Genomic DNA, 284,407 nt, shown 5'->3' on the forward strand with positions numbered 1-284,407 from the left:
CTTTAATTAAATTCTGAAAGGCGCCAGATGCTTCCATTTGCAGTCTCCCTTTCTCTTACTAAAGCACAGAGGAGTTAATCATATAGTAGGTTTTAGTTTACTCTGAACCCAGTCTGGTGCAGTGCTAATTAAGTCCTGTGATTTAGTTAAAGTATAGCTTGTCATCACAATAGGTCTCTGCTGCATTACTGTGTATTGCTTTTTTCAATCCAGTAGAGAATTCTGAGACTTTGGCACTTTCTGTAGTTTAAATTATTAAAGACTTGATTTATAATCATTTCTTCTTGTCCAAGAACTGAAGTGTAATAATTTGGTCCTTAGGAAGTGCCTAGTTCAGTCCTACTGAAATGTAGATAGCTAGGACCTGAAGAAACAGCAGGAAGGTTTCAAAGGATAATGGTTCACACTACTTCTAACCAGGCTCAAAGGTTATTCAGGTGCCCAAAGGTACAAGTAGGTGTTTCCTGGGATTTTCATTAAACTTCTCAGGCCACTTCTAAAAATCCCAGTGTGGCATTATCTGCATCTGCATCCATCCTACATCCTTATGTGTCTAAGTATTCTTTGACTACGTTCTTGACTCTTGCATCCTCTTTCCCAGGATACTGTGGTGTTAAACAGGGCAAACGTTAGGCAGCTGTTTTGGCATATACCCCAGACACAGCCAACAAATTTGCAGTCTTAACCTTTTATAATGGAAATTTTATCCAAATAGTCAGTGGTTCAGCTGGGATGCAGATCACTTCCCAGGTACATCCTCAGGGTGACTTTGCCTTTTTTCTGCCCACATCCATTTCCTCTGGGAAGGAAATGTGAGTGAACTAGCCAGAAGAGACCCCTGGAGCATTATGACCTGGAACACCACTTTAGGGACCGGGGCTCTCACTAAACGAGAGGCCTGAGTCAGGAAAACATCCTGTTTGACTTTCCTGTCTCGCAGGATGACTGCCAGGTACTCACAGAGATTTACTCGTGGATGAGCTGCAGACCCAGAACTTCATTTAAAGAAGATTTAGCAAATAATTTTTAATAACAAACACATTTGAGGATAACTTCCTCTGCTCAGTGCCAATTAGCAAAGAAGAGAGGCAAAATTCATCAGATAAAGTACCCATCATGAATTATTCAGATAATTTTTAAGAAAACTTTAAATTAGTGCAAGATGAAGATCCTAATTTATTACTCCCTTCCCTGAAGCACAAGAGTATGTGAGAGCTTCAAAGAAGTAGGCTTTGTTAAAAAGAAAAGTTTAAGACATATTGCTTAGACCTTTCTGAGCCTTTATTAACTCACTTGGGTGAACTTTATCAGAGTTGTAGTTACGTTATATTAATTATAGAAACTGAAACTGGGGCCACATGAACTGAAGACATCACCAAGCATAGTCCTGACACCTCAGGCTTTGCTTGAGTCTTACACACACGCACTCACACACAGACCTTTCTCTCAGGCTGCTATTGTCAGAAAAGAAAATACTGTCTCTACTGCAGGCTAAAAACAAAACCTGAAGTGTGTGTGGGTTTCGTCAGTCTGTCTCCCAATGTCTGTTCATCTGCCCGCTCTGGGGTGTCAGGAAGCCTTCTCAATGGACTACTTTGACAAAGGCCATGCCTCTTAAATTTTATCCTGTGCACCTTGTGCTCTTTTAAATTCATTGCTATTTCTTTGAGAGTACCAGGTTACTGCAATCCCTTTTGCTTGCCTGGATGCTCAGGATTTTAATCAGGAATCAACGTAATCTTTCCCAGTTTTAACAAAAAGATATTTTCGGCTGCCACATACCTAGCATCCCCTTTGTTCCTTCTGTACTGAAGTTTTATACACTCACAATCACTTATAACCGTACTTCATTTGTCCATATGAGATTTAACACACAGGCACACACAACCACCCCAAACAGTACCCTACTCTTCTGGACTGTACTTACTTGCACTTGGAAAAATGACAGCACATTAGGTGCCACATTAAGAAAAGCTTGGGTTTAATTTTAGCCTAACAAATTTTACATCACCAACCCCTACTTGTTAAAGTGCCTGTAGCCTAAGTACACTTGTCCTCAAAAAGAAAATAACCACCAGCCAAGCAACCAAGCACCAACCATTTTTCCACGTAAACACAAACTGATTCTTGGTAGAGGAAAGGAAGTATGATTAAATGTTGGGGCTGAGGTCATAGATCCTCATGTAAAGTGTTTACCACCAGTGCTTTATTAAGGAGTTTCCCTCTCCCTTCCCTTTCTCATGCCTCAAGGCATTTGTTTCTGTTCCTATGACTCAAAGCACCATCCTGCTTTAGCAGAAACAAAACTATTCATGGGACTAGGCTGGGAATGATCACAAGCCCTTTATAATACTTGGCCAATATATTTCCCTCCAGGCCCACAGAAGGGACCCTTATGCAGTCTGCAAGAACAGCTGAGGGAGGGCGATAGGCCACCAGCATGGATGAGGAAGGGAGAGGCAGAGAGGAGCTTGTGAAACTGGTACAGCACATCACTGGGTTTGCACAAAGCATTATATTAGTGGCCCATCAGACTTATTTCAACTTACAGAAGAACAGGGAGAACCATTTTACTGCTATTGAACACAGCAGAGAGGACTGCAAAAAGAAAAGGCTGCATTATTGTGGAGAACTGCTGAAAGCACAAGAACCTTGTGAGTGGCAGCAAGCAGCAAACTGGACCCATACTTCTAGCGTCCTGCAGTAATAAGCAAATAAATACATACATTGCTGTGAATTTCAACTGTCTATACATTTTCAAAGCATTTATTTTGCTTGCTTTGAGTTCTTACTGCAATAGAGTATGCACTTATAAAAGGCTCATAGCAAGACAAAGAAATCAAAACTCTCAAACAGTAGCCAAGAAGAAAGGTCATAAATTAAGAATTTATTATTAAGATCAGAGCGACTGAAGTAAGCAAAATTAAGGTTGTTTTGCAACAGAACCTTACTAATCCTAATGGGGTTAGAAGTAAATATTGATCATGCAAGGAGCCTGTGCAGAAAAATCAGGCCTTCATCAAGGATGAAAAATTGATCTAACCTGAAAATAGAATGAAATAAAAAGGGGGAAATTTAGACTTCAAAGCTGGGGGGGAGGGGGAACTCTGGGCTGATTTTTTTTTCATCCTGCAAAATGATATCCAAGGGAAACGGCAAAATTCACTTGAGACACAAAAAAAAACCCAAAACCACATATATATATAAAGTCAAATAAAAATTAGATTGGCAAATGCATTAAAAAAGGTAACTGCAGAAAACTACCCCCAGTGGCTGGGAAGTGCTCCAGGTGACCTTTTGTAATAGGACTTCTCCATTACTGTTTTGTTTCTCTCTCTCTGAGCCTGTATATATAAGCCCATGTACATTTTGCTTTGGCCCTTAAATGAGATTGTGTGATATATATCAACTATTGCAGAATAGGGATTGCTAATGGCAGCTGATCTTTAATGTCCTTTTGTCATTATACATGGAAGAAAAAGGAACCAAATTAATTGCTTCATTTCATTTTTATTCAGTATACTCTGATACATTTTCATGTTTTGAATTCCAATTTCTCCCAGTTCACTTTGTTTCCAGTGTTGGAAAAGCCATTTCTTGTATTTCTTAATATCCTCAAAGGATCTAAGAAAATTACAGAACTTAACAGCTTTACTTCAAAAATCCTTGTAAGAGCTCCAATGACCACCATAAGCTGCATAGGCACACTGGACAAATTGTCTGAGAGTTTAGAGAATTTACTTATATTAACATCTGGAATATAAAGTAGGTAAAATCTATCAGAGAGTTTGAAATGTTACATTCATCAGTAAATCCATTATACTATATAAAACCACATTGACCTCTTCCCAGTTATGACAAAAGTTTCCATTACCAGAGACTTAAAGAACCTCTGTTTTTTTCCAAGCCTTTTAATATTTAAATGGACTCTGGAGTTTGGAAAGATTCAGGATTAAACTGTGCACTCAGCAATCTGAATGAATCTCGTACTGAAGTCAGTTGCATCTGTTAGATGCATACGAAAAGTTATCTTTTTTTCCCTGGTGTCCTTAACCACATACTTGGAGGAAGTAAGTTAGCTGAGTTGCCACTGATAGGAAATGGCAGGTAGGAAGCAGGTGAGGACTTGACACATCCACTGTATCTTGTTGCTGTCCTCTCTGAGTCCCCACAAGGGTAAGTTCCGTGTTGAGAATAATCCGAAAGGCCCAACTTGGTCTGGAGCTGATGTAGGCACACAATTGTGTACCCGCCAAATGGGCTAGAACGTAAGGCCAAATTTTAGGCTGCTGGTAGTGTTCATGCCAGCTTTCTGACAGCTGAGGGAGAGGATGCACAGTACCTGCTCTGGCATCAAACCCATATGCACAGTACTTAGCTATCACAAACTTCTGAACAAGCAATGTGTCGTTGCTGGTTCAAAGGTCTTTATGGCCTTTTCGGCCTGGAATTAAATGGCCTGAAACTGGTTTTATCGTACCATCAAACCACAGCCTGCACTCTGGCAGGAGTCATCTTCGCGTTCATGCCCTCAGGCACGGGGAATAACTGAGGGAAAGGGCAGCTGACATCCCTGGAGAGGGGCTCACTGCCGCAGCCATGACAGCAGTATAGCAGTACTAGTGAATGCCAAGGGCATGGGAAAAATGAGCAGGATGAAAGAGATGCATTCCTCAGGGCAACAAGGCCGATATAGCACTCTGAATGACTTGGCCACATGTGATCCCTGTGGTAGCATGCCCTCCCTCTTCTGCCTTTGATCCCACCACTGAAATACTGCCCTCACTGTCCAACTATCCAACTCAGCGCCTGGGATCAGAAAGTCTTTGAACCTCAGATTACTGGAAGCCAAAAGAGTACTCTCAAGAAGCACTGCTGCAGCATGTTACTCTTTACCCTACTATTGGCTATGATTAGCGAGCAGACACCCATGTGGAGGGAGCTGCAGTCTCACTTGCTCCAGCTGTTTCTATGTTCTGCAGTCCAGGTTTCAACAAGGCCAGTACACTCAGCCTGTCCCACCTCTGAGCAAAGCTGTAGTATTTGCTCTCCCTCCTACTGCAACCACTGTTTGTTCAGAAAACCCCTGATTTATAGACTTTTATCATGAGGTTCCAACTCTCCTTAGTGACCCCCCATATGACAGAGTCATGCAAGGGGACCTCTCTAACTTTTGGGAGAATTTGTGTCTGTATATGTATTACAAATAGACTGCAGGTTGCCCCATGCAAAATAGTTACTTTGCAGAAACTGCCCATTAACTTGCATCTCTGCAATTTCTTTTGGCACGTGACTTTTTTGCCTATCATAAAGACAGCACACATTATGGTACTCCTGGCACAGCAGTCACTGGTCACCCTGAGAGGCAGCAGGGACCAGAAGCTGTGGTGTACAGAACAGCAGCCTCAGCACCAACTAAAAACCAAAATCTAATACAAGCTTTTGTGATCCATAAACCAGCAGAGGCTTAAGTGTACTGAAGTGTACCAAAAAACTCACTGAAAGGGACACCTAATCAATGCTTTATTTAAGATCTTTTTTCAGAGAGAGTTTGCTATGTGTGAGACTCTATTTCTTCACAAATGACCGAAGGAACAGAGAACCTCAGGAATGTTTTACAGACCTGCTGCTGAGCAGCCACGTCATGCACAGGAATACATCATGACAGCCCTCAGTAGTGGATGTCCATTGGATTCTTCCTGGTGTCCAGTATTTCCCCATGCCAACAGGATTGCAATGGTTTACGGGCACTTTTTCAACAGCTTGATATTCCTCCAAGCCTGTCCCTGATCCTGAGAAACACTGTTAACAAATGGGTCATGGACCAGAACTCTGGACAAGCAATTAGGTCATCAGGACAAACCGCTTTTGGCCACTCTGCACGTCAGGGAGCAGCTGCGTCCAGCTGCTCCATCAGAAGAGGAGCCGCAGGACAGCTTTCCCTGTGCTGGCCTCAACCTCTGCATCCAAACCAAAGGGCCTGACAACTGGTGTGGCTTGTGTATTGTTCCACATTTTTAAAGTGACTATACCACCACACATGAGCGTTTCTATGTGATGGTTTTGTTTCCTACAGCTATTGCTGATTGTTGCCCAACAATAACAACAGGAAAAGCAAAAAACAGAATCCCCTCCAAACAACAGTGAGCTCCACACTCAGCCACCAGAGAGCTATATAAAATTCATCTGAATGTCTGATTTCCACTGGATCCTACTGCCACACAACCTGTTGGTGCCTCTGGTCAATTTCTGAATAATTTCTTTGGAAACAAAGAGTTGAGCAGACCTGCCACAATTAATATATGAAGTGGCTTCTGGATGAGGAGAAAGATGCACAAAGGTGCCATCAGTGGTCCCGCCACAGCTTGCAAATGCCATGCACACTTTTGAGGGCTGCTTCTTGCTGTGTTGTACTGAGGTGGTTGCATTGACAGCACATGCAGGGCTGGCAGAAGTGAGGTGAGGTTGGAAGGGCTTTGGGCAACCTGGTCTAGTGGAAGGTGTCCTGGCCCATGGCAGAGGGTTGGAACCAGATGAGCTTTAAGGCCCCTTCCAACCCAAACCATTCTGTGATATTATGATTCCCTCTCTTCAAAGGCACAGTGCTGCTCCTCCACTGGGCACAGGAGCCAGGCACACCTCAGTGTGGTGGCACATCTCCACTAACATTTCAGTCCTCCATACTGTCACCCTGAGACACTAAAGCATTATCTTCTGGATTTGCTGTTGCATTTCCTTCTTCCTCGCGTCCATCCGCTGGTTTTAAGAAGAGGAGCAGCTTCAGAAGAGCAGTTTCCTCTTTCTTGGGAGGAACAGCAAACGCCACACCTTGTGGTGCCAGTCCAGCATTCCTCCCCAGGTACACACTAACGGGAAGCGGTGCTAAATTAACTCTTTAAACACCAGGCATTTCCCGGTTCTAACCAACGCTTGCGAAACTGGGTTGTTGCTGTATTTAATCACCAGCAAGCAGACAACTGCCCTCGGCAGCTCCCACTTGAGGCGGCACCGAGCAGCAGCAAAAGGAGGAGGAGAAAGCTCCTCCTCCCCTAGGTCCCACATCCCTGCCGCGGCCCGGAGCCGCCTCCTCACTCTCCGCGGCACCGCCCCGTACCCCGTGACGGTCCCGCCCCGGCGGTAACAGCGGGAGCAGTGGTCCCGCTGGGCGCGGAGGAGCCATGGGCTCGGCGGCGGAACTCCTGCTGCTGCCGACACCGCCACAGCCGCTCGGGGAGTGCGAGCGGGAAGCTCTGGCAGCGCCCGCCCGGCACCGGCGGCGCCAGGAGGAGCAGGTGAGGGGTCCGGGGGGGCGGGCAGCGGCTGCAGGCAGCATCGGGGACGGGGGTGCCTCCGCCGTCAGGCGATGGGGAACCGTGAAAGCGTTTTGACTCACCCGTAGCATCGCCGTTGAGCGGGGCTTATGCAACCCGGCTGCGTGGGGCTGCCCCCGCGGGATGCTAGAGCATACACTCCCCCCCCCCCCCCCCCCCCCCGCCGTCTACCCGCCTGACCCTCGTTCTTCCCGCCGAGACGCATAATCCGAGTGGGAGAGGATGGAAACAGATCCTACAGTCATAGAGGACCAGGCTGGAAGGGACATCGGGGGATCATCTGGTCCAGCGTTTATGGAGAAAGCATGACCTGGGCTAGATGTCCCAGTACCATGTCCAGCCGAATCTCAGAAGTGTCCAGTGTCGGGGAATCCACTGCTTCCCTGGAGAGATTATTCCAGTGATTGGTTGTTTTCATTGTGAAAAAATTTCCTCTTGGGTCCAGCTGGATTCTCCAGGGCTGTAACTTGTGCCCATTACCCCTTATCTTTTCCCTGTGACTCGTTGTAAAAGGGAGTCTCCGTCTTCTTTGTAGTCACCCTTTAAATACTGGAACATGATGATAAGGTCTCCCCTGAGCCTTCTTTTCTCCAGATGTACAAGGGCGGTCCCTGCACAGCAGTCGCGTGGGAATATCTCACTGGCAATCTTTAGGGTGCTGTTGCCATCCTCTGATAGTTCAGCTCTCAGTCTTTCTTTTAAAGACTTAAATATATCAAGCTTTCAATTGTTTTCTTGCTTCTGGAACTGAATATTGTCATTGGAGAAACATATCCACACATTCTTTGATTTGTCTGCATTCTTCAGGGTATGCATTCTTGTGGCATGGTGGATGGAAGTGGCCTTTTGCTTAGGAAATGAAAAAAGCTGTGTACATTTCCCTATTGATAATTGTAAATGGCTTGCCAGGCACTCTTTGTTTCTCAGACAGCATTGTCCTGGTGCTTAGACAAAGGCAGAGTTCTTAATGCACCTTTATTGATGTTTCATATACAGAAAAACAGAGCACAACCTTTTTCATATTCAGTACTTACATGTGAGGATCCACTGCAAATGCCATGAGCGGTTAAGAGAAATGCGATAGCACTGATAGTTGCACAGGGGCAGACAGAGCTCCTAGAGTACATACCAAAGTAATTTCCAGACAGTTTTGTTCAATTTCTGAATAATTTCTGTTGAAAAATCTCATAAAATGGTTGTGACTGCACTCAACCATAAGTCAACCCTTCCACAGATAGAATAGTTTCGTATCTAAAAGCATGTGATGGTACCTGCCAGATTTTACAGCCAGAAGTGGGCCACTGCTGGAAGACACTGGTACTTGAGAATTCACTTGTTAACCACTTATGTAAGTCAGTGCATCTTCCTTGTCCCTTTCTGTAGAAAAATAGGGCAGAGCAGGGCATGTACCTGAATGCCAGGTAAGGTGGGATGCGCTGAGAGGTGCAGCAGTTCCCCTCTCTGTGTCCACAAGCCCTCCTGTGGGATATAGCAGGAGGAGAGTCAGAAACACACTCTGGCTTGCTGTCTTCCCTGAAAAGGAAGGTTTAAAAGTTGCATCAGATCATGTCAGATGTTACTGCTGCCAAACTGGTTGTAACTCCACACTGAGGAGGGAGCTCCCTGCAGGTTACCGCTGCCTCCCTGTTAGTGATAGGTGTGTAATTGTGGTTCCAGAGGATGGTGCATGCTGAAGAACTGCTTTCCAATGTCGCCTAAACACATCTTTAAATGAAGTTGGTAAAGCTACTGCTAGGGTGGCTGCAGGGATGCTTGCCTGAGAAGCTCTCTTCCCACTATTCTCAGGCACAGGTAGTGATTGTGGCTGGTAGTGATTGGGGTGTAATGTTAAGATAGCAAGGCAAAAAATTTATATAGGCCATTAGGAAGAAAGAGAAGATCCTTCCTGTTTATTGGAAACATTTCACTGTCGTAGCATGGGTTTTTTGCATACTGAGGGTGCCAGCAGGAGTATCAGTTGGCTTTATTTACTATACCTAGAGAATGTGAATATTTTATCAAAAAACAGTAAAAATAATCATAATTTGATAAATAAGAGTATTTTAGTTTTCTGTTTAGGGAGGACTAAAGCTAGGTGAGGAGTTAGTGGTACGTGCACATGCTGCAGACTTTGACAGAAGGTCCCAGATTGTCCTTTCAAGAGCAGAAAGACACGCACCTTGATTTGAAAGGGCTCCTGGTTCATCAAGCCTCGGTTTCACCTGCTCTTTCTGCTCTCATGGAGGGGATGTTGCTGAACCCTGCCGTTCCAGCAGGCAGGAATCCTGTTTCTAGGCTGGGTCCTTACCTGGAGTCCCTCATGGAGGCCTAGCATTGCCTTGGTGTTTGCTGAGGGTGTTTACACTCTTAACGCAACCACTGGTCCTCAGCCTGTGTTTTCCTGCTTCATGTTCTTTCATGAAGTATAAATGTGTGTGCCAGCTTAGTGCTATGTGCTATGCAAAAGAAATAAATCGGTCAGAATCTGCTTTGACCATGGTGTAAATTCTTAATTCTCTCAGCTGATGTAAAGTAAAGCCTGAATGACAGCAAATCCTTTGGCCTTTTTTTGAGAGGGCTTCTTGATGAGGATCTGGAGCCTGTAACCTGGGTGTGATTCGGTTTTTTTCCCAGTTTCCTCCAAAATAAACTGAATTTAAGATCACACCTAGTAACACAATGCTAAAAGAAAACCTTCCTGACAAGTAGGACCTAAATAATAATATATACACCCTTCAGTGTTTGTTGTTTTTAAAGATAGTACTCTATAGGAAAGAAATCTGTTTATTTAGTGCCAAACCCTCTGGCTTTTGTCTTGTATTGAAGCTCATTATTACATCAGCAAGGACAATGCTTAATGAAATTACTGACAGGTACACTTTTAAAAGAATAGAAGGATAGGTTACTAAATGTTATATGTAACCTTAGGAATTGCAGTGGACTGTAGAATTGTGTAATTCAGTGATTAGATTTAAAAGCTGAACTGGTTGATCATGTGATTAATATCTTTTGTAGGTTTGCATGCAAAGATAATAATTGTTTACTTTAGTCTTTGAAGCATCACAGAACCTGGGTGGTTTCTTGCACCTACATTGCACTGCTGTTGTTCACAAGTGGTATGTGAATACAACAGAAGACTCAGCTGCTTCTGAAGCCATAGGAGGAGGTTGCTGCTTCACCCTGAGAGCTCACAGTTTATTCCTACCTGTTGGTAGTTACTGGTCAGATGCACAAGTTGTCCTGTGTTTTCAATATTGCGAGAGTTAAGGACCACAAATCTCCTTCCCTAGCCCACTTTCTAAAATAGGTTAGCCTTTGTCATACTGCTACATTCTAAATCTCATCAACACCTATAAATTAAACTGAAATAAGAAGAGAAAGGTGACATGCAGGTGAGTGTGTAATAATAAAAGGTGACACCAAAGTCCTGCGTTAACAGCAGGACATAAGGTGGTGTTAGCAAGAGACACAACTTTGAAGCCAGGCTTTGTTACAGCAAATAGGGCTCCTGAAAGCCATGGCACCGTGGCTGTCTTCTGTACTGAAAATTGTCTTTCTGGGCAGTAATGAGTTTTAATCATTTGTAATCCAAATGGAAGGCGATGGCATAATTCCCAGTTGCTTCAGTGAGGCCAGGATCTCCACCTAATGCTAGTTTAGGATGCATAGCTGTCAGATAGCACTTCAGATTCTAAACTAAAACCAATGCTTCTCCTAGAAAATATCTAAATCACAGAATGGTTTGTGTTGAAAGGGACTTTAAAGATCATCTAGTTCCAAAAATTCAGAGTTGATATGCAATGCAAGTATTCACAAGTAGATAAATCAGCTTAGACAATCACATTTTAACCTGCCTTTGTAACCCTTTGGGATGTTTTATTATTATTTTGAACAGTGTTTTATCTCTCTAAGTAAGTGGAGTATTTCATCTAATAATAGATGGCTTCACGTTTAGAGGAGCAATTATAAAAAGTCCTTGGTGTTTCCCTTTGGGAATTATGTTGAAGAGGTATGAGTGATTTCAACTAAGTTCAGCTGTTGAGATTTTTTTAATAAGTTTCCAGTATCACTAGTATTTCTCCAGCATAAAAAGAATGAGCAGAAACAAAACTAGAGGATGATATCCTTGTGGCATCCTTCATGTGTTTTACTGTTCATTGGAATATAGGACAGATGTGTGCTCTGTTGCCTGGAATGGCATCATTTTGGTCGTAATTCAATAGAGGCCAAGAATGTTTTCAAGTAAACTTGTATGTATGGAAACTGTGGTGCCCAAGGCTAGAAACCTATTTCTAATTTATTCCAAGCCCAGATAATCTGAAAATTGTAGGTTTCTCCTGCTTGCAGTTGCTGGGATTTGTTTCCAAACCAAAAATAGTAATACCTGAGAGGAAGGGCTTAATCCCAAATTTGTTCTGGCTCTACAAATAATTTAATTCTGCAGACATTCATAGCTACAAAATAATAGGTGATAATAATTTTCTAAATAGCATTAATGGGGTTTCTGAACCTTAGAAGGATTTGAAGAAAACAAACAAAAGAAATACCCAAAGGCAAGCCCTTCAAACATACCTGTAGCACCTACAGTAAGCAGGATAGCATGCTCTGCTTGAATAATGTGAATATCCCGTTTTCTTAAAGAAAAAAGTATTCTGGAGAGAGACGTGAACAGAAGTTTTTTCTCTTTAAAAGGCAAAACAAACTAACAGCTGATGCTTTTCAGCAAGCCAGTGCATTGATACCACACTGGATGTACAGTGGATTGCAAGCCTTTTGCTGGGTCTAGCTGACCAGTTGTAGTGGGGGAACTTTGATGAACAAAATCCTATGGAAATGAAGTATTGCAGGTGTAAGGAAAAGATGGATTAGAAGTTGGGTTTGGTCTGGTCTCTATGTAAAATGGCAACATGGATGGGAACAAGTTGCAGGGACATTAGTAAGAGCAAAAGGGACAGTCTAAACACCAGGGAGAGAAGCAGATCTTAACATGGGGCAGGGAGGTTTCCTCTCCTGTGCTGGGTTCTTGTCTGTGACACTTTCTCATCTCAAACTGTATTCATGGGGAAGTTTACTCCTGAAATTACAGGACTCGACCACAGTCTATTGAGAGAAATCTCTATTGCTCTTGAAGCCTTCTATGCCTTCCACAGAGTTCAGTATCTGCACAAGTTCAGTATCTGGAAAAGCCTTTTTACCTCCTCAACGCAAAACCACTACTGGTATTTAAAAGTTTGATCCAACAACTGTTGATCTAAACTTGAGTTGCAGTAAAAGCTGACTAAGGGAGTCCAGTGCAGTTGCTTTTTGTATGATGTTGTTGCTTGTTTCTATAGAAACATCTTGTTTCTGTTTTACTAATGTGTCTAGATTCTTGCTGTGGAATGAAGGTTAGCCCAATCATCATTTTGTGATTTTTTTTTTTTATTTTTTTTTTATTTACTTAAAATTCCTCTAAATATGACACTTCCGTTGGCAGCAGTTGTAAAGTACTTTAGGTATTAAGAATTTGGCTAGTTTTCTTACATCTGCTTTTTTCTTCCAGAGGAACAAGTAAACTTAGTTTTTCTCCGTCTTCTTTTTCATTTGGAAGTGAGGCTTTTTCTCCCTCATTTTCTAATCTATTCATCTTTTCATATTTAAAGATTAGATTAAATCAGATTAAAAATAGCCTAGAGAAATGAACCTGTTTGTTGCTTTTTCCTGCAGACAGTTGAAATTAATCTTGTCTTAATAATCAGTCTCTTGGCTGACTATCAAGATATTTTCACTGTTTACATTCGCAAGGTCAAATACTAATTGTTAGTTTCATGCTAGCAAAGGATTGTGAGGGGATAACGATCTCTTCCTGCTATAGTAGGAAAGGAGGAAAATCAGAAACATTTCCAATAAAATCATTTGCTGTTCTTGGGCAAATTTCACGTTCTTTTAGGTAAACATATGAAACATTTTTAAGCCTGAGAAGGCAGGGTGAAATCCTGGTTGCGTGCCAGATGTTACTAGTAATGAAACTGTCTACTTTGTATATGTGGAGGAGCAGGAGGCAGAAAGCCTGCACCCAGCCAACTTGTGCATCCCAGGGTTTTGTGCTGGTACCCTGCTATGGGGCAAGACTGTGGTTGCCAGAAAGAGGAGGCCACAACCTAGGAACTTGCTGTTTGCTGTTAATCTCCAAAGCCTATCCATGGCAGTAGGCAGAGTGGTCAGCAGGTTGAGTACTCTCAGGATGGGGCAATTCATTCCTCTGGGATTTACAGTGCTGGCTGCCTAACTATCAGATATCTGTAGCTTTATGTTGACTGGTACGTGTCCCTGTCTGCACCCAGCAAAAGTTGGTCTCTTATTTTGGAGAGGAGAGAACTTGTGGTTTCTTCCATCCTGCTCTCCGTCATCTGCTCACTTTCTTCTCATATTTTTCTGTAAGACAGATTGAGCTTGAAGTATTTTCAGTTTTGGTTTGTATCCTCTAAAAAGAGATGACTTTGTGAGGCTCTCTCTGCTAAACGTTAAATGTTCCAACTTTCAAAATACAGGAGTATTTTTCAGCAATTAAGCATGTTCCTGAAGTCACATCTCTGAGGCTTTTTTGACATTTAAGTGGCTATGGGCTTCAGCTGTCAGACACACCACCTGTTCCCTGGAGTAAAAATAACCACCACCAGAGTAAAATAGATAGTGAGCAGTTAAACACTGCAGAGAAGCCTTTTATTTGGGGGGGAAAAATGGAAGGGTGTGGGTGGGCGTGTAAATGGGAGATCCCCGAGGTCCCTCATTATGCCTTGTATTTTTAACATCTCATTTGGAAGTTGTTAAACTTTCAAAAGTTTGCTGCTAAGCTCAGAAGGGGTTTGTTTTCTATCTAATGTAGAAATAATTCTTTTAAACGTGCCATCTCTTTCTTTCCTTTTTACTGTAAATGTGACCAACTGATTGGCATGTTACAAACAATTTGGACACACTGCCGCTTTTCTGTGTTGGAGATGATCTTTATGGATTCCTTTTTCCTGCTCTCCTCTCTCTCTGCCCTCCTTGCCCAGCAGCATTTTTTCGACTTCAAAATCACAAGCTTTTACATGGAGAGCAGTTATTTTCCCAGTCCGTTGGCCTTTTCTCCTCCATTACCTGAGTTCATGTTTGTGTAATGCCCTTTTGGATAGCTGATGCAAGAGAAAAAAAAGAAACTGATAGACTTGTACTCAGCCCAGTGCTCTTGTCAGGTTGAGTGTGAGGTGGGAATTTGTCAAATTGTCTGAGCAACAGAAGACTGTTGCATTTCTTCAATTCATTACTCATTCAGAATTGGAAGAGGAATGTTACCTGGTTTGTTTTGAAGGATCTTGTGCCTTCAGAGTAGTTGAATGGATTTTTAATTTCTTTTAACAAAACAGTGTGAATCTTTAGGGGGAACAGGTTCCTTGTGTTCCTCTGTTCTCTCCTCCCGTGGAATTTAGGCTGTTGATCTTCACCCAGTTAATTTCATTTAAGTCAGTTACCTAGATTTTTTTTTTCCACGCCTGCAAAACAATCCCAAAGTGAAAAAAACAACTCGACATCCTTAGGCTGAGTGTGGAAAACTGTGGACCAAACTGCTGCTTCAGCAGATGAAATGCCTGGAAGGCAGGACCATAATTACAGCCATTCTCACGGTTAGTGCAGTGCTGAGGTTATGGGACTGAGAATTGTAGTTGCTTTTGAGTCATTTGTGGTCCTCACAGAGAATTCATCCAGCCCACTGCTGCCTTTTCTGGTGGCCCCACAGCACCTCATTACATAGCCTTCTGTCAAAGTTTGTGATGAAGCAGGGTTGTCTTTCTTCCAGGAGGCTGGCAGGAGGCACTGGCTACAGCTGCTGGAGCAGCTTGTGTTCCTCCTTTCAGGCCACTTTCTTCTTTCCAGGGATAAGCACTGGCAGGGTTAGCAACCCTGAGCACACAAAGATTCACCTACACAGAGATGTTGCAGTAGTTTGTCATGTGTGATCCGTGTGTGGCCAGCAAACCCACCACATCCAGCAAGTTTGGGGTGTCCTGAGCGTGAGCACTGGCCCCCATTGCTTGCCAAGGAAAGTGCTGCAGCAGCAGTTGGGCCCCTAAGAGGAGCTGCAGGGGCTTCCAGGGAGAGCTTGTTGGCAATGCTGTGTAAGGGCATCTAGTCTTTGTGTAAGGACATCATTGGTACTGTCCTTCAGTGAGCTGGCATTGCTGGTAGCAGAGAAATGCTACATCTGTGATGAGAGAGCATTCCATGCTCTCTTTGATTAGCTACAGGGAAATAACTTCCCAGGTATGCTGGGAAGGTTCATGTCCCCTTTGGATCCATTTCTGTTCTGCATCCTCCAAGGGTTTGGCAAAGTCACTTGTGATCTGCAAATGGAACTATGTGCTCCCAGCAATTCGAAGGGAAAAGACCTTGAACTGGCTACATTAGAGTAACTAGAATAATATCCCCAGGGAAGTAGTGGATTCCCTAACACTGGACACTTCAGATTTGGCTGGACAGGGTGTTTGGAAATCTAGTCTAGTTATGGTTTGCCCATAAAGACTGGACCAGTTGATCCTTGAGGATCCTTCTAACCTGGTTATTCTATCATTCATTATACTTAGGAGGTGCAGACAGGTCAGCCTTAAACAATTGTGGAAAGTTCAGTTCTAACTTGATCCTTCTCTCCCAGAATGAAGCATATGAATCACTGCAAAGATAATTTCTTTGGGTGGGGTTGGGGGTGTATGTTCTTAGGGGATCTCGTGTTTCTCTTCATGGTCAAAACACACTGGGAAGAAAAAGTTCCTACTGTCAGACTGGAGTGGTGTGACCTCTGCTCATGACTTATCATGTGCTTTCCTGAATTTAGGCAGCAGTGATTTTGAGTGAATGTGGGGGAAGTTTGCCATAAGCAAGGGCAGTCAGTGGTCACAACACTTGTTCATCCTCAACACAACACTGGTAAAGCCAACATAACTGGTAAAGCCACAGACGGCCATTCATTGAGTTCAGTAGGCTGAGTTGACTTTACCTTCTCTGTTGTTTTAAAGCTAGTCCAGGAAAACAATCAGTTACATGGGAGATCTTTTTCAGAAGCACTTTTCAGAAGCTGATGCAGGAGCACCAGCTGTGCTGGAAGTGGATGGAACTTGCACTTAGTATGTCCTCTGAGATTTTCATTCTGACAAATAGGTCCCTTTCTGACATCCTGCATCTGAGAGGGCTTCTCATGGTTCTCCTTAAAGCATCCAAAGCCATTTGGCCATAACAGCTGGGTAAATTTGGTTACAAAGTTTACATATTAAATATTTTCAGAGTTTGGATCTTCAAGTTCTGCCTTTCTGCCAGTAAACAGTGGGAGACTGCAGACAACATCTTTGCTGATGAAAAACAGGCTGTCCTGAATAGGAAGGGGAATTTTATAACACCAAACATCCAAAAAGACAAGAGAAAAATGGGTGGTTGATGGGAATCTTTTGGTACTGCAGTGGGCTTGTGGAGAACACTGTACGTACATGCTGAGCAGCGGGCCAGATCAGATACTTCTTCTGTTCCATGTGATAGCTCTATGCTTAATTTCAAATAAATAGAAACCAAGTACAAAATGGAGTATGGAGTACTGCGTCCAGCTCTGGAATCCTCAGCCCAGGACAGACATGGACCTGAAAAGCTGACAGAGGGTAGATTAAGATTAGACATTAGGAAGAAATTCTTCACTGTGAGGGTGGTGAGGCACTGAACAGATTGCCCCAGGAAGTTGTGGCTGCCCCATCCTGGCAATGTTCAAGGCCAGGCTGGATGGGGCTTGGAGCAGCCTGATCTAGTGGAAGGTGTCCCTGCCCATGGCAGGGGGGTTGGAACCAGATGATCTTTAAGGTCTCTTCCAACCCAAACCATTCTGTGATTCTATGAAATATTTTTAAATGAAAAAAAAAAAAAAAACAAACAAAACACTTGCACTATATGGAAGCACTTAAGGAATATAAAATGAAAAGGAAATTCAGCCAATGAAGTCATACACAGTGGTTGTACATTTGTATAAAGGAATCTGCTAGTGTGATTTGCTGTAAGTGCATTGATACCTAAAATAAAATCACATAGATGTAAAATTAATTTAAATTACAGTAAGAAGTAATTCATTACAGAAGTTGATAACATTAGGTGAGGAAACAAATGCAGTCAGCATTTCTGATACATTCTTTTTTAGCTTCATTCACACAGGGAAGCCTCTTTCTCCTTCAGAAATAATCCTGTATGTGTTTATTGGGTGAGTGTCTTTCCATCAGTTGAAGGAAGGATGGGAGAGAAGTTCAGGAGACAGTATTCTGTTCCTCTCCTTTCAGGAGGTAATTTGGGCATGTGTCCATCTATATCCAGCTGGATCTCTGGCTGCACTTCTGCTCCCCCAGCCCCTCTGAATTTCTTCATCATGCCTATCTTTCTTTGAAAGAGGGAGGAAAGGCAAATAAACTACTACAGAGGAAGTAGACCTCTCTTATGTTCCTTCCTGCATTGTGGCAAATGAATTCTGGGGGTGCCCCCGTGAATAGTAAGTTAGCTATGAGAACTGCTGCTGTAAAGGCCTTGAAACTGATTTCTTGGGGGCTAGTGCAGGTACAGAAATTCCCTCTGCTCCCTCTTGATACACAAAAGAAAAAATGGAAGTCATGAAGCCAAAACTGAGTTGCTGATTTTTAAAACTAGCAACTTAAAACAGGAACTTACTTTGCTTTTAACTGAAGCAGCTCTATTGGAGTAGGAGGCTGCTCAGAATAGTATCTTTCTCTTTCCACATTTTTCTTTTATGGTAGTGTCTATGTCAAGCTTCAGGCTGATTCAGCAAGATTTAGTATGAAGATAGTCTTATGGAAATGAAGAGTCAGCTGGGAACTTCTGCTTGCTGAAGAAAACCAATTTCAAAATAACACTTAGAAAAGTACTTCTGGGAAAAAAAGTAGTATTTGGTTCTGAAGATACGGTTTGAGATCTACTGGCACATATGAAGGACTGCATGCTAGTTTACTATCACCCTGAAAATCAGTGAGAAAACTCCCAGCTGCCAGCTTATTTAGTATTTTTTAGCAGTCTGGAGTCTTGTAACGTTACTGGTGTTTGCCCTAATGGTTCTGTTTTAGGTACACCTCTGAGGAAATGTGTTTGTCCAGCATGTGGAATATTACACAAGAGTAAAGAAAAGTACACCATCTGGGTTTTACAGCTGATCATCTGTTTTCAGCTTCACTTGGTTTTGCTGAGTTGCCTGAAGCAAGACATACTTAGCCTGAATTAACTGAAGCAGACTTTGAAATCTTGAGCGTTTCCATGATCATTCTGAATGGTTTTGTAAGCTCTTGAAACTGTTTAGGAGAAATAACTTGACACTTGCTTTTGTAATGAAGCACACACTTGTCCTTCTCCTGTGCCTAGAGGCTTGATGTGTGTACTTGCTTTAGGAATTCATGAATCTACCCTTGTTTGAGTAGGAGAAGGTGTGATAAAGTCTTGCTTTAAAAAGCAAATAAGACCTTGAGAGCATGAGTAAGGTGGAATTTACTCTGTGCCCTGCTCAAGAGACTGCGCAACTTTGTGCTGTTAGGTTATCAAAGCAGAATGGGGCTGCTGAGGAAATCCTGTGGCTTACAGCTGCCTCATACCATGAGAGACATTGTCAGTGTGGACACATACAGTTAATCATAGTTAGCTGGGCCAGTGAGATGGAGCTTGTGGACATGTGCCTGCTGGCAGCCTCCTTGCCACTGCTGCGCTCCCTTGCTCTGTGTGAAGACTTCCAGGGCGTTAACCAAGTACCATTAATAATCCAGAGGCAAAGTGGTTTGTTTGTTTCCCCTCTCCTGGTTGCAATGGCCACTGGTTCAAAGCCTAAGTGACTTTGCTAGAGAATGCAGTGATTTCTCCTGCACACGTTAACTGTTTCTCCCAAAAGCGGTCTCTGCACCACTTCATGCTAGCTGCACTCTGATCCCCTCTGCCGCCATCCCACAGGGACATGCTCCCTGTATTCTCTGCATGTGGGAAGCAAACAAATATATTTTCCCTTCCCAGCACATCCTTTTCCCTAATTGGTGTGATGGGCATAACCACTTAGGCCAATAATTTGCTTCAGTGTGCTCTTTCGGATTAGTGGGATGAGAGTTCCTGTAATAGCACTGGCTTCCTGCATGGCAAGCCCCCAGCCCTGCCGAGTCTCCAGCAGCTCGCAAGAGGCTCTGCCTTTCATGAAGAGACTAATCTTGAGGGATTAATGAGGAAACAACACTTACTGGAATTAAATAAAGCACAGTTAAAACCAAAATGTGGAAAACTAGGGGGAGAAAACAACCTGGGCCTGAGAAGTGGGCTGGAAAGAGGCAGGACAGTGGCTATCAAGGCATAACCTCCAGAAAAATTGAACACAATATTCATTACTATTTAGGCTTAGTGCACCTTTCCGTTTCTGGGATTCAGTACTGAAGCTTTAGCCAAAATCTTTATGAATAAGCAAAATACCCAAGCACATGCAGCTGATGGACTGTAAGGGTTTTGTTGGTGTCTTTTTCAGTAGCATCTGTGGTGCTTTACCCAGCCTTTATTTAGTCAGAAGGTTCTTCATTGTGGCATAAAGTCTAGCCTAGAAAAACAGTGTTTCCTTAGGTCTTCACTGGATTTTGTTGAGGATGGGAATGCACTTTATTACTTGCTCTCTAATGAAGAGCCTTACACTGCTGTGGGAAGGAATTGCTGTTTCTCCAGTGAGACCCTGGTGTGTAACCAGGGATGCAGAATAGCCTTCATCTTTGAAGACAAAACTGAAGATACGTGTTTGCTTTGACTCAAGGAATAGGTTAATTGCACAGAGAGTTGGCAGGCCATTTGTTGGACCTATTGATTAGCTGACTGAAGTATTGATGGGTACCTGCTGCATGTGTTTTCATTGCTACCTAACGGAAGGATTAGAAAACTCATGTTCATCATCTTGAAAGCGTGTTCGCGATGTCACACCCAAACACAAGGCAATAAGGTTTTGTGCAAAGGATCTCTGAACACTGGGGAAGGTGAAGTGAGGTTTCAAGCTCTAATCTAATTACAACTTACATGTTGAAACAGTCGTGTGTTTTATCCAGTGATGTTTAAATGTGGCATCTTTATCTAAAGATATGCTTTTGGTTTCCTATGCATTTACCCCATCATTTTGATTCTGGGAACAAGTGTAGTGTTTGTTTCCCTTCTCCTTTGCTTCTTTGTACCACCACTTTGTGTCTGTGCGGCCCTTGGGTCTGTCTTCCTTTGCCTGACTTTCATAGCTTTCTACACCAGCATTGGGATGGATGTTTGCTTCCTTCCTGGTTAAATCCAGTATTCCTCTTCCCTTCAGTTCCCTGTGCTTTGGTGCAAAATGCTTTATAGGTCATGCTTAATAGTGTTGTGTCATTCTCGTGGTTCTGAAGATATTCTGGAAATAATTTATAACAAATCTACTTCAGACAGATCTCCTTCCTGAAATTACAGGCATCATCTAATTCATTTTGGTTGACCTGACATCCACGTTGCACAGAGAGCTAATATGTATGACCTACGGGAGAGCTTTTTTATCCCTCTAGAGTGGCATCTGGAGGGGAGATAGGCTGTCATATAATTGTAGTATGATCTCAGATGTCCCAACTTTGAACAAGTGAGTGTCATCCTTAATGTTGTACTGAAGTCACAAACTATTTAACATCTCAATTCAGAGTAACTATTGCATGGATATCTCAGTTACACTCATTCAAATAGAAACAGCTGAGACTTGTTCCGAATCATAGTAATAGGAACTGATTGTACGACTGATACTTCCTAATTTTGTCTTCTTTTTGCAGGTCCAACAAGGACAAAGAAACCACACTGCAGAACCTGTAATAGACGACTATAAAAAAATGGGGACTCTCTTTGGCGAACTAAACAAAAGCCTCATCAGAATAGGCTTCACAAGGATGTACTTTGGAGAACGGATAGTAGAACCTGTAATAATTATATTCTTCTGGGTCATGCTCTGGTTTCTTGGCCTACAAGCTCTTGGACTGGTTGCTGTTCTGTGCCTTGTCATTATTTATGTACAACAGTGAAATTTTATATATGCTGTTCACATAAGGTATTTCAACACTGTCACTGTGTCAGTGGATTTATGAGTTTAAGTGAAAGGGTGGCACATCAAAAGCTGCAATCCTTTGAATTGCATTACATTGAAGTTTCAATGCTTGGGACGAGGAGGACTAAAACGATATATTTTAAGCAGTCAGCAGTGCCCTACTATTTCTTTGAAGGGCAAAAAATGACATGCTTGTAATATAATGGTGTCCAGCATACTGTTTTCTGCATTCTTGGGGCCTTAGTCCAAGGACTGGCTTTTTATCATTGCCCTCTCCCCCTGCAATGTTCTTGCTAGCATATTCAAAATTTCCTGCCTGGTTTTACAAGGGCACTCAATGTGAGTGTCCTGTTTCAGTGTTGTGAGGGGCTCATGTGCTGTTTGTTCCCTGAATCTGCCTAACTGGCTCTTTTTTCACTAAAAAGGTAAATCTGCACGAGGGAGGTTTGCTAACAAACAGACCTGCAATGACAAATGGTCATAAGGTGAATGCAACTTCCTGACACAAAAGTATCTTTGGTTAGTATAGTTTATAACACGCTTTCCCTTCGGAAACAAGCTATGCTAGCAAAATAGCAAAATTCTTTTATGCTAATATTAGTAGCTTCCCACAAGGCTTTAGCTGTTCAGGAGGAATCACAGTCCTGTGTTGGCCAAATGGTCTAATGTAGCTTTGCCTTGTGTTTGGAAATGTACTCTGCTCCTGCTGCTATTTTTCTTTCTTTTTTTTTTTATACTTGCTCTTTCCCCCAGCCCTCCTGCTGAAGATAAATATCTGGATAATTCATGGACTTTGTAGGTAGTTACAGCTGCAGTGTTGGAGAGCTGCCATTCCAATTGGCAGTGCTAGATAGAATATTGTCTGCTTCCTCTGGGTTGCGTGTGAAGTGTCTGAGCATCCAGACAGATATCAGACCAGATCTCTTAAAACTTCCCTCATTTGCTGCAGTGTGGACCAAACACGAGCTGGAAGCCTTGTGTACATAAACAAATCAGACCCGTTTCCTCATGCAGGGCAAGAATGCAGTCGAAGTCAGGTGGTCATTTCATGATGATTCATTTTCACACTAGACAACAAAAGGGCATATCTGTAGTTGCATGTCACAGGTAACACAAATGGGAGAATAGGATACACACATTCAAGAGCAGGTGCACAATTCACTTTGGCTCCTAGGGAGCCAGGGTGAATACTCAGTACACCAGGGGTGTACTGGGTATTTCCAAGTTGAATGTGCTCATTTAAAGAAAAACAGTAAAATGAGACGCTCTTTACTGAATAGGCTACCAATTTAATAACTTTTAGTAAGAAACCTAATTGCAAAATGGAATTCTGTGGTAGAGCAAAATTATAAATTTATACAACGTAATAGATGTGAAATGTACAGAGAACTACTTAACCTTTTGCAGTGACTTTTTTCCTAAACGTTTTTATACTCACAGAGATCAACAGTAGATTAGTTGAAAATGCTTCTTATCCAGAGGCTTTTGAAGTTAAGGAGAGCTTCTCTATGGTCCCAGTCCTGCAACTGGATTCTCAAGGCTGTTTTGTGCCTACTTGGATCATGTTGGTTGCTGAGCTCTATTTCCAGGACCTTTGGCACCAGTCCTCATGGACCTTCCTATTAGTGAAATAAGTGTGATTTAGGGCAGTGAACGTGAACTTTAAAGTCTGTCTATGCCTAAATATTATCTGTAGAGGTGTCTTTCTGCTTTTGTAATGAATGAATTAGTTACATTTTGAGGAGCCTGGTCTCCTCTCCAGGTCTTCACATGAGGGGAACTGAAGCCCAGCTGTGTGTTCTGATGGCAACCTGCATTCATTGGTCCCTACTTAAATAGTTATGCTGGTGGCAGGGAAATGTTTGACAACAGAAGATGTTCTGGATACAGGGCTTTGTTACTCACAGCTGGAAGTCGCAAAGCAAACAGCAAGTGCAGGCTGAACTCAGAGGCAGGAGCTCTGTACTCACAAGTGCCTAGGGATAAACTGGTTTTGTTTCAAGTCCCTTAGAAAGCAGAGCATCTGTTTACACCTTTGTATATTTGTATAGCTACAATGGTGATTTATATGTGTTCTTTCCCTAGACCCTTTTGTATAAGGGCTGTACTACAAAAGCATCTTGTTCTTTTTCTAAAAAAAAAAAAAAAGAAAATCCTTCTTTTCTCTCCACAATCAAGTTATTGTTCAGAGGATCTCATCCAGTTCCTTTCATCCTGTAGGAAAATGTCTCTGTTATATCCTTGTTCTGGTAGTACTCTTGTGTAAAGCTGCTGTGCTGTGAGATGGCATGTAGCATTTCCTTGAAGTTGTGATTTTGCTATGTATATAATGAATGGGAAACAGTGATCCCAGGGTGTGACTGACAGGTTCAGTGAGGACATTGCTTATATGCATGTAACCCTTTAGTATGTGCATAACTATGACTGTTTCACTCATGAAATCATTTCAGTTGTTCTTCTAATCTTTATGTTTGTGTACATGTACTCTAGGGAAAGGTACCTTTTGGACTGAGACTGTGTACAAGTGAATGTTTAGATGGTTTTTCTTAAAGGTAAATTGCTACATGTTGTCCTTCTATGAAATTTTTAAGTTTTAAAAATGTGAAAAAATAGCCCTAATAGAGTTAGGTTGACTGAAAATGAAATAATGTATTGCATGTAAGATACCCTTTGCCCATTTGGTTTCATACATTCCATTGTATATAAGAACTTGCACAGAATCATCGGTTGTAATTTTGTGCTATTGCTGTACTATTTCCCTGTCATTTGCATGAAAGGAAAAAAAGGGGACTGGGATACAATCAGGCATAAAGAGTGAAAAATTGAGTGTGGTGAAATGATGTTTATATGTGTCATAAAAAATATGATCATAAACATGTGCCAAAACTGAGGGGGGAATGGGTGAACAGTCCTCACATTGTGTTCTTCCTTTCATCCAGATGTAGCTCCAAGGCAGAGGAAGCACCAAGCTTTCAAAGCCTATCCCTAGCTAAAAAACAGGACAATAATTTTAAAAGAAAAAAGAAAAGAAAAAAAGACAACTTCACTGTTGTCTATATAGTGAAAAGTGATACTGTTATATATATTGGTATAGATGATGATTATTCTTGATAGAACCAAAAGCATCTGTGCTTGATAGAACCAAAAGCATCTGTTCTTGATAGAACCTTTATGCATCTGTGTGTAGAACTGTATGAAGGAACTATGTCCCTTAAATCTGTGTTAAACAACAAATGATGTAATTCCAGTTGGTCCGTGTAATATATTGAAAGCTTTTTACATAACCTCTCTTTTTTAAAGGATGGACTCTTCAGTACTGTTTTGCAGCCACCAAATGCAGACGTGTTTGAACTACTGTGTACAGAGAAGAAGCTCTACATGTAGGAGAACCTTGGAGAACCCATTTGCACTGAAAAATATCACATTGAACCTGTCCATATTGAAAGGAAAAACCCTATTTCTTAAAAACTCTGTATAAAATGAATCCTGTGGAAAGCACTTTGTTACTCTTTCTAATAAAAAACATTGCCATCAATGAGAACTGTGAATTCTTTATGGTGCTTTGTTCATGGTTACTTGACTCCTTTCAAAATATGGTAGGCCCAGATGACATGAGGCAGCATTCAGTTATCTACTGAAATTGGTTAACTTGCAGTTAGCGGAGAAACAAATCCCCCTTAAACTGTTCATTCTTTTCTTTCTGCAGGTCAGAAGGGTGTTCATTCTGCCAGACACATAAGTGTATCTGTGTTGCTCAGGATGCACAGTGAGTTAAGCAGTACAGGTTTTCTAAAAGTAGCAAAGCTGAATTTTGGTCCTTCAGACTGTGCACAGAATAAGTAAGACTCACTGCTTGAATAAATTCAAGCCTTCAGGTTTTATTTCCATTCCAGTATCTTGGTCATGCCTTTTATCAAATGCATGCAAATTGAGGAACAGCCTGTCTTTGATTCTTTAATTCTTTCCATCCTATGCTTTGCTCTAAGCTTTGAAAGTTTATTTTTTAGCCTCTCCCTTCTTGTTATTTTTCTCCTTTCACTCCAGTGTTGTCTTCTCTGAGGCCATTCACCTACAACAGTCTCTCTGTGCCCAAGGGTTCATGCTTTTTCAGCATTCAGTCATCTTAAAACCTACCTAGACAATCTATTTTCAGTTGGATTTTATGTTTTACAGCATGCCTGCTTAACACCAGAGGGGAGGAAACAACAGACAGGATTTTAAATAACATGCATATGCTGGTAATCACTTTTTTACAGTGCTTATCTGCTAGTTTAGATGAAGGTTACAAAACTGTAATTTCAGTTGCTGAAGGTCCAAGAGAGTGTTGCAGCTCTGCAGGGTAAAGGACTGCTGGTAGATTGGCACCAGGATTTTGAGAATAGATGGGTTAAGCAGCCATGTAGCATAGGGTTGTTTCAAGCTCATGCAGGTGGGTAGGTTGCCAACTTGCCTGAACTCCAGCCAAAGTTGTTACTTTCAACAACTGTCTCCCAAGTGCACATAAAATCATCAGCGTTCCTTCTGCACTCATTCTGAAGAAACTGAGCTTTCATCAGCTTGGCTATACACAGAGGAACCAAAAGGGGATGAGAATGTGAAAGGAGAATTGGATTTACAATAGTGTTTGTAACTTGTGTGCAAGTTTGTGGTATCTTCAAATTTTCGTCCTGTACTATCCAGATAATGTTCTTGTCTCGTATACAGTTGTCAGAATCTTTATCAGCCTATGTATATCCTTGAATTAATACGGAAGTGAAGCAGCCGAGATGATGCTTTCTCCCACATAACTTAGTGAAAGCAGCTTCTCCGCAGCCCCCAAGTGGCAGGAAGAATGTGACTGGATAAAGCCTTTTTGATGACAGGAGGCTGCGGAGGAGGATACTCTTGGTGCATCCTCAGGTGAACTGACTCCTTCCAAGGTTATCCAAGTGCTGGGGAAAACATCTTGCCCAGTCCCATGTATTATTGAAATAGCGGGAGTCCAAGTGGCATGGAAGGGAAAGGACTGTTATGCCACAGTCCAAGGGATTTAGTCAGACAGTGTTTGAAATAGAGATGATATGGAATAGAGTGTTTAGGTTTTATGTTCATTAAATGTAAGTTAATTAAGCCAAATTGTTTCTTGGCTTGCCCTGGCACATCACCTTTGTACAGAAAGAACACTGCTTGCAGTGAATGTTTCTGCTTCTGGAACCTATCTATGTCTAGGCGTATTTTAGACATGCCATTTACTGTTAATCGCATTTTAAAGCATTACGAGGGAAAAGGGCTCATCTTCAGCCTAATTTGCATGAAGGTTTAATTAGTACATGTGAGAAGGGAGCCAAATTAGTCTCTGGCAAATGGCTGAGGGCTTCCTCGTAGAGGAAAAAGCTGCTAATTGATGTGTGGGTGATGAAGGTACAAAGGACATGAGTTTGCATGCGGTCCAGAATGGGTGTTGGAAAGTGACCATTTTTGTGTCCTAATTCACAAATAAATTCCCTGTTTTCTAATGTAGCGATCTTCCCAAGATAGGTGGAACATAATTCCCAGGTATAAAAAGTCTGTAGCAAGGAGCTGAATTATTAGGTAAGGGAAATTACTTTGGAAACCAAAATCTTAATCTGCAAAGGATCAGACAGTAAGAATTCTATTCTTAGAATCATAGAATAGTTAGGGTTGGAAAGGACCTTAAGATCATCTAGTTCCAACCCCCCTGCCATGGGCAGGGACACTTCCCACTAAACCATGTCACCCAAGGCTCTGTTCAACCTGGCCTTGAGCACTGCCAGGGTTGGAGCTTTCACAACTTCGTTGGGCAACCCATTCCAGTGCCTCACCACTCTCAGCATAAAGAACTTCTTCCTTATATTCAGTCTAAAGTCCCCTGTTTGTTTTAACCTGTTACCCCTTGTCCTATCACTACAGCCCCTAATGAAGAGTCCCTCCCCAGCATCCCTATAGGCCCCCTTCAGATACTGGAAGGCTGCTATGAGGTCTCCACGCAGCCTTCTCTTCTCCAGGCTGAACAGCTCCAACTTCCTCAGCCTGTCTTCATATGGGAGGTGCTCCAGTCCCCTGATCACCCTCGTGGCCCTCCTCTGGACTTGCTCCAGCAGCTCCATGAATTATTGGATGACTTTAAGGATCACAAAGAGGAATGTTTGGTAGTGAAAGGCAGCAATATCAAAAAGCCAATAGGTACAACTTATACATGCATGTTATCCATCAGTTTAGAACAAAATCAGCTGTAGATGATTTAAAATAGGTCTGGAATGACTGCTGAGTTCTGTATGCTCTGAAGAGCTACCTGTTGAATAACTAAGCTGAGCTTTCATTTGGTTTGTGTATGTAAGCTCTGTTGTCTGTCAGAAGATTTCTAGCTCTTCTCAGCAATGCACAGCTTGGGCGTGTGCAAGCCAGACTGCAGCTTTGTCCTGGTACTGAGAGAATTCTTTCATAGTACCTCTCTGCATCAGTTCAATCATGATTTTCTCCAAAAACTAACTATGTCAGAGCATTTTTTGAATACTTTTAGACTCTTACACGCTGAAGCGTGTTCCTGCTTGGTCACAGAAAAGCCATCACAAAGCACAGTGGGGCTCCCTTCTTATTTGTCTCAAGTGCAAAGCAGGAACCAAGCTCTGCAGTAGCATTAACTTCTGCTGGATGCAGAGTGGCAAAAAAAGGAATTAAAATTATTTCTGTGCCTCATGGCTTATTTTTGAGCTTATCTTCAGCAAGCCCAGCTTTTTTGAGCCTGGTGCAATCATAATGGGGCTTCAATACTTTCATATGTGAGTCTGCTCCTTTAAAAAACAAAATAAAAATAGCTTTAACCCTTTTCCTGTATTTGGCTTGTCCAGGAAGTTTAGCACATTTGTATCTTTTGCTTGCGTTTCCTATTTTGCCTTTTGAACTTAGAAATTGTTGAACTGATTGCCTGAAGCCCAGATTCCTTAGGGTTAGGAGGAAGCTACTGTGCTTTTCTGAAACTTAGTTGAGACATGTGCTCTGTGTTATTACCATAATAGAAAACTTACCAAACTAGATAAAATATTCTGTGAATTCATTTCTTAGAGCCATTTTTGTTAACTCATTTCATTGCCAGGAGAAATGCAACAGATCTAGCCTACCTGTAAATCAGTAAAGTATTTTTACAGTATGGCAAGAAAAGTATAGTAACTCAAACTGAGACATGGAAAACAAAGAAAAGCTGTCAAACTGCAAGAAGTTTTGTAGGAGAGTTGTTTGCAGTGGGGTCTGTACACCTATCTTGTTTATATTTGAAGTACTGATGATAGGTCAAGAATTAGGTGTGTTGATAAACTTACAGAATAGGAAGGATTATGCAAGAATGCATGGAGTTAAGGCCTGGAGTTGAAAAAAAAAAAAAGGTGGTAAATTTCATAGTATGATGTGGAAGACCATATACCTTTGAATTCATAAGAAGGCACTCAAAGAGCTCATCTGTTCCAAGTGGCAAAAGAGTATAGCCAGAGGTTTAGTTGAACACAGGATAAACAAGAGCCATGAATAATATATGGATAGCAGAAAAAGCAATTCTAGGATGTTCTGAACAATGTATTTTTACTATGACCATATAACAAGTCATAGCATTGCACTGAATTTTGTTAATCCCTCTCTCTCTATATAAAAGCAACCTGATACAGAGGAGATTTAATGAAAATCTTATGGAAGGTAAAATGTTACCTTGTTTGTAAAGGTAAAATGAAGGCAGAAGGCAAGGCATGGGGGGGTGGGGGACTAAGTGAAAGGGTGGTGTACAATTAGGTACAGTTAGTAACTATAGATAGGAGCAAAAATTTCAAACCCTTACTTGAGTAACATTCTGAACCAGTAACATCAGTGACAAAACCTGGAAACAGCCTTTAGGGTAAAGCTTGATTGTTTCCAAAAGAGATGCTATGGGATGGTTGCATGCCAAGCAAGAGGAGAAGACTGGGCTCTGGCTCTGAAGCAGATTTCTTACAGCTTTGTGTTGCAGCTACAACTAAAAGCTGAACTGAGTCTCATTCCAGAGACATCAGTGCAGGGGGTTGGATGGGACATACATTTAGTCTGCAGAGACTGCCTTTTTGCTTGTTTTCCCTGCCCTGGTTGGAAACATATTGCAGTGGTGCCTATCACCCAAAGAGACTAACCTCATCTTTGCTCTGACTTCGGCTGGTTTAGCTGGAAGATTCATTTCTGCGATAACGCAGTTTATAATTTGTTTAACACTGTTCTCTGTTTCCAAATATCCAATTTCTCTGGCTTGGAAGCACGAGTGGTATTTTTTCCCTATCGAACAATCAAGCTGATACTATCTGTGTTAGCATCACTGCAGTGAAAGAAAGAAAGGAGTTAAATGATTAGGCTCTTTAATTATTACTAAATGCTATTTGCTTGCTTTTGTTTTGCTCAATAGACTGTATATTGTAGCAATGTGCTCCAAGCATCCTGGTGGGTTGGACATTGAATTACTCCTAACCATAAAAGCTGATAATCTCATGGCCAGTGATGTGAGCAACACTTCCCTTTTCAGTTCAACAGAAATTGCTCAACAGCTGTAGCGCTTTCCTCCCTTTCCATGGGCAGTTCAGAAACAGCCAGGGCATAAGGGAAGCCTTTCCAGGTCTCGCTAATGATTCAGATCTAATCCAAGTCACCGGAAAATCCACAACTGCTATCACCTCAGGGCTTTCCATAGCGCTTCTGCATTAGGACTAAATGATTCAAACCCAGTTCCTAGTCAGTAAATCCGTAACCCACAAAGAAACTACCACAGGGAGCACTGTTTGATGTACTTCATTACCCACTGAGCCAAAACCCCACAGGCCTGGGAAACCGCTGCCGCTGAAGCCAGCTTTACAGGAGGTGCAGCCTCAAGCCTGCCACTTCGGGCCTTCCGTGTAAACGCCTCAAACGCGCCCGGCCCCGCCCCGCGCAGGCGCTCTGGGACCCGCCGCGGCAGCCTCCGGCGGAGCCGTTGGCCAGGGTGCTGGGCTATATCCTAGGCTCGGTTCGGGAGCCTTTACAGAGGCTGAGCGGAGCCTGTGCGGGAGTCCCGGCCCCGGTTCCTCGGTCTCTTCCCAGCTGGACGAGCCCGTTTGGGTCCTCAGCGCGGACAGGGCCGGGGCCTGCTTCCCGCCCGCGCCCGGAGCTCCGCCTCACCGACTCCAACCCAGCACCTGGGCGGGGAGCCGGGCCCAAGTCCTGAGTTCCTCGCTACCCGCTGGTGCCCGGCTCTTGGAGCGCCTTTTTTGTGTCCCCACGAAGGCCCCCGAAAAGGCAACACATTCCTTCCGTTTAACTCTTAATTTCTGGGCCCTAAACTTGGCAAAAGTTGGAGCCTAGTGGCAAGCCCCCAAAACATGACTTGGTGTCTGTTTCTGAGCCCAGCAACACAGAATTTCGTCTCCATTTTAAAACGCTAGAACTGCCCAAGTGGGCCTGTTTTCAGATTCCCAAACCACAGGATTTAGGCTCTCTTTTTCAAAAACATCCCCCAACTCCCCCAAAAATAATGCAGGAATGACTCCCCATTTCTGAGCCCTAAACCTGGTCAACTTGGAAACCAGAGAAGGCTTACAATTTAAAGTACACTGAAGAGACAAGAACTTTGAAGAGCAGATGAAAAGGTAAATTCGATTAAAACCTGATGTAAGTCAACTTCATAAGTAAGACAGTGAAAAGAGGTGGACAAGTTCCATTTTACTGCTCTGAGAGACTTCACTGCCATTTAGATTTCTAACACCATTAGCTCTGATCCTCTGAACCTTTGAACAGTGGCTCAACCTGTACATAGAGACTCACTGAACTCTGGGCCCACTTTCCCTGGGGAAGGTTTGTATACATAAACAGAGATGCTTGTAAAGCTTCTGCTTAAGAATACATTGTTGGGAAGTAGGTTTGTATGAATAGGGTTCAAATTCAATTTTGTAGGCTCAGGATAGGGTTTATAGCAAATATAGCTGGACCATAAGTACATATGCAATGCTGCCTCTAACATTGCCTTTGGCTTTGATGACCCTTCTTTGATACAGATCTGTTAGCTGCAAACTTCAGACTGACTTCTGCAGAACATGAGAGCCTGAGTCAGTCTGGCTGTATAGGATTGTGCATCACATTATCCACAGTGGGAGAGGGAGGAAAGCTCATTTAAGGTATGCTTAAAGAGGGAGGAAAAAAAAAAGTGTTACAACAGGGGAGCTCAAGAGCAAAGGTGAATTGCCCTTTCTATGAACCAGCATTGCAGTCACTCAAGAGTGACAGACAGAAGGACTGCTCATCCCGGTAGTGGGGCTGGCACCATCTTGGAAAAGGTTTTGAAGTTCTGATGTTCACTTGCTTTGAACACTTTAAAGCACAGCCTCTGCTTTTCACTTGTTACTTTCCAAGCCTCCTCTGTCCTAGCCATACCTTCACCAACCAGCAGGTGGGGAGAGAATAATTTCATTTCCAAGTGAGGAGAAAATAAATTCAATTTTAATCATGAATGCTTTCAGCTGTGTATTTTTAGTTAATGCTCTATTCCTCCCTCCTTTCCCAGGTAATTGGGTACACATCTGCTAATTATTTTTCATTCTTTGCCACTGTCTTCTGATGAACATTTCCCTGCCGCAGTTCAGCAGCAGTTTAGAAAGGCTGTAGTATGCAATAGGTTTTACTGTTTGCTGTATACTAATACTGAAACTCCCTCTGTTTTTTCCACCTGATTTTCCTGGACTACAAATCCCATAGCACGCAAATATGGTCACTTAAAATCTTTGCAAAGTCTCATTTTTCTCTAGCCATTTAACCGTTAAAAGCAGCATTCCTCTATTTGACACACAGTGTATTGCCAATGCTTGTCTTCCTCTGCTTTCCCATCTCCTCTCCAGCTCCATGTAAATACTGACAATGAAGAGAATGCCACACCTGGCTATTTCAGCATGCCAGTGTTACAGATGCTCCCCAAGGAGTAAATGAGGGCCCCATTTATGCTTCTGTGACGTTTTTTGCCAGGGGAGGTTGGCTGTGGGCAAGAACACAGATGCAGACAGATATCCCAGCTCAGCTGACCATGGGTAACTGCACTGAGTGCAAGTCTTCACAGTCAGTGAAAAAGAGGAAAGCTGAATGTTCTTTAGTGCTTTTGACAGTGAGAACAAGCTGCTTTGGAAAGGTTTGTTTTGTTTCTTCTTAGGAAATAAATGACTGCGGTCCCGATTCAAACATGCCTGTGTTGCTAACAACTTACTGATGCTCTCCAAACAATTCTTCAGTTCTTGCTCATATTGTTCCTTTTCCTTGACATTTTCCTATTCTGTTATTCCAAATGTCTGTTTCAGCACAGCTGTGACTACCCACTAACCATGATGTTTGTCTTACAGTTGCACTGTAACACAACTTCTTTGCCTTTTTCATAAAATGAAGGAGGCAGTGTTGAGATGTGTTTGGCATCAGACAATATCCAGGGAAAAATATCTGCATAGGGTAGTACCTGGTGCTCAGCTGCACCAGAATGGAAAATGCGGTGGTAACTCAGTGACATACATATATATATATATATGTGTGTGTGTGTGTGTGTGTGTGTAAAAACATGTATATATGTGTATGTACACATATATATACACACGCACATACATATATATGTGCGTGTGTATGTATATGAGGTAAAAGGGAATATATGCCAGGCTGGTCTGAAAACTAGCTTTATGACGCTCTTGGTCTTATCAAGGGCAACAGTGTGTTAATACAGTCTGTGTACTTATATGCTCTGATTCATATTGCCTAATACTGTATTTATAAAGGTATTTAGGGACAGTTAATTTCTAGTGATTTTACTGAGTACAGGCACCTTAGTATCTCCTGAAGTATGAATTTTCCCTTGCATGTGGTCAAGTTAATCTGGATATAAAAAAAATAAATCAGTAAAACATTTCTCATAGTATCATAGGGATTGATGTGTTCAGGTTTGAGATGTAAGAGATAGTTTCATGATGGAAGGTTCTCAGAGAAATCCCCAACAAGAATTCTTCCTGTACCTAAATTAATCCTTTCATATTCCGAGTCCCAGTCAGACATTTCTGAAGCACCAGCTCCAGCATGGCTGGAGCAATAGAGGAGGAGAATGGAGGAGCCCAGGTGTCCCCATATAGGTGTATGTAGTAGGTACTACCAGCAGGTCCCAGATCACAGTGGCAGCTTCCCTTCTGGGCTGGCTTGAGGTACATTGAAATCAGCATCATCTGGGCAAGCCAGGATGTTCATCAGTTACTCAGAAGGGTCATTCAGGAGCTACGTCATTCTGTTATATAGAGCATACACCACGCTCTATGATTATTAGGGACTTTGGCAGACTTTAAAAGGTTAGGTTTCTATGTAAGCCTGTTAGAAGAGCCTCTTATCCTCTTGAATTAGCGTACATTTGCTCCTGTAGTTATGTACCCCATAATCCCAGCCACAGAATTCTTTCCCATCCACTGTTATGGTGGTGTATCAATATTTGTCACTTGCTATTTACGGATAAAAAGGTGGCATTCAGGGAATACTTCGTCTCTTGTATTAATAGGCTTAAGCTACTGAGGATCAGTTCTTCGCCAAGTTCTTTCTTGCTGTACCGCTTGATGGCACACTTGCATTAGTACACTGCAGTTTGAAGGCAGGACAAATCAACAAGCAAATACTGTCCAAAGTTCCATTGAATTTATTTTGCATCATAAACCTACCTGTTTAATTGATTGAAGGAATCTAACGCTGTAGTACTGAGTAGGAATTCTGTAAGCAGGGCATACAAAATAATTACATCAAAGCTCTGTATTTTGCAATATTAATCCCAGATTTTTCCTGGATAATTCATTATTTTTAAATTCTTTTGGTAAGACTGATAAAGAAACAAACTTGTTGCCTTACAGAGCCTTTTCTTCCAAGGGTGGCAGATTTTGCTTGCCCAGTATTTTCTACTTTATCAGAAGGTTTGCAGCGAGTTTGTTCACTACGTGTGTTACTGAGGCTGTAAATGAAAATGAATTTATGTCCTCCGAGTAAAAAAATTGTTATTCAACTTCATATCAAAAGAACATTCTCCAGTGGGCTATATAAGGTTAATAAGTGAGTATGAGTGTTATCACATATGCTACTTATCTCTAGGTAGTTATAAATACATCAGCAAATGCTGCAGATGGTTACAGGCCAGGGGCAGAAACAACTTGGTGATCTGTTGGATTTTATGACTTTATGGAGAATGTATTAAACCGTTTATTAGCTCTTTATATGCAAAATCTTAATGGCAAATGTAAATGACCAATATCTGAAGTGAAAATGTTTCAGAGTGGTAGCCTCAGAAATAGGTGTCATGGGTAGGTAGTACCTGAGAGGTTTTGAAGCATATACAATCCTGACTTCCTCCATTACCCACTGAATTGCATTGGCAGTAATAATTACAGCTTGAGGAAAAATAACAGCTAAACAATGATAGCAGTAAAGCCCTACAGCCTTTCTCAATTAAATTGAGTGGAAATTTAGTCCTTGAGTAGTACTACTAAACTGGCTGAGCAGAATATGAGCAAGTACCCTTGGTAGGCTGGAGGATAGCTTCAAGCAGGAGAAAGACTGCTCACTTTGCTCTGTGACCATCCTTCTTATGGCCCCCATCAGAAAAGTCAGTGGCCACCCTCTGCCCTATATCTAATCTTGGTATGAGATTAAAATAACAGATTACAAATTGAGTCTGCTCTAACAGAGGCCATGTAAGGTGGTGAATTTTGGAAAAAGCCATTGTCATCCCTGTAGGAATCATTTCTCTTACGGTTTTGCACCAGCAGTTTGTACTTCCACCATTATGTATCTGTCTCCATCACAACCTCTTGATCTTTGAAGACTATTTTGCTTTTGTATTATGTCTTTTCTACCTCATTTATTTTTACCATTTCTGCTTATCCCAGTACTAGCTGGTTTTTATCAACCCTATCTGCAAACATCTCACATTTGTTAATGGGTCTTTAATCGTTCAAATTAGGACTTTTTGTCTCTATACATTCCTATGTGAAGGGGAGCTGGTATCATTTTCTGTAACAAAGGAAATATCTTTACACTGGTTTGATGTAAACTACCCAAAATGAAAGAATGAAGCAAACAAGTAAGAAATCTTTCATAAAACTCAGTGCATCCAGACTTTTTTCAAATGATATATAGGAGAGCATTTACTTCAGTCTTTGTAAAGGAAAGGGAACTCTGCCTGGATGAACATTATTTGGGCTAAAGATGGGATAGGAAGGACAGGATTTTATGGAAGAGAACAGCCTGCAAATCAGTACAGTCTTTTAACATCTTTCTGCAGTGTTTAGGAACAGTAACCCAAATAAGTAGAAAGTTTTTTAGCTAACCTTTACATATTGCAGCTCTTGAAGAATGCTGTCTTAGAGAGTCTTGGCACAGCTTTCTGTATCCAAATTGTTCACAGTGCTTAGGAAAACTGTCTAAACTTTGGAAATCAGATAGATACAACACACGGCTGTGACCCAAGAAAACTGTGTGTGTTCACCTTTGTTTGCCATCCAAAGCTTGTCAGCTGTATTTGTGCAGTTACCCCCATAGGGTGACCAAGCTCTTCACAGTGCTTGGGTCTAGCCTGAAGTTTCCTTTATCCCCTTTATAATTTCTTGTGCCAGTTCCCCACTACTTCCGGTATATTTTGAGCAGCACTTAGCCCCAGCGCTCTGTGACAGCACTTCATCAGTGTAACAAAGCATCCCTGGTCTTGTGGGAAACAGAAGTTGTCATCTGTCTGGAAGCAGCCAAGACTTAGTACAGGTTGTCATGCAGTCAGAGGCCAAGAAGAGAGGACTTGTCAGCTTTACGCTGATAAGCCCATGAGCATGAAAGACATGCCACATGCAATTCCATTGCAGAGATCACCAGGAATCCGTGAGAAGCGTGAATGAGTGGAAGGAGACCACATGTAGAAAATTATTCAGACAAGAAAGCCTGAGCAGTTCCAGGTGTGCCTGCTTCCCATAGAAATCAAGGGGATCCTCAAAATTGTCAGATCAAGACATCATCCATTACAAAGTACATCAAGATAGCAAGATAACATTTGCAGATTAACCTTCCTATATATTTTTGCCCTCAAGCAAAAAAAGATCAGAACTTCTCTCACAACAGGAAATCAGTTTTGCTATCACCCAAAAATGATTTAGTGCTCTACCACTTAGTTATGGACATCTTCCTGGTTCAATTAGGAGCAGTGTACTACATCCTCCTTGCCTTTTCCCAACACTAGGTACAAGCATCCTATCCCTCTGTGCTGGAGGAGTGGTATGGACTGTTTGGTGGAATTGGCTTTCAGAGACTGGAAACCCCAACTGCCCTTACAATGAGAGAACAGAAATGAGGATCCTATTCTTTAGCAGCATCTCAAATTCTGCTGTGAATGGCTCAGCAGCTACAAAGGAATTGGCATGTGCCATGGTGCTGTGCTGGAAGATCTCATACAGGAGCAGACTGCAACTTGGCAATGAAAAGGACTGGCCATCAGCTGGACACCTACCACTTCTTTTCCTCCCTCTGAAGCACAGCAATGAATAACGATCGGCAGTAGATATTTGCACTGTGGCACCATTGCCAAGCAGTAGCAGATGTCACATCCTCAAGTCTGGGGTTTCTAGCAGATAAGAAGTCATGATTTGAGGCTCATCTTCCTGCAGCTGGCTGGTTGGTGTCAGCTGGGGGTGATGCAAGGAACTGTGGAACTCACACATGCGCTGTGCTCGGTTTCCAGGCACCAACTGGGTTTAAAACTTTGTTTTAAAATGTGATTGCAGTTAAGGAAGGAAATAAGCTTTTGTTACTTGCATTCATCCCCTCACACAAAAAATGGTATCAGCACAGCTATTTGTACAAGTTAAAAGATACTGCTTCACTTAGGAAAAATAACACCCTTTTAAAAGATTTCAGTTGAACAAGAGATGCAATATGCGTATCTTTCAGACCAATGTTACCCCAAGACAGAGTGTCTATAATAGCATCACTAGTTCAGCAGCTTGCTTCAGGAACTAAATAAAGTCAGATAATGGTTACTTTTGCAAGACAAGTAGAAGCAAAGTCTGGTTGTGTCAATCAGCATGAAAATGTAATTTAGTTCAGTGCAACAGAAACCGATTTTTCTCCCAAGATCCAAGATATCAGAATTTAAGCTGTGTGTGATATTTAGTTATTTGTACAACTTCACCTGGGATAAGCATGGTTCATGCATTTGTTCTTTATAATTCCTTTCTGGTTTGCCGTACTGCTTAGAAGAAAGACGCTTACAAAGCTTTGCAGTGGCAATAAAATCTTTCTCCAGTTCTGACTTTCTTTCGGTGCCCAGGAGATGGAATCAATGCTCCATCAGATCCATCAGGCCATCTCATTAGTGTCACTAAAGCAAGCTCAACAAAAGGAAGAGCACAAAACCAGAGGTCCTTAAACCTTTCAAAAGACCCTTTTCTGATCAGTTGCCTTCACTAGAGAAGTAGCCAGCACATAAAATGCGCAAGACTGTCATTCAGACAGGTTCCCCCAAAGAGCTATCCATCCACGTCTTTTCCAGTATCAGTGGCTTATCTTACAACCGCTGCTCTGCCACGTTCCAGTGTGGGGACACCCAGGTCCCCAGGCTTGGGCTAGGAGCTCTCACAAAGCCACTCAGGTCCCGCTACTGCAAACTAAGTCCCCTGTACCTTTGTGTTGCCCTGCCCCGTGCATTCCCCAGCTGCATTTTCTGGGATCTCACACCAGACACAGCCCTGCAAGGAGCATTAAGTTATCAACACCAAAACCAGCCTCAGTACCTGTGGCATGGGCAGACCCCCTGCCCCAAGGGGTGCTCAGCCAGTCTGACCCATCACTAGTGCACAGGGCACCTACCTTGGAGGCAGGAGGCCAGCAGCAGGGTGCTGGAAGAATAAGGCTGCTCCATGGAGGACAAACCAGGGTGCACAGGTTAGCCTCACCAGTGTGGGGCACACTGCCAACCACCACAAGCAGGGCAGGGTTGGTGGCAAAACAAGTCCAACAACAACTCAGTGACCATCAAACAAACATGGAGGGATGAAACAACTCCCAGAGCAAGCTGGGAAATCTGGCAAGTAAGTGGGGTGGAGGCTGGAGGCACCAGAAAAGGTTGATGAGGGTGATTACAATCTTACAAGCACCTTCACACCTTGCCTCCTGGCTCTTCTTCCGAGGCTGGTTTCAATCAAGAATATACCAGTGGTCCATGAGCCACAGTAGACACTTTGGTTTCTGAAATTCAGACTGCAGTTCCTCTGTTAAAAGTTTTCGCTTGTAATAAATGTACTTATTTTGATTGCTGCCCGAGTGAGGGACATTTTCATCATGCCCATCTTTGCAGAGCATTTCACCAGCTTCTGCTGTGGTGATTCTGCTTCCCTGGGTGGCAAAGGACACCTCTGTGACATGGAGAAAGTAACTTTTCCATCTCCCTCCAGATTAAAGGTCACTGTGTTTGGGGTGAGGATATTTTAGAGATGCTGCCTTGCTGGCCATTTTGCTCATAACAGTTCTATTCATCAGCATGTGTGTTGACAGACGCCCAGATGCCTTTGCTGGGGATTTATCACATACCCCTGGATCTGGCACAGCCCACTGCCTCTGGAGTAAGAGAAGTCTGATTTGCCTCTGTAGATAAATCAAGGTGGCAAGCTGCTGGGCTACTGGGCAGGCATTTGTTTATGCAAGTGCTAAGATAGGGTGAGTTCTTCTATCCTGTTCCACAGGTCCCAGGTTGTCATTGTGCGTTGACCGGCTGCTCTGGTCACTCAGCTGCTGATCCTCAGTCCCACATGTTTGCTAGCGCTATTTATACCATGGGTCTAGGGTTTCAGAGGGGTTGGAAACTGAGTGCTGCTGTACTGCCACAGCGGGGATGCTTAGAGGCACCCAGAAAGGAAGTCAGGGGAGCAGTTGGAGCCAGCGAGTGCCCAGTGAACACACCTGAAGGATCCACAGAGCTGGCAACACTTGCCATGAGCCAAGCCCCATGCAGAGCGAAGGCTGGGTGCTGGGCCCGCTGGGACAGCAAGAAGAAAAGGGGGCTTTTGTCAGTGCTGCACAGAGCTGTTTCATCCACAGTGGACAAAGGACAAAAGGTGGTGGATGCCAAGGAGTAGGTTTCAGCTGCCCATGGAGCCTTCCCATTACAGCTGGCATGACTGAGACACGCTCAAAAAACTCAAAAGGCAAACAGTGATAGGGGCCATTTATCTTTTTATTATAAATTTAGTATGAATGACCAATGGAAAAGTCACAATGGAGTACCAAGAACATTTTATCAAAAATTTAGCAGCATTGAAACAGTAATAGATTCCCAATCTCCTCCGGGCACCCCTTGCCCTTTGCCTCCCACCCACAAAACAGTAACCTTGTGCTTTCCAAAGCCATGCAGGGGAGGTAGCTAGCCATTTTCCCCTGAGCTGCCATGACAAAATCTCATCCCAAATGCCGGTTACCACACAACACCTCCATTCATGAAGATCCAGGCTCCCGTTCCCTCCTCTCAGTCAGCAGCATGGCAGGTGGCTGGCAGGCTGTGGCATAGGATGGGGCTCACCCTAGGGAACCCAGCATCTGCTCGCACCCTTGCCATGCTCCTCACATCAGCCCCTATGTGGGGCAGCACTCCTGCGGGCGCCCATACCTTCAACTGTAAAACTAGGGCTAAGCCCAGTTCCTACTTGCTGCTGCCCTTTGCTTCTGTACATGGTGCTGCCATGCACCCCACGGTCCCACTCCTGTACCTGAGAGTGTGTGGTTGTGGCTGGATGGACAGAAAGATGGGAGACTAAGGGTCTGTTCTCCCACTGGAATTGATAGCAGTGCAATCAGGAGCTGAGACTTGAAGGGGAAGGGTAGAAGGTGAGCAGTGAGATACTTCAAATTCAACCCACAAAATGAAGTCAGTCTACTATCAGCTAGCATGGAGAACTGTGGTTTGCCTACTAAGTAACGAGAACTAAGTATTTTTGTGTGCGCTTTTTGCTTTGTTTCATTTTAAGTTACATTAAGACATGAACAGTACTATCCCCGCCTTGCTGGCAGGAGCTTGGTGAATACAACATTGAGTTAGAGGTGGGGAAACACAACACACACCCACATGTGTAGACAACATAATATCGGCAAGCTATTCCCCTGCTTCTTTGGTACTTCCTAAACTTTCTTATCCAAAATATATAAGGGAAATGCACCATTTAAAAGTTACTGTTGGTAAGTATTTACACAGCCATAACCATTACGCTATGATACACAAAGATCAATATGACATGAACAAAGTTATTTTATGAAAAGCACTTCTGCACATTTTATTTTGTTCCAGTATCTTAATAGCTTTAAAAAAATTCATGTGTTACGCAGTCCTGTACCTCGCTTCTTCTTATATCAAATGGACAAGAAACATTTCCTAATCCATACTCTTCTCCAAAAGATTAAAAAATTGCCACCGAAATGATACACTATGTACAAATTTTACTAAATATTAAATTCTAGGCAATTATTTTCACCCCACTGATAATATAACTTAGGTATTGTTACCTACTATATGTATATATATTTCTTTAATATATAAGAAATGGCACCACATCACCATGTCACCAATATGACACATTGTTATGTACAGTAGATAAGAAGTTAAGATATGGAAGATGGATCCTCTCCGACCAGTTCTTTCACGGGAACGCTTCTCCCCTTGGTAGTAGCTTGGCCGTTTCCCCTTTTCCCAGCAGAGGAGGCTCTTCAGATGTAAGGTAGGATCCCGTACATCAGCAGTGCCATCACCCCGGCACTGAACAAGCCGGCCACCGGCACAGTCACAAACCATGCCAGGAAGATGTTGCGGAAGAGGCGCCAGTCGACGGCTTTCTTGGAGCGGATCCAGCCAACAGCCACCACAGAGCCGACCTTGGGACCACAGGGAAGAGAGAGGGAGAGACAAGATGTGAGGAGTAGGTCTAAGAGCCTATAAGGTGCCTACAGCCACACCAATGCCAGTCAGCTGATACCAAGCAATACTCTGAGATAAAAGAGCTGCTGCTGCTGATGGTGGCTCTGTTCTGGTGGGGAGGCAGGACAGCAATACTTCCAGGATGCTTTAACCTTTTTTTTTCAATGACCTCCTGTCTTTCATGGGTCTTGGGCTCAGCCAAAGGACACTAAATAAGTTTGCGTGTTTTTCTGTCCTACTGGCTCCTGGATCAGCCAAGAGGGCAACCCAGGCAGCCCTCCACTCACACAGCACCTTACTTAGTCTGCAGGGGAGAGGGTAAGCATCCTCCAAGTCTGTCCAGACTGTGCTCTAAATCATGAGAGTAAAGGGAAAGCTGCTTTTAAGGCTCTGCTGGAGACGGTGGCATTGGGCAAGTTGGGTTAGTGTAGCTCCTGTCCCACGTGCCTGCCCTCTTGCTGTTTTGGGTTGTCCTGCCTGTTCACCCACCAGGTGCTGAACCTACTATTTCAATACTGCAGGCTATAAACAGGACAGCAACAGCAGCTGGGTCCACCCTGTAACAGAGATGGTAACCTGGCAGGGAGTAGAGAGACTGTGCAAGGTTAGACCCAGTACAGCTGCCCAACATCAAACTCCTCAGTCCAAACCCTCTGAGAAAACCAGCCCTTCTGGGCCAGGCAGCCAAGCAAAGCATTGAGAGTTAAAATCCTCCCTGTGCACAGAGACATCAGGCTGATGCTATGGGACATGCAAACTGCACAGACATCAAGAGACCAGTGCTTTTGAAGACAAAACATACTGCAGCATGGGGAAAGCTACAACCTTTTCTCCCTTCACATGTATTTTCAGTTAATAAGCTCAGGTATAAACTGAGAATATTATTTTTTTTTAAGAAAGAACTGGACTGATGAAAACATTTCTGGTGAAAAATAATGCAAAAACATCAGAAATGCTGCATTTTCTTTCTGCCGTGGAAGCGGCCCTCCATGTGGTCAACAAAAACATGTACATCAGTGCAAGTCTATTCAAACCACACTGTAAAGCAGCAAGAAATGTGGAAGGAATACCCTGTTTTGAAGGAAACTCCAAGACACAGCTGGGGTTGTGCTCCCTGAAATGCCATCCCTGCCTCCTCTTCCCTGCTTGTTTGCTTAATGGGAATATCAGTCCCTGCCTACAGATTAGAAGATGGATGATCCCCACCTGCAGAGCCAGGAAAGTGATAAATGCTGGGAGATCAGGGAAGCAGGGAGAGCTAGAATGGTGACATCAAATCCACATCTTTTGTTAACACCTACTTAACTTCTAACTACCGCTTAACATTTCTTTTTGGAGAAAGGAGTTACCTGTGGAAGCGAAAACTAAACTTGATATTCTAGGACTGAAAAGGCCTCAGTAAAAAGCTTGATCCAATAGGGAAATCTGTTAGATAATATTTAATCTGAATACTCCCCTGAGTGGAAAGTATGCTGTTCTGTATTTAGAAGGTGTAAGTGTATTTAGGGGTGCCCAGCTAAGAGGAACCCCACACTTATGACTCTATCAAAGAGTTAAACTGAGGAACCAGCATTTGGTTTTTCAGCAGCTCAGCTGTTAGGCTGTGTTTTACATTTGGCATGTCCTTAGCATCCATCTGTCATGCTTGCAACAAGGAGCATTGCTCATTGAGCGAGCGTGCAGTCTGCGTATGATAGTCTCTGAGTCCTTCCTGAAATTTAAAAGGTATCAGCAGTGATGGCATTGGTAATCTGTTTTACACATTATTAGAGTTTAGTTTATTAATAGTGATTTTGATGAACTAGAGGTTAGGAGAGTTGCTAAAACTCGGGTGTAGGGACACTACACCATCTGCAGAATTTCAGATGACAGCTACTTCAAGATTTGTTTGAAACCAGTGCAGTTTGCCTTCAGTATGCTCTGCTTAAAGCATTATAGAAATGCTTCTGGCCCTCTTGTTCTTGTGCAATGGCATATCATGACAATACACAGAACATGATAATTCCATCATAGCAACACAGAGAATATTTTTCAAAACCACAAAATCTTAATAGCAAATCAGAGCTGACAGTATGACCTCAGCAAAGTCACTTTTGGACAGAAAAAGCATTTAACTCCTGCCCTCTAATCTTATCCATACGTGAACACATTCCATCTGTTACAGCTGAGAAATGCCTGTTTGTTTCCACGTCTCATTCACTGTAGAATAAATAACAGCTTCTATGTGTAAGATTCATCATTATTATTTGCCTAACTAGCAGCAGAAAGGCAAGGTATGCACTCACACCACACTGGCTTTTTAGTGCTAAATCCTAAGGGAAGTTGAAGGGTTGCAGGCAAAGCAATGTGGCTACTGTGTTAAGATTCACAAATTCCTTTAGAGGCTCAAAAGGTTAGGTCTTTCCCTCAGGCCCTCTGGACTTGGAGACTTTCAGAGGGACTTTCCTCCCCCCTTTGACTAGTGGCAAGGATAAAGGTGCAGTTCAGGCTCTCAGCAGCATGGAGCATGGAATAGCTGCCGGGCTGTAGATTTAGAACAGGCGTAGCAGGCAGTGACTACCTAACACAGAGCAAAGCCTCTGATTTAGGACCGAATGCAAGTCCTGATATGAGAGGACTTGATGAAACTGTCTCAGAAGCTAATGCTTTTCTTCCTGCTACCAATTTCCTGTTTGCGACCACATCTGCTCCAAGACCTGAAAGCTGCTGCTTAGAGTTTTCCTTCATATGTGGTCAAACTGGTCATTTTCATTACAGTCTATTGTTTCACCTCGAACAGGTCTCTCTCCACCTCAGGTGTTTCACACTTCTTTGCCATTGGTTTATCTAATTGCTACATGTTCCATTGATTAGTGTTATTGAATAGTTCTTTTATTCCTTCATGGGGCCCCTCAAGAAAACAAGGAATACATCTGTTACAGGTGTTTGCTTTTTATCTTATGTTCATCACTTTGGATCTTTCAACTCAGGATCTCATTTTGGTGAAACAGTCAGTCAGTTATAATAATGTGACATCCTGGAACAGCCTAATCCTATTGCGAAGTGCATCTTCCCATTAAGAATGATCCATCTAATGAGATATAGTAAACTACAGGGAGCAGACACAGACTAACCATGTTACCTGCTTTTATGGAAGTATTTTTTAAAGAGAATTATTTTGTTCCACAGTTAGAAAAGACCAAGCTTTTAACTGTAGTGAATCAGTGAATGCCTCCTAATGCCAGACTCTCATTAGCTTATGGCTTCCAAGACATTTTCTTTTTAACTTCAGTCTATTTGTCTGCACCAAAGTGTATTATTTTCTCTTTTACAGCGGTTGGCTAGAAGTGCTTCAGGCACACAACTGGGATAATCAAAGCTGTATTATTCTCCCTGGCAAATTCTTCTTCATGCATTTGATATACCAGTCAGCTTAAAGGGAGCTGGTTTCAGGCTAGCATTTTTAGAAGTGGATCACATTGTTATTATTTTTCCCCTCTCTACTTGATTCAGTGGAACCAGAGTTCGGCCAATGCCAGGAAATCTGAACAGCCTTTCAGAGCAGCTCAGTCTTGGCTGCTTCTCAAAGAGCTCTACAGCAGAAGAAAGAAATGATTTTGCAATAGAGGAGAGCTTTCTGAAGAAATTGTTTTCACTAGAAAAAGGCCAATTGAACCAACTTGGGACGTTTTGCAGGATGTGTAGATTTCATTGACTCTTTCACTGGAAACCAGGTCAATGTCACAGGCAAGGATGCCTGACTTCTTGCCAGCCCGCATGCCATTCCATGGAGCAGTTAGCCCCCAAAACCTTCCTGCCCCAGCCAGAGCTGGAAGGGCTCCATGGTCCCCAGGGTGCAGCAGCGAATCCTGCAGGATCTGGCTCTGGTAGGGCTTGGTGGTATGTGCCAAAGCAGAGGGGCTTTGCCACTCTGGGGTCTCTGATTTCAGAGGGCCTTCCACTCACCCTGCCAGCGGGTATGGGGTACAGACAGCTCTGTGCTTCCAAGAGCTTGGGAGTCCATGGGGAAGCAAAGGAAAGAAAGATGGAATTTGACATGGGAATTTCCTGGGGAACAAAATTCCAAATTCCCACTATATTCTTCTAGCAGTGTAAATGTCCACATGCTCCCTGTTGCCTATAAGCACTATAAATGTCTTTTCACACAACGTATCATACGACATCATTAAATTCTGCTCATTACCCAGCTTATACCTATGCTTTGAACTGGTCAGTGTTTTGCTTTTGTTTTCTTTTTAAAGCCAAGAACCTTGTTCAAAGAACTAATTACAAGGGCCATATTCTGTCTTATAATGCACAAAAGTGAGGACAGGTTGGTTTAAAAGAAGAGAGACATTAAAATGTTAGCTTAATGATGTAGCAGTGGGTTTTTTTTCATACAGGTGGCTCTAAAATACACATAACTGGGACACACAAACTACAAATCTATGTTATTTTAATATGTCTATATTAGTTCGATACAATTATGAAAGGGTGAAAGATGTTCCAGACTTTTGTGCAGTTACTTCTAATGCTGACTTTGCTTAGCTGTACTGGCTTTAAAAGTGGTCACTGTTACTTTGCCATTGCTGTCTGTATGGCACATTGCATAGTGAAGGCAGCCTGCAACAATTGGTATCTCTTGTATTTTGTTATGGTTTGTCCTATTGATGTGATTTACTGATGTGATCACTGCAAACTCCAATACCTTGCAATGGGTGGAGCTTATTGGAATACCCACATTTGAGGCTACAAGTACCGTTAGCGCACACATTACTTCAATGCAAAATCCACTGTGAAGAAATAAAAAAAAAATAAAAAAAAGACAGATGGAAAACCTGTAGTAAAAGAGTTATATGCAGGAAATCCCATGCCATGCACTTATCAAGAAAGTGAAGTATACATGATGAATGGTGCGCAGCCCCTGAACAAGGAGAAACGCCACCCAACCAGGTTCAAATGGCACCGTCGGGGGAAACCAGGCTTTCCCTTGTAATCGGTTTGCTTTAAAATTGAGGTCGCATTTTTGTAAGTGCTGTTTTCCTTTAACCACAGCTACGGAGTTCACACTGTGCCCGACTGCAGCAACTTTACTGTGACAACTCCAATGCATTTTTTGGAAGCGTGATTATTTTCCAGGGGTGCTGAGGCACCTCTGCCTAACAGTCCTCCTCGAGGGGCTGTTTTCCCCTCGCCGTGCCATTATCTGCTGGCTCAAGCAGCACAAATTTAAGATGAATAGTCCAGACTGCCTTGACTGCAGTCGCTGGGCAAAGGCATACCTTGCAGTGTGTAGTACTGACAGGAAGTCCAACATTGGAAGCTACCACAACTGTGAACGCCGAAGCCAACTCAATAGTGAATCCACTGCGGGAAGCATAAGAAAACACTTCACAATCACTCTTTGCATCAGCTTGGACTGATACCTTGCAGTGTGCCAAAGCCTTACCCGTTTCTTCTTTCGACTGTTTATCTCCAACTGATTTTTGTCACAGGAATAAGTTAAGAGAACAAAGAAGGGCTGAATAATGGGAATGGCACAGGCTAGTCATCTGGAGTAACCCGGCTGCACGGCTCATTGCATCATGGACTTTTACTACTCTACGCTGTGGTGAATCATGCCTAATTAGTAATTCAGTTAAGCACCAGCAGAGGTCGAGTACGCATTAAGGATGAATATTACTGTAATAAATACATATGGTTTTAATAGTCTGAAGCACACTGGGAAAGCCACTGTAATCTTGCCATTTCCAAATGCGCCTCCTGCCTCATTAATTAGGTCATCAGCAAGAGACTGTTCACTTAGACCTCTACACCTCAAACACATCCCGTATTAGTTTACAGGGTTATCTTTTTTCCTTTTCTTTCTTTTTTTCTCTTGCTTTTTTTGCATTCTTACACTCTCTCTCCTTTTTCTCTTTCTTTCATTTTTCAGAAAGACAGAGAAGTTAAAACCAGTTATCATTAAAATCAAAGCACAGCAAATCCAGAAAACTGCATTATAAACAAAACACTGGGGTAGCAACTTCTCAGATTGGTTCACATGCAGAGTTCACACAGCTGTAATGACAACTGTGCACCTACCTTGATGGTGTGATTGGAGTGAGGTCTTTACCCATGGTCTGGATAACTCTTCTACCCCAGACCCAGAGACCCACACAGATCCCAACACCTCCATAAAACAGCAGCCAGATGGGAGTCGACGCTTCTTGCATTACACCACCTTGCTCATAGATAAGCCAGAGCGCAACAAGGGGACCGATTGCATTGCTGGAGAAACAGAAAAGCACCACCCAAGTTATAAAACTGCAGATAATTGCCTTGAAAGAAGTCTCTTATTTTCTGTATGATTTTTCTTCATTGCGTGTGCAGCACTGCTCTGACTTGACCTTACAGGCAACAAACATCCTTTCTCGCTTGGAAAGGCTGCAGCAGGGGACTCTTATCATGTTGCTTTTTCAGTTGACACTTCATCACTGACAGTGACACTGACAGCAAATGCTGAGAGGAATTTCTCTTTTACAAATCATTTCCTGAAATGACAGTCAGTAATACCTCATTAGGTTTGCTCTGGGACAAACACTAGTATTTTCAGTACTAACTTGAAGTTATATTAAAATATAGCAATTTGAGAGCTCTGCATCTTTAAAATTCAAGTATTAAATTAGCTTTTTTTGTCAAAGAGGGAAATTAAGAAACAAAATTACCATCGCAGACAAGAAGATACAAATATAATCTAGTCTGACAACCTCTAATGTTTGGAGATATGATCAGAATGCATCTGGGAAGGTGACTTAGACCACTTCAAACACATTGTAGAGCTAGTCAGACTGGATCAGAGAGGGTGCCTTGGTGACACAGAGCTGGTGTAAGCCTTTTTTTCTACCTTGCTGCTGCTGTCTAAAGAAACACTGGAAATCAGCAACACTGAAGTCCCCACTCCTAATGCAGGTCACTTGATATTGGTGGCTGGAATCTCCAGTGCCTGGAGTAAGACTTCTGACTGTTTATTCTGAAAAAGCATCAAGTTTCTAGACATAAGAGTTAGAGGAAAAACATGAAAGCTGGTATCCAGTTACTTTAGAGGCTTAAATACTAAAAAAGGAGTTAAGAACTTCAACATCCCCTTTTTCTTTTTGCAGTTCTTTTGCTAAACTGAGTAGCTGCTTCCCCTGCTGAGCAGCATTTATCCTCAACCACAAAAGCGTAAGAAAAGAGGTAAGTGCTTCATGAGAAGAGCAGAGCAAACCTGTCCAACGTAATTCAAAAAGCCTGAAACCAGCAGGAAGCTCCCCTCTTTGTAAAACGATAAGGAGAGATGGTCACAGCAAGCACTGCAGGCAGGACTGACAGCTATGCTCGCCCTGCAGCCAGGACCAGCTTCCTGGTCTCGCTCCAAAGCGCACAGATGGAGTAAGCGCCAGTTCTAACATCATATATTGTGCAAACCAACCCACCATAACTGACAGTTAATAATTGATTTGAATCCCATCTCTACTAGATACAAGATGCTAGGGGCTGAGTGCTAATTGTCAAGAGATGAGGGTCCTCAGCATTGCAAAGCTCGGCTCATCTAAGCAACACAAGACCCTCCTTTCTTATGGTCCTTGAGAAATCGAGCTCTAAACCCTGAGAAGAGGTCCTGCAAAGTAACACACAACAACATTCAAGTTTCAAGGCAAACTAAAATACTCGAATATGCCCTTTGATATAAAAAGGAAGAGAATGATTTACAGTTGAGAAAGATGATGAAAATAAATTAGTGAGATAACATAGATAATATAATCCAGTGGGTTTCAAGACACTGGGTAGTATGATAAAGAACTAAATACACTTTAAATAAAGAGTGATTTCCACTAGCAAAAATGACTTTAAAATTCTGGTCTGATACTGTGCCTGAGTATGCATTTACTTGTTGAGCTTTTGCATGAGTGAAAGGATGTTAGACAGAAAGTCCTTAGTGCCTAAATGCAAGAGTTATTTTACCTTCAAGGAAGAAGGAGTTCTTGATTGAAGCATTTCTAATATTTTAAAGTTGACCTGCAACTTCTTTGGCAGTGTTTTCAGGTGCGGATTAAATTATTTGCACATTTAAATGCCTTACTGCGCATAGAAAAAGAAACGTAATTCGCTGTACCTTCAACTGATGAATGCAGAAGGATGCATAAAGGCAACTAAAACATTGATCAGTTGAAGTGAAAACTGATCATCCCTTCTTTTAGTGCTGTATGACATGGGACAACCTCCCTGTTGAAAATAACAGGTACATTAGGAGCAAGCCCAGGCACTGATTCCTAACTGTTCTGAAGAGATTATGAATGGATATTTGTCAGTCCTAATGTAAATGGGAAGACAGAAAAGGCTTAAAAAACTATAGCAGCAAACTGTGCTCTTTTATACTAAAATCCAGTTTTAATTATTTGCAAATGCTACACCTCTGTGAATCAACTAAGCTTAATCCTTGAAGAAAAGGTTATTTTCTTATTTGTGGTAATGGAAGGCAAGACAAGGCAAAGCTCAGCTCCCTTATGCTCAGTCTCAGAGAATCCGAGTGGCTGATGCTGCCCAACAGATCAGAAGAGATGACACTGAGGCCCACAGAGGCAGCATTTCTGATACCTTCCCTGTAGAAAAAGAAAGCAGAGGAGCACTGGATCCATATGTGCTTGGAAGGCAAAAAGGCAATTAATTAACTGCATTTTCACTTGGGGGTATCTGCACTACTGGTTACCTATGCCAGAGAGACATTCTCCTCTACCTGTAAATCACGTTCAACCTGACTTAAACATTCAGCTTGCAGGGGCAATGGCATCTCCCAGCCCAAATGCCTGCAAGTGGCTACCAACAGCCAGCAGACTGGCAGTGGTGTGCAACTGATCTACCACCATCACGGCTCTTCAGAGGGCTCCTTCAGCTTCTGGATTTGCTGAGTAGGTCCAGTCCTAGGGACTTGTGGTACCAGTACTTCCTATGCCAATGGTGGCCTGTGCCACCACAGAACTGCCAAAAGCTCACAATGAATGCATCTGATTCATGAACTGCATACATCAGCTTCAAGACATTGCCACGAACACGTGCAATCAGCCATCCCTGGGACTAAGAAGAGTTCACTGATAGGAGACAAGTCCCAACAGGAGAGTAAGATAGAAACAACACAATAAAAACATAAAAAGACATTGTTAGATTAGAGACTTTGCTTTGAGACCTCCTGCAATTAAGTGATGTCTCCTACAGCTGGGTGACTAAGCAGATGAACCACAAGGATGCTGGCTAGATGGGAATGTAGCATTCACAGTATTTCCCACTGGTTCCATCTCATTTGACTCAAGACACGACAAGCAGAAAAAAGACCTCAAATCTTCCATTCATTTGGCAAAGATTCATTCCTCAAGTCTATTTTCAAGAAGTGATTTTCTCTTACTCTCCCACTCAGCTCTTCTACTTGTCTTAACTAACTCTGCTTTGTGCTGAAGCTCCAAGTCCTATTTGTGGTAGGTTAGAGGAAGTAGAAAAAAGTCTGAGATGGTCACCCAGGGCTCTGAACCCCTACCAACATCTACCTATGTGTAAAACTGCCATTAGGTTCCTATGTAACTGAAGCACTTTCAAGGATGTTACTGCATTATTTAGCTACTGGGTTGAAAAGCCAAGGTAAGCTACTCCTGTCACGGTATAAACTTTAGTTTTGCACACCTACACGTCTTCCCACTGAGCATGAGGATGGCCATTCCAAGTTAATTTTAGGATGAATTTATAAAACATTATGGCATCAGCAGCCTGAGTCTACCTGTCATGAAGTGTATTCTCCATGCCCAGTATTTTTCACCATCTCTGTGGGCTCTGCCAGCCCCGGTTACTCACAGGACACAGGACACTGCAACAGGGGTGGTGCACAGGGGCTGTTTGCCTTCCCTGGAGGCGCGGTACAAGACTAAATGCCATCTACAGTAATGCTTGTACTTGCAGACGTGTGTCACAGCGGTTCAGCGAAGTGCTGCTGAGTGCTTCCCAAGTGCTGCCTGCCCCTCATGATGATTTTGCTAGCTCTCTCGACTAATGTGAATTGGCACAACTTCTCTTCCTCTGCTTGCTTGTGCCAGCTGAGAATCTGTCCCGCACCATTTATAAAGCTGTTGTGAAAGACAGCATTTGACAGTGAATCTGAACTATAAATAGAGCTGGCTTCTCCTCTTCCCTGTGAGACAGATAGTATTACCAACAAAAAAAAAACCCCTACATTCAGCTACATTGAGACAGGCTTAGAGTTTCCCATGCACACATACATGAGCAGAGATTTTCAGATACCCTTGGATCACGAGCCCAGGCCCTTCTCTGGAGGAAGAACTGCAACCATTTTGATTTGGACTTTTTTTTTTTTTTTAAGTAAAAAGTAAAGGGTTTTTTTTTCAGTAATGGAAGGATGCCATCAGCTGAATGCTCTATCACCAAATTCCATCAAACTTGTCGTAATGTTTTATGAACTAGCAACATTGCTGTTACCTCACTGCTTATTTCAGGGCAGTAGTGAGTTGCTCAAAAAGACAATCTAATTGTATGCTCTGAATAAGCTTTATGTTATAAGGCACAATCTACAGGCTACTTGATGACTGTGCACTGATTCTCTGCTACCTGAAAAAGGAGGCTGTGTATTAGCAACTTTTTCTGGTTGAGTGAAAGAAGCTGGAGACATACATTAGCGCTGATTAAAACTGAATAGCCATACGAGACATCTATATTAGGCTTCAAATATTACAAAGAAAATTACACAATCCCTAGTCATTTGACTATTTCCCAAACCAGGATTTCATAAACGAACTTTCCACTGGGTAAATAAGCGAGGTGAGGTTTTTGGATGTGCTGCAGTTACGCCTAGAGACATCACCCCGTTGAGTAAGGATGCAAGATAGATACGCCTGTCTGAACCAACAGGAAAAAATTATGTTCTAATCTCCAGAGATCTCAGATTATCAAGAGAGTTTTATCTTAGCTCCAAGAACCAGACAACTTTGAAATGGTGCGTACACCATAGCACAATAACAGTGTGTCACAGCTGTGCCCTGTGAAGTGCAAAGCTTTGTGTGCGTTAATGAGTCAGGAAGGCTACGTATTCTTTTTGCAGCTTATCGCTGCATACTGCAAATGCTGGCCCTGACACACCAACTCCCTGGACCCTGGAGGACTAGGTCCATCCTCTCCTTTTGCCCACCAGCATCAGCCTTCCCCCCCCAGCAAGCCCGGTCGTGGGCCCTGCTCAAAGCAGGATGAGGAGGGATTCCTGCGCCCACCAGAGCCCCCCGATTGCTTGCTGCTTCTCTCTGGCTGGCCTGCACGGCACAACAAAGACACCGTGTACCTGTACAATAAGGACACAAGTGAAGATTCATATCTACTGGAACTGCAGTTCCAGGACAGACTGCTATTAAAAAGGGAAGAAATCAGATTTGAGGCCGCTCTCAGTAATTGTAATGCACATATTAGCTTCCTAAATATTCTAAGTGATCTTGACTGCAGTACTCAAGGAGGAAATAAGAAATACTCATTTTGTAATCCAGCCTTATTATAGCTCCTTTAGACTCCTTATTTAGCCAGGAGACTGATTCCCACTAAGCTCCCTGTGTGCAATAAGATACTGGCAATATTCTGGCCCTTCCTTTCTTTAACCCCATTGCTTTTAAAGGAAAAGGAGAAAATACAAGTCCAACTGCTGTTTGTGTGCTCTGGCCTAAAAATCTAGTGAAGCCTGTAGGGAGGCAAAAGGAGAAGTTTCCTTTCCCTGCATTTTGGCAAAGCACGTTACTGCCTAGTTTCACTTGCATTGCTTTGCTCAATAGTTAATGCCCTATCTGGTAGTAGTTCAGTTTCCCTAAAATACTGAAAGAATGTGTAAAAATAGCTCTGAAATAGTTTTAAATCCTGTCTTCAGTAATGTAGCCTGTATCATCTGAATAATAAGAGAGCCACTCTTTGTCAAGCTTATGCCATAGATCTACATGGCATTACCTGCAGACTCTAACATGAATAACCCCTTTTTCCAATAATACTGAAGTATGAATAGTCCTGAAATCCTCCACATGAAATTTAATTAAAGCAGCCACATTCAAACAATTTATGCAGCAGGAACTTAGCAAAACTGAGATCCCCTGCACAAGTGTGAAGAGTCTGCAAGCAGGTTTCTCCTCACTACAGCAGCTAAACCTCAATACCTGCCCCTTGGCATCCATGGACATAGGTGGGTGGCATGGTCTGTGGTCACCCTCTGCAGATGGAGCACCATGGATCTTGCCATCACCACAATAATAAACCAACCTTTCTCCATTGCTAGACACAAGCCAGGGCACACCGCTCCTTCTGTCATTCCTGGGTTTTCTCCTGTGACAGTGGGAATAATGGCCTGAGGTGGAGATGGCAGGTATGAAGGGACAGAGGAGGCTACCCATTTATAGGAGAAGAAATCTGAACGAGAAGAGACTAAGCACATGCACAGACGGGTGTGTAGGAACATGAGGCTCAAGCTTTTTTCACAGCATAAACAGCAGATTTTAATCAGCAAAACTCCTGTGGAACTACAGTGTCTTTCTGTATGTCAACCTGCTTCAAATGCAAGCATTCAAGGAAGAATGAGCTCCAGGGAACGCTTGGGTCAACAAAAACATCTTCTCATTTGCGTGGATGGGCTGTGGGGCCAACACACAGTTTGCTCATAGCTTTCTCATTCCCAACCCAGTAGCAAAGCAGCCACAGCCAGTGTTGTGCTGAGCACAGGAGATAGCTATGGGTTTAGCAGTCCTCTCCAGACACTTCCAGAACAGCCTGCCCACCTGTGCTCGCTTGGTTGCAGGAACTAGTTAATTCAGACATGCTTCCAGACTGTGAAACACAGCATAAACCTTACAACTGCAGTGACTCCCCCACTACCCACATTTATTTATACAGGTAGGCTGCTGTGGCTGCAGCACGGAGCTTCATTATTCCTGCTGAACCAACCCATCCATATTTACAGAAAATAAGCTCAGTCCAACTCAACCGTACGTGCATATTATCCCCGCTGGCCAACAGCGCCCAGGCTCCTGGCCTCTTGGGAAACCTGGCTCTCAGCAAGCATTTAGGAAGCTGGCAGTCCTCCTTGTGTCATGCTCCTGGCCCAGGTCTTTTTTTCCATCCTGCCCTTTTTATTCTCCTGTTGCCCTTGCAACGACCTGACGTGCTCCCTTTGTGCTCGGGTGCTGAGCCAGTGGGACCTGCTCACTCAGCGCCACTAATTAACTTCAACAACAACATTTTTTGCAGCAGTTCTGTCCCAACACATTTAGTTGGGATTTTAAATTCTTTAGATTTCATTGAGCCCATGTGCACGATGGTGTCACAAGGCTCTCGGCCCGGCTCAGTTAGTCCCAGCCCTGGAAGGGCTCCAGCATCCTTGACACAGCACATATAAGCTCCATGGCAGGGGGGCAGGAGGAGATGGTCTGAACAAAAAAACAGTCACCCAAACAAGGAGTTACCATGACTCCCTGTTGCTTTTAACGCACAACTGCCCCAGCCAGGATCCCTGCTGATGTCAGCCCAAACACAAGCCCTGACTGCTACAAACATCAGCTCCTACAGCAAACATAGCTGGTATCATCATGATGCTAAAAAGCATGATCTTGGAACAAAGTGGGGCCTAGCTACCCTTATTATGAATTAGTTCTGCAGTCAAAGGCAAAATATTGTTTTAGCTCTTCCAGGTCCAGGGGTGAAGCCTGGACAATGAAACAAGGTAGATTTCCCTTTGATTTTTTGCCCACTAAAGTGCTATCCAAACTATATGAGACACTTCTGCTCTATAAAGTGTTTCTGAGTTGCATCATGGATCAGTCCATACCATATGCCTCATGCTTAAATATGCTCCAAAACAGGTGAATCATTTAACTACCTGCAGTTTTTAATTTTTGTATTAGCTTTTAATTTTTCTCTCTTTGCTTCTCTTATGTGCTCCCGTCCCTTCAAGGAATACCAGCAAACAGCCTGATGGAAAATACATAGAAAGCATAGGAACAAGTGAGTTCCAGGATGCAGAAAGAAAATGCAGGAAACAAACCCAGAAGAAAAGATGTGGTCAATGGAGGTGCCCTAAATACATGAATGAGGAGTTTAAAACCAAATGCAGAGGAAAAGGATTTTAATGACAGGATTTAAGGCTGAGGGAAAAAAACTGAGAAGCAGCTTGACAGCAGCACCTAAAATGAGAAAGAAATTGAACGAAGGAGGGACATGGAAAGACAGCAGCCTTCAGTGGAGGATGGACTTCAAAGGCTTGCTTTCTACAGAAATGTGGACAGCAAGGCACAATACTAGCTAGGTTCTACCACACTATTTTTAAAACAGCTCACTGCCTTTCAGGCTCTGCAGATCCTTATGCAATACGTGGAGGAGCCAAAAGCCCAGTAAGAAGTCTTCTGCTCTGCTAGACAAAGACTGGCAAAATGCCTCTGCTACATAATCCACAGGATAGAAATCTGCATTCACAGTGTTTTATCTACTCAACCTTTTTGGCATACAAAAAGGTCTTTAATTCTTATTGCTGGACTGCAGTACAACTGTAAGGATGGGTTCCTATCCAGTCCTACACCCATGACCACCTTGCATTTCTATCAGCTTTGACAAAACAAAGCTAACTTGTTCTTAGTTCTGCAATTACATGAATTCAGCTTAAGAAGAGATTCTGGAATAAAAGCATTTAATAAAAACACATACTTCCTGGCAAATTTGGTAGGATCACTGACAGAAACAGAGATCTGCAGTACACTAAAAAGTATGATTTTTCAGGAAAGGATATTGCCAAGGCAACAAGCCAGTCCAAATGCAGAATTCTGGGGGACTTTAAGATGCAACAAAGCATAGAGTCCAAATGTTGTCTTTCATCCTGGCTGCCTCTTTTCAACAACAAATTTGCTTTCTGAACTGACTGCATCCTTGCAGATCTCTTCTAACAAATTCTGCTACCTCTTACAAAAAAGGCAAGTGATGCTTGCATAAACATGTGAGTCCTTGAGAAGTATGTACAGACATCACCTACAGGGAATAAAGAGGCAGGGGGACCTACTGGCATAGGCTATGAACTCTGTGGAACGGTATTACCCAGCGTACATTACAACAAATACCAGTCGTGTTAGTCCTTATTCCTATGTTCCCTTGGCACTTGATGCTGGCCACTTGCAGAGCATGGGTACAGGCCTCCACGGGACTTTGCTCTTGCCTGGTGTGATACCTGGTAAATCCTTGCAAGTACAAAGGGAGTAGTAACAAGAGTGAAGCCAAGGCAGCTGTTCAGAAAGCCCTCTTCCAAACTCCCAGGACACTGGATGGGCAGGGATGGGAGAAGACACGTTTGTAAATGTTTTCAAGATAGGCTGTGAGTTAAACTGCATGGCAAACAAGATTGAGGAGCAATAACTGTTCTCCTTGCTGAGTCAGCAGTGTTTGCCCAGATGCCTAAGGAGGACTATAAAAGTTACAAACACTGCAAAGCCCCACTGCAAACGCTGAAACAAATACCCTCAGGGCACAGCAAGGGTTCAGCAGGAAGGGGACTCAGTATGGCCCCAGCTACAACCCAAACAAGGACCAATGCTTTGATAAGGCCTTCAGGGGGCCTTATCACAATACAGGAAAGATCACCCATTAAATACCATGTGGATCATTCCAGGCCTAGGGAACAGGCAGTCCAGCCACATCCTAAAGGAAAAATACTCAGTGCTTCCAGGGGCAGAGCAAAACACCCAAACTGCCCTTCAGCCACATTCCAGCAAGATGGCAAGGTGCAAAAGGGCCCTGCAAATACAGCAATGTTACAAGCAGATGAGCAATGGGAGTGCAGACAAGGAAGGTATAAAACACTCCATCCTTGGCATACATCCTATGTCCTTTAGTCAAAAGTCTGTACTTTGTCAAATAAAACAGAGCCAAGCCTTCAAAGCGAAAGAGGTTTGCAAATGAGTGAGTGAAGAGACACTATTTCACCAGGGTCTGACCAGATGATGGAGGAGAAAGAGCTGCAGATAAACATCTCTGAGACCAACTTCAAGACTCTGCCAGCTGCCTGAGTCAACATAAACATGAGATAAAGATTTCGGGAGCATGATCCTTTTCCTTTATTCCTGGGAAATGATGTTAGTGCTGTAGGAGTTAAGGACAGACACACGTAAGCCAAACAGCTGGCGGATGAACTCACTGGCTTCTTCCAAACTCAAGGAGCAACTCAGTGGCAATAGTGGCTCTCGATAAAACTCTTGCTGGGGAGTACTGCATGCCAGAACTATGCTTGGAGATGGGAAACTTCTTTAATGAGCACTAGGAGATGAGCCATAGCCCATGTCCCCTCTCTGCATAGGGCACAGGAACGTGCCTCAGGGGTAACTTAGTTTATTTTGGTAAGAGAGGTGTGGCAGCTGGAGAAGTTGTATGGGCAGTTTCTAACTTCAGTAGGACTTTGATGTTAAGGCTTGTTAGATTTTCTGGGTTATTTTGTGATACACTGCCTCACACAGCCCTAGACCCTGGAAAACTCAAAAAGATTCAGCAAAGGGAAGTCTTTAAGGGCTGCAGCAATCAAAATGAAGACATTCTTCACACACCTCTTTTCACAATATGACAAAAGATGAAATCTATCTCATAACAAAAGTAGTCTAAACCTCTCATTTGCTGATGGTCTCTGATCTTGCAGTTAAAAAAGGCTGCAAACTCTGCAGGGCTGGGACTGTCCTGTTTGTTTTTACAATGGTTGGCATGCCAGGGGGAGTCTCAATGCCTCAAAGCTTATCAAAATTAAACCTGAATTAAACTAATTACTGCAAAATTATTTAGCAGCAACTAAAAAAGATCTTAATAATGAGAAGAAAATAAGCCTATGACTGAGCAGCCCAATTTCTGGAAAGCACCAGGGCCATCAGTGTCACATGCTTTGCGAAACACAGCCCTGATGATCATCTGCCTGCAGACATGAATACACTTTCCTACCAGCCAAGCTGGCAAACCTTGCTCCAAGCACTTAAACTGCAAAATCGCTGGCTTGTGAGATCTCATCCTCTTACCTGACATCATTACCTCCATGGGCAAAGGATCCAAAGCAGGCTGTTAAGATTTGGAGGAAGTGGAAAAGTAGATGGACCTGAGACGTGTCTTTCTCTTCCTTATCCTCTTCCACGGGTTCAACTGGGGGCCGGTTAGGCTCTGCAAGTTCAGAGGCCAACTTCATTTCCACCCCACCTTCCTCTGCCTCAATCTCTGCCTCGGCCACTGCGTTGCAATAGCTGGAGTAGCTGTCATAGCGGACTCGCTTCTTGGAGTAGGAAACAGTGTCTCCCACTAACTTCTCACTGTCCTCTGAAGTTGACGTATCCGCTGCCTTAAAGGAGGAATGCACAGGCATGCCACAGATAGCAGCTGTGTAACACGTATAACTGTTGTTGCGGCGTAACAGTTTGTAGTTGTTTTCTTGAGCAGGCCTCTCGTCGGTGGCCCTATCCAGGTGTATTTTGTGGAGCAAGTCTTTGTATAAACCTGAGTCCTTGTGCACAGTGTGATAAACGTGGCCATCGCTCCTCACCTGGCCATCGAAGCTGAAGGTGCCATTGGAAACAGGTGATTTCACTGAGGTGTGCGTCATTGAAAATGCCCTTCCTAAAACGACAGAGATCTGGAGGTTTTATTTCTATGAAATGCAATGCAGAAAGCCCCTCCCTCCCAATTTGTGAGGCAATAAACAGGCAGAAATCCAAGAATGCTGGACAAAAAAGATCAACTTGCAATAGATCGTATTCAATTCACTGCAAAATAAACTCTCTCATCTTCTGTGCAAAAAGAGCATTGTACCACCATTGGGTCTCCCCCAGACACGCTGTATGACCTGCAGCAAGTCTCTGGGTATCAGCTATTCAAAGGTGCTACTTGAAGGTGAAATTCTCAGGTTCTTTGAAAAAGTAATTTTGATAAAATTCTTCTCTTGTAAAATAAGCTCTACTTTTGTGAGCTTTTGAACTGAACAGGCATAATGAGGAAACCCGGAAAGGTGTTTTACTGTAATTTCATACTGAAGATGAGGTTACCCCTCAAATGTAACTGCGTTTGAGAGGCATTTACATAATTTAAAAATAATTTAAAAAAGAAAAACAGTTACTGTGCTGCAGAAAGATCGCCTCAGCTATTCCAGCATTCTGTACATCCTATGTCTAGGAACATGATGCTAACTATTCACAATGTATACATCTAACAGTAGCATACACTGCAGACATGTATCACAGCTAAGGCAATATTTCTGAAGAAACTGTTTCATTTCCTTACTTCCCGGATTTCCCCTGTGCAATATACAGAATTGGGTTTAGCTATTTTTAAATTGGAAGCATGTGTCATGGCTTCATGTCATGACTTACATGATTTTGTAAGCAGCAGTTGAATATGTTAGGCATTTATTAACCAAATTACAGGGCTGTGCAGATGTTAGCAAAGCGATATCAAAGTCAGCCGACTGCTAAGTGTGTGGGGGTACAATCCCACTACACGAGAACAAAAAGAGCTTTATGCTGACAAGCCTGCTTCTTATAAATATACGTTCCAACAACAACGTGTGAGATTTTTCTAGTGGAAATACCCCAAATGGTCATACGTTTATCAACTAAAGCCCAAATCTTTCATCTCCTGTGGTAGCACGCTAATCATCTTTATGGTGAATTTAACCTTCATACATCAGCAATTTGTGTTCTCTGTATTTTTCCACCGCTTAAAAGGATGGAAACACTATTCAGGGCACAAAGTAAAGCAAAAAGGAAAGTAATTTTTGTTTTCAGCATTTTCTAACATTGAAGTACAGCAAACAACGTATAATCGTTTTTAAGTCCTTTCTACAAAACATCACTTGTAACTTAGCCTCTTTCCCAACAAATGCTGATGAGGGATTGAGCTGGAAATCACAAACACTAACTTACCATTTGTAACAGAGACCTACTTGCAGTTAAGAAACACTATTGAAACAGGGAGAATATAAGCCCTTGGTGTTGCCTTAGTCTCTTACCATATGGTACACGTGGATGGTTTCCATTTGCAATAGTATCTGATGCCCCAGCAGCTTCTGTTACTGAGCCAGTAAGGGGAACTGTGCTCTCATCGGATGCTTTGGCACCGGGAAGCTCTTTAAAGACTGGTGTTTCTTCATCTTGAATTTTATCAAGACTTTCATCTGATATCCTTGACAGTGCAGCATCTTTCTTTAACCGGCCTAAGGAAATAACAGTACTGTAATTTTAAACGCAACCTATCTGTCTAGCTGCTTATGTTTCCACTATTTGCATTAACAGCATAGATCAGCATGGATACAATAACCTGGCTCCGGTTCACACACGTTCTTTATTTATTTCTAATGCTTATCTTTAAATTTGTCTGAGAAAATTCTAAAGCATCTTTGTAACTTCCTACAAAATTTGCCAGAATAGATAAATGATATGAAACACTGAGTTGCTTATTTATTAATGAAATCTGAAACTTTTCTCTACGTTTTAAATGCTGTGTTTGTTGAATAGCAAAGAAAACAAGAAAAACACTATCAGCTTAAAGCTGCGACCAGCCCAACTGACTGCAAAGTTAAAGTCACCTAAAGATAATCATTCTTCCAGATTTTTCCTCTTAAACATTTCCTTAATAAAACATGAAAACCGGATTATATTCCAGGATTTATTATCCTGTTTCTGCTGAGGTCCAGAAAAAGTGAGCACTGCAATGGATTACCTAACAAGGTTTTGGATTTCTACCACTGCAGGCATTTAAGAGCAGGTTACACAAATACATGAGGAATAGTTTAAGCACATTCTGCTTGTGGGTGGGGACCAGACTAGGTGACCTCTCAAGGGCACTTCCAGCTCTGCAATGAAACTTCTCTTGGTTTTACATCACCCACATTTCATGAAGCAATTACTTACTTTCTATTTTTCTCTTCATCCAGGGGCACACAAAAATCCAGACTAAGACAGCAAATACCAAGGATACACCAACTGATATTAGAGCAATGGCCCACATTGGCAATATCAATCCCAGTACTGTGAAGACAAAGAAATAAAACCCAAGCAACCATAAGTTAACATGACTTAATTATCTCAGGCAGCGGAAGACCAGTCTGTTGCAGAAAACCCTGTGTTCACAATGTATTCAAAAACAAAATGAATGACCTAATAATTTTTAGCATATATATCAGTGCAGTATTTAAAGGTCTAATTGACATAATTTACAGGTTTAGTCTTCCAATTCCGTTACCCCACTGCGTTTTTATTTCCAAAGAAGGCAGGGGAAAAACTCCCACATGAGGGCTGCTAAAACAAGCCTGCAGTGATTTTATTCACTAATGCATGTTAGACCATGTTGCCCATTAGGGTAAGTATTTACCTGACCTTTGCTCTGGTTAATAAAGCCTGATGCTTAGCTTAATCTAAGCCATAATTTGCTTGATAATAGCTAAATGTAGCATTTGAGAGCCCAGGTTTCAGTCCTGCAATGTGCAATCATGCCAGTAACCTTAAGTATCCCCCCCATAAGGCTCCTTGCACTTGTTCAATTGAATGATCAGACCCTTAATGAAGAAAGAGCTTGGACTATGATCTTTCAAACCCCCATATGCATGCTTGTCTTGAAATCTATGTGATTAGTTCATCCTTGTAAGTAAATGTTGCCATGACAGAGGCCTTGGAGAGTAAATATGTATTTCCCAAGTATCAAAAACAAAGTCCCACCTTTTCATTCACACACTCAGAGACTGCTGAGCTGAAACAGAAGGGACATTAAGATTCTTATTTCATTTATTTTGCTTAATGAGTCACTGCAGAGTGCCTGACCTACTTCTGCAGTACAACTGATGAGGAAACGTTGGTTATACAGCTGATTTACTGTGAGACATCTTGGATACATAGCCAATTAGACTTAAGAAAAGGGAGTACTTGAGTTATGTTACCCTCAAATTGGGAACTTCTGAAGCTTTTTATTCATTTCAGTAACACTGTGAAGTAGAGTCTACTGACTGCGTTTATTGAGTGCATCTTGTGTGTCAAGTTTTAGAGAAAACAAATTTCTATTCAGAAAAGGTCCCTTTCTAAGGCTGCTTTCTTTAATTCAGGGACATGGTCATGTGTCTCTCTTCCACAATAATCCAATCTAATGACCAGAGTCTTCAATAAGGTAGTCAAGATCATTGATCATCTTTTTTCTGAGCTCTTTTGCTGCAAATGCATGTTCAAACGTAAACTGCTTAAGTAAAGTTAAATATAAACACATAAATACAAACACATAAACATAAATGTGTAAACACACAAACATAAGTTCAAATATAAACACAAACATAAGTAAACACAACTAAACACAAACATATAAATGCACACAAAATACACTAATATACAAAAGGAGTCCTGAAAATTACACATATTACCTCTTCCTACTGAGTTGCAATGAAAACACAGCACCCAAGAAAAAGGGTGCATTTAATGCAGAAACAGGTTTGTGGCTTCATATCGTTTAAGGGACATAAAGAGGTAAACTTAATTAATCAGCTCTGTGGTAGATCTGCCAGAACAGTGACTCTGCTGATTTCAGCGTGCTCAGATTCATGAAGCTGAAGCTGGCAGCTCAGTATTTCCCGTTCCTCTAAAAAGGGATTTTCTTTTGTAGCTCTGCTCTCCCCCACTAACTGGAGTGATCAGGAGGGAGTCACAAAAACACATGCACAAATAGAAGCATGTGGGGAGGTGTATGATTTACTTTTGCCTTTGTCAACTCCTAACATAGGAAATAAACATACAATGTCAACAGCTACCTGACAGCACACTGGCAGAGCATCATTAGACACTGTGGGATGCCTCCCTCCTGTGGACAGCTCACTCACCTGGTGCCCCCGTGTACATGATGGAAAACACGTTAATAGCTATGGTAGCAGCATAAAACACTGGAAGTGCGCGGAGACCATTGGGCACAGGGTCTTCCTGCACAGAAATTGTGGAGAGAGGAAAAAAAAAGGAAATATTAGCAGGATTTTCCACCAGATTAATGTCAGCATGAACCACCATGAGGAAAACACGTGCTTTTGAGTCAGTGCCAGTTAGGTGGAGCTCGGGTGGATGGTAAGGAAAGGATGGTGACCTGTCTGGTTACACCCAAATCTGCATCACTGGTCCTGGCAAGCACTAGTGCTCTGGCTTGATACTGCTAATGGGGACCAGGAAGACAGGTTGTACTATTAGGTCAGCTGCAGACTTGCTGGGTGATCTGGGACCAGGTTTCTTTCTGGGAGTGTTTTCTTACCTATCTTGTCTCCAAGGTGAGGAGTCCCTTTCACTTGACATGACTGAAGGGTGCCCAGCAGGACAGGGCTTTGACATTTTCGGGCTTGGCTACATGCCTCAGTGCAACGCGCCCGTCACAAGAACTTATTCCTAACCTCTCAGTTTCAACTGAGACGATCTAACACCTTCCACCAGCTAACAGAGATCTCCAAAATGTTGTCTGGCCATACTGAGCAGGCAGCATGCATAAAGTGAGCATCCAATGTTTAGTCCACTACTGTGCCTACTGTCCACTGCGGTCTCGTGCCCTCGGTGCTCACAAGGAAAGAGGCTCAGCTGACGGCGCAGCGGAAATGCACTGTGCGAGCCATGTTAAAAAGCCTTTGTGAGGAGACTGCTTTGGTCTTTTGAGCTGCTCCGTGTGTTTGCAAAGAGCCTGGCAAAGCTAAGGGCTGGCGAATGCGGTTTTGTTTCTTGCTGCCACGAGCTAGTAAAGGGAGCCAAGAGATGGCTGCAGCCACCCTGCACTATGCCTTGGTCCTGAAGCATGATGCAGCACTGGCTGTATCCACAGGGCCAGCTGCTATTCACAGACACCCCCAAGAAGGTCATGAACCCCTACACCAGGCCATGGGCTCACAAGCTAAAAGGCTGCTCTTTTTATATGCACACACACAACACGAGTCACTACCAGCTTATGCCAGAGGCTCTACAGATCTTACTACGTTGTGAATGGCACAGATGGCAGTCAGAAGACAATTTCCTTAGCTTGAAAGCTTTCTGCCTCTTGAATGCTTAAATACATTGCTTTTATACAAGAGCTCTTGTGATTTTGATGACTAATTTCTCAAGTTATTAGGTTTTGAATGCAATAAAGGAATTTCTCCTCATCCTCTATGCAACTAGAGGAATTTTAAATTCAGAGCTGAGCCTGATCAGATTTATCATCTGCTTTTATCACTGACATTTATTTACATCAAAAATAAAGAGTGATGAATCTGAGGTTACAGGTGGTGCTATTTATAGCAAAAGAATTAATCTCTCATGCATTTAATTTCCCTGTATAACTGCTAATATAGTGTCCCTTATTTTAGGTCACTGTCATGCACTGCACTCCCCCATTTTAGCAAGTTGAATGGTACAAGAGAAATGGAAAGAGCAGATAAGTGTTCTCATTTCCAGTTCATGCTGGGTGGCAGGCAAATCCTCTTTCTGCACTAAAGATACATGTACTGATGTTCTTTCAAAACTGCCACTTTTGACTGAGGTCACTAAAACCCATCGATCCAGGGTTCTTGAGAATCTAGGAAATATGCAGATGACCACCTTCTACTGTCTGATGTGCTAGAAAACCAAAGCTTTAAATTCCACAACTAGGAGATACCGATTTGGCTGTCTCCAAAGGATGGTTGTTCTGTTTAAACAATAGTCAGAATGACCATCATGAGGCTGAGTCAATACCAACAAGTTTATACTAATACAGATGCAATCTCAATGTACCATCCTTTAATCAAACAGAATACACAGTATTAATTATTACATAGCACCTTCTAAGCCTTAAATACTTGCCACATTACTTATGCTGAGCTTTCAGAACTGCTAAGAGCAGTACAGTTCCAATGGCTATAAAAAAACCCAAGCTGCAAACTTCCAACGCTGGAAATGCCAGCACTCAAATGGGAATCTAGAACACAGCCTTCATACCAAGCACTCATTATAACAGTGAGATTTCTTTACCTTGTTTAAAATGAAGAATCTAATCAGCATGAAGAGGACTCCAGACATCAAGCCAGATAACAGTGGGGAAATAAACCAAGAGGCAACTGTGTAGAAGAAGAGAAAGAATGAAACAAGAAATAAACAGCATTCTTGCATAATAGTTAAGTAAGCAGTTGATGAGCCATAAATTTAAAACAGTTCTTGTACAACTGGAACGAATGTTTTGTATGTTTACTTACAACTGGTATAACTCAGTGTCCAGTGACACTCATGAAAATCAAAGTAATACTAGGCAATATTAGAAATATTGGCCAAAGCATTTTCTGATAATTTTGCAAGTTTAGCAATCAAATCCATCAGGAAAGTTTCTTTTAGTTTGATGCAAAGGGGACCAAAAAAGCCCTGTAATTTTCTAATCACCATGATCACAAATGTTGCAAGCAAGTGGAAAGCAACTGCATCTATTAGGATGCCATGCTGCTTGCCTCCATTTCCAAAATGCCATGGCAGCATCAACTGTAATGAATAACACACGTACATTTTCTGCAGGCCAGATTTGCAAGTGTCCAGGACTGATTTAACTGAAGTAGGTGGTAAAACTCCCACTGATTTCAATAAAACTGGATTAGGGCAGAGCTCTGGAAATCTCATCCAGAGTGATTTACTGTTTGCAGCGTGGTTAACATTGATTCTGCTGTCATTGCAAACTCCCTTCTACTTTCAACAGAATTAAAAAAAACAAGCATTGCTCCAACTTCTCTAAAACTCAGTTGTATTTCCATGTCTTCAGCATCAAACACTGTGTTTAACACAGGGTTTAGGCTGTGACTTGGGTTACAAGGCTTCCAAAAGAATAATGAAAACTCCTTCGCATCCCTGCGTGGCTGTGCTGATCCTGCCAATGGGAGGCTGCAAGTTAAACATGTTGTGTATGCCCAGCTTTCACCTCCCTGAAGCTGGTGGGTGGAGAAACATGACTGTGGGCATTCACATGATGGCTAGCATTGTCGAGAGCAAGAACGGGGTGGTATGAACTGCCACAGAAAGAATTAGAAGAGGAGGAATGTCACCTTGAAGCATGGCTCTGAGGAACAGTGTGTTCTCAGCTTACACTGGGGCAGTGCAGCTTATGTTTTACCCCCTTCTCCACTGGAGACACACAGCAGCCCTTTAAGAACACAGCACCAGTGCATCCTCTGAATGACAGGATTGGGGTGGAAAATCATTTAAGGAGGGAGTGCTATCAGCACAAAGCAGATTTCAGGGAATGTTTTTTGCAGGCAGTGCACACTATTTCACATAGCCTCACACATAAACGGAAACACGACTTACCAATCTTGACAAGCTGCATCCACTGGACTCCCTGTGTGCCAATTGCAACGAGAGAAAATCCAATCGTAGCACCTACGATGCAATGGGTCCCCGATATCGGGAGTTTCAAGAACGATGCAATCAGCTGCCAAACAGCAGAACCTAGGAAAAAAACCCAAGCATATGGTACAAACAACAACAGCAACAGTAACCTCACACAGAATATTCTTTGCCACATACCCACATTCTTTTACGAGCACTGCCTACACTCCACATACACAACAGAGATCTCCTAAAGAGAGTTTTGTTCCTGTTCTGTCTCTAAAAGTAGATACTAAGACAGTTTAATAGCCGCTTTGAATGTTGCATCTTACTTACAACTTTTTATTACTAACAGCTCTTTGCACTGCACAACAGTCCTGCTTTTTTTGTTTTTGAAGGCTTTCAGTATTTGCAGCAGATTAAATACACAAACTGCTTTTAGTCTGCATCAAGCTTAAAAAATTCATTCTTGAGGGCTGGACCTGGAAGCCTCCAAGTGAGGAGGCACCCACCATTTCACTAATGAATTACACATGCTCCTGAACTCAGATGCTACCAGAGAAAGGCTCAGATTTGGGGTCAAGGAGTTCTTACGCCTCCTTTCAGTGACATGTGGCCGTCCAGAGTCCTTTTTAGGAAAAGTGAACTGAGGAGGGAATAAGGACTCTCACTGCCTTCATTTGCAGCTCATTGGAGAAACTCAGAACTGTAGAAAAGGCTTATCTCAGTCATGGTGTAACCAAAGATACCCTTGGTATAAGGAAATAAGATCCCCATACTAAGGGATGATGGCTAGCAGTCTGTACAGTAAATGCGATGTCTGGTGTCCCAACAGTCATCCCAAGGAAGGATGTTTGCCAAGAGTGCAGGGGAAAAAAGAAAAAGACTCCAAGCACCAGAGTGGATGCCTTACATTTGTTTTCAGTCCCAACTTTTGGTAGTTAGATGAGACCACAGCTAGCCACCAAAACCTTAAGCACACAGCTCCATGCTCTGATTCATTTCCACATTGCAAGACTTAGGTTCCCTGCTCCTCTTGCAGTGGCACTAACCTAAGGACACCAAAACCATTTTGGCAGTGACACAAGCTCTCTGTGGATCTCGCCTAATATCAGAGAATTCTTAAAAAGAACTCTTCTTCATCTTAAGACTTCATGGCCTTAAGACCACATCTTCCTGTGTAAAGAGACCCCAACAGCAACAGTCAAACTGCCATGAGAGATCCTGTGTTTTCTGGCTCCTGCCACCTATCTAAACAGATCTACAGCAGACACAGGTGGTAAAGCAAGGCGACTGAACATATGCTGTTACTCAAAATCTCAGCCTCCATCCTCAGCTCCAACAGGAGAGAATGGTTTGAAGGTCTTGAAATGGAGCCATCTGCAAATGGTAATTTGCTGGCATCACACGTGGCCACGTTTGGAAGTCAACCAGTTTGTAAAACTGATCTCTCCTGGAGTACTATGCCAAAACAACTGGTACTGCTACTGCTATTGGAGATTCTAGATCTAACAAGGACACCTGCTCTTTAATTTTTTGGCTTCTCTTCCCCTGTACTAAAATAAAAATAAATAAACTTTTAAACCTTTGACATGAACTTAGAGACCAGCAAGTGGAAGTGAGGTAACAGAGAAAACAGATGGCAACATCTGTGAAGAGTCAAATAAACAGACCAGCCAGTCACAGATATGTAATTACAAAATAGCCTGAAAAAATAAGGAAAATACAACCAAGCAGCTGCGCTGCAAATGTGTAGTGAGGGCTGGGTTGTTGTTTTGGGGGAGAGGAGAATAAAGGGACAGTAACACTATCTCTTATTTAATCAACTTCACCTTGAAAACAAACAGGAAAGCAACAGGGAAAGTGATGGAGGACTGATGGATAGTCTGAGAAGGACAATGTGTGGTCTAAAGAAGTTAAAGGAAGCACAATAAGGAACGGAAATAAACTGAGATCAAGTCAGAGTGGGACTCTCCTCTGGGGCTTGAAATGCCTTAACTACCTACACCAAAGCTTTAACTCCTCTGTGACACGAAATGTACGTTCCCGATTTTTATCTTTGCAAAACTAACCTAGGAAGGGGTCACTAGACCTGTAACAGAGTCCCAGATTCAGACTCTTCATGCTTGCTGACGCCATGGCCACACACTCTTTCCTCCCAATTGCTATCCCTAAAGAAAGAGGGTTGGCTGCGGACTGCCCTGACCAAGAGTTGCCAATGCCAGCTTTCAGCTCAGGGTGCATGTCACACTGCCCTGATGCTGAAGGCACTGCATCCACTCTTAAAGATATGGTGCTGAGCACCAGCCAAGAGCCCCCAGTCGAGTACCACACCACCTGCAAGACTGGGACGGTGCTTTGCTAATCCCAGCTGCAATCTCCTCTCTGTTGGTGGCACCTCCTTGGCTGCACCAGCTGCTGACTTCAGCTCCCACCAGGACCACTAGAACAACACTTGGGCACTTCCTGGAAATAAGCTGACAATGAGTTAATGTGAGGGAAGTACTACAATTCACTCCCAAGAGCGACAGTCCCTAGCTTCCCAACTGCCTAGCAAACAACATTTTAATACACTGTGAGTTATTAAGAAATGTTATATATTAACGTTTTAATCCCATCGCTCCCTGCTTCCTTTTCTCTTAAGAGAAAAGGTTGCCCTGAAAATCACCATCTGCTGTTTGCTGCAAGCATCAAAGGATCTTCCACTAACATCTGGAAAGAGCATACAGAGACTTTTGGTCTCTCCCAGACTGTTGACTCATTTAAGCCTCATTAAAATACAGAAGCTAAATCCATTTGCAAAAACATGCTCATAAGGCATGAGAGAATGGGGTGGAATGATGGGGTGAGGGGGTAAATGCAGAGCAAAAACAGAAAGATGAAAAGAAAACATCCAGGAAGGCCCAGAGAAAATACAGGAAAACCAGCATCATCCGTCCAAAAAAAAACTGGGGATGGATTTGAGGGGAGAAAAGTTGAAATCTGCAGTTTGTAACTTGTGATTAATTCTGAGATTTAAAATGTGGAATTTCTTCTTAATGCCCTTACTGGAGGAAGGGAATGCAACTGGTCATGAAGTTCACACAGGCTTATGTAAATACGCATGCAAATAAGTTGTTTTCTTTGAGCTCCTGGCCAGTTGCCTCCGCAGGGGGCATCTGAAACTTCAGACTTTGACCGGTCAGGATCAGGATGCCAGAAATAGATGCAGAAAAAGAAAAGGACCCTTCCTTAAGGAGGGACCGTCAACATCAAGAATGTGAAGGTCAGAAGATGCCGATCACTTACATTTCAGATGGTGTAAGCTGCTTCTGGGTACATGTCCATGGGAAATGATGGAGCTACCTCAGGAAGCAGAGAGCTAAATGAAGTGGAGTGGTACTAAGAAACCACCCCAGAACTCAAGGTAAAGACCAGAAATCTGCAGCTGACCTTGCAACACATTGGGAAAGAAGAACTGATAGGGAGTGCCCAAGAGCATTTGATGTGGTTTAAGTTGGCAGCCTCACAGAGGGGCCATTTGGGGAAGTGGCTGTGGTCCCAGCAGTGATTTCTTGCTAATCGTTCCCTCTTCCCCTTGGGCCAAAGGAAAGGTGGCCAACCTTCAGGAGGCTCAGGAGCAGCGAAAGCCCAAGGGAACCATCTCCTTACCCTCAAGCACACAAAGCCACCTCAGACAAGTCCAGAAGCTGGTCCTCAATGTCCATCTTGATCCATCAAAATAATAAAAAAGCAAAACTTTTCCACTTCCCTAAATAAATGGGAAATTAACCACATGTAGGTGAATCTGTGCAGAGGTCTGCTATCTCAGTGCAGGTCCTGCCTGAAAACCGTGGGAGGTTAGAGGAGGTAGGTGAAATAATATTTAAGTTAGATTTAAGGATGTTTAAGGAAGAAAACCTTTGAGTTTTCAAATAGAGGAAGCTGCGATACTCATATAAATCGCACTGCCCTGTTGTGGGATGCCATGGATCTCCCAGGCTGAAGAACTGGTGGTGGGACAGGCAGGCTGGCCCCTTGCCTGGGCTGCCTCTCCTACAGTGAAAGGGTTTCCTTCCTGCTGTCTCCTGCCCTTTAAAAGCAGGTTTGCTATTGATCCTTGAGGGAGCTCTCCAAAAGCTCACAAAGCCTCTTGCATATAAACAAAGAGTAAATACGGTGGCTTAATGTTACTTACCTCAGAATATGCTATTTGTTCTAAAGGGAGATTAACTTAACTGCAAATAAAAGCACCTCGGAGCAGACTTTAAGGTATGCTGAACTGCTGCTGGTTTGAGCCAGAAAAACTAAACAGACCTTAAATGCGACCATCTATCTTTACTGATCCTTTAGCTTTGCCAACAGCAAGCGTATGATTAATTGCAATCACTCAGCTGGACAATCAGTTTAAGGAAACATGTTTGGATTTTATGCAATTTTTAAAAAAACTAGGCAATTCCTGCTTGTCCTTACGGCAAACTGCTGTTTGTGTAGGACCTTCTATATGGTCACAAAAGCTTACATATTTTCCATTTACTATCATAAAAATCTCCAGATTATCTTTTCCAGCATCCTAGGAATACATATATATGAGCCATTATGTTAAACATTTTTTTTCTTCTATTTGTTAAATTGCTGAACCATTCAAAACTCTAAATTATTAGGAGCATTTAAAAAACACAGGAGACTACAAAAGGAATACAGGCCCTTGCACGCACACAAAACCAGACGTGCAAGTCCAGAGGATGTGAAGACTTAGTTAACAATATTCGCAACGAACAAACCGGATGACAAACACACAGTGAACATTACTTGTAATTGGAAAGTATTACTTACCAACCATTGCACTCACTTCTCCTGCCATCAGCCGTGGGACGGTGTTGTTGTACAGGTTAACATCTATGATACCTTTCCGAATTGTTTCTCCTACTTTTGCTCCCAGTAACACTGAACCAGTGGTTTCAAAAACCGAAGCCAAAATGCAAGCCTGGCGTAAAGTAACGACACCAGAGCCCACAGCCGTTCCAAACGAATTGGCAACATCATTTGCACCAACCGAAAAGGCTAAAATAAAAGCAATGATAAACCCCACAATGACCATCCACAGGTACTCATCCATCGCCATTTTTCCCCAAACTGTAGATTAGCTTCCCCTTTGCAAATAGTTAATAGGCAAGGCTGGAGGGCACCGACACACGGATTTGGAAAGCAGATTTCTCGTAAACAATGAGTTCTCTCTGGAAAGTGCTGGGTAGTGTTAGAATGTGAAGAAACTGCTAACTGCTGATTTTCAAACTACTATAAATACTGTTCATTTGGCTGCCGTCGGTCAGCAGTGAAACACATTCCATATTTTGCTCCCAAACTGGTACAACTGCGATGTTCTGTCCTGCAACAGAAAAAAAAATAAAAAAAACAGAAAAAAGAAAATAAAATTAAAAAAAAAGAAATAAAAGAAAGAAAGAAAAGAGGGGAATTCTCAGCAGAGCCTGTAACAGTGTGTGTTTTCAGAAGTAAACAGATGAATTAAACCCCCTAATGGGGTCCTACCTCAGCATGTGACTGTTCTAATCATAAAGCAACTCAGAAGAGGTTAAAATTAGGTCACCTCCAAAGCAATATGTTTCTTGCAGTATCACTGAGCTAGGAAATCTTTTGAGCAATTTAAAAGGATTTAGAAAGGTTGGGCATTTTGTTTGTGTTGAGTTTACCTAACAGTGTGATAAACCCTCTTCCTAGAGGAAGGATTCTTCTTGGCTCTTTGCACGCAGTGAGTATAAGATATGCAGAACATATAGACCATACCATACAGCCTGATTCCCAGTTGATGTCTATCACCTACCTTCACCATCCTCAGCAGAGCTCTCAACATTTTATCAACTGCAGCCAGGGATGCCCTCCTTTGAACAATGACTTAATCTATATGTCTGTCTAGGGAACGCTACTGAAAATACTCTGAAGGGCATTAATATTCATCTATTGCTGTTATCACATCCCGTGCAGTAATACAATTTTCTTATAGCTTCTCAGTCACTGAGACAGCACAGTAATCACAATATTCCCATACATTCCTACAGATTTAGAGAAGTTTAACTAAAAAGTTAAGCTCTCTGGTAACTAATTATAGGAAAGAGAAATTGCTGATAGTTATTATATTCAACCCACTGTTACAGACATAGTATTTCTTTTAATAGTTTCAGTTTTGTGATTGCCTTTCGAATTACATTTAGCTATTAATTAGTCTAATCTGAGCTCTTTCACACCAAAAAAAAGGGACAGAAAGGGACTTCAAAAATAAACCCGTTACCATCCAAAAGACTGCAAAGCAGAGTATAGGGCCCACACTGATATCAAGATGGTCAAAAGCTAGAAGGAAATTTGCTCAAACCTCCTGCCTCTTCTGAGGCCTGCTTCTCTTCTGCTAGCAGCTGCCATGGAGACGTCCCATGCAACCCTCTTTCCCATCCATGATGGTTGGCTACAGAAAAGTGGCATTTTGGAGGTGGCAAGGGGTTAAAGGAACATTTAGCGGCAAGCACCCATCAGCCAACTCCACACGTATTAAGAAGCATTTCAAGAGATCAGGGGATATCAGACAAAAAGCCCTGAGCCCATCTCCTGCTCTAAGTTTTTCCACAGTAACTTCAGTCTCATACAAAATACCCACACCAACAGTTTCAAGAGACCATGCTTAATTTCTTTCGATGACCCCAATGCAATGTATGTCCTGCGGTAGCAAGGAGGAAGGGTCTCTGAAACCTCTGACATAATGGCAATATTCACATATTCCCAGAATGCTGAATCATTAAGAACTACCAACAGGAAAATAACATATCTACACATCAGTGTTTCCAAGAAAACCTGTAAGTTGATGTCAAGGATTGATGCTTTCTCTAAATACACATATTCAGCAGAAAAGAGGTCCGTCTCTCTTTCTCCAGGCTCCAAACTGGCTGAACAACTGTTGCTCCAGTCTTTTCCAGACATGAAGCAGACATCAATCCTTGAATGCCTTACACTCTAAAATAACATCTTGGAAGGTCTTAACAACTAAAAACATTTGTATAAGGATTTTTATACTATGAGATAACGTGAGAAAACGAAGCACCAATGCATTTTTGACTTTTGAAGACTTGTTGCCTTTTTGTAATTCATGAGCTCACAGCCCATTGAGTGAAAAAGGTCTTGACAGAGAAGTCTAACAATATTTGGAAGAAACAATTAAAGTTAGCACTTGTTTGCCTGTAAAGGAATGCAAAACACTGTTAAATTCATTCACTAAAAACTTCTATTATATATATGAGATTTTTGCTAGGACATGACGTGCTGGACCACAGTCCTTTCTTGATCCTGGAGATTAATGATTACATTCTTCATCCTGCATGGATTTACACAGTACCTTTGCCAAGTTAGCTGTGGTGCCCCAGTTTCCTCTCCTGAAAATGGGCAAAGCTTACTGAGATCTATGCATGCATAGACGTTGTGATTATATGAGACCCGTTTCCTTCAGACCCGCAAGATGAAAGCACATCCTTATTCCCAACGGAGATCTGTCTTTTCTCCACTTATCAACCAACCTACCAATTTACTGTGGTGACCCAATTATCTGGGATAAGGAAGAGCAGGGGGATTGTGACATTCCCCCACTGCAACAGAGTTCATGGGACAACGTTTGCCAAATCTGGCTCCTCTGGCCACAGCGAGTTCCTGCAGCTTCCAAAATAAACCACTAAGTCACAAGGTTGCCTCTATTAGCTTCCCTGGGAGGGGGAGGAGAACTCCAGATGGTCCCAAAGAAATGAAGACTTCAAGTGTGTGTACGTGTGCTCCTAAAACTCCTCATGAAGTCTCCCGAAGTCTGTTGATGGGGCTCTTGGCAAAGGGCTCAGAGAGGCAGCCACATAATCTCCCTCCCCGTGAAATGGGATATATGACCTCGTGAGAAAAGGATGCCTTAAGTAAGAAGTCACCTCTCCTGTCATTTTATGCAAGGTGACAGTTCGAAATAGAGCTTCCTTCAAGACTTGGGAGGCTCGACGTGACCTCTACCGCATTTGCACAAGTGACAGAGCACAACGATGGCCAAGCCTTGCCTTTAATTAGATGTAAACCAAAAGGAAAAGAGGAAAGGGAGTAAACACACGTTTAAAAGTTAACTTGCAGGCACCATTTGAATGGCCAGGTGTTACTACCTTCAACCTTCAATAACTGTAAGAGGTGTTCACTGTTTCAAGACAGAAACAGAAAGGAGAAAGGAAAGAAAAAAAGGGGGCACATCTCTGGTGAGAAAGTTTTCAGAAATGCAAAATATCCTGCAAAGTAGGCCAGTGACTAAATACAGACTAAAGCTCGAAGCATGCTTCTTTCTAGAGCCCAAAATATATCTGGCATGCTCAGACATACTGAGCTATGCCCCTCATCACCTAATCTAACCCAAGAGCCTGTGGTATTTCGTGTTCCTGGGACGAAAAAGAAACTGGAAAAAGCCACTGTATAGTAGGGAACAGCAGATCTGCTTTCTGCATGACAGCTGGAAGTCACTAGCCTGTTTCTCTCCCGCACCCATTTATATTTCATCAGCATGCCTCTGCATGCCAAATGCAATTCAGCTTGACCTGGCAGATACTAGGAAATCCTCCCATTTACCTGCGGGATCCATACCGCCTCTCCAAGGCTTCCACAGTCTGGTGCACTACGCTAATGCAGCAGACTCTGGGTGGAAAAGTTAATTTTCCTATTTAGGCTTTGGATAACTCTTCCTGGACCAGCCCAGCCTGCACTGCAGTGGCCGTGCTGCAAACTCACCCTTGGGCATTAGCAGGGCAGAGGAACTGTGTTAGCACCGGGGAGCTTCAGCAGGACCTAAAGCTGAAGCATTCTTCTCTGGTGGCTGTTAGTGCAAAGGGAGATGCATAGAGATGAAATTTCAAGTTGTAAGAAGCTAATTCTATGCCAAGGCAAGATTTTTAGCTAATACAGTTCTCTTATGATCGATAATTAGTGTATTATACTTGGGAGGTCTGAGTTGAAGCTTCTAACTGCTTAAGTGGACTTAAAAACTTACAGAACTTGCACTTCAGTGAGAAAAATCTAATTTTTGGAAATGCTAAGCACGTCCCTCTGCCCTGCTGGCAGATGATCCAGACACCCCCCTTGGATTTTATTTTGTTGCTAGCTTAACAACTTGTTATAACTCTGTCAACAGAAAGTGCTATTGCTTCCCTAAGGGAGAAATGAAAACAAAACCTAGGTAAGGAAGCACCTTGATTCATGCAGTAAGACAAGTGAATCCTCAGGAAAATGTCAGGGTCTCCTGGTAACCACGAGATCATTTTAGGACATGTTTATATATGGACATTTACTAAGACAGCTCTTCTGGAAACTATTCACAATAGAAATCTAAGCGTAGGTGAAAAATAACATGAAATTTGAAAAATTAGGATGTCAGTTGTTACTTTTTTTTTGCCAAATTGCTGCTAAAGAGAATGCAGAACCATCTAAAAGGGACAAATTTAACAGCTCAGATGAAGTTCAGTCTATGGAAGCAGAGTGCACTACCTACCAGCAATCCAACTGTTTGACAGAAAGGAAACAAACAGAGACCCCATAAATGTCCTTTAAACTTCCCTTTGCAGAAAATAAGGGAAGAACCTACTGCACTCATGGAACATTGAAAGGTATATAAATGACCCCATATGCAGCTCATGCCATATGTAAATCATGCTGCTCATGCCATATGTGAATCATGCTGTATGCAGTTCTGCTCTCAGAAGTTACCCCATGCTGCAGTTGAAAACTTTCTCTTGCTCCGGACAGGGCAGAAATTCCACAAGTCCCAATTTTAACTGTTTGGTTGTTGCCCAAGTATGAGCAAAACTCGAAAGACAGCAGCTAGTGTAGCATTTCTCAAGGTAACTCTTACAACTCCTCCACTCTGCGTTATGACAAGACAGACAGGGGAGGACAATTTCCCCTGCAGTGTTGAAAACAGCAGACGTTACATGATAGACAGCAGCACTGAATTTGTAATGACAGGCAGGTTCACTTCCAGTTACCAGTGGCTGAAAAGCCTGTCTAAAATGCTTACCAGACAGCAGCTTCTAGCAGGTTATTCCATCCCTAATTTCTGTATGTTGTTCTTTATATAAAACCGATCTGTCAGGCTTCCCACCTGTGTATATAAACTCATGCCAGATCTGGCATTCCTGTCTATTGGTGCATAGAAACCAAGCCTGATTTATAACCAAAGCTACTAATACCGTTCACATCAATAATCCTTATCATTTCCAATTCATGCTTGGGCCACAAGGATCACAAGTTATCTACTTTGAAACCGTAATACTACACTCATATGAAAGATGGTATTAATTCAAGTGGTTCAAGACCAAGAACATGCCTATATGGCTCTAAATTACATGCACAAGACTTGTCACAAGGCCAAGCGCGACGCAAGTTTAGTGCTCCAGTACAGAAAAAGCACCCTTGACTTACTTTAAAAATATTGCCACATCTGCAGCAGCAGGTTTTGTATCAATCAGTTCCTATTTTAACAATGTGTTTAAGCATACTTCATGCCACTACTTGATATGGAAACTAGTCTGAAGTTGGTAGCTTTCCAAGGACTCCCATCCAGCTTAACAGCGCAGAGAGGGACTGTCACCGCCAGCTCCCAAAAGTTCCAGAGGATGCTTCTTTTTCTTAGTCCCTATCAACCTCTGTTCTCACCACTGAAAGGTCAAAAATGCGCATAAAATATTTAGCATAAGATCCTGTTGCCGAAAACATTCACTAAAACCACAGAGAGCAGTCCTGTTTAAACAGCAGCTCTACAAACAAGTAAGATAGGTAAAGTATCAACAGGTCCTTCTGCATTTGCTGATAAATATAATTTTCTCTAACTAGAAGACAATTTGATCCTTTGATGACTGAACAAAGTCTTTTTAACAAGCAAGTGTTTTTTATGATTCACCACTACAGATTTTTAAGATCCATTCAGAGAAAACAAGTGTTCATGGTTATGGAAAACATGTTTTATAAAACAAAGACATTCAGAGAAATCTTTAAAACTCACCCAGTATTTAAAAGTTGTTTCAAAAGAAAAGGAGCTAAGTTCTTCCAGCGACTTGCTCTCCCGATTGTAAATACAGGCTGAAGTCTAAAATAGACATCCTATCATTTAGCACACTCACACTGAACATGCAAACTTCCAGAGGGTAGAAAGAGGGCTATAACTTACACCAGGCAGTCCGGGGATAAAATTCACTCCGGCACAGGAGAGCACACAAGACAACACTGAGAAGCATCAGTGTGAGTCCAGAGCCTTATTCAGTAGGTGAAAATCTGCCTCCTCTTAAGCAAAGAATTCTGCTGGGGGTGGGCACTGATAAAACACAACACTGCGTCACGACTGCACTAGTGAGACAAACCAATCCAATGAAGCTCACATTAAAAGCAACAAAACATTCCTTTTTTTTCCAATCCCCCCTCAAGCATAGGCATAAATGAGGAAGGAAATCTCATTTTTGATCGCTGGCTGGGCAATTTGGTGAGACCAGGTAATCTCTGAGGAGCCCCAGGTCTTGTTTGCAAGCACGCTTAACTCAAGTGCAAGTGATGGTAGGGTATGTACATCCAATTCAGGAAAGATGTTGCATGCTTGATACTTTATCCATGTCAGTAGAGGTCTCACAGGCTACACAGACTGCAGAAAGTTAAAGATGTGCATTAGTTTTGACTGGATTGATGCCTAAGAAAGCAACTTCACTTTCAACAGTTCGACCTAAATTACCCAATCCAAATTCCTTCAACCACTTTCCTTTAAGTGGGAAACATTTTTGCGTGTATGTCAAGGCAAAAATAGTGTTTGCCTAAAAGCACCCGGCTTAGCTTTGTATAAAATATTTGCTTTAATACTATATAACACAATTAAGCCATTTTATCCAGCAAAAAGTAATGTAAATCAAAATTGTCACTAGTTTAGAAATCAAACAGACACCAATTTATTTGAGCACATTTCTGTTTTTTAATAAAAGATGCTTTAAATTTAACTGTTAGGTTTTACTCCATTCTGAGTCACTGAAAACCATGGAATCATAATTTCAACATGAATTTAAATTGGTAAATTTCCTGCATCCTGAACATTTGAGAAAAACCAAATAATTGATTTATATTTGCAAACACAGACTTGGAAACAGAATTCTTACCTCATCTATTTTTTCAAGTTTGAATAAAAGATATTTTTTAACAAGGATGCAAAAGTTTTCTAAATTGGTTATATTCAGCTGCAGATTATACTCAGGGATAAAGCAATAAATACGAAAAGTGCTTTACATTTCTTAAGAAAACTCACATGGATCAGTAAGCCTACATCATCTTCTAAAAAGAATTAAGGCAAAACTCCAGCTAGAAATCTGCAATGCAGAAATGACACTAAAAATCCCCAATAAAAATAAGAATTATGAGGCCATGATTCTTTGCAAGAAATGCTGACTCTTCATTTAAGGTAAATACCCACCTACTATTAAGCTTACAATATAGCTAACTTCATGACAAGCTGCATCTCTTCAGACTGGTTGCAAAGTCTTTTATTTCTGTAATAGCTGGTAAACAGGCTTTCTAAAAAAGCCTTTTCACTAGAAAAGTGAACACTGGTTTTCCCTTATGTACAAAAGTAACGTATTTTAACAATAATAATAATAATCTTTTCCTGCAGATCTAAAGATAATACTTTTTCTTTTGTGCATGAGTAGTGTCAATCAATTCAATTGAGAGCTATCATAGTTGTAAACATTAAGTCAGCCTGCATTTATAGGTCTGGATTCCAAGATTTTGAGGAAGTAAATAAACACAGAAACTTTCTTGGAGCACTCAATTTAACTTTATAAAGAAAAAAAAAGAACACAAAATATTATTTCATGTTCTCTTTATAGCTGACAAGTTGTTGATGTCTGCCTTGGAAAAGCTCAAACCCAAGCTGCCCAAGTAAGTGCTAAACGCACCCTAGTTCTCCTTAAAGGACCATTCACTAAGGCCTAGAGTAATCACCACCAGCATGCAGATGCAGGTAAAAAGACTGCTGAAAGGACACATTATTTGCGAGGGATCTACACAGATTTCAAAAGCCAGAAGCTGCCGGCCCGACCAGTGGGAATCATTTCAGACCCCGGAGAATAACAAACTGGAATCATTTGAGTGCCGCTTCCCACGAGCCAGCCCGACCACAGCGGTGGTTTCTTGTTGACCTAAGCTTCAGAGCTCGGTCTACACGCAAAGAAAAGGATATAATAAACAGCACAGAGAAAAGGAAATATCTTCAAAGTTTTTGTTCTGCTAAATCAGCATTGTGGACCTCAGGCATGGGAAAATTCAAGCCAAGATAGGTTGACCATTAAAAAGTTACAATTTGGGATACCACTAAAGAAGCAGGCAAAGGAAAATTTATACGACCACAAAATAAATTATGAGGATCGGCTTTTGGCAACGGCAGCACAAGTTTGGTTCCCATCAAATCAAATATGTGTAGAAATTATAAATATTATATATTAAAACATCCATCAGATATCCTAATTTCTTTAAAATTGAAATTTATTCTGGTAAATCCACAACTGAGAGATCCCTGCCTGATTTGACAAACCCATGCTAGGAAAACTTATATTCTGGTTTAAATAATGTAATACTACATGCCAATTTCAATAACTAATTTTAAACCCCCTTCAGTTTGCATTTCCACATCAGCTATTTTCTGAAAGATCCCCAGGTTCTCATTTACCAGTAACCAGTAAAACAACGTTAATTTGCAACTTAATGTAACTTTTATATCAAATATTACTGGCCTTTTTTGCCATTCAGATGGGAAGGCTACATATTTCAGTGATTGTGCTTATTCTAATATGTGCTTATTCTAATAAAACGTGTTCTACCTTTTTAGTAGAAAATAACGGGGAGTGATTCTAATTTTCTAACATAAAAACCTGCCAGAATTGGAACCCAAATACCTGTAAACTGCTTTGGTCAGAAACAGAAATAGAATAAAATACATCAGAAAGCTGAAGGGTGTTGTTCTAGTTACATTGTACCAACTCAAATAAGGTTACTGACCAGCAACAGGAGCTTTCAGGCTTTCACATACCTGCCGGTACTCTAAAATTTGGAGCCATAAGCAGCTGAAACCAGGGAGGTTTTGTTTCCCTTATCAGTATTTGTGTCCCTGACCCTGCCTGGGAACCCTTATTTCCCTTCAATCTACAAACAAAGTAAATAAAATTAATGAGAAGAATCAAAACAGTGGCAGATGACTGCACAGGTATAACATAGCATCTCAAAGAAATACAGCTCTTGTAATACCTTTCTTTCTAGTTTTGAAGGCCCCCATGACATCTACACCATAGGGGACATGAAGCAGAGCACCACACGCTCATCATTACCTGGAAATCAGCCCTTGGGTCCTTGAGACTAAAGGAGATTTAACAGAGCTCTATCAAACACAGCACCATTTCTGGGTGCTTCAGTAACTCCATTGCGCATAACGAACACCAACAAAATTGAGTATCTGCTCTGCAGATAGCTGCAAACACAGTTCAAGCTGGAAAAAGCCATCTCCAACCAATAAAAACACATCTGCTTTTGCATACTGGGTAGCAAGCTCCAACACATTCTGTAATCTATCAGGATAAATCTCTGAGTTAAGAGACATGCTTCCATGTTTCACCGCAAGAAAAAGCATCTCAGGGACTCTCTGGAAAGTCTTAATGTGGTAAACATGAAAATTAAAAAGTCGCTTGGCATTCAGGGATGGAGCAACTCCTCTGCTCTGAGGAAGCAAACCATTTGGGTGAGCTTTCTTGATGGCTCTGAACTCTGTCACACTGTCATCCAAACTTTCTTCCAGCAAGTCCCCACACGCTCAAAGATGATGTCCCACCCCAGCTTAAAGATTTCCACTCCCAATGGTTGAGGCGAGTCGGCTGTGCTTTCACAGGCATGCAGGGAGAGCTGCCATGTTACAGAGCGTGACTCTGCTTGAGATCACACTCGTCTATCAAGAGAGCAAGCTCTGGGAAAATGAAAAGGAGGAACCCACAACTGGAATTGCCAGAGGCCAAGGCTGGCACAGAGGATGACACAGGCTGTGGGTGTTGTGTGGCCTGGGAGAGCCAGCCTGGCTCCAACCCCTGCCACAGCACAAGCCCAAGGCCAAGCCGAGCCAAGAGGAGTTCAAAGGCAGGAAACCATTCTGAAGGCACAAGGCTTTGACCAGTCCTGAATCAAGCACTAATCCAGTTAGCGCTGGGAACTGGACTCATATTGCCAGGGACTCAGGCTGATTCACCAGAGACTGAGCATACTATGTCCATACTAAGCCCAAGGGAACTGGTGAACAGCTGAAGCGAGCCTCACTGATTTTAATCCATCACTTCCCCTCCCCAGACACATATCTGAATAAAGCAATCAGCACGGGCAAAGTATTTCAAAGAGCCCTGGCTACTGCTGACAACTCGAGAAGCATTATACTGAAGGACCTACACCGACTTTACACAGAACATAAAAAACTGCCCATGAAATACTCCAGTGGTGATCCAAAAATACACATTTTACAAATTCAGAGGCTTATGCAAAGATCCCCTTGATAACAAGCCAGAGTGTGCTTGCCAAAAGTCAACAATGCAAATTTTCCAGATAAAGGAAACGTGACACCTCAAGCCCCAGATTGCCTGCCATTTCCATTCTGGTTTGGGTTTCAGAGAATAACCGTGGTGGAGCCTTTTCCTCTTAAGCCAGAAGAGATGGCTGGGGCTCCCCTGAGTCCAGCAATTCTCTCCCTTCAAAGGGTGCCGGAGTGTGCGAGTAGCTACCAACATGCCAAACCACACTGGCTGGCTCTCACTGACAGACTCCAAAATTAGTGTGGCCAGCAGGACAGAACACCACCAAGCACTGCTGAAGTGAGCTAGCTGAATGCCAAAAGGAGAAAAGGACCAGCGGTATAACCAAAGAGAGAAGGGACAATGACACTCAGGTGCTGATCGGGGTTATTGGAGTAAGTAGAAATAGATGAGGCCAATACACTGTGGCAATGGAAATCATTTGGTTTGGGATTTTTTTCTATATGTATTACAGTAATAAAAATACAAAGGTGGAAACAGCAATGGAAGCTTCATTTCATAGCAATAGGAACCAAATATTACAACTGAAGGCGGTTGACTGTGCCCAATGCTGTCTGGAGACCATGCAAAGAATGGCATCTGCCAACTAAAAGGCATGTTTCCCCCTTCAAAATCCAACAGCTGCTCATCTTTGTTCTTCAGAGTCCATGTAATGGTCCACATCTATCTCCTGTAGCCTTTGCTGCTAGAGACATGAAGAGCATGACAGTGAAGCAAAAACCTTGAGTTCCACCTACAAGGCAAACTTAACATGCCATCTGCTTCACCGTAGGTTGATGATGCTGCTGGAGAAAACAGGTGGCCAACAGATTTGTCACACTGGCTAGGAATTAAATCATCACCAGTGTAGCATGCCCAAATAAATGTCCCATAGTTGGGTTCTTGGCTCAGCAAACCCTTCCAAGAGAACTTACTAAGGGCATGTGATCCTGTGAAGCAAGTCAAGAGAAAATGGGCTTTATCCTCTACAAAGGAAAATGTTGCTCTCTGCTTCAATGCTTCCCCTGTGTGAGAATTAGAACCTAAAATCATAGGAAAAGCAGACCTACAAACCAGCTTAATATAGCGGTTTTGTCAGGGATCTTGTTACCAAAACTCTCTCCCTCAGATGAGCTATTGGTCATGGGGAGAAGGCTCCATGTTTTATCTGGGCTTTTCCTAGCCTGGGAGCAAAGCCTGGTAACATTAGCTTTTGTACTTTAGTGGTCCAATCCTTACATCCATGTGCAGTACAAAGAATCTTCCCAAAGGTATGGGCAGGATAACAGGAAACATTGACTCCAGTAAACTGCCGAGCGTATTTATCCATAACAAGAGCTCGAACAGCTAGAATTTCTCTGCTTGCTGACACAGAGGCTATAAAGAGAAGAAAAAGTCCTTAAGGCAGCAGAACATATTTTTTTGAGTACAAGGCACCAGAAAACAGTGCCAGTGGCTAGTGTGCCTCATCCTCTGAAAAGGTGTTTATAGCTAAGCTGTGCTGATGATAGTGATGGATTACACCACACCAATGGTCACCCAGTGGAAGAAAGATAGCATGGATGCTCTTGAAAAGGTCAGGAATAGCAAAGGGGATTCCATGAAGAACCCTTCCTCTTTCCTGCCTTTCTGGAGAAGGGTGAGAATTAGAGCTAGCCATGCCAGGGTCCTGCTATACCCACTAAGGCTTGAATGGGGACTTCTTTAGACCTACGCATTTCCCTACCCGACAAGCGCTGACACAGACCTCACCATTCCACACAACCACTGAGAGAAGGGCCACACCATTCCAAGGCAGGGTGCAAATTCACAGAGAGCAGAAGTAGTGGGGGAAACAAAAAAAAAAAAAAAAAAAAAATCAGGCAAAAAAAACAACCCAAAAAAGAAGAAATAAAAATAAGCCAGGTATGACAAACATGCCACATGAAGAGAGTCCTCTGGAGTATGGAAGCACACGTGGAGCACATTTCTTGCAAGACCTGGAAGGGGTCACAGTCTATCTCTGTTATACTCATAAGGAAAAGTTACTGTTACCTATAAAACAAATGAGCAGATGGATCATCAGGTAAAGAACACTGAATGCTCAGAAAAAAAATATGTATTTTCTCTTTTAAAGAAGTAAACAAGGACTCTATAACAACAACTGGTTGTTTCTGGTCACCGAGACCTTCAGAAGTTGTCTCCTCTTCCATCTCTCCTACATATAAATTAAAAAGGGAAAATTAATGATGCAGTCTTTTCCACTGTCAATCAGTTCCTCAGCCTTGAATTAACCACATACTGATTTACACCAAATGAATAAAATGATGTGAGGAAAACAGTTGCTCAGAAATGGTGGAATACATTACTCCCAAAATGTGCTTAATACTTCTATCAACACTGTCTCCAATTGTTTAACCAATTATCTCCCACAATTTGATTTTGTTTTCTTTAAAACTTCAGCAGACATGAGCACCTTTGAATCACTTCATGTAATATAAATAACTACACAGATTACAATCAATTTGGGCTGTATTACAAGTTTGGTTCTTTCAAATCTGAAGTACTAAGGTACTAAAATAAACACAACACTTTCCAGCTTTAAAAATTTCTCAACCAAGCAAAAAGTATTTACCATTCTCCAAAGTAATCCAGAACACAGACTATACTGTTCACTAATGTACATTCAATCAGGGATACACTGTTATCACTAATCTAACATGAAATTTAGGTGTGCAGAAGACCATTCTGTATCTGTACCAACTTTAAAACACAATCATCAGTTACTGACGAATATGTTTAAAATATGAACTGACCCACTAGCTACTCTACTAATCCTAGGGTTTTATTTTGCCTGGAATTCTCTAGGGTTTATTCAGAAAACGGCAAGTAAACAGCACATACTCAGAGGCACAGTTCTCCATCAAGAAAGTGTTCCACAAGAACATGCAAAAACCCACACTGAGAGTACCTCATGGGTAGATCTAAAGAAGGTAAAATATGATGGAAGTAGTAATGCTGAAAGAAACACTAGGTGAATGTAGAGGCAGAAGTAATATGAAGAAAATAGAAATGTGCAGATTTACTTGTTCCAGTCAACAACAGTAACTAAAGTTTATTGATTTCAGTTTCAGCAGCTAAAAATCCATTCAAACATTTGTATATGATACAGACAACACTATCCCATATTCAAATTTTTATCAAAGTAATAATATAGGCTAGGATTTTATCATAGTCATTGTGATTTACTCATCAATTTGTACAATAAAACCTGTTTTGAATATAAATATTACTAAGTGCAAATAGTTCTTTTAATCCAGTTCTAATTTAGCTGTTCCATTGTATGGAAATATCTAAGTAAAGAGAATGAAAAAATATAACCGTTAGCTACAAAAATAGCTGGACACATTCTCAGCCACTGTCTCTCAACTGTTCCCTTTATATCGACTATAAAACTATTTCCAACACACTAATCACATCTATTCGGAAGAAACTAAAATTATATGATTTCAAACTATTTTCATTAGAAAAACAGTTCTTTAACAACTGCATTTATTCTTCTACCTAATTATATACTCTTAAAGGCCAAATACTCAGTCAGCATGAAAAAATACCCATAGCCTTTTATTAAAGGATAAAGGACCAGATAAGAGTTCATAAGAAAAATAAAGATGCTCTTTGCTCTACCAGCAACACTGTCCAATAAAGGAAATTATATTTCATTTTAAATATCTTAAATACATATATGTCGAAGTCTTAGCACCTCCATACTGGAGACTTACTGCAACTAAGTCTGTTCATGTTACAATATTCCAGCATTGTAAGTTGCTGGACTAGCATAGCTAGTGTTTCCTTATAATATTTCATGTAACAGCCAAGATGTTAAAAAACCTCTACCTTTCTGAAAAGCTCTCCCCTAACTCAATACTAAGTAATGTATTACTCCTCAGCCCTGCCAAGAAATCTTACCTACATAGAGTATTATTGTGACCAACAGTCAAATAAAAAAGACTGAACTGATGAATATTTGATTCTGGTATCTAAGGACAGCATTACTCAAATTAGAGGACTAACACTACCTTTTTTTTCTTTTACCTATGAACCTGTTACACTTTGTATGCAAAAGCTGTTTATTAAATGCAAGCAAAACCCTTGATTTCCTGTTTCATAATGGTCATGGTCTGATCTTCTCCATATTCAATGCACACTTCCACAAAAAAACATAATCAATTTCAAGTACAAAGCAGCAGCTATCTAATCCACAAATCAAAACTACAGCAGTGTTCTGCTCTTCCTAAAACAATCTTGAAGCCATGATTATATTAAAGACACAGATATGAGGGGATTTTTCAACTTCCAAACAGATATGCAAACAAAGTGTTACAACCCAGGGGTGCAGGTAAATCAGTAAGCAAGCAAACTATGTGACGTTTGTGCAGCGTCCTCTCAAATCCTGCAATCCCTTCTAGAAAGTCTGGGTCTACATCTCCCTCTTCTTTACTCATGTTCTTCTCACATGGCTTGGTCTCAGAAACTTTCCATGCCTGTAACGGAAACTTGAGCCAACTTCTTAAATGTATGATTTCTTCATCTCCACTCATCATCCACTTCTGTTTCTGAGAAGCTCCTCATCATGACACCTGTATCTCAAGAAGCAAAACAGGAAACATCACAGGGATGAAGCAAGGAAAGATGAATAATAATATGCCTCTGTGTCTTTAATAAAATCCCAACTTTCATTCAAGTTCATTTTAGGAAATAAGAGTTCCTTTCACAAAAGCAAAGTTTTGCCAAACTAGGTACGTAAATATCATGTGCTGAAACTGGGGTGACCAATGCAATCTCCTAATCTGCGCCTCTGTTCCTGATATGACGAGCAGGAAAAATCCTGTACCAGCTAGCCTCACATACTGTGGAAAACATCATCAGGTGCCAAGCTTGCAGAACTAGTCTGTGGCAGCCAGCTCAACTAAAAGAAACCACTGACCCATCTACTAACTTATCCACTACTGAAAACAGTGTGAGTTATCTTTACTCAGGACCCGTTTATCCAAGTATGTAGAGCTCCAGCCCACAAATGAGATGGAAAACAAAGATGTAAGCCTCTCCTCTACTTTCCCATCGCTCCCTGACCTACCCAACTTCCACAATATGTTTGCATTTTTACACACTTTACAGGTACTGGAGATGCTTCCTCTGCATTACAGTAGCTGAACTACAAGGTGACAAAGGCCTAATGTATTTTCAATGTGTCTTTGTCCCTAAAATCACATCATAAAGCTTGGGGTTGGGGTGGAGGGGACTTGCTTATCCGTTTCTGCCATCCAAAACTTATGATCGAGCAGGCCCACAGCCAACTGCAGCACGGTTCAGAGTCTAATAACAAAAAGGCAGAGGGATGACTCATCCACAAAATGGAGACGCAGCCATCTTGCATCCAAACAGGCAGCCCAAGCTATTTGCCTGCCTCATGATTTTGCCCAAATGCTGAATGAGGGGGTGCAGCAGAAATTATTTCTGCAATGCTCCCCAGCCATCAAGCCCTCAGGCACCAAAAGCATCCTGCCAGCCAGCTCTCAGTGAGACAGAAGCATGAAAGCAATTTTATCTCTCCCATTTTAAAATAAACATTAGCACCAAAATCTCCTCCTAGCAGAGGCAGAGCAGATCCTACCTCTTATCAGCTACCCTTCTCAAATTCTCAGAATTCCACCTCCCTCTGAAATCCTCCTTTCTTCTGCAATGCACTTGACAGCAACGTGCTCCATACATAGGGCACACTTCACTCTGAAAGACAGCATAGTCCTTTTCTTTGCCAACTCATCCCAGCAAAACAGTGGTTTGTTTCAGCTCTCTTACACTAGAAATGAGGGACAGCTGTAGACACAGAGTCCTATCCAAGCACAAAGAGTCTTGGCTTTGGTTCTTGCATACTGCAGTAGAGATGATAACTGAGCCTTGGATGGTCAAAGCAAAAAACCCTCTGACAACACTCTGGGTGTTGCAGCAATAATAGCTGTTAAATAACTGGCCAGAAATGTATTTGCAGTGCAGGGATTATATGTCAAAGAAAACTACATATTCCCTCAATTCTGAACTCTTGAAGAAGTCCTTACCCCTAAAAGTGCTTAGTAGGCAAACAGTCCTGAAAACCTGTCCCTCAGCGATCATGCCTGCTGTTGAGAAACATGCTATTGCTTACTCAGGAAAGGCAACTACCACAGATTTACAGAGGACAAAAAACCAAGGCAGCCACACATGTCCCATTAGAAGGGCATCCAGAACATGTCCAGATACCACCCAATTACTTTACACCACTTAACCTTTTATTATGAAGATCACTGTATGCAAGAAACAGAAACCACGATTTCACTGTTCCCTAATCATCATAACTCCATATTCTCTCAGAGCACCAGAAATTAACTGCAGACAAGTAGTTCAATTTATTATTGACATCCTTACTCGTTACTCAGATGTCTACACTCAGCATATGCACCATACAGATTACAAGACATCCCAGCTTCTCACTGCTGCATGCGGAAGGAGAACTGCGGAAAAAGATTATTTATTGTCAGAAAGATCTGACACCGGCTGTCACCTGAAACAACCAAGGAATTTCCAGTTTTCTTTTGAAGAGACAATTTACTGGCAGGCCGGTGGTTCTGACTTTGATCTTCGCAGCAGCCAACACCAGCAGAAGAATTTTGTAGCTCAGTAACAAAACACAGAAACCTCACGGACTGTTAATTCAATTACAGTATTTTGGCAAGGAAGCCTTTCCCTTATACCTTGGGGAAAGTCTTCAGATTAAACAGTGCATGTTTTAAAGGCACATGCACCTCCGTTATTTGGTGTAACTGTTTATGCACCTAATTGCTTTGAGAGAAAAAGTATTCCACAGCAACTTGCTTGGAAGACTTATATTTTTCCTTGTTTTCCAAGGTTGCATAACCATATTGACTGTCCCATGTACAGAGACGTAACTTATAAGGCCATTTGCAACCTAATCTGACAGAAAAGGGTAGAGATTTCACAGATGCTCAATTCCTACAACAGGTTTATAGAATAAATAACCAAGGTAGCCCCCTAAGCCATGTGCCCAGTTCACAAACATCAGGGATACATCACATTTTGATTAAATATACCCCAAGAACTACAAGGCAGTGAGAGGCTGCTCAGACACTATGCTGCTGGAAAAATCAGGGATGCTAACGGCACAGGGATGCTAACGGCACTTCTTTGTAAAGAAAACAAAGAAGGGAGGATGCCTAAGGTATCACAGTGCCACCAAAACTGAGAAAGCTGCAGCAAACTCCTCCTCACTAGTTCAGCTTCTCATAGAGCTACTTTTCAATTTACTGAGCAGTACAGCAATACCTTATGTGCTTATCACAGCTTCCATCTTTAGGGGCTGCTGCTGACATGTTAGCAGCACTTCTCAGGATTCATTAAAGGCATTTGGTCAACAGCTGTCCTCTTTTACCAATAAAAACTGGAAAAGCAGACATAAACTGCAGCACAGGTGGCCTCAGAAACCCCTGAAAAAATAAAAATGCTTCTCAAACCTTTTCAACAAGATCCTCCCCAGGCAGGGTAAGCTAAGCACTGCCACAACAAGTCAGACTGCTGGTCCATCTGTTTGAGAATCATGCCTCCTGTGATCGGCACCAGATGCTTCATAAGGTGGAACAGCACAAGTAGTGAACAATGATGCAATTCACCCAAAGGGGAAATTCCTTCCTAACCTCATCAATTAGCATGCAGGTTTAATATGCTTAATTTATTTTTAATCCTATTTACTGCAACTCTGGACATTGTCACTGTATATGTATGAATGTCCTGGTCTGCTTGGAATCCAACTAAACTTTTGGCCTCGGTAATATCATGTGATATAATTATGCCAGGTTTCAAATGTTCCAATGTTCATTTAAACATCCCTTTGTTCTTGCACTATGGGAACTAACCCAGGTACTCACCACCTCTTACCCTTCTAAGTGCTCCAGCTCGGCTTGTGCCATGAGCTCCCACGCCACACTGTGTTCTGTTACAGAGTGGGAACATAATCTGAGGGCCTTTAAGGCAACATTTTAGCATCTTCTATCAGTTATGCAGCAACATTTCTATAGGCTAGATTGCTGGGATCAGCTAGCCCCTACCAGCTCTAACAACATTTCACCTCTTCCAGGTCTTCCAAGCTCACTTTTCTGTTGTTTTCCACTCCAGAGCTGCCCTCCTTATAAGCAAACTGTTTCTGTTTCGCCCTCTGTGGTTCTCTTTGAACCCCCCCTGACAAATTTGGATACATTTAGTTATAAAAGAACAGAGAAGAAGCATACCATGCTGGGCTTTTCAAGGTCACACAGGAACCTCTCCCTCTGAGCAAAGAATTCCCCTCCTATCTCCATGCCTGAATAAAGAACAACAGTGTCCAACCAAGCAAAACCAATCCCATTTTGCCCTGGGCTGCTGTTCTTATGAACTGCAGGTTCCTCAGTGCAATAGTAACTTTATCCTGTGTTGTTACTTCGGGATGAGCTCACAATGTATTCACTGTGATTATAATGCCAAGTACTTACTAAAACTCCAGTGCGACTAGTCACTGCCATTTCTGCTCACACAACAGTTGCAAAAGGCATCAAGGTATAAAGCCACACCTTCATTCAACCAAAAATCAGTGGGAAAAAAAAAATAAAAATAATATATATACACATATATAATAGTGTATGCAAACAACAGACAAGGAAGGGAGACTCTTAAGGCAAACTTGAGGTTCAGGACCTTCTCATGTCCACAAAACATAGTCCTTTCAGTAACTCTTTGGGCTAAATTTTCTTCTTTCAGCCTCTGGAGCTAAAACTTTGGATGCCAGGCCACAGGTTCTTAATACCAAAGTCTTTAGGAGAGAAAGAGTAGGTAGGTATAGATGATATCTCATGGGAAGATGGCCCCCCAAGGAGATGACAGCGCTTTTACAGTATCTGTAAGAAACACCACATAGCCATCACTATTTTACCACAAGTTTTTTAATTACAGGCTTGGAACTGGTGAATTATGACAAGAGAATACTTCTTTGCCTCAACCAAAAAGAAAATTACACCACTTCATCCTTCTTTAGAAGGATCTTCAGGCAAGCAATTGATCAAGGGAAAACTCCTGTTCCAGCCTATGGTCCATAAACAAATGATGCTCTTTAATGATCAAAATAGCACTAATAGAACTGGTAATAAGAACCATGTTGCCAACTGTTAGCTCATTAATACAACCATATGCAACTCTTGTCTCTGTTTGAGGATCATACACTGATTAGAGTCAAAAAATCACAACTCGTAACAGCAACGTTATTGTCTCATTGCACACTTCTCAGTGACCTCCCCATACTGTTCAATACCTCTGCAGCAGTCTTAGAAACTTTGCTCCAGAGCGATAATCTTAACACCTAGAAGGAGGCCATAAATGCTTTCCTGTTCTATCTCACATGTGCAAAGACGACATACTGAACTGCGTACTCCTACTCATTGCTCTTAGGCAATGCTCAAACAGCAGTCCAAGCCACAAGTATCAGAGGACTGCCATACCAGCATCTCCAGCACCTCTGATCAGCCAGCAAGTGGTTTGCCTTTGGCATTTCAGGACTTGCTGAGGTTGAAAGAGAAGACAGTAATGATACAGAACAATTCCCCCATCAGCAACGGCAAAAGTAATCTTGGAGGCCTTGAGTGCAATGCTTTCACTGCTTCTGGGTTGTTACTGAATATAAAGTAAAAAAGACACAATATTTTCGGTTTGTCACACACAAAGCCAGAGTTTGGGTAAGGAAACCTTTTAACGGACTCAACAGCGGTATTTTTGGTTGCTAGAATTCTCAATCTGCTGTGCTAAAATTAGCTTTAAATAAATGTGCGATACAAGCAGCACATACTTTGCCTCAGAAAAAAAAATCCACTGGCCTCGTACAGATCATGTGAACTTGGTTACTTAGTTGAGCTAAGAACATCAATTATTCCAAGCCTTATCTGACTGTAGATTTGCATCTGTTTAGCAATGGCATTGCCACATATCAAAATGCATGATGTTTAAAAAGCCACAGCTCTTTTACCAAAGAAAGGGAAAGCTCCTGCAAGCACAGTTGCTGCCACTTGACGAGATGGTTATGCAGAAAAGAGATAAGATTGAAAAAGCCTGCGCCACTGTCTCTACCCTTCCACCCTTCCCTCTGAAAGGAAAAATCAAGTCTTTCTCTTCTGTCAACCCATCCTTCCTTCCATATTACAGTATGAAAAGAAGAAATTGGATGTATTGAATTTTCACTCCCTGACACCAAAGCTACAGAAGATGATATTCTTTCAAGCTTTTCATAAATCAATTAAAGGATTCCCTAAGTTCTGCTCTGCTTTTACAACCAGTGTCACAGAAGTTGGTTCTATTATTATCGCTCACCAGAGCGTGCATCACAACCTGAGCAACGGCAAAACAGAGTCATTCAAACATAGCGAGCACAAACTCTGTGCTGGGCAAAGTTCACAGCAGCTGTTCGGGTCCCAGAAAGACATCTGAGAGAAGCACCATAAATAACGACATCACATGGAGGCTCCCATTGCACAACCAACATACATCTTCCCTGCTCAGGAATTTATGCTTCACACCCTATGCTGTCAGTCAAGAGCATATTACAAACTGTGTTTTCAGGATGATCCAGAGGATATTTCAGAAGGTAACACAGCCATCCTGCCGGCTGAGTCTTTTCAAAATACTCCTTCTATTCCATTACAAAAGAGACAAATGTTTCTATAATCTCATCCAAACCACGGTCTTTCTCAGGAGCAAACTATAGGTCCATGCATACCTTTAATATACCACAGATGCCCAAAACCAGTTCCAGCAATTCTGACAGAAACTCAAAAGGACTGCTACTTCACAGGCTCAGGATCTAAGTTTTTTTTCAGATGTACAAATGTATTTTCTCAGGCTCCAATTTCAGCAAATCCCTAATTTGAGCAGCCCCTTTTTAGGATTCTTAATTCATTTTACTGCTAGATTAAAATTAAACCCAGTTCTCCTAAAACATCTCATTCCCAGGCCTCTGCAAGGGGAGAATCACTTTTCAAAGCACTGCCTAGCTATAATTGAGAAAGAAGCTATATGGCTTTTTTATAAAAATGAGATTTTTTTCCCCTTTCCTAGAGCTTTTGCCACAAATTGCCTTCTAGGGCTTGGTTCAGAAATTCCAAGTTCAGTTTATTGTTTTACTCATTAAGAACTAACTCCTTTTAGCAACTCTATTAATCTTGGAGTTTGAAGTTATTTTTACTAAAGTAACGCCCAGAATTTAGATATTCCATAAAAAGATCAGGAATTATTTTTATTAAAGCAACACCCAAGGTTTAGACATTCCTTGCAAAATCCAGCAAAACACCTTCATTCTTAGAAAGGTTCTTAGCCTTTTCCTTGTAAACACAGATTTCAGAGACAACTGAGCACCAAGAAGTTTTATCAGCCTTTTTTAATTAAAGAGTTAAAAAAAGGGGGTATTAAGGCAGGATTTCTTCCTGCTTATAAAAATCCCGAGCCTTCTGCTCTTAACACAAAATGTGGCTTCTTCCTCCTCCTTTCTTGTCTTCTGTCACGGAAGAAGTAACACCAATTTCCATTCCCCAGCAACAGATTTCTCATGAGACATTTACCCTGGCTCTGGGGTGCTCTGCCAGCAGTCAGTGCCTCTGGTCGTACTCAGCATCTGTCCCTCAACCAGCAGGGAGACCCACCAACTCAGGCCACACCAGTTCCTGATGGAGCTTTTTAGACTACAAGAAACTTCTTAGCATTCTTTAGCCACAACAGAAGTGGGGCTGCAAAGTAAAGGATCTTACCTCCATTCTCAGGAGCCTCAGGCACTGAAACCTTCTGCTCTCCAGTGGCAACCCTGTCTCAAGGACAAGATGAAGTGCTGCCTTTTTGTTTGAGCAACTAGGCTGATAAACTAGGTGACATCACTCAGGTTCCTTACCATGACTTAAACACGGTTTGTGTTTGGAGGGGAAAGGGAATATCTTTTGATCATTACTTCCGATCTGGAGCATAAGCAACCGCTTTGTCAGCAAGCCTCCTTCAAGCGCTCTTGCTCTTTAGGCACAACAGGCCAAAGACATCACAAAGTTAATAACAGGTTTTCCACCAAGGCGCTTCTTCCCCATTGAAGGTGGCACGTAGTGACAATTTTCATCCCTTTAATGTAGTAATTAGGGCTGGGGCAAAATCTTTGCAATTCCTCCGGCAGAGAGGTTAAGTTGCAACATACTCACCTTTCTCTCTGCAGCGTGTATAATTTCAGCTTGCTCAATAGCAGTGGCACTCCTGAGTTCAGGAGGACTTTAAAAGGAGCGATTATGCTCAAGGAAGTAAGCTAACATGAATAAACTGCCCAGGCAACAGGGAGACATTCCAGAGCCCTGTGCTGTCACCAGGCTTTTGGCCAATGCTGCTTAATCATATATATGCAAAATGCAAGTTACAGAAAGATGCATCACAGGTTAGAATATTCTCAGTGAATAATTTTACACTGCACTGAAGATGCTTGCCCTCAAACTGTCCTCAGAGGAAGGCACTGGAATCTTCTCCCCATTTTCAGAGCTTCTACCGGTGTAAGCAGTACAAGTGGTACAGCAAAGGCTTCTCTGCAGGTCTTTTCAGTTCATCAGGCAGTTTTGGAAGTGAAGTTTGAGAGCAAGTATAGCACCACTTAAGCACCACACTAATAAAATTTGTAACTCTTATGGCCATAAGGCACCAGGGCAGCTGCTACCAGCTACCTTCTCATCTAGGCTCAGCTGGCACATGCCAATTTACAGGATCCAGGTATGTAACACAGGACTGAAACTCAAAATGCTCACGGCACAGGGAGATATTTTCACTACAAGGCTCACAGTTTACAATGTCTTCAGCATTAAACACAGCCATGCTCATAGCTTAAATATTTAAGACCCTCTTGAGCCTTGTCACTAAATTTATAAAGCTCTATCTGAAAAGCTTTGATCTTCTATGCAGCACCAAGTATAAAACCTAGCCAGCCACATTGTACTTATGAGGAGACAACTTTCCCATCACTTGACAGATTATAGTTTTCACATCAGATAATAGAATCACAGTTGTATTTCCATCTACAGACTTCATTTACAAAGATGTGACTGTTCAGCAGCTCCCATTGGCACAAGACAGTGGTCAAATTCTCAAGAACACCCACATTCTAATTGAGAGACACCTGTTAATGCTTTTTTGCAGTGCCTTATAGACACAAAGATTTAACTGCCTTGAAAGCAGTTCCCTCACATGCTTTTGTGATCAACTTAAATCTACATATTATAGTAGCTTTTTAAAACAGCGCTGGGTAAGCTGCAAAGATTTGCCTCTGTACAGCATTTGCAAAACTAAATGAAACCAAAGATAACTTTGGCACAATATTTTTAAAGGTCACAAGCTTTCCCCATCCAAAACCTCTATCAATTCAGCATGAACAACTTTGCAAACCTGTTCTGTGCATGCCTACAAGCCCAAGGACTACAAATGGATACAATGAAGACCTATTACTTCTACTCTGTGCTTTTAGGCACCTATTTTTTATTACCAGCTAAAGAAAGCTTTTTTTTTTTCTAAGTGCAATATCACGAGTTAACTTAAAAATCACTGCAGAAATTTAGAGGTAAAATCTCAAAAGCCGACTGCACTTTCTGTTCCAAAGCATACTTGTATTGTAAAACTGAAATATAAAAACCTCCAACAAAGCAGGGTATAGTTTTGCTGGGATATAACTTCAATAGCTGCACGTAAGTCATGAAAACAAAACATGACCTGTCCTTCACTGATGGCCCAAGCAGCATTCTCCTAATGACCTAACATATAAAGAAGGTGCAGGCCTGGGAAAAGCTTTTGCTTTTGTTGCTGCTTCTCCTTAAAAATGCATTGCCTTCACCAAGTAAGTTTGTGAGATACCTGTGCCACTACCTCAGGTCCATGAACACAAGCAGAGCTGCAAGTCACTCAAGATTTCCAAGCGCTTCATGGTGCCCCAGCTCAGCTAATGGGAGAACTGTAAAGTTACAATCTTAGAAAGCCTTCTCCTATGAAGGCAGGCTGGGAGAGTTGGGCTTGTTCCGTCTACACAAGAGAAGGCTCCGGGGAGACCTTAAAGCAGCTTCCAGTACCTAAGGGCGCCTACAGGACAGCTGGAGATTGACTTTTTACAAGGGCATGCAGTGACAACACAAGGGAGAATGGTTTTAAGCTGACAGAGAGGAGATTTAGATTAGATATTTGGAAGTTCTTTACTATGAGGGTAGTGAGACACTGGCACAGCTGTGACTGCCCCATCCCTGGCAGTGTTCACGGCCAGGCTGGACGGGGCTTTGAGCAACCTGGTCTAGTGGAAGATGTCCCTGCCGTGGCAGCGGGTTGGAACCAGATGATCTTTAAGGTTCCTTCCAACCCAAGCCATTGTATCATCTATAAATTACAGAATCACTACAGGGAGGCAGACGGGTGGGTTTAGTAAACTGGAAAGAAGGGGGTCGTTCTGACACGCCGCTTTACTGGGCCATGCGGAGCTGGCTGCTGCGGGCAGCGGCCCGGCGAGCGCTACAAAAGACGCGCCATGAGGCGGAGGAGCTCTGCTGAGCTGCCGGCTCCCCGCCCGCCCGCTCGGGTTTGCCGAGCTGAAGGACGGCAGAGCCCGCTCCCGGCGCCAAGACCACGCTGCGGCAGCAGCGGGGTGACGCCGGGCAGAGGGTGCCCGCGGAGAACAGAAGGGGGAGTCCGCGGAGGACAGAAGGGGAAGCCCACCCAGCCCAGCGGCCGCAGCCTGCCCCCGGGGCCCCCTCCTCTACCCTCCCTCCCGCCCTTTCTCCTCAGGCGGCCCCTTCCCTCCCCGAGGTGCGCCCCCCTCCCGCCACGCGCTCCTCTCCGCGCCGACGGGGCGGGGCGCCCCCGCGCGCGTGCTCCGCCGCGGCCCCACTCACCGCCCGGCGGGCGCCCTCCGAGCAGCAGCACGAGCAGCAGCACCGGCGGCAGCAGCACCGGCGGCAGCAGCGGTAACAGCAGCCGGCGCGGCCCGGAGGCGGAAGCGGCGGCAGGAAGTGAAGTCGCCGAGAGGGGGCAGAGCGCTGCTTCCGGAGGCTGGACAGGGAATGGGACGGGGGTCACACAGGAGTTGGGCTATTGTACCGCCAAGTAGCGGGGAGCAGGCGCGGAGCCAGGCCCTCGAGCGGCCGGAGTAACGTGGGACGGGACGGGCTCGGCTCCGCGGTCATCCTCTGCCCCGTCGCGGCATGGTGGCAGCGCTGTCTCCCGCCAACACCGCCGCTGCTTCCCTCGGCTGCAGAGGGGAAGCTGCCCAAAGGGGCCGCCTGCGCGGCGCGGGCGACAGATCACCCGAGAGGGCCCTTTCCCCGGGGCGAAGCTGCCCAGCCGACCCCTGCCACGGCCCAGTCTCCGCGCTGATGTCCCCACGGGCGCCAACCCATGGATCACTGCCATCTTATAAACACCCTTTGGTGAACAAAGCCAGGTTTCCTCATGCCCGGACGGAACTGCAGTGCTTACCACTGCTCCAAGTCTGAATTTAGAAGCAAATAGGAAAAAAAGCGCTTCCTGGCCATACGCTCACTTCTCTCTACGCTGTTCGTTAGTATTCTGTTCACTACTTGGCCAATCACTTTGTTGGGATTTACAGCAGGATACATCTTCGAGTAGTTTTCATGATTAGATGCTTTTATTAAGAAGTAATTTCTGCAGTATTCTTCAAATTAACCGATTCTGTGATTTACCGAGAAAATAAAAGTAACGGGGGTGTGATGTCTCTTCTGTCTAAGCTGCCATCTTTATGCAGATTTCTATAGACAATCCCATTCTTCAGAGCAATGGAACTAAATTAAGCTAACCACCTTTGCTATTAACAGTATTGTACTGGCTTTCAGTGTCTTCAAGACATGCAATTCACTGTGTACTTCACGGTCCCAAAGTTCCTCCAGGAAAGCTTCACAGCCTTGCATACACACCCCCCATATAAACACAGAGCAGAATCTCTCTGCGCTGCCGCCTATGACATTCCTGGCTCGCAACACTGTTCCCCTTCACCAGGCAGTAAGGCCACAGTGTCTTCATTCACATTCACTGAATGCATTCAGCACATTCAACACTGAATTGAACAGGAGGGTTTGTAGGCAGACAGGTTCTGCCTTGCTTTCTCTAGGGTGCCATTACCAGAGAAGGCAGGAGCTAATTTCCAAGATGCCAGCAGACAGAAATAATTTAAAACATGGGTAAGACTGCACTTCTGTACCCGCAAAGGTTTCTCTGAACAGGTCTGCCCTGCGTTGGGTGCTTTCATGCGGACTGTTTCAGTAGCCCTCGGTTTGCTTCACGGGGCTCAGAGAAAAGCTACAGAGAGCAAACTTTTTAGGAAAGTCCCCTTCCCTTCCCCCTTGCCGTCAGCTCTGCACCAACTAAAAGGCATTGGAAATAGCTCCACACTGGCTCTTATCATCAGCACTGGAAATGTCTCCTGAGTTCCTACAATTGTGGGCTTCACTCCACTGAGAGCTGTACACTTTCAGTCTGCTTTGGTGGCTGCTGCTGCTGCTGTTCATACTTCCTTGCTGAAAAAAAGAAACACCGGTCAACACTGATTATACCATTTATTGTATACGTGTGTGTGCATGTATGCATACCTATATATATATGTGTCTAAACAGGGTTACAATCAAGAAGTAGTCTTAAGATTAGACAATGTAATGTCATCATTTAGCCACACAAGGCAAAGTTTCAGTCACCGGGTGGAGCTAGGCCTTTACTGTAAGGCCTTGGAAGGGCTCAGTGGTAGGGTCATCGCAAAATGTCACTAAATTAACTGCGGAGAACTATGATTCCATTTAGGCCTTTTTATATTAAAAAAAAAAAACAGACTATGCCTTCAGAAGTACTATTACAGATGACCTGAATGACTTATTAGTCATACAGTTGATCCCCACATCACTCGTTTCCTCCACAATACATAAGCCACAAGCTAACAACTACACTGACTCCAAAATTAATCTGGTTAGCAAGGCAAAGGCAGATCAAAGAGTTATGTGTGGTGGAACAAACACCACATCAGCAGGCATTCTTCCGTAGGAAGGACATCCTTTTTTCATTGAATCATAGAATGGTTATGGTTGGAAGGGACCTTGAAGCTCATCTAGTTCCAATCCCCTGCCATGGGCAGGGCTTCCTTCCACTAGACCAGGTTGCTCAAAGCCCCATCCAGTCTGGCCTTGTTTTCTTTTTCTACAAAATCCAATGGCCTGGTTTAAAAACCTTTGCATTTACTCTTTATATTTAGAAGGTGGGTTTCAACTCATTCAGTATTTCTTGCCCATACTCCCTCTAGGCATGCATGTATGGCAGATGCAAAGCAAGTACAGGTGTACTCTGAATTGGACCTCAGAGTATCAGAGGCATGGGGCTCATTCCTACTCCCATCCTGACCTTCAGTATTAAGATGGGAGCAACAATACTTGTCAGTACAGTAAAATTACCATTTATTTTTGATTTACAAAGTTGAATAACTTGTGATTCCACAGTCCTGTCAACTGTTACATATCCTTCCACGTTTTGGCAATATTCGGGCATTCCCAGCTCTTTTTACCTTCAACATCAGCCTTATTTTGACAGCTAGAAGGGCATCGCCTGGCTGCTCCCTCCCTCAATCCATGATTGCTCATGCTTCAATCCCTGCTCACGTGGTGCCACAGGGCCGGGGTGTCCCCACCGCACGAGGGCCGGCAGGCCGAGGCCACCCGGGGAGGGAGGAGCCCCCTCTTCCCTTCCTCCACTTACCGATGGAGTACATCTCCAGCTGTTGCCGCAGCCGTATCTTCTTCATGCTGTCGTAGAAGTTGGGCTCGGGCGGCGTCTCGGCGGCTGGGGGCAGGGTGAAGATGCGCATGATCCTCCTCTTGTTCCTGCGGGAGAAGGGGGACAAGGCGGTGAGAAGCCCGGCCCGGCCCGGCGCGGCAGCTTCCTGGCGGGAGCCCTCGCTCCGCCTCCGCCTCCCCCCCCTCCCATTTTCCTCCCCGGCCTGCGCTCACCGCCGCGCGTAGACGAGGAGTGCGAGGCTGGCCAGCACCACCAGTAGGTAGACGTTGGTGGCCTCGTTCCACGCTTCGTGCACCGAGTAGTCGATGCTGTCGCTATCGCCCAGCGCAGCCGACCCGCCGCCTGCCCCGGCGGCCACCGCCGCCATGGGGTACACCGGCCGTTAGGGGCGGGCGCGTGGCGGCGGGAAGTGACGTCACGGAGAGCAGTCGGGGCGGGTGTGAGGCGCACCGTAGCGGGGTGGTCGTGAGGGGCGGTGTGAGGGGTCCCCACGCGCTCCACACACACTTTTAGTTACCGGTCCATGGGGGCAGGACACAAGTAGGTAGCTGCTTTTCTCCTAGGGGAACGAACAGTCTTCGTTCTTTCACGGTGCTAGCGTCTGAGGTGAAACGCCGTCGGTGGGTGGAGGTGTGAATACAGCAGCACCGGAAGCCTGGCAGGGGTGCGGGCAATAGCATCTTCACCCGCTCTGTAGCAGTGGAATCGTGTGGGACCTAAAAAGGACAAGGAAGCTGGTGAAGGGTCTGGAGCACAGGTCTGAGAAACAGCTGAGGGAACTGGGGTTGTTCAGTCTGGAGGAGAGAAGACTCAGGGAGACCGTATTGCTCTCTACAACTACCTGAAAGGAGGTTGTAGTGAGGTGGGGGTTGGTCTCTTCTCCCAAGTAACAAGCAATAGGACAAGAGGTAATGGCCTCAAGCTGTGCCAAGGGAGGTTTATACTGGGTATTAGGAAAAGGTTTTTCACCAAAAGGGTGTTCAGGCATTGAAACAGGCTGCCCAGGCCAGTGGTGGAATCACCATCCCTGGAAGTGTTCAGAACCAACATAGATGAGGCCCTCAGTAACATGGTTTAGCGATGGACTTGGCAGTGCTGGTGTAGTGGTGGGACTTGATGGCCTTTACCAACTGAGTTGGTTCTATGATTCTGTGATTCTGTATAGCTCAGTGGTATGTGGTGGCAAGAGAAAAAGAGGTTCAGATTGTCACAAGCTTTTGATTTTCACACAGCAACTAAATTTGACAGTTTAGGTTGCAAAATAAAAACAGTACTTTCTCAAAAATCTTGCCTCCTTTTTTGTGTGTGTGTGTGCCAAAATGGGGGTTGCTGGACATTCAGATGCTGCAGCAACACAGCTTACTCCTATGCTCCATATGGCCTCTGATGCCAAAAAGCACAATTCTAGGATTATGCTTTGGCAGAAAAGGTGGGGCAAAGTAAGTATTTCAGTTTAGAAACTTGAAAAGAGGTCAGAACTGCACGTGAACTCAGTGCAGATTAACTAGGATGGGGATGTTCTAACACACACACACACACACTGGTATTTTTGTACTGCCTGATGGGGCATGTTTGAGCTACACTCCTGCTTCTTTCTATCCCCCTCCAGCCCTGACACTTCCTTTTACCATATCTTCCTTCCGACACTTAGAACTATTACAATGTAGACGTTGTGGATATGGTTCATCTCCCTTTGCTTTTTGCATGTGCTTATATTGTAATTATTTATCTTCACCTTTTGTAAGACAATAGGGGGAAAAAACAAGTATTTTTAGGGCATGATTTATCTAGCCTACATCAAACATTCAGAATGAGCCTCCCTGTGCACTTCCAGGAAGTGCTGACCCCTTACTGAGCAGAGGGAGTCTGGACACCTTGCTTGGATAGCACTCGCTTTGCAAATGATCAACCAGCCCAGCGAAGCTCTGTCCTTTGGAGAACCATTTTCTCAGTGCAAGATGTGCCAAGTCATTCTCTTTCCATGCTATAGAACAAATTCATTTTCAGAGGCCGCAGATCAGGGCATAAAAGGATATGAGTGAAAACAATATAAAAAAAATAAAAAGCACTGTTATGAGAAAAGTTCTCTGCCTCACATGGTGTGGGAAATAAGAGTAGAATAGCAATTAGACATAATTCTAGGTCATTAAATGGGGATGGCACCCATGCACAGAACTGTGGAAACCACTAAAAGGGGGGAAAAAAAATAGTAAGAGAGTCTATCAGTTACGCAACATGACACAAGACAGTTAATTAAATGTGGTTTCTCAGGGATTTCAAACAGTTCTTGTGAAGCTGAGGCTTTTTGTTTGGTTTTTAGTATGTTGAACTTTCCTGCTAACAGGCCTGACAAGAAAGCATTACACATTTCTGGCCAAAAAGTGGAAAGAATAAGTAACATAAGTAAAACTTGGGTACTCTTCGTATTTCACTACTACCTCTAGATCTCACTTGAGCTCAGGTTCCCTTGTACGGGGTGTAAAGAAGCTGCATTTAAGCTAATGGCTCTTTTTGTATTAACCCTGCAGCTCTGCTCTGGACAACCCAGGAAGATGCTGGAATGCTCCAGAACCCTGCACCCAGCTTCCCATATGGAGGAAACAAAGGCCTGCATTCAGAAAGTATAACTTTGAGTCTTGGGCTTTTCTCTGCAGCTTCCACACATGGGAACAGACCGTGCCTCACTCAGCAAGTGCCTGATCTGTTTGATTTAGTTAAATGCTTGATTTAAGGCCCAGATAATCCACCCACCCCCGACCTAGAAGACAGACAGAGAGAGATTTTCTTCCCTCATAGAACACTCTGAATGCAGCAAATGTGAAGCTGTGGATAGGACAGGGTTAGGTTGAGGACCACAATATCTGGTGCTGCAGTGAGTGTGACAGCCTTACAAACCTGAGAAAAAGGGGTGATCTCCCCCTTGCTGGCCTGTTGCAACAAGAGTTCTGTAGTGCAGGCCTTCTGCCTGACTTCCTTGAGGAATCTGGTTCAAACACCAAAGTTATTTGACTCTTAAGCCTAGGTTAGCTTATGTTGGTACACTGTTGCTGCCTTTTATAGCTTGGGCTTTTGTTTCAGTCTTGGACTCCTGAAACACCTTCAAGAATTTGAATGCAAGCTGCTGTTGAATATGATCAGGCCTTGCAGTTGCTGTTACATGCACAAGAAATGGTGTGACCTGCCCATTTAGATCATGTAGCATACTTATTGTAGCTTGTATGAGGTGGGATGGGATAGTCAATGCTTGTGTATGCTGTTGGTGCATGAGGACACCAGTTGTTTTCTGGTTTCTTATACTAAAATTGCTTGTAGGGAAACAACTGTCATTTTCTGCTGGGCCTGTATAGGATCTGACCTCCGGGATCCTGGCCTGTGACCAAAGCATCTAGGCACCAAACAAATAATACGTAACAACGGTATATGTCATTGCTGTAAGCTAAACATAGCCAATGGAGACCCAAGCTTAGTAGCTGGATTTTCAACATCACACAGTAGCAAATAAGCCTGGGGTGTTTCAGCTGTGAGTTAGACACCACCCCTCACAGCAACCAGCTCTTGGGGAGAAAAATTCTGTGATTTAATAATAATTATTTTAAAAAATTACAGCTTTTTACAAAAATGGGTACTTTGCTCATTCCACAAAGAAATCTAGCAAGTACTTGATAAAAGCACCCACTTCAGTCCCATAGATTTATCACCAGAATTGCTGAAAAAGATCTTCCAGCTCTACAAGGAAATAATTCCCTCTCTAAAAGTCCTTAGCATCCAGCAACTACTATAAATTTGACTAAAAGCTGCTATTACCAGTTTTGAAAATCCAGTTGCTTCACATCCAAAATGTGAATGCTGGAATTTAACAGTAAGCTCGTTTTTCTGAAAATTATGGCCAAAGAATACATGTGTGTTTCTATATATAAATATGTAATTTTTAATGGATTTTGAGTTACCAAGAGCTAAACAGAATCAGAAATTGCTGAGACATAAATATCGCTGTACTGTAAATATATTCACAATTTAATCCTGATAAATACTGGATTGTAGGCTTCAGAACAAAGACTGACAATTATTGGAACTCGTGGTCATCTCAAGTATACAGTATCCCAATTAAAATAAAACCATAATATCCTTTTTCTTTGTTAAAAGTACCATCTACCATATAATTAACTTGGATGAACTCTACAAATATATGCATTATATCATGCTAGAAGAACTCGAGAACCACATTTTCTTGTTCCCAGGGTCTCTTGACTGTTGGTAAGACATTATAGTCATAATGATAGAATCAGTTTACAGTTGCAAATTCTGCCAAATATCTCACAAATTATATCTGGCAAACAGCACTGCCACTGTTTCGCAAAGATAATGATCTGATATTTTGTTTATGTGGCACCAAAGGGAAATATTTGGTTTAGAGCTTGTGATAGGATTTCAGAAACTTTGTGTGGTGTTCCAAATTTCTGATAGACTGAATAGGTACCACTCTAAATACAGAGTAACACACTCTTTAAACATATCCTTCCAAAAAAGAAACAATCCAAAACCAATGAAACAGCTATTCAAGTAAATAGTCCATTTTATTTCCTCAGCACTTACCCCCACCTACAGAGCAGCTGGTGTGGATACGCATGCAATACTTCTTATCTCTGATGATGTTGAACATACAGATATGTTGCCATAAAGGCTGCTCACCTGTACAGGATTTAGCATTACAGGAGTGCTTTCAGGATGTAATCTGAAACCCATGGCACACAAAGGGAAACATCTACATCAGACTTTATCCACCTAGAAGCATGCAGCCAGCAGGCAGTTTGGACAGGAAAACAGCGTAACTATGACGGTGCTATTCTTTGGATAACTCAGAAAAAGAAAGGAGCAGTGGGTTTGAACTAAATCTGGGACTGTGCTCTGTTTCCATTCTGTATCCTGTGGTACAAGCCTACCTGGTAAGGGCTAAACTTCATAAACTAGTTCTTCTCCTTGTGTGGCCTCTGTCTTTGTGCAGCTTCTTTGGCTGGACTTTTGGGATGGAGAAACAGGGATACAATAGGAAACTTGTCAGTAACTATCTCAGGAGTGTGGGGCCCTTCATTTGTGCTTGAGATGAGAACCAGCAGCTGATACTGTGGTTAGGCAGAGCTTGGCAGGGAAGGTTAGGTGTGGTTAGGCAGTGGCCTTGGCAGGGAAGGTCATGGCCATCTGTCTGAAGTTGGCTGGGGAGTGGATAAGGAGAGGATTTCAGGCTTCCAGATGAGAACAGGCCTCTTCCTGCTCTTCATCCTGTCATGTTTTCCACCACGCATGTAAAAGCTGCTTCTGCTGAGGAAGCAAAGCCCCCAGATGTTTATCCAAGGCTATCGGTGGTGAAAACTGTAATGCCCAGCAGAGGCAACAGGAAAGAGGAGAAGCAACTGCATATAGGGCTATCCTGCTTCCTTTTCCCTCTCCATGAGGCCTTGCCTTTTCCTTTAAAGGGAAAAGAAGCTGGAAATGTGGGAAGGATGGGATTCATGTAATCTTGAGTTGGGGAAGGGGTTAGTAGGGAAGGGCAGAAAGATGGAGAAGGCACAGATTCCTCTGATTTTATTGAAAAAGCTGAAAGCAGGTGACACTCAGACTTGACTAAGGTTGTACCAGGTTTTGATTTAAGGGATGGTAAAGTACACAAAATATCACGAGCAAGTTAAAGGGGAGGTAGCCCTTTCAGCTTTCATGTGTGGCTCTTCTGACAGCTTTTATATATTTATCTGTCTTGTTACTACAGACTCACTAATGCAAACATAATGAGGTCTTTTAGGGGGTTATGGAAGTTTGCTAGCAAATTACTGGCTCCAAGGGCAGATCCCGGCTGTTTGGGCACGGGAGTCTGCAACTGCCAATAACTAATGGTAGGCTGACCTTCATGCTGCCATCTAGTGTTTCCTCATAGACAGAAACAACGTACCGGAAAAGAAGCTTTGAAACTTCATAATGCTGTATTCAGAACAAATATAACTTATTCCTGTATAAGTTACATTATAAAATGTAATAATGAAATAAAACGCTGGACAATATATGAGCTGAAGGAGAGGGAATGGGGAAGAGACATGCGAAGGACCCGATGCTCAGGGTGAATGCTTTGGAAGACACCTTTTCTTTTAAATAATTGTAACTATTTCATCCATAAACAGAGAGAGACAGCTTCACGGCAAGAAAATTATTCAGAATCAGAATTTGTCCTCATTTGTTTTTCACTCTGTGAAATTAATGTGGCTGTTTGCAAGGTGCAACAGTACACAATGGAGCAAGAATCCAAGCCGACTCTTGTCTTAACTGAGAGAGACCAGCATAAGAAGCTTGGCAAGTCCTTGTCCGTCATAGAATCACAGACTGGTTTGAGTTGGAAGGGATCTTAAAGATCACCTGGTTCCATCTCCCCCTGCCATGGCACGGACACCTTCCACCAGAACAGGTTGCTCAAAGCCCCGTCCAACCTGGCCTTGAACACTGCCAGGGAAAATAGACTGCCCAGAGGGAAAAGTAAACCATAATGAGCGGCCTTTAAAGGGCTCCTGCTGGCATTGTATGAAATCAGGTATGAATTTAGCCATTTTCAGGAAAGTTCTCCCATTTACGATAAAATTTTGGTAGCAGCATTTGAACATTATGTATTCAGACTGACTGCATGTTCTCAGTGCAGTCTTAACACAGCTTGTTTAGGTGAAAAGAAACACCAGCACAGCAAAGAACAGAGTCAAACTCTCCAGCGGAAAGGATCATGTACTTCTCTGCTTACAAATCACCTCTCAAGTCAAAACATGAACATTGTCTCAAGCCCTTAGGTCTTTCAGATGCTTAGTCTGCAGAACAGAAAGTCCACAGGTGTGTAATGTTAGGAGTCTACATCTCTCATTCAATAGTACTGTTTTTTTCACCAAAGAAACGAGTATATCCCAGTCCCACCAAACAGAGCCTGCTGCTGGGTTAAGGCATTATTATTCCTCTCCAGCTGTTGGTACCAGGCTGTAACATCCATGTAGGTATCAAAAGCTGTCTTCTAAACACACCGAAGCAGCCTTTCTCTGTGCTTAATAGGCTTTCACTTCAGACTCGTATGCTCTGGATATAGGTCTTTTCCAAAGCTCATGTTTAATGCTCATTGCTCTAGTAGGAAGTCATGTTCTCTTTCAGTTCCTTGTTCTTCCTCCCTTTGATCAAGTCATGATGCCACTCAGCAAAGATAAGTGAATGAAAAAAAAGATATGCTTCATCTCTCTTCCAAAGTGCTCAGGATTTCGGTGGATTAGAGCTGTGTTTTACAGCTTCATCTCCGAAGAGCCCATCTGAGAATACCACGGGGCAAAGGCTTGAAAACCAAGAGCACACGTCTGTAAGCAGTCCCTTCAGGACCTGCATCATCTGCTGGCTTACAAAGTGGCCACATGCTTGCTGGTGTGGGATACGGGGCCCACAGAGCAATGGCAGTACAGCTCCAAAAAACAATCTATTCCCTATCCAGCAGGGAAGAGACTGCTGCTGAGGCTCTGGCATCAGGGTTCACCAAAATCTGAAGTGAACTCGGGTACCCTCATCTGAGTGATCACTGCTTTTACTCCATGTGTAAGTGAGTGAGTGCTTTAAGGGTAAAGACATAGGCCAAAGCCACAGGAATCAGCACAAGGCTTGTGTGGGGCATGCCATGGTCTCTGCTCTTCACTTCTCTGCCAAGCAGTTTAAGTGGAGCAGTACTTTTTTTAACTCTTTTCCCATATTTTTCTCAAAGATTTTTTGTGTAAATGTTGCTAAAGAAGATTTATTTTTTCTTAAGAAACAAACTTCCCCCCACACCCACACAACTTCAATTTTGTCCCTCCTCTTCCAATGATAGATTAAAGAGACCAATGGGAGGCTTACAGAACTCCAGCATTGCCTGGATTTATTATTTTTTTAATCAAGAGGTACAAGTTCAGTTGTTCTTTTCTTTTTAGTTTTAGGGACAGAGATTTTGCCCTTCAGGCAAGCTACATAAATAGGAAGGACATCAACTTCAGTATGTTGTTTGTCTCATGATTCACTATAACATTTCTCTAGTACCAGGCATGGCTGTCTCCCGAATAAGCAGAGTTAAAACCTTCCTGTAGGTGTCTAAGACCTCTTGGGCAGAAGGCCTTTCGGCTGGGTCCTTCTTCTTACATGCTGCATGGATGTCAAACAAATGCAGTCTCACAATGTCACTTCCTTCAACATGGCCCAAGAAGAAATTGGAGACATCTGGGATTTTCCAGATGTCTGTTTTCTCATCGTAGGGTGGCATGAGGTCATCCTCAAACGGCACCTCTTCTCCATAGGGCCAGTGCTGCTCAGGAGCTACAAACTCGCCCTGGAGCTCACGATGACCGCACTTCACCAGCCTGCCAGCACTCCTGTTCACAAGAGGCAAAGCGTCCAAATCATTCACCAGGACATGAAAGTCACTTGTTAGGAGATACTGAGAGAGGACCTTGTCCAGGTCATTCGAGTCACACATCACTAAGCTGCCCAGAGGGCTACTGTGCAGATACCGAATGATGCTCACGTAGTCTATAGCCAGCATCAGCCTGCGATGCCAGGTGTTCATCCCCTTATACCTGGGGATGTGAAGAGTTTCATTCAGGCCCCTCAGAGACCCTAGAGGATGGTACTCGGTGAGGATTGTGAACTGCTGCTCACAGTAGCCAAGCAGCCGGACGACGTGCTTGCTCTGAAGTGCTTTCAGCATCTTCAGTCCATGGAGAAAGTCCTCCTTCAGCTCTGGGTTGGTGAGCTGTGAAAGGACCACTTTGTTTTCCTTCCACTCGGAGAGGAAGACCTGAGAACACACAAGAAACACGTAAGATGTGGAGAGCCTTCTTCTACCAGTTGACCTTTGAGTGACCTGCTTATTCACAACCTCAAACCAATCACCAGTCACAGTCAAGCCTTTAGGTAAGGCCATGTACCTGTCACCGCAAGCCGGTACTGACAGATGTCATAATTGCATCATGGCTTCCTAAGTTGTCTTTGGAATGGGCAATGCAGATGGATTAAATTATTTCACACTACCCAACCCGCCAGTCTTACTCTGCCATAACTGTACCACACTCATCCCATCTCTGTGATTTTGCTTGTGTAGCTGGATGTCATTCACTGTCAGGGAGGTGGACCTGGTCACGCTCTCCTGCGTGTTCTTTGCACCTTATTGGTAGCCATATGTCTACAATAATGAGCTGTTGTGAGGATACTTAATTAGCCAGCAAACAGCGAAAGCTCTTCATCCACAGGACAGAAGAAAGGAAAACCAAACTCACCTTTTTCACAGCACCTTCACCAACACACTTGAGCTTCCTGACTTCCCTATTTATGGCTTCACAGGAGAGCCACGGGGAACAATTCTTCACCGTTCCCAGTTTGAAGTACCCAAAAGGGCAGAGACTGGGGTCTGTTTCGCCACGTCCCGAAGAGCTGTAAAACTTGTTGAGGTACAGGTAGAGAAGGGCATTAAGGAGCAGGACAGCCACAAGCAGTAACAACAATGAGATGGAGGATACCTCCCTGGGAAGAAACTCCCTCCTAACAAAGTGCGGTTTCTTTTCCATGGCCGTGCCTTCTGCATCCTCCGCGGCAGACGGAGGCTGAGCGGGACCCTCTTCCCAGCCCGGGGGTGAGCGCCGCGGGGACCGTGTCACTGCAGCTCTGAGCCTGCAGCCTACAGGGAAGGCCACGCGTGGCAGCGCTCTACGCTAAAAGCGGTTCAAGCTCGGCGCTCGCCCCGCTGCTCATCCTCCCGATTACCTGAGTGGGATGGCCCGGGCTCGGCCGCCCCGAGCAGGCCCGCTGACCCCGGAACGCACGGCACCCCCGGGGAGGGGGCAGCACCGAGCGCGCTTCCCAGCCGCACAGGGTGGTGGTGGCGGCGGCGGCGGCACCGCCCCGGGGCGGAGCGCAGCGACATGGCGGCGGCGGCGGCCGGACTGGGGGCGGCGGTGGTAGCGGCGGCGTTGGGCGCGCTGCTGATGGCGCCCGGCCTCACGCAGCCGCACAGCGGGGGCCCGCCGCAGGAGAGCGGGCCCGGGGCGGTGGAGCGGCGCCCCGCGGGGCGGATGGACCAGGCCGTGCTGCTCGTCCGCAACGAGCTGCCCATGCAGGGCCTCCTCCTCGCCGCCCGCTCCGGCTCCTGCCACCAGGTGAGCGGCGGGAGCCGTATGTGTGTGTGTCACCCCCGCGTCCTGCCTCGGACACCCCTGCCCCGGGCCTCGGCGAGGCCGCTCAGCCCTCCCGGCGGCTCCCCGTGGCGTTGTGGGGTTGCTTCGGTGCGGCGGGAGCGGCTCCAGTCAGCCCCCGGCATCTTCCCGGGTGTTGGCCGCTATGCGAACAGACCCGCTTTCACCCCCCTGTGGCACTGATGGGCTCCCTTCGCGCTCCTCTCCCACAGTGCCTGTATCAGTTCCTGGCGTTCGTGCCACCGAGCAACGGGAGCCTGAGGAAGCCGGGCACGGCGGAGGTAGTGGTGGATACCCAGCATCCGCTCACGCTGCAGCTCAACGGCTCTGTGAGTGACACGGAGCTCTGCAAGTACGTGGCACAGCCCCAGGGAACATCTGGATAGCTCTGTCCTGTTTGGGGTTTATGTATTGTAAGCTTTTTGGGTTTGTGTTTGGTTTTCTTTCCCTCGGAGCCCTGTGGGCACTTAGTGCCTGACTGTTTAGAGTGCAGTTTTCCCCCTGCTGCTGTAATTGTGGCACACATTGCAATTGTGCTGAAAAGATGTAAGCACCAGCAGGAGCTGAAATGGTGTGTGTGGAGACAGCATGTGCCCATGCCTGGTTTCTCTTGCAGAGAGTGTGGCTCACAAAGACAGGGGATGAGGTAGGCAGCACATGTGTGGTAATGCACCTGTGTTGGGCAAGAGCTGGTGATGGCAAAGGCAGAGCCAGGCGGCTCCTTGGTAGATCACACTGTTAGGCCAAGTTTTCGGCTTGCCTTTCGTACAAGCATCAAGGTTTACAGGCCCCGAGATGCTGCTGTGATACCTGCACGTAGCAATGATGGCTCAGCAAGTTCCCTTTCCTTTATCCTTTGCAGGATTCAGTATCATTTTGGAGAGTTTGGCAATTATTCCCTTGTGGTAAAGACCCTAAGTACAAGCACCAAAACTGTTTCTTGTGACCTAGTCATCAATGAAGGCCCTGTCAACAGCTATCTCCGTATGTAATCCTCTGTTTCCCCTTCCTTTCGACAACTTGCATGTCTCCCAGCGAAACCAACTTCCTAACAAAGCCTGTACAGCTACTCATGCTGTGCTGAAGATGTGTTATGGGCTTGCCTCTCTTCTCTCTCAGCATCTTACCTCCTTATGTTTTATACACCCACCTTGAGGCCCTGACTAGAATTGGGCCTCTTCACATAACACTGTACAACCACAACCTTTTTGCCCCAGGGATTAACCCAGAAAAATCAGTGGGTATGTGTCTGGAGGGAGGCATTTTTGTAGTTCCTGTTTTCCTGCATGTTAATGTATGTACATACAATTCTTCCTCTTCTTCCCTCTGTCTTCCCCACAAAATGGGAAACAATTCATGCAGTGTTTGGATTTTTGTTTGTTGCTGTGCTTTTAATTTTAAGTCTCACGTCTTGCATCTTTCTTCATCTCTTTTTCCAGGGCTGTATCAAACTCTCACCTACATGTCTTCCATTCTTTTCCTTTACATTATTCTTCATCTATATATTCATATATAGGTTATTCTTCAGTCCGTCCAGTTTTCCAGCTGTAAAGAAAAATGTCCATGCTTGCAAACTTGGGATATTACCCTCTCCCCTGTTTTCTTCTTCATGTTGAGACTGTTTCTGAGTCTCCAGTTTCTTCTTCAGAATGTGTAGCATGTCGGCTCTTTTCTCCCGATTGCCTTGTGGTGCAGTGCAGTTTTACTTTGCCTTTTTTTTTTTTTTATGCTGAGATACGTAGTCATGTAGCTGCACGTCAAAACTAACCTGCTTTTGGTTTGGGTTGTTTTGGAGTTTTGTTGTGTTTGTTTATTTCTCTGGGACTCAGGCTGGGGCTATGTATTGCATGGAGAAGGTGGTATGATGCTTGGTGGGTTGGGCTTTTTGTCATGTTTGTGTCACGCTTGGCGAAGGCCAGGTTACTGACTGGTTTTGTTAGGTCATTTATAGACTTGTGTTTTTTTCTCTTTCATACAGCTATTCTCTTTGCTTTCCTGGTTTACACGGGAGCCCTCACTATCCTGATTGTCGGGCGCCTTTTGATGAAGTAAGTATAACAGTACTGTAGCAGTTCCTTGCATATGAAGTAGGGGCCACCAGTTTAAAAACACATTTCATGGTGTGCTAGTGCTTTGGAGTCCCACTGTAGCCCTGTTACCTGGTTGTCATGTACAAGGTAAGCTGTGGTAGCTGTCCATGTGACAATGAATAGAGTGATGTGATTTCCCTCGGGGCGTACCTTGCAGCCTTGTGAGCTTGTGTGTAGAGCTGTTACTGCAGACCCTGCCTCATGCTCCTGTGACTTGTGCCTGGGTCTCTAGCCCTCAATCAGCAGTACAAGGCAGCAGGACATGGGTGTGTGTAGCATGTGCAGCCTTCCATCCTGTGTACTGAGTGATGTGAGTCATCCCTGCCTGCAAACAACCTGAGGATAAAGCCCCCAAAACCTGAGCTTGTGCCAGTGTTATTACACAGCTGAACTTTACTGAGGTCCCAGGTGCTGGCTGAACTCCAGTACTGTGTGTAGGAGCTGGGAAAACAGAAATAGCGACTGTCCCAACTTTTGATTTATAGTTGATGTCAAGATGAATTTGGCTATAAAGTACTTCTTGTCTTGTTTTGTGTTTTAAACTGCTTCTAATTTCCAGAATTCATGCAGTCAGGAACTGGGTTTACAAGAAACTGAACCCCAGAGAAACTGATCGTCTGATTAATTCTGTGAGTGACCACAGTATCTTTAATCTGCATTCTGTAGTGTTTTCATCTCTAAGGAACATACGCTATCTAGATATCTGGGCTTGTTTGTTACTAATCATGTTCTGCTTTGAGCATGTTTCATTTGACAAATCTTGTATTGATGTCAGACAGGCAATTTTATGTCAATGGAGAGTGCTAGGCTGGGTTTCCACACAAGTTTAGTGGCTTCCCAGTGGAGCTATTGAAAGTCTTGGACATACAGCTTTGTACCCTCTCTAGTTCCCTTGAAGCAAACATGTTACCTTCTGACACAGTCAGTGTGATGGAAGGGAAGAAATGCCAGCCTTCATGTCTGCTTCCAGCGCAGTAGGAATTCTAGCAGGATCTATACTAAAGTCAAGATTTCTCTGGCAGCCCTAGAGCTGGCATTTCTGTGTGAGTTGTGTTTTGTACTAGCATATAGGTAGATCATCACAGTCTGGGCTTCACTTCTAGGAGGTCCAAACCTGTCTAGAATCAAAACACCTGGGAGTCGGCTTTACAACAATTCTTGTAGTTGTTCATTTCCATAGCTGTGTTACAGCAATGTCTGCTTCTTTATGCTGTCACCGGGGCTGATCGGAGTGATTTAGGCAACTTGATTGTAAAGAAGCCACTCCAGCATTTAAAAGGATTCATTTTCTGCTGGTTTAACTCTCTGAACAGTGTAGTGTCAGACAAGTGCTGGTTGGATGGATCCTGTTTGAGAATCAGCAGCTGTATCTGTTCAGCTCTGTTGTAAAGCAGCACTCACAGTGATGGCAAGCCTGTGGCCAATTGGACTGGACCCAGATCTCATGAGTCTCAAACACAGGCTCTTTTCAGAGCATTGTTGTTTTCACCCTGGTTGAAGGTGGAGTGCAGAACATCTGCAAATATCATTGCTATATGGTGGAGCCATGAACAGGTTAGAAGTAGCAAGTGGGGAAGCAAAAGGCTGAGGAAGACGAGGAGAAAAAGACAAAGGCTATATGTGAATGTTTGCTGACCTCTGTTCCTTGACCTCAGCTGATGCAGCTGCTGACTTGCCCTTTGTGTGTCTGGTTTGTTCCTGAAGGAGCTCGGGTCCCCAAACACAGCAGACTCCGTTAGCAGTGATCTCACCCCGCATTTGTGGAGCACAGCCTCTCGGCAGCGGCTGCGTTCCCTGGACACGTTCCGAGGGTGAGCATAATACCTTGCTCAGATGTAACTCTTCCAAGGGGAATGAGATCTTTCCAATGGCAGTTGGGCAGTGTACAGAAATATATAGCAGATGGACAGTTCAGGGGGGTCTGTTTTACTTGGAAGATAATCAATGTTTGAATTCTTGGATTTTCCAAAACACTTTGCAGTTGATCTAGTTTGAAGCAACATTAAAGCTGTGGCAGAGGGAGGAAAAGAGCAACATATGTTCAGCATGAAAATGCTATGTGAAGGAGCTTACTTTGGTTTACCACCACCCGTGATCTCTGAAATGCTGCTTCCTAGTTGGCAAAGCTCAAGATTTTGTACATAATCTTGCTTTAAAAATAAAATGAACCAGATCTCGCAGTTATAAATGTTTTAATGGGGATAAACGCTGACTTTGTGTTCATATATATGTATTTCATTGACATGTGGTACTTTGTGTGTGTTTTTAACTTGTCTTTTTAGGCTCTCTCTTATAATTATGGTGTTTGTTAACTATGGAGGAGGAAAATACTGGTTCTTCAAACACGAGAGTTGGAATGGTAAAGTACAATTGAGACAGTTGATCTGCGTTTTAACTGCAGCAATACCTAGATATGGCTGGCATTGTAGATGCTGCAGCGAGCTGTTGCTCAGCTGAAGACTTAGACTAAGACACCCTGCCAGGTTGCCTCAGCCGAGTATCTGGCTTATTAGGTTAATGGGCAAAGCCATGTGTAGCCCTGCTCATCACACAGTGATGGTGTGATTTCAGATCACGGTCTGTGTGTGTAGCCTTTTCAGTTTTGACACAGGTTCACAACTTTAACTTTCTATGTTGTTTAATGGCCACAGTCAAGCTGATGGTACTCAATGCTGCACAAACATAATGCCTTGATAGGCAAGCTACTAGGAAAGAGGTCAGGCATTGTGCTGCCCTAGTGAAGAACAGCAAGGATCCCATCCCTGAAATCTTTCCCAAGACACAGTGATCAGTTCTGACCCTGATTCGAAGGATGGTAAAAAGCAGTGAAGCAAGATGATTAGCTCTTTGTAAGTTTTATTTATAACGTGTTTTAGATTTGGGGGCATCAAATAATTGGCAAGCAGCCTGCAAGTCCTCTGGAAACTCAACAATAATGTTCAAATTTAGGGAGGGTTCGAGTGAAATAATGTATTCCTTTGTATTTCTCTGTAGGATTAACAGTGGCAGATCTGGTGTTTCCATGGTAAGTCTTCCTGAAGAGTAGTCTTGCGTCAAGTGATTCTGTATGTGAGAAGTTACAAGGAGAACATTGTGTGCATCTTGCCTCCATGTGGAAATGTATTTAGAGAGGTGAATTTGTGTTGAAGGGTTGATAGGAATCTGCCCCTCCAGATAACAGCATCACCCTTATGATCCAGTAGTAGAGCTGAGTGCTTTCTGCTCACCCCGCATTCCCCTTCCTCCCCGACACAATGTTAGCGGGACGTCCAGGGTTATCCTGCAGTGGAAGTGGAGTATCCCTGAGGAGCTCATTGCCACACTACTGTGTTGAAGGTGATCAATTTGGCAAGATTCAAAGCTGGACTGATGTGTGTCCAGAGATAAAACAGCCAAGGGAATTTGGGATTAAGCTGATGTCTCAATAACCAGAGGATGGTCTTATGGGGAAGCAATTATCCTGTCTGCCCCTAGCATGCTTCTACTAGCAATTGCGGGTTACTCCTGGAGCTGGGCTTGAACTGTGAGCCGGATCTAGAGGGGAGGAGCATGTCAGTTCTGAATTTGAATCAGCTTTGCAGCTTGTGTTTCACTGCTCTGAGGATGCTGATTTAATTTGGGATAATGGAAGTTTTGGTAGCATATGCACTGCTGCAAAAAAACAGAATGCAGCTGCTTCCCTGACCTTTATTGCCTCAACTGACCACTCAAAGAGGTGGAAAGGTCCCATCGTGCAAGCTCAGTTGTCTGGGAATTCCTAGCAATTGGTTGTCCAATTTCACTTCATGCATGCATTGCTATTGGGCCAGTGCAGGCTACTTTCTTAGCTTTAGTGTTTGCTGTTATGCACATGTGTGATGGGACATCTGCCAGCTCCATTTCCCGTCTGCTCTGTTCTCCAGGTTTGTGTTCATCATGGGGACATCGATATCATTGTCACTGAGCTCCATGCTGAGGTGGGGAAGTTCCAAACAGAAGCTGCTTGGGAAAATCCTCTGGAGGAGTTTTCTGCTAATCTTGCTGGGAATCATAGTTGTGAATCCCAATTACTGCCTTGGACCATGTGAGTGGCACTTGCTCTCTTCCTTGCATTCCTGCAGCTGTTCCCACCTCCTTGGCTGGGCTGTTAGGAAAACAGTGTCAGCCTTGCTGTACTGACTGGTTGCATGGAGGCGGTTTGATGGTATTCTGTAGAGTGCTCTTCAGCTCTGCACCAGTGCAATTCTCTCTGACCCCTGTGCTGACCACTGTTTATCACCTTAGTGCTGACTGTTCCAGGGTTGTGATTCCAGAAAGTGGGGTGGCAGAGTGGAGGTGGGTCTCAGCTCTCCCTGGGGAAGTGTAACTGTCCTATTTACAAAAGACCCCCTGTCTGTTCCTTTTCCTTGTTGCTTGCATGTTTTCCAGTGTCATGGGATAATCTGCGTATTCCTGGGGTGCTCCAGAGGCTGGGATTCACATACCTCGTGGTTGCTGCTCTTGAACTCCTGTTTACAAGAGCTGGTGCTGAGAGTGGGACTTTGGTGAGTTATGTGGGGAGATGACAAGTGATACTTGAGTAGGGTTTAGGAGCCTTTGCTCTTATTTGGGCAGAAAGGAGCACATGAGAAATGAAATCACGTAGCATCTTACCTGATGTGTAGTGCAGTGTGACCTGGCAAAAATTCCAGGGAACATGCACCCTTCCGTGTCCCATACTGCATTTTGCCACATCTAGGTTTGCTGTATTTAAAGATTTCACTGATTCATTCAGATGCTGCTTGGAAGCAGGCATTCCCAGGCACTTCTGATGACATTCCACTGCGAAGGGACCCCAGGGACAGGCATCTGTATGCTGAGTCCTGTGGCTTGTGTTTTGTCCGGTTAATTTTGGCAGTGTTTTTTTCACAGTAGGGGAAAGTAATACTGCTTCTTGGCCTTTCTGGAGCCTGCTCTTCCAAAAGGCTTTTGTTCTGCTCATGAATCAAAATTCCTTCTGACATTTTCCAAGCTCAAAAACATTGTGGGCTTTTGTTTTGATTTGTTTCTTCACCTCCCCCAAGTAACTAAGTGTCTGGAAGTCGTTTGTGAAGATGAAAGGTCTATTGGTAGAGCCCAGTTTTGTAATGACAATGGCTCCTTCTTGTATCTGGTGGACTGCTTGCCAGGAAGCACAGGATGTCCCTAGGGGCATGGTTTTTACTTGCCAGCTAATACCCCATTCCCTCCATCTCGTGCAGGAGACACTGTGTCCTGCTCTGCAGGATATTCTCCCCTACTGGCCACAGTGGATTTTCATTCTGATGTTAGAAGCGATTTGGCTCTGCCTGACCTTTTTGTTACCAGTGCCAGGTTGTCCCAGGTAAGACTGTGCACCCAGACTACTTTCTATGGGGCATCAGATTGTTTTACTTCTACTGAGTAGAGAATAGACTTTATTAGCCATAGGGAAAGAATGAAGAGGAAAGCTTTTACACCAGCAGGGTTAAAGGGAAGCATTCATCATGTGAAAAAACTTCACTTTGGTACCAAAGTACCAGGTATTATAAAGGTGACATCATTGTTCCTTTGTATTTAAAGAAGAGGATTTAAAATCTCCATGAGGTCTGTGTCACATAGGACCTGTGTTTCATTGTGTGCCTCTGGCCAGGGAAAACATGGAGCGTTGAGTATTCTGGGCCAGTGGGTCAGCTGCTGTGCAGGTGGGGTGTACCAACACTTTGCGCCATAACCTGTTTCCTTCTGTCCTAGGGGCTATCTAGGTCCTGGGGGCATTGGAGACTTTGGGAACTATCCCAACTGCACTGGAGGAGCGGCTGGTTACATTGATCGTTTGCTGCTTGGAGAAAAGCATATATATCAGCATCCCTCTTCAAGTGTAAGTAGCTTTTGGTTTGCAGTATGTACCCCAGGTCAGCACTGAACATAGCTGTCAGAGCGAGCCTGGGAATGGTACATGTAGGAGGATGGAAGGGAAGATTGGTTGTTCAGGTGTCCTGTGACAACTGTTCTCTCTCTAAGGTGATTTACCAAACAACGATGCCATGTGATCCTGAAGGGATCCTGGGGACCATAAATACCATCTTTATGGCCTTTCTGGGACTGCAGGTACCTCTTGTCTTTCTCGTTCTGTGCTACAATGGGAAGATCTGAAGGAATCTTAGAAGTGGGGAGGAAACTTGGGTTTTCTTATTTAAGGCTGAGACTGGTTCTAACAAAACCTTTTCCAGAGCAGTGCTTTCAGGCTGACTTAGACTGAGGTGAGTGTCAGAGAAGTGGAACCTAAACTGGCAGTAGCTTGCATTATATAAACTAAGATTTTCTCTCAGTTTTTGTAAGGGATGGACATAAGAAGTTTGCAGAACATTCACTCAGAACCTTCCTTTTCTTGTTTTATGGTTGGACTTATGCTGGGAGTAGGCTGGTTCCGCGTGTTGGAAATAGGGCCAAGAGATGCATACACTTCACAGCTTCATTTCAAACATGCAGTTTTAAAGGTCACAGCTGTACATGTTCCCAATTGCTAGTTTTCTGCTGGATGCACAGTGTTAACTACCTTGCACAGGTGCTGTGGGTGTGCTCACCATCGCAGGCATGAGTGAGGCAGGGGTTCACAGTAGCGTTGCCAACATCAAAAGCTCACAGCTCACCAATGTGTTTTAAATGGGATATCGTGATGCTTTTTGATGTAGTTCTACTTGGCCGTTGCTGGCCCTTCTGTCAATGCAGGAGCTCCTAACCAAAGTGAAACTCTTGAACTGAGAATGAAATGTTACTGTATGTAGTACTGGGTACAAATTGATGGGGAATCTCTGCGGGGCAGAGGTTGGAACATCAGTGTGACCCTGGGGAGTGAGTCATCAGGACATGTTTCTAAGTGCGGCATGAAAAGGAGCATGTGCTGCAAGCCAGGGTGCAATGCGAGCTGTGGAGAAGCTGTTCTGGCTGGCTGGGGATGGGTGGCATTCCTTCATGCAGTTCTTGGTGAAGGAGACAGAGCTCAAGTCATGTCGTGTTAAGCTAACAAAGTTGGTCATCCCCTTCCTCAGTGTTAACGTAGCACGAAAAGGAGAAAAGGTGCACCCACCTCTATTGCATTCTTTTGTTTTCCCCTTCTGTGCCCATTCTGAGCCTTTCAGCCACTTGGTTGGTATGAATCCTGTTTGTGTTCTCCGTCTTAGCATAGGTGGCTGGCAGCAAATGTATCTGGCTCTTGAAATGTAGTTACATGTATGGGCATTAATTAATTCTCTGTATTCTTTCTATATTAGGCAGGAAAAATTATCTTGTTCTACAAAGACCAGCACAAACAAATTATGAGTCGGTTTGCCATATGGAGCATTGTAATGGTAAGTCAGATGGATACGTAGCTCTTCAATAGACATGTCTTTTTATGCAATGCAGACTTAGTATTTCTGAAACATGTTGCAGTGGCTGCATAAACTTTAGCAACTTTCTATTTCAGGGAATTGTTTCTGCTATCTTAACAAAATGCTCTAAAGAAGATGGATTTATTCCCATAAACAAGAACTTATGGTAAGCAAAGAGATACAACTTTTAGTATGATTTTGTTCAAGTACTATTTTACCTTGAAGAATACTTTGCCTTTCTTATATTGAGATCTGCCCATATCACATAGTTCCCTAAATAACCTTTCTACTGAAAATGCGTGTAGGTCGCTATCGTATGTGACAACCACAAGCTGCTTTGCCTTCATCCTCTTACTGCTGATGTATTACCTTGTGGATGTCAAGAGACTCTGGTCAGGTGCTCCATTTTTCTACCCAGGTCAGTAAAGCCATGGCAGGCAATGTATTCCTTCCAATTCTTTCTGCACTGATTCTACCCTTTTATGTTTTCTTCACTTCCCTTGTCTTTGTTGGGATTTAGAATGAGGTAACCTGAAGGGTGCCACTTGAGATGAATCTTTGTGTAGAACTGGGACACTTCAGATATTTAGGAAGAGGGACTGTAAAGCCTTTAAATGAGGGCTGGAAGCTGCTATTGCCCAATGCCTGTTCTCAGTTTATCTTCAGTTAAGGTCCCAGGCAACAGCTGCCTAGTACCACGCAAAATACCACAGCTGGTTCGTAGTTGGTTTTGGAAAGGACTGCTGAGACTTGGGTAACCTAATGGGAAACTCAAAGGCCTGTCAGCAGAGTAGTACCACTTCTGAAGATGGGGAAGACAAAATCCCCTGGGCAGCTGTGTAGTTCTGTCTCTGTTTTTAGATAAGCGTGTCTCCCAAAGCATCCCATTGTGGTTTTAACCACACTGGACTCTTGAGAAACATCTGAGTACAGAATGCAAACCCACAGCAGAGGGAACCTTTCAGCAGCTCTGGTGTCTGGACAGAGATATGGGTAGGGTGACAGCACAGGATTGCATCTCCTATCAGAAATCTCAGAGCTTTGAAAGGCAGTTAGCATTTGTTTGCGAAGGCAATCGATCTGACCAAATGGGTTGGCAGTTGGCCACCCTGAAGACAATAGTAACTGTGATCATTCTCATCAGTAGAATTGCTGGATACTGATTTGGTTGTATTTTGTGTTCAGCATACAGGTTGTCTGTATTTCTTTTCAATAAATGTTTTGGGACAGAGAACCCCTCAGTATGTCTTTGAAAACACATGTGTAGCATCTTTGGGACAACCAACACTAGCTTGTTACTGCCTCATTGGCACTCTGTTTCATAAGCCTGGCATGCCTCTGCCTGCTTCCTCTGAAGCAAGCTCATGCCTGCTCTTTCAGATGGTATGACCTGTGCTTACTTTCAGGAATGAACTCAATCCTGGTCTACATTGGACATGAAGTGTTTGAAAATTATTTCCCTTTTAAGTGGAAGATGCAAGACAGTCAATCCCACGCAGAGCATCTGACTCAGAACCTCACTGCCACAACGCTTTGGGTCATAATATCCTATGTACTTTACAGGAGAAGGATATTCTGGAAAATCTGAGCGGTGGCCAAGGTGTAGCAAGCCTAGGTTCTGACGAGGCAAGTGGATGAGGTGGGTTAGCCTGAAACACTGCCACTCATGTGCATTACTAAAAAGGGATTCTAGTTCAAGTTTACAGTGCCATGGACATTGTCATCAAGATTTTTATGTGACTTAAGGGACAGTATCTTCCTGTTTAGCAAAACCTCATTAGTTTGCTGCGGTTGCTCTTTGTTTTCTGTACTTTGTAAATATTTTACTGATCTCCCTCCTTCACCTAGAAAAACTGAACATAGTGCAGCAGTTGGGCAGTCAAGGACAGCCTGATGGTGCTTACAAAGGGAACAGCAAGGGATCTGGGTGGTGACTACAGAATGACACCATGACAACAATTGTGTCTAACAAGGCACCCCCTAACTCTGGTTAAGAGTTTGTATGTACCGTTTTCACCCGCCACATGCCTGTGCCATGCTAGTTACCACCTCACATTTAACTCTGCCATCTTTTTGACTCTGGAACACTGGCAGCATCTTCAGCCCTGCAGTCTGCAGACAGGGAGTGCTCAGGAGCACCTCTGTGTTACGGCATGCTGTGGAAAGTGGTGACTCAGCTGAGCATTCCTCATCGTCTTCTTCCGATTTGGTCCTGGATCAAAGCCTTAGGTTAAGGATCCTGCTGAAGATGCTGCCAAAGATCTCTTCTACTGGCTTACTAATCAGCATGCTGCTGCTACAGGTTTGGCAGCCTATCTGTGCACAGTCTGGGCCACTGTGTTACACACCTCTAGCATGGATGAGGTCCGAGTTTCACGTGCTGCACTCAAAGAGTGCAGGGAGGCCAATTCCTATCGAACTGTATCATCACTTGGGTGTTACCAAAGTATGATCAAAGCAATCCTCTTTATAAATGGAATCAGAAAACCAGCAGTATAGGTAGAATTTGGCCAAAAAAGGAATAGATAGCAGACCAACTCAATGTATGATAATGTTTTTCTGAAACTCAGGATTTCCACACCAGTGCTAATAAAAAGGCTGAAATGCCCTGCTATGTTCTCTGTGTATGTATAAAGACAGAAAGAACTGACACACACCTTAATATAATGCTATGCAAAAAAACTTCCAAAACCCACAATAGGACATTACAGAAGACTTCTTAAACAAAGTTTTATTTATAAAGTTTCATCTACCCACATAAGAAAATGAAGTGGTAGCAAACACTGCGAGCAGTGTTTGTGTATTGCAGAACCTGTACCTCATAGGAAACTTCTTTGACTCCCTGGACAAGTGATTTTTCACTGCCACAATGCTGTTCATACAGTGAAGAGCCTTGCCCTCTCTCTGTAAGAGGCGCTTCATCACGATGCAGTCCATTCAAGCGAGAGTCTGCAGCAGCAGTATTTTCTCATTAATGCAGAACCTATGCAAGACCACCATGAGATTTTCCCCACAGCGTGAGACCTGGCGCTCCATGGCCAGGCGAAAATCTTCTTTCACTCCTTTAGTTATACCACGGGTAACTGTGTGATGCCTTAAGCCATAAAGGAGAGAAAGACAGACAAAAATCAAGTGATGGTTATTTGGTGTATTACAGTAATCTAAAAGGTGCTGCATGTCGCTTACTATGTATCTACTGTCCATACCTGAGTTTATATATGGAGAGCCAAATAGCCTGTGCTATGCTATTTCTTAAGAAAACATGTGTTTAATAAGTTGCAAGTCTTTCAACAGTTACAAGGTTCCATAAAAGTCTGTACTCTCACTACTTTGATAATGACTGTTGTGGGGAAAAAAATGTTGCTGTTCTGGCTAACAGGAAAATCCAGTGTCTTAACCCAGTTATATACAGTGTGTTCTTGCTTGGGGAAAGGTTGTGGGTTATTTTTTTTCCTTCTACCTTTGCTGCCCAGGCCACTTCCTCCTTGTAATCACTTCTATAAATGGCTGGGGTTGAAAGAAGAGTGAAAAGATGAACCTGCTTTCTGTGGAAGAAGGGGACAGGTGGCAACCACCATGAAGAGCAGAGGGTATCTTGTACCGATAGGAATGTGCAGGAAGGAGCTACATTATCCTGAGGGCACTGATAGCTCTGACTAATGAAAGGTGCAGTGAATGCTTCACAGGCCAACAAAAAGCTCAAATCAAGCCAGGCTGTGAGTCTCTGTCAGTAGAAGCTAGCTCTTGTGGAGATGCGAGACACCAGCCGGGGATTACATGTATTCTCAGAAGAAGTTCAGAACTTGTTCTCAAGCAGAACAAAGGCCCAGCTACTGAGCAAGCTAAAGTGATGCTGGCTGGGGAAATTTGGGATTATTGCCCTGCTAGATGCTGTTCTTATCAACAGTTCTTTGTCCTCACCCTGGCTTGTAGCACTCAATCCTCCCTCCTGCCCTTAAAACAATGTTCTGCAGCACCAAAGCACTACAATTCACCTGCACTGTGCAGAATGTTGTAACATCTACCTGCAAACCATACTTGGGAAGGGAAGCAAAAGTTATGCCCTGAACTAAAAACCTAGTGCTACTAGAGGAGCAGCATAAATTAGAGAGAAATGCACAATGCTGATGTTGAGACAAGTCTGAGTCATGGCTAAGAAGAGAAGAGCTGGATTGAACCCAGCAAGCCCACCGAAAGAAAAGAAACATAAGGGTGAGGGCAGCCATGCCAAGCCAGAGATGCTGGAAACAAGAAAAGGAAAAGTCTGGGAATTGCTCTCGCCAACACCACCACCCCTACCTTCATTTAAATCAGCACATCCAGCATTTGAGAAGAGACTGCTCTGCCAAAACAGCAGTGACCTCTGTATCATGGAAAATGCAAAGAGGCTAGCCTGGAGCATAGTGGGCAATTCATTGATGAGCTAGCCTGAGAGAAGCAAAACTGCACTGAAAATACTCCAGCCTATTCAGAGGTCACAGGGTAAGCCCTGTTTTCCATCTTAAAACATTGCTGGCAGCCGAGTGTTATGGTCAGTTACAGCCTAAAGGAGAATATCCAACCTACAGCTACTGAGCAAGCCAGCAGCAATTTGGAAGATGTGTGTCATGTAACAGCTGGAAAACAGAGTTCAGAACAACTTTAAATGAATAAAAGTAGCTATGAACTGATCCAGTAACCAGTATCTTGGAAAGAAAGGGTTATACTCTTGCTAATATGTGACTGAGCACTGGTACCATGTTGGAGGATTTCTACATTTGTGTTTAAATTCAACAGTGATTATTAGATTGAAAGGACACAGATACTGGCAACTTATGGGAAAAAGAAAAATAAATGTTATCATAGAACAACATGGCTTGCCAGGCAATGTAGGTACAAATGGAGAAGAAAATAAAAAGATAAATATTGAGTAACAAATTGCTGAAAACCATGGGCAGTAAAACATGTTGACAAAACACAGCACATTATGAGTGGGGTTTTTCCACTTGGTACCTGTCAGCAGTCTGTATGCTGGGCTGTAGCACAGGTATGAATTCCTGCTGCAGTAACCCCATGGGAGGGCTAGAAGTCCTTTAAGAAACAGCAAACAGCAGCATTCAAACACCCACACACCAACTCCCCCTCCGGTGCACAACAACTCCAGAAAAAGGGGCAACAAAAGAACTTGGGTGAGACCACACAGCAGTGACCACCGGGCAGCTGACAGGGTGCAGGACCCTAAGCACCAAGCATGCAAGTACCCCCAGATTTCATTGCAAGGCTGTTCTGCAGCTGTGGTCTAAACATATACCCATACTTTTGAACAGTTACACTGGGAGAAAGGACAGTGGTAGTGCAAAACCAATTCACAGTTGTACACTGATGAACTGTGCCAGCTTTTCCCAGGAAGCATGTCAGACAGAGAAGATTTAATCAGAGGAGCACTGCGGATACCACAGCTTCCCTGCAGAGCTGGCAAGAGCATGTCAGTGAACAAGGTGAGCCCACGACTGGGAGTGAAGGGATCTACTGCTGAGCCCAAGCCGAGTGAATGCACACAGCAGGTATGGGCCAAGTTGAGTACATGACAGTGTGTGTTACAGGTTGCCTACGTTTCTTTTCATTAGCCTACAGATGGCCTTTTTCACCTTTTCTAATTCAAACTACATACAAAACTGGCTGTTAGAGGATGGCACAATGTCAGAGCACAAACACCTACTCGGAACAACCTCCCATTTATGGCCAGGGCCATGGGAACTAGCCACCAAAAGGTGTCTCAGCTGAAAGATAGTTTGTCTTCTTGCATGTTCAAGGACTGAATTTCACAGTTCAGTCCTTGTCTCTGTGTGCTGTGTGTAACAAGAAAATAACTTATGTACAGCCTAGAGCAAACCCAGTGCCCCACTGAAGGAGAAACAAAAAATTGATTATATACAGAACCTAAATCTTGCCAGGCGCCCTCACAGATGCTAAGGGAGCAGAGAAGCAGGACTTGCACTTACATGCCTATAATACCGAGTTGGGGGCCTACTGTCCAGTCTCACAGGTGGGCATTTGGGTTACTATCTGTAATTTATTGACGTATACAGATGGAGAGCTATGCTTATAAATGTCAAGTAAAGACAGGACATTTTTATAGTACAGAAACAGTCTATAATAATCTGAAATAAAATATTCACAAGAATTATTCAATCAAATGAGATTTTTTCATGAGTTCTTGGCATGAATGAGCCCAGGGCTTGCAAAAATGGGTATGGGGAACAGAAAATACGAAGAAACAGCAAGATGTTATTGGTCCCAGAATGGCAGATGTTTGCAAAAGGGATTCTGCACAACTGTGTCATCATTCCTGTTTGCAAGGTCTGCAGTTATAACTAGGCATACCCAAGTGCCCAGTCAGAATAAAAAGTACACTTTCAACATACATTGTTTCCCTTCAAACCCACTGAGCTTTTCTTCCGCTGTCCCCAAGGGGGGAGATGTGGTGGGCAAGTGATTAGAGGCAGAACACTCAGCTCTCACATCACGTAGTTCACTAGGCTAGGATTAGACTAATTAGAGTAAGATTTAATAAAAAGAGGAGCGTGATATTAATCACTCATTGCTTGCATGTTGTTCTCCTCTTTCACCTCACTAGCTAACACTGCCACCACTGACACGGCAGAACTACAAAACTTGGCTTGTCTAGAATGGAGTTCCAAAGCACTCTGGATGAATTCAGAGCTCACCATCAAGTCTTGCTGATGCTGCAAACAGAACGAACTGGCTGTGTCACCAGTTAAAACCAAAACCATGGACCCTCATATTCTTACAACGGATACAAGCAAAGGGAGCTTTTACAAGCTGCATATATATTTTGCAGGACTTGTTTGCAAGTCTGCAGGTTACAAAGATCTTACTTCAGCTTTTGAAAACCACCTTGCAGTTTGCCCTCCTGGGTTTTGAAAAATGTATATAATTTCCTATAACGTGTAGGTATTGAGTAAAAGTACTGGAAGAAGAATGTGAAATTCACCTGGGGAGGAAATGTCCTGTAAGTCACAAAACAAGAAGCTATCCTTACAAAAACATGTACCCGTAATACATTTTCCATCAATGAAGATGCAGGATTGCTATGTACATTCATGCTGAGGAAAGATTAGGCAAAGGAGTAACTGCTTTGTCTTTGCACTGCTGTGGCAAACTTCAGATTGAGTCTTCCTGTTTGTGACTGCACAGTGTCTGAGCTTCCTCTGCTCATTATTGGGAGGTTGGTGCAGCAGCTCATACAACCAGAACCAGTGACAGTTTTGAAACATCAGATTTTGAGCCTACTAACCACTGTTCCAAGAAACAGCTGTGCCAGCACACTTATCTAAAATCAGTGTGGGGAGGGCTTCAGTGCTCCTGAGGCCAATACCTCTGGGTGACACCATCCTGAGCCTCACAGCCATCCAGCTAAAAACCTGCCTGGGGTGCTAGGGAAGTAGATGGCATCTCCAAGTAGTGGACTACACCCCACACTCTCCCTCCCATCAGCTCTCTGATGAAGTGGTTCCTGTTCTACACATCTCAGCTGCATAAAAGACACTGTACACGGCTTTTCTGGCTGGATGCTATATTTAACCATTTTGGTTCAGTAAGCAATGAACTTCTCTTCTACAAGCATTTCCCTAATTCAGGAAACAACACTGGTCAAAAGGAGGTCAAAGAGAGATTTCTGTCTTGCTAGAGATGCTGCTCACTACATACTTCCTGACTGGTGGAGTCACAACTGTAAGTAAGAGCTACCACACCAATCAAAATAGAAGCCATGACTCAAAGAAATAGCACCGAACTATTGCAACTAACTTGAGACAGCAGCTAAGAAGTTACCAGACGTAGTCGTGGGTGCTAAGCCCTGTTGCTGACAAAGCTTATTCACATCATACGTAGCAAAGCATATCCTGATTCTTGTTTTCAGGCAGCTGGTTACAAGCAATGAGGATAAGAGACTGAAAATCTAGAGCCTAGACGAGAAAATTCTCTGTCACATAAATAAGCATCTGTATTTCTTCTTTTCCTTTTCTCTTCTTTAATTACATCTAGTATCCCATTTCTCTGTTGGTTACCTAGAACTCTGGAAAATCTGTCTACTAGTCTAAATTTGGATCCAGTTGTCTCATGTTAGGATCCCACGTTTTGTAAAACTTTAGCCCATTTCTAGTTAGTGAATAGCCAGAATACTATACCCAAACTGGAATTTCAACAAACTTAGCACTCCCCCTCTTACAAAGCAAAATACCACAAGTTCTAATAAATAACCAGGATGTTCCAAAACATTCTGCCACTAAAACCCTGCAGCAGATACTTGTTCAGTCTTGACTCAAAACTAAGAACACCTAGGAAGTTAATCTAAATTATTTTCTTCAGCATCTCATAAGAAGCTAAGCTGAATAAGCTTATTCAGTACATAGCAAGAGATGACCTGCTAGTTCTGACACAGAGGTTAGTAGAGTTTACCTGGAGTGTAATTTAAATTATGCTTTATACCCAAGTTCTCAATCATTGTGGTCTTCTAGAACTTTGTTTACAACAAATAGTGCTTTCTGGTGAGCATTACCCTTCAGCACAATTAGCAACACCACCTTTCACTCAGACCTGACTATTTAAAGAATTCCTGCAAAGTACAAGTGTCTGATTGAAAGACCAATACTGTAATCACTTTAATATCAATTGATTCTAAAGCAAATGCCATACTTGGAAATAAAATTATGTAAAAGTAGGAGTTTAAGGTTGAAGACCAAAAAAAAAAAACAAACCACCAAAACCCTCACAAGTCAGCAGGAGAATCAGAAAAAACTCACTGCCTTGTCTGAATTCCTTATGCAATTCTTTTAAGCTCAAAGACATGACAAACTTACTATCCAGAAGATTACATGAAAACAAAGACAATCAACAACCACCAACCAACCAACCAACAACTCCCATTTTTTCCACCCCAAAGAAAACAGTAAATGCTTTTTTATACTTACTTGATTAACATTGCTTGATTTGGTAGCAGTTCCAGATGAATTTTCCCTCCTTCCTGTGTTCTTAAATAAGCGAATTCCTCCAACATATCAATATCTGAAGAAAATGTTAAGGATCTGAGTAGGAATAAAACAATAGAGAACACTCCTTCTTATCTCTCACACCTGAAGCCACACTGCTGAAAGGACAGTCAAAATGAACAGCTATTGAAGTATCTTGTTCTTGAAAGTGATAAAGAAGATCAAAGCATGTACTCCTAATCCTCCACAAATTCATGAGAATTCATGGCTTTTTAAAGAGCAAAAACACATACGTCAGTCAATTTCTTTCTTCATTTCTTTATATGTAGAGTCAGACAGAGGTAATGAAATCTCCTCTCTCCAAACAAATTCCCTGGTTGTTTTTATTTACTTTGCCTGCATTGCAGGTTATCAAAGCAGTGCAAACTGAAGCTGGGACTGAAGGAAATGCTGCCACAGTGGCACATACCACTTTTTTTAGTTTTCTATTTTGGTTCCTTTATACAGGTTTTCTTCTTTCCCTCCCCCCTCTTTTAACACCAGAGGGTTTTTTAGTTGTATCGGATAGGAGTTAGACCCCTTGCTTCCTACGGACCATGGCTGCACATCTATTTAGGCTAAACATTAAACTGTCCGTGTGCGCATGCTGATCCGAGCATATGTCAGATACCTGAGTACAGAAATGAGACACGCTTTGCATTAACTTTGACATAGCTCATTATCTTACCCATGCAAAGCATTTCATGAACAACAGTCAAAATCATTCAACTCGTTGAAGCATAGGTACCACTTTATTGTTTCCAATAACAACTTTGTAGTACAATACCCTACAAACTGTACTGAAAAGACTGCTTGAGCTGCTGCTGTTCTTCTGAATAGAAGTGCAATTGCAATGTACTTAAGGGAACCCTCAGGTGCCAGAACAGGTGACACATTTACAGTCCCTTGTGCACTACCTATTACAAGAGGCTTGCATGGTATGGAAATGAACACAGAGTATGATTCAGGGACAGAACTGCTGCTGAAACTATCTAATGGCTTTTTCAACACCCCAGCACATAGCTTTGGATGTGAAAGACATTCTTGGTTAGAGAAAGGATACTCGTGACATAGTTGAAAAAATTCTCATACTGGAAGTTTCCTTGTTGGCAGATTTTGTTGATGGCTTTCAGGAACAAGTTCTCACCCCTTGGCCACTCATGCTGAAGCAGAACAACTACATGGCCCAGCGCCATATCATCTCTGCTGTCTGTGAAAGCTCTGAGCTTCAGGGAAAAAATGGGCATAGAGACAATCAGGAAACACATGTTACTTTTAGAAATATACAGGATTCATCTCACCTACATCTGTGCAAATACACAAGAAGTTGTCTAGGACCATATTTCATTCTGCCTTAATATGCACATTTAAAATAGGTTGGACATTTCCAGCCTATTTCCAGGCAGATAGTAACATATTCTCTCCACTGACCTATAAGGGAAGTCTGAATACAGACAAAAGTATCTTGAAATTAATTCTATCTCCCTGCCCAGAACTAAAACAAATATAAGAGGAAAAAAAGAGAACACTCCCCTCCCTCCACCAACACTCCCTCCCCTGCAAAAAAAAAAGGAAAAAAAAAAAGAGCCTCCACAAACCTCTATAGGTGAGGAGCACTGGAAGCACAGCCCTTCACACCTCATCATACCACTCTGATGAGGCCATGCAGTTTCCAGACTCCAGATACATCAACTAGGTCTTAGAGACAGCATAGAATTCAAAGCCTTATAGCTTACCTTGAAACAAGCTAACAATAGGTGAAGGCAGTAAGGCATGATTGCTCTACTGGTACATGGCCAAAGCTTCAAATCAGACCCTGCAACAGAACAGTTTAGCATACACCTCTTTAGCAGTCTCATGATGATTGAAGTTTGAAAGAAATTAGAATTGAGGAAAAGAAATCTACAATTGCCAAATCTCAGGCATGGAGAAAAACCTTAGAGGTATATTATGAATTATTCAAAACATGAAGTTACACATTTTAAAATCTTTTCTTCATTTCTCTTTTCCTGTGGCAGGAATTTGCCACCAATATACTTTAATAGGTACCAGCAGGAAAGCCACTCACAAAATCAAGAGGGGATAAAAAACTTCCTCTCTTCTTGTGATCCAGAAGGAGAAGAACTATATACTCAATGAAAACGCATGAACTAAATTGAACTGACACTAAGTTTAGGTTAGTAGCAATGCCATACCTTTCCTGAATTTAGACTTGACTTTAGGTTGCTCCTCTTGTACTCTACCTCCTTCTTGTATTGGAAGTGAAATACAGCACATGAGGTCAAGCACTTTTTCACAGGTTTGCTAGAAAAAGAACAATAGGGACATGATAATGCTAAGTCTAACTGAAATTCTTCAAATTCATATATGATTAAAAATTTCAGATATGCAAAATTAAAAAACAATCACAAAATATTCTGCTAGAACTTGAGTGGACTTAATGCATAACTTGGTTTTGCTGAGCAGAAAGATGCAGCTCTCATTAAACAATCTCCGAGAGCTTGCCCAAGTCATTTGAACTGTGAACAAAATATGTATTGACATTCTTCATTTCAGGAGTTTAAGATCAGTACAACTGCAATAAGAAACTATTTTACTTTGAAGGATTAAGTTTTCAAATGAATTATTAGAATAGCTTTTAAAAGCTTGTTCTGTCTGTAGTAAAAATAGAAAGGAAAATGGCAATCTGACAGCATGACAGAAATGCAATGAATTTTTAATGCTATTTCCTACAGACGCTAAGAGGCCTGTGGGGATATTATCACATTTCCAGTAAACTTAGTAAACCAGAAGGGACAGAAAGACTTGCTCAGTAGTACTAGCATGATGCTAGATCCTAAGAGACACAGCCTTTATTATAAGTGCTGACACTGACTGACCTAAGACCACCATGCACTTCTGTAATATTAAAACCACAAAGTATGTATTGCAAACGTAAAGCAAGTTCAGAGGTCAGCCCAGACAATACTGTTCTAGAGTCTCTTATACTGTCAGCTGATAACTAATTCCTAAGATGTTCACAGTATTTTCTTTTCTATAAACCTTTTCTTTCCCCTGCCACATGAAGCCTATACCTAAAAATGTTCCCCTCAGTATTTGACATTGTTTCAGTAAAGTTAAGGACTTCAAATTTAAGGTTACTTTTATGGACAACTCAAACAGTTGCAGATATGGAAAATCATAACTAAACCCCAAAAATCGTAACTACCAGACTATCTATGAGAGATGCTACGGGACAGTTAATGTGCCAGGAAGTGCAATTCTTCTCCTTATGAGGCATGGATTTTTCACTGTTTCATACCCTGTTGAAAGCAAGCTAATGGGAAATTTCAAAGGAAGAAGACAAACAGGAATCACAGGGCCAGATGATGAAGAACCAGTGTATGGGATGCTGTACGTACCCGATATTCTCCAAGGGCAAAATGACATGTTGCTAACTGGATTAGTGCTCTCTGATTTTCTAGTGATCCTTGACCTGTAATTTGCTGTGGAGAATGAGAGCCCTGAAGAGCTGCTAAGTGATGTAGGCTGCTAATTGCTTTCTTGTACTGCCCCTTTAGAAAGAAGATACAAAAGGACAGTGTTAGGATCTTCTGTATACACTGGACAGAAAGACAGAAATAAAATTTCCCTTAGAGAAAGCTTCCAAAACATAGTGTGTCGAAATAACAGGGCTTCAGAATTTTGATTTAGAACACTCTCCAGGGATGGGTGTAGATCGACTGCTTGCAAGGCAGTGAGAGGACAAACAGAATTCTGCTTTAAAAAGCCGGCTTAGAAATCACGTTTGTAACTGAAACAAATAATTGTGCTCTTCAGGGTTAATCATTACTTTATTTAGAGGAATAAAGCTTAAAATAGCTCCTGTTCAAGTAAAAGTACAGGCAAAATAAAAGACCCCCAAGGGAATAAACATAAAAAAACAAGCTTTGTTCTATAGATGATATCTGGAATGAGCACAATCACCCTGATTTCTGAGGAGACTGATAAATTTTAACTGAGACCTGTTAAAATTTTCTGCTGCTTGAAAATTTTTCTCTGTGTTCCAATATAATGTACGTTAGATGAATAAAATGCACTTTCCTTCCATAACATTATATATAACCCTGGGAAAGTGATGGAACACCTTATCCTTGGTGCCATCTTAAGGCATATCAAGGATAAGAGGGTTATGAGGGGCAGTCAACATGGCTTCACCAGGGGGAAATCATGTTTGACCGATCTCTTAGCCTTTTATGAGGAAGTAACACGGTGGATGGATGATGGCAGAGCGGTGGATGTGGTCTACCTTGACTTCAGCAAAGCATTTGACACAGTCTCCCACAGCATCCTCACGGCTAAATTGAGGAAGTGTGGACTGGATGATCAGGTAGTGAGGTGGACTGCGAACTGGCTGAAGGAGAGAAGCCAGAGAGTTGTAGTCTATGGGGCTGAGTCTAGTTGGAGGCCTGTAACTAGTGGAGTGCCTCAAGGGTCAGTACTGGGACCGGTATTATTTAATATATTCATCAATGATTTAGATGAGGGAATTGAGTGTACTATCAGCAAGTTTGCTGATGACACTAAGCTGGGAGGAGTGGCTGACACGCCAGAAGGCTGTGCTGCCATCCAGCGAGACCTGGACAGGCTGGAGAGTTGGGCAGGGAATAACTTGATGAAATATAACAAGGGAAAGTGTAGAGTCCTGCATCTGGGCAGGAACAACCCCAGGTTCCAGTATAGGTTGGGAAACGACCTGTTAGAGAGCAGTGGAGGGGAGAGGGACCTGGGGGTCCTAGTGGACGACAGGATGACCATGAGCCAACACTGTGCCCTTGTGGCCAAGAAAGCCAATGGCATCCTGGGGTGTATTAGAAGAGGGGTGGTTAGTAGGTCGAGAGAGGTCCTCCTTCCCCTCTACTCTGCCCTGGTGAGACCCCATCTGGAATATTGTGTCCAGTTCTGGGCCCCTCAGTTCAAGAAGGACAGGGAGCTGCTGGAGAGAGTCCAGCGCAGGGCAACAAAGATGATTAGGGGAGTGGAGCATCTCCCTTATGAGGAAAGACTGAGGGAGCTGGGTCTCTATAGTTTGGAGAAGAGGAGACTGAGGGGTGACCTTATTAGTGTATATAAATATATAAAGGGGGAGTGTCACAAGGATGGAGCCAGGCTCTACTCAGTGGCAAACAATGATAGGACAAGGGGTAATGGGTACAAACTGGAACACAAGAGGTTCCACTTAAACTTGAGAAAAAACTTCTTCTCGGTGAGGGTGACGGAACACTGGAACAGGCTGCCCAGGGAGGTTGTGGAGTCTCCTTCCCTGGAGACATTCAAAACCCGCCTGGACACATTCCTGTGTAACACCATCTAGGTGTTCCTGCTCCGGCAGGGGGACTGGACTAGATGATCTTTCGAGGTCCCTTCTAATCTCTAGCATACTGTGATACTGTGATAACACTATATACATCTACTGGTCAAAATACCATCACAGAGATCTTTTCCATATGCCAAAACTCAACAAACAGCTATTGGGACAGGAATATCCTGAGCTGTGGTAAGAAGGGTATGGTTCCATCCCCATAAGGGTCATGCTTTAAAGGATAAAATCAGTACATACTTAATGCAGTCAGCTGGCTAATCAGAACAGCTATTCACAAGAAGGAAGAGCAACATAATGGTGTCATTTTTACTAGTTTCTACATTTTTTTTTACCTGGTAGATGATCATGTCTGTAAGAAAGATTCTTAACCAAAGCCAGCTGTCCGTCTTCCATGCCAAACAAATTCTAGTGAACTCTGCATAAATGGTCAGAGAGGAAAAATTAGAAGAGAAAATGAAGCATTTCATGGCTTTGGGTTAAAGCTCACTTATCTAGAAGAAAAAAATAGCTGAATTTAATAATAATTAAGAAACCACCAAACCAAAACCCTAACCAAACAAAACCATAAGAGTGTGAAATCTCTCAAATATGAGATACTCTCTTCCTATACAATCATACGTTGATTTACAGTGTCGAACAAATCCAAAAGCAGCTCGGTGGTACTATTTGCCTGCATTTTTAAGAGAAACTTGCTCTGAAGATTATCACACCAGATATTATTGAAAGGGAGAGACACATTAAAGACACATCTTCAGTATTAAGTAAAGCAGCCGCTAGCAGCACATCCTCACTGAGATAGCAGCACTACTATTAACCAACTGCTCCTTCAGTAATGGCTGCTTCCAAGAGAAGTGGGTGCGAATAAATAACTAAATCTAGGAACAAAATATTCAGAAATGCAACAACTGATAAAGCTTCTTATTAGAACTTCAATTAAAAATACTCAGAACCCAAAGTAAATTCAATTTTAAGGATTCACAATGACAGGAATTATATTTTAACAACGGTAAAATTACGTCTACGCGCAGCAATGAAGCCTAAATGCAACTCTGCCTCCAGTTAGCCTTACCTTTGTCTAGTGATTCCAGTGAATAGAGCAGCTCCCAGCTCTCTCTTGCCAGTTTAAAGCTCTCTAATACTTCAATAGAGTTTGCAAGATCTGCCTTGTTTACTGTAATATGTCGACTTCGTGCCTTCCCAGAAGGATCCTCATCATCTGAGCTCTGCTTAAGCATCAGTTTAAAACAGAGATTAATTTCTTAACTTACACTTATTTCAAAGGACTCTAAAGTCACAGAAGTTCCACTGAACACAAGAAAACAATTCTGTACTAGAGATGCCAAGGTCCTAGTTCAAGTGCTGTTATGTGACTTTTTTTGCTTAGCTTGTTTTAATATTACAACAACTGATTTTCTACCAAGAAACTCAGTGGTATAGTGTGATAAACAATATCCCAAAAGAATTTATTCTGTTAAATGCAGTGTACTGCCACTGAGCTTCAGCCAGATTATCTGTTAGGAGTATGTACATACTTCACACTTTATCACCTAAAGTGGCATCATGCAAAGAAAATGTAATTCTTGTACTTCTGTGTACTTCCACCAGCAGAGAAATTCTATAAAACTGTGGGTTTCTACTATTAAAGAAATAGATGTATTCACAGTTTCAATCACGAAAAGTCAATTGGTTTGGAGGTTTAGCTGTAAAACACCTGACTGACATACCTACCATTTCTAACAGCTTCTGCAGTTTCTGCTGAACTCCTTCAAGTTAAAGCATTCACTTCAGCACACACATGTCTACAGCAACTGCTACAAAAATTATTTTATTCTTGCCAGCTTTAACAAAAAAAATCTTTGAAAATTGTAGTTGTGAACAGCTACTCCAGGATAGCTCTAAAAACACATCTATTACATCTATATTAAAACGACTTTTGTCTCAATTTCAGTACCTGCACCATTCTTGTTAAGAACAAAAAAGTCTGGAAAAGTTACCATTGTCTTTTCTCTTCCTTCAGCAAGTTTCCTCTTTTTGTGTATGTGTTTGTTACGATCAATATCCGTATCACCATAGATGTTGGTCACATCTTCAAGAAGAACCAGTGGGGTTTGGTTTGGAGCATTTGGACCTGAATTTAAAGATAAATTAATTCAAGATGGCTCTAAACTGATCTGAAAGATCTCATGCCTACATCAAGCTGGTTTTATTTCCTTCACAAATAATGACTAGAGCAATGCTAGAGAAAACAATCTAAAATTGGTTCATTTAAGTTGCATAAGCTTAAACTATGCTTGTAAAGCTATGGTTTTCTCAAAGCAGCCTTACAGTAAAGGTCAGAATGCATTTCCCAGACACCACAAGAATTTGCCTGGGAGCTTCAAAATATCTTTGAATCTTTTTCTTTCCAACAGGCACAAGATAGACTCAGGCAGAAGCTGTTCTCTTATCAAGCACTACTTGCTTTTATGTAAGTACAATAAACCAAATGGCTTTGAAGTTAACAGCCACAAACATGGCAAAGCACAGCAATGGTCTCAAAACATTCACATGAGAAACCAAAGCAATATGCTGACAGGCACTGATGTCTCAAATAAGTGAGTATATTTTATCACAAGATTTCCCTGAGTATCGTTCAGTGTCAGCTTTGTCCCCACTAATTTCAGTGTACAGAATTAAACCTTTAGTTGACTGCCAGAGCCCATCATCACTCCCCAAAGCCTCTAAAGAAGCCTCATTTCAAAGCACAAAAGGCTTAATTTCTACTTCCACTGGTGTCACAGAACATCCAGTGGGATCTGGTACCTGTAATTTCAGATCTTGGTGCTTAAGTTTCATTAGATATAGAATAGTGACAACACTTCTTAATCTCAAACAACATGGGTATATGGCCACTATTGAGAGGGCTTTCCTTCTGAAAACACTTTGTGCTTTTGCATAATAAAGTTATATATATATATGTGTGCAAAGCTCAGACAAAGAGAAATATAAAGGAAAGGGGAAACCCATTGATCTGTTTTCCCTTTTTGAAATTCCCACTAGACAAGACAGTAGTGCAGACAAGTATTTTCAGTATATGCATTTATTTGTAGAAAGCTATGAGGCTAAGGCCTCATGCATAAATGCAAAAAAATTAATTTCAGAGCTTAGTATAAGGGCAATTCATTTCATCTCTTGACAGAAAAGAACCTGTATTAAGCTTTTTCCATCTACCCAAGGGTAATGTGTAAGAAGCCCACTACAACAGAATTTTTTTTACAAGAAATCACCAACCTGGCATGCTTAGAAAATAATATTCTCTCTTCTGACTTGTTTCAACTAAATACCACCATGAAATGTCCCTTACACAAAGGCTACAACACATTTAAATCACCTCTCCTGTACTACCATGTATTCTGCTGTGTTGGACTCTAACCTGTGCAAACTGAAAACAGAGTCAAGTCATAATGCAGGAAACAGCATGCATGAGAACCACACATGAAAGTACAACTAGGATGCTGGAAGAGTTTTATCACTAGAATCTCAAGAGCTGCCTCTTGTAGCACCTGAGAAGAAAAGAGTGGGTTTTTCTTTCACTCATACTACTTTGAATGACTACTAACTGCATTGCTTTCCAAATAAATACTTGTTTCTCAGTAGCAGTCAAGATCATTGTAGCATTTCTTCCAAAATCTTCAATCTTAAACCAAAACTAAACCTAACCTCAGCCTTGACTTGGGCTGCAAGCCTTCTTTTATATTACTAGAAGTTACAAAGCCATACAAAGAGCAATGCTGTGTTTGTGTCTAACCAAGCTCTAGAATCTAAGCTTACAGAGTTTATAATTGATTTCTAGCACAGAGTTTTATAAATAACACCCTAGAAGCATCAGCCCAAACAGTGACTCCTGCCAAGCCTTCAGGCAGCATGAAAGTTAGGAGAGGTGTGAATTGCCTCATTCATTTCTCAAGTCTCTAGCAAGGCAGACATGAATTATGCAAGAGAAAATGCACTGAAAAAAATTTCTCTCCAGAGGTTTCTTTCCAAGTCCATGCACATGAAAAGAAAGTCATAGATCAAAGATCAGATCAGAATTAAGGAGGATACAGCTTTTTCCCCCACCACTACACTTCCAAAATACATAGAATTCTACATTACCAAAGTGAGTTCTCCAAAGAAAGAGAGGAAAAGCCCTAATGATAGAAAGGATATGCAAGGCACTGAATACTGCTGGACTTTAATGCTAAAGCAGAAATAAGTAGAAGATGCCTTGGAAATATTTTCCTGATGTCAGAAAATCACAAAGGGTACCAGAAATGCTGCACTGAAGGGACTACACTGCTATCTCTTTTTAGCAGCTCAGTCTGAAAACACGAGCTTTAACATACTCAGTTGTACAACTTACAAAGTAGCATTTTCACCAGTGCTTTGCTTCCTTTCTTCCTCAAGTCAGAATCAAGCAGCTAAAACTATATGCACAGTTAAAGTATGTCAGTGCCCCACCATAACTCTTCTTTCCTCTGGATAGAACAAAAAAACCCAACTCAGTTCCTGTATTTGTTAAAGTGACTGCATGTTCTTTGCATACAAGTTGCCATGTTATTTGTCTTCTGAGCTTAGCTATCTTGACACCATTCAACTGATTACCCAACTTTACAGAAAGTTGTTTAAAACCCCATCATTTGCACTGAGTGTTTAATTACTCAGATGATTATTTGCTCCACATAGGAAATAGAAATGAAACTTGTGGACACAAGACAACACAATTTTATCATGAATCAGTAACTGTAGTGTTAATAAGTACTAATTACCTATGGTAATTACCATGTAGTATTAATAAGTACTAATTACCTATGGTATTGTTATTGTTGCAAGGGATTCCCTAACAGTGAGTAAAGAAGCAGAAAATGCACACTACTAAGAGTTGAAAATTCCTCTTTGTGGTGCTATTCCAGTTAAGTTCTAAACAAACTGCAACTTCCAGCTTCTGGGCCATCCCTGAAAAACCCAGTAAATCCCTGAAGAAGCAATCCAAGGTGCTCCAGGCAATCATGATATGCCCCAAATGCAGATTTAAGTGGACAGGAAAAAGCACACATAACATTCATACTTTGAATGTTCAATTTACAAATTAATTACAAATTAGGATTAAGCTGCAAAGCACACCTTAAATATCATGCTAATACTAGACAAAGACAGCAAACTTGGAATCTTGTGAATTTCAGGAAATCTTTTCCTATTCAGTTTTTATTTGATCAATTATAAATCTGTTGTGTGTTCCTAATGCAAAAATATCTTCACTTATTTTGTGGAAGCTTTTGTACAATCTTTTGACTGAAGGAAGCCACGAAAATGTAAGCTCCAAAGAATCAAAGGAGAAAATGAAACAAACACGTTATGCTGATAAAAGAGTAGCAATCAACCCTAGGGGTGTTTCTTGTAACACGCCAAACAGAATTCATTGTTCTGTTACTTTTCTCTTTGCTACACAACTAACTGCTGCTGACCAAGATTGAAACCACAGTGTTAAGTTAAATTGATCTTTGGTCTGATGCACTACAGCAGTTGTCATAAACTACTTCTGCTGGCAAGACTACTTCTGCTGGCTTGGGAGAATTTTTAAGAAGACCCATATCACTCTGTAAAATGATAGTTTCAAAAGACTAATGAGAAAAGATCTTTCAGACATCAGCAATGAAATCACCAAGAACTCTACAAAAGTTGAAACATTAGAAACTAACCTTGAAAGAGTGATGGCTGGATGTTGCTGACATACTGGAATGCATTTTTAAAGAAGACCAGCATTGTGGAATATACTACTTGATTCTTATATTTAATGTGTGCATCGCTATCAAAGTTACTGATGTATCTGCAGAGGTCTTTCATTCGATGTAAAATATCACCAAAACTTCTGAAGAAGAAAGACAGCAATTCAGAATTTTACACAGACTCTGAAACTAAAGGAAAGAATGTACAGTGAACATTAAAAGCTTAATGTTTTGGCTGAGGATATCCCCCTGCTGTACGTCATTGGAAGCTGTGAGTGCACACCAGTGAAACTTCACTAAGCATTCAGTATCATTCTCTTTGCTGAGGCACCTGGGGAAGGATACCCCACAGTACTATAGTTCTTACCCATAACTTTCATCAACCAAGATTTAGTTTAGGAACTAACTTGAAATTGCTCCCAGAATCCATGTTTTTGCTTTACATTGTACAGTGTTAAAAGAAAACCTACAGTGATTTTACACAAAATGTTCTCATGTTAAAATCTTTCTTCAACCCATCTTTTTGAGAATTAAAAGCCAAATTCTCTTTGAGAAGAAATACCTGGAAAAATACAAATTTCTCACCTTCTTCCTTTATCCATTTGCCATTCACACCTCATTCCCACCACAGACAATATTTTAAATAGCCTCTCCCAAGGATCTGTAACCTGTGATGATTTCTCTGTGAGACCATCTATTACATATTTCTGAGAGCTACGCTTGCTTGGAGACATAATATCAGAGGAGTCTTGTGAACCTAGGAAAACCAGCACATTTTTGTCTTCATAAAGAAATCAAAGCAACTTATTTATTTTCAAGGAGGAGACAGGTACATTGGAGCTTTCAGGGTAACCACTCTTTACTGAGAAGGCTACCAGGGACCAATAGGCAATTCTGCATCCTCATACAAGAGAACTGACAGCCTGGATAAGGACATTGTTATCTGGTATCAAAGAACTAAGAAACATCAACTACTACTATTAATCCTTGTTTATGGGATGCACTACATGAAAGTAATGACTTTTTTTTGTTTCATTTATGGATGTCACTTCAGTAATACTAAAATAATAAAATACAGCCTATGAAAGATTAATTTTGTAACAATATTCTTACCTTGATATTGACTTTCTGTCTGTGTAGATCTAGTTACATAGTTAATATAAAATTCTGCTGCTTTATTCAGGTACTTATATAACAAGCTGGCGGGAAGTCGAACATCAGGGTTGTTAATTATCAGAGGAAGAACATCACAAACTAAAAAAGAAAACAAACAAAAAATCCTTTAGATCTGTGGGGTTTGTTCTATCTGTCCTAAGCAAGGTTTCTCAGTCATCAATGTAAGCCTCCATCTCTGGCTGACCATACACCACAAAAGATTACAAAGAACCTCACCTGAACAGCTGTAAGACCAATTTGTACCATATAGCCCACCTGGCCTAATGTAGCCTGAGTTTCTTCTGACTAAAGTGATTTTCTGATTTTAATAGCCTGAAAGTAGCTTACTGAACACAGAATGTTGCCATACTAAAAAGCGTATCATGAAACAAGAACATTAATATTTTCTTACCAAATAATTTTCTAAAACAATTCACTGGGGATTCTTGGTCTTCAATACTTTCAGCATCTAATAACGTTTCTCCAAGGCCTACCTGTATAAGCAGAGGTGAAAATCAAACACTGGACCAGTGGTTTTAGAAACTTTTTAACTGCAATTCAAATTCAGTGGATGCATGAGTAGCAACTCACTATACATGCCAACTGCATGTGCTAGTCTCTAAATTCATAGTTAAACTATCCCTACTTAGTAACAGGTGAAGGAAAAGCAATGCCAGAGGACAGGAAAAGACAACCAAAAGAAAAAATACACATGCAAACGTATCAGTAGACATGCACAGACAACTGAAATCTACAAGGCCTTAAAGTTGCACCTTATCATCTAGGCTGTAGTAACTAACTGCACTCTGCCTGATGCTAGTACAAGTTTGTGTAAGTCAGTCTCAGAACTAAAAGACTTTATACTCTTCAAACTATTTTTATACTATCCTTAAATAAAGTAGGTCACTATTTACACAGCTCCAGCCGTAGCTTCACAAGTCAGAGCAAACAATGCTGTTTCTTATAGTCTAGTCATAACCTCAAAGCACTGCCTTCAATAAGAGTTTACTGACAAAAAGATGAAGCAATATTCTTAGACTGTAATACTCCTCCACACTCTTTTTGTGCTATTCTGACTTTTTAAAAAGCGTGGAATATTTTTTGAATTTACAAAAGAAAACATTGTTTTATTTGCTTCCATTTTTTTCTGCCCAATTTTTCCCTGGTGGTAACCTCAAGATACAGCAATCTGAGCTATTAGCCACAATTAAACATGAGTAAAAAGACTCACCGTCTCCCTAGGCAAAGAAAATACATTTCAGAAAACTGTCAAGAAACACACTCACAATATCCTAAATGGTCACTATGAGCATCTCTTCTCTTACCCCATGTTGCACCACAGTCTCTGGGAAACGTCGCAGAAGTAGTAGCAGCATTTCTGCCCTTTCTAATGTGTTAAAACACTGTTCTGTAGCCTTCAATAGCATTTCACATTGGACCCGACCAGGAAGGGTTTCAAATAATCCTTAGAAAGAAAATAAAATTAAAATCTCTAACTTGCTATGTCTGAATTGTAAACGTTATTGACAAAGTGTAAAAGCCTTGTCACCATCACCTTCCCATGCGGAGCAAAAGAGATTCCCTTATGGTTTTTTCTGCTTTTAGTACCTACGTCTGGAAAAAAAACCCCTCTGTTTCTTTCAGAAAATACCAGATGAATATTTATCTGTGTTTATTTGTGTGCACAAAAAGATTCCTAATGACTGTAATATGACACTTTAAGATGCTTTTCCAAGAATGCTCATTTATGCTTTACTTACATTTCACCTCTACAATTAATACTTCCATTATTAAAAGGTATCTTTTTTCAATTTGAATATCCAATTTAGTGAGACAATAAAAAGAAACCAAAGAAACCAACATACTCTCCCTGCAAGTTTTACGTATTCTCTCTGAAAAAAAAAACACACCCCATGAAAAAGAAAGCATTTCCTTAGCTGGAATGGCTTGTATACAGACTTACACACTGCTTATGCTTAGAGCGTCTGAAGCACATATTCAAACAACAGATTATAATTTGTGTAAGGTGTAAATCCTGCTTTCAAAACTTCCTGTGGTTGCCAGCAGTAAACGCCAAGCCTGTCACTGTTCATTTTCATAACCCCCACTTCATATGTACGAATTCACCCCATTTTCATGATCATTTACTGCTTTCTACAATCAATGGGATTATGATTCCTAAACCCTGTTAAGCCTATTCCCTACACAATCTCTTTTCTAAGTGCTTGTTATTCTGGCAGACTTAAGTCTACCTGTATCAGAGACAAAGCAATGAGAATCAACTTCTTATGTCCCTTTATTTCCTAAGCCTAACACACTGAATGAAACCTCTAATGCTGAACTGATCAAAAAAAACTGCAGCCCCCAAGCAAAGTTACGAAGACCGCCATTTACTTGCTACACAAGGTACATAACCAGAGGTCTTATCTTTAGATTCCTTCAGAAGTCTCTCTATTCACTAAACAAAATCCTTACCTCTTAAAAATTGTGTCTGCTTGTCCTGTGAGTCACTCCTTAATGCTGATGTAATAACGCTAATCTCCCTCCATACAGCAGGTTGGTCTGGAAAATTCACAAACCTGTAATAAAGTTTGAGGCAAAGAATACACAGTGATCAGAAAATCTGTTTCCAAGACAAAACCTTCCTATAAATGGGAATGGGCAAATGGAAAATAAACCCCTCCTTTTTACTGTTTATCTTTAATTAAGAAGACCTTTTCTACTTAATTTACCTACATGGATTTCCAAGAACACACACATTGTATTTCTGGAAACTCCAACATTTATGGAAAGAAGCACCTAGCATAATTGTAGAATTGCAGGTCTGACTACTCACATGTCATAGAGCAGCCTGCCCGCAGACGCTGTCCTTTCAGCATTCCTCTCAATAGTGTACATCTCATACTGCAAGATGGAAGAACAAGAAATCAGCTTTCTTGAACACATTTCTGCATCAGATTGTCCTTCCATTCTAAAAAAGGTCCCAAATTTGCCACAGCAGCCTGAATAACAGAAAACTGAAGGACTGCAACCTTTCTGTAGAAATTAAGAGCTGTGTTTAGACTACCTAATCACACATTAAATTAGTAATAAAATTCTGTATGGTAAGTACTTTACTATTAACATGCTGGCTTTAATTTTACATAAATAAGAAACTTAGTGAGAATTCAAGGAGTTTTTTGACCAGGGTTTGTTTCCAGTCAAATGCAGTGCAAAAACGCAACCTATTACAGAAGCCATAGTAAGAGAGGTACTTTAGATCTCTATTAGAAAAGGCATTTTTTGTTTGGTTGTCTTTTTTGTTGGGTTTTTCTTTTCAAAACCTAAATGTTTCAGCATGTGCAAACACAAGAAGCAGAAAGGGACTTTCCCTTCAGTTATTAAAACCCTAGCACTTGGGGATGTACTCAGCTTGGGAGCAGCTCTGTGGAAAGGGACCTGGGGGTCTTGGTGGACAGCAAGCTCAATGTGAGTTAACAGTGTGCAGCTGCAGCAAAGAAAGCCAACAGGATGCTGGGTTACATCAACAAGGGCATTACCAGCACAGATAAAGATGTCACTGTCCCACTCCACTGTGTGCTTGTCAGGCCACACCTGGAATGCTGTGTTCAGTTTTGGTCCCTGCTATTCCAAAAATATGTGGACAGCCTGGAGAGGGTCCAGAGAAGGCCACAGAGATGGTCAAAGGACTGGGAAGCCTGTCATTGAGAAAAGGCTGAGAGAGCTGGGCTTGTTCAGCCTGGAGAAAAGAAGGCTCACGGGAGACCTTACCACCATGTTCCAGTATTTAAAAGGCGGCTACAAAGAAGATGAAGATTCCCTTTGTACAAGGAATCATATGGAAAAGATGAGGGGTAATTGGCACAAGTTACTCCTGGGGAGATTCCAAACAGGCACAAGAGGGACATTTTTCATTAGAACAACCAGCTATTGCAATAATCTCCCCGGGGAAACGGTAGATTCCCCAACACAGGCCACTGTTAAGATTTAGCTGGACAGGGTGCTAGGACATCTAGTCTAGGTCATACTGCCAAACAGGTTGGACCAGATGACTCCTGAGATCCCTTGCAACCTGGTATTTATGAACACTTTTCACTTCTTTCACAAAGCATTCACAGGAATTGATTTTATTGCAGTGAAACACAACGAGCAGCTACAGGCTCGCCACTCTAATCTTCTTAGTTATTCTTTATTCACTTCTGGACATCCCAGCGAGAACCTGGGCACCCGTGGCACCACAGTGTTTCCATACGTTCTGCGTTTCCCTACAACCTCCCTGCAATGCAAAGCAACGAACAAAGCCTGCAAAAGACCGTTCCGCTGCAGAACACGGGTGCTGGGTCGGGCCCCTCTGGGTACGCCAGGCCAGACCGCTCCGCCAGACCCCGACCTGGACCCCAGCCACAGGCACTGTGGCTGCCTCCGGCCAGAGAAACACCCCCTTCCCTCACTACCCGGCAACAGCCCGCACAGCGACCACCGGCCACCCCGCCCCTCCGCCCCCATTGGACAAGGGACTAGTCAGTCAGGCAGTCAGCGCCCGACGCAAGGCCGCTGGACCCGCGCCGCGCTTTCCTGTCGCGGCGGTGCGGTAGCGGCGGCGCTCACCTGGATGTTGAAGTCTGCGGGGTAGAGGCTCCGCGCCGTGATGAGCCAGGCCTTGGCCGCCCACAGGTCCCCCGCCACCAGCTCGCGGGCCCGCTTCACCAGGAACTCGCAATCCCCCTGCGCCGACATCTTGTACCCTGACCGGCCGCCGGGCGGCGCGCATGCGCCCCGCTAAGCCGGGGCGGGGTGCCCAGCTCCTCTGCTCCTCCCCCCCGCCATCGGCGCGCCGCTGACGGGGTGTGGTGACGTCGCCGTTTTGAAGGCGGGGGGGTTATTGGGGCTGCTGTAGAACCGTTTACGTGTCTGCCTTTTGCGCCCTTCTCGGTCGTGGGACGAAGGTGTCCCTGTCTGTGCCAGGGGGGGTGGAACTAGATCATAGAATCATGGAATGGCTTGGGTGGGAAAGGACCTTAAGATCTAGACCATGTTGCCCAAGGCCTCATGCAACCTGGCCTTGAGCACTGCCAGGGATGGAGCATTCGCAACCTCCCTGGGCAACCTATTCCAGTGCCTCATCACCCTAATAGGAAAGAATTTCCTTCTTATATCCAATCTAAACTTCCCCTGTTTAAGTTTTAACCCGTTACCCCTTGCCCTGTCACTACAGTCCCTAATGAAGAGTCCCTCCCCAGCGTCCCTATAGGCCCCCTTCAGATACTGGAAGGCTGCTATGAGGTCTCCACGCAACCTTCTCTTCTCCAGGATGAACAGCCCCAACCCTCTCAGCCTGTCTTCATACAGGAGGTGCTCCAGTCCCCTGATCATCCTCGTGGCCATTCTCTGGACTTGTTCTGACAGCTCCATGTCGTTTTGATGTTGAGGACACCAGAACTGCACACAATACTCCAAGTGACATCTCACAAGAGCAGGATAGAGGGGCAGGATCACCTCCTTCGACCTGCTGGTCACGTTCCTTTTGATGCAGCCCAGGATACGGTTGGCTTTCTGGGCTGCGAGCGCGCACTGAAGCCGGCTCATGTTCATTTTCTCACCGACCAGCACCCCCAAGGCCTTCTCCGCAGGGCTACTCTGAATCTCTTCTCTGCCCAACCTGTAGCTGTGCCTGGGATTGCTCCGACCCAGGTGTAGGACCTTGCACTTGTCATGGTTAAATTTCATGAGGTTGCCATCTGCCCACTTTACAAGTGTGTCGAGGTCCCTCTGGGTGGCATTCCTTCCCTCCAGCGTATCAACCAAACCACACAGCTTGGTGTCATCGGCAAACTTGCTGAGGGCGCACTCAATCCCACTGTCCATGTCGCCAACAAAGATGTTGAACAAGACCGGTCCCAACACTGATCCCTGAGGGACACCACTCGTTACTGGTCTCCAGCTGGGCATTGAGCCATTGACCACAACTGTTTGCGTGCAGCAAAAGATCTTTGAGGCCCCTTCCAGTCCACACCACTGTATGATTCTGTGTGTCTGTGGTGGCCACTGTCTGGAGCCAGCGAGAGTCAAGGAGCCCAGAGTGGCAAGGGAGTGTAAAGACTTTTGAGTGTGGTGGTAGGCTGAGGAGGGCTTGCAGAGCAGTAAGTTTGGAGTTAGAAGGACTTGTATGGGCATAGAGGACTATGGCAATTTTGTGTAGCCAAGGCTCCCAAAGCTTGTGACTGACCGTAGAGAATAGTAGGAGCAAGGTGAAAGGGGCCTGCTTTTCAGCCTTTGGCAGCTGTTAAAGATAGTTAGTAGGAGACTTTCCAAGCTATCCTCAAGAAACTTGTCTTCTGGCCCTATAGGCAGTGTCATGAATATAATGGTGCTTGATGCTACTGCCTGGCCTTGTGCTTCTCAAAGGTTCTTAATGCCCAGTATCAAGGTCTCCAACAGCAGACGCCAAGGGAAAACAGAACCTTTCACCACAGAAATGCACTTAGCCTTCAACAATGTGCAACTGAGATTTGCTTAAACCAGCACTGTGCCCGTGGCACTGCGTAGACATATCACATCCCAGGAGCTGAGCCTGTGAGCTGGTGGGGCTGGGCTAGTTATGTCAAGGTCTGAAATTTCCTCTCCACCTAAAGTGGCTTTCCTGAGTCCTTGCACTGATTGTGCTGTTTTGATCTCCACAGTGCAGGGCATGCTGAAGGTCTCGGTGTTAGCCAGCCAACTGAAAGTGCACACAGCCTCCTTCCTGCAGGAGTTCAGGACCCAGCTGAAATGCCTACGTGAGCCTTGTTTATCAGGAAGAGGCTTTGTAACCTTCTGTAGGAGGAAATAGGCAGCACTGACCTCAAGGCAGTTTAGTCATCTAATGCTGTGAAGGTTGATTTTTATCCTGGGAAGATACATGCATTTCTTGAGGAAGGTCTCTTAGTAACAGCAAAAGCATGTAGTGGATCCAGGCTGTATAGTTGACACAGCATAAGGACAGATGTGTGATGTGCACAAAGGCAGTATTACAGACCTTGGTTGTAGCACCACAAATAGTTTTTGTGCCACAACTGAGGGGCTCTATTAGGGCAACTGTGACTCTAGAGATCAGAGAGTATTTGGAAGGCATTAGGTTGGCACTGGATAGTGGCAGAGGGCTTTGAATGTCAGTCTCCATCTTCTAAATTTCTGCACTGATATAATCCTAGCAGATAGCATCCATTCTGTGTTGGGTTTCCTGACTTGATCCCATAGATTGTTACTGATTACACAGGACTCTGGTGTATTTACAAGTACTTGGGGCTAGTAAGTCAAGTTCGTAGTATGGGTTAAAGCAGTCTGTGATGTGGAGGTGCAAGGGTTAGGATAACTGCTATGCTGCATGATATGATAACAAGGAAGTTATTCTCTTTTCTAAAGCTTTGCATAGATACTGAAAAATCTGAAAAGGATCAGCCTCCTTTAGTATCTTACGAGTGAAGCCTTGGAGAAGAGAGTCTGTGTTGAGCTAGCTGTGTGGTCTATGCAAAAACTATGCAAAATCATGTGGAAGGTTTTGTTGTTTTGTGGATTTTTTTTTCACCAATTCTGTGTCCTTGGGCTTTGTGCAGAGCAATTTGTACAGCTGAGGGGTGTTGTCTGGGCTGCCAGTCGCTGAGAATTTGAGGCTGAGACCAAGTGTCTTGTTTTTCCTTTGCAGTTGAAGGACAGTAGATTGAGATTGGATGTCTGTGTTATAGATCAGAAGGAAAACCAAAAGGACATTTGGAACCTAAGAATAGAACAGCATGAGATGTGTGGGATCCAGCACATCCCTCTCCATATGGCAGTATCTGTTAATAACCTTATGGGGCAATGTGAGTACAAGTGTGCATCTTTCAACAGATTCTGTAGCTTCTCATGAAATGACGGAGTGGAGATCTTTGACTCTGGGGTTGTCTATAATCTTCACAGTTGAATCCAAATTCTGGCTTCAAAACAATAGAGTTGGCCACAATCCACTTAATTTCTTCAGTAGCCTAAGGCAGTTTTTAATAATTGACCTCATTTCACAGAATCACATAATTATTTAGGTTGAAAGGAACGTCAGGAGATCATCTGGTCCAGCCACCTGTTCAAAGTGCAAATAACTGTTCTTTTACGGTCCTAAGATAAACCAAAAATTCATTTCAAGCAAAGAACAGATGTGATCAGTTTCCTTCAGCCTGCAGTTTGAGAGTGATGAGCGGTGGGGAGGTTGTGTTTATAGGGGAAAACATTTAGGTAGTCTTACAAGCAGGTATTATTATTATGAGATGTGTTAAAATACTTCCCTAGCTTTTAGATCTGGGAAGCTGAACCAGACTGTCATTATCTTTCACACAGCAGGGACGGAATTATTAATCACCAGACTCTCATGTGGCCAAAGCTATGCTTATATGAATCCAGTGACACTACAGCTGAAGCTCTGTACGTGGTGAGTTGTCCAGTGTGTTCAGAGCATAATACAGCAGCACAGTGCTTGGTGCACAAATAGGACCTTGCATTCAGTTTACAGGGCTAAAAGCTTAGAAAACACCATATTTCACTGTAAATTGAATGTGCTTTATCCATAAACTTATTCTGCCATTTATGAAAACACTTTTTAGGAGAGAAATCAATTTTCACCTGGAGGGATTTGAAGAGAAGTCATTAAAGAAATAATTTTTCCATGTAGAAGTTTTCCTAGTAGAGAAAGAACTGGATATGAAAATATATAGGCAGAATGTATCTGCTGGACATACTTCTTTCCTCCTGCTGCCTTCCCACGTATTCAGGCTCATAATGTCTATGCGGCAACTCTGAAAGGTGTAGACATAGAAAAGAAATTCTAAATTAACCAGCTGCATATGTTTGTCCCTGCTTTTAATCCTGCAGTCACGTTGAAAAGTGCATTCCACAGTTTATATTTCTCCTTTTTTATTCCTTTTACCAATCCCATTCTTTTTGTAGGTTCTTTCTGAACACATCTTGCAGGTGTGCAGTGCCTTGAGTGGCGTCCACCTCACAGAATGTTGGTGTCTGCAACTTTCTTTTGAGAAAGCCATTGTAGGTTTCATTTATAGGCAGGGAAGCCCAGAAAGCAGTTCAGCTGACCAGATACAGATTGAAGGAGGTTGGACTGTGCTCTAGTTGCCTTTGTTTAGGTCTCCATGGTTTGTAAAAGGGATGCAGGGTGGTATTCTTGGCTTCAGAGATCTGTGTAGTAATGCCATGTATATAGTGATGAATGTGGCTTTATTCAAGTTTAACCAGATTGCCCGGTTTTCTTGCTCTTGTCACTGTAAATACGCTGCTTCAGCCTCTGAAGGTGTTTTCACTCACATAGTGGTCATTCCTGTGAGTGACAGTTAGCTCATCCCTTGTAGCTATGGTCTCTGGTGGCTATGCGAGCTCTCTGCACTAAACACAGAGCTAGTCAGCAGCATGTGACTACTGATTTCCTTTAATCAGTGAGCGCTGCTTGGACTACAACGTCCCAGTAGAATTGCATGAGAGGTTTCCTCTGTAAGTACTGTTCCTTTCAAAATTGCTTTCCAACAGCACACTGAAGCACACTTAGAAGCAGCGAAAGGAGTTTTAGCAGGCAGGCAGGCAGGCATCAGTAGCATGCTGCTCTGAATCTGAGGTGATAATCACTAGTTTGAATACGCCTCCATTTTCCCCTGGAGCATGCAGTTCTGATACAGGAGTGCAGGTATGTCTATGTGTGTGATTACCATCCTTTTGCACAGCAAAGCCAGTTGAACAGCATGTTTATAGAAACCGTCCTTAAGAGTGATTGCCTCTTGAAGGAGCGTAGCTCATATAAGAGGAATGGGACTGTCTCCAGCCAGCCCTGGGAGACGATGCTGAGAGCATATTGAAAAGCTGTCTTCAGCAAAAGCTTGCCAGTTTAACAACTCTGTTCACTGTTCCTATTGCACAGTGGGCTCTTTGACGCAACAGAAAGAGCTGCCTCTCTCTCTTTTTTTCTTTTTTTTTTTTTTTTGCTTCCTCTTAAATCCGCCTGGCCAATTTAAAGCTTGTGGATATTTCTTCTCCCTTGGGGAAAGCTTATGTGAGGATTTTCTTTTTTAACAGTTCATTCCATGAAACCGTTTTTTTCTTGTTTGCTGTTAGAAAATGTTGGAGCTGAACACAAGGCTTTCATTGCAGGTCAGTAGATGAACTCTTGACCAAGGCATTTAACGTTTGGGTGTAGCTTTAGCAAGCACCGCAGTCTGGGAGGAAAAACAAATTAATAAGGTCGTATCATGTGAGCCCATGTGTGCCTACTACTGGAATCGGAACCTTTTCAGGACTTCAGTGACTGAGTTCTGCGCAGATGAATTTACTGTCTTTCTTTTGTAACCACATGTACTAAATTAATATTTTATTGAGAATTGAGGTGACATCACAGTTATGTCTGTATTATTTAATTCCTGAATGTCTTTACTCCCTCAAAATGCAATAAAACTTACTGTGAATTTGAAGTATAAACTTTTTGCCTTTTTATTTTGCCAGGATTGTCTTTCTGAATTATTTTTTTTCCACTTCTTTTCAGTGCACTTTATTGGGAAGCATGTTACTCCTAAGCACATGCTGCCTGCAGGGAAGATAGTTATTTGCAGTTTTGTATTTCATCTTAGATGCTGTCAAGGGAACTAGGAAAGGATGTAAACATATTGTTAATGTCTCTCTTCAAGCTGTGTGTGAGGTAAGGCAATCTTCTTTCCGTATCTCTGAAATGAAATTATGAAGTAGATGCAGTATTTCTTTCATTTATAGTTGCTAAGATTATCCTGTTGCTATTTTTCTTGTTGGTATAATGTGAATGTATCTGTCACAAAGCTGTTCCTTGTGTATGTGACACTTAAAATCCTGTATTTTTATTTCAACAATATTTACTACATATCTGCATATTTCTATTAGCTTGTGTAACCTACATTAATGAGAGATCATTGTTGAAATTGCTTCGGTTTTCTCCTCTATTATTATCACATTAAGTTTGTGAGTGAGTGGATTTCTTGCCCTGGGTAGGCAATTCTTAGGCAAACTTTGTAAAACTGAGCTACAAATTGTTTCCACTGTGAATCACTTTCCTTGTAAGATGATGACTTTTATGGTAATGTTTAACTTAACTAGAATTGTTTTCAAACATATACAGTGCATTTTTGGTGTATTTTTTTTTTAACAGCGCTCCAAAATAAAATAGAAAAATAATGATTCGTATTGGACTGTTTATTTCCTTATCTATTTAATGTTGCCTGTTATAGGAAGCGCATATCGTTAAAAGGTTGAATCATTATTTATGAGGTTCATTACAGCTGAAAGGTGTCACTGCAATATTGGCCATGTGCAACTGCATTGCAAATGGAATTGTATGGGACACAACTGTTGGTGAGTTATGATTAGTGCCTGGGGAATTAGAAAATACTACTTCTTGTTTACGTTTCTTTTCAAGCAGTGTAAGAACTTGCCATTCAGGGGAGGTTTTTTTATCTTTTTGCCTTTTCTATAGCAAGGTTACAGTTTCTGTAATTCAGGATTTTGATGCATGCTTTCTGCAATTTTATTGTTGTTCAATCAACCTAAATCTTTGTGACACCCCTTACAAGGGGAAGCCGTTTTTAAGGCAGACATGCTGTGCTGCAAGTCGACAAAAAATTTTAATTTAGAAAAATGAGGAGGCTCATTTGCCTCCTCACATCTCTGAAGCTGTTTGCTCTTTGAATTCCAAATAGTGCTGGCTCCAGTCAAGAGATGTGTCTTTTAACCATTTTTTGAGAGGCTTTTTGCTTGTTATGGGGTAAAGAATGGTACAAGATAGAGTTACAAAGCTACAGAGAACTCTTTTTAATCTCACAGAGCAAAAATACTACTATAAGCATTTATAATACTCAAATAAATAAATCCCTTCAAAGGTGGTTTTAAAACCCATTGAGGTTTAACATTCTTCAGTCAACATCACACCTAAATCTTCTTAGCATTTTCTGTCATCTTATTTTTGGGGGTTGTAAAGCCATATCCTGTCATGGTGCAAATACACAACTTATGTCTGCAACCTGTTTTCTACTGTCAAAAAAATGAAAAATCTTATTCCCTATTGTTGAAATTATCTCAAGTTAGATATCTTAAAAAAATAAAATTAAGCAGTGTAATGAGCTAATACAGTTTTTATATAACACATTTTCTGAACCAGTTTCTCAACGAATTAGATGCCATCTCTGATCTACCGTAACTGGCAGAGGGCATTCTGGGCTGTGTTCCTTCCCTTTTGACCTCTAGTTCATGAGGTAGTCAGACCTGTTATTCAAAGGGAATCTCGCGACTAGCACACCGTGATGTGGATGTGTTGACATTTCTACTGACATTATTTTGCCAGAAAGCATGAATGGGGAAGGAGGATAAATTATGTAAATGATGTAGGTGCCTTGATGGTTTTTTTTGAATCTTTGGAGTTGAAACGTGCTGCCATGTGTTCCTGGATTCCAGCCTTCTTGCTTATCAATGGTTACTGAAAGGTATTTGTTTCCCTGGTGTTTTATAGTGCCAGCTTTCTATCTGGTCAACATAGTAGAATCTGTAGCTTGTTGCATTCCTCCTTGCATGCCCTGAACAGTGTCAGGTTAACTGGGTGCTTGTTTATTATGCTAGTGACCTGGTCAATGGATTGCCATGCTGTTAGTAAGGAAAAGCTAGCTGTTGTCTGGTCTAAATCACAGCTCAAGCCAGGTTAAGAGGAAATGCAGTAAAAACTTTCATTTGTAACAGTTAAAATAGGCAAGAGAAACACTTTTGCAAGATAGAGACAAAAAATAAAAGGCAAAATTTCTTAGTCTGTTTATACCTAGTTTATATTAGAACAGTTTTACCTAGTCCTACTGATTTGATCCTCTTTTGACAAGATTTTCTTATTTGCACATAGCTTACCTCTCAGGCAACATCCATTGGAAAAATGCCTGTTCACAGGTCTCCCATCAGTTACTCTCTGATGAAACAAGGCTCCATCATAGCATGTCTTTGAGAGCATGCCTCAGGCAATTTTCTGATTCTTGAGGAACTTCTCATTTCTTATGCAGTCTTTTCTACAAAAGTTTCCAGAGAGTGCAGTCTTCTATCCCCAGACCCATTTCATTTGTGATTATCTAGGCAAGGTGTCATCATTGTTCTTATTTATTGTTGGAGACTGAAAGTTATCTTTATTAGTATGTATTACCTTCTTACTCTTGACTGGTTAGCCAATAAGGGCATAAACCACTTCCCTTTGGGACTTTTCTCCAAAAGAAATATCTTCATGCTGTGTTGTATTCTGTACCAATGAGTGTATTAACATATTCAGTATTGTGCAGAGCTGTGACTGGCTTTTTCCTTTCACTGAGACAGAAGACTGGTTGTCTGAAGATAGCAGAGGTCTATGCCTTACTGGTTAAGGGATGAGCCCACTGACATAGGTGACAGGATAAAAGACGTGGGGGTCATAAACTGAAGTGTTAGTGAGAAATGTGTCTGTAGCACACTTGGCAAATTGCTTTTCTCTTAACTCTTCAGGGTGCAAACATTTCACCCAAATTATGTCGTTGTGTGTCCGTTTTAGGCTGAGTGTGTGATAGGCCTATCAGCACTGTTATAATATTACTAAGGAGTTATATCTGAAGAGAGGCCTTTGGCAGAATGCCATGCTGCTGGAGGGCCTAAGTGAACCCCAGTGGTTTTGCTTTTCATGCAATTGAGTGGATTGAGTGGGACCCTTTCATTGCAACTTGATTGCATTTAGGCTTGAGAATAAAGACTTGGATAAAAATACCACACACTGACTGTCTCCCACAACCTCCAGGGATCTTGGCCAGCTCAATAGCAGTTGTCAGAATCTGCTTCAGGAAATACCATGAGCCAGTTCATCAAGCTGAAGGAACTTTATTCCTTGTGTTCTACCTCAGCTGCAGCAAAACATTGGAAGTTAGGGCCTTAATATCAGGTTTCCACTTGTTTCGGCCCGTTAACTACTCATTTAAGCTATGGCTATAGGTAGTAACAGCTCAGGGGTACAGAAAGAGGTGTTGTTTCACACCTTCATTAGGAAACACAGACACGGCAGCTTGGTTTTCCAAGCTGTAATGTGCTTGGAATTCTTGATTGTGATGTTCTTTGTTTGGATGGATGCCTATTATTAAGTTTCTAGTGACTGGAAGGCATCAGAGAAATCAGTGATGAGGCTATAGAGACTTAGCATATTTCTTTCACTTTTTTCCTCAGAAATTTTGAGTCCATGCTTTGAAGGGTCATCAGTGTAACCACTTCTAAATACATTTAACTACATGGGCTGAGACTGACAGATGATCATGGATTATTTATATCTCTTCTGTAGACTGTCAGAAGCAGCCCAGACCACATAGCTTCTTGCCTTTACTAGAAGCTATGGAAGAAATGTAACATTCAGTTCTGTAAAATAAGTACTTTTCCTTACACTGAAAGCAATAGTTGGTTTGCTATTCATCCTTTTTTGTTTGTTTGTTTTGGGGGGTGTCATTTGTTGGGTTTTTTTGCTTGTTTGTTTTTCAAATGTGCAAGCTTAGCTCCTCAATTTTAGAATAGTTACAGTTCTGGATTCTGTTTTCTGACTCATCATCAACAGGTGTATGGTTTTTAGGCTGACTTGTGATACAGTAACTGTTGCATGCCAAGCAGCATTAAAGCCAATGGGAGTGTTCTTATGAATACATTAGCATTAAACATTGATAGGATCTTTATAGGATCGTAGAATGGTTTGGGTTGGAAGGGACCTTAAAGATCATCCAGTTCCATGCTCCCCTGCCATGGGCAGGGGCTTCTTTTCCTAGACCAGGTTTCTCAAAGCCCCGTCCAGCCTGGCCTTGGACACTGCCAGGGGTGGGGCAGCCACTGTAAGTTTTCCCCAGAGCTGCCTTTTCTCTTCTGCAGGCAGAACAAGCCCAGCTTTCTCAGCCTGTCTTTATAGGAGATGAACTCCAGGCCTCTGATCATCTTCATGGTGCTCTTCTGGACTTGCCACATGTCCTTCTTATATTGGGGCCTATTACTCTGCAATTGCAGCACTCAGTGGTGCTGCTTAACACAGTACTCAGTTTACCCTATGAAGCTGCAGATTTGTTGTCCCATTGAAGCCATGTAGGCATTCTTCCAGTTCTATTGGTGTCCTGCTCCCAGCTCAAGAGAAGGGGCTTGCAGAAGTGGAATGAGCATAGTAAGAACAACTGAGTTGCATGAAGCAATGCAGACATCCAAGTAAATTAATTTTTGCTAGTGATGTTTGTGAGCTAGATTGGTCAATATCCAGCAAAGATTCGGGGCGGGGTGGGAAAACAATAGGGAAAACTTCACTTATTTAGGCCACTACTGCTGTCTAGTTGTGATCCATCAGGTAAATTAGCTATTAAGCTAATTGGAAAGGTGAAAAATAGCCATTTCTCACCAAACAGGTGGAAGTTGAGGGGTTGTCAGTAGAGTGGAAAAAGATCTTTGAACATGTGTAACTGAAGGAACTGCAAAAGACTCAAGGCAACATCTCATTCAGATTTTATTTTAAATGTTTTGAAGTAGAAAAGCATGAATCATCTTCAGTAGCAAATGGAAGAGGTGATAGCTTTCATTTCCAAGCCTGTGCCTGTGATGAAGTGGGCTACCCCTCCATTTACATTATTAGTTTCATGTTGCATTGCCTTGATAACAGAGAAACATAAACTAGTCATTGGACATGAAGCATCATCCTCCTGTTCGGAAAGAAAGGATAATAGAACACTGGTAAAAACTCTACTGAAGTGAAACCCTGGGGGAAAAATATTTGTTTTCCTTTTTCCTCTCCACTGTGACCAAAAGTGGTCCTGTAATTTGCTGGCAAGAAGACGTGGAACAATATGCACTCCGGCAACTTTGGAACAGTGTGCAGATACCACTGGGAATTGTTTCTGCCGGAGAGGCTTGAGGCAGCCATAGGTTTCTGGCTTGCTATTTCTGCAAATATTCTGCAAACCTTTTTTTTTTTTTTTTTTTTTAATATCTAAGGCTATAAATAGTTGACAGTTCTTAAAGTGAATAATCCTCTCTTCCTCTCCAGCATGAGAAGCTGGATCAAGATTTTCAAAGCCAAAAGCCTGCAGCCAGATATCCCTATTAATCATCTGTTTGTAATATTGCCCAGAGTTTGAGGGAATTCTCTTACTGTTCCTGTTTTGTATATGGTGAAGAGACTCACCCAGAGTCTTGCCAGTGGCAAAACCAGAAGCAGGATTTAAGCCTCCTGCAGTTCACCTCAGAGCTCTGCTTGCTAGTTTGTATTCTATTGTATGGCCATATTTAGAAATAAGAATCGTTTCATTTTCAAAACACTTGAGCCATCTGTAACTCACCTGGCTTGGACAAGGTTTACCAAGTGATCACTGCTGTTCAAAGTTGGGTTGATAAAGAATAGCAGGCTGAAATATTTAAACCACAGGAGTGATTGAATATCCAAAGGACTCCCAGATGCATGTACTAAAGCAAATGGCTCCAGTGATTTCACATGTTACTTGGACCAGCACTCACATCTTTTGCTGGAATGCAAATGGTGAAAGGTAAGTAGATGTTATGTTACTTGTATTGCTATTTCTACCAAGGTGGTACTTCAACTACATATGAGAGGAGTTACAAGGCAGGATATTTCAGCCTTAAAATTGGGGTTTAGTCCCATTTCAGAGATTTTTCAGCATTTTTCCATAACAAATTTACTTCAGAGAAGATAGCTGTGAAAGTGCTGGCCATGGTCATCATAACAGAATTAGGTAGAGTTCAACTTGTCCAGTGCGGAATATGTCTATAGTTGGGTTCTTTCCCTTCATGTATCCTACAGCTGTTGTTTCCATTAACATTTAGGATGATCACATAGGTACTAACATCCTTCACAGCAGGAAACTTTAAGGGTTGTATTGATTTGGAAAGGAGGCACATCCAATGGCCTTTCCTGTAGGCACTTTTAATGTGGAACCAGTATTTAAGACAACCGTTCCTCTTAAGTTAGAATAGTTTAAAAATAAAGTTAACAGTTTTGAAGTGCATTTTTTACAGGAAAGTTCTTACTACTTTGTGTGTGAGAAGGTTAAGCCTCTTGATTTCAGGAAAGAGATTTTAAATCAACTTTTGGAAAGCTTGTAAAAAATATTTAGCAAAATATACAGTAGTTTATATTGTGGATCAGATTACCTGCACTGTTTTGTTGTTTTTTTTTCTCATCAGACTGCTAAAAAATCATTTGAGAGGAATATATAACACATCAGAATATTGACTCAAATCCTAGCAAATTAAGCCAGAAGTATTTTAGGTTGATGCACTTAATATGAAAGTGGTAGTTACTGACTTAGAAACTGATGTAGAGATTTGTTTGAACAACAGACATAGAAAAGAGCCTAAAGAACATGTCACCTTCCAATTTGTGGGATAGTGTGAGATACTTCCGTGGTGAAGTTTTCTCATGCTTAATGGAACCAAGCATATATATTTATGAATGAATGAATAAGCTATTCCATAAATATCCTAGCTTTCTCCAAGAATTGTTCAGGAAATGAAAAGCACTTATATAATGTTAAAGGAATGAAAGGAAAATTTCTTAGCATTAGAGAAGGTTAAAAAGAACTTCACTCATAAAATCCTTAGGAACTAGCTATACTCAGACAGCAGATCATTGCAAATATAAAGTACATGCAAAAGTGTGTTTTCAGAGCTCATCTCAGAACCTCTTAAAAGTATTGTAATGAGTCAGTAGCCCTAATTTTCTGAGGAGTTGAGAAGAGTTTAGAACTGTGTATGTATGTTTGCATTTGTGGTTTAAACTGCCTTTCTCCCTTGATTCTGGGTCTGCCTTTTGCTATGACAGCCAGGTAGAAGAAGGTTGCTGTAACATCCTCTGATTGCCAGCAATTCCAGGGAATGATATATGTGCTGGGAAGGCCAGTGCTATACAGGATGCATGAACATGCCTTCTACTCTAGCTGCAGGTAGTATGTAGGAAGCAGAACGCTTCTGTCTCACCAAACATACCTCTTAACACTGCAATGCTAGTTATACTTGGTTAGCACAGGTGTGCAAGTGAGCCATGGCCAAGGAAAATGTAGGCTTTTTTTAGAGATTTAAGGGAGGTATGTTACGGATTTTTTCCAGTCAATGCAGGGCTGTAATTTTCTTACCTACTTTGCAGTTCATTTGCTTGAGTTGATGAAAACAAGATCATCTGCTGGTAAAGCTGTGTAGTTTTTCTAACATAGTCATCCATTTCTTCTATTCTGATCTGAAATTTTTTGTCTACAATAAGGTCATAGCTTCAGAATCCAAGTCAAAGAAACCTGGCTGGCAATTGCTTAGTAATCTTGTAAACTTACTAAACCTCAACAGCAAGAGAGACACAAAGGTCTAGATTAGAATTAGGATTTAGGATTTAACAAATTCTCAGTTTTACCTCTTTCCTAGGATGACAGCCTGTAAGGAGCTTTTGAAGCAGCTTTTCATCTCTGTTGAAACTCCCTGGCATTTTGCTGAAGTCATCTTTATTTGTCTTTTAGCTCCTATGCCCACTGCCAAGGATTTTTCTCTTGTTTGCTATAACACTGATTTTACTTTCAGGCAACTCCAGCATGCCCTTTATTTGGGTCATATATTCCTCCTCCTCTATATTGGTCTAGGATTTCCAATTATTTCCATATTCATTGAGCTCAGTCCCTACCCAGCCAATTGAAACAGGCAGGCTGCTCAATGTCTTTTCCACTCCAGGAGTAATTTAATCAGGGAGTGACTGCATTATTTTTTCAAAGACCCAAGCCGGGCATGCCAGGTGATCTGCAGTGGAGAACAGCAGCATTATTAAAAAGGCTTAGGCATTTCATGCCATTTTGTGCTTCTACAACTTGTAGTGCAGCAAACGGCACTGTCTTGATATTTTTTCTAATATGCATGATACAAATGTAATCAGAGGAGGTGTGGAAAAGAGGATGGATGAGTCATGGGCCTGTATTTATATTGTATGAGATTGGGTTTCAAAGCTGTTGGAAACTGCAAAGTCCTTAATCACTGCCCTATTTGTTTTACAGAAGTGCTGGTACTCACAGAGCAGATTAAGTCTATTTCTTTAGTTTCCTTCTGGAGTTCCATCCTAGATTAAAAAATCTTTAATGGAAGTTTGATAGTGATACATTCCCACAGAAATAATGCAGTGAGAGCCTTTGCTCTTCCTTATGATATGCTCATTTACTTGCATGGGGCTTTTTCAAGAGGGGGCTTATTTCTAAGTCTGAGTGTCTGTAGTGAAATCTTTGCCTACTGAATGACATAGCTCTTGATTTTTGCCCCTAAGCTTATGGTATGCACTTTCTACTAAACTTTTGGTCTTTTTCATTGAACTGATTTGTATGCTCAATAGTAGCTCAAGGTAAGCATTTCAGGTCTCTTAGGACTGAAGCAACAAAACGTTGAAGGGCATTTTTGATCTGAAGTGAGAGACGCAGACAAAAATTTCACAAGTCTTTACTGTCACTTTTTCTATTACATGAGGCAGTTTTCTCTTGGACATGAGCTGGCAATGTACACTCACAGCCCAGAAGGCCAATCGTATCTTGGGCTGCATCAAAGGAAGTGAGATCAGCAGGTCAAAGTTGGTGTTTCTGCCCCTCTACTCTTGTGAGACCCCACCTGCAGTCCTGCCTTCAGCTCTGGTGTCCTCAGTACAGGAAAGACACGGAGCTGGTGGAGAAGGTTCTAGAGGAGGGCCACAAAAATGATCAGAGGGCTGGAACACCTCTCCTATGAGGAAAGGCTGAGAGAGCTGGGGTGGTTCAGCCTGGAGAAGATTCCAGTGAGACTTTACTGTGGCCTTTCAGTTCTTAAAGGGCCTGTAAGAAAGGTGGGGACAGGCTTTTTAGCAGGGCCTTGTTGCAATAGAGTGAGGGGTGATGGTTTTAAACCATCTCCCCTATTTTAAGAGGGGAGATTCAGGCTAGATGTGAGGAAAAAATTCTTTACAGTGAAGGTGGTAAAATACTGGGACAGGTTGCCCAGAGAGGTGGTAGATGCCCCATCCCTGAAGACATTCAAGTCCAGGCTGGATGTGGGTCTGGACAACCTATCTAGCTGAAGATGTCCCTGCTCACTGCAGGAGGGTTGAACTGGATGACCTTTGAAGATCCCTTCCAACCCCAACTGTTCTATGATTCCTTTGAGTAATGCCTGTTTTCTGGCCAAATCTTTAGTTGTTTTCCTTAGCACACTGTCTTTTTTCCTAATTTTGATCAGGTTTTTTTGATTGTATTGCATCTTGCTGGTGTTCCAGATTAAAATTAACTTTTCACAGACTCCTCAAGAGTGTGTTCTAAGATAGAGAGCAAGAATTTCCAAACTGTATCGTTATTCAGATCAGAAAGCAGCTAAGACATCAAAACTTATTAATGGAGAAGGTTTGTTGCAATTCACAGCAGAGAAACAGCTGATGTCTTAGTATTGTGATACCTAAGTCAAAATGAAGTCCTGAGTCTGCATTTGATTCCACATAGGCTGCAGTCAGCATTGGATTTTAACCAGTCTCCCAAGCTAAAACTGACACAAAGCTTCTTTTACTTTTCATGTAGCATAGAGATCCCAAAATGCTGTCTTAAGACTAATCCAGATATGGCTCAGGTGATACAGGAGATAACACAGAAGTGAAAAGCTTCAGTCTGCTCAGTGCGTATTTCATTTAAGTCTAGGATGCCAAGCTGGGTTGTGGTATCGCCATTGTGATATTTTGACACCATTGTCAATACTGTACTTTCTGTTCTCATCTCTTGAATAATCCTATTTAATACTCAGGTACATCGGCAAACACTAAAATCCAATTTTCAGCTGGTCCCAATGATTTAACTCTTGCTGAGACAGAACAGAGAGTGTCATGTCAGTATTGTTCCAGCCTTTCTGGTGCTCCATGCTTTGTGTCTCCAGGACACAATCTCGCAAGCTGAACACCTGCATTGGTCTAGGTTTTCACCAGGTGGCCAGCCTCCCTCTTAAGTTGGCCTACATTGACATGCTTACTGCAATAATTTTCATCTTTCCTGCAGCACTTCAGCATGTGCCGTCTGTCAGTCTGTACTTCATGTCTCTTTCCATAGTTTATTTGACATCTCCTATTTTTTCCTCTGTCTTGATGTTTGATTAACAGTTTACATAACTGTACTGTGATGCTAATTGCATTATCTATGAGTAATCCAAGACAAGCAGAATGACATTTCATTTTCAGTGGTATAGTAACTGGGGGAGAGATTCTCTTTGTCTTCACAAATACTATATTGAGATGCAACATACATTGTAATACCTTACCATTGTAATCTGTGCAAGGATAGGCTGGAAAGTTTCTGACAGTTGGAAAACGATAATTGATTCCTACAATGTTGGAGTGCTTGGCAAGCCAGTGCAGGTATGTGCCAGGGACCTTGACTCCTACACTGTGGAAGGAAACAGAATGAGGCTGACACAGACTAGAGAGATAATGGTGATAACCTATAAGGAACTGGTAAGAGAGGAGTATGCTTTCAAGATTTGTAGGGATGGCTTTTGTTCCCAGATGTCCTTGGAGCTCAGTTAGGAGTCCAGAGTGCTGAGTTGAGGTTGGCTTTGGGTCACAGAGCAAGTGCAAATATGTGCCAGAGAATTCCTCAGAAAGCAATTCTTCCAGATGGCTTGTGGGAGATATCTAGGCTATGTTTTGACCTTATCTTTCAGGCTCTGTTGCTGCTCACCATGGCAATGGGAACATAAGTTGGGAAATGATGGTGGTATATAAACGCTGATACCTTTAATTCAATCGCATCACTGGGCAGATGGCTAAGAGTCTCTGAAGAACAGAGCTGTGGGTCTGAGAAGGGAGGCAGAACAGTCAGAAGTGTATGAGGAGACAGCCATATAGCAACACCTGCCTTAGGTCAGAGAGAAGGGCTAAGCTTCATACGATGAAGGATGTGTCTTTTCTGACGCTTGTGAGGTTTGCAATTCCCCCCCCACCACCACCCCCCCCTTGGCTATTAAGTTTCTGTGAACAAATAAAAGATACTATCTTTCTGATGTAGCTTGGCTGAGTCACTCGATTTCATAACAGTCACAAGTGCCCAGAAGGTTTGTTGTAGCTGGATTCAGACCCATTGGGACTTGCTGAGATAAATATACTTGGTGGAAAGAGGGGTGTTAAGAGCTTTGTAACCCAGCCTGCCTTTGGGAAGAGCAAAAGCTGACAGTCACTTACTGGTAAAGGCTGCACTTTGAAAATAGGAGGGTCACTTGAGTAAGCCCTGTTGTGCTCACTAAGGCTTTCTTGATGTTGTCTGCAGGTATGTACATCTTGGGTTTGTTGTGTCTTTTGTTTTTTGTTTGTTTGTTTTGGGGGGGGTTGTGTTTTTTTTTGTTGGTTTTTTTTTTTTTTTGTTTGTTTGGTTTTTTGCTTGATTCGGTTTGGTTTTGTCATTTTTTTGTCATTTTGGTTTGATTTTGTTTTTTTTTACATTTTTCCCAAACACATTTCAGAATCCAGGCAAGCTGTTATGGCTCCTTCCCTTCAGCAAAACAGCTTCAAACCATGTTAAGGATTTGTGGCATTTCATAGCTGTGAACCTACTTGCAGCCAATTTCTTCACATTGCAAGGTTATTTTAGCAGTGATGTCATTCTAAGTGGTTCCCACAAACACCCTCATCTTGTGTCTCCATTTGTTTACTCCTCAATTCTTCCTTCTAAACACATTTTTCTACCCCTTCAGCAAAGCAAATGGAGTTGTGTGTTCACTGCTATGCTTGGGTGTATCAGTGCTAATGGCCAGACTGGAGGAATACTTGAGGGCAGCAAAATCTACAATTTAACTGAGTCCCTTCTGTTTCCTAGAATGAAGTTTCAGATTGGAACATGTGGTTTGTGTTTTCACAAGTGTATGGCTTGTTTACATGCCAGCTGTATCCTGGGCTGCAGGATGAAAAAGAGCATGACCAGCAGGTCGAAGGAGGTGATCCTGCCCCTCTACCCTGCTCTTGTGAGACCTCACTTGGAGTATTGTGTGCAGTTCTGGTGTCCTCAACATAAAAAGGACATGGAACTGTTGGAACAAGTCCAGAGCAGGGCCACAAGGATGCTCAGGGGAGTGGAGCAGCTCCCATATGAAGACAGGCTGAGAAAGTTGGGGCTGTTCAGCCTGGAGAAGAGAAGGCTGCATGGAGACCTCATAGCAGCCTTGCAGTATCTGAAGGATGCTGAGAGGGAGTCTTCATCAGGGATTGGGGTGATAGGACAAGGGGTAACAGGTTCGAACTTAAACAGATGAAGTTCAGGTTGGAAGAAGTTCTTTACTCTGAGGGGATGTTAGGCACTGGAATAGGTTGCCCAAAGAAGTAGTAAATGCTCCATTCCTGGTGGTGTTCAAGGCCAGGTTGGACGAAGCCTTGGGCGACATGGTCTAGGGTGAGGTGTCCCTGCCCATGGCAGAGGGGTTGGAACTAGATGATCTTAAGGTCCTTCCGAACCTTAACTATTCTATGGTTTGAGTGTTCAACACCTGAAAATCAGAACCTGTAAACAGCCTGCCACGTCAGGAAATGCAGGCTGTGCTGCTTGTTTACTTTGAGTATAAATGTCATCTTGGCAGAAGTTACATCTCCCCTCTTGCATGCAGAAAGCTTGCAATTTGATTGCTGAGCTTAAATGGCATAGGCTTGGTCATGAATTTTAAGGTTTGTGTTTCTTTAATGACCTCGTGCAGGCACAAAGGAAGTTACTGTACTTGCTGTTTTCAAATGTTCTGTTAGAGTGTATGTATTGACCTAATCAGAGGGATATGACATTTTGAGATTAAACAGAGGAATTAAGGAGAGAAAAAAAAAGTTACTGTAATTGTCAATGAAGTTAGGGCATGGACTGGTTTAAATAATGGCTCCTGGCTGTGGCATCTTGTCAGATGGTCTACTTGCAACGTTCAGTAATAGTACACCTGTACTGATGTTTGGAACCAACACAGTACTATACAAAGAACCACTGCCTGAAAAGCAGTTAATACTGTTCTAAGCCTTGGAAAAAGCTTTTTTTTTCCCCTTTAAAATGAAGCTAAAACTTCTACAATAAATTGTTATGACATTAGTAATAATTTAATTCACCTAACTCATACATTGATACTGTCTGTATTGTATCTTCCAAGTGATCTGAGAAATAAGACAAATCCAAAGTGTCCTGATACCTGATTAGATTTATAGCATTCCAGAATAAATGGGAAAAGTTACTGAGAATGTACATGTTTACAGGAAAAAATGAAGGAAAGGGTAACTAAATGTATCCAGCTGTAAGGCTCTGAAAACATTTCTCATGTTGTGCAGGTTGTGCCTTTGAAATCTACCTAGGAGGCATAAGAACAGATGTGCGAAAAGGTTTGCTTTCCATCACTACAGCTGACTGTTGTTTTCATGAGAAAATTACTAATAAATTACTAATTGTAAATGCTTTCTCATTTAATTTATCAGGAGTTACTGATAAATCTGTGTGACTTCCTCATGTTAATCTGACAACTCTAAATAAGCTGTAGTGTCTGCGTTCTTGATGTTATGTTTCTTTGACAGTGATAGTGGGACAGCGGTGTTTTGTCTAGTATATTTCATCTATGACACAGGGAAGTATGTCTTGATAGTTACAGTAGAACTAATGCTACCCATTACAAATGCTCCTCTACGAGTATTGTGTTATCATTACCTTAACTCCTTGGGGATCTTCCCTTTTTCCAAAGGAAAACGTTTCCAGTGACCATCCCAGTAATATCCTTTTTGTGGGATGATTTATTTTTTTTTTTTTTAATGTGATGCGTTTCCATGACTCTCTTTAATGAAATGCAAATTTGAGCTCTACTTTCACAGTACACCATCTCCTTTTAGCAAGTCCTTTGTTTCAAGTAGCCTGAGAGGGCAGTGTTTCAGTTGTGGGCGAAACCTCATCTTGTCACATCATTGCTACACTGGTGGAAAAGGTGGTGTATCTTTTAGAAAGCCTTTTTGCTGTTCTCAGTGATGGATACAGTGTTTGTCAGGTGAGATTGATCAGGTGTTTGTAACACCAGGAAATGGACATGCTGGGGTCTTTAAAATCGCAAGCTTTTGATGCACGCAGCTTTTAAACTGAACAAATTGGGCTGTCTGTCATGGCTATGGTGGAAGCATTTTCTGGTCATTTTGTGACTTTTGTTTTGACAGCTTTGCAGACTCAAATGGATCAAGCCTGGTAACCAACCTGACTAATGAATATAGCCTGTGTTCTGTGGTGGTGTGTCAGAATGTGGATTTGGGGTGAGGGAGGACTGTGTTTTGCCAGTGCTTTGGAGTATGAGCAGTTGAACTTTGCTTTTATCTTTGCAGGCTGTAAAGTGTGCTGCAAATGGTCTATTGCATAAGCCTCTAGTGGAATGTGTTCTCAGGAAATGACTCTTAGCTTGAATTACTCTGGAAAAGGAGGCTGCCTAAAAGCAAGTCTTCCTACCCATTACAGTAAGCTGTCTCACTGTTATTTTTGCCTTTGGCTGGATATTAGGGACCCATATTACAGGGACCTCCATGCACAGTTCACCATCTGAGGAAGTTGCTTCTCAGCTGCTCCTCTTGTTTCCTTCCCTTTAGGCCACAAGTAATTTTTTCCTGTGCTAATGGATGTAGAAGAGCCAATCCTATAACAGCAACTCGGTGTTTTTGTCTGTAGCTGTGCTCCTTAAACCAGTTTCCCATTTACAGAGGAGAGTGTGCTTGGATGGAGGGGAGAGCTTCCACCCAGCAAAAGGTGCACACATCAAAATAGTGACACTAAAGGTGTGCACTTCTTAAAAGAAAGAAATGCAAACTGATGCTGTGAGATCCTGACCAAGGTATTTGTCTCGTGTCTGCTCCTCAAATTCCTTCTTTCTCCTCCTATGTGACAGATTCATGTGAAATTCCAGATCTAACAGCAGCTGAGGAATCTTCCTGTGTGGCTGCAATATGTGCACAGTATTTACTTTTACAGTCCTAATTTTGAGGGCTAAGAAGAGATTTTGGAGGAGTCCTAATATCAAGATATTTAGTATTTTAATATTCTTTTTCTTCTGGGCTAAAGCTATGGTTTGTACAATATTTACACTTTCTGAGCTGATTATCAGTGCTAATAAGTAGACCAGCCAGGCTAGTTCTGCTGGGGCCTCTAAAATGGCCTGTGAATCTATGATGGAGAATGAAGAAGCTATGGACCATGATCTGTATTTGCTGCCTTGCTGTCACAATAAATTCACTGATGGCCCAACTGGACTTGACTTCCACTCTGCAAAATGTTGAGCAGTAAGGACCATTGTTCTCAAGAGGTTTATCATGTGTAGATATGCAAAATGGGTAGAAAGGATACCTGAAGAGCATTCAAAGAGTGCTAGGAATCTGCATAGCTTTTGTCTGGAGCTGACCCCACTCCCTGAAAGCCTGCCAATTTTCAAGTAAAAGCAGTGAGACCCCAGACAGAGCAGTTGGTTCTGACATCATTAATAATGATGGCAATTTTTGCTACTCAAAGTTGGGACAAAATGCTTTATTTATATAACTATCTGTTTAAAACAAATTTTCACCATCTTTTCCTTTTATCCACAGATTACTTTTGCATCCATATGCCACATTTTGCTATTCTAACAGCTTCTCAAAGATTGCTATATTTAGGCCAGTAATAATGGATGTATGTATGACTCCTCAGCTAGAAAGCAGCTTGTTAACTCAGATTGGTGCATGTTTCTTCCATTTCAAGTCAAGTCTACATTTTGAGGTTGAATATCTGGGATAAAGCAGAAGCAGGTGTATAAAACCAAAGGGGAGGTCAAGAACATCTCGGTTTTGTTATATTCTTTCCCTTTTCTGTTCAGTCCATTTTGGGTGTGGTGTTCTTACTGGAGCGACGTACTATACTGGAGCCACATACAAGTGGCTGTAGTCAAATAAAATGAATAAACGACACTGAATCAGTCTTATATGAGCCAAGTCAGTGTGTCAAAGTCATCAGGAGTTCCTGGTATGTTACCTCTGTTCAGCTGTTGTCTTCTGCAGTAATGAATACACTGTAATGATGTAAAATAACTTTTACATCATTAGGCTTAGTGTGATGATGCTTATGCATAGCTCTTCGGGGGAACAGGTGGGCTTGGGAAGAATTTGCCCCAGCCATCCACAGGCATCTGACAGACTATGTGGCTGTTAGCCAGGTAAATTCCCTGGGCTCCCAGCAGAAACATGATTCTTGCTGCGTTTAGGTGGAGTCAGGGAGAAAATTCATAGAATCATAGAATAGTTAGAGTTGGAAAGGACCTTAAGATCATCTAGTTCCAACCCCCCTGCCATGGCCAGGGACACCTCACACTAAACCATGCCACCCAAGGCTTCATCCAACCTGGCCTGGAACACTGCCAAGGATGGAGCTTTCACAACCTCCCTGGGCAACCCATTCCAGTGCCTCACCACCCTAACAGGAAAAAATTTCTTCCTTATATCCAATCTAAACTACAATTCAGTGGTTAAACTACAATTCAGTAGTTAAGTGCAAGAGCCTAGCCTTAGGTAATGTGAGTCAATCTCCCAGAATGCATGTTGCTTACAGTGAGCAAGGGAGAGTTCTGTTTAGGATTGTATCCTTGTCCCAGGATCTGTAAGATAATTATGTTCTTTGAATTTTCCAGTTATTGTGATGTGTGAGATTGCAGAAACTTTATTAATATCTACTCATCAGCTGTGTGGTGCAGATTATTAACAATGAAAACAGTAGGACTAATAGTTCATAGAATCACAGAATGGTTTGGGTGGGAAGGGACCTTACAGATCATCTGGTTCTACCCCCCCTGCCATGGACAAGAGCACCTTCCACTAGACCAGGTTGCTCAAAGCCCCATCCAACCTGGCCTTGAACACTGCCAGGGATGGGGCAGCCGCAGCTTCTCTAGATTACTTGTTCCAGGGTCTCACCACCTTAACAGTGAAGAATGTTTTCCTAATGTCTAATCTGAATCTACTCTCCTTAAGCTTAAAGCCATTCCTTCTTGTTCTGTCACTACATGCCCTTGTAAAATGTCCCCCTCGGATTTCTTGTAGACCCCCTTTAGGTACAAGGTCTCCCCTGAGCCTTCTCTTCTCCATGCTGAACAAGCCTAACTCTCTCATCTTCTTTTAATAGGAGAGGTGCTCCAGCCCCATGATGGTCTTTGTGGCCCTTGTCTGGACTTGCTGCAACAGGACCACATCTTTCTTTTGTTGGGGCCCCAGAGCTGAGGACTTTGACTGTTTAAAACTTTAATCCAGAATGCATTGCACGGTTACAGTAAAAACTTCAGAGAATTCAATGGGACAATGTACACTTGTAGAAGGCCACAGAAAACAGCTGCATTTCCTTTTTAAGGGGCTAGAAAAGAGGCAGACTAAAGGACATTGGCTTGGGTGTGGGAATATTGTCCTCTAAGTTAAACTACCATGGGTTCTTTTTGAAAATGGTATGATTTTAATATTCTACAGGAAACTGTACTAGAAGGGAAAAGGAGAAATCTGTGAAGGCACAGCAGCAGTTTCTTCTTTTTATTTCATTAGCCTGCATAGCTGTGAGTGCACAGATTATAGCCAATCTTTGTTAAAATAAAAATTAATGTTATCATTTGCAGGTAAGTTTCCATATGAACAGAAACAAAGACTCAGAAGCACGAAGCTCCTCTCTTAAAAAAATCTCTTCCAATACTCTGGTAGTTTTGTGGTTTTTGGTTTGTTTTTTTTTTTTTTCTTATTTCCATTCCCATTTTTTGAAGCTGTTATAAATGCACTTAATTTCAGGAAGCTGTTGTCTTTAAGAAAATGAACTCTCTTTAGAAAAAAAAAGAAGTTTGGTTGAACTTTGATACATGAATACTTTGGTATGTGAATACTTTGATACTTTGATATGTGACTTGTTAGATCAAACCAAGGCAGATGACTTTGTGGCACAATGAGGAAAAAAGTGTGGAGATTCATATTGTGTATGTTTTTTAATCATTTTTCATGAAAAGTGCTTTGCTTCTGATTGAAGACTGAAGTCGTTGTTTTAAGAGGGAAGCTCCTTGAAACCCTTCAGGAAATGCTGACCTGCCTACTGAGTTTACTTATTCTGTGTAACAAAAGAGGGAAAGAAAAGACAACTTTTACTAACAAGGGAAACTGTCTTTACTAATGTCATCAATCAACTCTGTGTTAGACAATCAGGGTGGCTCTTCTATGAACTTGTAACATTTAATGCTTTCTAGCTGAACAGCTTTTATTTAAGAGCTATGCAATAACTGCAATTAAAATCTCCATGATAAACTAGTTTTAATCCCAGACACTAATAGAGTTCAATGAAGGAACTGAAATTTCTTGATGATCAATGTGAAATTATCTTTCTGGCTGTAAATTATCAGACTACTTGTTTAAATTGAAGTATTTGAGGATGAGAGAAACCACAGCAACTGTGAACAGGTGTCTCAAAAATGTGGCTTGGATTATTTAGTTAAAGGATATAAAAATGTGATGACATTTTTCATAAAATTAAAAGAGCTATTTGACCAGAAGTGATGTTTTATCTGGGCCTGTGTGTGCTCTAGTGTTTTCAAAGAAGCCCACAAACCAACATGAAATGAAAAGTTGAAGCACTGTGACTTGGTAAGTTAAAACAAAGTAGACATTCTCAACCAACTGAAATATTCTATTTAAAAATAAATCCATCTAAGTGTATCATGCAAAGCTAACATCTTCATTCTATGGAAATCAATTGTCTTAAGTAAAACGTCGTAGATAGCTGTGTTTTGTAAGACAGTTCCTTCGCTTGTCTTCAGGGTTTTTGTTTCAATTCCCTTTTGGAAAAATCATTTCATGGTCAAGTAGATAGGCTCTCTATATTTAATTTTTTGTACAGTCTTTCTTTCTTTTACCCCTCTGCCTGGACCTTTGCTGCAGAAGCTTTGCTGTGATTTATCTTTTCAAGTTCCCATAATAAAGAATTGACTAGTTTAATGGTGAAGGTGAAGTCAGTGAGATTCAAATATTATATAAGCCTCAAATAAGAAAATGAAAAAGATACTGAGGGTCTAGTGGAGGGCCACAAGGATGATCAGGGGTTTGGAGCATCTCTTTTATGAGGAGAGACTGTGGGAGCTGGGTCTGTTTAGCTTAGAGAAGACAAGACTGAAAGGGGATCTCATTAATGCATATAAATATGTCAAAGGTGGGTGCCAAGAGGATGGTGCCAGACTCTTTTTGGTGGTGCCCAGCAACAGGCCAAGGAGCAGTGGCCATAAATTAAAACACAAGAAGTTTCACCTCAACATGAGAATGAACTTCTTTACATAGAGTGTGGTAGAGCGCTAGAACAGGCTGTCCAGGGAGGTCGTGGAGTCGCCCTCTCTGGAGATATTCAAAACCTGACTGGGCATATTCCTGTGTAACCTGCTAGGGGATTGGAGCAGATGAGCAGATGATTGCCAGAGGTCCCTTCCAACCCCAATGAGTCTGTGGTTCTCTGATCACAGTATCACAGTATCACAGTATGCTAGAGATTGGAAGGGACCTCGAAAGATCATCTAGTCCAATCCCCCTGCCAGAGCAGGAACACCTAGATAATGTTACACAGGAATGTGTCCAGGCGGGTTTTGAATGTCTCCAGGGAAGGAGACTCCACAACCTCCCTGGGCAGCCTGTTCCAGTGTTCCGTCACCCTCACCGAGAAGAAGTTTCTTCTCAAGTTTAAGTGGAACCTCTTGTGTTCCAGTTTGTACCCATTACCCCTTGTCCTATCGTTGTTTGCCACTGAGTAGAGCCTGGCTCCATCCTCGTGACACTCCCCCTTTATATATTTATAGACACTTATAAGGTCACCCCTCAGTCTCCTCTTCTCTAAACTATAGAGACCCAGCTCCCTCAGTCTTTCCTCATAAGGGAGATGCTCCACTCCCTTAATCATCTTCATTGCCCTGCGCTGGACTCTCTCCAGCAGCTCCCTGTCCTTCTTGAACTGAGGGGCCCAGAACTGGACACAATATTCCAGATGCGGTCTCATTTGATATTTGGAAACTTTCTCTTAAAAGAGAAAAAATATTTAACTGAAATAGGTAAAAAGCTTGGGCTTTTCAAAGAATTGCTAGGAGAATCTTTCCTGATATATCAAGGAAATGATAGATCTTTGACCAAAACCACATACCAAAACAGTAGTGATGAACTAAATGGGACTCTGTGGCACTTGTTGATTCACAGTAAGCGCTAACCTGGAGGAGGAAGGAAATGGGGGCTGAGTCACAGGACTGGTCTCTTCCTGTCCATCAGTACTGACCAGACTGATAGGGAGATGCAGATCAGCAGAGCTTGGGGGTTAACAGGTGAGCTATAAGAACTGTTAATGCTGCATGTTTTAGAGCTATGTGTGGAGCTTGGGTACCTGTCTCAGTACTCAACCAGGTTGCAGTAATTTTCTGGCTTCTTGATTATTAGTTTGCAGTCTGAAACCTGATTTTCTTTTGTAGTGTAAACCATAGCTGAACAGTGATCTTGGTCAGCAGTACTAGTCCCTATCCTGCTAAGTCTTGCTCAGCCTCAATAACACATCAAAACCTTTATACCTGGTATACCAAGTTGTTTTTCTCTTGTCCTCTTTGCTCTTGATTATTTTATTTGAAGGACTGTCTTGATACCACACTACCCAGCAAATTTCCTTTTAAGTACAGAGAGCACAAAATTTAGGGCTCTGCATTACCATGAGAGAATAACATTGGGCTTGTGCAAGTCAGACGTCTCTCCTCCATTCACACATGCTGGACTCAGAAGGAAGGAAACCTCCTCTGCTGTCAGCAATGCTGGAGTTAATGAAGCTCAAGTTCACTATCCAGCTTGGTGGCAGGGGATTCTAGCTGTAGCAGGGGATTTCTGGCAAGGAGAGGAGAAGGGAATCTCCAGGTTAGACTGGAGATCATGACAGGACATGCATCTCTTACATTGCCTTCTGGAGGATAAACAGTGTTGGAAACTTCCAGGAAAGTCCAGTAAAGGCTTTTGGAAGTGTACTATAGTACCTCCGACTAACAATTGTGCTGTGGAAGTTCAGGTTTATACACCTACAAGTCAGTGTGTTTAGCAGAGAGGGGTAGCGCATTGTGGTTGTAAGGTGGAAATCTGAGTGTCTAATACAAAAAATAACATTCCTAATAAAGACTCCTATAATTGCAGGTTATTGATCTGTGGAAAACTGCCAAGTCTTCACACATAACATTGTTCTGGGGGAGAGAAAGCACTTCTGCTAGTGTTGTTGCAGTTACTTAAAGTAATAATTCTTATGTATAATAAACAGTGATGCTATCAGTGTGTGGAGATAATTTTAGATATTTTATTGATTCTTTTCAGGTGTGGTTAGAACTTAACTAATGTTAAACTTCTGTGCAGTTTTTTGTTACATGTAAGGGGATGGTCTAATGTGAGTACACTAAGACCTCAGAATATAGGGCTGAAGTGTCAGGTGGTACTCTTACGGAAAGTTACTCCTCTTGATAGGAGGGAACCAATTAAATTAGCCACACTATGATCCAAATTGCCAACGAAGGGAAAAGTTAAAACTTCTGCATTGTTTTTTTTAACTTCCAGACTGTCCTGGGTTCAGCAGTAGCAGTCATGTTTCTCCTTCTTGGTAGCTGGTGCAGTGCAGTGTTTTGACTTTCGGCCTGGGAACAGAGCTGATAGTGATGTTTTGGTTTGGCCAAGGACTTTGTGGGCCTCATGCTCTGCCAGGGAGGAAGGGAAGCCAGGAGGAAGCAGAGACAGGACACCTGACCCAAGCTAGCCAAAGAGCTATTCCGTACCACAGCACGTCATGCCCAGGATGTAACTGGGAGTTACCCGGAAGGGCTGGTAGACTGCAGGGTTGGAGGAGGTATCGGTCAGAGCTTGGTTGGGCTGGGGGGGGTGAGTTATCGGTTGGCTGGTGGTGAGATGTTGTATTCTCTTCCCTTGTTATTTCCTTTATCATTGTTATTATTGGTAGTAGCAGTAGTGATCTGTGTTATACCTTAGTTACTAAACTGTTCTTATCTCAACCCGTGGGAGTTGCATTCTTTTTGATTCTCCTCTCCGTCCCTCTGGGAGTAGGGGGAGGGAAAGAAGGGGGGAGTGAGTGAACAAGTTACCTAACTGGGTTTAAACCACAACACAGACTGAGAAGCATATAGCAGTATCTTAAATGTAAAGCCAGCCACTTCTCAGCTCCCTCGCAAGAAGAAAACATAGTATTTCCAGGAACATTAAGGCTTTTGAACATTTCTTATTCTGCTTAAGACTGCTTCTAATAGTTGTAACCTTTCTGCAAGATTATCAGATTGTAATTGTCAGTTATAGAGGAGGATGGTGCAACTGCCTTCTGTGGGTGGGTTAGAGACTGAGACTCACTTTGAGAGTATGCATGGAAATATGAGTAGAATCTGCTGAAGATTACTCTGGAACTGAAGATTAGGAAATGAATATTTTTGCAGTAAGTTGTCTACTGTCTTCAAGTACTGGCAGTTAGCATTTTGATTCTGGATGCTATTTCTTAACAATCCTTTACTCCTGTTTCAAGTGCTCTATCATTTGCAAACAAGATATTAGGATTTTAAGTGGTTTGTTTGGGATGTGTGAGTGTCAGCCCAAGAGGGAATGCAGTACAGAGAGGCTATGAAGGTGCACAGAGTTTATCAGACAGGTTCTTGCCTTTATTTCTGCCTTTTGTTTAATTCAGATGAACTAGGCTGAGGAGTAGTTGATAAATCATAATTTGGCTTGAAGGAGAAATAATTTCTTTTTGCATTCCCTCCCCATGCACCTTAAACACTTGTGTAAGACTCGATTTTCATCCTTGTCCCATTTTGCTCAGTGGCTTGAATTTTTATCAAGGGGTTTAGGGGGCAAAATCTTGTCCCTAACTTTTAAAGCAGACTGATTTGTCTGCAGTGGTATGTGCAGTACTCGTAATTAAAAAGTTCAAGGCAAATGCCAAGTGGTTGCAGATTGTCTTTCTTTGTGTGTGTGTACACTTAAAGTCCAGGTGAAACATCTGTTTCCCCCTCCCTGCAGCTCATTCTGAAGACTAATATGATTCTAATGAAATCTCACTGTGACATGTGCTGCTGTTCAGTGAAGATATTTCAAACACCTACTAGAAAACTAATTGCAGCTTCTGCCATTCACTGCCTCTATAAAAAAAAAAGAAGGGGGGGGGGGAGAGAAGAAAAAAAAAAGTTTTTTGAGCTAAAATGGTACTTACCAGTCTGAGTTAAACCTGCAATAGGAAGCTGTAGCAGAAAGCATGTAATTATTTGGCATTGCCCATTCCATGTGTGTTGGGAGATTGCTGCCTCTGCAAATATAACTGTTCTTTTGCCAGCCGTTTGTGACTTCAACATGAAGAGCGAGGGGAGTATGAAGCTCAAATTCTCAGTTTTGGTTTTGGGAGTCAAAAATTCATACTTAATATACATTGTCTTTTCTGTTAAGGGATAAGTTTCCTTTATCTCTACAGCCCATTAAAAATCCAGATGCTGGTAACATCTGTGGCGGGTGCATACCAACCAACTTTGTTAAGTTCTGCCACTCCTTATGGTGCAGCACACTCCACTGTGTGGAGCCATTCACAGAGTGCTTACGCTGGTGACAGAACCCGTTTCTGTGTTCAGCTCATTTTTGGGCTCAGGCACTTGAAATGAAAAGCCCCTGTGTGCTAGGCTGACCTCTGGCTGTGCTAACAGGTTGAGCTGAGGTTGAAGATGTTTTTGCAAACAGATACTTTTTTATAATTAATGTCCTTTTCCTTGTCTCTCAGACTAACCACTGGGTAGTCGTTAAAGCTTCTCTTTGCAAATAGACTAATACTATTTGATGCAGTTGACTGCTGTGAAATACAGAGGTGTTTTTGTCAGTTCCTGGAAAAAAAACTGACATTTCAGTTTGCCTCCTCTTGATCTCAGGCTCTCTCAGATGGTGTGAAACTGTGTAGGTCTGGTGAAATCAACAGAACGGTTGTTAGGAGGAGTTACCATCCCTAGCTTTCTGGCACTGTCTATCCAGTTAAGATGCTTTAGCTGTGACCACCTTCAGTGTTGACTTAAAGTAATCTGCTTTTTTTGGCACTGACATGGATTGGGACTGCTTTCACAAGCATGCCTATGAGATAGGATGTACAGTAACAACTGTATAGTTAAATATCAGTCAGTGCCTCTAAGACAGTGCCACTGAAGCCACCAGTACGATTTAGTAAGACAGATATAGCAAAAAAAAAAAAAAAGAGAGTACGTAATAAGTGCTTGTTGTCAAGATGCCTCCAGTCATGATGTCAAAATCCCTTTGAAGAGGGCAGCAATCCTCATAGCCTGAATTTCTTGTTATGAGAATGGTGGCTCAGTTATTTTACTGTTCTGAAGAATTTTTAAATATGCATCTTTGATGGCTGAGATTATAAACCAGAAAACTAGATAGTCAGTCTCACCTCTGTGCCTGGCAAAATCTTGGAGCAGATTCTCCTGGAAGGCATGCTAAGGCACATGAAAATCAACAAGGTGCTTGGTGACAGCCAGCGTGGCTTCACCAAGGGGAAATCCTGCCTGACCAATTTGGTGGCCTTCTATGATGGGGCTACAGAACTGATGGACAGGGGTAGAGCAGTTGATGTCATCTACCTGGACTTGTGTAAAGCATTGGACACTGTCCCACACGACATCCTTGTCTCTAAATTGGAGAGACATCAATTGGACCACTCGGTGGATAAAGAACTGGCTGGATGGCTGCACACAAAGAGTTGTGGTCAATGGCTCAATGTCCGGCTGGAGACCAGTAACAAGTGGTGTCCTTCAGGGATCGGTGTTGGGGCCGGTCTTGTTTAACATCTTTGTGGGTGACATGGGCACTAGGATTGAGTGCGCCCTCAGCAAGTTTGCCGATGACACCAAGCTGTGTGATTCGGTTGATACCCTGGAGGGAAGGGATGCCATCCAGAGGGACCTCGACACACTTGTGATGTGAGCTGATGCCAACCTCATGAGGTTTAACCATGAGAAGTGCAAGGTCCTACACCTGGGTCGGAGCAATCCCAGGCACAGCTACAGGTTGGGCAGAGAAGAGATTCAGAGCAGCCCTGTGGAGAAGGACTTGGAGGTGTTGGTTGATGAGAAAATGAACATGAGCTGGCAGTGTGCGCTTGCAGCCCAGAAAGCCAACCGTATCCTGGGCTGCATCAAAAGGAACGTGACCAGCAGGTCGAAGGAGGTGATCCTGCCCCTCTACCCTGCTTTCGTGAGACCTCACCTGGAGTATTGTGTGCAGTTCTGGTGTCCTCAACATAAAAAGGACATGGAACTGTTGGAACAAGTCCAGAGGAGGGCCACGAGGATGCTCAGGGGAGTGGAGCAGCTCCCATATGAAGACAGGCTGAGAAAGTTGGGGCTGTTCATCCTGGAGAAGAGAAGGCTGTGTGGAGACCTCATAGCAGCCTTCCAGTATCTGAAGGGGGCCTATAGGGATGCTGGGGAGGGACTCTTCATTAGGGACTGTAGTGATAGGACAAGGGGTAACGGGTTAAAACTTAAACAGGGGAAGTTTAGGTTGGATATAAGAAGGAAATTCTTTCCTGTTAGGGTGGTGAGGCACTGGAATAGGTTGCCCAGGGAGGTTGTGAATGCTCCATCCCTGGCAGTGCTCAAGACCAGGTTGGATGAGGCCTTGGGTGATATGATTTAGTATAAGGTGTCCCTGCCCATGGCAGGGGGGTTGGAACTAGATGATCTTAAGGTCCTTTCCAACCCTAACTATTCTATGATTCTATAGGAAAGAGAGTTCTCTGAAGAGAGACCTAGTATGTTTTAGTGAAGATGGCTATATATGCACACATATATTTTAGGGTCAACATTTGAAGAGCTCTTTACCCAAAACTCGAATCTGTTGCTGCTTGTAGAAATGAAGTTGCATGTTTATCTAAGCCATTGAGATGTAATTTCAGTTTATGCCATGTTAGCACAACTAATCCTTTCAGTGATGTTCAGCTTCTGCCAATTCTGTCAATGGACTAATTGTGTGAAGTGAAGCATACAAGCACAGCAGTGTTTTATGTACTACATCTTACCACTTCCTGACCCTGTCTCACTGCACACTACCTTCTTGCAGTCTTCTAGCCAGATCTGTTGTAGAGTTAGAAATGCCCAGATTAATTTTCCCTGCTTTGACAAGCTCCTTTACATTGCAGGAGGCCAGCTTTTATAGTGCAACCATAGGAAGCGTCTCCACTACAGCCTTTCACCACACAGGAGGCAGACTGAAGATGTAGGCAGCTGGTAAATGTGAAAGCAATGAAAAGGTGTTCTGAGGTTGACGGTGCTTTCCACAGTACAAGTATTTTCTGGGAAGGGCATAAGAAGGGAGATAAACAGATGATCGTGGAAAGCTGAGAAGTAGCTGTAGCAGACCAAGATGTTCCAAAGAGAAGATCACAGCAAAAAGGTAAGGGCACCAACTTCATCCTGTCCTTTTTCCTGCTGCTTGAATATTTTCTTCAACATCAACAATTCTTCATTTCACATTTTCTGGAGAATCCTCTAAATACTATAATAGCCATTCAGCATTACAGCATTGAGAAAAATACAGTAGTATTTTCATAGCTCACTTTAGCCTCCTCAATTCTTACTCTAGAAGTGCATTTTTTTTTCCTAGAAGCTCTTCAGACTGATAAAATATTGATAACAGTTCAAAGATAAATACGACTGCATAGCTGCTATATATAGAGCAATAGTCAATCAAGGCGTGGGGAGGAAATCCTGTAGCAGTTCGTAGAACATCCTACAGAAGACTTTGACTTAAGATTATAACTCTGATATTCTCATCTTAGACAACCTGTTTTTACTTAAGGACCTGATGGCAACGGTGTATGACTAAAAGGACTGTGAATCTCAAGTGTCATAGTGTCATACATGCATGCAAGGGGAGAGCAGCAGGGTTGCTCAATTAATTTGATTGTGTTTGAGTCTAACATTGTAGCATCAGTGTTATCTAGGACATTACTCAGCCTTGGCCTAAATCTACTATCAGCTGAGTAAATGATGAAGCTCCTTGCATCAGCATGGATTTTGGCCAAAAAATAGGGATTTTGAAAATCCCACTGGTAGTATTCTCAGTGCAATTTTTGATGTAGCTTACAGCTGGATCAATATTTGTGTTCAGTCATCTAATTTTTCTGTCCTGCTTCTAAGTATACATGAGGAAATCTTACTAAAATTTATAACGTTCCCAGTTTTAACTTCTCTTACTTAAAAATATACCTAAGCCAGCTTCCCAAAACCTTTTCTGTGGTCTTCACTCCTGAGCAGAGAGCATATGTGAAAAACACAGTAGTACTGAACATTGCTGCAAGACTTTTTATAATGTTAAGAGAAACAGAAGAGAGCCTTAAAATGATAACACAGTGTGCAATGCTGTCAGCCTTAGCTGGAAACAAAGCTTCCCCTGATTTTGAGTAAGACTTGGCCTGAATGCTCCTAAAAAATCCTCTCTCTCCTTCTTTAGTTTTAATGGGAGCATCTGGTAGGATATGTCAAACAGTACTAGTTGCAGTGATTGGCCTCGATAATAGTCTCTAGTCTCTTGGTTATCAAATTTCTGCTCCAGGCCAGGCTTCATATGTTCAAATAGAACCACATTTGCCACCTGGTGTTTTGGAAAAACATGCCTGAAAGCTGAAATCTATGCGGTAGCTGTGGCACTCAAAATCTGAGTGCTTTAAGAGGCAGAACACTTCATCATTGCTCAGATGAATTTAGCACCTTAACATCTCCCCAAAAAGTAATAGATGATGACTTCCTAAAATTTCTAAATCATGACAGATGTTGAGGCCTGGACCAGTTTTTCATTGGCGATGGATGAAGTCATGTTATTAAAATTAAATTCATGCATACAGGATTTCCCATGTAAGGGTCCACAAGCACTTCACAGCTCTCTCAAAGAGAGAGCTCTCTCTCTTCTCAAAGCAGTTGAGAAATGAGGTAAATTCTTAGAACATTCTTAATGGTTTGGACTGGATGACCAAATTCAGATTAATTCAGTGCCTAAATGACTGTCCTTGTCATTTGTCTTTCAGGTCCTCAGGCTCCAGCAGCAACCAGCTGAACAGATTGCAGCAGTGAAGGTGCTGCCATGAGGATCGGGAGGTGTCCTGTCTGCTTCAGAGCTTGTCTTTTGGTCCTGTTGGGTAAACAGCAGAGAGAGCCCAATATAGAGGCAGAGCAAATGTTTTAAGAGAGCTGACAAGCCAGCTCCTGTACATACATGTATCTGTGTAAGAATACTCCAAGTCCAGGGGCCTCTGTGACACTGCGTGGATGTAAGAACTGTTGCATGTGTGGGGTTAGACTGCTTTTTGAGTGATGATTCTCCGCCGAAGATTTGTTCTATTTCTCCCCCGATTTGTAGGCCTGCTGATGGTGGCCTGTTGCTTGGTGACAATTGTTTATATGTTGGCTTGCACACCCAAGGGTGACAATCAGCAGCTTTCCTTGCCCAGGGTGCACAGTCCGACTATGAAGGAGGGATATGAAGCCATTCTGCAAGAGCGAGAAGAGTATCACCTCAACTACATCATCAGTTTGAAGAAACAAATTGCCCAGCTGAAGGCTGAGCTCCAGGGCAGGAGTGAGCAGTTTAAGAACATGCAGGACCAGCACCCAGACCCTTTGGGCATTCGACTTGACCACAGCAACCCGGAGAAGGCCCAGGCTAATCTGCTGGCTTTCCTCCGTTCCCAAATAGACAAAGCTGAGGTGCACAGCGGCATTAAGCTGTCCACAGAGTATGCGGTTGTGCCCTTTGAGACCTTTACTCTTCAGAAGGTGTACCAGCTGGAGACAGGGCTGACGCGCCACCCAGAAGAGAAACCTGTAAGGAAGGATAAGCGAAATGAGTTGATAGAGGTGATAGAGTTAGCTGTTGGGAGTTTGAACAATCCAGAGGGGAATGGCAATGCAAAACACCGTGTGTACACAGCCTCTGACTTCATTGAAGGTTTGTATGCAGACAGGAGGTTAGAAGGGTCTACACAGTGCTGGTGAGGGGTTCTGGTGTGACTGCTTTGCTGAGGGAGATGGGTGTTATCTCAGAGCACAGATGCCTGGGATGATGTTAATGTTGCGACCCAGTGATGCTGTCTCAGGTACAACTGCAGAATGGCAGCTTTGCTGGGGAATTGGACTTTGTGACAACAGTGCCTGCCAGTCTCTTGTAGTGACCACTAATGTGTGCTCACAGCTCTCTAGTCAAGCACTTGCTTCAGAACTGACAAAACAAGGGGTGAATGACCAGGCTGCAATCCCAGACCTATTGTCACTGTTAAGACTGATAACTGCAGTCCAAATCCAAACTCCAATGTTACACTTATTTCCACCTACACAGCTCTGCTAGAGTCAGAGTGGCAAGATAGGTTTTGAGGACAGCAGCTGAGGAGCTCAGTAAGTCAGCTGGTATCACCTGTAACTTCAAATGACTATGAAAGCCTAACCTTTGCAGGGTATCTCCTATATGAGGAGTGGTGCAACTCAGCCCTTGGATTCTAAAATGGATCTAAACAGTTTTTACTCTAATATATAATATTGAGGCAGTAAGTGTGGATTTTTAAAGTGCCATTTTTTTAAAGTGCCATTTTTTACAGTGACTGGTCTTCATTTATTCTGTCACTAAATCCAAAGTGCTTACTTGGTTCCAGTCAGGCTGCTTTTTCGCAGCCAGGCAGAGACACCAGGTGTATTTCAGGAGTACTTCAGATGTATTTCAGGAGCTGTGATGTCTCTGTTGTTGATACAGACAGTTTTCAGCGTGTAAAGACCTTGTTGAGGTAGGTCCTGGCTCCTCGCTGGTGCAGGTACTTTCTCTGCACCAGTCAAATTCCTCTGGCTCAGACATGGGACTAGGGCATGGCAGGGAACTGGGAAGTGCTTCTGGCTGCCAGCATCTGAATGCATTATGGAGCTATGTGCTTCTGGTCTCCTCTTTTCTGTTTGTTGTTTGTTTTATAATTTCAAAATATGTTTCTACTGTTTATTATAGGAGCTGAATAAGCATCTATGCTTGGCACCAGCTCTTTCACCGGGAGAGGCGAGGGGAAAGGAGATGTTTCCTGCCATACGTTGCTTAATATTCCAATAAAGTTACCATTTTGCTTAGAGCCTACCTTTATGCACAATCAGAGGGCTTTGTCTGGGTACCAGTGCTGTTCCTGAGGAGCAAAGCAGAATGTGGTGTGCAGAAAGGCATGGGAAAGGATGCGCGCTGCAGTGCTGGCTCTGTGGAGATTCCTTATGCACTAACGGCCTTGCAGGCTTTCTCACTCATGATGAAATACTCCAGAGGGAGAAAGCCTTGCATGCATCTCAGAGCTTAAGAAACTGGAGCCTTGCATGCAGCTCAGCCTGAGCTCAAGAAACTTTCCTTGTGTCCTCCCCCACAGGACAAGCCCTAGCTTCTTGTAGGTGCAAGGAACAAATTCTCATTCTTAGTAGTGCAAACAGATTTGTTTGCAAATGCAGGGATGGAGCTGTGCTGACTTGGCAGAAAATATCTCTGCAAAGTTCCCTTGAAAATCTCTGTTATCTCTTGGCAGTCCCCCTTCCCCCAGCCTCCATTCTTCAAGAATGATAAAAACTGCTGATCATAGCACAAACAAATGTATTTCTTTGTGTAACTTGAACAGGAGAAGAGAGTTTTCTATTCCTATTCTGCATTTCAAGTATGGTTTGGACTCAGAATTTGTTTTGGAGACAGTGCTCTGCAGGTGCCACTGCCTACATAACAAGTTAGTAACAGGCTGGATTCCACGGCAGCTTTTGGCAGCTTTATACGAATTCAGCAATACAGCATCCGTGAGCAGAATTATCCAGCCACCAAAGCCAGCTGTTTTCACTTCTGGAACTGGCCAGGATAGCTGGAATTTTCTGGGAGATGTGGCCCAGGTCTGCACTGAAAGTAGTGCCACTTAACCCTGTAAGCTTTTTACCTTCCACCTGCTCTAGCAATAGCGCACAAAAGGTGTATGCATCTCACATGTTAAAGGTAGGTCTGATGCCCTTGTCTTAAGGTTGAGCAGGTGAAGGGATGTGCTGAAATGAAGATCAGGTAATCAGGGTCAGAGACAGGATCCACAACCTGAAGTGCTGCTCTTGATACATTAGACTTGCGTCTTTGTTTCTGAATATTCAGTGAAGCCTTTGACACTGGCTTTACTCAAGTGTGCTGCTGATCTCACTAGCTAGTCTTACTAGTATATAGAGTGCTGCAAGTTAATTTCGCGTTCTTGGGCCTCTTGTCTGTTCTTTTCCTATTCTTGTGAGTCACATCTGGTACCTGCTAGCACTTTTTCTATACTAGCTCATTGTTAACATATGTCAATAGGCAGAGTGGTAGTTTGGTGCAGTAAATTTGATTAGGGTCTGTTTCTCTTCCTCTTTTCCATTCCATCACTTTAGTCTTGTCTTTGCAGAGGGAAAACATTTCTCCAAACACTTCTTACATTTAAGGATAAATATTTTGTCTCTGTGGCTGGGATCTCTTAAAATAAGTGTTGCATCCTCTGCAGTTTCTAGACAGAACCACTTATGCGTGGGAATTAGATTGTGACCCTAGTACCTTACATCTGAGCTAAACTCCTTCTCAGCAGATTTGCTGTTACATGAAATTTGGGTAGGATTCTCAGACAGTTCTCTTTCCAGGACTAATAGCTGACACATGGTGGAATTTTCCATTTTTCCTTACTTAAACCAAGAGAGCCACACCTTCTCCCTTGGGCCTGAAATGTATCCATCTGGCTGCTGGTCTGCTTCTCTCTTCACAGAGGCACTTGGGCTATTCAGCTGCTATAATCCTCTCCTCCTTATTCCTCCCACTTCTATACCAAGCTCACTCACTTTCTGCTACAAGGAGCTGGTAAGAAACAACATGGAAAAGATAAGAATTTTCTGGGTATTCTAAGCAGGCAAAAGACTGCTCTGTTTCCAATAGAAAGCCAGTTGCTCAATGGGCAGAACTGCAGGTCTGATCATTAATTTATGTAATGGCAGCAGACCTGAATAGATTTGCAAGTCATTCATTTTCTCAAGGATGGAGTTAATAATTTAGAGATTCTAACAAGCCTGAGTGGTGCATTCCATACGTGAATGTAATCACTGTCTGGTGATGTTCTCTCCCAATAGGAACACTTCCAGAAAATCCCTGGATCACTTCAGAAATGCCCTGCCACAGCACTGTCAAATATGCTGTATAAGTTTTCCTGCCTAAAGTATGTGACTCTCTCGTGACTGGATGTCCTGGTTTCAGCTGTAACAGTTATTTTTCTCCTTCCTAGTAGCTGGTGCAGTGCTGTGTTTCAGCTTTAGTCTGAGAACAATGCTGGTAACACACCGATGTTTTAGTTGTTGCTCAGTAATGCTTACTCTGATCAAGGACTTTTCAGTCTCTCATGCTTTGCCAGTGAGGAGGCCAGGAGGAAGCAGAGACATGACATCTGACCCAGACTAACCATATCACAGCATGTCACGCCCAGTATATAAATTGGGGGGAGTCACCCACAAGGCCCAGATCACTGCTCAGGTCAGGCTGAGTCAGTGGGTGGCTAACAACTGTATTGTGCATCACTTGTGTTTATTGTTGGTTTTCCTTTTCCCTTTTAGTTTTGTATTCTCTCCCCTTGTTACTTCCATCATCATTATTATTATTATTACTACTACTAGTATATTATACTTTAGTTATTAAACTGTTCTTATCCCAAGCCGTGGGGTTTCAATTCTTTCTATTCTCCTCCCCATTCTGCTGCAGTGGGAGGTAGTGAATGGCTGCATGGTGCTGGGACTGGCTGGGCTTAAACCACAACCCTGGAGTTTTAAATATGGTCTCAGAGGTGAATGTAAAAGAGTAGCTTTGCTTCCTCAAGATGACAGCTACTGGTGGTGGGCTGCCTGATACAATTTTGCCCTGGAAGCTTACTGAAAGGATAATGCTCTTCCTCAAAGGATAAGATGATGTATTTTACTGTACATGAAGCAGAAAGACCACCATCATATTGAGTTAAAATGGGGACAGTGAATACTGATAAATTGTAATAGCGGTTCCAAAAATATTTAATAGAATATAAGTAATGAGCTCTGGTCCAAGGAGCATTTCTGTTTACAGTGGAAGACCTGAAACCTATGGTCTGTGGAACTGAGGCTAAAATTGTCATGCACTCAACAGGACTTTGTTAAGGTTGCATGTCTCTTTGCCATGTATATTCTGAATCTTGCTTGCCTGCCCTGCTGAATAGAGATCAGGTATTTTCCATTTCTTTAGAGAGTCCTGGGAGTTGCTGTTCTGAAGACTGCACACTTACCGCTCTTTAGTCAACCCTTCAGGCCACCCAGGTCTTTCTTTGCTTCTCCGTTTCATTCTAGGGCCAGTCTCTCTGCTGGCTCAAAGCTCCTGTTCCTATTTTTACATTGCATTTCCAAAGACTTTGACTTTTCTCCCTGCTTCTGAAAGGAATGGTGCATAATCTGAAACATACTGCTGTAATGGAAGCAATAGATGCTCAACTGACCTTCTTTTATCCATAGTGAACATCTGGCCTTTCCAAGGCTTTTGTTCCAGGAGCAACCTTTTCAGGAAAAGGTTTTTGTTTTACTTTTTTGAGATTACTTTCTTCCTCTCCTTGTGCGACACCTCTTAGAACTGAGACTGCTTGACGCATGTTTCTGAATCATGTTAAAGGTCTTGATGGCAGAAATGAAGTAGTGCTTTCGGAAATGGAAGAATCTTGTGAAAAGCAGGATGTTCTGCTGGGTGAGTCCCTGGAGTGACTCAAGACATTCAGGCTTATTTCCAGGGCTCACTGTCTGACCTTGGGCAAATCATTTTGTTCTCTGCCTCTAAAAAAAATACTTAAAAAAAGGAAAGAAGATGCTTAGGAAAGGAAAACAAATGGTTTAAATTTGTATCAAGAATAACCATATTTAATTAAATGGTATGCATTAAACTTGCATACAGTTCTCTTCAAGGTAAAATGGTAGGACTGTAAATTTTTGGAATACCAACTTGCATGAGGGAACCTTGCCTTCACCTAAGCTGGTTTTTTTTTAGCTATAGTAGAAGTTCTGAACAAGGACAAAACTGCAGAGTTAGAAGCAGCCTTTTTCAATATGTGTAGCACTAGGAGGGATCCCTTGGGTCACAACACGCATTCTGCTTGAAGGTGCTTCTTGCTTACTTGGGAAAGCTTCCTTTATTCCACAAATGTACGTATCTCTGGGGTAGTAGTATTTGTGGGGGTCATTGTTTCTTGACAGGGGTAGAAGAGGATATAGAAGCGAAGACTTTCAGATGTTGCATGGTAGCTATTATTAAATTGGTTAATTTAATTTAGATCTTCGTTGCGATGAAAAAATGTCAGTTCGCTATGTCAAACCTGTGAAACACTCCTGTTTGTTTCTCTTTTGAGAAAATGCAAATCAGATTTAGTTTATATTTTTGTTCAGCTTAATGTCAAAAGGCTACCTTACCCTTCCACAGCACAAACTTCCTTGGCAAGACCTGTGTTCAAAAACTGCCTGAATAAATGAGTGCACCCAGCAACATGCTCCAATCATCAGCAGCCTTTCTGCAAAGAATAAATGGGTGAGCTGAACTCAAAGGCCCAGATTTCCATTCTCTGGCCACCAGGAAGAGGAAATACAGGGACTATTAGGTCACCATTCAGATGATCTCAAGTGCAGGCTCAACTTTAATAACAGATATAGTTCATGGTCTGTACTTTGCACAGACTATATAGGAAAAGCTAAGGAGAGTCAAGGATGCGGCTTTAAAAGATTAGCAATAAAATAATGATGGAGCTGTTATCTCACTAGGTTCATCTGCTACTCTGGAGGGAGGGTTGGAGCATTTGTTGAATCAACTTAGGTTAAAAATAAAACATGAAGTGAATAACAGCTCAGTAAATCTGCATATATTGTTCATTAAGAATAAAACACACAGTGATGGTGAAGATAAGACAGTTCACAGAGCTCTGGCCAGGGAAATTAAAAAATTACCTCACTAATTTTTTGGCTGTTCTGAACATACCAGTATTAAAGCCACAATACAAGATTTAGAGTTTATGTCACTTTGCAGTTCAAGTAAACCTTTGACCCAGACCTTCACAAGAAATACGAAGAGAGCTGACAATCTATGGGTCAGATGCACAGCAATGCTATACATAAAAAGATGACTTAAGATTAAAGAATTTAAAGAAAAAAAAAAAAAGGCATTATTTTGGTCAAGCTGTTCTTCACAACCAGATGGGGAGGAATAAAAAAGAAGAAACAAGTTAAGCAAAGGTGTTTTTTTTCCTGATGAGTTTTGCTTTGTCTCTTGAGTTTCTGCAAGAAATGGAAGGCATTGCAATTATACTCTTCTACTGATGAATTTGTTAGGATATTTACAATGGCTTAGCAAATAGTTCAAATTAACATTTACTTATTCCTTCTTAAACCTAATGGATCTAACTATGTAAAAGCTTTATATCAGTATGCACAGTAGCGTCATTTAAAGTGGGTAAAATCTATAGTCTTTTTGCCAACTTTATCTCATTTCAGGTGTCAGAATAGTATTTCAGTGGGGCATGATCGACACTGTATGCAAGTTCCTTCTATACAGGAAGTAAGTAGATGCCTGTATGAATTAAATACCCTCGGAGACTGTCTAATGTGTGTCCTGGGTCTAGCCTCTGACAAACTCTGAGAAGTGTCATCCTTGCAGACCATTACTCACACAGGAGTGGGCATCATTGCCAGAAAAAAACAAGTCTCCTGAGAAATGAGTAACGAGAGTTTTGTCCTGATTGGTGGTGGGCAAAGTTGATGGCTGCTGGGGCCTGGTTGCATAGTTTTTTAGGGGACTTTCCAGAGAACCTCCCAGAAAGGAGGAAAGGAATATGCTCATCAGGAAAATTGCTTTTCTGGGAGATGGCCTAATCACTTATACTGCAGAGAGGCAGGCTGCCTTTCACAGTCCCTCTGTATCACTATTACCATGCATGTCTGCAGCATCCAAGTGGAGCAGTCTGTAAAATAAGGACAGTGTGTCTGCTGGGTGTGAGCAATTGGTAACCTTCAGGGGTTTGTAACTTGGCCAAGCCTAGGAATGTGCCTGTGAGAATACCAAACAGCTCTTGCAACCCAGGGCTGAGGCCCTGCCAGGGTAACAGCCTCCTCCAGTGGATGGTGGATTGTGTACTAGGTTACAAGCAACTATCTCATGCCTCCCCTGCCTTTCAGCTTATGTGTAGCAGGTGAAGACTGCATCATTTTTTATCTACCATCTTCCAAGGATTCTAACTTTAATCCAATGTCTCCTCTCTTTTGTTTTCATGTAGGGATTTACCGTACTGAAAAAGACAAAGGCACATTGTACGAGCTGACGTTCAAAGGAGACGCAAAGCATCAGTTCAAGAAGATTGTTTTATTCCGACCATTTGGTCCTGTAATGAAAGTGAAAAATGAAAATGTCAATGTAGCTGACACACTTATTAATGTCATTGTGCCATTGGCCAAGAGAGCCAGCAAATTTCGGCAATTCATGCAGAATTTCAGGTGGGTTCCCATTCCAGTGCTGACTTCATTTTTTCTTACTTGGAAAGTAGAATGCAATTTTAGAAGTTATCAAGCCTTACTCAGTAAAAATCATACTACTTTTACATAATATTTCATTGTGCCACTAAGAAATCATTTTTGAGATTATTGTAGAGACTGAAAGGCATTTGGCTGCTTAATGCATTGTGATGAGCAGTAAAAGCAATTATATTCCAGTCATCAGGGTTTCTGATTTGCATTTACCTGGCTTATGTGTCTCAATCTGTTTTGCTGGGGCCCACTCACTGTGGCAACTTGAGAATTTCATGCTATTAGTTGCAAAGGAACATTTCTAAGGAAAAGGGGAGTTAGTGCTCCCAGACACTTTGCTAGGTGCTATTAGAGAAAAGATTAAGGCAATAAAAGACAAGAAGGAAATGTATTTGAGGATAGTCACTTTCAAACTTCTATTTTTCAGCATGGAGATAATGTTTGGAGGAGAATTTATTTGATATATAGCTTTAAATAGCTGCCCAGAAAAGACTGTGTTAGCAACAGATACTGACTCTTACAAAGGGATTTGTTTTGCCTGATTACAGCTATCTAAAATTAGGCTCCTTGTCTAAATTAGCCATCTAAGAGGTTCTTGTTTTAGACTGAGAGAAATCACCCTCTGGTCATGCTGATCTCTGATGATTATAGATTAACTCTTGCTGTCTAAACTTTGTACAAGTGAGGCATGATGTCTAGCACTGATTCATAAGGGTCCTATGCTTAGGCTCCTGGCTTGATCTCTGGTTGTTACTTAGATTTTAGTAAATGTTTCTTAACAGAATGCCAAAGATCTGAACTCTGAAATATCTATTATCAAAAAAATCAAGGTTAAGAGGTGGGTATATATAGCTTCTCTAACCTCCACCTCTCATATTCTCCTAAATGCTAGAGTTATTGCCTGCCTGATCATTCTTCCTGGGGCTTGATGACCTATTTTAATGGGATCCTCCTATTAATATAACAAAAACTGCTGTGTATTTTCCTAATCTGCCTGAAATATAATCTTCTGTCCCATCTGACAGAGGTAGAGTCCCTTGTCAGGACAAGGATCTCTGTCAGTGAATCGTGCCCTCAGGGATGCCTTCCAAAGTTCACCCTACTCTGTTTTGCCTAGTGGCTGTAGGTTATTGAAGAAAGCTAACTTCTGGCACAAGTCACAAATTTGTTTCTATTCTCTAGGGAAATGGGCATTCAGCAGGATGGGAGAATTCACCTCACTGTAGTTTATTTTGGAAAAGAACAAATGAATGAAGTCAAATCAATACTTGAAAATACCTCCAAGTAAGTACCCAAATATCTGATGTGTGCTGCTTATAAACTGCAATTGTACCATGAATTGGAGACTAGATAGCTGTCCAGACTTGTAGTTGTACCAAAAAGTTCTAAACTGCATCAGTGAAAACAGCTTTTTTTTCCTTTGTATCAGATAAAACCGGTGTTACCCTGACAGTGCCATGTCTATGGTTCTGTGATGCTGGTTTTTAGAACCACAAAGCAGATGTTAATGAATTTACCTCAGTGCAGCTTTTTTTTCACACTGGCAACTTCTTTAGTGCTTTTGAAAGTAACTTTAACTGTTAGGACTGAAAGTTGGCTTCCAAGGGCATGTGCAGACAATATTAGCAGAGCACACAGGAACTAGATGCTTTTGGCCAGGTCTGGTCTGTGTTTACTTGCACACTTGCTGTGTTTGTCAAGATCATGTGGCAGTGATGTCTTTTGGTATCTCTTCATGTGGGAAGAAGACCTTTGTATAGGTACAGTAATACAACCACATGTATTTTATATTTGCTTACTGACGGTATTTTTGCCCATCTAAGCATTGTTGGGATTTTTGTGAGGTCTGCCCAAAGAAAGAATGCTAGCATAGGAGTACACAGGTCAAGCTCTGAATGTAGACATAGTGGAAATCTCAAAGTGCACATTTCTTCCCTCAAACTGCTCTTAGAACTGTGACATTACAGATTTCTAGGTTAATTGTTTCATACTGGGTTCCTCACCCATATATTAAGAGCTAGAAGCACAGAGTCAGTTGCTCAATATTTTCTTTCAGGTCAGCCAACTTCAAGAACTTCACCTTCATCCAGCTGAATGAAGAATTTTCCAGGGGCAAAGGATTAGATGTTGGTGCTCGATTTTGGAAAGGAAACAATGTTGTTCTCTTTTTTTGTGACGTGGACATATACTTCACAGCTGAATTCCTAAACTCCTGTAGATTGAACACACAGCCAGGTACTGCTACTCATGAAGTGTATTGTCTTTCAACTTTCAACAGATTTTTACCTATTGTGTAAGAGTCTTCACCAGAGTATTCTTCTCTGAATCGGTAATGAAGCTGCAGTAAATCATTCTTGAAACTTAGAGAATTAATTAAGAGGATAAAAATTCCATTGCTGGTTGGCTTTTGAAAGGTTATAACACTCCTGCTCCCAGTGTGATGAATTTCTTCAGCAGCTGTGCTCTCTGGAACAAGATCTTTTTGTTAATTATATTATCCTCGCATTCATATTCTCACTCAAAGGATATAGGCTCAGTCAAAATTTGTGTGATTTTGGATTTGGTCTGAACTGGAGAGCATCTTGTAAGAGAGAGAAGTGAGTTCTATACAGCTTTAAAAGAAAATAAATAACCCATTGTCATTTCCAGGGAAGAAGGTGTTTTATCCTGTCCTCTTCAGCCAATATAACCCCAGTATAATTTATGGCCACCACGATTCCATCCCATCTTTAAAACAGCAGCTGGTAAGTACATGCTTCTCTTAATGGCTGCTTTTATTTGGAGAAAACATTTTTTTAAAGTGCATATGCTTTTGGGTAGCATTTCCGTATTCCTTGTGCACAGCCACCATCACACAGACAAAATTAACTATAGCAGTCACCTTACTGCAGTTTTGCAGTTATGTTTCCCAGGGAAGTATCTTGGTATCCTTTATTTTAACCCTTGTTTGATGTTTTATACACGGAGCCTAAGGATTTAAACCATGTTTGCTTCTCTGACAGAAGGGATTTTCTAATTGGTGAACAGTTCCTCCATGGTGTGCTGTCTTGGGGTGGTAGTCCCTGATCTTGCTCTCGTTTCTTCCTATTACTGCATAGTTTCTTTGCTTGCATCTTCGATAGCTCACATTTGTAAAAAGCATACATATCCTTAGATGAGTCAGTGAAAACAGAATTCCAGGGGCTGTCACAATTATTTCCCCACTTACTTGAACACCTACAGTGGTTTTTCCTCTCCCACATCATTAAACTGCCTGCAACCAGACAGTATGTTTTGAAATGTACCATGTTGTCTCAGAGTCAAATCACATGTTTGGAGCTGTCCCTTCTGGCTTTAATCTGGCGCTGACATAACACAGCTTAACTCCACTGTTTTTCAGCTCACCTGCTATCTTTGGTGTTACAACAAAGCATTATGTTTAAAAACATTGCCATCACGCATACTATTAAAACATGTAGTTGAAATGGGATAGGTCTCCTTGATAAGGAGGAAGCTGTTGTGAGGAAGAAGCAAGTGGCAGAGCCATTACATGGTGCTGCTGCAGATTCTATTCTCCACTCTCTTGTGCTCTGGCATTGCATTGTCTTGAAGCTAAAGGGGTGGTAGAAGTCACGGCTTTCCCTTTATGTCCACCCTCCACTCTTGCTTCTTTCCATAATCAGCAGGTCCCAGTCCTCAGCCCACTAGCACTGGTAAGTGGCTGAATTTTCAAATTGAAGCATAAGCCAGCTATGCAGCTTCATTCAGTTTCTCTGGGACAGGTCCCAGATTGGCACAGCTGCCCTTCTTACTGCCAGGCACTGCACCTCTCAGAGCTCATTGTGCCCCAGGCTGGACACTGTCTCCAGAGCATCCCAACTTCTATTGTTTTCAGTAGGTAAGAATTAGGGTTGTTGTGAGCCCAACAACAGTCACAGCAGAAAAAGATCACTAGGGGTGTGAGTCCAGTCTTCTGTCATCACTACCACAACTTCCTGCAATCCCTCTAGAAAAATGAAGAAATAGAGTCTGAAAAATCAACCAAAATATTTTAAAATCTTTTTTGTCTACTGCTCCCTGTGTTATCCAACAGGTAGCCAGAAAGTCTTTTACTGAAGAGGCTGGAAAATCCTTTCTATTGTTTGTTGTTTTTTTTTCTTTGATGAAACTTGTTCTGATAACACCATGGGATTCACATTAGCTCTTCTCTCTCTGATGAGAGCCCATCAGGGATTCTCAGGCTTTAAGGACTGTGCTTAGGAAATGAGAGTTTAGCTCTCAAGCTGGCATAAATTCCAAAAGCACGTTTTCAGGATTGTGCAAATATTTATAGCTAATATTTGAATTGTAAAATGTGATGCTTATGTCAGAAAAGCTTGACTTAAAGAAGTACTGCCAATCTAATTTTTATGTAGATTTTTATATTTTCAGCCCACATTAGTTTCCAGGCATGAGGCCAGATCTGTGCCATTAAAAGAAGACATTGTTAGCACTCTGTCCTGTTACTTGGGCTGCTGAGAAGAAAAAAAGGAAAAGCCTTCAGCGGTCTTTGACAGAATTTGATTTGTGCAGCAGCCACTTGCACTAATGGGAAATAATAATGCTAATGCATACGAGTAGCTTGCTGTAAGGGCAGCAGCATGGAGATCTTCTGCTACATTGCAGACCTGACAGCTACAATCTTGTTTCTTTTTAATTGGCTTCTGCAGCAGCTTGGCTTTGTCAAGGAAAGGAGAAAAGAGAAAAGAAAGAAATAGCCACACAAGCAGTAAGATAGAAAACATTGACGTGACAAGAGTTATAAACAAAAAGGGGAGGCATGAACAAGAAATCAGGAGAGACTATTTTGGAAGAGGATTTTTTGGTAAAGAAAATGCTGGGATTTGTAAATCCAGAAATAGAAATTGTCTCCTCATCTTCTGTAGCTCTGTGGCAAGTGAAGCCAAAATTATCAAAAATAACTGCTAAGGGGTAGGTTTGTAACTAGACCTGCAAGAGTGACAAGTAATGCTGACTTGCTTAGGGGATTTAAATACCTGTCCCGGTCCCCTGAAGCTCTTGGGTGTGTCACCAGACTGGGTTAGGTCACTTAAATTATGACCTTATGGTCAAATATACTTGGATATTTGCTTTTGAAAAGGATAACCCTGCTTTTTTGCTCATCTGATTTTATACCTGCAATACATGTGTTCATGGTCTATCTCAGTAATGTAGACTGCACATTCATCATTACAAAGGCTTTTATGGGATATATATCTACCACCTAACATTTCTGGACTTCAATTTTAGCTGGACTTAGCAGTTCTGTAGTAAGAAACTATTCTTCCCATTTTCCTATTTTTTGTCAAAATTAAGGCAATCAAAAAGCTGTCAGTTGTGTGGTCAGATCAGAACCACTGTTTTCTTCCAGAGCTCCTGTGGTCTACAGCAGAGTTTGGCTTCCCTGGTTTGCCAGTATGTTTCTTACATTTGATTTTAATCCCATAGAAACCAATAATTTTGGAGGATGTTTTGTCTGCAAGGAAGCAAACTCCATAGAGAGATGTGATATGAATCCTTTTGGTCTACAACAGCAGGAGTGGATCAGGGGTTTATCCATGATAGCTAATGACACAGCTGATTCTTTTGGGCAGAAACGTGCACTATCTACAAAAACTGGTTCAGGATCAGCCACGGATTTCCATGGGGAAGAATTAAAGAGCTTCTATTTCTGCCCACATTCAGTGTGCTTCTCACACTGAAAGCACTTCTACTCCCATATAAACATTCCCTTCCCTCCATGCAGGTTATTAAGAAAGAAACTGGATTTTGGAGAGACTTTGGGTTTGGGATGACTTGCCAGTACAGATCTGATTTTATCAACATAGGTAAGAAAAGTACACTCCAATACATTTGTCTTTTTACTGAGATAGAGAAAACTGTGATCGGCTTCCCTTTCCTTGGCTAGTGTGTCTACGCCTCTAATTTGCAGTAGAGCTCTGGTTAGATGTTCAGACTATTCCTAGGTGTCATAGAGGTTACCAGAATCAGAGCTCTGCTCAATTGAAATAAAGCAATTTTGTCTGATAGTGAAAGATTTGAAGTTAAGAAATTTGGACACTTTGATGTTGGCAGAAAGTCCGTCTGTTTTAAAGGGCTGACTGGAGCCAGAGAACAGCTGTAGTACAATCAACAGCACTAGTTTGCTAGTATACATTTCTAGTTTTATTTTGGATTTTGTTTGTATCAGGTGGCTTTGATCTGGACATTAAAGGATGGGGTGGTGAAGATGTACATCTGTACCGCAAATACATTCACAGCAACCTCATGGTGATCCGAACGCCTGTCAGGGGTCTTTTCCATCTGTGGCATGAAAAACAGTGCCTGGACGAGCTGACCCCAGAGCAGTACAAAATGTGCATGCAGTCCAAGGCCATGAACGAGGCTTCTCACGGCCAGCTTGGGATGCTTGTTTTCAAGCAAGAGATAGAGACACACCTGCACAGACAGAAATGGAGCAAGAAGAAGACATGAAGCCAGAAAAGGGAGGCAAAACCCCTCTGAATTGGACTGTATGGTGTTTTGGAAAAGAGCTGCTAACAAGAGAAGATGAGATGAGACTGAAAGAGGATGGTGATTCCAGCAGGATGGCGGCAGCAGCAGATGAGGGAAAGCGCTTGCTCTCCCACCTTCTGTTTTTTTTTTTCTTAATAGGACTTTTAAGTACTCCGTCAGCCTGACTCTTCAGCACTTGCTTATGGGGCAGACCTGAACACCTGATGAGATTCAAGGTCACAGAGGCAATAAACATTATATAAATGACAGTGTGGTATTCACAATAACAAATGGATGTGCTCTTCCATTGAAATGTTTGGAAGATGTGCACAGTTATTTAAAGGATTGACCCGCTGGTGGGTCAATAATAATGAGATACTTTCTACATCTAGCCTGACATATCTAAAAGGATCTATTTTTGAATATTTTGAAGGGCAGAGTGCCTGCTCTGGGAATGCCATCTGATTGTTAACCATGATTAAGCTGGAGTGACCAAAAATCTTCTTCGCTCAAGGAGCTGGGGTGGGGTAGCAACAGCAGTGAACTGACAGGGTATTCCCAATTCACTCAGAGGCAAAAGGCACCTCAGAAAGTGCTTTCAAAAATCTAGGAGAAAGCCCTACTGATCAAGTGTGATGTTTCAAAAACACTGGAAAGTAGTGCTTGTTCTCTTCTGCAGACAGCAAACCAAAAGCACTGAGCCATGTTATATCACATGAATCAGATGGTGTATTTCTGCTTTAGAATACTGTAAGTATCTCAAGATTTATTTTTAAATTAATTTGGTTTTGCTTGGGAATTATTTTGTCATACTTCAAGTTTTCTACTTCTAGCCTTACTAGGAAATAGTAACAGCCTTCCAAGACTTGAAAAATGCTCTGCAGATCTGTGTTTCCTATGAATGGGAACTGGGTTCAGATAAGTAAAGGGATTTTTCTACACAGTCTGGGTGCTGGGAGACAGAAGCTTTACCATGCAGAAGAAAAGGATATATATATATCAACTTGCAGTACTGATTTAGCTGGAGGCTTTAAACACTGAATGTCAGATAACAAAATTAATGACCATTAATCAATACCAAAGTATTCCTTTTAAACCAAATGTAGAATCTTGCCGAGAGCATAGAAAGCTTTTTGTAATTAACAAAATAAATTTCTGTGATGGATTACTGGACCAAGAAAATTCTCTTATCATAATTATAGGTGCATCCTTCTTAATAGATTATTTCCAATTGCCTAAATATGTTGAAAGCATGAGTTACTGTTCTTATAAAGCATTTTTCTTTTAATGCTGGCTACTGTTTGTCATTTTAATGTATACTAGCCAACAAAAACTGCATGGGCTTGGAAATCCTATTTACTTACCTGCATGCTGAAACATGCTGCTTCTCTCTTTGGTTTATAGCTTCATATTAATTCAAAGTATTCTGAAAATAGGTTCTAATTTGGTTTTTGGCTTGAAAAAGCTGGTGGAAGAAATATGCAACTGAACAATGAATAACATGCTATTTGTTGTTTTACTTGGAGAGAACTTATGAACCTCTTTTGAAAGCACCCTGTGCCCAATCTGCAGGCTGAAACCATGCTACTGTAAGTACCTTTTCCCTTGACACATGTTTACAGGAGGTTTTCTTCTGCTGGACGCATATGATCTGCATTGCAAATCCCTTGCAAATCACCAGATGTGCAAAACCAATGCAAAAGTACAACAGAAAGAATGGAAACTCTGTATGCTTAAAACCCCTACCCCCAAATACGTAACTTACCATAAAAACTTCAGCAATAACTCAAGTAGGTCTTCCAAAGGACTTTTTTTGTTCCCAGATTGCATGATAAATTATTTATAAAGGGCTTTGTTTTGATGGAGTAACTTTTTAAATACACAACAGGAGAAGACGGGTATGGCTTGTTGAATACATATGAGAGCTATGGTAACTCAGCTGCTCCAAGATAATAGTTGCTCCTACAGTCCCCCTTAACCTGAATTTGAAATGTATTTTAGGAGAGTTTCATAATCATAGCCTGCTTCAAGCCTAACCTTAATATTTCCATGATGTTTTTAATTTATCCTCCTTTAGGTTTCCCTAAGCCCTCAGCTTAAGGTATCTTTGAGGTTGGCTGCACTTACGGAGCAGGGATAGACAGATGATCTCCAGAGACCTCTTCAAATCTACATTACTCTGTAATTGGAAGCATTTGACACCTGTAAATTCAACACGTTGTTACTTTGGGTATCTTAGCAAGCATGTCATCCAGCCCCTGTGGGAGTTTTACAAGTTGTGTTTTCAAATAGTACCCAGCAGGACAACAACTATGGCACATTCTTCACATGAGAATGCTTCACTGGTGCTACCTTTTCTCTAGGATCTCTGAGTGACTTTTCATTTTAGCTGTATTTTTCAAAAGAAACAGTTCCTGGAGAAGGAAAGAGAGATTTCCCCCCCCACACACACACAAATATTCTGGCACCACCTCTCCTGATTGTTGCAGATTATTTTGCAAGTATCTCTTTGATACATGTGATACAGTGCCTTAAGAAGCTCCTTATGTCACTTCCATTGCCAGAGTGTTGTCACTTTCAGAATTTCACTTTAAGGCTTTATCTCCAGACTTAAACCTGCTGTAACTGGAATGCTGTTATTCCTCCTTCGTTGTATGGAAACCACCTATCAGCGGAGTTGTACATTTTAAGACCAGATGATTGTAACAGTTTCTTTGAGTCTGTATTCTGCAAGACGCACATCAACGTAAGACTGAAGTTTCTGACTGCTTCCTCAAGTTAAGCCCTGACCCAATAGAATAGCCCTGACCCAACAGAAAGAAGGGAACAAGTAAACCAACTGAAACCAAATTGACTCGTTCACGATTTGAGGCTTGTATCTCTAAAAACTGTTTGCAGATTTGTACCACAACCTTCAGCTGTACAGTTTGTCACGCGCAACACCAAGATGAGGGAACCTGGGCGAGGATTCATTTGCTATGTGATTTTTCCAGCCTCTCCCACAGTATTCTGAAGTATATATTTAAAGAGCAGCATAACAGATAAAAAGAGAGAATATTATGTTGAAAGAACAAGTTCTATATTAAAGTTTACACCCAATGCATCTCAGTAATCTGGACACAACTTGCAATAAATAGCTCCATTTTGCAAAATAGCATTCTTTGCTGGCAAAGGTTCTTCTGTAAACTGTACTAATACTGATATAGGCACGGCTTCTTACATCTTTTAGGTTCTGTGCATGTGGAAGTCTTTCATACAAATTCCTATATAGCTTCTCCTTTCCCTTTCAAAAGACTAATCTCTCTCTATGCAGAAAGGCTAGTGTGGGACTTAAATACAAGTTAAAAGGGTGAGGATCTACATTCAGAGGCTAAAGGAGTTTTAAAAATGTACTTTTCATGAAAATCCCTCTTCACAAAGAAAACCTTTCACTGAAAGGCACAGAGGGTTTGCTTGGATGTTTGGCTTGAACATCCTTGATTCCAAGGGCACAGCATTTTACAGGATTTATCTTCACATTATGCAAATTACTGTATCAGGATGAATCACCCCCTCCAAGTTGTTTTGTGCCTTCAGGAAGGTATGATCTCATTCAACTGTAGACACCAATCTATTTCCCAGATGGCACACAACCTGGCATTCAAGAACAAAAGGCAGCTTGAATACAGAAGTCCCCGAGGAAATCTGCAAACACCCACTGAAAATACGTGGCAGTATCTCCCTGTTCAATTGATTACTTCATCATTTCATTCACTCCACTGTGCAGGATGCATCCAAGTGCTTTGCAGCTTGCTGGGCTGATGCATCCATTAACTCAGTTGATACCGCTCACAACAGTACTTATACTCTCACTGTGTTGTTGTGAAGGATATAAAACAGAGGCACTGATGGCAACTATTTCAAGTAAGCATCAACAGCTCTAGTTCGAAGTTCAGTCTGTGAATACGAGCATGGGGCTGCACAGTGAGACCGGGAGGCTCATTCAAAGAGAGAGATGTAATCTGCTTCTTGGTCCTCTTGGCCACAGGGGTAAAGCAACAGCTCCTTTCCCAAGGAAGTGATGGGTTCATCCTGTTGATAAAGGATATGATTAAGCACCACCTTTCAAACGGACCCTACTTATCACAGCATCACAGGGTGAGCAACAGTCTCCCTGCCTCTGTAACAGTGTGGTCTTGTTCATCTGTGTGAGACAGCTTAGTGTCCCAGGGAACTTGCAGAGGGACCCACATAAAACAAAGTCTTTATAAAGCAATGTTTGTGCTCGGTGCAGTAACCCAGTGACATGACTCTGGCAGTTCTTGGAAAGAGCTGTGCTTGTCTCGTAAGCAGCCACATCTTCTATGGTGTGAAATGCTGCCCTGCCTTGAAAGTGCTGGAGCAAGGACTGTGCAGCATGCAGGTAAGCAGGACAGGGTGGTTGTGAACTGTGCTCCCGACTGCATTTGTGGGAGAGACAAGGGTGGATACTGGAATAAGCACATGCCTCTGCTCAGGCAAGCCCTGTTCTAACAAGGAAATTCCCTGATAGTACAGTCTCTCTTTCCCATCTCATTCTCCACCCTGGCAGCAGGTGCATGATGGGAACTTGCCTTCTCTTGTGGTCACTTTGTGGGTGATAAGCAGAACCCACTAGGGCAGTTCACAAAGTGGGTTCATCCTCCCCCTATCTGCTATAGTGCAGGGGGTCTGTAGGGTTCTTTGCAGGCTGTGGGCATGGCTCTATCTTTAAAGCCTGACTGCGTATCTATTAAATCCCCTGGCTCTGGTACCAGTAGTTGTATTGCCCCTGCTTTCAACAATTTCAGTCTGAACTGTGAAACCCATGCAAGAAGCAAGTTCAGGTAGCCCAGGTAGCGCTCCATGTAGCAAATGAGCGCAGATGTTTTCCTCATGTCCCATTTTGTTTAGCCATGTCTGTATTATGCTAGGCACTTGGTTAAAAGAAACATGGATTTTAAATGAACCTTAAGGCAAAATGATTGTCCTGTGCCTGGGAAGATCTTACAATAAAGGAATGAATAATCCATCCGACCCTCCTTGGAGCCCATGTAACTGCAGTCAGTGTTAGAGAATATTGCTGTATTGCTGTTATTGTTGAAAAAATTGCCAACCTACTTCCTTCCCTTCTATTTTTTTATCTTTGCTCAGTATTACACCTTGCCTGCTTTGACATTATAAAGATACCTTGGTCTCTTTCATGCCAAAGCTGGAGGCAAGCAGGATTCCCTGCTTACCCAACTTGCCAGGACCCCACAACCATGGAGAGAATAAAAAAAGAGGAGTCTGCAGGAGTATGCTGTTACCTCTCACCTTACCAGCATTTCTACTGAACAGCATGCAACTGGAGCCCTGCGTGCAAGGTGCTTTGCATACTTGAGGGGAAGCAAGTGAGTCAGGTCAGAAATGTCTGAGATGCTTTAAGTCACCTGAGATGTACCCATCAGGCTGGAATACCCTTCCGGAGCAGCTGGATATCCAACAGCAGCTGAAATGGGTCTGGTTGCCTACTTTAAACCAGTTGAATCTATTCTTTCTTATTTTGAAGGGCCTTGAGGCAATTAAGCAGTTAATGAATGCATTGCCAGATATTCACCTTGTGGTAGTCTACAAGGTCAGCCAGTGTCGAATGTTGTAGCTGGTCCACTCCAAGGAAGCTGTAGGAGTCACTGGAGGCATCAATGAGGAAGTGTTTGCATCCTTCTACAGATCGATAGGAGAGCACGTAGCCTTTGATTTTCTCACTGACCCGGACCAGGAAACTCCCTGGTACTGTTTTATTCAGAAGCTCTTCTGCTTTCTTAGAGGTTAGGATACCTGTCCAAAACCAAACCAGAAAACTGAAGGGAGAAAAACACATGTGCAAGACTGGATTGAACAGTTCTCACAAGAAATCTGCTTTACTGCTCCAAAGCTGGTCCGTGGCACTTCCATCCCTTGCACTGCTTCTTGCCCAGTAGACCAGGAAGAACAGTACTGCCATTGCTAGCAGCAAACATGCTAACTTAGCATTATGGTAACTTCTCCAGACTTGGATGATTATGAATGTGCATGGCTCAAAAGGACAGCTTCTGCATTATGAGAGAGAACAGCATTGCAGTGTGTTGTATGTTGATTCCAGTACAGCAGGGCTGGGCAGACAGCGACCATAGGTCCTGTCAGAAAGCTGTGTAAGCATTAAAAGCCCAGTTACAAGAGGATAACTCTTTTGTTGCTACAGTCTCACATCAAAGATATTTCCAAAGCAGCAGAGATGGATGGGATCATGATGACCCATTAGAAGTAGGACTGAAAAGGTGATGGATGATGAGCACCTATGGAGGGAGAATGACCTGGGGCTGAGGATGAGGTGTGCCCAAATCTCTCTCACCCTGGTCCAAACAGTTACCAGAGTGACCATGCATCCAGTACAGGGAGGAAGGAGTGGCATAAAGATATAGGACATTTTGAAGATCTGGCCTCTGTTCTAACACTTCAGCTTGCCCTTTCTCATTATGCTAAGGGAATTTAAACTACATTCATAGGTATTTAAAACGGAAAACCTAGCCATCTTCAAAAAGCTCCTGGGCCCAATCTATGCAGCAGCCATGTTAGCAGGAACAGCTCCTGAAAGAGTTGGGTTGGGGCAGAAATGCTCAGGACTCACCATGAAACCAAGGAGCTATTGTGTCTGTGTTTTTCTGATAGCCAGCTCGGAGAGGGAATTGCTCCTCTCTGAACCACCTGATGATGCTTTCTTCAGTGGAATTGGAGATTGTCCTCTGGATTCCCTCTTTCCTGTTTGAAAAGACTGTGATTAGTGCATCAAATGCAAACGATGGCTTTTGAGTCCTTGGCAAGACTTCCCTTTTGTTCAGAATGTTAAGAACAGCCCTGAACTTACACTAGTGCAACTGTCAGCAATATTATATGGTTTTCAATAGACATTCAGCATAGAACATGTATGCACTTTAGGCTTAGGATACTCTACTAAATAAACCTGTTACATTTTAGTAGTGAACAAGTATGTCTCATCACATCCTAGGCTGGCATATAGCCTAGGCTCTGCATTTTTCCCTGTGGGGTGTCTTCTCCATGTGAGAAAGAGAGATAACCATTCCCATCTCAACCATCCCATGCTAGAGCAGAAGAATCTAACCCCTTCTTCCCTCCACAGTGCACACATAGGGGTTTCCTTACCGAATCGTTCTCCCGTTTGACATCACAGGAGGTAGAAGTTTAGGCTTAGGAGGGAGAGGTGGGTATTGGAGTGGTCGCCGATCTCTTGCCGTGGCACCCTTGGAAATATCTGCCTGCTTCCCTTTGTGGATGCCCTGCAGTGAGAGTCTCCTGTAGTCGTCCCTGGCTTGCCGTGCAAGAGAGCGTCTCTTCTCATCTGCTGCCTTGGATTTCTGCACTGGAAGAAAAAAGGAATCCTACAGGAACGAACAAGCAGGCAAGTTTTAAGCTTGCTGCCCTTTGGCCATCCGCCTGTTTGATGAAGTGGAAGAATAACCTCTTTCACAAGGTTGCACTCAATTGTGAGGCCATTTGCCATGTGTCTCCCCTCACTTTTGGTATCTGCTACTTAACAGGGTTCAGTTCTTATACCTTCAAGAGATTAAACATCTTGAGTTCTTTTTGAGCACCAGGTAGGTCCCTTTGAACTTACAGACTACTTGGTTCTGTTTTAGATACTGATTCCTGGCTCAGACATACATTTCTGTCATACCTTTCATGAGAGCCAGTGGGGAGGGGTTATGGAATAAAAGCAGCTGGAATTACTCTAAAGCAGTCCTTTGAAGGATTTGAAAGTGCTGGTCATATTTTGAGAGTGGAAGGGGTCTTGTTTAAACTCGTTCAGAAAGAGGAGAACTTGACTGGATATATTTTATTTTTTTTTGCTGTAAAACTGCCTTGATTGTCTAGGTCCAGCTCATCCTGGAGTCTCAGGAATAACAAGCTCTCCGGTCGGTCTGACCCTGGCTATCCCCTAGCCTGAAGTGTAAACTATTCGTAGCACAGCACTGCCATCTGCTGAGCAGCAGGGGAGGAACGGGGGAAAAAATGCCTCCGGTTCTCCTTCTGGAAGTATTTGGCAGCAGCGATGGATACTACCGCAAGTTTCATGCTGGAAAATATGTGTTTGCCGTTTTCCTTTGTATCTTTTTGCATTCACTACATGACACAGGGCAGCAGGAGCCTGTTTAGGTGGGATCGTCCTTGGATGTCAAGCACGGAAAACCCTTTTTAGTTAGTCCCTGTCACCCATTATCCTGTCCTTGAGAGCAATGGTTACTGCAAAGACCTACAAAAAGCTAGCTTCTAGTTTAATTATCCTGGCTATACTCATGTGATTTCTATTTGTTGCTTGTTTTAATATAGTATCTGTAGGAAAATTTTCCATTTCCTGCCCAGCTCTAGTCCCAGTGTTGCGTGGACTCAGTGCTGTGATATATTATGCAGTGCTGTATTTCTCACCAGTACACCCACCAACCAATTATTCAGTTCCAGTGTGTGAGGAGAAAGACTGAGATGATCCCACAGAATCCTAGGATTTCTCAAGCCCCATCTAAGATCTTACAGGATTCCTGCCATTCAGGCTCATTCTCATCCAATTTCTGCAGCGTCCTGTGGCTCTCTGAGCTGGGGCGGCTCTGCAGTATTGCCTCCTGGGGGACTGTGGTTTCTTCTCCTCGATTTCTCCTCTGTGCTTCTTTCATCTATGAAAGAAACAGTGTGTTCAGGTTTGTCCCAACCTAGTTTTAACCTTGCTTTTTAGCTAGCCTTCAAATACTGGCAACCCCATTCTTTATTGTGAATCCCTCTGATTTCAACAACATATAGACACTATGTCTTTACTGCAGGTGACAACAGAGGAAGTAAGGGAAAACAGTCTACCAGAAATCATCTCCCTGTACTGCTCCCTAGACTGCCAACCTGACCTGCTTTGTATCAGCTCCAAATCATCACACCATACATGAAGAGCATGGAAATGATGGATAAAACTGTTCCAACAACCGGTGAGGACATTTTTGGGTCAGGTTAGTCTGACTGGGACTCTATGGTAAAGTCTGAGCCCTGCTCAGTGTGTTAAAAGTATCCTACATTGCCACTTACCTGTTGGAAGCCACATTTCCTCATGTGACAGGCTGCCAGCATCTGGTGAACATCTCTGGTTTCCCTCTGGGAAGAGGAAATGAGTGGTGAGAAATAAATGTGACATTGGGACTACTGCTCTTTTTTTGAGCAATAGGTATTTAATGCAGAAGCAGCAACACAACATTTACGTTAAAAAATTTTGCCAGCCTTCTCTAACAAGCACTGATTTGTTTCATCATATTAGGCCTAATATGCCACTCAGGGGTGTCAAGATCATCATAAGCTTGGATTTGCTAAACAGTTCTTCCAGGTGCTCCCAGGGAGCAGCCCTTTCCCTCCCTCCATCTAAAGCAAGCCTTAACTGAACCTGCCATCCCCAGCTTTACCTGCCTGTTATTGTTTGCTGCTGTGTTTGAGGTGCTGCAAACCCCTGCTTGTCAAACTGACCCAGCTAGCTGCGTGTCTTGTGATTACTCTTCCCTGCAAACCAGTCTAGCTACCCTGGCAGCAGCCGCTAGCTGAGACCTGCCTTTGAAGACAAACAGTTAGACTTGTCTTTGAGCAAACACCCTCCCCTTCCCCATTGGACCCAGACTGCGTTCCATGGCACAGTGAGTAGCGAGTTAACTGTACTACACTGCTTACCAAGGACACACTGTTTTTTTATCCCCATCACCCTCTTAGCTAACATTTAATATAAACTTGGCTTTCCAATTTCCCTTCCCTTGACAGGAAACTAGGAACTTCAAATGTGTGTGAAGCAGCTTGCTTTCTTAGATTAGTCCCCCATCCCTTGCAGCAGACAAAGAGAGGTAAGAAAAAATCCCTCCCCTGGCCTAGAAAATGCAACAGGGATCTTTGGTCTGGATCCCTGCTTCTAATAACAATGATGTCTCAGAAACCTGGGAAAAATTATTAATAATTTAATGACAAAACCCAGAAGTACAATATATAACCCCCTCTATTTCCGTGTGCAAGACTTTGAAAGGCGTTTAGATTTTTTGGGGGTGATGGTGGGATTTTTTGTTTGGGTTTTGTTTTTGCTTTTTCTTTATTAGCTGTGACTAACAGCTTCCTTTGAAAGGAAAAAAAATCTCCCACATAGTTGCTCAACTTCAGCAAACAGTGCTAAGAAAACCCCGTGTGAGTCAGAGGCTCTTGATAAGGGAGACTGCCATTCCAAATGCACTTCAGTATTTTGGGAGCAGCAGGAGAGGCGCGTTGCCAAAACCTAACCTTCAGTTATCGTGCTTTTTACACTGAAATATGGAGTGGCTGTATAATAAAAGAACGTACACTCATACGAGTTAGCAGCAAAAGACTGAATGAAAACACTGCTGAATGATACTAGGCTTCTCCCTTTGAATTGTCAGGGGGTTCTGTTCCTTCTGTTCAGCTTTGGTTGCATGGGTAGTCAATTCAACTCATCTTTTTCTCAGTTCTCTGCAAAGGGTTTTTTGTAGCCAGTTAAAAAGTATAGGTATATTTATTGTTGAAGAAAAGTATTTTTGTAGTGAAGCACCACAGTAAAACAGACACTGCAGTTACTGCATTTGCAGTTGTCCTGTGCTGTCAATATCATAAGCTATTGTTAAACTGTTTTAGAAGACGAAAGAAAAAGAAGAACCTAAAATATACATGTCAGAGTACGCTGGTAAAATTATCATCATCTGGTTTTATACAAGTAGATGATTTGTTTCAGGGATGTGGCCTTCCACATAAAGATCCTGGAATACCCTCCCTGGTCGTGCCTCAAAGCCATCCAAAACTGCCACAGAGCAGGAGGAAAAGTACTGCAACCCTTGTTTTACCCACGGAGAATGGAAGCAAATGAATCCAGAGTAACTTGTAGCACTTGAACCTCCCTAGTACTAAGGAAGGATATAACAGCATGGCTTCTTCTCTGACTACAGAAGAAAAGCCTTAACAGTTAGCTGGCTTCTTTTCTTCTTCAAATTACTATTTACAGCAGCCAGGATTTGCTGCAATTCCGAGATCTCAAAGCATATGTTTGTGATGGTTATGGAAAAAAGGGGGTAAACTACCTTTGTGATCTCCTGGCTTTTCCCTGCTGTAGCAGCAGTAATTTTTCTCCCACATTCCTTCTTTTCCTCCACAGTGCTTTTCTTATTCCCATGAAGATCTGTCTCACCTAGGACTCCTGGTTGTAGATGTAAAGACTGTGTTACAGAAGAGTCAGTCTCTCTGAAATGCAAGATTGAGAGAGGACTTAAGAACCTGAGGGAGTCACTTTCTGTTCTCTGGGCATCTTGTGAGGAAGCTGCACATGGGCAGAGCAGTGGTACAACGAAGCAACATGTGCAGGCATCTATCGTAGCTCCAAATCAGGTAGGTGGCATAATTAAATTAATGGCTTGTGGTGAGTAACTGTTGTCCTGCTGTGCATGGGAACCCGCTGGTTAATCAGTGGCAATCCAAACTCATCATGTGCTGTAATAATAGAGTTAGCATTTCCTGTGGTCTGCAGAGGGTATCATGCAAGAGCCATATCACAGGAAGCTTAATGAGCCAGGTCAAGCCTCAGGCTGGGTCTGGTCTCTGCCAACACTGTGTGCAGCCAGCCTTTGCCTCTGCCTTTTGCCTGCAAGTTGAGTGCAACAGTGGTAGCCACAGCCCCTGCAGAGAAGACTCCAGCCTCTGGGTCCTTAGGAATGCCTTTTCCTCCATGTCTGCTCACCGAGTCATCTGGCTGAAAGTTGCTTACCTGCCCTCCTTGCTTTGCTCTCTCACCAGCCGCTTTGCCCTTTGTGCCTGGATCTCTTCACAGATGGCAGCATATGATTTATCTGAAGGATGCTCACCCATCACCCAGACCCAGACATCATTGTCAGCACCGAGCTTCCATGTCACCGACTTCCTGTTGGCTGGAAAAAAGTAGCTCTTTGGCAAATGCTGTTTGGTGCCTCCATGCAGGGTGTGTATTCTGCCTGCTGTGCCCTCCTGGCTGCCGCTGATGGCAGAGCCTTTCCAAAAGCATCTGCAGTTTGGGAAAGCTGGGCTGGGAGACAGCACATGCCTCCCATTTCTTTTCACCATAAAGAAGCCAGGTCAGTGAAGGACACAATTCTGAGTCTGGGGGCAGAGAAGACTCACCACCATCCTCCTCAGACTGTGTGAGGGTGACCTACTTGCAAACAGAGGATACTTCTGGGAGAAGAGTGCTTCTTCCCAGGAGTCGGCACACTGTGTAATCCTGGCAAAGGGACTTCAGGTCTAAAGGCACAACGGGAACCCCCTTGCAGATCTGGTGCCCCAGGACAGACATTCAAGTCCATGGTTATTTAATGGGCAGATTCAGAGGCCCCATTTAGTGGGACACTTAATGAGATGCACCTCCTGGGGCCAAGTAAGCTCTGTCTTTCCAGCTACAGTTGTTGAGCAGTTTGGTCAAGGACAGAGTGTCTGCGCCAGGGACTAACACCATTGCTTGCCTGGTCAAAACTAGCCCATTGCAGTTGTAAACCCAACTTGTTACGGTTTGGAAATACGACTACTATATGTCCCTGAAGGAAGAAATTGCTCTAAGGAAATTATCTCCTAATTTCTAGGGAGCAATTGACTTGGCCAGATCTGTGCCAGATGGGGAAGCAGCTGGCAGGCAAAGACTTACCTTTTCTAGGCAGAGGTTTCTTTGGTGAAGCCTTGTCCATAGCAGCTTCTCTTTCTTCCCATCGTCTGATCTGTTCCTGCCGCATCTTGAAAAAGAGGATCTGCTTCTGCTCCTCACTGAGTTCTGCCAGCAGGTCAGGATCAATGTACATTTCCGATAGTATCTGTTTCAGCATGGCTGCAGGTTTCAGTTACGCACGTTTGAGGCAGTGATCTCCAGGGATCAGCTCTCTTCCTGGCTCCGACAAGAAAGAGTCTCTCCCCGCCTGAGCCTGGAGCAGGAATGCAGGCGTGCCAGAGTAATTATACTTCTGTCTTTTTTTTTTAGCTCAGACTTCCTGCACAGACCAAAAAGGTAAATAAGCAGCTTAAAACCTGCTGTTAAGATTCCTTGAAATAAGAGGTGAGCTCAGCTCCCACGCAGCCCCTGTCCGCTCTGCAGGGAGAGCTTACCAGAGGGATGAGTCCTTGAATGTGGTGGTTGTTGATACTCTGATAAACCCAGCTGATAGTATATCAAAAGAGAGAGAGCGCTGCCTGTTACAGTCATCAGAGGTGCGGCTTGGCTGTGCCCAAGCAAACATTCCTGCTGGGCAAGGAATCAATGAACCCATGACTAGACGGCTCCTCCTCCTTCCAAAGGGGAAGACTTTGATGATCAAAAGCCCAGCCTGCCTTGTTTCACAAAAGAGATATGGGGAGGGCCTTCGGCTCTGCTTTTGAGGTTGGAGTAAGAATTTTGGGGTGCTCCTGTCCATTAAAGGCAGCCTCATGGCAAGTCAAGGGAGCACAAATAGTGCAGCTGGTTTGAAGAAAGATGACTTGGACAGTCAGTCACTGAGGAACTGAGGCAGCTCCTGGTCTGACACGTGTTGCTGATGCACCTTGCCCACACAGTGAGCCTGGCATGGGACATCCCTGTATGACAGGATGAAGCGGATGGGGAGAAGGAGCACCCCGATCCTGCCCAGGATGACAGGTCATGTTTGGTGCATGCTAGCACGGTACTAACACCCACACAGCTATGCTTTATGGATTTGTATTTACAAGAGGAGTTTCACTGAAAAAGTCAGAGCTCTCCTGTCAGTTGAGAAGATGCCAAATGAGAAAATAAAAATGTGGAACTTTGAACCAGCTCTTTTCCTTATCTTCTCTGGATAAAGTCGGGGAGATCAGAAGGTTGATTGGCAGCACTTTTGTGGCGGAGGTCAAGAGCCACACGTGAAGCGCAATACCAGAGCAGGATGGCTGGCTGGCCAGCCAGGGGTGGCAGGGGCTTTCTGGACAAACTCTTGGTAAATATTGCCAGCAGGCTACAAAGAAAGCTAGTAGGATTACTTGTGTGCTTCTGCACAAGTCCTAGGAGTCTAAGGAACAAGTACACCAGGACATAGCACAGTAGGTGGGAGGAAGGGGGTTGTTGGGGCAGTTATGTTGAGGTACAAAGGGCACAGACATGGCAGAAGGACCTGTACTGGAGTGAAGTGGCAGTCTGTATTAAATCCTGGGGTCAAACCAATTAACCATCTTACAGGACAAGGGCTAGATCTCTAGGGACTCCGTTGTTGGAAGTAAAGTATTGGGAGCACATTCACCTTCAGAGTATGACTGCCTGGCTTCTGCCAAATAAAATGAAATAACAGAAAGAGGTAGTAGGAGAGTCAGTGAATGCAATACTCAAGCTTTCCAAGGAGTACACATACAGAGCACATGTAATTAATTGAAATGCAGCAGCACAACAGCAACCTTCATAAAATCAATCTGGCAGGACAATACCTGCTGTGCTGGTCCATCTTCCCCCTTCTGACTCCCATGCCAGGATCAGACAGGCTGTCAAGCAGGTATCTCCCCACTTCTGAACATGGCTTGCCCCCAAACTGGTGGAGACAGAGCCCCATTGTAGTGACATCCCTGCGCACTTTCAGCAGGGAGAGCTTGAAAGAGCTTGGAGCAGCTGGAGGAGCTGTAGGTAAGGAGACAAAGAGCTCCTCAAGAACCTCAAGGCATGGACAGGGCAGACTGTAGTTCCAACACGATATTAACTGCAGCAGGGGCCAGGTGTCCCTGGGAAGGAGCAGTGAGCAGGAGTTGGGTACGAACTTTCTCATTTCTCTTTTGTTTCTCTGGTTACTTTATATTTTCCCTAATAAAAATGTTAACAAGTCCAGAACTATGGGGCTGCTGTTCCAAATCTGTATTGCTTTTGTTTAAACAAATGGCTTTCTTGACTGAAAAAAAGGAAGTAAAGGGGTTTTGGTGAGGTAGTCTCATTTGGACAATACTTTCTGAACTGTTCCAAATCAGTAGCCAAAGGGGCTTGGGCTGTCCTTGAGCCATGGGAGGTTGCAGCTGTAGAAAGGGAAGAACTTTTGTTGAGATGGTGTTGATGAGCAGTCCCTCTTCCCATGGGGTACCTGAGCTGTCTGTTCAAAGTACAACTTCAAAACTGGGGGACACCGCTGGAGGGCTGCTGTTTCACTGCCTCCTCCTCCTGAGCACGTTCTGAAAGAGAAGCTCTTTGCACAGATCAGGGTGTCAAGAAAAGTGCCTTTAAGCAGAAATATGTCCCTTAAGCTTTTATTTGTGTGTGTTTTAAGATCTGTTCAACACAGACAGTATGAAGGACACAAATCTGGGAGCTTATTTTAGGTAAACTGATGCATCCAGAAGATATTTGATGGTGCTGTGGTTGTAGGTGACACAAGTATCTCTTTGTCTGAGCCCAAGATAGGTTTTGTTTGGAGAAACCATCAGGGTTGCAATCCTTTGTGAATTTTCAGTTACCTTAAGAGTAACTGAAGTGGATGGTAGCTCTGGCCATGGTCTGAGCTTGGTGGTCCAGGAGAGATACCTTCCATGGGCCAACAGAAATTAATTACAATACCTCAAATCGAGGGCACTTGTAACAAAAGAGACTTGTAGCATATGGGGAGGTGAAATGCTTTTACTCCCTTCAGGTGCAAAGGTATCATTTGTGGTTTGTGTGGGTTAAATGCCGAGGGGTTTTGTTAAACAGAGGGCACTCATCTTTCTTGGGAGGGGAAAGGCCAGCCAGGTGGTCAGGCTCTGTCTTCTGGCTCTGGATCAGAATTACTTTTTCCCCAGCAACTCTTCAGGACAGTCACAGTTCACTAGTTAGAAGGGTGCTTGGAAAAGAGGGTGGCCAAAAATCATCCTGTAAGGTTATCCTTGCTACTGCTAAGGAGGGGCTGTGTGCAGCTCTGGCTGGCAGGGGCAGATGGAACTGGCTGTAAGCACAGAATTGAGCTCAAGTTGTGCACCCTGCCTCTTCATACAGCAGTGAGCAGCTTGAATCCACCTCACCATTACGTCAGCCTTCCTCTTCACCCCTTGGCTGCGTGGGAAGTATTGGACATGGCCTAGAGTGGTTTATTTTGCAGAGTTAAAATCTGCAGTGAGCAAAGCTGTGGTGGTGAAGCGGTGTTTCTTTCCCCAGCTGTAGGAAAACTCTGGTAGGACTCTTGTTAAACTTTTTACTGCTTGCATTTTTTCCATGAGAGTGATTGATATGAGCTGGTTGTGTGGAGGAATAGGCAACAAGAGCAGCCAGAAATAGCAAAAGATCAAGTGGGGGGAGGTGGGAAGCCAAAACAAGACTTTTGAAGCTCTACCACTTGTATATGAGATACTTGACTTGAAAGCCATACGGGTAAATGCAATTCAGAAAGCAAGGTCAAGCAGCATTTAAATCACCTGCTGGAGAGCAGCCTCCTCTCTGTGCTCCTGTAAATGATCTACTATTAACAGAGGAAACATAAGTCCATGAATATGCATACAAATGCGATGGCTTTGAGAAGAGCTGGCATGAGTTCCTGCTCACATGTGCAGCAGAGGACACTTTGACCACCAGCAGGCTCATGGGACACCCTCATCTGGCATCCTTCTCCTGGTCCTCACCATCAATGCTGCCAGTAGAGGCAAAGGTTCTCCAAGAAAATAACAAACAAACCTACTTAAACAGGCATTTGATACTATTCACACCAATAAATCAAATAGGAGGGCATAAAATGAAATAGTGGACAAGCTGAATGGTGGTTCTTGAGCTGGTTTTCTGGGAGGTCCTTCAAGCTGCTGCACGCATCTCTGCTGTAAATGTGGCAGTAACTTTTAAAATAACCCAAGAAACTCAGAGATGAGAAGAAAAGAGAACACAAGAAAAGGTGCCTCAGGGCGCAGCCTGATGAGCTAAGAGCATTTCCACTGTCAAGAAGTAGCTTTCCCCATAAAAAACAAATTAGACCAAGTTGTGCAGAAAAGGCTGGGACCATATTGCTTCAAATCAAGAGTTTCCTCCTAGAGCCGGTCTTCTGCTCAGCAACAAGTGGCAGCAGAGGCACTGTCAGGAGTTATTTTCCCTGGCCAAGAGGATGGGCCACAAGAGCGTAATCGAATTTTCTTTCCCTGGCCAAACTAAGGCCTGCAGCACTGAGGAGATATTTTGCTCAGGTTTTGCTGGATTTCTTCAATTCCAGCCACTCCAATGCCATCACCTCCCTGACAGACTGATTTTTGCAGAAGTTGTAGCAAAGCAGAATAACCAAACCCACCTTAAATCAGCATGGCCAAAGGTAATCACTCCCCAAACCTTGCTGTCAGCACACAAGTCTTCATGGGCTAACTGGCACACATTGGCTCATAAGATGCTTTTGTTTGTTAGAAAACATTTATATGTGAGCAGCTGCGTCAGGAAGGTCACTACCAAAATATCCTTCTGAGCTTTAGCCTTTGTGGGTTGGTGGTTTGTTTGTTTTGTTGTTGGTTGGTTGGGTTTTTTTAAACCCTCATCCTGTTCTAAATAGGGGAGTGATTCATTCCTGTCCTTCTGTTTAGTTTTGCTTCAGCCTACCATTTGCTGTTTCAGATGGAAAGAAAACTCCTGTTTTGGTCATAAAACATGACTGTATAATGGCCCTCTGAAGTTGGAACTGGACCTGCTTGTGTCTTATTTAGCATAAATAGATTCTGTATAAGGCTTGCATATAACACGTGAAAGAACAAAGCCAGTGAAGTCTCCACAACATGAACCACCTTGAAATTGCCTATAGCTGAATTGACTTGCCTTGTAGGTCCCTGACTTTGCTGGAGGAGGCAGCAGTTATCTTACAGCAGGCGCAGATGGATGGGGATGGCAGTAAGGAAAAATGGTGTGGTACAGTGGTGGTTACTGAACACAGTTTGGGGCTGCACGGCTCTGCTTTCAAGGAAAAGGTTTTTTCCCTGCTAGAATTAAATACAAATACTTCTTGATCTAGGAATAGTGAGAATCATCTTCCTATATCAGAGTTACTTAGGGAATGACCAATGCAAAGATCAGTGTGGTGGAAAGGGGGGGGGGGGCTTCTATAGGTTAACACACAGGATCACCTACCCAGACAAACCTGGTTGCTCTAAGAAAGGAGTTTTTCTAACCATGAGACCTAATTTAGTGTGTTTGCAGGTTTTGAACAACTTTGGGGAAACAAAAACACCGGAGTTTTTATGCAACAAATGTTCCTACAACATTTGTACTTGCTAATTGCACTGATGGCTTTCCCAGGGAAAAGGCTGTTCTTGCAAGTGGGAAGGAAGCTGTTACGAGTCGCGCCAGGCACACAAAGCTGCCGTTTACATTTTCCACACAGTTACTCTTCTAAGCCCACGGCTGTTCCGCCCTGATGCAGTTTTGCCACTGAGAGCCACAGGGCAAACGAGAAGCGCTGGGCCGGGAGCAGCTCTGAGCCTCTCAGAGGTCGCACTGCGAGCACAGGGGCTGTGCTGATGGGACCCGGGGCTGTCCTGGCTCTTCAGTGGGTACTGCCCTGGGAGGGAGGAGAAGTTTACCCTCATAACTCAGACCCTGTCCCAAACCTCTCTGATTTCAGGAGTGATTTGCTGTTAATGCATTGAAATGCAACACTGAGGAAATACCGCAGGGTAAAACACAAGTCTGTGATGATACAGATTCTGTGAGGCGAAGGAAGGACATTTAGTTCTTGCCTCTTGCTGCTAAGGGAAACAAATTATTTGTGTGAAGACGAGGCATGCAGAAGGCAGTGATCTGAGTCTGTCATTCTCCAGAGGACTCTTGAGTTAAAAAGGGAGTACTGGGAGAGATAAAGTGTGGCGAGAGGCAGGTAATGGGGAGGAGGGGGCTGTGTTAGATGATGGGGTGGGACAGAAGCCATTGTGGAGGAACAGAGAGATGGAGATCAGTTTTCTCTTGCAAATAACATATGCACACACCCGTTGATCTCCCGTCTCTGTTAGCCCATGTGTAACTCCCATTGCTGGGCAGAAGAAACCAGTCGGTGCCTGCACGGGGAAAAGGGAGCCCGGTGGCAGGAGCGGTCACCGACAGCCCCGCCGGGTCCTCCTCTCCCCCTGTGGATACGGCTGGGAGCCAGGACCGGGAGCCGCTGCCGCGATGGAGCTGGGGCTGATCCTGTGGTGGGAATCGGCAGCCGCGCAGACACCCCCCACCTGCCTGCAGGAGGACACGGGCCGGAGTTCCAGGCAGCACAGAGCGGGCAGTGGCCGGAGCCCCGCTCCCGCACCGGATCCAGCGAGATGGGGAGAAGGAAGGAACCGCCTCGGGTTCCCTGGTTCTCCCTGGTTTTCCCCGTTTTCCCGTCCCGGGACCTCGAAGCACAGGGGCGCCCCGCTCCCGGCCCACAGCACGCCCGGGGCCCGGTGTTCCCTCTGCCCCGCTAGTCGGACCCGGCGCTCCGTTCCCGTGACAATGGCGCCGCCTGGCGCTGTGGGAGGGTAAAGCATAGCGGCCGCCGCGGGAGTGCCCGCCCCAAAACCCCCGTGCCTCGGCTGCCGTCCCGTTAAACCTGCTACCGGCTCGCCGTGCCCTTGGCAGAGCCGGCTTTTCATACCCTGTCCTGGGTTCAGCGCTACCGGCTGGGCTTAAACCACGACATACCCGCTGCCTCTTGGGGAGGAGCGGAGGTGCTGGGGCCCCTGGGGCAGGGACTGCCGGCGGCAGGGATGGGGCCCCGGTGTCACAGCTGTCCCGGGGCACCGGCAACACCTCCGGGTGACAATGGCGCTGAGCCGGGTGCTGGGGATGCAGCACTAAGCTCCCTGTCCCATAAGCATCGAGCTGCTTCCCCTTAGGTAGTGAAGACCCAACTCCCTGTCCAGCTGCTCCTGGCCTCCTTCCAGGACAAGGGGGTGCTATGGGTGCTGCCCACCTCTCTGTGTGAGCGGCAGGGAGGGGCACTGCTCTGCCCCAGACATCCACATTCCCTCTGCTGTCACCTACATGGCCTGCAACCCCAAAGATGTTGTCATCTCCTCCTACTACTTCTACCAGATGTCCAAGATGCTCCTGACCCCGGCACACTGAGAGAGTTCCTAGAGACCTTTATGGCTGCAAAGGTGGAGGCTGAACCTCTTGACCACTTCCCACAGTAGCCTATGGGTCCTGGTATAAGCACATGTGGGGATGGTGGGAGAAGCAGCAGAAAAAGCAGCTCCTCTCCCTCTTCTGTTAGGACATGAAGAAGATGAGGATGGGATGGAGAGGAGGGCACCCGATTGCTCCCCCATCTCCAGCCTTTTTTGGCAGCCTTTCCATATCAGCTGCCTGACAGGGCCCGCAATGGGAGGTGCAGAAGATCCTGTGATTCCTGGGCAAGGAGGTGTTGCAGAGGATGGCGGTGAGGATCCTCCACTGTATGTCCTTTGGGCATATGAGGAGAACCCTGCTGCCAACTATGAGGCCATGTGCACTGCCCTTACGGACCACAGCCTCTCACCCTTCCTCTGGAAAGGTGGGTTTTAACCAGTGGTGGAGGGCTTGAGAGGGGTGTTCCTGAGCTGCATTGCAGTCCTCATCCACAGCTACACATATTTCAGCGGTGTCAGGATTTGCCCCACTCACTGTCCTGCCTGCAGGGATCTCCAGGAACTGGAAGAATCACTTCGCTGTGGCACAGAATAGCCCAGAATTACTGGGAGCAATGGTAGGCTCCGATGTCATCTTCCAGATGGAGGCATGGGGAACTCATTCCTTTTCCTGGTGGGGCTGCTCTTTTCCCCACCCCAGGAGGGGGGGGCAGTTCCAGATGGAGCATCCTTGCACCAGTTCTCTTCTCCCACGGCAGTAAATTGGAGTAACTGGAGGGTGAGCCATTGCCAGCGGGGAAATGTGGTGGAGCTGAGTGCCCTGAATCCCTGGACTCAATCCAGCAGCTGAGATTGAATCCCAACAGCAGCTCCGCCCTGATTAGGTGGGCACATGCAGTGGATTTTAGCCAGCAGTGGCTCTTGTGTGCTCAGGAGCTTTCGTGCCTCGGGACTGTGAGACGTTTCTTGACAAAGCGGGCGGTGGTGGGGCTCACCCGGACTCCCTGTGGTTTGCAGAGCAAAGGCGAAGGAAGGGAAACGCCTCCCTGCTGCACATTGTGCGCTCAGCAGGATGGCTGCCCTTGCCAGCTGGGGAACCCAGCTTCCAACCCGGCTGCACTGAGCCCTTGCTCGGGAGTGGCTGGAGAAATACAGTCCCATCCCACTGGGAACACGGCTTTGCTTTGGAGCCCCAAATTCCCTAGTTATGCCCCATTTCCAGCCTGAGTTTCCAAGACTGTAGTTTTTTGGCACGGCAGTCTCATGGGGTTGTTTTCATTGCCAAAGAGATTCAATCTGGATCTGACTCCTAAACAGCAGCAGAGCTATGAAGGGTGCTCTCCCATAGGAATAAACCCTCGCCATGTATTTACTTCAATGCCGATGGAGATCTCTGTGCTTCCCCAGCTCCCAGCTTTGCTTGTGAGGTTTGCACACACAGGCGGTTTGTGATGGGCAGGGAGGGCACATCCTGGAGGCCTGACTGGAATGTCCCAGCTGTGCCGGTGTGCTCCCCTCCACCTGCTCAAGTGATAACCACCAGTGGAGGTAGTGCTGGATGTGTCTGGTCATGAGGGCTGCATCTGACTCAAAGTGGATTCAAGGGAGACAACACAATAGCCAAGGGCTAATCTGAACAACGCACCCACCTAACCATAGTGCTGGTCAAGGTCTGACTCAGACCAAGTCTGGAGGAAAGTAACTTCTATAGTCAATACACAAATATGGCTATAAATCAATCATCTGACTCCATAACTAGTGGACACACCAGGACCTGTTGAGCTCCCCTGCATGGCAGTGGGCTGTGCACGAGGATCTCCCCTCGAGTAGGGACTTCTCAAGTCTACTCCTTGAGGAGGAGTCCCTTCCTGCAACAGGCTCTTGTAGTGATTAATAGGATGCTAAACATAAAATCTTAGCCAAGTGACAAACAGGCTAAGTTTTGCATATAGAATCCTTTAGACATAAATGACCAAGTCTGGGACTAGGAGTGGATCCATCTGCAGCCCAACCCTCTGAGTTGTTCAGAAAGTGAGGGGGTCTTTTCTGAACCTCATGACTCAACAGGAGAGTCCCCCTGACAGTTTTGCCTGACCCTGTCCTCTATGCAGTAAATCCTCAGGCGTACCTTGCCACCAAATCTTGTTAAACCGCAGTCACATTTACTACCAAGCTTTGTTAAATCTCCGTTTTACATCAATAACCAGATTGCTGCTTCTCTCTTCAGAGTGAAGTGTGTCACTCGCCTGCAACACTGCCTCACCGGGAGCTTGGCCCTGGGGACAAATCAGGGACCTCTTTCTCAAGGTTGCCACCAGGCGAGCTGCTCTCCTGCCCTGCTGCCGTCTCTCCTGCCTTACCCACTCCCTCCCGGCTCACGTTTGCCCGTGGAAAACAGGTAAATGTCAGCATTTTACCACCACGGCGGCCTTTAAACCGCGCTCCCAGTAGCACGGTATCAGCTGCACCAGCGCCCCGCAACTCTGCAAACTTTGGACCCGTATTTGAAGGGGCGGTGTGTGACCAGAGCCAAACCCTGCTCGAGAGCCCGGCCCCAGTGCGAGGAGCTGGACGCGTCCACGGGCTGATCCCCGGATCGGAACAGGGTGATGTTTAACCCCCGGGACCTGGGTTGGGATTTGCCTCTGCGGGTGGGGGGAAGCTGTGGTTTCCCCCGCCGCCATCTGTGTGTTTAGCTGGGGGAGGAGCGGGCACTGAGCCCGGCGCAGCTCATCGCAGGCTCCTGGCACCATCCCCAGCGGGGCTGCGTTCCCCTCGCTGCTCTCTGCTCGCTGCACTCCCCGCTCCTCAGGCCGGGAACGGCTCTCTCCGCGTCTCTTCCTTAACGATGGCCCCCGCCTCCCGCAGCCCCAGGCGCCTCCCCGCGCCTCCATCTTCCACACGGGAAGGGAGAATAACAAATCCGGCCCCGCCAGGCTGGGAGCGAAGCTTCGCCTCCCCCCCGTCAGAGCGCCCGGAGAAGAGGCAGGTAACGGGGACACCCTGGCCGCGGTCACCGCTTTAGGGTGCCCCAGCCTGGCCTGCGCGGGGAGCGGGATGAGGGGCTCGTATGGGCTCGATGTCCCCTTGGAGACGGAGGCCAGCCACAGAGCTGCTCTGCAGCGAGCACAGAGCGGGGACGTCCGGCGATGGGGAGGATTCCCGGCGAAACCCCTGTCAGCCCTGCTCCCCGTTCCCATCTCCTTCAAACTCCCACGGAGCCCTCCAGGCGGGGCTTCCCCCTGCTGCTGTGTAACAGGGAGCTGGGGAAAGAAAGCTGCGGGCAGGGAGCAGAAAGCAGCGTGAAATTGCGGCTAGAAAGCGCCTGCGAGCTTTTCCGTCACGGTACGGGCAGCTGCCCACTGCCTGTGCTGACCTGAGCCCCCGGCGCTGGCCGTGCCCCTCCATGCTCTCTGCACTGCCCGCTACCCCCGAGACCTCTGCGGGAGGCAGGTGCCACCTCCAGGGATGTTTGCCTTCCCATGGCTGGGATGCCGGGGCTCAGCAGGGACTGTGGGGGTTGTCCCTGTCCCGTGATGCCCTCCGCTGCCGGCCAGCCCCCCGCTGCATCCCTCTCCCCAGCAGGATGGCCGACCCAGACACCCACCTCCGGCAGCCCTGGCGCATGGTGCATGGCATCCCCATGGTCAACGCCTTCACCCACAACTGGGACAAGGTTGACATGTTCCAGAGCCACCCCGAGGACACCGTGGTGGCCAGCTTCCCCAAATCTGGTGAGCATCCCTGCGTACCAGAGAGGAGCTGGGCTGGGAGAGGAAGCACCAGCCTGCAGCCCCCTGAGCTGGGACGTGGGGGGATGCTAGTGAGATGGGGCCCGTCTGGTGCTCAAGATGGGGCACCAGTGGGAATGGTGCCAGCTGGGTTCCTGACCTTTCCTCACCAGGCACCACCTGGGTCAGTGAGATTGTGGACATGATCCTGAGAGGCTGTGACCCTGAAAAGTGCAAGCAGGATGCCATCAGCAACCGGGTGCCCATGCTGGAGTTTGCCGCCCCTGGGAGTATGGTGCCAGGTAGTGGGGCGGCCAGGGGTGACAGGGGATGCTGGATGTGGGCAGGCTTGGTTGAAGGGGGGGGGGACCCCACTGGTGGTGGGAGCGGTCCTGGGGCAAACCTCCTTTGCAGGCACGGAGCAGCTGGAGGCCATGGCACCCCCTCGCATCATCAAGACCCACATCCCAGCTCATATCTTGCCCAAATCCTTCTGGGAAAACCACTGCAAGGTAACAGTCTGGAGGGGACACACCTACAGGGTCAAGCAGAGATAAGGGGGGATCTGCCCTGCCAGGACCTTGCAAGTCCCCACGTGTCACCAAGCTCTCTGCAGATAATCTATGTGGCGCGCAATGCCAAGGATGTGGCCGTTTCCTTCTACCACTTTGACCTGATGAACAAGTTACACCCGCACCCTGGGACATGGGCCCAGTACCTGGAGGAGTTTATGGCCGGCAGAGGTGGGAAAAGGCACCCACGGGTCCATGCGGGGACCCCGCAGTGCAGTGTCACCCACTGACACCCCCTGAGTGCTCTCTCTACGCAGTGGCATATGGCTCCTGGTACAACCACGTCAAGGGCTACTGGGAGAGGAGGAAGGATCACCCCATCCTTTACCTCTTCTACGAGGACTTGAAGGAGGTGAGGGGCTGTGGTTGATGGTGTGAGGAGTCTGGGGGTGGCAGGAGGGGTGAGCACTGACCTGTTTCCCACAGGATCTCTGCCGGGAGGTTGCCAAGGTGGCCCAGTTCCTGGGACAGGAGCTGCCAGAGGCGGCCCTGGACACCATCACCCGACACACCTCCTTTGAGACCATGCGGGACAACCCCACCACCAACTACAGCATGGTGCCCTCCCAGGTCATGGACCACAGCGCCTCCCCTTTCATGCGCAAAGGTGAGTGGCCAGGGGGGGCTCCCAGCACGTTGTTCCCCGTGGACTCCACTGAGCCCCATCTCACCTGCCCCCAGGCATCACTGGAGACTGGAAGAATCACTTCACCGTGGCCCAGAACGAGCGCTTTGACCAGGACTACGCACGGAAGATGTCGGACACCGACCTGCGCTTCCGCACCCAGATCTGAGACTCCCTGGTTTATATCCTCCCCATCCAACCCACCATTCCCGGTCCCGGCACTGCCCACAGGCCTCCCTCCTCCTTGTGCCACAGGGAATTTTGCATAAATAAAGTTTTATCTCTGCATCTTCCTCCCGCATTTGCACCCATGTGAGAGCTGCTATGTTGCTACAGAGCACTGTGGATCCTCATCCCACCTTGCATCACCCCAGCCCCGTGTGGCCAGCCCAGGACATGCTTAGAATAAGCCTGTGTGGCTCTTGAGGAATAAAAAAGCCAGTGTGTGCTACGGAGCTGTTCCCAGCACATGATGAATGGAAGTTGTTAGCAGCCCCCACATGAGCATCTCCCCCATGGCTAGATCCCACATAGCGTCCTGCACCCACCACCTCCTACCTCAGATTCTCCTGCTGCTGTCACTCTTTGAGGGGGAAGGGGGATGACACAAGAGGGCACAGTGATGGCCGTGCCCCCAGCTCACTGCTGGGGCCACGTGGAAGAAATGAGGTGAGCGGGATGGGGACAAAACCAGCTCCAGGGTGGCTGGGAGATGGGCAGAGCTGGGGGAGCTGGCACCAAGGAGGATTTGCCAGTTGCTTTTGTGTTGTTCTGCTCCCATGGACCTGGAAGCTGGTACCCTCCTTTAAGATATTTATATGCATCCACGAGATCCCCTCTCAGTCTTCTCCTTAGGCTAAACAGGCCCAGCTCCTGCAGTCTCTTGTCAGAAGAGAGATGATGGCCAGAACCATGGCCAGCAGAACCATAGCTAAGTGGCACACTGCAGCACTGCAGGACATGATGGAGAGAGGGGGCTGGAACAGCGCTGCTAAAAGCTGGTGCTTTAAAATAGCTGGGTTTATGGTGCAGTCATTTAAGAAAAGGTTGTTGGGTCCCAGTTCCTCAGATGCTGTCCCCTCCTGCCCATGCTTGTCATCTGTTTGATACATGTGCAAGACAAACTTGCCTGCAAAGCAGAGGAAATACTCATTGCTCATAGGCACGGAGCATCTCTGAGGATGTGATTTCTGTCTCAGGAGTGGGTGCCATAGGCCAAGAGGTTAAAAAAATATGACTGGGAACCTGGGCGGGCAGGCAAGGTGAGGGGGTGGCAACTCAATGCTGGAACAGGGGCTGTCAGATGTGAAACAGCTCCACTGTACTCCAGGGAGGAGACTGACCATCAGGTGGGACCTGTCTGGGAATACAGGCAGCAGAACTGCGTAAAACATCACCATTCAGCAAAGCCCTTGGAGTTTGGCCATTAGGTACCATAAACCCAGCAAAAGTAGGGGGTGAGGGTTGTTGCAGCAGAGGTAGTTATGGAGAGAAACAAAAAGAGAAGGTACAAGACTGTGATTCCTCCTTAAAAGAGATGTTAGGTTAAGTCATAATAAAGTGCAATAATTGCAAGGGGTTTCTGGCTCTCAGATGTTCGGAGCACCTCCATGCTGTAGGATGTGGTTTGTGCATCACTTGCTTGCAGTTATTTGTTACAGAGCAATGCAGCAGGCTCTGAACCCTCTCACCTTGCTGCCCAAGTACAAACAAACCTGAACCAGAGATGCCAGTAGGGGAGTGGGCAAAAGTAACCCAGGTAACTACAGACAGAAGCAGTGATACCTGAACTGGTGAACGGTGGCTTCAGCTACTTCTGTCATACAGAAGAGATGCCATGCAGGAAAGCAGCTCCTGAGCCTATACCTGGTCAGTCTGTAGTTTTGTCCTCTATAAATGTGCCTTTGAAGCCCTGACTCTTGTGACATCCAGCACATCCCATTCCATGCTGTTCCTCCCTTAGGGATTTGCTTTTCCTTCCCAGCTTGTTTTATTTTGGGAGGGTTTTTCTTGAGGTCCCTTACCCTGAGATACTCATCCACATTGATTCACCCCATCCTTTGGGACTCCATAGTCTTCCCTCATAATGCAGCCCCCCAGCTGCGTATTTTTAGGCTGAAGGCATCTTAGTCTATTCAGGCACTGATTTCCTCTGCTGGTTTATCCCTTAGCCTCTCAATATCGTGACATCTTGCCGCAGGAATTTCCTTTCATTCTTACTCTTGCTGTAGCGACTCTGCACCACCAGTGTCTTTTGGCCCGGCTGCTCTTGAAAGTTACTGTCAGTAACTTGTTCCTCTCTAATTTGTTTAAGGCATGTTCTTCCTTCCCCAAATCTCTCACACACCTGTTTGTTGCTGCTTGGATATCCAGCCAGGCCTTCCAGTTGCCCCTGCTTTGCTCCCTGGATGTTTCCATCTGTGTGGAAACACACAGATTTGGGTTTTGTTTCCCCAAAGTCTCATCTGTAGATGACTCTCTAATGACACCTCTTTCTTCCTCATAGTTCAGACAGCAGCTCCTGTGAAATGTATAAGGGCATCAAACATGCTTCAAGAGGTGCTTACATTCACTGCTCTCCATGAGAAGCAGGGGGTTTTGTATCTGTATCTTTTGTCCCTGGGCTCAAAGTGCAATCCTGACTGCTCTCACTGCTGTAGATAGGGTGCTTGTGAGAGCTGAAGGGTTGCAACACAGCCAGGTAGGGGAGGCTAAAATACTGTGCCCCACGAGTTTTGTGAGGACCTAAACTGCTAAGACCCCAGGGAAGAAACAAGTATTTGGTTATGAGGCCAGAGGAGGGATAGTGGAAGTAATTTTGCTGTTCAAAGCACCATGTGGCACATCAGGGAATGTGTAATTCCACACAAGCTCCCTCTTAAGCACCCTTGTAAAAACAGGACTTTGAATCCCTTGATATGAAGGCAGTGCATGTTGCCAGTGCCAAGGTGTACATGTGGTGGGTGAAAGCCGTGGTGAGGATAGAGGACCCTTCCTCCTCATGGCCACGTGCAGATGCCAGGGAGTGGAGCCATGGGCCACAGAAGGGGGTTCCTGCTGGCTTAGAGGCAGGAGCGTGGGGTCCTTGATGCTGAGAGTAAGAGTGGTCAAGAGTGCTCCCACACTGCATGCGGAGGTCCAGACATCCGAGCTGATGACAGCCGAATCAGGATGTTTCTCTCTCTCACTCCTCCAGCCTTGAAACACCTCAGGCAAAGGACATGGCAGCCCCCACTGAAATCCCACCCATGATCCTGGTGCAAACAGAGGAGGAAACACAAACCTACCCTGGTGAAATGCCCCAGGGATGAAATGGCACCCCTCAAGTTGCGAGGTGAAGCCCAAGTCCAAACCTCCAGACCTGGTTTCCTGGAAGCAGACAGGGTGCCTCTGTTTGCCTCCCAGGCAGGTGTGCAGAATCACTCCTCCACACTCCAATCAGCAGCAGATGAGGAGCTCCCTTCTGCCTCCCACACCGAGCCTGATGGATCAGCTCCAAACAGGCAATATCAGAGGAAAAGCAGTGTCCCCTGCAACACTGCAACAGCAATGAAGAGAGTTCATGAAACCTTAAACTGAATCACTAAACCCAAGTGAAGTGCGATAAAGCTAGCATGAGGTATTCCTGTCCTACAGCTGCGAGGGAGCAACAGAAAGATGCCATTCAGCTGAGAATCACGGTTACGGTACTGCTATTTCAGCTCACTGACCTCTGCTGGAGCTTGCTTTTACCCCTGGGCATCACGTGGCAGTAAACCTTTTACTGAGCACTTGCACATGTGCCTCTGCAGAATTGCTCAATCCACTCACTCCTGTCTGTACCCAGGGGTGAGCCAACCTTCATATTTACCCTATCCAGCCTCTCCTCTGATCCTCCCCACACAAAACCTGCCCAAAATATAGTCAAAACTTTGAAGTCTGCTTTGTTGCTATAAGTGAAAGGAAAACCACAGTGTAATGTGGTGCTTCTCAGGGCAAAAGCTTCCCTTTTCCACTCTGGCACTGAGCTTTTGAGGTGCTGGCTGGCATCAAGATCTTCTAGACATAAAGCTGCCCTGCATGCCATAATGCAGAGACCCATATGTGGAAAACACTGGTCTGTATTGCCTAACTTTTGCATAACTCACCTTCACCTCAAAAAATCCCTTTTGTTATTTAACAAGGCTGGGGGGTTGCATCACTGCCTGCAGCACTTCTGCTTAGTAATGCTAGATGTGTGAAATACAGACACCTAACACCATCTACTTTCTTCAGCCCCAATTTTCTCTCATTTGCTGCTGGATTTTATCCTTTAATCCTCTCACAATGCTCTTCTCTGCATTAAGAATAATCTGAGCAGTAATCTTTACAAGGTGGACACGGAAACAAGACAAATTTAACGGTTTGGTTATGAGGACAGAGGAGGGATTGCACCTCATAATAGTTCTCATTTGCTAGGAAGGAATTAGTTATTGAGGGGTTAGAAATGAAACCCAGGTTCCTGTCTGTCTCAGCCCACATGAATATGGCCTTTCAACAGCTGCTGGAAAAGCTTTAAGTTTTTTATGGCACTTTCCCAAATAAGCTAAATTAGCCTGAAAAAGATATAATCCTGAATACAGAGGTCTGTGGAGAGATCATACTGAAACTCCTGGCTGTAAGGCCAAACATGCTGGCATCATTGCCCTGAATTCTGAGGGCTTAGAAGAAGTCAGGTTGAATATTATGGAAAATACTCAAACCCCATGGTGACTGCAATGGAAGTGAACGAAATGCAATGGAAGTGCATTTTAGATTTCTCTATTTCCAAGTCATTAAAAACTTGGATCTCCAGAACCGAGGGCCAATGCACCCAGCACAGGCAGCACACCACCTCTAGAAAAGCTCTACAAACCACAAGATTTTATCTTTGTTCCTGTGCACAGTTTATAAAGAAGTCCATTACTTATTATTACTATTATTACTATTATTATTATTACTACTACTATTATTTTGCCAGCTGGGACCCTAAAGGGAGAGGAAAGTCTTTTCAGCAGTCATATTTCTGAGCTACAGAATGCAAAGTCCTGGGGATCTGGCTCTGCCATAACATAATAATATATATAGCATATAATATAGCATAATATAATACAGCCCAGCATGAGGAAGACCATTTTGACTGTTAAATTACTGGAGCATAGCAAAGCAATAAATAATGCCAGAATACATGCCTTGTTATCATCACCCCATATTGTATTACTTCCTCCTTTTTGAAAAGAGGGTAACTTATTTAAGCTCCTTCTGCTCATACCCAACCTTGCCAGAGCAGCCCAGGCACAGAGCAGGCGAGCAGCAAGACACAGACACAAACCGGTGTAAGCAAACTGCACCTTTGCAACTCAAAGCTTACATACCTGGGAAGACTCCACTAGGTAAGAGCTTTTGCTGCATGGGATTCATTCCCCAAATTATGTTGGATCGAGTGCATCATTCTATGCATGGGTTTTAATTGTCATTTTGGCTCCTGGTGGTTCAGAGCTCCTCCCAGGACATAGTGCCTTACATTCAAGCACTGACTTTCCAAGTGAGAGACACCCCAAAAGATACGGATTTTGCTCCGAGAAGAACCCTTATGGGCTAGGAGGGCCTCAGACCTATGTTTAGACAACTGAATTGAGCCCACAACGTGACCAGGTTGGTGGTGAAGTGCCCCAGACAGTAGCAATGAGCTCCCTGTGTTGAGTTCTCTGAGAGTGGTTGGAAACCATCTGTCACATATCAGAACAAACCACATGTTATTATTGGCATTATCATCACCCAAATGAAGGATTCTATCAGCATGGGAAACATCAGCACTTCTAACATCTCACTCTAAAAAAAGATGCCACTTCCAAGTCAGCCCTTTACATGTACCCTGTGGCCCCTCCTGCCTTGGTCTGCCTCTGGCATTGCCGGTTCATGGATGTATAATGCAAGTGATTTGTTTGAGGGCTGGCACCCAGAGGTCTGGCTCATCTTGCCCTGTAAAGATGCTCCAACGTGAATTAATGGTGAAGCCCAGAGATGCAGCAGCTTTCCGTAGGGGCTGGGGCATGACTGCCAGGAAGTTTCATTATTTACCAGCAGGGACATGGCTCTAGAAGGGTTGAGGAGATTTAAGGATGCCTATGATATAATTTGCCCATCACAGGTGTCCCTCCACCTTGTGCTGGCCAGGGCTCTTGCCCCAGGTCTAGCAGTATCTTCAAGCAAGCAGTCCCTGTAGCACTGCTGCCTGTCAGCTAAGTAAGCCCCTGTGCTGCCTCTGGAAAGAAAGGTGGAGAAAGACTGGAAGCTCAGAATGAGAAAAATGTATCTTTAAGTACAGGTAGGCTTAAGTGATAGAAACAGCACAGGATACAAATACCAGGGCTGTTGCAATTGAAAACAGGCATTTTAAAATCAGACATGATGTCCTGGGTTCAGTAGTAGCAGTCATTTATTTTTCTAGTTCTTAGTAGCTGGTGCAGTGCTGTGGGTTTGACTTTTGGCCTGGGAACAGTACTGATAACACCAATGATTTTAGTTGCTGCTCAGTAATGTTTACTCTGACCAAGGACTTTGTGAGTCTCATGCTCTGCCAGGGAGGAGGGGAAGCCGGGAGGAGGCAGAGACAGGACACCTGACCCAAACTAGCCAAAGAGGTATTCCATACCACAGCACGTCATGCCCACTATATAAACTGGGGGCAGTTACCCAGAAGGGCAAGATCACTGCTCGGTTGGGCTGGATATCGGTCGGTGGGTGGTGAGCGGTTGTATTCTCTTCCCTTGTTATTTCCCTTATCATTATTATTATTGGTGCTAGCAGTAGTGGTTTGTGGTGTACCTTGTTTGCTGGACTGTTCTTATCTCAACCCGTGGGAGTTACATTCTTTCAGTTCTCCTCCCCATCCCTCTGGGAGCGGGGCCAGGGAGGAAGAGGGGGAGTGAGAGAGAGGCTGGTGGCTGAGTTTAAACCACGACACGTGATCATACATTCTCCTGCAAATCTCAGTATTTCTCCAGCGTTGTCAGTAGTGCCACTTACTTGCTAATACTTACAGTAAATCTGCCAGCATTTAAAGATGCAGTAATTACACAGATAAGATCCTCTTGCTTTTATGACAAGGATTCCTCAGAGAAACTACAAAAGGTTGATTAAAAAAAAAAGGATTAAATTCATCTTGTGCAGAGGGAGTAGCTTGAGGGCAGACCTTTGACAGCAGTGAGGATTGCTGCCACCCTGCTAACGAGGGAAACTGACAGGTTTCTATCCTTTCTGCCAGGATAGAAGGCAGAAAGGGAGAAGTGAATCACCAAACATCCTATTCTGTCATTTCAGACCTGAGACCAAACGTGGGCTTTAAAGGCCTCACCTGTGCAACAGCAAACTCCTGCTTTTGCTAGTGAAGAGCCACCAAACACAGCACAGAGGTGCAGCACTGCCAGCTGGAAGGGAAACATTCCCAGGATACCTGGCCCTTTTGTCTTGCCATGGCCACAAAAGCCAACAGCTCTAAGAAATCCCTCCAGCTGCTCCTTTTCCAGGTTGCTCTTCTAGGGCCTGTCTTCTGTGGGAACGTGCTGGTCTGGCCAACAGAAGGCAGCCACTGGCTGAATATGAAGATAGTTACAGAGGAGCTCATCCGCCGTGGGCACAGCGTCACTGTCCTGGTGTCCAACGCTTCCCTCTTCATTAAATCCAGGGATGATGCCATGGAGAAGTTTGAGGTCTATAACGTGCCCTTCAAGACGGATATCATCGAGACCATGATCGAGGACCTAGTGGCACTGTGGCTGAACAACAGGCCAACCACCCTGACCTTCTGGCAGTTTTACAGGGAGATGGGGAAGCAGATCAAGAACTGGCATGACATGAACAGGCTGATGTGTGATGCAGTGCTAACCAACCACGAGTTGATGGCCCACCTGCAGGGGTCCGGCTATGACCTGCTGCTGTCAGACCCGGTCACCCTCTGCGGGGACCTCCTGGCTCTCAAGCTGTCCATCCCCTTCGTGTACTCGCTGCGCTTCTCCCCAGCCTTCACCGTGGAGAGGCACTGTGGCAAGATGCCAGCACCACTGTCCTATGCACCTGCAGCCCTGTCAGAGCTCACCGACTGCATGTCCTTTGGTGAGAGGATAAAAAACACCTTGTCTTACCACTGGCAAGACTTCATTTTTCAGAGCTACTGGGGACACTGGGACACCTACTATAGCAAGATCTTAGGTAAGTCTCCTGTTACTTTACTGCTCATTACATCCCAGCCTCCTCCTTAAGAGCTGCAGAGCTACAAAGCTGGCAGGGCCGCAAAGTCTGGGAGAGGTCAGCAAGTAGTTTGTCATTATGTGCCTATGTGGAAAAGAGAAGGAGCCACCAGGGTCCATCAGTTTCACCCGCTCCCCCATCAGGGTGCTGTGCTGTGCTATGCCATGCATTGAGACAGCAGTCAGTGGTAATACCCATTGATGGATTTTACTTTTGCCATAATGATTTTTAATGTGGAGATCGAAGCAACTTCCACAGCATTTAGGGCCCTCAGCAAGGTTGCACGGCTTACACATTCCCCCCCTCCAACAACTGCCTACACATCCAGGTACAGAGCTGTTTTCCTAATCCAGAATATTGTAACAAGGAGAGGGGAGCTGGTAAACTACAAGACAACCCCATTACCATCAGCAACAATGCTGAAACCCATTGTGGCTTTTGAATAGAGACTTCACTTATGTCACTGGTCACATAAAACCAATTCTCTTTGCACAAAACAAGTTTTGTTAAAACATAGCCTCTACCCACAAGCAAACAGTGAAAGCAGCAAGTCTTTCTCTGCAGGCTTTTCTTCTGGGCTGTTTCGAGCGAATATGTAGAAAAAGATGTTTATTTAGGTATTAATCACATGTAATCAGCATGCCATTTTTAGTGACCTCTCATTAAGGTCCTTACAAAGAGCACTGTAAACCTCTCGGGGTTCAATTGCCTGCAAATACCTGTATGCTGCAGGACTGTACGCCTCAAGTACACAAAACTGTTGTTATATGCACAGCAGACTAGGTGTCTCAGCTTGACTGCTCACAGCTCAGCTGCTTCCACCACCCTCGTTTTCATCCAGGAGAAGATGCTTTAGGCTGCTTTATGGAAGCCGCAGCAAAAGCCTTGCACAACAACTACAGGAAACCATTGTGTAACAGAGCTGCAGAGAAGCGCAGTGGTGATAATTTTTAGCACAGTGAAGAGGACTTACAGGATTTCTTAATTGCACATCAGAAGGGTGACCATAAATAAAACTGTTTAACAGATTTTCTGATTCAACTCATAGTGTATAGCTGGCACTAAGTGGCAGGGGGGCAGCCCACCAGCTTTTTCTGCTTGTGATGCATGCGTTGGAAGAGACAAGTTCACATGTGGACAGTCTTACTCTGGTATTGGAGTCACTTGCTGTGTAGTTTTATCCATCTCAAGATGCAAGTTGTTAGCTGCAGCCCTGGATTGCTACCTTAAGGGCACTGCGAATGGATGCTCATTGGCTTTATAAAGCAGCAGGGTGCCCACACAGTAGGTGAACATCTTTGGTGCATCCCAGCTGTGCTTCAGAGAGCCAGAAGAATGAAAAAGTCGCCTCTTCTACCAAACGAATAACATAGAGGCTGTAGTTAGACAGGCAGGAGGGCTAGAATAACCAACAGGCCACAGTCCACACTGGATTTTGCCCTTCAGGGCTGACAGGTCTCCCTTCTGCTCCAGCGGAAGCGTTGCACAGCTCCAGAGAAGCCATTTACCACCAGATGGCGCCAGCTGGTCCCTGTCACAGTTTAACCCAGGAAACCACGCCATTACCCACGCAGGACCTCACACCGGCGACCTTGGCTGCGTGTCCTCGGGAGCACGGCACTGTCTCGCATGCCCAGCCCAGCCTGGGAGCACTGCTGCTCCCTGTGGGGCACTGCCGCGCAGGGCAGGCTATGGCTGGGAAAGGGGTGGCGGTGCTGTGGCTGCTGGCTGTGTTGGGCTATGGGTTGGGAGGGAAGGTGTTGGTCTGGCCGGCTGACAACAGCCACTGGCTGAACATGGAGTACATACTCGATGAGCTTGTGGTCCGGGGCCACGAGGTGACTGTGCTACTGCCTTCATGCTTCCTCATCCTCAACGCCACACAGGCCTCACCCTTCCAGTTTGAGGTGATTGAGGCACCGATCACCAAAAAGGAGATGGCTGCCATGCTGGAAGAAGGTTTCTATTTTTGGTTTTATGAGGAGAGTCAGCTACCCATCTGGGAAAGTGTTTACAGGATGGCTCAAGTGCTGTACAAGATGGAGAACTTAACCAAAACCATTTGTGACAGAGTCCTGAAGAATAAGGCACTGATGCAGAGACTGAGGGCATCCAACTTCGATGTCCTCTTGGCAGACCCGCTGGTACCCACCGGGGAGCTGATTGCTGAGAAGCTGGGTATCCCCTTCATATACACCATCCGGTTCTCCATGGGCAACACAGTGGAGCGGCTTTGTGGGACACTCCCAGCACCTCCTTCCTACGTACCAGCCACCCTAAGCGGCCTAGCAGATAGGATGTCCTTCCTGGAAAGGCTAAAGAACATCTTCTCCTACACTGCTCAGGATTTTGTGTATCATTTCCTTCTCTGGGGAAGCTGGAATCAATACTACACTGATGTATTAGGTAAGGCTGCTTTTACTTCCAAAAATTACATCTGCTGTATGTACAAGAGTAAATACCCAGAGCTGAGAGTGTAAGGCACAAATTAGAAGCAAAACAGCTCTGGACACACTCTCTGTCCTCCAAAATTCCCATGTCAAGTCAAACATTCCAGGCAAGTACAAACGTTACCTGTTAATCCTGACCTGCTGACACTAGTACAGATAAGTTCATACAGGTATGGTGCTAAAGCCACTTGAAACACAGCTCATCAGTCGTGTTCATAGATGAATCATGACAGACACTTAAAAACAGTGAAATAATACTATATACCCACCAAACACTAGTAGGGAATTAAACCTTTGGAAATAGAAATAAAAAATGGGTTTGGAAAGCTATACAACACTGCCTTTTTTTCCCCTAGCACCCTTCTTGTTTGCTAGCTTATCTCAAAATGAGAGATAAGAGCCTCCTCCAGTCTTTTAAAGGACTGGGAGAGCAAATGAGCCCCAGTTTGCAGTGATAGAAGGTCCCCAGCACAGAGTTCTTTGCTTTTTTTGAAGGTGTCTAAAGGAACTATTAAAATATAGTTTTATTTCTTTAGAGATATTTTTCTTTTTTATATAATGGTTGCATAATTATTGTCACATTTCTGCTCTGGTTATTGTAATGCTTAAAAGAAATAGGGCAAATATACATGCATTGGAGGTGGGCAGCTGATTTGTTAAGACATCCTACTATTAGAGTAGCTAGCTGTGTGTTTATGTGTTGCTTTATCATGTTTGACAGAGAGTAGGAAACCTTGTGCTGGTAGAAGCATGGTTTGCCAATCTCCTGTTGTGTAAGCCTCAGGGCTGCTTGGATTTTGGGTTGTCTTTTTAATTGCTAAATGTGGGGGTTAGCATTTAACACTCTTATGTGTAATTCCTGTTTTGTTAGCTGTGTTAGCCTACCTGTTCTCTACTGGGATATGCTTTGATCTGGAGTGTATCTAGTCCTGAAGGAGGTGTAAAAGAGGCAAGCATCCCACAGAAATGGGGCAATGTCCCAGCTCCTGCAGTGCATGCAAGCACCTTCTCTTTTGCTTTGGAAAATCTTCTTCAGGGTTCTTATTATTCTAGCTGCTTTCCTAGAGCTACCTAAGGCTTTTTCAAGAGATGAGGTTGAAGCATGAGGAAAGACTGCTTGCTCCACTGTCAGTCTAGTCAGGGAAGGTCACATCATTGTGCTGAACTCCTGGAGGAGTGCTCCAGCCCTGTTTAGACTCAGTCTGACCCTCATTCACCCTCTGCTCAGGAGAGAGGCTGCCTGTTCTTTTCCTTGAACACATCAATAGCACCAAGCATCCAAGCATCTCCACCACCTCCAAAGGATACAGTCAAAAGGAGAACTCAGGTCTCTTCTCTTGGCACTCTTTGTCCTGGACTACACGACATATATACACTGATGCCAGTTTGCAGCATCCTCCCAAGAGAGGATACATAAGCAGGAAGGTGAGCAAAACCTGTGCTCCTTACCTACTTCTGTTTGTCTCCCGGGGTGGCCTGATACTGGAGTCATCTCTACCAGGACTGTGCCCTTCCAGCGTCAGTGTCGTGTATCCACATCTGGTCACAGAGAAAACAGAACTAGAGAACCCTGTGGGCTAGATGTGAATCACTGCAGGGCATTTTGCGCCTAATAAATGAGAAGATAAAAACTGTTAACCAGCTTTACAGGTAGCTTGGTTCTTACAGGGCAAAGAAGCAAATCTAGGCTGACAATTGACCAAAGAGATATCCCATAGCACATGATGTTGTGCTCAGCAAAGAAAGCTTGGGGATGGAAGGGGGAGTTTGCCAGGGCTGTTCAGTGACACTCTGGGTGGTGAGCTGGTGTGAGCAATTGCTCTTTCTGAATTGCCAGTTTTTCTTAGGTTTATTTTTTGTTGGTTTTTTTTTTGTTTGTTTATTAAGCAGTCTCTATCTCAAACCATGAGTTTTGCAACTTTTGCCCTTCCTTTTCCCCTCCTACTGTGGGGGAGTGAGAGGCAACAAGTGAGTAAGCAGAAACAGGAGTTGCTCCAGAATGAGATTTGCTGCTTGCTGGCATGCCCTCTGGCAAGCTTGGCACCAAGTGGATGTCAGTTTTATTGGCTGGCTCTTAAGTGTTTGCACACTGTAGCAGTGAACTCCTTCCAGCTTAGTCAGACTGGAGTTGTACATGGATCACTGAGATGATGGGACCAAGGTTCCCCTGGCTGCTCTGGACCTACGCATGCTGCTGGAGCACTGGCTTTTGTGGGAAGGTGGTGGTCTGGCCCACCGACGCAAGTCACTGGATCAATATGAAAGTGCTGCTGGAAAAGCTTGTTCTCCAGGGTCATGAAGTGACTGTGCTGGTGGCCTCAAGCAATCTGCTTATCAACTACCAAGACACCTCCTCCACTTTCACCTTTGAGGTCCTGCAAGTCCCCTTTACCCAGAAGGACCTGGATGATGTCATGGATGACTTCCTCAATTTCTGGATGAATGAGGTCTCTAATCTCTCACCCTGGGAGTTCATGTGGAGGATGAAAAAAGACCAGGAGGTCTTTACCAATATGTTGAAGCAGACCTGTCATACCTTTGTGACGAACACCCAACTGATAGCAAAGCTGCAGCAGGCCAATTTTGATGTTCTGATTGCTGACCCCCTGTCTATGTGTGGGGAGCTTGTAGCAGAAATCCTAGCAATCCCTTTTGTCTACAGCTTCCGCTTCTCTGATGGGAATGTGGTAGAGCGGCTGTGTGGTGGGCTCCCATCCCCACCTTCTTATGTGCCCGCTAGCACAAGTGGGTTGACAGATCGCATGTCCTTCACAGAAAGACTAAAGAACTTCCTCTTTTACTTTTATGTGGATTTATTTTTCTTGAAGTTCTGGCGAGATGAATGGGATGGGTACTACAGTAATGTCTTAGGTAAGGCAGTTGTTGAGTGGTTTCTCCTCTTGCATAGGCTGTGCCTTTTGAATGTCTGGTGCCTCGATGCTGTTGTCTCAAAATACTCAGTGGCCAGCAGAGATGGTAATCCTGTTTCAGTCACATGGAGGCTCTGCTTTCCCTTTTAGGTCTTGTCTAGTCTAACAGACACTACTAGAGTTTTGCTCTAGTTCCTCTTGAGGGTCTTTAGACCATGTTAGTACTGATCTTTGCCAATTATGATACTGCTGGTGAGCTCTTGCAGTGAGATGTATTCCCATTTTAGTGCTTTCAGAGGACTGTTGTCATCTTGATGACTGACACTTTCACAATTAAGGTGGTAGTAGGTAAAGGCTGGAGGACAAAATTGTTCATAACTGTGAGGCGCTGAAGGCAGCTCCATTGACAATACAGGGACAGAGTTAACCCTGTTGTAACTAGGAACACTGTCTGTCTCTAAACAACCACAGAGAAAAAAAAGCACCCTTTGCTCTCACTGCATGTCTGCAGGTATCATTTTGAATCCTGTGTAGTACAGGACACTAAGCATGAATTCATTTTCTCCAATACTAAATGCTAAGAACTGTCACCTTTCCCTTTCATTCACCATTCAGATTGTGAAATAGTTTCCTCAAACTAGACAAATCAATGAAATTTTTGTTCCAACCTAGTACAACTCAGGCTTGATTCAAAGTCTACTAAGGAGACCTTTTGTTCAATGGACTTCGAATCTTGCACAGAGTATCTGTGTTTAGGCAGATAAGGAGTGAACAGCAGGCACAAGGCCATCTATTCTGCTGCCCTTTAACCTCTTCGTGTGTTTCCCAAGAAAACCTCTGTGCTCTGCAAACTAGTCCCCTTTCCCCTGATTGTTATTTTTCTAACACCACATAAGATGCAATTACAACTTTGTATCATTGTACTTGTAAATGCAGGCTTTTTCATTTTCAGCCCTGTAACTTCGTAACTGACTCACTGTTCTTCACCTAAAAAAAAATTTAAAATTACTGGTGTAAATTCTAACGTTGATAAAGTAGCATAAGAAGACACTCTACAGATAGATAGATTTTTTTCTTGCTGCTTAGTTTGCTTGGTTCCTGCTTGCATTAGGCTTTAGACAATCATTTACCAACACTTCTAACCCTTTTACTCTCCACTTCCCCTTTATGGGGAAAATACTGCAAACATGACTTGCAACATGTACCTGAGAATATAGATGTTTCCAAATGGGAAGTTATAAAACTATTTTAGCCAATGTTTTTTTTTCTGTAGATCAGCTTCTGAAGACATTGGACTTTGCATAAAAAGACATTCAAAAAACATCTATGGATTTGGCTAAATTTTCCCAGTATGTGTCAGAAGGAGCCCCTACAAGAACTAGGGATAGATGCACCTGTAGGAGTAGTATTATTGAGTAATAGTAGTATTATTAGTAGTATTACTGTAGCCTGAGCAGCCACTGACTGAGTCACCATTTGAAAAATGCTACAGACCTTTAAGAACTTTCCTCCCCCCTGGCTGGTGAGCATCCATTTGTAATTCATCTATTTTTCATTCAGAACTAAATTTTCTGTGATTTTTCTATTCCCCAAAATGCGCTTTTATTCCAAGCACAGATAACAAAGTCTTTCAGTGGTACAAAAACTGCACTGTCACAGGAACTAAATGCTTCCTACTTGCTCTTGTACTGCTCTACATTCATACTGAAGGTTCAAAATACTTCTAATGATTGTACTGCCTTGCTCATGGAAACCTGCCAAGGCTGAGCACAGGACAGGACAAGGGATAGGTCTAGATTTATCTGTTTTCATTTCATGCGCGACTTGATAGACTACACTGAATGGGAGTGCCAAAAGAAAAGGTAAGGCTCCTTTTCGCAATCTACAGCAAACAAGACCGCTCCCATGCGTGTTGTAAACCCTTTGTACCTTCTCAATAGGAAGGCCCACAACACTGTGTGAGACGATGGGGAAAGCAGAGATATGGTTAATCAGGACTTACTGGGATTTTGAATTTCCACGCCCTTTCCTGCCCAACTTCGAGTTCGTTGGAGGACTTCACTGCCAGCCCGCAAAGCCCTTACCAAAGGTACCCAACTTTGTTCTGCCACTGGCTGGTTGTTCCTCTCCCTCATCAACTGTGCAAGCCATACTCTGGGGAAGCTTGCTCCTAAAGAAGGCACTCTGCTGCCAATGGCAAGCATGCAGCTATTTAGTAATCTGTTCATACTTGTGCAAACTGAGGGCTGGGATGACAGCCTGCTGTCTTCAAAGAAGATAGCTGAGATCAGCAGGAGGGAACACAGTGTTGCTTTAGGAAAAATAGGTGCAACCTCACAGTAGTTAAATGTAAGATTTAATTCTAAGACACAGACTTGCAGCCTACAGTAACACTGATATACCTGATGCAAAAAGGCACTGTGACAGGACAAATTATTTAGACAAAATGGAGTCCAGACTTGCACAGTGATGAACACTTTTCTACTGTTGCTTAGTTTAAGACATCTTAAAGTAAGTAAAATACTCAGCCTCTTCAGCCTACACTCTGCTGTGAATGGCAATACTCTGGTGAAATCTGAAACTCCCAGATACTAATGACCGCAACACAACAAGCTCTGGTCCAGATTATCATTCCTGTAGGAGCCTTAGAGGAGGTAGGGTATTTTCAGGGCAAGTTGTCTGCTAAAAGAAACCTTCCTCCTCCCCTGTCGCAGGGGTTGAATTGAGGAAAATGGATAACCATTCTCTTTTGGATGCTACTGCTCCATTTCACATGACACTAAATATAAAAAGGAACAGGAAAACCTATTGGTTTGATTTCTAGAAAATTTGTTTAGCAGCATGTGCTGTATTGCGAAAAATAGAGAACTGGCTGACTCACAATAACAGTGACTCGATCTCATCAGGATGCTGGAAAGCCCTGTCAGTTTTCAGCACTGTCCCTTCCTGCAGAGCTATGAAATGCAAAGTACTTGTTCCAGGAAAATCCAGAATCATGACTGACTATGCTAGGGAAGGTGCCACTGGTGCAGCCCTCTCACACCAGTGCCAGGATCCATTCCTACTGCTTGTGTTCTGAAAGAAACGTGTCCTGAAACTGCCTGACTCACTTTCAAGAAGACAAAGCTTTGCCACATGTCTCAACTTGTCGTGCACCTTCTTGGGGAGAAACTGTTCTGCACAGGGCCAGATCTCTCTTTGTAATACCCTTGTGTAGCCAGAGGTGCTTATACACCACCATCATCTTGATAAGTTAAAAAGGTTATGCCCCCTCTTCACAGAAAACTGTTTAATCTGCAGTGCATAATTACTCATAGTATGTGTTCTTCCTCTCCTAGGAAATGGAAGAATTTGTTCAGAGCTCAGGAAAACACGGCATTGTGGTATTCTCTCTTGGGTCAATGGTCTACAACCTAACTGCTGAAAAAAGCAACATCATTGCCAGAGCCCTCAGCCAGCTTCCACAAAAGGTGAATTTCCTTTCAAGTCTAAACCAACTTGCCTTGCTTTTAGTCACTCCTGTTGCTTTCAGCAAGCCTTTTACATTTGGACTGGCCTGTTTTTTATCTGCATCTCTGCTGCATGTGCCACACTTGGGAAGCTGGGCTCTGCAGAGGGGCAGACTGCTGAGTCAGCTCATGGGGAGTTCTGGTGTTGCCCCTTCTCTGAACCAAATCACATGGAGGTGTGTCCATAGGCCAAAATACAAAAAAATCTCTCTATGTGATTTTTATAAGCACATAGTAACTAATCAAAGAGCTAAACTGAAGCCAAAACTATTTGAATTACTGACAAAAGGTACATGGGTTGGAGATAAAGCCCTAGATTACATGTAATAATACAGAAGGGCATGTCACATGCACAGCGTTTATCTTTTTCTTTGTTCAAGGTCCTCTGGCGGTACAAAGGAAAAAAACCAGAAACTCTCGGCTCCAACACCAGGATTTATGACTGGATACCCCAAAATGACTTGCTTGGTGAGACTAATTCTATCTGGGATTCAATGAGTCCTTGGAAAAACCGTTTGTTTTTTCCACTAAAATGGCTTATTCAAGGCAAAACAATCACATAATACTTGTGGCCACAATTAGTTCTATAGCTTAAACAGCAGAGGTTTGCTCTTGAAGCCTTAACTTCGTAGCCTATTTTTGACTTAAGATGGGTTGCTGTACAAGAACCATGGAAGATGCATCCAGGCTGTGAAGGAAGTTGAGCAGTAGCTGAAGAAGGCAGTAACTTGAGCTTAGCTATGGAGATGCATCTCTAAAGCAAAAGGCTTTCTTATGGAGCTCAGTGGCAATTGTCTGGAAGGACTAAAATAAACCTGCAGGCATGAGTTAATATGAAAGTAGACATGTACTCTGGAGGTCCATTTGGCCTGTGTAGTTAATCTTCAGAGCTCATTCTTTAAAATCCTTGACCTAAGCAAGGCTGCAGCAGGGGGCTGTTGTGAACCTGGTATCATGTAGAAGCTGTACCTGCACAACAGCAGACAGGCTGAAGTAACTCTGGGACAGTCTGGAAAACATGCTGATTCACACACTGCATTAAAATAAACATGCATGCGTGAAAGCTGAGTGTGCAAGCTCTGATGCTGAGTCAGAGATCACGGCTGTTCCCTTCTCTAGCAGTCCAGGTGCCTGGGTAGTTTGCAGTGCTCACAGCCTAGTGAATCTAGTCTGCCACAGTTGCTGTTATGAATGTCTCTCCTTCCAGGCCATCCACTGACAAAGGCCTTTATTACTCATGGTGGGACCAATGGGATCTATGAAGCTATCTACCATGGGATCCCAATGGTTGGGATTCCCATGTTTGCTGACCAGCATGACAACATGGCTCACATGAGAGCAAAGGGAGCTGCAGTCGGGCTGGATTTCAGCACAATGACGACGCAGGACTTAGTTGATGCACTGAATACAGTCATTAACAATTCCACGTGAGTTTTGTTCTTGCCTTACAGTGGGATGAGGTTATTAAAATCTTGGGCTGCTGATGTGAGAAGTTCTGGTGTCTCCTCTGGGAACCAAAAATACTGAGTAGCTGGAGTCTGGGTTTCAGATAAAAACTGTCTTTCATTTCTGAGCATCAGCATTTCTCAGAGATCAGAAATTTCATTTTCCTCATACTACATTTTATGATCCCTTTGAGAAGAAGTTCTTGGAAAACCCAGAGCAACTCTTGAGACGGTTTTCTGCTCTCTCTCCCTTGACAATTACAGCTGTAGTATGTCTATGCTGTCTGTAGCCACAGTTCCTTCTTCTACACCCGAGCTACCCACATCCTTAGGTTACCGTACCTATCAGTCTGGAATTGGAGGGTAAGGAAGCCTGGCAGCTGGAATCCCTTGCTAAGGATAAGACCATTGACAAAGGATTAGAAAAAAGCCAGGAGTCCTCAGCTTTGGCTGTGACTTTTGTCAAGGGTGAAGGACCTGAAAATTTCCAAAGCAAATAGACAAACATTGATGATATCCAGTATCTGAAGGAATTAACCATGGTGAAAGTGATCTATAATGACCTGGATGTTGACCAGGCATCCAAAGACCTGGATGCAATCCACTGCATGCAGCTCTGTCCTCCCCTGCCAACCTCTCCCTTAGTTTTAATGCTGGCCATGACATCGTAAGATATGGAATATCCCTTTGGTCAGTCAGGGTCATCTGTCCTGCCTATGTCCTCTCCCAGCTAATTGTGCATCCCCAGCCTACTCACTGGCAAGGTGGTGTGAGAAGCAGAAAAGGCCTTGACTCTCTGTAAGTACTGCTTATCAGTAACAAAAACATTCCTTTGTTATCAACAGTGTTTCCAACACAAACCTAAAACACAGAATCACAGAATGGTTTGGGTTGGAAGGGACCTTAAAGCTCATCCAGTTCCAACCTCCTGCTGTGGGCAGGGACACCTTCCACTACAGCAGGTTGCTCAAAGCCCCATCCAACCTGGCCTTGAACACTGCCAGGGATGGGGCAGCCACAGCTCCTCTGGGAAATCTGTGCCAGTGCCTCACCACCCTCACAGTAAAAAACTTCTTCCCAATAGCTAAACTAAATCTACCCTCTTCCAGTTTAAAACAATTACCCCATGTCCTATAACTACACATAGCCCATACCAGCTACTATGAAGAAAATTAACTCTATCCCAGCCAAACCCAGCACTCTGTATTATATTGGAACAGAAAAATGCTGCAGATGTTCACATGCTGCTTTTTTTAAAAGGAGTATCTGGAATATTTTTGAGTAACATTCCTTTATAAAAGATTAGCTTTCTCTATTACTGTTCATAATCCAGTTTTATGCAGATAAGAGTAAACTGGGCAAGTTTCAAATATATTTGAGTAACACTGATGAAAGTAAATGCAGGGATGTCTACTTTCCTCAACACTGGCAGGTGCTGAATGGGTTGTTTCAGGAATCAGTGAGAAATCTCATTGGTTTCTTCTTTTTTCCTCAGCTATAAGGAAAATGTTCTAAGGTTATCCAAGATACACCATGACCAGCCAATCAAGCCTCTGGACAGAGCTGTCTTTTGGGTTGAATTTGTCATGCGTCACAAAGGAGCAAAGCACTTGAGACCAGCTGCTCACAATCTCACCTGGTACCAGTACCACTGCCTGGATGTTCTGGCATTCTTGTTCACCTGTACAGCCACTGCTGTCTTCATTCTTGTCAAGTGCTGCTTATTTTGCTGTAGGAGACGTGGCAAAGGGATTGCAAAGAGGAAGAAAGAATAATCATCCTGTTTCTGTCAGCACTTTTTCTTCTCCTATGCCCATTCAGCAAGGCATTTATGCACATACCTTCCCAAATAAAATGATTAGCATATGCTTTAAGCTGGGCGTATCATGAAGCACCCCACTGAACTGGGTCATACTAAAAACCTGTTGTGAGGCAGGGCTACTTGCTTGACCAGCAAATTCCTTCTGGCCTAAATAAGATCAAATTGTAGCTGCTTTATCCCTTGGGACCCCTTTAGCTGATAACACATATGATCTGCAGAATAATGATTGTTGGTCGAACTTTTCAAATTCATTTTGGTATTGCACAAATTCAGCCTTCCCATATGTGGTACTGTGGGTCCCTTAATCTGCATCTAGTCTCCTTACCTTAACTCTGTCCTCTCCTGTAATAACACCCAGGTTTGATGATTCACAACCAAAATGCCTCTCCTGTCAGAATAGCTCTCTCCAGATTGGAGTCATGGGCTCCTAAAAAGCACCCATCTGAATGGCCAAGATCATGAAAACCTGGGAGCTGTAAGTGCCTGGTGAAGCCTGTATATCACATTTGTACAAACGCACTACTTGGCAGCTGAAGGGAGACCAAAGTCCCAAAACCACCAGAGAAATTACTTTGTTGAAAATAACTTCTTTCCCATTCAGTCTGCAGTCCTCCTGCACAGGCCACTGTTCTAGCTGCAATCGTATGAAGGTGTGAAAACCACCTCTGTCAGAAACTTGCCCATCTTAGTCCCCCAACGGCCCCTGAGCCATGCTAACTCATAAATACAGGAAAACTTCTAGACATGGAACTTGCAAGGAAGTAACATTACATGTGGGAGCACTGCAAAAGTCACTTGCCTTGCCTGAAAAGTTTTTGGGAAAATAATGTTGCTCTTGGATCAGGTAAGAGTGGTAGTAAATACAGCACTCCTTAAATTGTTCAAGGTGCACTTACTGACGAAAGCCCGCTAAAATTGTTTGCTGAAGCCTCCTGTTCTAGGCAAGATTGTTCCACTGCTGTGCCAGCTTACTCAAGAAGGAACCAATCCCAATTTTAACTGGTATTTGTGGTATTCTGGATGCTGCAAAATTGTTTTCAAATAGAACAGGCTGAGAAAACATGGCATATTTGTTTACATAATAAAATTCCTACACTCTGTTAACTTTATTAGCATTGTCAATGGCTTCAATGTCTGCTCAAATCTCTTCGAACTACAACATTTACAAAGCTCAAGTGAATTGCTTCCATGCTAAAGAAGGGTTAGAACAAGACTAGTGCTTCACATAGTTAACTTCTGCTACACTGTTCCTATGGTCATGATGGGATCATATGCAGGAATACCCACTGAAATACGCATAGTAAACAGAAAGTGGCCAGCCTGACATTCAGGCTGCAGATCTGAAAGGTTTTTCGGTAACTGTTCATAGAGCCTTGTCCCTAGGCACTACTCCACCAAGCTTGATCACTAACAGCCCCCATCATCCAGCTTCTGCCAGCCAAGATTTGATGAGGTGTTAGTCTGGTTGCCAGTAGGCCAGCAAGCCTGTTAATACACTACTGGGACACTGATCAGACAGGGCTAACAAAGTACTCAGGAAAAAGGATAGCTGGGAAGGGCTGGAAGAGAAAATGCTATGCAGTCACTTTACAGAGGAGCTTCTTTTCTGTAACTTAAATCAGATAAAACTGGCTTAACTAGTATTGTATTTAAAAAATAAACATAAAATGAACCAAAACCAATCCTCCCCCTTGAGAGTAACGGAATTGTTTAGATTAGAAATAATCTTAAAATCATCTAGCTAGAACTCCCCTGCCATGGGTAGGGATACCTCACACTAGACCAGGTTGGTCAAAGTCCCATTCAACCTGGCCTTAAACACTGCCAAGAATGGGACATTTATCACTCCTTCAGGCAACCTGTGCCATTGCCTCATCACTCTAACTCTATATAAATATTAATAGTCTGTATATAAAGCAGATAATGATATCAAAGAATGAAGGCGGTCTATGATGCATTTCTCCAACTAGACACAGTATATGTGCTGAACTGGACAGACTGATCTAATCCTACTGTTAATGCACATACCTCTCAGTGCACAGTAGACTGTTCTGAGGAATATAACATTCAACATCTAAAACATTCCCAATATACTTGCATGCTGGGAGGTCAAACTTCTTGTTTAGCACATGTAGATGCTTACTATAGCTGCACAGACTAAAATATACAGAGCCCAAATTATCTAAAACACAAGTTTCCACAACTGCCACATTGTGGCCAATCCTGTATTACAGTTCGTAAAAACGGCTACAGCACTCAGCACTGTGGAGTTGGAGGTCTTTAAAGCAAATGCTACAATCTGGCTTTGTTATGCGAGAAGTCACTGAAGAAAGGTTATGAAGGCCACTGAGGCAGTGCTACTCACACAAGTGGCTTGGGTCCAGCTGTTAACGGTTATTTTTCCCCCTTAGTAGCTGGTGCAGTGCTGTGTTTCGGCTTCAGTCTGAGAACAATGCCAATAACACTGATGTTTTAGTTACTGCTAAGAAATGTTTACCCCTATCAAGGACTTTTCAATCTCTCATGCTCTGCCGGTCAGGAGTGGCAAATGAAGCCAGCAGGGAGCAGAGAGCACACCTGACCCAAACTAGCCAAAGGGGTAGTCCATACCACAGCACATCATGCCCAGTATATAAACTGGGGGGAGTTACCCAGAAGGCCCAGACTGCTCCTCAGGTCAGGCTGGGAATCAGTTGGCAGGTGGTGAGTGGTTGTATTATGCATCACTTGGGTTTATTGTTGTTTTTTCCCCCTCCCCCTTTTAGTTTCATTTTCTCTCCCCTTGTTACTTCCCTTGTCATTAATTAGTGGTAAGAGCAGTAGTTTTGTATTATACTTTAGTTACTGGACTGTTCTTACCTCAACCCATGGGGTTTACAATCTTCTGATTCTCCTCCTCATCCCACCCAGGGGAGGGGAAGGAGCGAGCGATCAGCTGAGTGGTTCCCAGTTATCAGTTGGGCTTAAACCATGACAACAAGTTTTGAGAAGTGCAAAATAGGTGCAGAAATTGAACAACTTCTACTACAAGTTTTACTTCTTTTTTTCAGTTTTATCATTGGCACTCAGGTTGAAGTATTTCTTAGATCAGAGAAAGCAAGTGATGCAGTAATCACTATAAAGAAGACATGGGGAGAGCCTCGGTCTTGCACAACTAACACACTCCTGGGAGACAGGTATGATTATGGCCAAGGATAGCCTCTTGATAGCTTGAGGATCATTTCATTAAGTTAAATGTGTATGGCCTTAACTCCGATTAGCTGCAGGAGCTGTTGACTACTTCACTGTGGAAACAGAAAATCAATTATCTTTTATTTCAGAAGTTCTTTACCTGAATTCAGGCTTCAACTTCACTTATCACAAGAACCTATTATCTATTTTTGAAGACAAGTACTTTCCTAGAGCTGCCAGAATCTATCAAAGCTGGCAAAGTTCGAAGACCAAGAAACTCGATCTGGAGTTTTAATCATTTCAATAGTTACCAATTTATTTTTATATAAAAAAAATTGTAGCAATGTAGAATACAGCAATATTTTCTGGTTCCACACAGGCAGGTTGTGAACATTCCAAGCAATGTGTACATTTGGGAAAGAGACTAGACAAGAGAATTGACCAAAATGTTACTGAACACAGGAATAGTTTTTAAAAACATTAAAAATTAGATATCAATAGTGTCTTCTTAATATTGCTTTCCTTACTGAAGACTGAAAAAACACTTGACTTTACAGATAGGGTTAAAAAATGGGGTCGAGAGGAGGGGGAAAAAAAAAAAAGGCTGCTACAACACTGCCATACAGTAAAAAAAAAAAAATCATACTTCAATATTTGCATACTTGATAGCAGCATTCTCCCACTGAACCATGTGAAAACACAGGAAGAAAACATCAAAGCAAATGAAAAAGGAAAAAAACAAAGGCAGTTATTCATCAGTATTCAAAAACCTAGAGTAAAGTCACTAAGTAGATGAACACTTATTGAGAATTAACCAATATCTACAATCTCGGCTGTTTCCCATTCTGCTCCAACAGAAACATGAAGTTGAGTGTCAGCTTCGCATGTTTTATTTTTGGCTGATTTGGGTTTTTCCAGTTCACAGTTCACTGCATGCTTGGAATAGAGAGGGTCATTATAAATCCTTCTACACAATGAACTTTAAGTAGACAGCTGAAAATAAAAGGTACTACTTGTAAACACACAAAAAAATACAAGCTTTTGTTTCAAGTGAGCACTGGTTCCAGATAGATTATCTTCGGTATCTACCTCTTTCACCTCTGTCTCTGTCCCGGTCACAAATCCTCTCTCTCTCCCTTTCACGATCCCGGCCTCTGTCACGTTCTCTGTCTCTTCTGTTATCTCTAGGACGGTCCCGTTCCCGCTCTCGGTCCCTCTCCCGAGGCCTGCTTCTCCGTCCACTGACAACTGCTTGTGTGCGGCGAAGAAAGTCATCTACTCTCATGTCATAGTCGTGCTGTGATGAAAGGACAGCTATGTTTATTTCTTTCCCAGGTTAAAATCCCCTCCTTGCCTTATCCGTAAGATTGGCTGTAGCTCTTGGAGGTGTGGGGTGGGGGGAATTATGTCCAGCATTCAGGGGACGTTCAGGTTAGATATAAGGAAGAAATTCTTCACTGTGAGGGTGGTGAGGCACTGGCACAGGTTGTCCAAAGAAGAGGGGGCTGCCCCATCCCTGGCAGTGTTCAAGGCCAACTTGGACAGGGCTTGGAGCAACCTGGTCTAGTGGAAGGTGTCCCTGCCCATGGCAGGGGGGTTGGAACTAGATGATATTAAGGTCCTTTCCAACCCAGACCATTCTGTGATTCTATGATCCATAAGCCCAAGTTTCTTCTTTCATCTTCAGGGTAACACTATGTGTGTGCCTCCACTGTACAGACGCTTGGGTTCAAGAGACCTGAAAGCTAAGCCGCCTTCAAAGCCATCTAACAGAAATTATTGAACAATCTGCTACTTTTTGTCTAAAAATTTATAAAAAACACAGACTTTTCTGCTGGTAATTTTGTCTGCATGAGCACAAGCAATGTTGCAGGCAAGTCCTTATTCACACTGGGCTTCAGCATGAAAACTTTCAGACCTGGACAGCTGGAAGCCATTTTAAGCGCACATCTCAGTGCAAGAGTTATGTTCTGAGTATTTTGCACTTACACATCACCTGTGAGAGAGGCTTTTAAAGAATGCTGGAAGTCTCTAGTCAATCTTAATAACTGCTCTTTCCAAGGAAAACTAAGACAGGTCTTAAAAATGCAGTTTATCAAAATCAACATGTCTCAGGTTTGGCTACATCTGTACCCCAAATTCGTACTCTGGCCTGCAGACTCTTGTCACCCTCTGTCTCCGTGGACACTTACTACTCTTTTGTCTCTGTATCTTGCTTCATGTGGTACAGGATGATGTCCTGAGTATGGAGGGTGAGCCTGAGGTGGAGGTGCATGGTGCTGATAGTAAGGGTGGTGTGGTGGTTGCTCCATACCTGGATACGGTGGCTACAAGAAAGTTACAGGAAGTTGGTTGAAGATTTAAAAAAAAAAAATAAAAAAATAAAAAATGCACACACAGCTGAGCCCTTGGAATTAAGAACAAAAGATACTGCCATTCAGACGGAAAGCATGACACCTAAATATATGTGATTACAGCTTCCTAAATGAACAAACAGCAGACCATGTTACATTAAGTTGCATGCTTTACTACTTCTCTACCATTGCTTTTTTAGAAGTCTGGGCAAAACCCTTCCCAGCCCCCAACCATGCCCTTCCCACGACACTGTACATGAAAACTTTGCTACTTAAATGTTGGTTGCTCATTTGTTTTCTTTTTTTTTTTTTTAATCTATCTATATGGAATGTGAATTCTGTCCAAACCAGCAAGCTTTTCTGTGCCACTCCTTGTAACTATATTCCTATTTTAAATGAGTAAACTTACTCTGCAAGACAAATTCTATGACAAAATGTTAGATTTTTTTTTCTTTTAAACAAGATGTGTCTTGGCTATTCTATTCCGTTTCTTCAATCAGCAACGCCTTTCTTTCCCATATAACCGAAGCATCTTTGCTCTTATTATTGTCACAAAGGAAGCAGGTGGAAGTGCTGGCTTTTAGGATGACTATTTTAGGGTAACAGCATGCAGAATAGGGGAGAAGGGAAGGGGGGGGGGGAAGAAAGGAGTTTCTGGAGGCTTAGCTGTGCTCGAAAAAACATTTTCCTCCCAGTCTGACAACTTTGTTCACTTCTTTCAGTTACAATAAAACAGAGCTGTGTTTCACCTGAAAAAAATGAGAAGCTGCAGTGGCATCCCTGCATCTGACACTGCCTTTTGCTCATTCACAGCATACGCAAGAGCCAAAAGACTCATTACAGTTATCCAAAATCAGGACACTCAGGGCCAGAATTACTAAATATAATCAAAGTGACTAGTTATAATGACTACTCCTCCTGACATAGTGAAACCAAAGCTGTACAAATGAACCGTCAGTTGATTTCCATGTATGAAGCTGTAGATACGTGTGTTCACACATACACTCACGACTGGGAAAAAAGTGCATTTCATTACAGGCTGCAACACAGCAAGACTTATTTTGATTACAGTGTGCAGTACATTCTACTACTCTGCTGCATGCTTCACTGCCACAGCCAAAAGCAAGCTACCACGCAACACTACAGCACGCCAGTCCATTCCATGAGCCTCTGCAGCAAGTCCACCTCTTTGATGTGTTTGCTGTTTAAGAGAAAGCCAATTGCAATGAATATTTATCAGAACACAAAATTTCATCACATCATCTTATGTAGGCTACAAGAGGGTTCTGCTATTTCCTCATCATTTTTTAGTTTCTCACAAGTCAAAAACAAGTCAGACTCCTGCTGCTGTACTGCTGGATTGCTAAGTATATTACAAAATACTTGATGTAAATAATTTTCCCCCTAAAAAGCTTACATTCTGGAAAAGGGAAGAGTTGAGCACACATTAAATATGCTGGGCTCCTCTCAAGTGGAACAAAAAAAGCCACACTCTACAGAGAAAAAATGAATTCAGCAAGACACAAACCATTCCTTGCCATGGTGGTGGTGGTCCCATGTTGTGGAATTCCCTCACGTAATCATTGTAGGACTAAAATGAAAGATATAATATTAACATTTATGATGAGTGTTCTTTGGAAGTGCAGAAAGCTGAATATAAAAGTTCCCCCCAAGTCCGCATGCACCAACTTACCCCATTTAAAAATACATCTCGTCGGACTCCTGAAAATCGTCTGTTGGGAATAAAAATTTGTAGAACTAAATCCAATTTATCCGTACAGGCAAGTTACCAGGCCATAAAATGAGTAACATGAACACACCTTACCTGTCTACTTCGGGATATCTGGGATCCTTTATATACCCTGTTCAAACATCAAGCAGTATGAATTCAATATACCATCTCAAGTTAACAGTCTTAAAAAACATTCTCATTAGAAACTGTCCTTTCATTCTGTGCCAGCTATGAAGTTGTGTCTACTTGCCATTGCCTCTGCTTTCACAATACCTCTCAAAAACTTAGAACTTCTTGTAGACAGTATAGAAAAATAGTATAATTTTAACAAAGATGTTACTACATTTTTGTGTAGTAACAAAAAATGATACAGATACACCCATAGGAACTTGCTCACAGTACAAGTAAACACGCAAGGGGTTATCTGTGTAAGTAAAACTTGAATTTTAGTCAAGTAATTGGGAATGCCCAGAAATTCAAAGGGTACTGTCCCTTGGCTGTCTGCACATGGCTGCTACTAGCTATTAACTGTGTGTTCAGTAGAACATGTTCATCTGGGCAACTCTTAAGGCTGATTTCCTAAAATGTTTTGTATACAATGTTACACAGAAAATACAAAACAACAAAAACATCTGGAAAAGCCCCACAGGGCAAGGAATTCTTACAGCTTCAGTAAATCCCAGGAAATAAACTTTAAAGAGCTCAGTAATATGGTGCATGCTTATGCTAGTAAAATTATGCTTCCAAGCTTCATTCTTTCAAAAAAAAAAAAAAAAATTGTTCTATACTCTAAACAAGGGTCTTGGAAAGCCAGGGAGCAGCAACAACACTTTTTGCATCTCAAACTCATCATTAGACCCTCTTGTAAAGTGCTGTAAAACTTCCCGCTCCCTTTGTTGTCAAGCTTATAAATAAATGCCCTCTGAAAACATAACCATCATCTCTAAGGAGAGGCTGCTAGTCAGGCAACCACAGCTGACTTTCCCAGCTGGAAGTTTCTGATAAGCACTTTAATTTGACAATTAGTGCACTGTCAAGTAGGTCAAGCCACTTCTTGTGCCAGTATTAACAAAATGAGGAGATAATTCACAATGTACACCATTCTGAGGCTCTTAAAAGGGCTCAGCCCAGATTAACTCAGCTGCCTCTCAAACCAGTGAAACTGTCGCTGATTTCTGTGAGAGGTGCTTTAAACCATTAGGCAGCACTTGGGACAAGTCCCATTTTTTTTTATCCCAGACATATCGGTATTTTACTTCTGAGTTATGAGGATACAGTAAAAGAGAAAACATTTGTGAATTGGTGCACACAAATCTTCATAGTAAGATATTAACCTGGTCTTTGGTGAAACTCAGGGGGATAGTCAATCCTTGGTTTCTTTCTGCTGTTATGAATATCATAATCTTCTGGTCGACGCCTACACAAATTAGATATCAAAGATTAAACAAGGTTGCTTGGAGCACTCATCAACAGCAGAATACCTCACAGACACAGCCTGAGCTGCCCAGGATCTCAATTAAATCGTTCTGAATTCCATTTGCTACAGATTAAATTTAAATTCAATAATTGGGAACAAATCCCCTCCACTGTTACTTTCTGGCTACAGGCGCTTTGGTAGGTAAGGTAACTGTACTTGTGTACCAAACAAAGGGTAACAAATTTCTCTAAAACAGACTTAATGCTTTAACACTGCACTCCCCACATTACATTTTGAAACAACCTACTGGATAACAAAAGAATTTACAGAACTACAGTGAAAACAGATAGCAAGACAGACCATTACAGTCAGAAGGCATGGACATCGCTGTATTTGATAGCTATGGAGTAAAGAATTCTATAAAAAGTCTATTTCCATAACATTTATATATAAAATTGTGCATGCTTTGTGAAACTGCTTCTTTCACTGTAGCTCCTCTAACTGGGTAGACCAATGATATTATTTCTAACAATTTCTATTCTAAGCAATATACCAGCAATGCAGTGGTGCCTCTTACAAAAAGTTTAAGAACACTTAAGATTCCTAATAATTAAGTTAACTGGGGATCCTTTCTATACAAACAGCTTTTTTACAGAAGAGATGTTAAGAACTTCACTCTCAGGGAGGAACCTTAATTATAAACCAGTTACATTCCAGTTACTGTTATGTTTAATACAGAAACTGGCTGCTAATTTTGCTCCACCAAGGTACACAGACATTAACGGGAGACTCCAATGCTAACATAACAGTGTTTTAAAAGACAAAGCAGCTACAAATCCATTCCCTCCCGCACTCCCAACAATATAATTCCTTATGACAAAAAATTTACACTTTCTTAAATCACTTAATTACTTGTAACTTGCTTACTGAGTAACAAACTCACGTAGCTTTTAATTTTATAATAATCTTTCCTCCCCCTTTCCCACGTCAACCTTTAAAGCCCACCATACCCAGTTACTAAGCTTTTTAAAATGAAAGCAGATTCTTTACTATGAGCAAAAAGCCCAAAAACCAAAGCAGTTGCATCTAACAGCAAAATCAGATCAAGGAAAATAAAAGCTGGTGTAAAGAATAAACATACCGCTTTCTTGTAGTTTTGAGAGTGCATTTACGACCGGTATAAAATATGATAGAAACAGTTCATATAGTAGTCCAACTACTGACTTTAAGCTGTAAGCCACACACATAAATGGAGGCCCTGGCAGGCTTGAGAAGGTGTGGTGGTGTTATATGTATAGTTTGCAGTCCATTGCAAAACCTTCACTTGTATATACTTTATTGCACTGGAAACCTCTTATCTTAACTTCAAAAGCCATCTTGGTGTTCAGTCCTTTAAAGCCAAAAATAGGGGGTGCTGCCAGGTTTCCTCCTACCTACTCGTTACAGTGTCCTTTTTTTAAGGTCAAGGAAATGGGGACTCTTGTTGGGTATCTGTACCTACCACAGGACGTTTCCACAGAGGAAACTTAACCAAAGGTTTCAGCCCAAACCATACATCAGTCTGTATGCAAAGTGGCTACACGGGGGAAAAGGTGTTTGGCAGAAGGGCTAATATCAGTTCTTTGCAATGACTTCTCCAATTCTGCAACAAGTTATCCCCCCTTTTTTCTGGAAAATGATGTTAAGTTCATATAGCAGTGATCAATAACCATGTCGATCCTCTAAAAATACTTAAAGTCCACAGGTACTGCCAGCATCTGGAAAGGTTGTATATACAGACACAGCAACAGCCATTCTTTTTGGTTTGTTGCCGGGTCTCCAAGGGCCACTTGATCCCTTTTGGAAAGAACCTACTGTTTTCAGAAGCTCAGCAAGATGTGTGAATTCAGTGGTTACATGTTAGAGAATATTTGGCAATGGGGTTAACACATCACGGTGATACAATTTGAAACAGTCCCAATAACGCTCCTCTTGAATATCAAAATAACTTAAATATTTTATCCTCAAAATGAGGCGGCATCTTCTGCAAAATTCTAAGTGATCCTTATAAAAGTCCCATATTTGATAAGGCTTATCCAGAGACATACCTGAAAGAAAAGGCTTTTACAAGATATTAACACATTTTTGGCATATAAATTATTTCCTTCTCTCCATCTAGCCTGCTCTTTATCCATCCAAGCCTACCTACAGCTAGCATTACATGTTGCATTATCTTAATAAATCATCTAGTCTAAACTAGACAGCATTTTAAGAGCTTTTTTTTCTGCAAAAGTAAAGATCCCCATTTTCCTCTTGAAAAATGACAGACCGGGGAACCATGTGAAATCCTCAATGAAGCCACAAACTTGTCCATGCAGCTTGATTTGAGGATTTTCTCTCTTCTTTATCGCAGGGAAAGCTTTGACGAATCATATTCCTCCATCACGTTATTCTGATACATGTGCCTATTATCAGTCCAAAGAACGTTTCTAACCTTCCCAGGTCCCGAACGGGGTCTCGACGGGATGGGCGTCCTCTTGATCGGGGTTGTGAGTGCATTCTTCTCTTGTGCCTCATTTTATGAATGACTTGATACAAGTCAATGCTTTCATCAGGAGGGAAGAGAAGACAAAGTTGGGTTCCACATTCCGGCTCAATTTCCTAGAATTAGTTAGAAGTTCAGTAGTAGTTTATAAACTGAGGAAATGACTCTCCCCAAACGTATTAACAACATATATATATGTATATATTTAAAAAAAAAAAACACAACAAAACCCAAACCAAGAAACAAGAACAAAACACTTTGAAGAGATTTCAGTATCGAGACAGTGCAAAGTTCACTTACATTACCTTTCACTCTTTAGGGACTACTCAGAAAATAGTCCAATACTTGGGGCAACCGTATCTTCCCATAAGACATACAAGCCACATCACTCTTTTGCCACAAAATCAGAGCACTGTTTTTCATAACCAAAGAAAATAACCACCTATTACAGAAAGAAAAGCAACACATGCAGGGAAGAAAAAAATCCATCCCAGCTTCACATATAAAGCCGTGGCCTGATGAAGTTGACCAGTCAAAAGTGAGTTCTTCAATATATGATAGAGAGGTCCATAAAAATACCAGCTCAACTCTTGACACCAGTCAGAACAAGCAAATCGTGTGTTCAAGATTATTAAGAAAGTAACACTAAATAAGGAAGTCATCATATCACACTGAAAGTCCATGTTCCACAGACTCCACACCTTAAATACTGACCCCTGCATCTCAAAAAATGGGAACAGCAGAAATGGAAAAGCTTCAAAGCAGTGCAGCAAGGATAACTGAATGAGCACAATTCCATGCAATGACTGAGCAAGTTGGGTCTCTCCAGCCTAGAATAAAATAGGAGTATGCAGGGCATGGGGGACAAGATGGACACACCGGGAGTGTCTGACACCACTAGTTGTCTGGAGGAGAGAGTGAGAGAGATCAACATGTTGACTCCCTCTTCCAGTACAAAAACTCGGGGCCATCAAATGAAACTAACAGGAGCCAGTAGCAAAACAATCCAAAAAGGGTGCTTCTTCAACCTGGTGACTAGCAGGCCTGTGGAACGCCTTCCCAAAGGATGTCATAAATGCAAGAAGCTCAGCGTATGCATCCTCAGAAGATAAATCCATTCAGGGTTACATAAAATGTAAATGGATAAACAGCCACCACTTCAGAAAATAACCAGAGTTGAAAAGCAGGGAGAGCAAGCATCACGCAATGTTTGCCCAGCAACTGCTGTGTGAACAGCACAACAATTTCAGGAGAAATGATGAAACTCGTAACAAGACTGCAACCCTACAGTGAAGAGGGCAAAACCTTTTAAAAAATATTTCCTTAACCAATTAACAGAAACAAACTAAAATACCTTTTTTTTGTTTAAAGTTCACACTATATTATAAACAAGACCAAAAATACCATTTTACTTCTGCTACCCAATAAAGTGAATGTGTCTATAGGCAATATAACACACAGAATCTACATTTTCCATACAGTATGGGGATTGCGCAACTACCATCTTACTTTCCTGTAAGAAAACAGAACCTGTTATTTTATTCAAGGCTGGGTTACTTGATGACAGCAGCAACTCTGGTATGTCTGACAAGGCAAAGAGCCACCCACTCCACTTAACATTTACTCAGCATATACTTTATATAATGGTACAGTCTATGCCCTAAGCAATTCAGTATATAAAAATAATGCAATGCAGAATGCAGCTGGAAACACCAGAACTTGTTCTTACAAACTGATGCTAAACAGGTTTGCATACAATGCAAGGCACATTACATTTCACATCCAAAACATGATATTATTTTGAAGCATCAAACACTATTAATCACAAACATGACAACAGAATCGGCACCCTACTGTTTTCTGTCCACAACAGAAATAAGCCGAGTACCTTTGTCACAGTACTCTACTGCAAGCAGCAACTGATCTAGAAGATTCAAAAACTTTTGTGTGTGCAAAGCTGGAAGCAAGCAGTAGAACACAAAGGTTAAAGAGAAAAAAAAATTAACAGACCTGTCCATCGCGTCCAATCTTTACTGGCTTATGCTCATTCCAAGGATTGGTCAGGTGAGCAGACTTAGTGAACGGCAATTCACGCCTAAATATGCAAGTGGCATCATTTATAATGTTGCCTCCATTTTTCATTTAAAAAAAAATTAAAATCGAATACAGCAAGACATTACATGCAAATAATCCTGTTGCCCTTTGCACTGTCAGGTCTCAGAATGAATATATTAGTATGTATGAAGTATTACTAACTGAAGATTTCACTTTGACTTATTCCAATATTACCTAGTCCACACTATGACAGGCTATCTTACTGAAGATATGTTTTTGTACAGTCTTACCACCTAAATACACTGACCAGTCTCAATGTGAGGTTGTAGCTCATGGTACCCCTTGGAATAAATCCCTGAGCATCTGACCTAATTATGAAGCCAGAACCGCTTTTTTCTGGACGTGGGAGTCAGTAACTTAGAGAGGATCTTTCCAACCTAGGTTTTTCTCTACTTTTGAGTCTCACTGTCCCTGTATTTATTCTTTCTGGCAGTCCAAAGTGCTTGTACAACCATGCAATATATCCCACAGGACTGATACAGCTCTTTTTCTAAAGAGCTAAAATATTTTCCTTAAGACATACTTAGTTAAGTCAGTGAATTTACTGCTCACCATCTACACATTATGCAAAAATATCTGTATTATTGTCATTATTTTAGAGCAGCAGCATTTTCTTTGTTCAGCCAGATGCCAAGATGTCAGATGAACAAAGATCTGTCCTTACAGGATTTTTCTTCCCTTTTATCCACAGCTGTCTATTCAAGTGAGCAGTTTTTACTCCAAGACTAGAGAATACAGTTTTCTGTTTTCAGTGCAAGAGATCAGTGAAGGAACACAATCAAGTATTTAAAATCTTTAATTTACTGCCTACATTAAAAATAAATTTCTATTGTGTATGTCAGGTGAAGACCTGAGTTCCAAGCTCAGTAACATGTAGGATTTGGGGAGACTGGAGAATTCTGGCTGAATTGGGTTTTCAAAAGGATGCTGTCACCACCAGTCTTACACATAAAAGGTACTATAATGCCTTGTTACTAAACAGCAATGTAAATCAACAATTATTTACCTGCAAATCCAGTCAATTTTAAATACACCTCCCAACATTTTTGCATTCATTCCTGCAGGCAGCACCCAGTGTATAGGTGATCCTCCATGATGGGACTCTGAAGAGAGTCTTGCAAATCCTAAAGGATTTCACATGAATTGTAACAAAAACACAACATAAAAGCTGCTGCACACAAAACTTAATTTCACTTACCTTTATAATAGCTCACTTTCCCTTACCTTGGAATTTGCCACTCTCTCTTACGGAAAATATCAAAATAACACTCCTTGCTGATCTAAATGCAGCATTGAGCTTCTTTTCATTCACTGGAAGTGTCGACCATACTCCCTAAAACAAAGCAATACCCATCCCACCACCAAAACGTAAGAGTTCATCTCAAGGGATTTAGCTAAATATATAGAAGTATATAGTGCAGATGAGGGAAACAAGACCAAACTCATGTTCTGGAATAGAAGAGAATGGAAAGAGAAAGGTAATGCTAAATTCAGTTTATTTCAGAAAATATTTTTAGCCTGCCCTCTGATGGAACTTTTAAAACACTGACTTTTCAATTTTATATTTTTTTTTTGTAACACTGCAGATGCATTTAGACCATGTGTAAGGTTTCACTTGTAATTATAATGATGGACTGTTATATGGAGACCTTTGGTTTTACTGTTTTTAATGCATCTTTAATGCATGTTTTAAGTAACTTTGGGAGGTCATCTATTATATCATATGCACAAATGATGAAAAGCCAGCAGCATATATACCTAATGGGGGGCAAGCAGCGTTCAGTAACCTTAGCATGACAGATTTGTGTAGGACAGCTTGCAGACTTTAAAACTCTTTTAGTGAAAGGGTAGAAACATGAAAGACACCAGACCAACAGTTCAAATTGACAACTCAAAACAGTTTGTTCAGCCTCCCACCTTTTCCCTTTCACCAGCCATTGTGTAGCCATGCACAATAACCCAAATTTGTTTTAAGGTACCAGCTGAGCTAATCTGCAGAACACCAGTCTGATGCATTACTTTTCAGCAAGATCAGTTCCCCAGTACGTTCTCTGGGCAAACTCAGAGGAGAAGTATGCTGGTTTAGTATGTTTAAACTTCAGCCTCATAATATAATCTAGGATCTAGCAAAGAAAATGTTCCACCCCTTCCTTTTTTATTGAAAGTATGTTCCCATGTCCTACTCTATGCCCAGGTTAGTGCTTGCGCAACTCTGAGAATTCATTAGTTACCAGAGAACTCCTTGTTCTTTTTTCAACACTTTTCAATCAGATTTATATTGCTTTTAGCTACTTGTGAAGTTCTACTGTGAATTAGAACAACTTATTACATTGTCAACACAAAAACCAATTTTGTGAAAGTGCAGTGGCAAAGCACTGACATCTACACATTTCAGACACAAAGCATCCACCCCAAGAACTTTAGGAACAAGGATATTGTTGCAGTCCCAAGTGTGAACGAGACCCAGGAAGGATATACTCCTTGAAAGGGCTAAATCAAACACCCATCATAATGGTGTTCATTGCACAGATCAAACCCAAAGCTGAGGCTGCGGGAGGAATGGGGGGAGCCAAAGAGACCAGCACTTTAGATAGATTTAACTGCTTTAATGCTATTCTATTTTAGAAAAATCTTCATTAATAGAAAATACCTACTCTGTGTATATTGTGTAACTGCAAATCAGCTCTTTTCTTTTACAAGCTGTTCCAAGTAACACATGCAAATACAAAACCACCAGAGTGGCTTAGTGCCAGTCCTCAGCAGACGTCCAGTGCACTGGAATCCCTTCCACAGAACTCACTTATATCAGCACTGCCAGGCATACAGTTCTACAATAAGGCTTCCAGAACCTTGAATAAACTGAAAAACTGCTATAAAACTGGATAAACTGAAAAAATGCTATAATTTTTTATAGCATTAGATTAAAGCCAAAACAATGTTCTGAACCTCCCCACAGTACAGTGATATGAACACAGCTGCTGATGAAAGGAAGAAAATACCATCAGAGCACACTCCCAATGGAGGGTAACTAAGGATGGTACCAAACAGATCTTGAGGCCACTTTTTTACCTTACTCTTACCAAGATAAATGGCTAGAATCATTTCTAGATTGCAGTGGAAGCAGAATACCTACCCTTGAAGAATCAGAGGACAGCAGCTTTCATCCCTGCCTCTACCAAGATGGAGAAAAGAATGCATGTATATGCTCTCCTATAGTAAGGTGGGTGTGTTTGAAAATAGGCAAAGCAATCGATTTAAAGAAAATTCAACATACCTTTGCTTTAGCAAGTGATACGTTTTCATGGTTATTACTCTTGATAAGAAAGAATCTTGCATCTTGGAGAATGTATTTAAGTTTACTTGTTTGGTCTGAAAAAACAAAGCATCAAATAAGCTGGACTGTAAATATCTATGGTTGTCAAAAATGTCACTTTGCATGTAAATAGTTCTTTGTTTCTTTCAAAATACACTGTATCCCACCCAGTTACTACCTGTGTATTATCACAGTCAACCACCCAACTTGAAGTTTAAGCTGTAGAGCACATGATGTCAGGGGAAACCAAATCAAAACTAAAACTTAAATACTGAGGTAATTAAAAAATAAAATCAGCATGATTCAGTGATGCTCCGATATACAGGCCTGAATTTCCTTCCTTAAGAATGCTTGGTCAAATAGTGGGTAATATTCGTATCACCGTGAGTTTTCTAATAGAAAATGCTGAAATGTTCCTCTTTTAAGATGCAAGTGTTTTGTTTTTTGCTTTGCCATTTTTGCAAGGAGCAATGTGACTCAACTTTTTGCATACCGCTTTCAACATATGCAAAAGTAGCTCAAGATTCACTCGTTATGCTTAGAACGATTATGTGCTCAAAGTGATTTATATCGGAACATTACTACTTACAGGTAATTTAATGAACAGAGACAATGGCTTGCTATGTGGCATGCATTAAAAATTCAAATTTAAATGATACCTTTTTGGACAGCACGAACGGAAGATGATAATTTCTCATGCTTCTTTTCTGAACCTGTGTTTAGCCAAAGTACATTTGTTCAGATTGAGCCTTAATAGAGATAAGATACAATTTCTACAGCCTTGTCACATACAATTTTCATTCATGACAAATTATGCTTTCTGGCGCGCACCCACACACACAAAAAATACTATTCAATGTGCACGAGTGTTTTGTTTTAGGTTTGTTTTTTTGATTTGGTTTTGGGTTGTTTAGTTTGGGTTTGTTTTTTTTAAATAGTCTTTGAACAGTTTCCTACTCAGAAAACTAGTCACTGAATCATCATCTTCCAAGTTTAAAAAAAAAAAAGTGAAAATTCCACTTAAGCAACAGAATAGCATTAAAGTAACAAGAAAGCCTACTTCCCCCCAAAGGTATCCACACGCAACATGCCAGAATTCAATACCAAATTATACAAAGCTACATAGCCCATATATCTCTATAGCCGGTTACATTTATTTTAGATTACACATTAAGATTTGATGCAAGTCAGGATGACAAGCAATAAAAGGAAAGAATACCTGCATATGATTCAGATGCAGAACTTCCACTTCTGTCAAAAACAATTGGAGAGATACCTCTAGCTCTCTTCCTCTCTTTCTTTTTCTCATCTAAAAAAACCCATAACAAATAAAGGCAGTATTTTAAACATCAGGCAAAACTGAGAAGTACTGAGACAGGAAAATAACATCCGTAATAGTGATATTGGCATTTGACTTGCACGTGAAATTGTGGTTGCTGCCCCAAAAGCATTATGCACAAAAGAAGCTAATGCTGACTTCTTAAGTTCTTCATTCACTAAAGGAAAAGAAATTCTAAATATCTAATAATTCTGTGCAAAGTTTAGACACATAATTCATCTCCTAGGTGTTTTAAGTAAGGGTAGTTTAGGTCTTCAGCCAAATTTGCAACACTGAGCACAAACTGTGCTGCGACAGTGAAATGAGCTCATTTGCTCAGAGCTCAAAAAGGCAAGAGGTATGAAAACAAAACACTGTGGCACATAGGCAATTACTTCTACTCCTAAAAGTGTTACATTATACTACAGAGTTTTTTAGAACAGTTACTACAGCTTCACTCGTCTTCAGATTACACATTTCTGGTCTCCAATTCCAAACAGCAGAACTGAGCTAAAAAAGGCATTATGTTAAGCAGGATGACGACCTGTGGAGACTTCAGACAAGGAAGATACACAAGAGGAATCTTAACAGGATTGCTAACTGTTTTTCTTAAAACAAGAGCGAAAACAAAACCAAAACAGAAAACAGCCAAACACAACATTATATACGCCATTAACACTTCACATGTGTAAGTTAGGACCAGTTGTAATATACAACTGCAAAGCACCTGTTTCTAGTTTCTGCTTAAAACATTTCTAAGTTTGCCCTGGTAGCTAAGCATTTCAATTTAGGTTTAGATTTCCTATGCTGAAGGCAGCTACTATTTAAGATTAAACTACCTTTCCTTGGGGAGATGATGCTTTTACACCGGTCTACCTTGTCACTCATCTAGATGAATCCAGAACAGTTCAACACCAACTTGAAAAGAATCTTACGGGAACCTAAGCCATTAGATACCTAAGAAAATACAAATTCTGACATTTCAAAGAGTTGAACAGCAAGGCCAAAGCAGTCAATAACACTATAAAAAAACCCTTATGACGGTGTATTTCGTAATTAGTATCTTAATGACTTGTGCTACCTAAGACTTACTTTTGCCATAGTCAGGAAGTAGTTATTTTTAAAAGCAGCTAACTTTCAACGGCAAGGTTATTTCAGATTCACATGCTAGGTATTACCTACCTGATGCATCTGAGCCAGACCCTGATCTAACTGACCCATCTGTGAAAGAGGCAGATTCAGAATCGGAATCACTGGCTTCACTTCGCGTGTCATAGTCATTTCCTTCCTTTTGATCTCTCTCGTCCTGTTCATACTCTTCTTCATCCTCCTCCCCATCTTCCTCCACCTCTTCATCCTCTTCCCCTTCATCGTCTTCCTCTTCTTCCATTCCTTCCTCCTCATTCTCTGTGTTGCCTTGTTCAGAGGAACCACTACTGCCAGTCTCATGATCTGAACAATATTCCTCAGAATTCACCTCTTCTTTAGAAGAATGGCTGGATCGGCTTGGTCTTCTATCCACATCATGCCTGATTCTCTGATGTTTAAAGAAAAAGTGAATCAGCAGTCATATAACATTGTCAGGATGCACACACAGTCCTAAGAGAATGCGCCTTATAGAAGTCTCATAGAATTGCTTTATTTATAAGGCAGCAAAAATATTTAATACCTCTGAACCATCTGGTGTAGAAGACTTTGCCCTTCTGTCAATATCCCTCTTCCTCAAGCAAGTTTTTTCTGGTTGTCCTTTATATGGTTCCCTGGAACTGCTTGACATGCGTGTCTTTCGATCACCATCTGGACGCTTGTTTCTATCAGATCTCTGATACTCCTCATTCTTGTATTCTGATATTGGTTTTCCTTTCGTACTCACTATTCTCTTGTTATTGCTAACTGATGAACTAGGAGGCTTTGGCATCATCTGCCTTGATGAATGCACAGAAGGCTTTTGTCTCTTGTTTTCAGCATTTTCCATCCTGTCAGTTTTTCTTTTTGATCCTTTAATAGAAAGATATAAGTTCAATGTTATTCAGTATATCAAACAAAAAACTGCAGAGGCTCCTACTTCCTCTATTTTGGGTAATTTCCCTGTTGCAGTCATGGGTAGCATCTTCCACCTGTAGGCTTTGCAGTAACACTCAAAGCTGCTTGTTAGGAACAACTCATGTTCTAAAACACACATTTTACTCTAAAAGATAAATCCTTTAGGCTGTGGTAGGCAACTTCTAAATTTTATATACAGGAATGCTGAATTAAATGCTGATGGGATTGACCTAAAGCCAAAACAAAAACTGAGCTGGAACCAGACTTCAGGAAACCCTTGGCTCTATTTTCACTTCACTGAACCAAAAAAGACAGTCATTTACTAAGAGCAAATGAATTCACAATAAACCAGACTCAGCAGTTGCTTTTGACACAAAAGGAAACCTAGTTAACTATTTGCCTGGAAGGTCAGGTGAAAAAGCAGATGTACATGAAATAAAAACTTCTAGAACTCTTTCACTCTTTGAATAAGGTTTTAAGAGCTGCTACTTCAGACTTTAGCCATAATAAGACAGACTCTTTTTACCATTTACATTTCTGCGTAATATCCACTACCTACCCTTTTTCTCACTTTTATCTTGCTCACTGTCGGGGTTATACAACTCATCATCTTGGTCTGGAGCATCAGTCAAAATGTCATCCAGAACATTGAGTTCACCATCTGGAATAAAAAAAAAAAAAAAAAAAAAAAAAAGTTAAAAATACCCTATAAAAAGTCTGGGTATTTATACTACAGTAGAACTAGCATTTACAAACCCAAACATTTCCTTTAGGGTTTCAGATCTGCCACAAGGCAAAAATTAACGTCTCCTTGATTTACTGCTATAATTTAAGTTAGAAGAATCAAGCAAAGCCAGTAAAAAAATTAAAATACGTCACAGGATGCATTTAGGACTCTGAATAAGGTCCAATTTGGCTCCTCATGTCACACAAGCTTTGCAGGAGAGCTGACCTACAAATGAAAGCTTAACAAAAAAGCCTGTACAAAATTTGAGAAAAAGAAGACTGCAAGAGAGTCTGAGTGCCAAAAGCAAAGAGGAAGGATCTCTCTCCTCAAAATCTTTAAGAACTTACACCTTAAATTGTCTCCCTTCCTGCCCCACTATTTTTGTTGTCTTTTCTACATTAGGAAGGTGAGTTTTGTGGTTCACCTCCAAGTAGAAAAACCACAACAGGGCAAGTTAACAAGAAGAACATACAAGAACATACAACTAGTTTACCTTGACAAAAAGGGAAAAAGTTTAAGAAGGGAAGCAGAAGTAGTTAGAAGCAGTAAATCACCACGCTTGGTCACACAGCTTGTAATATTTATCACTGTTTCCAACTGTTTCACTTTGCCTGAAGCCAAAGAGGATATAAGGCAATTCTGGTAGAAGAAGGATTCACCAGCTTTTAAGACAGCAGATCTGTATTTCAAGCACTTTAAAAAATAAGCCTAAGCATGCAAAGGGAAAAATAATAAAAAATGTATTAATTTTGGAAGTTTATATTTCTTCTCCTGAACTCTGGAATTCTTAGTTCCTTCCACTTTATATTACTACGATTGACTCTATTTACTGTGTTCAGGGAACAGAACGCAGAGCAGACTCCAACGATTCAGCTAGTTAACAGTATCTGTAAGGAGACATACTGTATAATGTTATAAAGCAGCAGGTAAGGACTCCTCTATTGTAAGGCAGCAAAGTCCTCCAGAGTTTGGCAATTTGTTTATCTCAAAATCTTTAGCTGCATAACAAAAGATGCAATCCACACCACAAAAAAAGTGTTACAATTGCATCTCTACTATATACTACTGAATGTCAAGTCAGCATGTCTGCTAGCTGTCTTGCTGGCATCTCTCCACATTTCCTATGGTAGGGGAATGCAGAAGTGGTCCCTGAACTGCACAAACCGTAGCTGATGCAAAGGCAGCGGCAGAGAGGTGCATCTGGCCTTTCCCTGGCAGTTTACAGTTAAAGGGCATTTAAGTATCACATGAAGCTGCATCATAACTCTCTTGGAAACAGTCCTTTATGTTTGTAGATACCTATATATTCATAGCAAGTATTCCTGCTGTTACCGAGAGATATACAACAGTGAGATTCACGGCTGTGCAACTGCTAAACATGGGCTGTGATTTCCTGGCTCTCATTCTGCTTCCCTGCAGAAGACTGGGCAAGTTCAGAGCACAAGATTTTTTTACTGGACACTGATGAAAAAGAGGTGCACTAGGATTAGAATATCACCAATCTCATATCACACATAATGAACCTTAGCTTTGTTTCCCTTTTGACAAGGCAACTACATTTGACCTAACTACTGCAGTAGCATTCAGAAGTGCTAAAAGACTCACATTACTAGCTGGTTCAGTAATAAATGAGAAAGAAAATTTAATAGAATATGCAAATCCGACATGACATATACTCTCTAATAAATCCCTCCCAGGTTAGGTGGGCCCGATTTATAGTTGGAACCCTAAACAAGTATGTAAAAGATGGGAGCAGGGCGAGTTCTGCCTCCAAATCCCTCCTGTAGATAAATTCATCCAATTTATTTAAAAGTAAACTTCCAGATTTATTTAGCAGCCTGGTGCTGCAAAAAGGACAATCTGAACATACAATTTCCATCCCTCACTTGCATCAAGTATACTGCTCAACTGAATTCCACAAGATGATTCCACTCACTGAACTGCCCCTGTTAGCATTCAACCTGATGAGCTAAATTATCTCATACAGACAAGAGAAGCATCAGGAAATGCAAAAGAAAATAAACAAAAAAATTGTTAGAGGACAGATTTCTTACAGTTAATCACTGCTCAAGGGGGAAGGTCTAAATGACTCCTTTCCATTACAGATATTTGCAGCTGGGGTCTCCTACAACTCATCTTTTCTTGACTTGGGTGTGTTGGATCCTTCCATGAACAAATTTAACTCATCCAAAACAACATTAAAGTAACCTGGGGAGACCACTTTTCCTCTGCTGGCCATGTGCTTTAGGTCTATTCAAGGAAGGATCCAAGCAAAAATGTAATCTGCCAAACAGAGCAGATAAGACCAAGCAATTTCAGACTAAAAGGGTATGTGAAATTTATTTCCACTTTCTCATGCAGTGACATAGCATTTCTCTTTCAAAAGGAAGCACAAAAATAATGATGCATTTACAGCCTAAATAAATTCAGCTACAAACATATGTGCATTAACACCCGTTATTCAATCCCTTCACAGGCCATAAAATTAAAAACAAGTTAAAATACAAACCACAAACATTTCTTGACTGCTAGTCATGACTTGACTATCCTCAGTGATTTAAAACAAGAAAACCCCGAATCAAACCAACAAAAAACCCCTCCAAAGAATAAAAAGTTCAAAACCACCTGGATAAATGATTCTACGAGTACAAATTTACAGGTGACAGCAGCAAGTATTTTAATTTCACTGCTCCTCCGTGGTGGCAGCTCACATCTGTTTCAATGTAACTTGACTGTATCTTACCCCACCAGTCTTACAGTAACGCTGCTAATAATCACACACAACAATTTTACTTAGCAGTTCTAACAAAATTTAATGGGAATTTTCCATGTGATCTAATTTCACAGTAAGTATTAGAGGCAGCAAACCCTCACTACTCTGACAGAAATATGAATAGCTATCCTGCAAAAACTTTACATGAAGTATGTTCCATAGAAAAACCAAGCAAATCACACCACCACAATAGTCCTTTACCTTTTTTGTAGCACTGCTATTATCTGCACTAACCACCAAACAGCAACTTTCTACATATAAATTTTGGATTTAATTCTTAAATGGACTCTTTTGTGAGGACTGACTCTTATAATCTCACAGACCACATGGGGATCACTTCAGCTCCCGTACACAGTGACAGGCAGTTATAAGAGCTGCCAGCATACATTACCCTGGAAACGTCCGATTCCTTTAATTCAAACTTATTCATGACAGTACTCAGAAAGCATAACTAATTGCAAAAAGCCGAGCAAACATCACACAAAACCATATATATTCCAAAATCAGCTTCTGCTTGTTTAAGTAACTACATTCCCCAGCAGAAATCCAGCAAAAAAAAAAACGGCCAGAAACCTAAGCACAAATAAAAACAAACCCACATACTTTCTATGAGAAGATAATCAGCAGTAACTTGCTGCCATTAACGCTGAGCTTACGGCCCACAGATTTATTCCTATGTCCGTTTCTCAAGTCACCTTGTCCTGGGCGCACTGCAGCCGGGGCACCACATTACAGCATGGTGATCCATCCTACCACCTCCGGCACCGCAGCGCCAAACAAGAACTGTTTCCCCCACACGCCACGTCTAAAGAACACAAGAATCCTCCTCGAAGAATGCCTCGCGGCCCCGCTACCCTTCCTTCTCCTCACGGACATCTCGCAGACTGAAGGCCGAGTAACCGACCAGGCCCCAAGGAAGGGCGAACGGCTGAAGGAGAAGGCTGCTGCTCCCCTCAACCCATTCCCCCTCCGCAGCACCTAGTCACAGCCCACACCCTTGGTACCGGCTACCTTTTTCCTCCCGGCTATCAGCCGCCATCCCGCCGGCACGAAGCCGTCGACCGCCTAAGATGGAGGCTCCCTCTTCCTGCACGTAACGATTCCCTCTTCCCAGAATGCACCGCCTTGTTTACGCTATGGACGTCACGCGGGCGGAGCGGGCGGAACGGGCGGTGCGTGCGCCGCGGAGGGCGGGGTGGAGGCGCGCGGATAAAGCGTCTCTCGTTGGGTACCCGGCCTGTGGCGGTGGCTGAGGGATTGGGTGGTTTTTGTGCTTGGTGGTGTGGGACCGCGAGGTGTTCCTGCCGCTGGGAAAAGGGCTGCAGGGAATGGAAGGGTTTCTGCACTCCCGAAGTGAAGGGAGCAGAGGAGAGCCCGCTCCTTTCAACGTTCCTTCGCTGTTCTTATAGCCGTGTGAGGTGCTGCAGCTCTTGCTGTGGGGCAAAGCAGTCGTGGCCTTCCTCAGGGTTGTGTGTTTGTTCCTTGCATTTCCTCTAGCTGTTACGTGTTCGGGTGTGTTGTTTTTTTTTTTTTTTCTCGTGTAGAGTTGTTTTTTTGTAGTATTTTTTCCCCCTATTCCTGATGATGTTCAGTTTGATTTGTAATGTGCCTCTTCAAATACGAAACAAGTGCCCTTTATCCATCTTAATGTATAGATACATTTAACGACATTTGAGATATGCTTCTTCCCTACCATGGCCTAGGTGAAAACTTGCCACCTCATCTTGGTTACCCTTTTGGGCAGCTTGTGAAGAAACCTGTTCCGTTGAGTGGCTTCCAGTAGTTTATAAGGCCAATTTGCAATTACCAATTAAGAGCTTGTTTCATCTGTGGTATGTTAAATACTGTTAGCTGGCATGCTACTGTTATAAAATCTCTACATGCCTTTTTTTCTCTTTAACTGGAGTAGTTGCATAGCAAGTGGATTAATGCTATAGATAAAATGGTGACTTTTGTTTTAAGGCTGCAGATATTGAGTAGCCTGATGGGTGAAGCTAGTCAACTCAATGCTTTAATTTCTTCCTCCAGAGCAATGCAGTTCCAGGATGCCTTACTCATGATATTAATTGTGTTTGCCTGTGCTCACAACGTACTTGGGTTAATAAAATGAGCTACTGGTCAGCACAGTAGTTGTTGGTTATCTTGGGGAGGCACTTTTCCCTTTAATGAAGGCTGCAGTGCAGAGGGCACTCTATAGCACTCGTTGGTATTGTCCATCTCACTTCAAAATGGTGAAAGCAAAGCCTGTGAAGAGGATAAAAGTATCTCCTGAAGAATGGAGAAGTGATTGCAGAGAGGTGATAGAAGTTGGAATTATGTGATAAGGCAAAAATGATGAGGTGACTGTGAAGTTTACAGAAATAAAAGATACCTGTTCTTCAACTTTGGATTGGCTTCTTGATATGATTAAATGTTACTATTAATTGCCAAAGTGCCACAACTGATGGATCATTTGCTCATCCCATGTGTCTGTGCCTCCTTTGGAGTTTTATTTTGTTAAGTATGCAGGACTTGACTGTATTATGCACTTAATATGTCCTTAATCTCTTGGTTCTGTCGTGAAAAACAACCAATTCCTGTGTGTCTGTGTTCCTAAACCACCAATTCGGTAATCCACTTCTGGAGTGACCTTTCAGCGACTGGCATGGACACAAGTTTCTGTGTGCCCCCATTTTTAAATTTTACTAGGTATTACCCTGTGGAGTTACTTTTCTGGGTATTTTGTTTCCGCTCTAAACCCAATTAATTGTGTATCTGCATGTAATCCACTAGATGGTGTTGTTAACATGAGTTAAATGGAAGGGCTCTTAAACGGAGCTGCAGTTTATTTTAGTTTCTGTACTTTTATTGAATCTGTAGAGCACCAAGACAGCTTTTGAGAAGGCTGTGCTTTAAAGCCAAGTGTGACTTTTTTGATGGGCCTCATGCCTTTCGTGTGGCCTTTCAGAATTCAGATACTGGTAGCATAGGTCCAGCAACTTTATGGTAGTGTGAGGAGCTAGGGTGTCCGCCAGTGAGGGTAGCTGCTGATGTTTTTCTTAAGGGTATAGTGACTTTAGATACACTAGTCAATCTTCAGTGGCCCCTTACAACCTTAACTGTGCTTCTGTTCTGTTATTGATGGGCCCTTGTTTAAGAATTATGGGATAAGAGAAACTCCGTAGTGCAGCAAAGCAGCTGGTACCTGTGTCTTCTCATCTAACTTGCAATGTAACAAATCTCAATTGAGGAGGGGGGAAGGAGGGAGATGCTGAACTTGGTAGTGTGTTTTCTTTTAGTTCTTGCTGTGCCAGAGATTTGATAGATACACTATTATTTTAAGGGACAGATAATTTCTCTGTCCAAACCTGTTTTAAAAGGAATATTTAAGAATTCCTTTGGTGTCTGCAGAATGCCTGTCAGAATCAGATTACAACAGCTGCTTGGAAGTTCTCCCTGTAAAATGGTCTTTATAACATCATAGCGTTAGCTCGTTTGTGTGTTATGTGCAAATGATTGCTGATGGGCATTCTCTGGAGACTGCGTATTGGAGATGGGCCACTATTGACAAATGACTAGGATGACTGAGAATAATAGCATCCTATGTTAGAGACAAGATTTGGGCCTGCTTTTATGTCCAGGCCTTCTGCTGTTTATCAAGGGACTGAGTGAGGATGGTTGCTGACAGCTCAGGAGGTACATATTTTGAGAATTATTTCTTCATAGGCCTGTTGCAGCCTGTGTAACTTGGAACTGTGGAGAAGTAAGATGAAGTGGGGATACCACTTCTGTAAAGTAGGTTATCTTATTTAAGTTAGATTAAAATCTGCAAAATACACTGATTCAGAATTTGTCTTCCAGATCGGAGGATAAGACTTATTACTACTCCTGCCCTTCTCAAAAGGCAGACTTTGTATGATGCAAGTCAGCAGGGAGCCATTCATGCAGCTGTATCCTGCTGTGTAAGTCTTCACATCTGTACATCTGAATGGTGTTACCTCATGTTGTGGTTTAAGCCCAGCTATAGCTCAGAACCACGCAGCCCTCGCTCACTCCCCCCCTTCCTGTCCCCGCTCCCGGAGGGATGGGGATGAGAATCGAAAGAATGTAACTCCCACAGGTTGAGATAGGAACAGTTTAGTAACTAAGGCATAACACAAACCACCGCTGCTAGCACCAATAATAATAATTATAAGGGAAATAACAAGGGAAGAGAATACAACTGCTCACCAGCTGCTGACTGATACCCTGCCCGAGCGAGCAGTGATCTTGCCCTTCTGGGTAACTGCCCCCAGTTTATATAGTGGGCATGATGTGCTGTGGTATGGAATACCTCTTTGGCTAGTTTGGGTCAGGTGTCCTGTCTCTACTTCCTGCTGGCTTCCCCTCCTCCCTGGCAGAGCATGAGACTCACAAAGTCCTTGGTCAGAGTAAACATTACTGAGCAGCAACTAAAAACATCAGTGTTGTCAGTGCTTTTCCCAGGCTGAAAATCAAAAACACAGCACTGCACCAGCTACTAAGAACGAGAAAAATAAATGACTGCTACTGCTGAACACAGGACACCTCATAATTCTCTTATACCTTTCCAAATGTCGTCTGCTTATAAATGTGCAACAGTAATGTGTAGGTTATAATGGAAATTTCTTCTACCTTGCCTTAATCCGTTTACACATAAAAGCCTTTCTAAAGTTACCCTGCGATGCCTGAAGGTATTTTGGCCATGTCAGCCTATGGAAGAAGTTTCTGGTTAAGAAAATAATTGTGATTTCTTTTTAAATGAAAGCTTCAGGGAGTGCTGGCAAACACTCGTTGGCATAGGTACCCATAAAGTATTCTTTGAATTTAATTTCTAATGTGCATTTTAAGTAGCTGCAGGAGGTGCTAGTGCAGAAGTCTAACTTCTGTGTGCCCTGTCTTCTTGGCTTTGGTGCATTGGCAGTGGTGTGCTTCCTGTTTACTAGGTAATTACTGTATTCTGGACTGAGTGTGTGTCAAGGCCAGGGAGTTTATTAGCTCATGAAGTTAGTGCTGTGTAAACAGGAAACTCCCTATAGGTATTACTCAAAAATATTTTTTTAATTAGTAAGGTGTTAAGATGGAGTAGGGGGGAGGGAGGGAAAAGGGAAACATAAGTTCTTAGAAGCCAAAAAGTTTTTTGCTTGTCTCCGAGTTTGGCTGCTTTTTCCCCATCATTGTTCCTGTTTGTGTGTGTTGCCTGTTTTCTTTCCTTCAGGCTTCTTTCTCGTCTCCTTTTTCCCCTCGGGTAATGTGATTCTTATGCTGATAGTATTAAAGGTGATATGTGTTTGCACTGGGTTTCAAGGAGGTTGAGATTTTTCTGAAAAATAAAACCTGAGAAATGCTTTTGAAAGTGTGTATTGTAAGACAGGCTGACGCTGGAGAGTTGTATAGTCGCTTCAGTGACAAGCAAATTAGGACAAAGTGGAGTTTGGGTGGTCTCATTGATGCTGATTTTGTGGAGAGACCTGAAGAGTCTGCATTTCATAATTATTGCTGCAATTTTCCCTTGTTTGAGCACTTCCACTTTAAACATGAGAGTGTATTTCCAAAACCTGCCTTTTCAGATCCCCTAAAGAAGGGTGAGATCATATAACTGAGGCTGTGCATTTCTGCTGCAGGATGTGGTGACCCTGTCTTCTGTCCTACGCTTTCAGTTATGCTGACCCCAGTTCTCATAGCCATCACTGACCCGATTTAAATTGCAAATCTGAAAGAAAACAGATTAATTTTTCTTTACTGGATAACTTTCGAGAAAGCAAATTGAAAGGGCTTTTCAAGAGGCAGGATGAACACGGAGAAAAAAGTATTGTCCCCTTTGGCATCACTGAGTAGTGTTTAGATGCCCTCAGTCCAGCTGCAACTCCGTACGGCTTTGGGGGTTTTCTAGGTCAGTCCCCTACTGAATCAGGAGGTGGCAGCATCTTGCATTTGGAGCCTATTTTGATCCCAGACCAGTGTGAACTATTTTATCTTCTTTGCCGCGGGAAAGCGGTCTATAAGTGGTTATGGCTGGAGGAAAGGAAATAAAGGGTCCACTATAGATCACTGGCATGCAAGTGCTGCTTGGACTAGCGAGATCTTGTGTGGAGATGGTAGGGTTTGTTCTAGGTGATATTTTAAGTGGTAATTTTTTGCTGCTTGCTGTGTCTGTTTTTTTGTGAAACGAGAGGCTGTACGGTTGCAATTAAGGTCATTCCTGAGATGTATTTCTCAGATCTGTTTTTGACACTTTCATTTGCTTGTCTTGAGTTCAGATGGGTTTTTACAGAACTATGATTGCTCCTGCCTGAACATTACAGAAACCATGAGGTTCTAAACAGATACTTGAAGTTAAGTATGGTCTTACACTCCTTGCTGAATTGTATTACAGTTAGCTTTTTATTGCTGTGAGCCCTATGCTAGGAGCTCGGGTTATATGCTATGCTGCACTGAAAGGATGAGGAATATATTTGGTATTCTCTATTCATTCCCATGTCTGTTGTAATTTATAGTTGCTGAAAAGTACAGCTCTCTTCTTAATTGTCATCTCACTGGAAGTGTATGAACAATTACTGTGTGGTACAAACTGTCTAGCCCAATTAGACAGGGGTTTAAAGAACAGGCTTGACAAGACTAGGTGTCTACATGGTACTGTGATAGACCCTATCATTAGCTAGATAGCCCTACCTTAACTTATCCTGAAATAGGTGAATAGCACCTTGATGCAAACCAAGGAATAGTTTTGGTCCCAAAAATTGTGCAGTGCTCTGTGCACAGTAAGTATTCACACCCATTGGCAGCAGTGTAGTTTAAGGCTGTACATGATGGACAGATAGCTGTCAACAACAAAATGGAGAGAACTTGTCAAGTTTCCCTGTCTCATGTCGGTGTATTTTTTTTTCTCCATTGTGTCCTGTCTGTGGCAGAAATGCAGAGGGTTGAGTACAGACTTTCAAACAACAATTGCAAGAGACACAGCACTATGTGCAGTTTGAATAGCAGATTGTAAAGGTCACCTTTTCCAGCTCTCACTGTTGGAGCCAAGTACAGCAAGGCCTTCAGCATGCTGACACTTGTGAACATTTCCTGCTTAGTTTCTGGCTACAGAGAGCTGTTCGCTGTTGGAGGTCTGATTAAAGACTGAATATAATCATTGAGGTACTGTTGCTGGGAAGTCAGAGAGAAGGAAGCTTGTTTCTGGTGAGCTTGTAGGGGACTTTGTGTTAATAAGTAATTCATTGGAAGCCTTAACTGAAGCAAAACCCAGTTTCCCATCTGTCTATAGTGGAGTTTCTGGTGTCTAACAAGGAGTGAGCATAAATGCCATTTTCTCAATAGGGGTAGTAGCCTCTCTCCCTACCCTACTCCTCCCCTCCTTCAAATTCTTAAAATTTCAGAGCCTGCTGAGTTTGTTGGCAGACACCATCTGCATTATTTGTCTTTCTTAAAGATAAATCAGGTTCCAAAAGGTGACTGCTCAGAGGCTTGGACAATTAGAAACAATGTCTGAGAGGAACTGAAGGGCAGGAAGCAGCTAAGAAAAAATCCATCTCATAATTGTATGAATGTTAGTTTAGCAAGCATATCTGATTTGGGGTAGAGGTTAAGTATGTATCCAACTCTTGACCCCAAAAACACAAACCCCAGAAGAATGGGACCAAGTGTTATGTTGTTCATAATAAAGGACAGTATACAAATAAACGTTAGCAATTGCTAAAGAACTTACTGTCTCATTCTCTATATAAGTATGTGGATGAGGGTCAAGTGGAGACATACATGCATCTTCTACTGCAGCAGGAAATTCCTTTGCTCCCCGTATTCATCTGCAGTCTTTATGGTCGAACTCTTGGTTGTGAATAAATGTCTTGCTTCATGTTACAAAGTCTGTGCTGATTTAAAAAGTGGGTTGCTATATTTGATTGTGGATGGCCGCAGTGTGCATCACTGTTGGTAGATAAACTAGTAATAACCATTTCAGTTTGTGGTGGCTTCTGCTTCTGTGAGGGACATAGGTTTTCCTGTGATTTGTTCTCATGAAAGCCAGGCTGCCCTGTTCTTAACCTTTCATTCCATTCCAGCACCAAAGATACTGTTAAGGCTGTGACTCTGTGTGGTGTCATTACAGTGCAGGTTTTGGCTTGTCTCTTGCTTTTGTACTCTCCTTGTCTTCCAGGTGAATCACTGCTGTTATCTGGTATCACACCCTATTTTTAAATCACAATGCTTTTCTGTTTCTAGGGCTGCTGGAATACCCATTCATAGGATTAGAGTTTAAAGTATCTAATTCTGTGTCCTGTTGTAATTACTTAAAGCTTTTTCTGTGTGAGTTTTTGGGATGGTTATCTGTGTTGCCCTCATTGGATCCTTAAAATAGCAAAGTCATGCTCATAGGCGAGCAGTAGAGATATAATAGAAGCTGGGGCTGAAAGGATATTGGTGGGTCTTCTGATTCCTCCTCCACAACAGGCATGATTAAGTACAGTTTAAGTGATCCTGATGGTTTATTTACAGAAGTTACAGAATATCTGTAAATGAAGCTTGGAAGAACAGGTTGGACAGTTATTAAGTGCTTGGATACCATGAGGGTGGGTATTCTTTTGCCTTTGCGTTTTCGAAGTAGGGTTTATACTTCAGTGTTTTGCCTCACCATAAGTGTCAAAGGAATCAAATTGAATTACCAGGAAGTACCGTGTCTAGAGCAGACAAGTGGGAAGAGGTGGAATGGTGAAAAGAAAACACTTTGGAACAGATAGCCCAGAGAAGCTGTGGCTGCCCCATCCCTGTCAGTGTTCAAGGCCAGGTTGAATGCAGTTTGAGAAACCGGGTCTAGTGGAAGGTGTTCCTGCCTGGGGGGGGAAGCAGATGATCTTTAAGGTCCCTTCCAACCCAAACCATTCTGTGATTCTAGAAATATGTCTTATTTGACATGGCACTTCTCAGCCTGTGCATCTGTTCCTCTAGAATCATTCAAACTAAATAAATTTTAAATTATAGTATGAAGAGCTTCTGTACATTTGGAGCCTTTAAGTTTCACCCAGTTATGCATATGCCTCCCCCAGCTCCGTCATTGTAAAGCAGAATACAGTGTGGATGAACCCCTCTCCTTTTATGTTGTGTGTTTGTGGTATGGTGCTATGGCTAGGTGATGGATGTCATCTAACTCCTAATGACTGAATCCTACTGCTGGTGCCAGCTGTGTGCCAAGGCTTCCTGTGGGTCTTGATAAGCCTTGCTGAAAAGCAGTGATTTTCAGGGAGAAAGCACATGTGTCAGAGGTAGCAGGAGGGGCCTTAGGCAACTTCTGTGCGTTTGTAGGGTTTGTCCCGAAGAGGAGTTACTGTGGGAGCTGGTAACAAAATGGAATAGATCTGAGATGCAGGTAATGGCGATTCACTCCAGAAAAGCTTAAGAATTTGACTTGGCCTCTCATGTGTTCTCTGGGAGCATCTACTCATCAAACTTCTTGATACAGCTCTGTGTCGATGCATATGAAACATTGCTTATCCTTTTCTTCTCAACCTTGTTCTTTATCTGTTGGTTGTTGGACTAATCTGCTTCTGCAGTTCATTGCAGCTGTACTCTGAACTGTCATTTGTTTTGTCTCTTTTCAGCTCTTCTTCTGCCACCTGGCTTTCTCTGCAAGGCACTGACAAGTTCTGCTGCAAAGCATGGCAGCCAAGTACATCTCTCCTTCTCTGACCCAAGTGTAGAAATTCTTGCATGTTGAGATTTTTTTTTTTCAGCCACAGCTTGCTGGGCAATTATTCAGATGAGTCATAATATATAGATCTAATTTAATCCACAGGGTGTTTCTGAGTTTGTCAGCACCGTTGGGTCACAAGCTTCACTTGTCTGCTTGTTACTGGTGTGAAATTTACTGTTTCATTTCTACTACACTTTTGCAGGTCTTGGGTTACTCAGGCATGGACTGTGAGACCCAAATGACCGTATTTGTGGGGTTTGGTGCTGAGTTTCGGCTCTTTAAGTAGCTTGCATTTTCCTGAAAACAGTTAACATGAGCCTGAAGATCTGTTCCACATCCCCTAAAAGTGAAAGCGGATGCAGAAATACGCAATGTCACTGCAGTGACTTTTTCTGCTTTATCCTTGTCTTGGTCATTTAGAAATTATTCAGTAATGGAAAAACTACATTATCTTTGTTTTTTCTCTGCTCTTGAAATTGTTATACAATGAATTTTCAGTTCCCCTGTAATTTTTCTTTACAGTGCCATAAATCATACTAAACTTTGTTTAATCTGACCTGCATGGCTCCCAGTTCCTTGGTTTGTCCAGGGTAACTGTCTTGTGTGACTCTGAGAGGAGCTGGCCCTGGCCAGCAGCTAATCACCCATCTGCTGATGGCTCAGGCCCACCCAGTAGGTTGAATGAAATAATCAGAAGAACAAAAGAAAAACTTGTGAGTCAAGATCAAGGCAGTTTAAAAGAAAGATAGGATTTGGGGTGGGTGAGTTGGGGAGAAACTAACTGAGCTACAAGCAATGCAAAGGTGGTACCTTGCCACCTGCCACAAGCAGTGGGATGCCCAGGCAGTCTCTGAGCAATGGCTACTTTGGAAAATATTGCCCCTGGTGTTTTTTACCAAGTATGATGTCATGTGGTATGGAATATTCCTTTGATCAGTTTGGGTCATCTGTCCTCACTGTAATCCCTCCTTACCTTTAGACTACTTGCTGGCAGGGAGGGGAAGGGTAGAATAAGAAACAGAGAAGGCCTTGTTGCTGTGCAAGCACTGCTCAGCAAAAGCTAAAATATTGGTGTGTTATCAACACTGTTTTGGTCACAAATCCAAAGCACAGCACCGTATCTGCTTCTGTGAAGAAAACTAACTACGACCCAACTAGACCAAATGTAATGTTCTGTGACGGTAATCTCTGCAAGGAGATGAACTGCTTTAATTGCCTCCTATTTTATTTTATAGCCTACTAACTGCTACTTTTGAAGTTCTCTTTATCATCTCTATTTGTCATGTAGCAACATGTTCTTTCTCAGAGTCTTGAAATATCAATTATGTATATATGATAGGTTAATTATCTTAATTATGGCTTTCTTGGGTATTATAGTTGTTTCAGGTGTGGATATATTAGATAGAACTTGACAATTCAAAGAAGAGCAAAAATAACTTTGCTTTGGGAACAAAACACTTTTTCTCAAGGTCATTCTGACAGTGCTAGATTACTTAAATTTTAAGGCTTCTATATTTTTTCTTAAACAAAGCCAAATTCTATTTTTCAAGCTATTCTATAGGGCAAGAGCATTAAAAATTTCCATCATCTGAGCTACTCACTTCAACTTAATTCCACTTGCAATGCCTATAATTTTGAGCTGTGTTCACAGGATATTTTGCTCAACTTAAGTAACTATCTCCTAGTCTTAGGTGCGAGAGGAGGCTGTGACACTGAGGAAGCCAGGAACCTTCAGACCTGAACCTTCAGAAAGCTGAATGACAGCTGTCCCTCCTTGGAGCAGACATTCCTAGTTTTTGGAGTCCCCTTGGTTCTCAGCTGCCCTTTTTCTGTGGGAGAGTGTGTGGGCCCTGTTTTTTTGCTCAGCCTTCTTGCAGTGTATCTGGAATTGCTTTTGAGAGATACTAGTTTTGGTTCCTGTGTTACCAGCAGACCACATCACATCCATGTAATTTAATTTGAGCTGTGAATTAAAAGCATTTTACATGGATGGAGTTGGACTGTGTACACAAATATGGGTAGTATCAAAGGGTTGTGGTTTAAGGCCAGCCAGCAACCCAGAGCCACACAGCCACTCACTCAGTCGCCCCCCCCCCCCCTCTTCCTCCCCCAACTCCCAGAGGGATGGGGAGGAGAACTGAAAGAATGTAACTCCCACAGGTTGAGATAAGAACAGTCCAGTAACTAAGGTATAACACAAACCACTACTGCTAGCACCAATAATGATAAGGGAAAAAACAAGGGAAGAGAATACAACTGCTCACCACCCACTGACCGATACCCAGCCCAACCCGAGCAGTGATTTTGCCCTTCTGGCTAACTGCCCCCAGTTTATGTGGTGGGCATGACATGCTGTGGTATGGAATACCTCTTTGGCTAGTTTGGGTCAGGTGTCCTATCTCTGCTTCCTTCCGGCTTCCCCTCCTCCCTGGAGGGGATGAGCCTCACGAAGTCCTTTGTCAGAGTAAACATTACTGAGCAGCAACTAAAAACATCAGTGTTGTCAGTGCTGTTCCCAGGCTGAAAATCAAAAACACAGCACTGCACCAGTTACTAAGAATGAGAAAAATAAATGACTGCTACTGCTGAACCCAGGACACAAGGCAACCCAGATGACGTGAAGTTTGATTTTTCCAAATGAAAGAGGGCAACAGTTAGAAGGTCATGAAGCCTAATGCTTAGGATATAATCTTTCCTTGATTGATAAGTGGTGAAAGGGATGTTAAAGCCCTGGGACCATGCTGCTGTTGGGTTGATGCTGTAGAGCTGGCCAGACTTCTGGTGACAGAAAGAGCAGCTTCTTTGGGGAAGGGATTTTACAGGGTTTACTGGGATCCAGAAACTTACTAGAGTGACCAGAATCAAATCTGCAAAAGGAAAAATCTCTTAGGAGAGAGCTGTCTATAAATCTGTTTCATTTCTGTTGTGTTTTGCATAGGCACTTTGCTTTTCCTGTTTTAAAAGTTAATTTAGGTTCTAGTAAAACTTGCATTTTGAGTTAAAAAGTCTTAAATTTCTGCAGTGCTGGAGAGAGATGCAGCAAGGGAGACTTTCTCCCCCAGGTGAGACCAGTCACAGATGGCATCAGGCAGCTTGCAGTCAGGCTGCTTGGCAGCCCCAGCTAACCTGATGTGCATAGATGCTGACTTCTGGAGAACCTGCTGGCAAGGACTCGTGCATTGTGATTGCTTTGCCTTCTGCTATTGTACAGGAGAGTAGGGCTTGGCTGTCTTCTGAATTAGAAGCTAGGCACTCCTGGTGGAATAACAGACTAGGGGGTTTTACCTAGTTCTTGGATCAGAGGCTTTAGCTGGTTAGCGGTATCTCTGTGCCTGTCCTTACTCCTGCTGCCTGTCCAGATTGCTAGCACTGCTCACAGATTCAAGGTCAGCATTTTTGCTGCCTTCCCAAAACACCTGCTGTGTGCAGTGAGACTGGAAGTTGGGTTTGTATGGATCTTTATCCCACTGTATTTTGGCCAGTGGTGTTGACTGTCATTGATCACCTTGCTCGTGAGAGTTCCCTAGTGTCTAGAAGACGTGAGTTTAAACTCCATCCTTTCTTTCAGTAGGGGTGTACATGTCATCTGTGGTGGCATAGAACTATTTAGGGTAAGCACAGAGAAAGTGTGACTGCAAAAGACACTTTCCCATAAGAAACCAGGCTGTGATATTTTTTGATTGCCATACCAAATAGGATGGCTATGATACCAGTCTGGTATCCAAAACCCAGATCTGCCATTTCACTTGTAGTTCAAAAGAAAAAATGGAAATACTAGAAGTGGATATAATCCAATGATCAGGTCATAATGGAGTAATGCCATGGGAGGTACTGTAAGGATATGCCTGTTGCTTATTCATTATCTTTTCTTCTACAGCTTTGTAATGCAGCTATCTAAGTGCAAGTTGGGTGGATCAGAAATGTTGTAAACCTGATGCAGGTTTAACTAATGTGGTAGCTTGTCTCTTACTGGCCAGTGCCAGTTGTGCAGGAGATTGTCCTTGGGAGGTCCTTGCTTTTATGACCCGTTTGATTGCTTTGCGACAAGCTAAGTGACTACTTCTGCAGTATTGCCACAGCTTGAGACAAATTCCCTCCAGTTACAAGTAGGAGTGATGTCAGGCCCGAACTGCCCTGTTATTTAAAGACAACTGATTTATATTTTTCATAAATATTATAAAGCTGTTTGGCACATTCATATCCTGCAGCAAGGCAGTAATTGTATAGTGCATAAAAAGCCCACTATAAACTCATTACTTCTAATTTCACTAAATGCCTGTACCATTTGCATTGACTGATAATTTTTCAAGTGCTGGAACTTAAACCTCATCTTGTAGATGATTGTCATGTCTCTTGCTGGTATGTGGAGACAAAGCAGTGTTGAGTGTTTCAGGCAAAGCGCTTTACAGTTTCATGTTGTAAATGCCTATATTCAGCCACTTAGTTTTCAGTTTTGGATAAGATTTATTTCCATGTCTGCTCTTAGTATCAGTAATATGTTTGAGATAAACCCAGTCTAAACAGCTCAGAGTGATTCTGTCACTGCAGCTGAGTAATCACCTCCTAAAAAGGATATAAAAGAGCAGGCAAGCTGTTTTCCCTTTTTCCACACAGCTAGTGTTACAGTGGGAATTCATATTGTCTCTGTTCATTCTGAGATGTGGTAAAAATGAGAATGGTAGTAATAATACTTTGGTCATTACTAGGTCTTTAGAGTAGTTTCAGGAATGAGATTTTTAGGCTATGTATGTAGCTGAAAGTGTTTACATGCTGACCTTGTTCTGAGACTGACATACAGGTGGTAATCCCAGTGCTGTCCTGGACAGGACAAGTCTGTGGCTGTGTGTACTGCAACGGATTGAAGCAGCCTCTTCCATGACCTGGGAAAAGGCTGGATGCTGTACAGTCTTGTCTGGATCAGTGCAGTTTCTGACTTACTGGAGTTAGTGCGATTTCCCCCAGCCCCTCTCCAGTGCAATATCTCTTCCTGTGTGTCATGTTACCTTAAGGAGAAAAATCTGAGAGGAGGTACTTCCTTTTTCAATGAAAAAGGGTGAGGCTTGTTCTGACTACAGGCATTTAGAAATGTTGGGAGAGATATCAGAAAATACAGGCTGATTTAAAACTACCACGCTGCATGTTTCCCTGCTCTTTTGGAGGCATGGTTGCTTGCTACCTTACTATGTGGACTGCTGAGGTTTTCAGGCCTGTGGTTTTTCATCCCATTCTCTCTTGAGGTTTAGCCAAGACCTGACATATTTTGATGCCTGTCACACTCCTGCTCGTGTGTTATTGCCGTGTGCTGATACTCTCTGGCTTGCCAGCTACCTCATATACGTGGAAGTAGCATCTTGAGAAACAGCTCAAGTTTTAATATAGTAACTCTCCCTCCTACCTGCCCTTGCAAGTCTCAGTTTTCAGGAGGGGAACATTCTGTTCTCCCATTCTTCCTGCTCCCCTTTGAAGGAGTTCTCTGGAAATGTTTGAGTGAATATTACTCAACCTTAGGAAGTGGTAAGGAAGAATGAATAAAATCAAATTCTGTTCTGCTGACACTTACTTTGAGGCGAATATAGGACATCATCTATTTCTAAAGAGTATGAACTCCCTTAGGCTGGTGTGAAGAACTTCCTTAAGTTTTTATTTTGAACGCATCTTTTGTCAGTACTGCTTTAATAGTCTGATAGTCTGTTGATCCTGTGGACTTCTGCTCTAACTTCCTGGGAGAAGATTTATTAGTCAGATTGTCTTGATCACTCTCTTCAGTAAATCTTTACCTGAGCCTTTGTTATGTTGTGTTGGCATTTTATGGACCAGAATTTGTGATTTTTATCTGCATTTGGACATATCTCTAGGTTCATGAAAGGCATCATTTTAATAGATTGCCTTCCTTTGTGTTGTCTGTCTTCCCTTGTTCCTAAAGCCATTTTTGTCAGAAGAGAAGAAACTTGGTCCAGGCTTCCAGCACAGTGACCATAAACAACCTTCAAATTTCTTACAAATGTTTAACCCATTTAATTGTGGAGACCTCATGGGAGAGACTAAGAATAGGTCCAACATGCCCATGCTGCTGTCACTCATAGGGCTGGATGTGTGGCAGACTCTTGCAGCTTAACCAATTCAATCCTACCTGCACTTCTGGAAGATGCCTGACCAGCTAAGCTTGGTGTAGGCTGCCAGAGATGCCTTTGAGGGAATAAACTGAGCAGTTAACCTGCAGTGGTGGTACATATCTACTTCTCTTTTTTTTTTGGGTTGAGCCACTGTTGTGTGTTTTAAGATGGTTTGGTTTAGGTACCAGTAGCTACCTAGAGAAAGTTCTGCATGCATATGAGTATGTGCTTGGTCTGTACAGTCACTGTATCATGTCTGGAAAAGTCTTCATATGGGTTAGAGGGGTTTGCCTCCAGCACTTTTTGTTGCTTCTTTCCTGTTTCATCCTTTGTCAGGAAGAGTCAAAGGTGGATTTAGCCTTTCAGCCAGATTTGCAGCATTGTTGCTATGGAAAACCACTGCAAAAGAAAGATGGCCAGGGACAACCTTGGTTGTTTCATAAGGGCGTGGAAGGAATGACTGGTGGTAGCTCATGTTCAAGAGGTATGGGTGACTCTTGGAGGAAACAGGAAGAGCGTGACTGGTGTGGCACTAGAGAATTTGTGCAAGGAAACTGCCTTAAGTCTATTGTGTTGGAAAGGAAGAAGTTAATCTTCTCATTTAGGTGCAGATGAGACTATGTCTAAACTGGTTGGGGTATTTTTTGCTCGTGTGAAAGCTTCTGTATGCATAAGATGCTCAGGCCAAGAAGGAAAAGCAGTTTTTCCTACTGTAAGCTGTGGTTGGGCAACAGTAAGCATGAGCTGTGTCACTAGTAAATGTGGCCTGCCTTAATAATTTGCAGAGCTGTTGTGTGAGTTCAGGGTTTAAATACCCAGCTAGAATGGCTGAGAACAGGGAGGGAGAGGTGGAAGCCATGAAGAATAAGCAAAGCTTGCCTGTGTTCCCATGGTAGGCCTCTCAATTTGCGGTTTCTGTGCACTGGGGAGCGGGAGTTCGTTAAACATGCATGTGGTGGAAACAGGACTGCTGGGTAAGGAAGGCGATGCAGGTATTGTGCTTGTTCTTGCTGTCTTTACTGGTCCTTTCTACCCTCTTGCAGAGCATCTCGCTGCTCCAAGTGTTCAATACCACTACACAGGGGTCCTCAGGAGATGATGCTGGCAGTCAGAGCCGCTTCCAGTCCAACCCATTGAGGTGTTGCGGTTATATGCTCTAGCAACAGTAAGCCCCGGTGATTCACCAGCTGGCTTCTTGCTCATAAGAGATTTTCATTGTTTGGCTTGACTTCCTTGAAAGAGAATGAAGAACTGAAAAGAAAAAAATAAAATACCCTTTATTATTAAATACGTATAAATATAATATATATCATACCTTAGTAACATGCCGCTGCATGCAGCAATCTGATTCTGGTTTTAGGCAGTCTTAGTGAAGCATCTTTCGACCACAGTGTATTTTGATCTTCCATTTAATTTTCAGTAGGCTTTTTCTTTACCACTCTGACATATTTTTAAGCAGTAGCAGTTAGTCCTCTCCACCATGTAGATGCAACTGAATATAGCCAGTAACCAAGCTGTCATTTTAAAACCTGCAGTCTGCAGAGGAAAGAAGTGTGGTTATCAAAGGAAGTAGATATTAGCTACTCACACAATTAAGTTTTCCATGTTATTGGCAAACATTATACTTGGAGTAGAGTAACATGGATTTACATTACCTCAAACTGATTACGTTTAGATTTTTGTTGGGCCTTGGTAGGGTGTGTGGGAGAATTCCGCCTGTTAGGTTTTTATCTTGAATCTTGTGGCCACTGACAGACTACCTATTGCTGTTACAACAGTAGCTCCACCTCTCTCCAACATTAATTAGGAGAGGTTACATACAGTTTAAGTAAACTACACCTGGGGCTATTTGTGAGGATGACCATAAAGGTAAAGGACATGGAGGGGAGACAGAGGGAAGAAAAGATTAATGGTTACTAGGTTTCTTAGGTTCTCTTCTAATTTTTATAATGTATTTTTCTTCAGGATAGGGGAAGGGGTTAATAGTGAACCACTGCTAATTCTGGGAAGGTGCCGCACCCCAGAATTACAGGAAGGATTGTTGAGGATGCTGGAAGAAGCAGTGACCTTTGAATTGCTTTTGTTCAACACAGTATAGCTCAGCTGGCTGATGTGGATTGTATGCTTGTTTCTGTCCTATCACAGAACAAAGCAAGCTTGTTAGCTTAACATGTTGTTATAAATCAGATGGAAGTAAGTTCAGGTTACACTGCAACTGACGAGTTAATACAGTTCAGCAGATAATTTGTAGCTAGCTATCATGTGGTGACTTGACTGTTAGCAGTCATCTCTCCTTAGCCTCAGTTCCTTACAGGACCACCTCAAGACACTTGTCCCTTGCAGTCCTGACTGCCAACATACAGAGTTAAAGATGGGTAGCTTTGAAAGGCAGCCCTCTGTGTTCAAACATAGGACTCTGAAAGGTGCTGGGTATAGAGCACCTATTTCTTTCAAAAGAAGCTGTTGGAGCTGTTTCTGTACATAAACAGAAATGTGGTTTTGGTGCAAAGTTAATCCAGAATTACTTAGCAGCATCTCCCATAGGTTGCTGTCAGTGTAAGGATCCTGGATTATCTAAGATATAAACAAGACTTTTCTATCTAATCAAATCTGAGAATTAAATTTTGTCCAGCAGTGTTGAACTTTTAGGGAGAATACTTGAAGTGTGTTTTATTGCCAGTGTAATGGAGATTCCTGTCCCTGCAATGGAAAGAGCAGTATCCCTTGGGTTTGATCCAATTGCCTTCTAATATTACCTAAGACACCTTGGAGTATCCGAGATGTCCTCTTGGGTCTAGTGCATAGGACTTGGGCAGACCCTTATCCTTCCTGAGCAGCAGTTGGAGCCTGTGCATGGTACAGATGTTGGCAAAGGCTTAGAGCTGCCTGCTGTTGGCTCATTTATCTCCAAGGAAGAGGCAGAAGAGCCAGTCCAGCAGCACCTAACTGCTAGGCTAAGCAGGTGTGGAGGAGACTTGACACTTGTGAGTGTCAACTACTAGTAGTATTACCATGATTATCTCAATGTTTGAAGTATGGCTAAGTTACTTACTATGGAAGTATGAGTTTCTCCTTCCATCTGTGGCAAGAGATGCTGGAAATCTCGGTTTTCTTTTCAAACAGTTTAGCAGTCATTCTGGTCCTGCTGGTGGCAGAGACAACTTGAGTTAAGATATCTTTGGAAAAATGTAATTTTTTTTTTTTATTGAAGACTTTTAGTTGAAGGCTTTTCTTCCTCCAGAACCCGTGTCTTGCTGACTCCTGTGGGAATGCCATGTGTGGCCGAACATCTTGAATACATGTTCCTCATCTCCAACATACGATGTAGAGTTGTCAAGCACTTCCTAAGGGTTTTGCCTGGGAAAGTTCTTGAGTATTTGAACTAAAACACTGTTTATAATGGATGTGCACTAGTCTGTGCAAAGTCAACTGACAGACTCCTGTAGAGTCACCATATAGCAAAGCATTTGTTTTGTGGACAATGTCAGTGTGAGTAAGTCTTACTGACTTTCTGAATTAAAAATCATCTAAATGTCTAAACTTCTGCTAATGCTCACGTCTCTGTTAAATGAGCTTTGGTTCAAGCACAGAGGGTATATGCCTGCCTTCCAGTTGTAACACTATTTGCTGTCTTCACTAAGCATCATTTGGTGTGGAGGAAAAGGCCTTTCCTGGTTTTATTGGCAACTAAGTTATACAGTCATGAACATTCTGGGCTAGAACATGTGTCTTGCAGCACTTGTTCTTACAAAGCATTTGTCTTAGAATGGGTGAAAGACCATTTTTTAACCAATTTTATGCACTGACCCTGACAAATCTGTTACGTTTATCTTGAGACTCTAAGTTAGCATGTAAAGCTTTTGAGAGAGGGCTTCACAATGATGTTCCTGTTGTTGATCCTGTTCATGTGATGGCCTGAGCCCACCTTGCAGTGGAATTGACTTGTTCTGTGTGCCATCCTAGAGGGAAGCCAGCCTTTTGGAGAGGCAGCATACAGATGAAGGGTGAAAAGTCACCCTCTGTGCATGGCTTTTCCTTTCCTGAAAAGCCCTGTATTTAGTTTGGCAAAGCTCAAGCACTTTTGTCTGTGGCCCAGCAATGAAAACTGCTGGATGAACTGAGATGGGTTTATATGGAGTGATTTCTTCCGGCCCTGTGGCTTCAAGCTGTCAGCTGTGTGCTGAAAGCTGACATAATTAGAAACCATGCAGTTGGTTTATTTTAACCATCATGTATCTATTTCTGTTCTCTTCCAGACATAGTTCTTTTCCTCTGTGTCCTCTGCTCCATCCACTGAAGTCCAGAGAGTTGTAGAAAAAAAGGGTTAGTCAAGAGGGAGCTGAATACTTAAGGATGAACTGCCATTCAAGAGGACCAGTAAGATACTCTTTTCCCTCTAATCCACTGAAACCAGCCA

General features: G+C 43.0%; 11 protein-coding genes, 1 long non-coding RNA gene and 1 pseudogene across 34 annotated transcripts; 7 read left to right on the forward strand and 6 right to left on the reverse strand.

The window, feature by feature from the left end:
* The first annotated feature begins 7,055 nt into the window (after positions 1–7,055).
* On the forward strand, positions 7,056–23,561 carry FAM241A (family with sequence similarity 241 member A). Its single transcript, XM_061478723.1, has 2 exons — positions 7,056–7,292; positions 21,164–23,561. The coding sequence occupies exons 1-2, from the start codon at positions 7,179–7,181 to the stop codon at positions 21,407–21,409; spliced, it is 360 nt and encodes a 119-aa protein (XP_061334707.1). The 5' UTR covers positions 7,056–7,178; the 3' UTR covers positions 21,410–23,561.
* Positions 23,562–39,649: 16,088 nt separating this feature from the next.
* SLC20A2 (solute carrier family 20 member 2) lies at positions 39,650–97,498 on the reverse strand. 5 transcript variants are annotated; one of them, XR_009747692.1, is made up of 12 exons: positions 97,346–97,497; positions 71,557–72,109; positions 66,721–66,861; positions 65,407–65,492; positions 63,273–63,369; positions 61,327–61,443; positions 60,426–60,629; positions 58,450–59,038; positions 47,462–47,647; positions 46,660–46,744; positions 46,086–46,170; positions 41,218–41,355 (listed from the first exon to the last, which is right to left on the reverse strand). XR_009747692.1 is itself a non-coding variant. In XM_061478799.1 (11 exons), the coding sequence occupies exons 2-11, from the start codon at positions 71,843–71,845 to the stop codon at positions 41,191–41,193; spliced, it is 1,959 nt and encodes a 652-aa protein (XP_061334783.1). In that variant the 5' UTR covers positions 71,846–72,109; positions 97,346–97,498; the 3' UTR covers positions 39,650–41,190. The 5 variants fall into 5 exon arrangements, 4 of the variants coding, with proteins under 4 accessions (XP_061334783.1, XP_061334773.1, XP_061334793.1 ...); XM_061478799.1 differs by lacking the exon at positions 46,660–46,744 and having other exon boundaries at positions 39,650–41,355; positions 97,346–97,498; XM_061478789.1 differs by lacking the exon at positions 46,086–46,170 and having other exon boundaries at positions 39,650–41,355; positions 97,346–97,491.
* SMIM19 (small integral membrane protein 19) lies at positions 85,416–100,657 on the reverse strand. 3 transcript variants are annotated; one of them, XM_061478888.1, is made up of 3 exons: positions 100,454–100,657; positions 100,203–100,327; positions 85,416–86,980 (listed from the first exon to the last, which is right to left on the reverse strand). In XM_061478888.1, exons 1-3 carry the CDS (start codon positions 100,606–100,608, stop codon positions 86,928–86,930), a joined length of 333 nt encoding a protein of 110 aa, XP_061334872.1. In that variant the 5' UTR covers positions 100,609–100,657; the 3' UTR covers positions 85,416–86,927. The 3 variants fall into 3 exon arrangements, with proteins under 3 accessions (XP_061334872.1, XP_061334863.1, XP_061334855.1); XM_061478879.1 differs by having other exon boundaries at positions 85,416–86,986; XM_061478871.1 differs by lacking the exon at positions 85,416–86,980 and adding an exon at positions 98,076–98,983 and having other exon boundaries at positions 100,454–100,655.
* A 6,322-nt stretch (positions 100,658–106,979) lies between these two features.
* On the reverse strand, positions 106,980–109,973 carry POMK (protein O-mannose kinase). The gene is made up of 2 exons (XM_061478855.1): positions 109,544–109,973; positions 106,980–109,065 (listed from the first exon to the last, which is right to left on the reverse strand). The coding sequence occupies exons 1-2, from the start codon at positions 109,829–109,831 to the stop codon at positions 108,292–108,294; spliced, it is 1,062 nt and encodes a 353-aa protein (XP_061334839.1). The 5' UTR covers positions 109,832–109,973; the 3' UTR covers positions 106,980–108,291.
* A 173-nt stretch (positions 109,974–110,146) lies between these two features.
* Positions 110,147–122,502, forward strand: HGSNAT (heparan-alpha-glucosaminide N-acetyltransferase). 2 transcript variants are annotated; one of them, XM_061478843.1, is made up of 17 exons: positions 110,147–110,419; positions 110,668–110,807; positions 111,318–111,439; positions 112,434–112,503; positions 113,105–113,174; positions 114,250–114,356; positions 114,828–114,904; positions 115,540–115,570; positions 116,448–116,608; positions 116,953–117,068; positions 117,765–117,886; positions 118,276–118,402; positions 118,546–118,632; positions 119,796–119,873; positions 119,990–120,060; positions 120,200–120,312; positions 121,301–122,502. In XM_061478843.1, exons 1-17 carry the CDS (start codon positions 110,186–110,188, stop codon positions 121,480–121,482), a joined length of 1,908 nt encoding a protein of 635 aa, XP_061334827.1. In that variant the 5' UTR covers positions 110,147–110,185; the 3' UTR covers positions 121,483–122,502. The 2 variants fall into 2 exon arrangements, with proteins under 2 accessions (XP_061334827.1, XP_061334818.1); XM_061478834.1 differs by lacking the exon at positions 118,546–118,632 and having other exon boundaries at positions 110,200–110,419.
* A 90-nt stretch (positions 122,503–122,592) lies between these two features.
* Positions 122,593–145,974, reverse strand: INTS10 (integrator complex subunit 10). 6 transcript variants are annotated; one of them, XM_061478746.1, is made up of 18 exons: positions 145,793–145,973; positions 144,021–144,088; positions 143,660–143,763; positions 142,510–142,649; positions 141,597–141,678; positions 141,143–141,283; positions 140,615–140,786; positions 140,003–140,172; positions 136,280–136,413; positions 135,355–135,508; positions 134,618–134,700; positions 132,325–132,477; positions 131,119–131,227; positions 130,660–130,739; positions 129,987–130,149; positions 128,867–128,960; positions 124,887–124,964; positions 122,593–122,988 (listed from the first exon to the last, which is right to left on the reverse strand). In XM_061478746.1, the coding sequence occupies exons 1-18, from the start codon at positions 145,919–145,921 to the stop codon at positions 122,832–122,834; spliced, it is 2,211 nt and encodes a 736-aa protein (XP_061334730.1). In that variant the 5' UTR covers positions 145,922–145,973; the 3' UTR covers positions 122,593–122,831. The 6 variants fall into 6 exon arrangements, with proteins under 6 accessions (XP_061334730.1, XP_061334720.1, XP_061334752.1 ...); XM_061478736.1 differs by having other exon boundaries at positions 135,355–135,511; XM_061478768.1 differs by lacking the exon at positions 132,325–132,477 and having other exon boundaries at positions 135,355–135,511; positions 145,793–145,974.
* Positions 145,975–151,098: 5,124 nt separating this feature from the next.
* Positions 151,099–169,925, forward strand: LOC133275511 (uncharacterized). Of its 2 annotated transcripts, XR_009745561.1 has the most exons (4): positions 151,099–151,342; positions 151,731–151,883; positions 166,566–166,694; positions 169,853–169,925. It is a non-coding gene; the product is annotated as an uncharacterized LOC133275511 (long non-coding RNA). The 2 variants fall into 2 exon arrangements; XR_009745564.1 differs by lacking the exons at positions 166,566–166,694; positions 169,853–169,925 and adding an exon at positions 152,443–152,574 and having other exon boundaries at positions 151,110–151,342.
* Positions 169,926–170,774: 849 nt separating this feature from the next.
* On the forward strand, positions 170,775–196,660 carry CSGALNACT1 (chondroitin sulfate N-acetylgalactosaminyltransferase 1). Its single transcript, XM_061478896.1, has 9 exons — positions 170,775–170,858; positions 178,441–178,694; positions 180,325–181,244; positions 188,608–188,824; positions 190,037–190,138; positions 190,911–191,089; positions 191,504–191,598; positions 194,619–194,700; positions 195,063–196,660. The coding sequence occupies exons 3-9, from the start codon at positions 180,611–180,613 to the stop codon at positions 195,344–195,346; spliced, it is 1,593 nt and encodes a 530-aa protein (XP_061334880.1). The 5' UTR covers positions 170,775–170,858; positions 178,441–178,694; positions 180,325–180,610; the 3' UTR covers positions 195,347–196,660.
* A 1,764-nt stretch (positions 196,661–198,424) lies between these two features.
* On the reverse strand, positions 198,425–208,823 carry SH2D4A (SH2 domain containing 4A). The gene is made up of 9 exons (XM_061478907.1): positions 208,080–208,823; positions 207,174–207,333; positions 206,494–206,653; positions 204,467–204,532; positions 203,931–204,069; positions 202,547–202,763; positions 202,014–202,144; positions 200,964–201,184; positions 198,425–199,438 (listed from the first exon to the last, which is right to left on the reverse strand). The coding sequence occupies exons 1-9, from the start codon at positions 208,252–208,254 to the stop codon at positions 199,346–199,348; spliced, it is 1,362 nt and encodes a 453-aa protein (XP_061334891.1). The 5' UTR covers positions 208,255–208,823; the 3' UTR covers positions 198,425–199,345.
* A 6,248-nt stretch (positions 208,824–215,071) lies between these two features.
* LOC133274577 (sulfotransferase 1 family member D1-like) lies at positions 215,072–217,583 on the forward strand (annotated as a pseudogene).
* Positions 217,584–217,687: 104 nt separating this feature from the next.
* On the forward strand, positions 217,688–220,660 carry LOC133282718 (sulfotransferase 1B1-like). 6 transcript variants are annotated; one of them, XM_061478963.1, is made up of 8 exons: positions 217,688–217,832; positions 219,017–219,168; positions 219,339–219,467; positions 219,580–219,677; positions 219,782–219,908; positions 219,995–220,089; positions 220,164–220,344; positions 220,419–220,660. In XM_061478963.1, the coding sequence occupies exons 2-8, from the start codon at positions 219,021–219,023 to the stop codon at positions 220,529–220,531; spliced, it is 891 nt and encodes a 296-aa protein (XP_061334947.1). In that variant the 5' UTR covers positions 217,688–217,832; positions 219,017–219,020; the 3' UTR covers positions 220,532–220,660. The 6 variants fall into 6 exon arrangements, with proteins under 6 accessions (XP_061334947.1, XP_061334939.1, XP_061334912.1 ...); XM_061478955.1 differs by having other exon boundaries at positions 217,704–217,832; positions 219,020–219,168; XM_061478928.1 differs by having other exon boundaries at positions 217,728–217,838; positions 219,020–219,168.
* A 7,048-nt stretch (positions 220,661–227,708) lies between these two features.
* Positions 227,709–241,814, forward strand: LOC133282749 (UDP-glucuronosyltransferase 2A2-like). 3 transcript variants are annotated; one of them, XM_061478996.1, is made up of 7 exons: positions 227,709–228,574; positions 230,393–231,015; positions 235,870–236,018; positions 237,268–237,399; positions 237,819–237,906; positions 238,646–238,865; positions 240,379–241,814. In XM_061478996.1, the coding sequence occupies exons 1-7, from the start codon at positions 227,835–227,837 to the stop codon at positions 240,656–240,658; spliced, it is 2,232 nt and encodes a 743-aa protein (XP_061334980.1). In that variant the 5' UTR covers positions 227,709–227,834; the 3' UTR covers positions 240,659–241,814. The 3 variants fall into 3 exon arrangements, with proteins under 3 accessions (XP_061334980.1, XP_061334960.1, XP_061334971.1); XM_061478976.1 differs by lacking the exon at positions 230,393–231,015 and having other exon boundaries at positions 227,715–228,570; XM_061478987.1 differs by lacking the exons at positions 227,709–228,574; positions 230,393–231,015 and adding an exon at positions 233,095–233,930.
* A 2,346-nt stretch (positions 241,815–244,160) lies between these two features.
* YTHDC1 (YTH N6-methyladenosine RNA binding protein C1) lies at positions 244,161–265,333 on the reverse strand. 3 transcript variants are annotated; one of them, XM_061479010.1, is made up of 17 exons: positions 265,204–265,333; positions 261,252–261,353; positions 260,319–260,647; positions 259,832–260,186; positions 258,551–258,640; positions 257,991–258,044; positions 257,293–257,387; positions 255,243–255,351; positions 255,025–255,142; positions 253,914–253,998; positions 251,853–252,019; positions 249,297–249,379; positions 248,056–248,092; positions 247,924–247,963; positions 247,759–247,821; positions 246,069–246,203; positions 244,161–245,173 (listed from the first exon to the last, which is right to left on the reverse strand). In XM_061479010.1, exons 1-17 carry the CDS (start codon positions 265,229–265,231, stop codon positions 244,949–244,951), a joined length of 2,115 nt encoding a protein of 704 aa, XP_061334994.1. In that variant the 5' UTR covers positions 265,232–265,333; the 3' UTR covers positions 244,161–244,948. The 3 variants fall into 3 exon arrangements, with proteins under 3 accessions (XP_061334994.1, XP_061335003.1, XP_061335011.1); XM_061479019.1 differs by lacking the exon at positions 257,991–258,044; XM_061479027.1 differs by lacking the exon at positions 246,069–246,203.
* Between the last annotated feature and the right edge of the window lie 19,074 nt (positions 265,334–284,407).

The sequence above is a fragment of the Pezoporus flaviventris genome, unplaced genomic scaffold, assembly GCF_033815535.1.
Source record: "Pezoporus flaviventris isolate CSIRO_AGI_PZ_B2104156 unplaced genomic scaffold, CSIRO_AGI_Pfla_v1 ptg000002l, whole genome shotgun sequence".
Lineage (NCBI taxonomy): Eukaryota > Metazoa > Chordata > Aves > Psittaciformes > Psittacidae > Pezoporus > Pezoporus flaviventris.

Coding starts and splice junctions, on each gene's coding strand:
- FAM241A (XM_061478723.1), top strand. CDS start 7,179: ATGGGCTCGGCGGCGGAACTCCTGCTGCTGCCGACACCGCCACAGCCG. Junction 7,293..21,163: donor GGCGGCGCCAGGAGGAGCAG/GTGAGGGGTCCG, acceptor TTCTTTTTGCAG/GTCCAACAAGGACAAAGAAA.
- SLC20A2 (XM_061478799.1), bottom strand. CDS start 71,845: ATGGCGATGGATGAGTACCTGTGGATGGTCATTGTGGGGTTTATCATT. Junction 60,630..61,326: donor GATGAAGAGAAAAATAGAAA/GTAAGTAATTGC, acceptor TTATTTCCTTAG/GCCGGTTAAAGAAAGATGCT. Junction 41,356..46,085: donor TAAGCTCCACCCATTGCAAG/GTATTGGAGTTT, acceptor TGTGGTCCCAAG/GTCGGCTCTGTGGTGGCTGT.
- SMIM19 (XM_061478871.1), bottom strand. CDS start 100,608: ATGGCGGCGGTGGCCGCCGGGGCAGGCGGCGGGTCGGCTGCGCTGGGC. Junction 100,328..100,453: donor CTCCTCGTCTACGCGCGGCG/GTGAGCGCAGGC, acceptor CTTCTCCCGCAG/GAACAAGAGGAGGATCATGC. Junction 98,984..100,202: donor GCTGGAGATGTACTCCATCG/GTAAGTGGAGGA, acceptor TCTTTTTTTCAG/CAAGGAAGTATGAACAGCAG.
- POMK (XM_061478855.1), bottom strand. CDS start 109,831: ATGGAAAAGAAACCGCACTTTGTTAGGAGGGAGTTTCTTCCCAGGGAG. Junction 109,066..109,543: donor GTGAAGGTGCTGTGAAAAAG/GTGAGTTTGGTT, acceptor GTGTGTTCTCAG/GTCTTCCTCTCCGAGTGGAA.
- HGSNAT (XM_061478843.1), top strand. CDS start 110,186: ATGGCGGCGGCGGCGGCCGGACTGGGGGCGGCGGTGGTAGCGGCGGCG. Junction 112,504..113,104: donor GTCGGGCGCCTTTTGATGAA/GTAAGTATAACA, acceptor TCTAATTTCCAG/AATTCATGCAGTCAGGAACT. Junction 118,633..119,795: donor TGGCCTTTCTGGGACTGCAG/GTACCTCTTGTC, acceptor TTTCTATATTAG/GCAGGAAAAATTATCTTGTT.
- INTS10 (XM_061478736.1), bottom strand. CDS start 145,921: ATGTCGGCGCAGGGGGATTGCGAGTTCCTGGTGAAGCGGGCCCGCGAG. Junction 141,284..141,596: donor TTGTTTTAGAAAATTATTTG/GTAAGAAAATAT, acceptor TTTCTTTTTTAG/TTTGTGATGTTCTTCCTCTG. Junction 130,150..130,659: donor TATTGTTAGCTTGTTTCAAG/GTAAGCTATAAG, acceptor TTTTCCCTGAAG/CTCAGAGCTTTCACAGACAG.
- CSGALNACT1 (XM_061478896.1), top strand. CDS start 180,611: ATGATTCTCCGCCGAAGATTTGTTCTATTTCTCCCCCGATTTGTAGGC. Junction 188,825..190,036: donor CAATTCATGCAGAATTTCAG/GTGGGTTCCCAT, acceptor TCTATTCTCTAG/GGAAATGGGCATTCAGCAGG. Junction 190,139..190,910: donor ATACTTGAAAATACCTCCAA/GTAAGTACCCAA, acceptor ATTTTCTTTCAG/GTCAGCCAACTTCAAGAACT.
- SH2D4A (XM_061478907.1), bottom strand. CDS start 208,254: ATGCTGAAACAGATACTATCGGAAATGTACATTGATCCTGACCTGCTG. Junction 201,185..202,013: donor AATAGCTCCTTGGTTTCATG/GTGAGTCCTGAG, acceptor GGTTTTGGACAG/GTATCCTAACCTCTAAGAAA. Junction 199,439..200,963: donor ACCTTGTAGACTACCACAAG/GTGAATATCTGG, acceptor CTTTATCAACAG/GATGAACCCATCACTTCCTT.
- LOC133282718 (XM_061478919.1), top strand. CDS start 218,841: ATGCTCTCTGCACTGCCCGCTACCCCCGAGACCTCTGCGGGAGGCAGG. Junction 219,678..219,781: donor TCTGGGAAAACCACTGCAAG/GTAACAGTCTGG, acceptor AGCTCTCTGCAG/ATAATCTATGTGGCGCGCAA. Junction 220,090..220,163: donor TCTACGAGGACTTGAAGGAG/GTGAGGGGCTGT, acceptor TGTTTCCCACAG/GATCTCTGCCGGGAGGTTGC.
- LOC133282749 (XM_061478996.1), top strand. CDS start 227,835: ATGGCCACAAAAGCCAACAGCTCTAAGAAATCCCTCCAGCTGCTCCTT. Junction 236,019..237,267: donor CCGCAAAGCCCTTACCAAAG/GTACCCAACTTT, acceptor TTCCTCTCCTAG/GAAATGGAAGAATTTGTTCA. Junction 237,400..237,818: donor TCAGCCAGCTTCCACAAAAG/GTGAATTTCCTT, acceptor TCTTTGTTCAAG/GTCCTCTGGCGGTACAAAGG.
- YTHDC1 (XM_061479010.1), bottom strand. CDS start 265,231: ATGGCGGCTGATAGCCGGGAGGAAAAAG. Junction 258,045..258,550: donor TGCATCTGAATCATATGCAG/GTATTCTTTCCT, acceptor GGCTAAACACAG/GTTCAGAAAAGAAGCATGAG. Junction 252,020..253,913: donor AGATTGGACGCGATGGACAG/GTCTGTTAATTT, acceptor AACTAATTCTAG/GAAATTGAGCCGGAATGTGG.